Source organism: Staurois parvus, unplaced genomic scaffold, assembly GCF_062004578.1.
Source record: "Staurois parvus isolate SC_StPar_1 unplaced genomic scaffold, SC_StPar_1.0 ptg000151l, whole genome shotgun sequence".
NCBI classification, from domain to species: domain Eukaryota; kingdom Metazoa; phylum Chordata; class Amphibia; order Anura; family Ranidae; genus Staurois; species Staurois parvus.
The window spans coordinates 12,154,852-12,423,805 of record NW_028317947.1 but is presented as its reverse complement, the minus strand read 5'-3'; the positions used below and the strand labels follow the sequence as shown (position 1 = coordinate 12,423,805).

The 268,954-nt window shown below is 44.0% G+C and overlaps 1 protein-coding gene and 1 long non-coding RNA gene across 2 annotated transcripts; both read left to right on the top strand.

The window, feature by feature from the left end:
- The first annotated feature begins 64,076 nt into the window (after positions 1-64,076).
- On the top strand, positions 64,077-173,818 carry JUP (junction plakoglobin). Its single transcript, XM_089674453.1, has 15 exons — positions 64,077-64,205; positions 123,131-123,351; positions 132,053-132,309; positions 133,769-134,007; positions 136,361-136,562; positions 140,590-140,734; positions 148,282-148,385; positions 157,754-158,092; positions 158,970-159,125; positions 164,595-164,714; positions 168,225-168,375; positions 170,620-170,741; positions 170,845-170,884; positions 171,230-171,378; positions 173,198-173,818. The coding sequence occupies exons 2-14, from the start codon at positions 123,138-123,140 to the stop codon at positions 171,361-171,363; spliced, it is 2,223 nt and encodes a 740-aa protein (XP_089530579.1). The 5' UTR covers positions 64,077-64,205; positions 123,131-123,137; the 3' UTR covers positions 171,364-171,378; positions 173,198-173,818.
- A 16,807-nt stretch (positions 173,819-190,625) lies between these two features.
- LOC149464482 (uncharacterized) lies at positions 190,626-236,448 on the top strand. Its single transcript, XR_016312358.1, has 3 exons — positions 190,626-190,713; positions 223,142-223,399; positions 236,051-236,448. It is a non-coding gene; the product is annotated as an uncharacterized LOC149464482 (long non-coding RNA).
- The last annotated feature ends 32,506 nt before the right edge of the window (positions 236,449-268,954 follow it).

Here is a 268,954-nt window from a genome sequence, read left to right as displayed (position 1 = left end):
AATTGGGCATAAAATGTGCTCTGAATGTCATCTAAGTCACAACAATAGAAGAACACAGTCTGCTGAACATAATACTACACAAACATTAGATGTTGCCATGCTTTAATTGCACATAACATGTAAACATTCAGAGTGCAGGGAGGAAAAAGTATGTGAGGCCCTAGCTTAATGACTTCTCCCAGAGCTAATTGGAGCCAGGAGTGAGCCAACCTTGACTCCAATCAGTGTGATGATATTGGATGTGTTGCTGACAGCTGTCCTGCCCTTAAAAAACACACACCTGTTTTGTGTTTACTGGTTTCAAGAAGCACTGTCTGATGTGAACCATGCCTCGCAGAAAAGAGCTCTCAGAAGACCTACGATCAAGAATTGTTGACTTGCATGAAGCTGGAAAGGGTTACAAAAAATCTCCAAAAGCCTTGATGTTCATGTGTCCACGGTAAGACAGACTGTCTACAAATGGAGAAAGTTTAGCACTGTTGCTACTCTCCCTAGGCATGGTCGTCCTGTAAAAATGACTGCAAGAACACAGCGCAGAATGCTGCATGAGGTAAAGAAGAATCCCAGAGTGTCAGCTAAAGACCTACAGAAATCTCTGGCACATGCTAACATTTTTGTTGACACATCTACAATAAGGAAAACATTAAACAAGAATGGAGTACATGGGAGGACACCACGGAGGAAGCCATTGCTGTCCAAAAAGAATATTGCAGCACGTTTGAAGTTTGCAAAAGAGCACCTGGATGTTCCACAGCACTACTGGCAAAATATACTGTGGACAGATGAAACCAAGATTGAGTTGTTTGGGAAGAACACACAACACTATGTGTGGAGAAAAAAAGGCACAGCACACCAACATCAAAACCTCATCCCCACTGTAAAACATGGCGGAGGGAGCAGCATGGTTTGGGGCTGCTTTGCTGCCTCAGGGCCTGGACGGATTGTTGTCATTGATGGGAAAATGAATTCCAGAGTTTATCAAGACATTTTGCAGGAAAACCTACGACCATCTGTCTGCCAACTGAAGCTCCACAGAGGATGGGTGATGCAACAGGACAATGACCCAAAGCATACAAGTAATTCAACAAAACAATGGCTGCAACAGCACAGAATACGCCTTCTGGAGTGGCCCAGTCAGAGTCCTGACCTCAACTCGATTGAAATGCTGTGGCATGACCTTAAGAGAACGATTCACACCAGACATCCCAAGAATATTGCTACACTGAAACAGTTTTGTGAAGAGGAGTGGTCCAAAATGACTCCAGATCGTTGTGCAGGTCTGATCTGCAACTACAGGAAACGTTTGGTTGAGGTTATTGCTGCCAAAGGAGGGTCAACCAGTTATTAAGTCCAAAGGTTCACATACTTTTTCCTCCCTGCACTGTGAATGTTTACATGTTATGTGCAATTAAAGCATGGCAACATCTAATGTTTGTGTAGTATTATGTTCAGCAGACTGTGTTCTTCTATTGTTGTGACTTATATGACGTTCAGAGCACATTTTATGCCCAATTCATGCAAAACTCCACGTAATCCCAAGGGGTTCACATACTTTTTCTTGCAACTGTACTGATTTTTTTTTATTACTAACAAAGGAAAACTGGCTCAAAATAGTAAAAAAAAAATCTTTTTTTAAAAATTTAGCTGTGAGTTTCTTACCACCAAAGAACAACCCAAAATAAATTCTCCAGCTCTTGACGATCGCAGCGATACCATATGTGTATGTTATTTGAACATGTACTACAGCCCAGAAACAATAGTGCGCATTTTGTTTCTTCACCTAAAACACACTGACACTAACTGACACTGATACAACTTAAAAAAAAAATGCTGACCTTTGACCCTGACCCAAACATTAACCCTGGCACTGAACTAGATCAAACCTTGATTTAGGTATTTTTTCTTTATTTTTTATTTTATTTTTAAATATTTTTATTTATTTATTTTACAAACAGTTTTGTTTTTTTTTTCTCTCTGCAAGATGGAGAGCTACAATGTATCTCTATTCAGAGAAAAAAAAAACAAAGGGGGTGGACTTCACAGTGACTGATCACTGTGATAGCCAATCAGAGGCTATCACAGCAATCATGTGACCCGGAATCGGGAGTCCTGGCTCCGGATCGTTAGAATGGAACACGGGGCTCACGGTGACACCCTGGTCTTTGTGCTGAGAGCACACAGTGCGGCGCACTCCCAGCACACAGACAGGTACGCATATATGCAGACACACAGAAAAAAGCCCAGTTCTGAGGCCGCATATTTATGTGACGTCGGTGGGAAGGGGTTAAAGCAGAACTAAACCCAATTTTTCTTTCCAAATAATTTTTATTGAAGAATTTTAACAGGGTTAATAAAATCATTACATTGAATAACCAAGTACAGAAGTTGACACGAATGGGTAAACAAGGGCAAAGTAAGGCTGGCCATACACGTGTAGATTTTCAGATGAGAATATAAATACGAAAAGTCGTCCGAAAATTCTTTGAACATTCGATGAATGTCGTTTGAAAATCGTCTTTTGTTTTTAACATTCGACTTTAAAATGAATGTAAATTGTGAACGATAACTACATATACTGGCCCAAAACTTGCTTGATCGAGAAAACTTTTCCTTCCCGCCTCTTCGAATTTTCTCATCACTGCGGTTGAAAACAAACATCGATTTGACCCCACTAACGATTAAAAAATCAAACAAATATTCTTGAAATGAAAATTCTCCAATGAAAATCTATACGTGTATGGTCAGGTTAAGGGGGGCAGTCCCATGCTTTCAGTGGTGCCAAGGAAGAGCTTAAAGCGGACCTTCACTCTCTCAATCAATACAGACTATTCTGAATCCTTATGCTGCATTAGTAAATGGATAGGAAAGTATATCATATTTACTTGTTTTAAACTTTTTTTTTTTTTACATTTCTTCACTTACTTCCTGGTTTCTATGTCTAATCAAATGATGTAATACATCCCAGATGTCTTCAGAAGAGGAGGAGGGGTATTCTTAGCTAACCAAACCCTTTCCCCCACAAATAGAGCTTTCTTTTGGTGGTATTTGATCGCTTGTGCGGTTTTTAAATTTTTGGCTCTATAAACAAAAAAAGACCGACAAGTTTGAAAAATATATATATTTATGACTTTTTTCTATTAACCACTTGCCTACTGGCCACTTATACCCCCTTCCTGCCCAGGCCAATTTTCAACTTTCAGCGCTGTCACACTTTGAATGACAATTGCGCGGTCATGCAACATTGTACTTATATGAAATTTTTATAATTTTTTTCACACAAATAGAACTTCCTTTTGGTGGTATTTAGTCGACTCTGCGGGTTTTACTTTTTGCACTATAAACGAAAAAGCAAAAAATTAAAAAAATTAAAAAGTTTCTTTATAAAATAAAATTCTTTATAAAATAAAATTTTGCAAACAGGTAATTTTTTCCTTCACTGATGTGCGTTGATGTGGCTGCGCTGATGGGCACTGATAGGCGGCACTGACTGGATGCACTGCTGGGCTGCACTGGTGGGCACTGATGGGCACAGGTGGGTGGCACTGATTGGCACAGGTGGGTGGCACAGTTGGGCACTGACTGGCGGCACTGCTGGGCTGCAATGATGGGCACAGGTGGGTGGCACTATTGGGCACTGACTGGCGGCACTGCTGGGTTGCACTGACTGGCGGCAATGCTGGGTGGCACTGACTGGCGGCACTGCTGGGCTGCACTGATGGGCACTAGTGGGTGGTACTGGTCAGCACAGGTGGGCGGCACTGCTGGGCACTTGTGGGCAGAACTGGTGGGTGGCACTGCTGGGCACTGATCATCAGTGCCCTAATGATCGGTGCCGATCTCTGCTCTGACAACTGCCGGTTCTCAGCAGTACTTTCCTCATACGCAGACAGCGTGAGGAAAGTGCAGCCCATAACCAGCAATTGCATTTCCCGTTGATCAGCGTGTCATTGGACACGGCTGATCACGTGGTAAACGGCCGCTGTGATTGGCCTTTTACCACATCACGTGATCAGCTGTGTCCATAGGACACAGCAATCACGGAGATCGCCGGGGGTGCGCAGGAGAACGCGTTCTGGGAGGACGTCATATGACGGCCTCCCAGAACTGGATGGCCGCAATGCAGCCGTCATTCGGTTATCTGCGGTCGGCAACTAGTTAGACATGTCCAGTAAAAAATTTTAAAAAACAAATTTTGTGCTAAATTTAGGCCAAAATGTATTCTGCTCCATGTCTTTGGCATTAAATATACTGGAATATTTCTTTTTTACTAGTAATGGCGGCGATCAGCAACTTAAAGCGGGACTGCGGCGGGCATTCTGACACTGGGGAGTAACTGACGGTGTCACTGACATCCCCAGTGACACCAGTATAGTGATCAGTGCTAATAAAAAGCACTGACACTGTACTAATAGCACTGGGCAGGAAGGGGTTAACATGTGGGGCGATCAAAGAGCTTACTGTGTGCTTTACACTGTAAGCACACTGCTCTGTATGGCTCTGCTATGCAACATGTGATAGCAACATGTGAAATTGAAGGTTTGGATTGGTTGAATTTCGAGATCAATGGTTGCACCATCGGATTACAAAATGCACAAAATTTCTGATTTTCTAAAGAAAATTCGTTTGGAATTGGACCCATGTATGGCCTGCATTAGTGATAGTTACTTTTTTTTTCTAATTTCCAAGTGCAGGGCTACTCTCTCTATATCATTTGGTCCCCTAAATTGCATGCTGAGGCAAATGGCTGCAGCATTTTCCAATTTATTGGCTTAGAACATGTAAGCTGATTAGGAGTTCTGACTTTTACTTTTGTTCATGTCTGTTTCAATTTCTAAAGAAGCAATTCCTCATGGCGGTCACTAGATGGCAATATAGCACAGGGACTCCTGGAAATAAAGCCGGGACCGGGTCACTTTAAGAAGATGCAATGGATGGGGTTTTCTCATCCTTATTGAGACCAGGGCTTGGTAAATTCTTCCAAACCCTTTCATGCCCCAACAGTAAAAAAAAAAAAAGTTTACACTAATGCAATAAAACCGTGGGAACGCAAACTATGTATTGAAATGCTGGAAGGCTGTCGATGGGGCTCCGTGTCACTGGGGGGGATGGGATTTCTGGAGGGATCAGGGGACCATGCCCCAGACCATATTATTAATCCTTTCCTTTGCCTTTCACACAATGTTTTAAATATTTTATACTTTTTTTTTAAATGTAAGAGCCTCTCACTGCTTGGTTTTCTTGTCCGGGTGTTGCCCACAGCCACCCATAGCCTCCTGGGGCAGGTTCTTACAGATGGCTCCCTGATGACGCACCGCAGTACATGATTTAATGCTGCACTTAGATGGTGCCCTCTGCTGTGTGTTTTCATGTGAATGGGACAGCTGACTCCCGATGATATGAGGAGAAGATGTGACACTGGGGCAGGCATGCAGCTGTGAAGGGGCGGATTGGCTTCTAAAGACACGCAAAATGTGCATTGAGTGCAAGTAAATACACGTGTGGGGCTATGGTGCACTGCATTTTAACAAACACTTTTGTTTTTACTTCTTGGAACATGGAAAGGGTCTAGGGCAATGGTCTCCAAACTACAGCCCAGGGGCCAGATGTGGCCCTTTGCAAGCCTTTATCCTGCCCTTGGGGCACTATTCCTCCCAATGATATGAAGTCGTATTCCTCCCACTGACCCCAACAACGGGGCACGATTTTTTCCAATGATAACATTTATGGGGTACTATTCCTCCCATTAATACCAATTATGGGCACTACTCTTCCTTCTACTGACCACCATCCCTGAGGCCACGTTTAATTTCACTGATGCTGGGCCTGGGACATTTTCTACCCCCACTGGGCACACTCTGGGGCACTTTTTCTCCTACTGATATAAGACTCTATTCCTCTCTCCTACACCAACAAGGGGGGATAATTCCTGCTACTGACATCAACAACAGGCACTATTCCTCCCATTTACACCAACAATTGGGCACTGTTCCTCCCATTTACGCCAACAATTGGGCACTGTTCCTCCCATTTACGCCAACAATTGGGCACTATTCCTCCCATTTACGCCAACAATTGGGCACTGTTCCTCCCATTTACACCAACAATTGGGCACTGTTCCTCCCATTTACACCAACAATTGGGCACTGTTCCTCCCATTTACACCAACAATGGGGCACTGTTCCTCCCATTTACACCAACAATTGGGCACTGTTCCATTTACACCAACAATTGGGCACTATTCCTCCCATTTACACCAACAATTGGGCACTATTCCTCCCATTTACACCAACAATTGGGCACTGTTCCTCCCATTTACACCAACAATTGGGCACTGTTCCTCTCATTTACACCAACAATTGAGCACTGTTCCTCCCATTTACAAAAACAATTGGGCACTATTCCTCCCATTTACACCAACAATTGAGCACTGTTCCTCCCATTTACACCAACAATTGGGCACTGTTCCTCCCATTTACACCAACAATTGGGCACTATTCCTCCCATTTACACCAACAATTGGGCACTGTTCCTCCCATTTACACCAACAATTGGGCACTGTTCCTCTCATTTACACCAACAATTGAGCACTGTTCCTCCCATTTACACCAACAATTGGGCACTATTCCTCCCATTTACACCAACAATTGAGCACTGTTCCTCCCATTTACACCAACAATTGGGCACTATTCCTCCCATTTACACCAACAATTGGGCACTGTTCCATTTACACCAACAATTGGGCACTATTCCTCCCATTTACACCAACAATTGGGCACTATTCCTCCCATTTACACCAACAATTGGGCACTATTCCATTTACACCAACAATTGGGCACTATTCCTCCCATTTACACCAACAATTGGGCACTATTCCTCCCATTTACACCAACAATTGGGCACTATTCCTCCCATTTACACCAACAATTGGGCACTATTCCATTTACACCAACAATTGGGCACTATTCCATTTACACCAACAATTGGGCACTATTCCTTCCATTTACATCAACAATTGGGCACTATTCCTCACATTTACACCAACAATTAGGCACTATTCCTCCCATTTACACCAACAATTGGGCACTGTTCCTCCCATTTACATCAACAATTGGGCACTGTTCCTCCATTTACATCAACAATTGAGCACTATTCCTCCCATTTACACCAACAATTGGGCACTACTCCTCCCATTTACGCCAACAATTGGGCACTATTCCTCCCATTTACGCCAACAATTGGGCACTATGCCTCCCATTTACATCAACAATTGAGCACTATTCCTCCCATTTACACCAGCAATTGGGCACTATTCCTCCCATTTACACCAACAATTGGGCACTATTGGGAACCATGAGGCAATATTCTTCCCACTGACACTAACAACGGGGCACTGTTCCTCCCACTGACACCAACGATGGGGATTTCTCCAACTTACACCAAGAATAGGGCACTATTCCTCCCTCTAATGCCAAAGATGTGTTGTTTAATCCCAATGACACAGGACAATTTTTACTCCCAATGACCACAGTCCAGCCCCCCTAAAGTCTGAGAGCCAGTAAATTGGCCCTTTGTTTATAAAGTTTGGAGACCCTTGGTCTAGGGCAGGGGTCTCCAAAGTGCATCCCAGGGGCCGAATGTGGCTCTTTGATAGCCTTTATCCAGCCCTTGGGGCACTATTCGTCTCAATGATATGAAGCAGTATTCCTCCCACTGACCCCAACAACGGGGTACAAATTCTTCCACTGATAACACTTATGGGGTACTATTCCTCCCATTAATACCAATTATGGGCACTACTCTTCCTCCTACTGACCACCATCCCTGAGGCCACGTTTATTCTCACTGATGCTGGGCCTGAAATATTTTCTACCCCTACTGGCCACACTCTAGCCCTCTTAAAGTCTGAAGGACCATAAACAGGCCCTTTGTTTGAAAAGTTTGGAGACCCCTGGCCTAAGGTACAGCAAAGGAGCCAAGCTGTTCCTGTGCGTTGAAGTGTGTTGTGCAGCACTGAAAACTGTAGGGCTTGCACTTCAAATCATATCAGCTCAGTGCACCAGTGGGAACTGCTCCCATTACCATTCCTTATTTTTTACAGGTCCTTGTGTTGACATGCCCTGAAAAAACGTGTGCCAACAAGTCGGGTGTGAATAGACCCTTACTGCAAAAAAATCTGGATGCGCTCGGCATGTGAGTATGTTTATCCGCTTCCGATATACTGCTACAGGGCGGCACAGGTGCGCAAAATCATGTAATTGGCATCATAGTTAGACCTCAACTATGAGAGACAAAATGAGAAAAAAAAATCCAGACAATCACATTGGCTGATTTGGAAAGGATTTATTTGCAAATTATGGTGGAAAATGGAAGTTGCACAACTTTGGGGTCACAGCAGTCTGAACTGAGCCTAACACCATGCAGGGGGCCCTTGAAGAGGGTCTTAAAGCGGAGTTCTGGTCCCTGCCACCTACCGAAAAAAATAAAAATAAAAGTCGGTAGCTACAAATACTGTGGCTACTGACTTTTAATATTAGGCCACTTACCTGTCCAGGCATCCAGCAGTGTCCTCACGTCGAGCCAATTCTTCAATCAGCTGCCGGGTGCTGGTGCCGCCATCTTGACTAAGGGATGAAGCCTTTTGGAGGCGAAGCGCACTGTGCATTGTAAATGGGCTGCAGTCCTCTGGGACCTTGCAAGTGTCCCAGAGGGCTGCAGAGGGTGCCTTCTTCTGGCTCAGTTCTCTGCGGTGAAGTGGGAGTGGGTACCTGTCAAAGCCAGGCATCTGCTCCCCCCTAAAAGGTGCCAAATGTAGCGGCAGAAAAGCGATGCTTCCACTTTTGGAAGGAACTCCGCTTTAACCCAGGGCTTCCCTAATATGTGACCACTGTAATTGGCTGTTGCAGCGCTCACATGATTGGGAGTTCCCAGTCGTATACAATGACTAGGAGCTGTCTAAGACAGCACGGTCACTGTGCTGGGAGCATGCAGTGTGTGCACTTTCAGCACAGAACAGCAGTTCCCTCTGGACATATGAGTACATCAGCTGGGCATTAAAGTGGCCACAAACCCTTACATATACCTTGTGAAGTGACTGGTCTCAAGTGATACACAGAGATGAAACAACTCCACCTACATAAGTTATACCTATTTTCAGCCATCTCTTCTCTATATCCGTTCAAAGTCTAGAATTTTACAACTTGTCTGAGAGTTCAGAAAAAAGGGGGCGGAGAGCTGTAGTTACAATCTGCAGAGCTCAGTGAGGAGACCTCTGATTGCTGATTGGAGGGAAGAGACACACACCCCTCTACACAATTCAGAGGATCAGAGTTTAGGCTGTCAATCAGCTCACCTGTCACCATTGTTCTCTTGGTGTCAGGAAAACTTGTCAGAAGTGATTAATGTAGAGGAATGAGGCAGCGAACACAAATGGCACTTAGTGCTCTAGATTGAGACAAGTACACACTATAGAAGGGTATGCTTTGTTCATATGTCATATATGAGGTTTACATTCACTTTAAGGCCCACAGATCTGATGTCTGTCTGGCCGGAATAGGTTAAGTATATGCACATTAGACCAGGGGTGGACTTACCATTCGGATACTCGAGCACTGCTCGAGGGCCCGGGGTCAGTAGGGGGCCCCATGAGATGTCCCTGGTACCTTTCATAGGCTTTTTTGGGTGTGGTTTGAGTGTGGCGAGGACACAGGGGCCCCATGATCCCCTATTGCCTTTGGTTCCCCATGAGATGTCTCTGGTACCTTTCATAGGCTTTTTTGGGTGTGGTTTGAGTGTGGGCAAGGACACAGGGGCCCCATGATCCCCTACTGCCCGGGGGCCCCATGAGTTGTCAGTCCGCCCCTGCATTTGACACATCCTTTTAGTAGATCTAAAGGAGATTGTACAGAGTTTATACAGTCAAATGGTATGGAGAGTGTAACTTGCAGTGGACCTCTACGTGTTTTCACCTGCTTTGGATTTGGTAGGGGCCCCGGTGGGTCTGTTGATGGAGTTCTCTGTAACATGGCAGCTGTGAGAAGTCATAAAGCAGATGATGCGGACTGTTTATGTGGAGCAGAGTGAGTCATGTTTACTGCTTATCACTTGCAGGCTATGTCATAGTATTCACTGGCTTCCTACGCCTAGCAGTGAAGAACAAGTAGACACCAGTCATCAGCAGTGGAGTTTCAGTGGAAATCCGTCACCTTGTAGTCATAACACAAGCCGGGATCACCGATAGCAAATGCTATGTGTAAAATGACGAGGTTCCATGAGTTTCGTTTAACTTCATAGGAGAAGAGGGAACAAGTACTCAAAATTATTTTAAAAAACCCCCAAAAAACAAGTAAATTTGTGGAAAAACAACCAGTGCAATATCAACAGGAGAACCTAGCCCATAGCCCCGAGGGGCCACCTCTAACCCTGATGCAAGAATATGTGTTTTTAACCTTGATGGTACACAACAAAAAAGTTTAAAATATAACAAGTTTGTTGGACATACATTAAAAACCACACCCACAAGTGTAGTAACAATAAAAATACATATGGAATGCTCATTGATCCCACCTTGAATTCTTGATCTTGCTCTTAGATCTGCTCATTTCCCAATTGGCCGATGCATGACATTGTATGATAAGGGGTTCACCGTTATTTTCTATGGTGTTCAATCTCACCTGTGCGTTTCTCTTCCGTGCGTCACACCTGTGAGTTTTGGAGGGGGGGGGGGGGGGAAGTACAGGTGCTTCAATATGGGAAAATGCAGATGCATAAGTTTGAACCAAGCCTAAGCCTTCAACAAATGTATGGTTTTAAATGGACCACTTCTGACCGGGCCAATTCAGACATTTCTTGCATATATGTAAAAATCAATGTTTTTTTGGTGGAAAATTACTTGGAACCCCCAAACATTATATATTGTTTGTAGCAGAGGCCCTGGAGAATAAAATTGTGGTCACTGCAATTTTTTATGTTTTGCGCAGCGATTTTCAAACACAATTTTTTGGAAAAAATAGACTTTAATAAAGAAAAAAAAAAACAAACACAATATTTAACAAATTTTTTTTGTAAAATTTGAAAGATTATGTTACGCCATGCTTTACACTTCTGCATCCGACACTTTGCATTGCACTTGGTGATGTAAGGTTTGGATGCAGCTGGTCGGCCATGGAAACCCATTCCATGAAGGTCTCTACGCACTGTTGTTGTGCTCATCTGAAGGCCACATGGAGGTCTTTAGCTATTGACTCTGCAGACAGTTGGTGACTTCTGCGCACTGTGTGCTTCAGCATGCGCTGACCCCGCTCTGTCATTTTACGTGGCCTACCACTTGGTGGCTGAGTTGCTGTTGTTCCCAGTTGCTTCCACTTTGTTATAATCCCACTAACAATGGACCGTGGAATATTTAGTAGCCAGGAAATGTCACGGATGAACTTATTGTACAGGTGACAACCTATCACGGGACCACGCTTGGAGTCACTGAGCTCCTTAGAGCGACCTATTCTTTTACAACTGCTTGTAGAAGCAGTCTGCATGCCTAGGTGATGATTTTATACACCTGGGGCCATGGAGGTGATTGGAACACCTGAATCCAATGATTTGGAGGGCTGGCCCAATACTTTTGGCAATATAGTGTATATGTAATGCACTCCGTAAATTGATGGCGCCTGTAATAAATATTCCTCCCACTGACACCAACGATGGGGCACTGTTCCTCCTACTGACACCAACAGTGTGGCTCTATTTCTCCCACTGGCACCAGTTATTTTTACCCCTAATACCAAAGATGGAGTATTGTTTACTCCCTCTCGGCACAGTAAAGTCTGACGGACAGTAAATTGGCCTGTTGTTTAGAAACCTCTGCTCTAAAATATTATGCAAGATGTGTATTTCTCATTCAAACCTAGTTTAGATTTTATGTAATGGGCAAAAAATAATTATTGATAATAATTTATGAGGATAGGCATAATGGAGATCAAAGCAGTTAACAGAACAGATTGTTAGGACCATCAAGGGAAAGTCATGGCGGTACACTTTGTTCCCCACCTTCCACAGCTCATGCGTACTTCTTTGCAGGCATACCACAGGACATGGGGGTGCAAGAAATTTTTTCAAAATGGGAGGACAGTTGAGTTAGAAGGATACTTGGCACTATATGAGTTAATTTTCTTTTAACTTACAATTATATTTCTCTTTTGTGGTTAAGCACAGTTAGCTATTACAACATTACAATCTGATGGTGCAATCGTAGATCTATAAAGAGCCATGTGAGGCCCTGCCTGATTGGATACAAACTGAATCTGCTCTTTCAGACACACTCCTCCAATGGTCAATCCAAAGGAATCATATATAGAACAAGAAATTGTATCATACGCATATGGCTACTGTAGCTTCAGAGCTTGTTGGGAGTATCAAGGTAGATGTGTAAAAGGTCTTATGACCTGAATTTTCTGCCCCAGGTTCATTCCAATACGATAAGAGAAAATTTTTCTATTTTAACGATTTCTACATAACTGCTGCTCACTTTAAACTACACCCACTTTTCCACCGCATGTTATGTGCACCAACCATGACACATCTACCTTGGGAGGACTGGTTTTGCTAAATTTGTAAAGTGTCAACCCTACACTCCAGTCATGCAATTAACCACTTGTTTATAAACGGCAGGACGGTGGCACTCCAGGGGCAGGTTGCCGTTCATAAACGGCACCCGCATTTTCTAGGTGTGCGCACTCCCGGGGAGCGCGCAGCACCGCGATCTGGTGCCCGCTGTTTCCTCTGGACACAGTGGAACACCGATCGTCGGACGGGACCTCTGTGCGAGGTCCCGATCATGTGATCACTTGTTGGCCAATCAGTGATCACATGCAGAGTAGTAAGCAAGATGTCACTTGTGACATCATTGCTTACTACGTGTGAAATCTGTGAATGATCACAGAGGTCACATGGTGTAAGGCTATGCACAACAGCCTTGTACCATGTGACAAGCTGTGACCAATCACAGCTCACACAGTAGTTCAATGGCTGCAAGAATGCAGCCAGAGAGAAGGAGAAATGATTGCTTTTACAGCCTATATGGGTGTAAAAGCAATCAGTGTAAAAAAAAAAAAAAAATCTTCATCACCCCCCACAAGTGGTACAGTATGGTGACAGTATGTAAAAAAAAAAAAAAAAGCATAAATAATAAAATAACAAAATAAAAAAAATGTAAAAAAAAATGTTTAAAAATTATAATTTTTGGTTATAAACTAATTTGGGTTTTTTTTTACTAAAAAGATAACTGAATACATTTTGGCCAAGATTGATGATGAAATACTATTTATTTGCAAAATTTTATAAGAAAAACACATTTTTTCTAAATTTTTGGACATTTTCATTTACATAGCAAAAAAAATAAAAATCCCAGTGGTGAATAAATACCACCAAAATAAAGCTTTATCTGTCTCAAAAAAATGCTAAAAAATTCATATGGGTACAGTGTTGCATGACCGCGCAATTGTCATTCAAAGTGTGATAGCACTGAAAGCTGAAAATTGGCCTGGACAGGAAGGGGGTAAAAGTGTCCGGACTGGAAGTGGTTAAGGAAATAGCTATAACTACAAGTTGGTTAGAATTTGATTTCTAAACAGAAGTGTTCCAGATCCTGGTAATTCAGGACTTTCACCAGCTCCTCTCTGTTGGCCAAATCTGAAGAGCACAGGGGAGTTTGGTACCAATAAGTTGACCACAACATGACTTTACTAGCCAGGCCTCTACCAGAAACTGCTGGCCAAACAGACTGGTACAGCATACACCCTGTGCTACCACAGTTGCACATTTCAAGGGCGAACCATCTTCCTCAACGTTGACCTTCGTCAACCTTGAGGAAAATGGCTTGCCATTAAAACGCATCAGACCTTTACACAATTGATATAGTTACTACTATCGGATGAGGGTGCATTTTCCTATGCACCAAAAGCCACTGGTATAAAACCTAGCCTTTATTAACGATTTTAATAAAAATTATATATTGAAAACTGTATGTGTGATTTTATTTTAATTAGCTCCAAGCCGAATTTCTGATGCTGGTTGTCAGTAATCGCCCAGAAATCTCGCCCCTGCAGTACTGCTCAATTATTTTCTGCAGGTATTGAGATTCTACAGGTGACCCCATATACTAATAGTGGTTCCTGTACTAAAAATCATATACTAGACATATTACCATGCTTACATTTTGGCAATAGGTAATCTTTATTTTCCCAAATAGATATATAGCATGACATAAAACCTCTATGAACAACCATTCAGCAATGGAGGCATCTGATGTGCAAATCAGGACAATTAGTGATTAGAGGCCCAAGCTTCTCCTCCACCTGCTCACTATATCTCCTCCATGCATGAAAACTGGACTGATTAAAAAAAAGACCACCATATATCTCAACCAGGGGTGGACTGACAACTCATGGGGCCCCCGGGAAATAGGGGATCATGGGGCCCCTGTGTCCTTGCCTAAACTCAAAAAAGCCTATGAAAAAGGTACCAGGGGCATCTCATGGGGTCCCCTACTGACCCCGGGCCCTCGGGCAGTGCCCGAGTTTCCAAATGGTCAGTCCGCCCGATCTCAACATCATAAACCCCCTCTCCAATTAACCAAAATTATAATCCAAAAAGTGTTCCCACAAAAGAAAACCCTACATGATTCACTCAAAAGAGCTTCATCAGGGATGCATTATAACGAAAAATAAAATTAGGCACCAACATAAATAAAGAAAAAAAGTGAAAAAAGGGGGGCGGGGTGCAGGATACACCCACATGGCATTAAAAAAATACAATTGGGACAGTGACAGAAGGTTCCTGACGGGATCCTGTGGTTGGTCATCTGTATTTGGAGACATGAGGGGATCCTCCTTATTGAAATAACATCACATCGGCAGTTTTCTCATCACATCAGAGGTACCACCATCACGAGAGCCCCTTCATATCAGAGGTCCTCCCTTCATGTTAGGGTCCCCTCATCACATCAGAGCCCCCCCATACATCAGAGGCCTTCCATGAGAGCTTCCCATCTCATCAACGCACCCCCATGACAGTGTACTCTCATCACATCGAAGTCTCTTATCGCATCACTGTCCTCTTATCAAATAACCCCCCAGTCACACAGTCCCCCAATCTCCCCTCTTAATATCAGAGCCCTAGCTTTGGGCTCCAGTAGTGAGGCAGAGGTGAAGCAGGTGTGGAAATGGACTTCTGTCCTCTCCTGAATACTGGGGGGGGGGGTGGTGGTCCTGCATACCACCTGCACTTGATTAGTGTCATGAATGGTACAGGCAAGCGAGCTGCTAACTTCCTACCTACGAATGATGCTATGTGTCCTGTCATAGAGCATCATTGGTTGTTAGGGTGCTGGCGGCTGCCTCGCCCATACCATGGCAACTCATGACGTTTGTCAAGGGTAAACTGGATCTTGTGCTCACAGCATCCTGGAGGAACCCAAATGCTTGCCGGAGCACCTCGGTTGAGAAACACTGGTATAAATCAAGGTAATAGCTGGTAGATCTTGGTCTCGGCTCTTAGGCAAGACTTTAGCTTCAAACCATGAATGCTACTGTATTCCCCTTCTTCACAGACAGGCAATGTAACTGAAACCTGTCTATGGTGTAGGTATGAGAAATATTTAAGTTGCAGAGCATTCCTCCTTGTCAGTCATACCACTGTCTGGTTACACATTGACAGACTCTTGTGTGTTATTAGAGAGAAGTTTCACAGTTACATTTGAATTTAGGCCTCCTCCCTTTTACTAACTGACTCTTGGCATGTGAGACACGCCTGGGTGAGTAGAGACAGCTCCCTGCCTTCCGGGCCCATGCGTGTGCTGACGAAGCAACATTAGAACTGAATGTAACACAATACTCCTAATCTTTCCCTCGTCGTAGCTGGACCCGAACTATACTGAATTCTCAAAAAGCCAGAGATTGATATCTCTATACCCCATCTACCTACCTCCCAGCCATCCCTCACTTGGAGTGACAGTCTTTGGATCCATGTTCCTCTTTTATGTATCAATCAGTATAAATGTTTTACATGACAATGAAAATAGTTTATATTGCTATTAACTAGTTGTAAATAACTATTGTTGTGTTTTTTTCAAATGCAAGAAGAAATTGTTTTAATTGTTAGTAAGGAAAGCTGAGTAGCAGCCTGGGTGTAATAGCCAGAAGGTCAAGTCTTGGTCAGGAGCTGAGGCCAGCCCCTTCCCCATGCCCTAAGGCTTTGGAAGAAGGCTCTAGAAGGAGTGGCTTGCTGGACTCTTGAGTGATTCTAGCCAATCCCAAACAGGAGGTTTGGAAAGGGACTGTGACACCCTTAAAAGTGTTGGAGCCTGCTCAGTTGCAGGGAGAGAGTTAGGGTGGAAGACAGAGAGGAAGAAGTGAGGCTGAAGGAAGAAGGCTGCAAGAAGGTCCAGTGGGATGGGGCCTACCTGCAGGTCTGGAGCTGGAAAGTAGGAAAGCTCAGAGCTCACCGGCCCCTTGAGAGAGGACAACCTGTATGGCAGGGAAGGAGCAGCCCAGCTGATAGGCCTGGTAGCAGCCACCAACCTACCAGCGGTACAGGAGAGGATCTGAGTGAGTACACCTGCACCTCCTGGGCGGATAGGGGAAGGAGCACTGTGGTAGAAAACCAGATTAACCACCTGCCAGTGGCTGTTCATCTCTTAAAGTAACAGGAACCGGATCCCGTTCAGTGATACCTCCAGATTGCTGGATGAGAGAAGAAGTTGATCTAGGGTCTGGGGTGGTACACTAAGGAGATGCTGGATAGCTCTCCAACAGACACTATGCTGCAGAGAAGACTTATAAATAGTTCCATGAAGTTGTCCTCAGTTTATCAGTACCCTTGGGCATCCGGTACACCCCTAACCCTATCCCAGTTCAAATCCCCTAAATAAAACAACAAAACCAAAACTCAAGGATTGATCTCTGACTCTGGATGCAAGCTTTGTAAAGATGTGTGATGCCTGGCTGTGCAGGACTATAGGTGGACCCAATTCTTCTAGTGACTGCTAGTGGGGGTAGTGCTACACATACACATATATATATATTTCACCGCGGGGTGAAAGTGGGAGCGGGTACCTGTCAAAAATAGGTATCTGCTCCCCCCTCCCCTCCAAAAGGTGCCCAATATGGCAGTGGAGGGGGAGAGGAAGAAAAAAAGTGGAGCTTCCGCTTTTGAGTAACACGTACCACTTACCCAAACATTGTTGCTGACAAAGTACACCCCTTCATGTAAACAGCAGTGGCCTCTTTCAGCAGGATAATGTGCCCTGCCATACTGCAAAACCGGTTCAAGAATGGTTTGAAGAACACAAGTTTGAGCTGTTGACTCCGAATTCTGTAGATCTCAATCCATTTGAGCATCTATGGGATGTGCTGGAAAAACAAGTCCAATCCATTGAAGCCTCAGCTCGCAACTTACAGGATTTGCTACAAACGGCTTGGTGCCAGATACCACAGTATACCTTCAGAGGCCTAGTGGAGTCCATGACTTTGTTACATGACTGTGGGTCTACCAGGCAGGGATTCTCTGAACACAATAGATTTTGTAGGCTCTATAGATGGTAAAAATCCACCAAACTGCACCTAGTAGGTAGCCAGTCTTAGCCTAGTTCTTAGGTCATTTCACCGAGTCCAGTAGCTGATAGAAAAGTGGTACCTAAAGAAAAAAAATGAGATTTGATATCAATGACATGACCTACTGATTCATATAATGTGCGTTTTTGTGATAGACATTCAATACTAGGCTGACGGTTGTCAATCACGAAGAGTCTTGTTAAGTTGGATAAAAAGAGCTTAATATTGGTCATAAATAGCTACAAATTCTTGATTTCAAGTGTTGCAGGCTGGTGCGGATCTCCTAGAGCACATGTATCAAACACGAGGCTGAATCCGGCTCACCAGGCCATTTCATGTGACCCTCACACCTCTCCTGCAGCTGCAGCACCCCCCTCGTCTTCACTCTCACCTGGTTTCCTCATACAGATCCTGTACCTCTCTGTGAAGCTTCAGCATCTCTGCCTCCCCTGGTCTCAGCATTCAGCAGACTCTGACAATTGACTCCAGGCCTCCTCTGGTCCTCCTCCAGACCATGCACTTTCTGCTTCCCATTTCTGCTCCCAGCTTCTTCCTTTCAGCTGCACAACAAAAGGGGGGTGCATGTGATGTAAAGGAGGGTGGAGGACTCTTGACTTATGACGATGGGGGAGGAGGTCTTGACATCTGATGTAAGACAGGGTGGGTGCTCTGGACATCCAGTCTTAAAGATACAACCTGCTCTTTCGGGGGAACCACAATGCTGATGCAGCCCTCAGTTATATTGAGTTTGACACCCCTGTCAAAGAGGGCATAATGAGCATCTCAGTCAGTTGGAGAGGCTAGTTATCACATAGGGAGATTCTTCAACTTGCTTGAAACCCCCTTTTTAAAGTACAGCATGTGCACTACTGTCACTGCCATACAAGCACAACTTTCATACAAGTTGTATAAAGACGATTAAATATCTCCCCTCCCATGCTTGGGAAATTATCTGTGTATTTGTGGTCATAGCTCCCAACTTTTAGAAAAAAAAAAAAAAGGGTCACTTTTCAGCACAAAGTATGTAGCCAAGGGTTGCACCCCCAGTTACGTAGAACAGAAAGGACTGATATACAAAAAATGATTGGTTTAACTCACATATTTTTTTTTCACTAGACATTTTCCTTTATGCTGGCTTTTCAAAACAACAAACATAATCATTTAACGTTTAGATGAAATGGAAAAGCCTATCTCCAGGGAAAGAAAAAAATGCTACCTTCCCGTGGGGCTACCAATGCACTGCAAGGGTTGAATGTTGTTTAGGTCAAGGGGCTGCAAAAATAAGTTTTACTTTCCCAGTCCTCAACTCCCCCTGGTAGTTGGTGCTCTCCTCTGCTTCCCTATGCTCCAGCAGTGGACTGTCCTCAACTCCCCCTGGTAGCTGGTGCTCTCCTCTACTTCCCTATGCTCCAGCAGTGGACTGTCCTCAACTCCCCCTGGTAGCTGGTGCTCTCCTCTACCTCCCTATGCTCCAGCAGTGGACTGTCCTCAACTCCCCCTGGTAGCTGGTGCTCTCCTCTACTTCCCTATGCTCCAGCAGTGGACTGTCCTCAACTCCCCCTGGTAGCTGGTGCTCTCCTCTACCTCCCTATGCTCCAGCAGTGGACTGTCCTCAACTCCCCCTGGTAGTTGGTGCTCTCCTCTACTTCCCTATGCTCCAGCAGTGGACTGTCCTCAACTCCCCCTGGTAGCTGGTGCTCTCCTCTACTTCCCTATGCTCCAGCAGTGGACTGTCCTCAACTCCCCCTGGTAGCTGGTGCTCTCCTCTACTTCCTTATGCTCCAGCAGTGGACTGTCTTCAACTCCCCCTGGTAGCTGGTGCTCTCCTCTACTTCCCTATGCTCCAGCAGTGGACTGTCCTCAACTCCCCCTGGTAGCTGGTGCTCTCCTCTACTTCCCTATGCTCCAGCAGTGGACTGTCCTCAACTCCCCCTGGTAGCTGGTGCTCTCCTCTACTTCCCTATGCTCCAGCAGTGGACTGTCCTCAACTCCCCCTGGTAGCTGGTGCTCTCCTCTACTTCCCTATGCTCCAGCAGTGGACTGTCCTCAACTCCCCCTGGTAGCTGGTGCTCTCCTCTACTTACCTATGCTCCAGCAGTGGACTGTCCTCAATTCCCCCTGGTAGCTGGTGCTCTCCTCTACTTCCCTATGCTCCAGCAGTGGACTGTCCTCAACTCCCCCTGGTAGCTGGTGCTTTCCTCTACTTACCTATGCTCCAGCAGTGGACTGTCCTCAACTCCCCTGGTAGCTGGTGCTCTCCTTTACTTCCCTATGCTCCAGCAGTGGACTGTCCTCAACTCCCCCTGGTAGCTGGTGCTCTCCTCTACTTCCCTATGCTCCAGCAGTGGACTGTCCCTCCACATCCTTATGTCCAATGCAAGCCCACGGGCCCTGCAGTGGAATCGATGATGTGAAACTGCCTCTGACTGCTGGAGCCTAGGGGGGAAGAGGCTGCAGGGGCAGGTCTTACCGCATGTGGAAGAGGCAGTTTGGGGACATAAAAATTGCTTTTAGCTCTTTGCTCTGGTTACTAGACTATTTTTTTGGGTAATTTTTGTGGCTGCTATTACAATTATTTCCACATTATGAGCAGAGGGAAAAAATTGCAATCATCTGACTTCAATTTTTAATCAATTCAACATCTGTTTTTTTTTTCCTTTTAAAATGTGCAGCAACAAACATTTCTGGTTCTTTTCAAAATCCTCACAGTGAGACAAAATAAGATAGACTATAGACTTGGATAATGGGGCCCACAGTTGGGTTTTATCAGGTGTACTTTACCTGCTGTGAAGTTTTTTCACAACATAGAGTTAAAGATGATCCCTTGTAGAAGGGCTGCCTTCACACAGCCAGGGCTAGATGCTTGTTTAGATCTAAGGCAGGTGTCTCTAGGATTTCCCAACAAAGGGCCAGTTTATTGTCCTTCAGACCTTAGGGGGACTGGGCTGTGGCAAGTGGGAGTAAAAAATGTCCCATATTTGGTATTAGTGGAGGAATTGTGCCCCATTGTTGGCTTAGTGGGAAAAATAGTGCCCCATGGTTGGTGTCATTGGGAAGAATAATGCCTCATTGTTGGTGTCAGTAGGAAAAATAGTCTCCATTGTTGGTATCATTAGGAGGAATAGTACCCCATTGTTGGTGTCAGTGGGAGGAATTGTGCCCCATCAGTGTCAGTGGGAGGAATTGGGCTCAGTCATCGGTGTCAGTGGGGTTTCAATAGTGCCCCATTGTTGGTTGCAGAGGCAGGGATAGTGCCCCAAGGGCCGGATAAAGGCAAACAAATTGCTGCATCTAGCTCCCAGGCCACAGTTTGGAGACCACTGCTCTAGGGAACCAGACAAATCAGTTTTACTTACCCAATCCTCCGCTCTCATAGGCTCCCTCTAGGCTGAAATACTGGTCCCCACAGCCTGTTCTTCCATATGTTGCAGAGATTGCAAGTCAAAGTGCAATCTCTACACCATAGAGCTGTGCATTGGATATGAGGATGCCAAGGGACAGTCCACTGAGGGACAGTCCACTGCCAGAGCCTAGAGGAGTAGCGGAGAACTCTTGCTGCCAGGGGGAGCAGAGGATCAGGTACGTAAAAGTGCTTTTTGTATTCCTCTATACCTGAATAAGCATTCCACTCCAGTACAGAGGCAATCCAACTGCGAGGGAGCATTTTCTTTTCCCTGAAGTTCAGCTTTACATATATTATAACACTTCTTAGTATAAATAGTATGCTTTGTATGGAGGGCTAAATATCAGACTAAAGAGAGGGACAGCTGAGGATGAAAGAGGGACAGAAGATGTCCCAGATAGAGATACAACAGGTCATTGGAGAAAATCTCTCTACAGTGAGGGGAATTCCCATCTTAAGCCCATGTACATATAATGAGAATATTGGATGAATGATTGTCCATTTTTTCTGCATGCTAGACTCATATCGAAAGTGAAGAGTTTACTAAAGTTACAAAAATTCTTGTAAAACAGAACAAAAATTTGAAAGTGATGTAATGTATACGAAAACTACTGATTAAACGAAAATTGCACAATCTAATTTTTGGCTTGTCCATTCGCATCATTTTGGATGAAAGCTGGGTACTATAACAATCAGATTATCACTTTGAAAGTGGTATTTTCAGTACGACTTTCTGATCGTGTATACTAGTCTTAAGACATTAAAACACTTGTCCTTATTGGGTGTTTACCTTCACTTCTGTTCTGGGGACAACTCAAAAATTTGGGATTTCACCCCATTTTCTGTTTTGGTGGCAATGATCGCCAGGACAAAAAGGGGCTGTGAATGCCTTTACCAGGGGCGGACTGACCATTTGGAAACTCGGGCACTGTCCGAGGGCCCGGGGTCAGTAGGGGGCCCCATGAGGTGCCCCTGGTACCTTTTTCATAGGCTTTTTTGAGTTTGAGCAAGGACACAGGGGCCCCATGATCCCCTATTGCCCGGGGGCCCCATGAGTTGTCAGTCCGCCCCTGGTATTTACATACACATTCAGCACTGGCCATAGCCAATAATTATGAAAGACAGGAGTGAACTAGTTATAGACTTAGTGAAGGTCATTTATTACATGAATATTTTAGTTAATCTCAGATTATGTAATGAGAGGAGACATTGCTGGTGAAATCACCTTGTCTGAAGGCCTGCTAAGGAATTACAAGTGACAGACACTTAACTTCTTCCTCTCTGGTTTCTAGAGCATCAGATCTCATCCTTGTGTTTAACTAGAAAAAATTTTGCCTTGCTAGCCATAGTCATTGGCATAAACAACTGTCAAAGCTTGCAGGTAGATGGACACAGCCAAAGGTGTGTAGTGAATAGCTCAACCGATCTAGATCTGGCACTGGGATCAATCAAAGAATCAAAGAATACCACTCTTGATGGTAACTCAAAAAAAAAAATACTTTTGGTGCAAAGCATTAAAAAAAGTTCAAGCAGCTTTTTCTAACCCCTCTAAATGCTCTTAGGCTCCAGCCTAGGAATGCTATAAGCAGACCTTTGTGGCAGTGCTGGTGGTAGCTTTAACAAGCTACCGAGAACCGGAAGCAAGACTTCTGCAAGTGTGAAGCTCTGAGAGACAACTGATCTTCCAAGGTCTCCAGAGCACCTCGGAATCCTTGAAACTTTGAAAACAAATGCTGATTTTTTTTGTACCTCAGAGCCAAAGCAACTCCACATCCCATGCAGCAAAACATGGGCAATAGGTTGGGTGATTATATCTACTGTATGTCTTTATCTCTTTGAACTCTACTACTACTCAGCTGCCACTATTGCATTCTGTATATCTAGATTTCACCAGCAAATAGCGTTGCATGAGAAACCTATTATCAAAACTCTCAGTAACTCCTAAAAACTGAAGAACCAGGCAGGTAGACATTACTCCCAGTGCATATTTAAAGATTATCACCAGACACAGAATAAACCTAACGGGAAATCTGTACATACAGTCATGGCCAAAAATACTGGCATCCCTACATTTCTGATAATGCACCAATTTGCCCAGAAAATTGTTGCAATTACAAATGTTTAGGCATTCTCATGTTTATTCCTTTTGTTTATATTGGTATGATACAAAAAAGTGGAGAAACAAAAAGCCAAATTGGACAAATTTCACACAAAACTCGCAAAATGGACTGGACCCCACTGCTGACACAGAAACATAAAAAGCCAGATTGGAGTTTGCCAAAACCAACCTGAGAAAGCCAAAATTGTTTTGGGAGAACGTTCTGTGGACAGACGAAACAAAATTACAGCTTTTTGGTAAAGTCCATCATTCTACTCTTTTTAGAAAAAAGCAATGAGGCCTTTAATGAAAAGCATACAGTCCATACAGGCAAACATGGTTCACTGATGTTTTTGGGCTGCTTTAGGCACTGGAAGTCTTGAACATGTGCATGGCATTATGAAATCTGAAGACTACCAAAGAATTCTGGGGTGCAATGTAGGGCACAGTGTCAGAAGGTTGTGTCCGTCAGAGGTCATGCAGGACAATGACCCAAAGCACACGTCAAAAAGCACCCAGGAATGGTTTCAGACAAAGTTCTGGAGAGTACTGACCTGGCAAGCAATGAACCCAGATCTCAATCCCATAGAGCACCCATGGAGAGATATCAGAACAGCAGTTGGGAAAAGGAACCCTTCCAATCTGAGAGACCTGGAGCAGTTGGCGAAAGAAGAGTAATCCAAAATTCCAGTAGAGAGGTGGAAGAAACTCATTGATGCTTACAGGAAGTGATTGATTTCAGATATTTTTTCCAAGGGGTGTGCTACCAAATATTAAATTGAGGGTGCAAATAATTTTGCCTAGTCCATTTTTGGGGTTTTGCGTGGAATATGTCAGATTTGGCTTTTTGTTTCTCCACATTTTTGTGTCGCACCAATACAAATAGGAGAAACAAACATGAGAATGCCTAAACATTTGTAATTGCAACAGGGGTGCCAATATTTTTGGCCATGGCTGTATTTATGTATGTATGCCATTACTTTCTATGGGCAACATTTATGTGACACCTGTGGATCCCAGGGAATACACAAGAATTTTACATCATACGACCCTAGGTTGCCTTAGAGCATTCTACCTTGGTTAATACTGGTGAATCATTTACATATGGTCAGCTGAGGACCAGGAGAGAAGCCCTGCTCTTAAAAAGGGCATTGCAGAGACTTGTCTTGCAGCACACAAAGGACATGAAAGTGGTCACCAGGTTTCAGCATCTGCAGAAAAAGGGTTGTTGTTTTGCTTATTAGTAATGCAATTTCTCTTCACAATGGGTGCTTATACAAATAAAAAATCACTACTAAAAATGCCTGAGATGTTTTCATTAAGCTTTGAGTTTTTTTTTAATTTTGCCGGGAGTGTACCTTTAAGTCCAGCCTTCTGGTACCCAGTAGAAGCATCTCACGTGGGGCTGTCATGTCAAATATCACTATATTATTCACTTCTGAAATATTTAACGAGCCAATGAGTTTTTATAGTTGTAGAAAATGAGCCTGGTCAGGGTGGAGATTGGGCTGAGGTGCTTGTGACATACCATGAGCTGAGGTGAACCTCCCCTGTCTTACGGGGTTATGGAAAAGCTGTAGGAGATGATGATGAGGACATATTCTGAAGGAGCAGGTTTGTGAGTAGAAAAGTTATGTGAGAGTTATTGTCTGGAATTATGAGGAGTTGTCTTCAGTTCAATAACTGGATGAGTCAGAACATGTAATTCCACTACAGATTCTCACATAGGTGCTGAGATTAGCGCAGTTGAAACATGTATTTAGGAATTCTTACCTGCCAAAAGTTTAGGAAAGAGATTTACATGTTCTGGTGATTGACTCACCCGACTGTTTTATTGCATAGGGCTAGAGCAGGACCAAGGCAGAGGCATGGGAGGCTCCTGCCTGGGGCGCTGTGGTAATGGGATGTCTCTCCTGCCTATGTGTCACCCCAAACTTATGCACGGAGCAGGGTCTGGCCACTCAGTTCTACAGAACAGAACATGATATAAAATCTTTCAATGGCAAAGTTTTGAGAGATTTTCTGTTGTGTTTCAAGAAGTGAAAGGAACAAGTCCAGAGATGGGTAATAAAAATGGTGAAAGGACCGAGGGATAAAACAGATCTTAAAGCACCTAAAGCAGAACTTCCCCTAAAAGGGGAAGTTCCACTTGTCTGCATCCCCCCCACTGTACCTGGTTTTGCACCACGACAATCTGAGCCCGAAGTCACCCTCCCCCCCCTCCTTCGCAGCCTTTTGGGACATTTCATAGGTCCCAGAAAACTGCAACCCATTCATAAAGCTCACATGCGCAGTAGGAAACCAGCTCACATAAAGCTCACATAAAGCATGCGCAGTAGGAAACCAGCTGTGAAGCTGCAAGGCTTCGCTGCTGGTTTCTCTTACTTAAGATGTCAGCCCCTGCACCCAAAGCTGACTGAAGAATCGGCTTAGGTGAGGACATCGCTGGATCTCTTGACAGGTAAGTGTCCTTATATTAAAAGTCAGTAGCCACAGTATTTGTAGCTTCTGACTTTTAATTTTTTTGGGGGGGAGCCTGGAGCTCCGCTTTAATATGTACAGTCTATAGGGAAGAAGGGAAAGGGGAGACATGATGGAAACCTTTAAATATATCATGAGGAAAGACCCCTACCTGAAGGTCTAGTGTCGGACCTGTACACCTCACTTACTGATTTGGTGGCCCTTGCACACTCCCGTGTCACGAAATGGGAAACTGACTAAAGCTACCTGGACCAAGCTACCTGGATCCAATTTTGGCTAGACACCTGTAAATGCTTGTTAGATGCTGGCTCAAAAGAATGCCAACAAATTGCTTTAACATTGGTACAGTACATGACCCCGGTTTGCGTGGCCAAATTTTTTCCCCTCTGCATCCCCTTTGCGCTTTTGGAGTTGTAGAGAGCATGACATTCTCTTTCACATCTGGTGGTCCTGCCCAAAGGCAATGAGATTTTGGACCCCACTCTATACAGTAATCAGATTTCTCCTAAACATCTCCCTTGCATATAATCCTTGGGAAGCCTTACTACATAAACCGATCCTGTCCTTTTCTAAAGCCTAGAGAAAGTTGGTGGGATTTGTTTTCCTGGCAGCCCAACAGACATTGGCCAAGTGTGGTGAAAATAATATTGTCATACGTACCCGCTCTGTGTAGTGGTTTTGAAAAGAGTAGCCCTGATCCCCACCGGAACTCCTGGCCCCTCCCTCCTGCTGAGTGCCCTCAGAGCAAGCAGTGTGCTATGAGGGCATCCAAGCAGGCTCGATCCTAAGCCGCTGCTCTGTGTGTCCATTCACACACAGAATCACAGCTCAACCCTGCTCCCTCTCTCTCCTCAAGGCTCTTTGGCTATGATTGACAGCAGTGGGAGACAATGGCTCCCTCTGCTGTCTCAGCCAATGAGGAGGGAGAGTCCCTGGAGAGCTGAGGCTCTCGTGCACATTGCTGGATCGCATTAGGGCTCATATAAGTATTAGGGGGGCTGGGGGGGAAGCTGCACACAGAAGGTAAAAAACCTTGAGCCTTTACAACCACTTTAACTTTGCTGAGGTCAAGCAGAGGTTCATGGGTACTATGACTCATGAAAAATTCACCACTATACTCACTGATACCCACATCAAATTTCTGAAGGTCTGGGGCTCATGGTTAACCTATCACGATCACGTAAATCTGGACCGCACTCTACTCTATCATTACTTACCTCGATCACTACCACTATGCTAAGCTGACTAGACCACACAGGAACCCACCCTACCCTTCCCCTCGCCTCTTTCCCCTAGGCAAGTCTTTTTTCCTCCCTCTCTCCCTCCCTTTCTGCATCTACCCCTCAATCTAACAGACTTATTTACCTTCTATCTCCCTCCCCTAAATTCTGAGTTTGGATCCATAGTGCCTTTCATCCCCCCCCCCAACCCCTGTACCTCTGCCTGCACAGAACACCACTGCCAGTGCGATTTGTATGTTTACTTGCTCATAGAGAATGTACAATCATCCATGCTTTATTACTGTTTGTTATGTAACTTTGTTCTGCTGTTCATATGCAATTGATGGATTCATTTACACATCTCCATCTCTGTTATACCAATGTGTTATGAGACACAGAGCCATACTCAGACAAAAAAGTTAACAAAATAAGACAAAATCATATATAAATTGAAAAAAAAAAAGGGGCAGACTCTGTCTTTTTCTGAAATCTCTCCAACAGGATGCCAAAAGCAAAAAAACAAAATGACAACCACATTAAAGTCTGCATTTCTTGCAAGAAAATGATGTAAAACCTTCAAACTATCATATATTTTCTGAAAGCAGAAACCCTGTAGAATAAAATGGCGGCAGTTACAATTGTTTCTGTTGCATGATATTTGGGCAAATGCAGGGGCGGACTGACAACTCATGGGGCCCCCGGGCAATAGGGGATCATGGGGCCCCTGTGTCCTTGCCAAAACTCAAAAAAGCCTATGAAAAAGGTACCAGGGGCATCTCATGGTGCCCCTACTGACCCTGGGCCCTCGGGCAGTGCCCGAGGTTTCCAAATGATCAGTCCGCCCCTGGGCAAATGTTTATGTGTTACAGTATACAGGAAACAATACACTATAATGAATTTTAACACACACAAACACAATATAATACATCGATTTTGGTGAAATAAAAAAGATGTGGTTACGTGGAATAAGTAGATATCAAACACGTCAAGCTATAAAATCCCATTTTGAAATGGATTAAAAAAATATGGTACCCAAAATTATCCATAGGTGACTCTTTATAAACCTTTATAGGTTTTCAATTTAGCATTATATGTGAATTATTGCTCTCACTCCAAAGCTTGCAATACCTGCTTTGATACTTCACACGTGGAGCACTATCGCTGTTTACTCATGTTGTACCAGTGCGCACCCTCCCCTCATGTTTGCATTTTTGTGTGTGTGCTGGGCAAGGGGGTTGCTTTTACTTTCTTTTTTAATATGATTACTTATTTTATTATATTGTTTTTAAACTTTTTTTTTTATTTAACTTTATTGCTACTACAAAGAGCTAACAAGCCCCCTAAGTGATAGCATGGGCAGGTGACAGGGCCTCTTTATGGAGTCTGGTGACATCAGTTGGTGAGACGACCCTTCATAGTGCATTAAAAGGAGGTTTTACACCTGCCTGGATCACATTTACTGAAAAGCCATGGTTCTGGCTGAGAAAAAACAGCACTGCAAAGCGTCAGCTTCAGTCGTGAGCCTATTTTAACCCTCTGAAGCCCAGGCCATTTATGAATGACCAATGGATGGCAAGCGGTTAAAGAGAGGTTTTGGCTCTTGTAATTCCTATACTTTAAACTAAATCATTTTATTCATTCCTTCCCTCCTTCACTTCCCTAATACAGGCGTACCTTGGTTTACGAATGCCTCGGTTAACGTAATTTTTGGTTTACGTTACATTGAAAATATTGGGTCAGTCTACAAATTTTTTTCGCAATATGAACAGATTAATTGGTTTTCAATGCATTTACAATTTTTTATAACTCATGTCCCTGTAAAGTATTTATGCCTTTAAAGTGCACTTTAGAAAGAGTTTTGAAAAGATAAAACTTTTTTGACTTTTTTCTGACCTCCGGAATGGATTAATTGGTTTTCAATGCATTTACGAATCAATTTTTAATCATGTCCTTGTACAGTATTTATGCCTTTAAAGTGCACTTTACAAAGAGTTTTGAACAGATAAAACTTTTTTTTTTTACTTTTTTATGACCTCCGGAACGGATTAATTGGTTTTCAAAGCATTCCTATGGGGAACTACGTTTTGGTTTACAAATTTTTTCGCCACACGAAAAGTCCCGCAGAATGAATTAAATTCGTAAACCATGGTACGCCTGTATTGATTTTTTTTCATTTATTTCAGGTACTTATATAGCGCCATCAATTTACGCAGCGCTTTACATATATATTGTACATTCACATCCGTCCCTAACCCTCAAGGGGTGTACAATCTAAGGTCCCTAGCTTACATTCATACATACACATACTAGGGCCAATTTAGACGGGATCCAATTCACCTACCAGCATGTCTTTGGAGTGTGGGAGGAAACCCACACAGGCACAGGGAGAACATGCAAACTCCAGGCAGGAGGTGCCGTGGCTGGGATTCGAACCAACGACCCTAGTACTGCCAGGCAAAAGTACTAACCATTGAACCACTGTATTTTATTGTCAACTTTTCAAGTTTGTATTGGTTTGTGTTGGTTTAAAAAATAATTAAAACAATTTTAGCAAATTAATAAAGCTATTCAGTATCAGGAGTTGTATATAGAACTGGAGAGGCAAAACAAAATGTCAATAAAATAAGAAAGATTTAATAATGAGAACATTAAAATCACACAAAATAAATGTATACATGCAGGTGGTCCATGTGTAAACTGTTTTTTTAAACTACTACAGCCTAAAAGGTATGTTTTATACCAACTTACATTTTTTACAGGCAAACCAGAATTTTCGGCAATGCGTTTCGTGGACAGGTCTGCTCCTTCAGGATAATGATATATATGCTGGTCCCGGGCATAAAGGCAGTGGTCCAGGCTTAACATCTAGCATGGAAATAAATTGTATGACATCATAAATATATTTTAATATAAATACATTTTGGAAATAGTCTTGGTATTGTTGACCACACAGAATCACACACGCAAAGCATGCAATTAGATTCAAAATGTCTATATTAATAGTAATAGTTGTCCCCCAAAGCACAGGGCTCATTTAAAAATGTTTAAATAATTCTAGAGCCTTCATAAAAGGGATAAATTGCAGAATATAGTTTGTACTTAAGATTAGTTGTAAACTCATTTATAGGCAAATTTGTCTTTATTACATTTTTGCATTAAAATTTTACAGAACAAAACAAAAGGAATAGTGATAAATGTACATGTAAGTAAATATACAGAAATCACGAATGTGGAGATCCATGAGAGTAAGTATAAATAATTCCATACAATGAAAAGATGAAAGGATCAACAGCATTTTTTACGGAGATATATAAAAGAAAACATAGTTTCAAGGGGAGTATCCCTGGGTGAGACTTGGGGAACAAAAAGAAATACCTCCGTATAACTCAGTATATAAACCCAATTAGGAGAAAAGATAAAGGAGTATAGAAAGAAAAGAGAGAAGCCAGTTTTAGAGACAGTAAAGTACAGGAAGGGAGATTGTTGGGAGGCGCGAACGGCAAGGAGCAGAGTCAAAGTGGTCCACCACCAGGACACCACTGGTGTGACCCTCCGGCCCGCAGCCAGGCGTGGGCAATAAGGTCAAACTGGTGGTCGTTGCAAAATGAAACGGGTAGACAAGGCTCAACTCTATTAGGTCACAACAGGGGAGCACAATTCTCGGAGGGTTGAAGAGGAGGACAAATGGAGCCAGACTGACCACAGTAACTTGTGTTTATCATAGGTATCATTGGCAAACGCCAACATTTTCTCCATCAAAACAAAAGGTGTGCAAAGTCTTACATTTTCTTTAAAATGTAGCCCCCATCTGAGTAAAAAATTCTGTTCTCTGCCTGCATGCTACAGAGAAAGACCACTGCTCTCTGTGAGGAAGCAGTGGTCTCTCTGTGGAGGTCCGACATGTCCCCTGCTGAGTCAGAGCCAGATCTCTCCAATCAGCAGGGAACATGGGCTTTGCTAATTGCAGAACTATCAGACTGATTCTGCAGGGAGTTTGCAGCAAAGAGACCACTACTTCCACTCAGAGAGCAAGGGTCCTTCTCTGCAGCATGCTGGAAGGGGACAGGGTTGTCTACTCATGCTGTAGCTGCTTTAGAAAGGGAACCAACTGTAAGACATTGCCCACTTTGTTTTCATGCACATAGAATGTATTTAGCTGATTTAAACCGAAGTTTCAGCTGGGCTTTAATGAAAGCCTGGTTCTGTTTTAAAAAGCTCCTTATGACTTAAAAACAGTGGTATTACCAGATCCTGGTACCTCCCCTCCTCCCATTCAGTTTTCCACAGACCAAATGGTGGTAACTCTGGGGCAGGTGAACATTGGCTGTCATGTCTGCACCCTGAGCTGGTCCAGCCACTGTATGGGAAAATGTGCACTTATCTCAGCAATGATGGGGGAGTATACATTGGCATCTTCACCTTGGGTGCCAGAAGATCCTGCAGGGATGGAACAAGGGCTACAAAGGACAGTCCTGCTACTTTGTGCTTTGTACGCATTTCAAGGACTAATGTTTTGTTTAGGCTGAAATGCATTTTGAAATGCTCAGAAAGATCAATTTGATATTTATTATAAACACAACTGCACATAATGTGAGAACGTCTAATATTTCATTGCTTCTATCACATTATATCTGCCCAGCACTGTCATTTAGAAGCAGATGTTTGCCATATAATTTACCGCAGAGGCATTTTGGCCTTTCAAAAATAAATTACTGTGAGCTTAATGTAAAGGTCATATGATTCTCCCAGAATCCTTTGCACATTGGTACCCAGTTCGGTAGCCATGCTTCTTCAAACACTCTCCAGTTGTTTTATCTATAGCTGGCTTGAAGCTACCCTCAGGGAAATCATTTCCATCTTCCTTGATTTATCCATTTACACTGAAATGTAATTACAGTGCTGTCCTGTAATAGGCACACGGCTCTGTATTCAATTATGTACGATATTGCTAATCTTTCCCTTTTTTATCTCATTAGCAGTATAGCTGACTTACACCATCCAAAACAATAAATGTTGAAAAATATTTTTCTTACAATAGAAGCTTGTAATGTTCCTCCTATTAAATTTTAAACGAGGCTGATAGCAGAACATTGAACATGGGCCTGATGCTCTCATGTCCAGTGTCTGTGTTGCCATAATTGCATGCAGATTTACTTTGCTACCCATGATGAGTCAGGGTTGTGTATTCGTTCTTTCAGTCTAGAGGTCCCCATCGTTCTCCTAGTCTAGGTATTAGTAAAAGTAGAGAGTGGAGTCCTGGAAGTCAGTGGTAGGAGAGAGAGAAGAAGCATTGCAGATAGGAGGTGTCTAGGCCTCTAGGGCTTGTACCTAACTCAGAATTTAGATTGGCCTTAAATGGGCTTTCTCTCTTTGGAGAAACAACACTTGGTCCCAGGGGTGGACTGACAACTCATGGGGCCCCCGGGCAATAGGGGATCATGGGGCCCCTGTGTCCTTGCCCAAACTCAAAAAAGACTATGAAAAAGGTACCAGGGGCATCTCATGGGGCCCCCTACTGACCCCGGGCCCTCGGGCAGTGCCCAAGATTCCAAATGGTCAGTCTGCCCCTGCTTGGTCCTTTTCCTTAGTGGGTCTACCAAGTAACTGGATAAATATATTAGAGAGCACCTTGAAAGTGGGCATAGCATTGAACGGGACTAGTCATACAAGATGAAACCATGCTATAAAGGACTGATGAAAACTAGGTTGTCTTGAACTATTTACGACTATTTATGACTATGTTGAAGTAGACTGTTGATACCTCTTGCACACGTAAAAGAGAAGTTCCAGGAGGAAGCAACTGAGTATCTTTATTTACATGATACCTGGTGATCTATACCTGGGGAACAAGAAGCAAATGTCTTCAAATGACTTCAGTCAAGTGACTGGTGGTGGTCAGCAGAAGGAAGGCCAGTCTGCCTGGTGGTGGTGACAGGTCTCCTGTCTGGACCACATGCCTTGTAACTCATGTCCTTGGTGTTTTTTTAACCCGATGTTTGGCCCCTGAAGGACCTGACCTACTGTTTGTGACCTGCAAGGTTCCATACATCCATTGGCAAGCCATGCCAATTTTAAGTGTATATAAACACTAACAGGAAGCCAACAGGGAACTTATTTGCTCTCTTTTGATCTTTTAAATACACCAAGTTTTTTTATATATCTGTTTGATAAGTTCAAAAAATACCCCCGAAAGGTGAGAGAAGAGTGAGAGAGGGAAGAGCTCATCACTGTGCTGCTTGTACTTTCACTTTCCAATTACCTTCTGAGGCAGGTCCAGGAGAAACTGAGCTCAGAGGAAGTGAATTTAATGATGCTAGCCATCAGGCCAAGGACATCTAGTGGCAGAAAACATACTGCAGGGAAATGTCAAGATTAAGACTGAAAACTGCAGCAAGATCTGGTCTTGTTATTTTATCTTTTCACAGGCTATTCATTTATCTTGCTATTTTTGACTGAAGATCTGCTTTAAGATGATCATACACATCTTGATCAGGACACCTGCACTTCTGTTTCCCTGACCGTCAACTGATTCAGACAGTTTTGTACATTGGTATTGTGTGCCAGTTGTGCGGTTATTTGATATCCAAGCTATTATCTGATGGTTTCAAAACCTAGCACCGACCAGTGCACGCCCCGTTATCGGAAGGGGAGGTCTAAAATAACCTCCATGCTCAGATACAATAGAAAGCTAAAGCCGTCAAATCTTCCACTGCAGCTGTGTTTATTGTGAAGCTGTCATCAGATTTCACGCTGACAGAGCTCTGACGCGCAAGGCTAATGCAAGAAGCGTCAAGGCTCTGCTGGTCTGGAATTTGCTGAGAGTGTCACAATAATCACAGCTGTATCAGAAGACTTTGCTGTTTTCTCTGTCTTTCGTATCCTTCAGTTGGGTAGACAGCACTGGACTCCAAGGGCTGCACCTTCTGCATCACATGAATGCCTTTAGATGGGGGTTGCAGAGACATTTCTCTTCTGTGTGTCAGAAATTACAATCCGACCTAATAATGTGTATGAGCACACTTGGGGACCATTCACACTTGTTCGTTCTGCTGAAAAACTAAATTTCAAGCTGAATTCCTATTTAGTACCATGTGGCTGATTGGCATGTACAGGTTAGTAAACCAAGTTAGTAACTTTCACCCAAAAATTAAGTTTCTTCTCCTCCTTCCCTCCAGTCTGTTTTACGGGAGGCAAGTACTTTTTGTTTAATGGAACTCACTCCCACTAGACACAACTCTAGTCTCTGCATGCAAGAGTGGCTCCATAGGCTGCAAGAGAAAGGAGCCACCCTGAAACAGAAAATACCTGGGGCAGTGGTCATGGCACCAGCTTATGCTACCTATACATTATGCAAGAGATTTGCTTGATCCCCCCCATCCACACAGTTGGTGTAGATGAGGGAATCCCCTCTAATCCCTCACAGCGCTTTTGTGTGCTGCCATCAGGGAGCTTTCTCTGCTAACAGAACGCAATGATTAGTGTTCCTGCCGGCAGTGACCAGATGCAAAAAACCTGCAGGCTGGTTGTACTAAAGTTGATCGATAGAGGCATCCCTAGGGTTGGTGTCACCTGTTGCCGTAACACGTGGTATCACCCCTCCAGAGAGGAAGGACCGGTGTAGCGGTACAATGAGTATCCCAACCCATGAAGATATGTATCCCCTGAAGCAACTGTGCATGTGCCGGTTTCAGGCCAAAGAAGCCGATCTCTGACTTTAGCACAGAGCTGCCACAGTTAAACCTTTACAGCAGTGGTTCTCAACCTGTGGGTCGCGACCCCTTTGGGGGTCGAATGACCCTTTCACAGGGGTCCCCTAAGACCATCAGAAAACACATATTTCCAATGTGTAAAGAGCAGCTACTGTGTAGAAAGCAGCTACTCTGTTAAAAGCAGCTATTGTGCTGAAAGCAGCAGTATTGGAGGTAAAACGACACTCATGAATTATAATTACTGGGTAAATAATTTTATGGTTGGGGGTCACCACAACATGAGGAACTGTATTAAAGGGTCTCGGCATTAGGAAGGTTGAGAACCACTGATTTACAGGCTGTAAACCGCTGAAGCAGATCCCGCAGATCACTATGGGTTTCAAGATCAGTTAACCCTGTATAGGTTGAACCTATATGGGGTTAACTGATCTTGCAACCCATAGTGATCTGGGATCTTCACGGGTCCGGGATACTCATTTTACCGCTACACCGGGGGAAGCTGTCACTGTGCCGGTAATCTGGGATCACCCCAATAACTGGTCAGGACCTTCACAGAGCCCAGAAGCTCTGCTGGCATCCTGCTCCTGCACCCCCTGTGATGGTGTCACCCAGTGATGCCTGCACCCCCCTAGGGACACCACTGAGCCTGCCCAGAGATGGATCAAATTTTGTCCGGTTCCTGCTGAACTGGCTGAATTTTGACCCGTCTATGGCTGGCTTTAAACTGGAGCATAGGCAGGGACTACAAGATAAAGAAGTTGCAAACTCACTAATTAAATCTGCTGCTGAAAGTGGTTGAAAAACTGCAAGTTCAATACAGACATGTGCGCCAGACATTTTTGGTTAGTTTCGGATGCATTAGTTTACTGAAGAATTTTGTTTCGTCATATTCGTTATGTTTTCGGAATTTGCTTTGAATCTTCGGCATTCGTTTCTTATATTCGTTGGTCCATGTGGATGTGAAAAATGTTGCAGTTTTTCCTCAAGATTGCTATATATTCGATATATTATTGAACTGGAAGGATTCTGAATTTTTGGATGATAGTCCAATGCACAAAGAGAAATGACATGAACTGATCCGACAATATCGACTGGCGTCATGTGTATCCAAATTAGCAAATGAAACAAAATTCAGATCCATTTGTTATCTGAATACAAATGATCAAAAATTGAAAATTTTATTAATTTCCCCATGGGCCTGAACATCTATTGCATCATGTGATGTCTTTCAAAAGAAACAAATGCATTTGTTAATTTCGCTATAATTTTTTGGGATTTGATATTCATTACTATGTTCATTCAGAGATTCGTATACATCCAAATCTCCAAAAATGACATTTTCATCCAAAAATCGAATCATAGTGAAACAAAATGCACATATCAAGTTTAATCTCATGTTAGTTTTTTAAAAACATAGTAAGCGTCATTTTGAATGTCTGTGCACAGACAGCAGGCCCCCTCATCCCCCTTTCCCCCCGCACTTGGCATAATACACAGAAAAATCTGCATGTTTAAAACACACAAAAACATACAAAAAATAAAAAACATTACTGCATGCACATACGTGTAAAAGAGCCTATAGCTTTATTCCTTACCCAGCTTGAAACATCTCAGAAGCATCTCAAACCCATCTCGAATGCAAGCTGAAACCATTTACCCTGATCAGCCATAACAATAGAACTACTGACGGGTAAAGTAAGTGAATCACATTGATTATCTCATCACAATGGCATATGGAAGTCAGTGGGATATATTACGAAGGAAGTGAACATGCTGTCCCTGAAGTTGATGCGTTGAAAGCAGAAATAATGTGCAAGTGTAAGGATTTGAGCGACTTTAACAAGGGACAAATTTTAATGGCATGTAATGAGTGAGGGCATCTCCAAAACTGCAGCTCTTGTGGGATGTTCCCAGTCTGCAGTGGTCAGGACCTGCTAAAAGTGGGCTAAGGAAGGACAACTAGCAAACTGGTAACAGGGTCATGGTGGGCCAAGGCTCATTGATGCTTAAAGGGGGAAAAGCCTGGTCCATGTAGTCCAATCCAATAGAACAGTGTGCTGAAAAAGTTAATGCTGGTTCCTATAGAAAGGTCTCAGAATACACAGTGCATCGCAGTTTGGGGCCATGTACCTGCAAACAGTGTGTCCATGCTGACCGGTGTCCACAAAAGCGCCTACAATGGGCACATGAGCATCAGAACTGGACCACAGAACTATGGAAGAAGATGGTCTGATTAATTCAAGAACGGTTTGAGGAACACAACAACTTTAAGGTGTTGACTTGACCTTCAAGTTCTCCAGATCTCAATTCAATTTGAGCATCTGTGGGATGTGCTGGAAAGACAAATCCAATCCATGAAGGCCCCACCTCACAACTTACAGGACTTAAAGGATCTGCTACAGGTGGCTTGGTGCCAGATACCACAGCATAGCTTCAGAGGTCTAATAGAGTCTATGCATCAATGGGTTATGGTGGGTGGTCATAGTAATATGGCCAATCAGTATAAGGCTCTATTACTACATCACAAGACATTTAAAGTAGCCAAATATGATTTTTTATTTTTAGATTTGGATAGAGTAGGGCAGGGCTCCAGCCTTATCCACTGATTAGGTGTCCCTACTGAAAGATTTCCCCTCTATTCCAGTTCCTGTGATAACTGTTACATTGTAGAGTTCCGATCACTTTTTGTCTCAGTGACAATGGTCACCAGGCCACACAGAGAGTTTACATTTTTCCAGTGGTGATAGTGAAAGCAATAAAAACCTGACAGATGCTCTAATCCTTCCCCATTCAATCCAAAACAGTTGTGGCTATACATACACCTAAGGTTTATTTACAGTTAGGTCCATATATATTTGGACACAGGCACAATTTTAGATTTTTTGGGGTATTTACCAAAATATATTCAAGCTATAGTTATATAATGGATATGGGCTGAAAGTGCACACTCTCAAGTTTAATTTGAGGGTATATACATCCAAAATGGAGGAAGGGTTTAGGAATTACAGCTCTTAAGAGTAGCCATCCCCCTTTTTCAAGGGACCAAAAATAATTGGACAGTTGAATATAATCAGAAATAAAATGTTAATTTTTAATATTTTGTTGAGAATCCTTTACTGGTAATGACTGTCTGAATTCTGGAACCCATGGACATTACCAAAGACTGGGTTTCCTCCTTTCTGATGCTTTGCCAGGCTCTAACTACAGCTGTCTTCAGTTATTCTTTGTTTGTGGGTCTTTCTGCCTTTAGTTTTGCCTTCATCAAGTGAAATGAATTGGGTTGTGATCAGGTGATTGACTCTGCCATTGCAGAATATTCCACATACTTTCCTTCAAAAGCTCCTGGGTTACTATTGCAGTGCGTTTTGGATCATTGTCCATCTGTACTGTGAAGCGCCGTCCAATCATCTTTGCTGCATTTGGCTGAATCTGGGCTGACAGTATATTTCTAAATACTGCAGAATTTATCCAGCTGCTTCTGTCTTCTGTCACATCATGAATAAACACCAATGACTCAGTGCCACTGGAAACCATGCATGCCAATGCCATCACACATCCTCCGCCATGTTTTACAGATGATGTTGTGTGCTTTGGATCATGAGCTGTTCCAATCCTTCTCCACACTTTTTTCTAATCTGGCTTTTCTATTCTGCAGGCTTATGAATGGTTTGCACCTTGTGGTGAACCTTCTGTATTTGCTCTTGTGAAGTCTACTCTTGATTGTAGACTTTGACAATGATACACCCACCTCCTGGAGAGCGTCCTTCACTTGTCTGGATGTTGTGAATGGGTTTTTCTTTACCATAGAGAAGATCCTTCAATCATCCACCACTGTTGTCTTTCGTGGACGTTGATTTGGTCACTCCTAATATTGCTGATATCGCTCTGGTGGATTTGTTTAGTTTGTGAAGCCTTACAATGGCCTGTTTCACTTGCATGGACAGCTCCTTTGAACACATGATGTAGGTTCACAGCAACAGATTACATATGCAAATACCACACTTAGAACCAACGCCACACCTTTTACCTGCTTAACTGATGAAGAAATAACGAAGGAGTAGCCCACACCTGGCCATGAAACAGCTTTTGATTCAATTGTCCAATTACTTTTGGTCCCTTGAAAAAGGGGGATGGTTACTTTTTGGTAAATACCTGAAAAAAAAACCCTAAAATTGTACCTGTGTCCAAATATATATGGACTTAACTGTAGCTAACTCAAGGCACAAAGTTAATGTACAAAACATTTGTTGGTTTCTCTATATTGGTTTGTTGTATGAATTGAACAGAAAATCAATTGACCTGTAGACCATCCAAACGTCCTCTTCAAATCCCGTCCTCTGTCTTCCAGTACTAAATTTAGATTAATGGCTTTCTGGAAGTAAATTTTTATAGACTGATTTATTTCAGAGAGCTTGTCAAAGTACAAAGCCAATAATCCTCAAAACTGAATTATAGTTGACCTCTTCTACAACTGCATTATAAAAATAATACATAAATATTACCTGTGAGATTATACATAGCATAGGAGCAAATTAAGCGGGTAGTGCCCCCCAAATCTATCTCCATCCATACTATGACCAGACTACTCCCTATCCACTTATTTCTTTCCTGCCTACTAAAAAAATTAAAAACTTCCTCCATGCCAATACAAGATTTGGCAAGCAGTAACTTCTGAGGGTCTCAGCCATTTCCATATGTATGGATATCTGAACTCTTTAATCATTTGGATTGTCAATTAACTGTCATTATTAAATGGTAAGTTATATACATGATGATGTTGCCTGTGTGAAGACTTATTGCTTATGTTAAGTCACAGCTGCCTGGTCTGTGCTGTGGTAGGTGCACAGGCAAAGCTGGCATTTTGGGGGGCAAGCTAGGCAACTGCCCAAGGTCCCCTTAGAAGCTTCCCTCCTGTCCTCAATTTACCCTTCACATTACGATCTGCACCATTACAGCAACATTAACATATCCTCCAGTAGGGTTGGGCTCCGGTGTGTTGGATCCTAGTCTGAACCCACCTGATAGGAAGCTGTCATTATCTTGGGCCATTCATAATATGCTGAAGCATTCACCACCCCCGGTATCAGGGGTGGACTGACAACTCATGGGGCCCCGGGCAAAAGGGGATCATGGGGCCCCTGTGTCCTTGCCCAAACTCAAAAAAGCCTATGAAAAAGGTACCAGGGGCATCTCATGGGGCCCCCTACTGACCCCGGGCCCTCGGGCAGTGCCCGAGTTTCCAAATGGTCAGTCCGCCCCTGCCCGGTATATATGTGACTGCAGAGCAAGGAATGCCTGGCCACAGATGATCGGCCCAGTACAGGTGAGAGCTTGTCACATCTCTAAACAGAATCTCTGAACGCAAAGAGCGGAGCTATCAATCATCTGTCCATCCTCCATTCTTAAATCCTGTTTCCATTCATAGAAACTGCAACACGGCTTCTATGAATGGAGCAGCTTGGAGGACAGAGCAAGCATAGTTGGACTCTCTTGATGAGTGCCTGCGACAGCCCCTTAGTTGTATTAACTATCACCACACTGGAAGATTATGGCGGCGGAGATGGGAGGGGGAATATGTGGCATGACAGAGGAGGAATTCTACTAAAAGAAGAGGAATCAGCACAAGGGACGCATCTTATTGACTGTACGTTATGTCTCTTGTGCTGATTTTTATGTTTTGGCTTTTGGCTGCACTTAGGCTTTCAAACTTTGATGTTTTCTTCGTTTTTTTTTTCTATAAATTTGAATTGGAGAGGGGTTCTCTTCAATGGCCAGCCAAAAATATCTGATGCATTTTTTTAACCCAGAACATGATGACTACTTCCATATAGGTACTAGAGTGCCCTGGCATATGTCTCTACTCCAAGAGGATAACTTTATAATTACTAGACGATGACTGCCAGAGTAAACATACTGATATTTGCTTTATTAATATTAGTATAGTTGCAGGCATCCAAGGAATGGTGTGAAAACACCGACAACGACCAGTCAGACTGGGGATCCAAAGGTCTACCAGAGGATATAAGAGTGATGGCCCCACTGAAGCATTGTATACCTTAGTGAAAAGTGGGTTTGCCTACTGGGAAGGATATTAGTAATGCTTTATAGTGAAACATAGGGCCAATTTGATATTTTTTTTTAGCACAAAAGTTTCTCAGCATTATAACCGACCATACCTGCAACCCACTATTCAAATGTTAGGATCAATATTCATTTATTTGCTTTAATAGAATTCACATAGTGACAGGCATAAAAGAAATGGTGTGGAATAACTCACAGCAACCAATGAGATTTGTAATCCTATGGTCAACCATTTGGCCTCTAGTCAAATGTTAGGATCATTCCTTATTTTAGTATAGTAGGTGCAGCTATGCAATCATTCCTTTTTGCCCCATTGGCCAACCGTACATCCAAAACTGTTTGTGTAAAGCACAGATACAGCTTACTATTTTATAGCCAATTATTCCAAACTACATACAGATGATTCAAGGCTTTTTTTGGCCAAAGAGGTGTAGACTCCAGAGAGAGAGATATCATATTCCCCCTGTACAAATCATTAGTAAGACCTCATCTGGAATATGCAGTTCAGTTTTGGGCACCAATTCACAAAAAGAACATTGGGGAACTGGAGAAAGTACAGAGAAGGGCAACCAAACTGATATGAGGCATGGATGAGATCAGCTATGAGGAAAGATTAGAGGAACTGAATTTATTCTCTCTTGAGAAGAGGAGATTAAGGGGGATATGATCACCATGTATAATACATAAGGGGGGATATGATCTCCATGTATAATACATAAGGGGGGATATGATCACCATGTATAATACATAAGGGGGGATATGATCTCCATGTATAATACATAAGGGGGGATATGATCTCCATGTATAATACATAAGGGGGGGATATGATCTCCATGTATAATACATGAGGGGGGATATGATCTCCATGTATAATACATGAGGGGGGATATGATCTCCATGTATAATACATAGAGGGGATATGATCTCCATGTATAATACATAAGGGGGGATATGATCACCATGTATAATACATAAGGGGGGATATGATATCCATGTATAATACATAAGGGGGGATATGATCTCCATGTATAATACATAAGGGGGGATATGATCTCCATGTATAATACATAAGGGGGGATATGATCTCCATGTATAATACATAAGGGGGGATATGATCACCATGTATAATACATAAGGGGGGGATCTGATCTCCATGTATAAATACATCATTGGTTCATATAGTGAACTCGGTGTAGTTATTCCCCCTGAGGTCATCACAGAGGACACGGGGGCACTCTTTACGTCTGGAGGAAAATAAATGTAATCTCCAAACACGGAAAGGTTTCCTCACAGTAAGAGCTGTGAAAATGTGGAATAGAGTCCCTCAAGAGTTGGTTCTGGCCAGCTCAGTGGATTGCTTCAAAAAAGTCCTGGATTCTTTCTTAAATACACAGAATATAACTGGATGCTAACATTTATAGGTAAAGTTGATCCAGGGAATATCCGATTGCCTCTCGGGGATCAGGAAGGAATTTTTTTCCCTGCTGGGGCAAATTGGATCGTGCTTTGCTGGGTTTTTTTGCCTTCCTCTGGATCAACTGTGGGTGTAGGATTATAACTTTTTTTTTTTTCTATGGTTGAACTGGATGGACGTTTGTCTTTTTTCAGCCAGACTAACTATGTATGTCTGCAGTCTCTGGTTATCATCACTGCAGTCTATGGAAACCATGACTTCTGCAGAGTAGAACTTAGGACCTAACAAGACAGTATAACTATACAGGTTATGGTGAGGGTCTAAAGGAATCAAAAAGCTTTCCACCAGTCAGTACGTAGCACAGTTGAATCTTCTTAGAACAGAAGGCGTTCACGTCTTGTTCCATCAAAAATCCCCAAAATAATAGGATTATACTTTATATCAAGATAGTACATGGAGCCATGAACATCACAATATACACCAGCAGTTTGGAACGTACAGCTGGTCATTAGGGCTAAATGGGATGGTTTGCTTTTTGGATCCCTTTATCCAATCTCACCATAAATTTCAAGGTTATACTTTCCTGTTGAGCCCTACTCTATAGAAGCCGTGGAGGGATTCAGGGGCCCTTCTTCTTTGGAGGTTGGTCTATTACTGCACCCTTTTTTCGTGTGCTGTGATTTCACGGCTCACTTTTCTGTTCAAGGGGGATTCAACAAGCACTGAACCACTGAGTTTCGTAAAAATCCACCATTGGTTCCCTAAAAGGATTTTTGGTTCCTTTTTATCTTTTCTCAACATTACCTTCATGGTTGTACTTGTTCAAATGTTACAATGGACTGAAAGAGACTGCATACAACTTACTGTCAGAGATTGCTTGACTGCTCCACTATTACTCATTAACTGCTGTCAAGTTGTTACTCCATGTGGAATTTCTGGAGTTCTACTTTAAATCTAAATATGACAAGAGATCCACCTTATCATCTCCTAGATAACAAATATATAAATCTACTGTGACTCTAAAACTGGAAGAAGCAAACTGGACCAATGTAAGTTTGTAAAAAAAATGCAAACTTCTTAAAGTTGTACTTTAAATCTACAATATGACAAGAGGTCCACTTTATCATCTTTTAGATCCCTGGTGTTTGAAGTGCAGCTCTTGGGCATCAGCAGTCAGTAGAGGGAGCATTGATTTGCAAAGTTTCCCTTTATGGTAGTAAAGTTTGGTGGTCACATGCAACATGTTCCTAGTCTCTGATGGTCTCCTATAGCATGACTTCAGTCTTTACTGACTCTAGTAGAACAATCAAGTAGATAATTCCTGCAGTTCTACTTTAAATCTACAATATGACAAGGGGTCCACGTTATCATCTCCTGGATAACAAATATATAATTCTACTGTGACTCTAGGGCCCCATGTACACAGGACACTTCTGAACGATGGAAACTGACTGCTGGAAAACGTAGGTTAAAAAACGTCTGTTTAGCCGTGTTTGCATAACGCTGTAAGGGACCGCCCGGCGGTACCACTAGCACTCCACTAATCGGATGTTCCCAGCGCACGGAGTCTAAGCCCCAGAGTACTTGTTCACCAGGGCCCCTGATGGTGGGGATGGACTTGGAGTACCCCAGGACCAGGTTGTGACTACTGAGGACACCCGTCAGTGGTAGGGGTATTCGCCAGGGGCTCCCACGGGAGAGAGCCAGGTATGAGGAGGTCTGGAGACCCCGTTGAGAGGGACGGATGGATGGATGGATGGCTGAGCAAGTGCAAGGTCGGTAACTATAGGGACGGTGCGGTACAGAGCAGCGGGCAAAGAATAGTCGGGTCACACGCCAGGTCAGCAACAGCAGGTCAGATCCACTAGGGGGCATTCAGGAGAGAGGTCAGGCAAGCAAGGGTCAAGAACAGGAGAAAACAGCAAGGTCAGGGCACAATCCGGGTCAGCAACTTACTTTAAACAGGTTCACAGGTTCACAGGATTCAAGAGACCAAAAGGCACTGAATGACAGCTCAGGGCCGTTTAAATATCCCGCCCTGCGCTGTCATTGGTGCCAGGTGCGCGCCCGTGGTCCCTACTGCGCATGCGCAAACCTGGTTGCCGCGGTCGGCCAAGTCCCGGCGCCCGCGTACAGGGAGGTGTACTGCGCCTGCGCCGAGCCCAGCGGCGCGGCGATCTCCGACAAACGCGTTTATGCACGTTTGCGTTTAGAAGCGTTTTTTAAAGATAAGCACAGGAGAACCTCCCAAATGCCCAGAATGCACTGAAAAGTGGTAAATTATTAACTATTTCAGACTGTTTCAGAGAAATACAGAGAGTAGAAGCAGAGACAGCAGTATGTGTTGAGATAATTAGCTCATTAACATTTCTTTTGTTTCCAAGGGTGGGAAAGGTGTCTGGTGGTGGGAGTCATTAAGGCCACCTGGCAGGGGGTCTTCCTGAGGTGTGAATGGTCATTAACATATCTTTTGTTTCCAATGGTGGGAGAGGTCTGAGGTGTGAATTAGTCATTTCAATGTGTGACAAGCTTGTTCAGTGTTTTGTCCATCTGAGTACCTTGAAAACGCTTTGCTTGCATTTTTCATGATGAAAAAAGGCTCTGGACAGCATCGGGAACTGGAAGAGTTAAAAAAAAAATTCAAACTTAAACACTTATAAACGCGATTTGCCGCGTTTACAAGCATTTTGCGTTTGAACCGCTGTTGAAATCGACTGCTGAACGCAAGTTTTCTGCGTTCAAAAAAATGACTGTAAACTCAAATGCCTGTAAACAACTGTAAATGATTCAATGTGACAAACTCCTGCGCTCCTACCTAAAAACTAATACCTACCAACAAAGGTAAAGCTGCTACATACAGTCATATACCCATAGACAAAAATTATAAATGAAACACAAATGATGCAGTGCTACATAAAAATTCTTCACACATAAATGAATAAGTGAAACAGTGCAAAATTAGTGACACAAATAACAAAAACACACAATATTAAATAGTGCCAAAAAACTCATAAATAATCACAGGCCCTGATGAAGTCACGTGTTAAGCGTGACGATACGCGTTGGCAGTGATGCACTTCCGGTTGGACGCCTTCTTTATTTACATTGGACACCCATGCAAGTACATCTGATCTGAGGTTTGATTTACATGTGATGTACAAGATGATTTTAAATGTGAGCATATTTGATATGTGATACTTTGTTTGGTGAATAAATAGTTTTACACTATGCAAGCATTCACTTCTATTTTCTGAGGGATCAAGTGGCTGCAGCCACCTTATGTGCCTGAAGAGGAGATCTGCTGCCCTGTGAGCCTGTACTGGAATCTGTATGAGGGGAGGTCAGTGTGGAGAGCTGTGGAGGATTACCTACTATTAAGGGTCCATGTGTTAGTGATCCTGAAGGCCTTCTGACCCTGTGCGGGTCGCAAGAGGGAGGTGAGCGGGCAATTCAGCCATTTTTGGATATCTCTGCACATTTATCAGCACTTTTTTTTTTTCTTCAAGAATTGCTGTGGACTTTATATATGGTTTTTTTGTATATTGTCAGGTGTTTTACACCTCACGGGACTTTATATATTCATTCATTTATTCATGTTTGTTTGCATGATCAGTTCTTAGTTTATGTGTTTATTGGGATGCACGTGTGTTTTGTGTTATATGGTGGGAACTGATTTTTAGTTCTGGTGGGAGGTTTTTTTTAGCACATTGAGTCCTGTTGTGACTTACTTGTTTGATTTGGAGCACTATTGGATCCCATTGGATTACTTGGGGCACCATTTATGTTATTTGGTCCTTTTAGGACCTCGTATTGACACTTGTCACATGTGATTATTTATGAGTTTTTTGAGTTATTTAATATTGTGGGTTTATGTTATTTGTGTCACTAATTTTGCACTGTTTCACTTATTCATTTATGTGTGAAGAATTTTTATGGTAGTAGCGCTGCATCATTTGTGTTTCAACTGTAAATGATGATGTGTACATGGACACATAGGAAAACATTAGGGAGAGTTCAGGGGCTGCTGAAAAAACGCTGAACAGCTCCTAAACGTGAGTTTATCAGTTGCAGTGTACATGAGCACAAAAACTGGAGGATTGCTTCCAATTTCCCCAACTAGTAATATGTTTTACTGGCAAATTATCAAGTGATGCTTGTCTTGGTCTTACTCTTATACAGGGACGTGCCAAGTATTCATGGGAACGTGTGGCAGAATAGACTTGCCTAGACAGGCCGCAAATCCCAGAAAGCTTTCACGTCCAGCACGCCTTTGGGTGGAAAGTCACTTCTGGGTGGCAGAAACCTGCTAACAATTTGCAATATTACAAAACAATACATGCTCAATCCTCCGAATCTGGTCATTATCACTTTTGTCACTAGTCACAAAATAACAGCTGTTTTTTTAGCTGTGTTAATCTGAGTATTATCTTCAAGTAATGACATTGACATATGAGTAACTTGTTTGTGAGGTGTGTGACTTTTACAGCATACATGTATATGCCAACATATAGTATTTTGAGGTACCAGTACTCAGCAGTACTGCACACAGCCCATTCTCCAGGTGCTGATGGAAAATATTCCCTCTTAGATTGTAAGCTCCAAGGATCAGGCCCTCCAAACCCTCTTGTATTGAACCGTATTGTTGCTGTATTGCCTCCCTTTTATATTGTAAAGCGCTGAGCAGGGGCGGACTGACAACTCATGGGGCCCCCGGGCAATAGGGGATCGTGGGGCCCCTGTGTCCTTGCCCAAACTCAAAAAAGTCTATAAAAAAGGTACCAGGGGCATCTCATGGGGCCCCCTACTGACCCCAGGCCCTCGGGCAGTGCCCGAGTTTCCAAATGGTCAGTCCGCCCCTGGCGCTGAGCAAACTGTCTATATAAATCCTGTATAATAATAATATTCCCTGGGGGTCGCAAGTAGACAGTTTTTCCATTATGGCTTTCTAGAAAGGCTGAGCATGTGCATTTCTGAGCAGCCTTGCTGGTCTGGAAGAGGACAAGAGCGCTGTCCGGCTGAGCTTAGTTAAAGACTAAAGCTTGCCATACACCAAGCGACATCTCACTCCGCCGACATCCTTCGACTGAAACACTGAAGGAGCTGAGCAGTAAACTGCCATCTGAACAGTAACTGAATCTAATCAGCTGCATTCATTATTCTGGTATTCTGACAGCCGCAGGCGCTGGGTGTCCGAGTACAATAGCCAGCAAGGAAAAATCGACCATTCACGCTGTTTAGCGTGGGTGGAGCAAATTAGGTATGTATACCCAACTTAGGTTCACCTTTTTGCCTATGAAATCAAAAGGTCCCAATAGGTAGGTAGGTAACTGTGCAACTTTGAAAAATTTTAAAGTGTTACTAAACCCACAACAGTAAAATAAATCTGTAGATGCAGTAAAGCATGCTTGTTATACTCGCAGTGGAACCTAAGGGGTTAATCCTTTGCATTGTTTAAAAAAGGCCATTTGATCCTGTCTTCTCTGCTCCTCTTCTTGTTCAAAGGTCCATGTCTTATCTCCTGATAAGACAGACTGAACCATAGTAATTCTGCACATGCTCAGTTTAGTGTGTATTGCTAGAGAGGTTGTTTTTATTTCTTTGGGAGAGTGCATGTGATTAGCACAGGGCCAATCAGCACTGTGCAGAGAGAGGTCAGGGGTTTTGCATCCTTCTACAGCAGAAAGAAAACTCCTCCTACAAGCTTTAACATGTGCTCTGCTGGACACTGATAGAAGCCACAAGACTACTCACTGCTGATGAGAAAAGGTATTTAGCAGTTTATATTTACTAAAATAAATGCATTTCCATGTTTTGTGTACTGTGGGCTACAGCCTGCAATGCTGATCAAGCAGAGAAAAACAGACAAGGCGGCTGTACAGACTTCGATCGACTTTTGTACAACCTCCCTGCCCATATATAGATTAAAATTCGATCATCCCTGTTTAACCAGTCAAGTTTTGATTAAAATATGGCTGGTTTAAGCCTGCTAATCATAGTTCAAAGGCCATGCACACACAACACTATGGTTTTAAAAAATCCCCCAGATGAATAAGCCCATAAATTTGCTGGCACTGTGAATCTGGAACCCGCAGGATTTGCCTCTAACCTATGGTGGCAGTAATGAACCTGAACCTCACCCCTAGTCTCTATTAGGAACCCATGTGATAATGTGAAAACACAGGACGACAACTGGGAGTCGGCTGTCACCCCATAAGTAGAAGTGCCTGAACAAAGACCTTTACAGTAGAACAACCAGATATCATTTTAACTAAAGCTCCAGACTTACAAAATCAATAAACGTAATAGGTAAAACTTTTCAAGACAAAAGCTGAATAAGTGATTTCACTGTCTGTTTCTTTTAGTCTTTGTATGGGCCATTATATGTGGGGCGTTTCATTGTATAGTCATCTCATTACCTCATTTTATGATAAGCAGAGTGACAATGTTATTCATTTGATCTTGATGGATAAATGCCTTTCTATTTAAAAAGAGAAAACAACTTTTGGAACTATATTCCCATGCTGAAGCTTATGTGGGATTTTAATGATAGAGTTTCACCTTAATCCTCAAATAAGACCCAAGTAGCAGGGTTGTTATTTGTCATTTCCTTTTACATATTGAAGTGTCCAAGCCTACAGAATGTGCCCACATGCTTTGCTGTCTTCTATCAGTGTCCATTTTTATATTATTTTAGTAAATATAAACTGCTAAATACCTTTTCTCATCAGCAGTTAGAACAGTCTTGTGACTTCTATCAGTGTCCAGCAGAGCACATGTTAAAGCTTGTAGGAGGAGTTTTCTTTCTGCTCTAGGAGGATGCAAAACCCCTCACCTCTATCAACCTTTCAGAAACTAGTCAATACCAGTGTGCAAATGTATTTTTGCTTTGGAAAAAAAAAAATCACGTCTAACATTTGCTGTCCTATGTGTGTGGATGTTGCTGCATCATGTTAAAATAGTTTTTTACATTTTAGAATGGGGTGCCTTGAGATTGTCCATAATTTTAAAGGGTGCCTTGAGATTGTCCATCATTTTAAAGGGTGCCTTGAGATTGTCCATAATTTTAAAGGGTGCCTTGAGATTGTCCATAATTTTAAAGGGTGCCTTGAGATAGCCCATAATTTTTAAAGGGTGCCTTGAGATTGTTCATAATTTTAAAGATGCCTCGGGACTGTCCATAATTTTAAAGGGTGCCTTGAGATCGTCCATAATTTTAAAGGGTGCCCCGGGACTCACAATAATTTTAAAGGGTGCCTCGGTACTGTCCATAATTTTTAAAGGGTGCCTTGAGATTGTTCATAATTTTAAAGGGTGCCTCGGGACTGTCCATAATTTTTAAAGGGTGCCTTGAGATTGTTCATAATTTTAAAGGGTGCCTCTGGACTGTCCATAATTTTAAATGGTGCCTTGAGATCGTCCATAATTTTAAAGGGTGCCCCGGGACTGACAATAATTTTAAAGGGTGCCCCGGGACTGACAATAATTTTAAAGGGTGCCTCGGGACTGTCCATAATTTTGAAGGGTGCCTCGGAACTGTCCATAATTTTAAAGGGTGCCTTGGGACTGTCCATAATTTTAAAGGGTACTTTGACTGAAAAAAGTTTGAGAAACACTGCTCTAGTTTGTTTGCTTTCCGAAAATATATAATGTTTGGGGGCTTTGTATAATCTTCAGGTCTAAAATTATTTTAAAACGTGTTCAAAAAATGCAAAAACCGTTCTGGCAGCGAAAGGGCTCATTTACATTTGCGGTTGGGAGGTGGTAAAAACACGTTGGCTGATTGAAAACACTGACCCATATATGCCCAGCTTTAGAAGGTTTTTAAGCTATCCCCCCCCCCTTACAATCAGCAATAAAGCAGCACCAGTGCAGACACAGTACTTTAGAGAATGTCATTAACAGAACAATCTCTTTGGTCTGTGACTTTGCCATTGGGCATACCAAGTAATTTAGGAACTGTGGTGCCAATAAGTCAATCTTTACCAAATCAATCTACAAACATTCTAATGGTGGCATAAATTTTAACAAAAATGTCAATAATTGATTCCGTTACCAGACGGACGCATTGCATTCAGAATATTTTGATGTGGCACAGCTTTTTAGTATGCTTTCAGCAATCCTATTGAATAACGAATTCCACTTGAGAGTACAGCATCCCACTTTGCGACAGATGTGTAATTTGCTGGAAGCAGCAGGGTTTCAGCGCTGCCTCTTCTACCATTCTAGTCATAGGACATAATATGGAGCAGAAACAGCAGCCAAGAAGTGGTCCAAAATATAGCCAAGTACTCTCAATGCTGTTGGGATATCTTTTTTTTTTTTGCGCATGCATGTGAAATAATTTGTTAGTGTAACATTTCCAGGTATGCATTACCTCCTATATAGATTGCAGTACTCTCACTATGTCCTTTTTTTGCTTTTCTTGGCAGAAGGATGGAGCCATCTTTGTTCAGGCATCATCCAAGGTCAGCATCTACTTCCTGGACTATGGTGTGCTGAATATGCAGAAACTATAAACAATACCAATTTTAATGAGCACTCAAGGATCGCACAAGAAAAGATCAGAAATACAGTACTATGCAAAAGTCTTAGGCAGGTGTGAAAAATGCTGTAAATTATTATTATTATACAGTATTTATAAAGCGCCAATAGTTCGCTCAGCGCTGTACATTACAAAGGGGGACAGAACATGTGACAGAACAATACCAATACAATGCAAAACATGAGGGGATTGAGGGCCCTGCTCTTTTGAGCTTACAATCTAGGAGAAAGCTTGCAGAAATAGAAGTGCTCATAGTTTATTTTTATCAATTACCAAAATGGAATGGACATGAATAGAAGAGGAATCCAAAGCAAATCAAATTTTTGGTGTGCTTACCCTTTGCTTTCAAAACAGCATCAATTCTTCTAGGTACACTTGGTAGAGTTATGAAGGAATTCGGCAGGTAGGTTGTTCCAAATCTCCATCTTGGAGAACTAACCAAAGATCTTCTGTGGATGTAGGCTGCCTTAAAGCCTTCTGCCTGTTTATGTAATCCGAAACAGACTCAATGATGTTGAGATCAGGGCTCTGTGGGGGCCAGACCATCACTTCCAAGGCTCCTTGTTCTTCTTTACAGTGAAGATAGTTCTTAATGACATTGGGTGTATGTTTGGGGTCATTGTCCTGCTGCAGCATAAATTTGTGGACAATCACCCCCCCCCCACCCGATTGTATGGCATGATGGATAAGTATCTGCCTGTATTTGGTCAGGATCTATGATGTCCTCATGGACATCATTGATCCTGACCAAATCACCAACTTGAATCACAGAAATGCAGTTCCAATCTTGCAAGGAACCTACACCATGCTTCACTGTTGCCTGCAGACACTCATTATTGTACTGCTCTCCAGCCCTTTGGTGAGCAAACTGCTTCCTGCCACAGCCAAATATTTAAAATTTTGACTCATCAGTCCAGAGCACCTGCTGCCATTTTTCTGCACTCCAATTCCTTTGTACCTCTGGAGAGCGGTACAATAATGAGTGTCTGTAGGCAACAGTGAAGCATAGTGGAGGTACCTTGCATGTTTGGGGCTGCATTTCTGCAAATTGAGTTGGAGATTTGGTCAGGATCAATGGTGTTCTCAATGCTGAGAAGTAAAGGCAGATATTTATCCATCATGCCATACCATCAGGAAGGCATGTGATTGGCAACAAGTTTATTCTGCAGCAGGACAACGACCCGAACACACAGCCAATGTCACAAAAGAACTATCTTCAGTGTAAAGAACGAGGACTCCTGGAAGACATGGTTTGGCCCCCATAGAGCCCTGATCTCAACATCCTTGAGTCTGTCTACAGGCAGATACTTATCCATCATGCCATACCATCAGGGAGGTATGTGATTGGCACCAAATTTATTCTGCAGCAGGACAATGACCCCAAACACACAGCCAATGTCATAAAGAACTATCTTCAGTGTAAAGAAGAACAAGGACTCTTGGAAGACATGGTTTGGCCCCCATAGAGCCCTGATCTCAACATCCTTGAGTCTGTCTACAGGCAGATACTTATCCATCATGCCATACCATCAGGGAGGCATGTGATTGGCACCAAATTTATTCTGCAGCAGGACAATGACCCCAAACACACAGTCAATGTCATAAAGAACTATCTTCAGTGTAAAGAAGAACAAGGACTCCTGGAAGACATGGTTTGGCCCCCATAGAGCCCTGATCTCAACATCCTTGAGTATGTCTGGGATTACGTGAAAAAAGAAGGATTTGAGGCAGCCTACATCCACAGAAGATCTGTGGTTAGTTCTCAAAGATGTTTGGAACAACCTACCTGCTGGATACCTTCACAAACTGTGTGCAAGAGTACCTAGAAGAATTGATGCAGTTTTGAAGACCAAAGGGTGGTCACGCCAAATATTGATTTGATTTGGATTTAGTGTTGATGGGGGAATCCCTCCCGCAGAGTTATTGTGTGTTTGCAGCTATTGCAGTGATTACCGCTAGCCTTGGTTCGAATCTAGGCCAGTTCAGCATTGAGATTTGAACCATATATGACCTGCTTAAAAACTACTTGAGATTTTCCAGATTGATATGATTGTCTACCAAAACAATTCATCAATTTGTATCCAGTCTGGCTGGCCTTGTATTACATAGTTTTTGGTATATCTAAAAGAGATTGTACAAGCAAAATTTCAACACTGATGGTCAGCTTAACAGGTTGGCAGACCTGGAAATACCAGTGAGGATGTTGTCGGCCAGGGGCAGACGAACAACTCACGGGGCCCCCGGGCAATAGGGGATCATGGGGCCCTTGTGTCCTTGCCCAAACTCAAAAAAGCCTATGAAAAAGGTACCAGGGGCATCTCATGGGGCCCCTAGTTTCCAAATGGTCAGTCCGCCTCTGTTGTCGGCATAACCATACGTGAAATAATGATGGGTGTACTAGTTCTTTTCATGTTTTCCTTTTATTATAAGAAAATTTATTGGAATACCTCACTAAAAACTAGTAGGTCAATTGGCTTCCTCCAGGCTGACCCAAACGCAGGTGGTCAAGAGTGGCAGGGGCACTAGGCTGTAAGTTCTTTTCAGAAACTAGACTTTTAAAGCAGAACTTTCCTCAAAAGGGAAAGTCACGCTTTTCCTCCTCCCCCCCCCCCCACTTTAGGGGGTTACCTAGTTTTCCCACTTAGGCAATTCAAACAGAAGTTGCCCCCCCCCCCCTTCTCTACCCGCAGCCTTCTGGGGCACATCACAGGTCTCAGGAGGCTATGGGACAATTCAGTGTAGCTTGGCTGGTGCATGCGCTTCCCGAAGTAAACATGCCAGTGCCAGTTACCCAAAGACCAGCAAAGAACCAGCCTGGGCGAGGATGGCGCGGGATCCCTGGACAGGTGAGTGTCCTTTTATTTAAAGTCAGCAGTTAAATTATATGTAATTTTTTCAGATGGGGACTGAAGATCCTCTTTAAGGTAGCCAGGAGGAATCCTAACTGCAGGATATCATATTCAAGCAGCCACAGTACCTACAGCTGTCTGAATACCCGGACAGAGATTGCATGTGATAGGTTGCTGTTGATTTTTGTTGAGCCGGATTGTGATTGCAGGGCTGTGATTGCAGGGCCACCCACAGTTCAAATTTCTGACAATTCAGCAGGAATTGGTTGAAATCCAAGCTGTTTATGGCCAGCCTAATGTGATGGATTCAGCATTCTCTGTAAAGCACAGATGCTACATAAATGAATTAATGACAGGCATTAACTGAATAAGAAAGGGTCAACGCTTCCTAGTTCTGCTGATTCTTATCTATGTGTGGTGCCATCAGCTCCTTGTCAATTCCCCTTTAGCTCTAAATGAGAGGAGAGTTGTAAAGTGAGTAATTTTGCCCCCTGGCTTCCTGTACAGTGGCTGGAAATCCATTAATAACATTGGAAATACAATGACCTTGAGGGTCCTTTAGTCTGATAACACTGAGCTAATCAGATGAAATCAATTTGCAGCTAGCTCCTGCTGGGAGCATTTTACGGCTGTCTCTGAACATTCACTGTGGCTTCCAAAACCACCAGCAGAGGAGTGATCCACTGAAAGCCAGCACTGTACTGAACCTTAATATGAAAGTTGCATCAGTCCCATTCATGTATATAGGCAGGAAGAGATGGGTATAATATTGTACTCTTTACTGTCTAAAGCAGTGGTTCTCAACCTTCCTAATGCTGCGACCCTTTAATACAGTTCCTGATGTTGTGGTGACCCCCAACCATAACATTATTTACCCAGTAATTATAATTCATGAAGTGTCGTTTTACCTCCAATACTGCTGCTTTCAGCACAATAGCTGCTTTTAACAGAGTAGCTGCTTTCAACACAGCAGCTGCTTTCTACACAGTAGCTGCTCTTTCCACATCAGAAATATGTTTCTCTGATGGTCTTAGGCGACCCCCAAAGGGGTCGCGACCCACAGGTTGAGAACCACTGGTCTAAAGCTAGCCACACATTATTTACAGGAATCAGCCAAAACACTGACAATGGGTGGCCCTGCTGGCTGGACAAAAGTTGATTAGTTAAAGTGATTATAAAGGATAATATTTTTAAATTAAAACATTTTTATACTTACCTGCTCTGTGCAATGATGTTACACAGAGTAGTCCCCTACCCCCTTTTCTTGAGTCCACTGCCGGTGCTCTCCCCTTTTTTTTATGACTGCCCCCTCAGCAAGTCGGCTGCTGTGGGGGCACCCATACGGTCATGCTCCCGAGCCGCAATGTGTGCATCCATAGACGCACACATCATGGCTTGACCCTGCCACCCTGTTCCCTTCACTGGTTTTGACTTACAGCGGCAGGACCCAAGGAAAAAAAAAAAGGTATTTAGAATGTTTTTTATATCTATACACGCAAGCTTTGCCTTTCATTTCTGTTTTAAACTGAATGGGTTATTTTACAAGGTGATTGTTTACAATCACTTTAAGTTGCAGGCTTTGGTTAACCCGATAGCCTCGATCATGTGTGTATTGTACATTTATTTTTAAATTTGTTTTCAACAGCGAAAACTACAAGCGCTGAGTTCTCTTTGCCAAAGGGTTGAGAAGTTCATAAGTATTTTTTATTTCCCATCGATCAGTCGAGCCTTAGAGAACAACTAGTGCTGAAAATGTGTATATGGTAACACAGATCAGGTTGCAGTACATGTATAGCCCGAAACAACACAGCCTCGGGTGAAGGGTAAGAGATCACTACAGGGAAGACTAGGATTAAATAATAATAATAATAAAAAAATAATATTAGTAATAATAATAATAATAGTAACAATAATAGTAATAATAATAATAATTAAAAAATTAATAATAATAATAATAATAGTAACAATAATAGTAGTAATAATAATAATAATTAAAAAATTAATAATAGTAATAATAATAATAGTAATAATAATAATTAAAAAAATAATTTACACAAGCATTTTAAGCATTCACCTCTACTGCTGGACTTAAAGCCTGCATTACTCACTCACTGTCCCCGACCACTCAAAATACATATTATTTATAAAAGCTATTGTAAAATACAATTTAAAAAAAAAAAAAAATTGCGACCTGGAACCTGACATTTCCGGAGGAATGCAGGTGACATCACTGTACCTACTAGAAGATCTGGGCACTAGGAATTCTGTAAGAGTCTGCTCCTGAAAATACGGGGCAGTATCAAAACATTTTTAGACTAGTTTTGTAACATGCCAACAGATGGCAGCACAAAGCTGCAAACACAGGGAGCACCTACCTGCATAAGTCAGTGTGCCAAAAGGCATCCTATGTACATGGGGAGCTGTGCAACTCGTGCTATTCTGATATCTCTGATATGTCTGTTAATTCATCAGGGGCAGCAAGTTAGAACAAAGATCAACATGAAATTCTGCGTGAAACTGGGCACATCTGCCATAGACATGATTCGTCAAGTTTACCGCGATGCTGCAATGAATTATTCGAAGTGATTTGAGTGGTATGCGCACTTCAAGAGTGGAAGGACATCACTGAAAGACAACAAGAGATCAGGAAGACCTTCAATGCATCCAGCCACGAAAATGTCGAAACCATTCAGCAACTTGTGCATGATGATCGTTGGTGAACAATCCAGAAGATTGCTGCCATTATCGGTGTGTCATACGGAACAGTCCAGGCAATCCTCATGTGTGATTTAAACATTCTTCGTGTTGCTGTCAAGTTCTTCCCTAGGCTGCTGACCCAGGAGCAGAAGAAACCGCATCGAAGTCTGCCAAGAACACCATCGGCGTGCTGTGGATGACCTGTCCTTCATGTCGAGGATCATTACCGGTGATGAAACTTGGGTTTCACACAGAATTCCACATTTGGCATTTGTTCCAACTTGCTGTCCATGATGAAATAGCAGACATGGTAAAGCACGTGGTCAGAATAGCACTAGTTGCCCAGCTCCCAGTGTACACAGGACGATGTTTTTTGGCATACTGGCTTATGAAGGTCGGTGCTCCCTGTGACTGTGCGTGCAGCCTTGTGCTGTCATCTGTCGGCATGTTACAAAACTAGTCTCGAAATTTTAAGATACTACCACATAACTGGAATCATTCTGATAAAATTTTGTGTGCTAGATTCTTCTTGAGGTAGGTGGATGTATCTAACAACACCTATGCGTTACGGAAGTTTGGAAGCCAAGATATACATTTTTTTTAATGTTTTCTGTACAAACTATTTCTTTCTAGGCCTTTTTTTTTATTTGGAAGATGAGGGGTTGTGAGTAAAGCAGACGTTGTTCACATGGGGAGTATACATCCATGCCCATGTGAGGGCTGTTTTTACACTGTATGGGGATACACACGTGTTCCATGCATCCCCATGCAGGCAGTCCCATTCCGGTCAACTGGGATGCAGCTGCTGTGGGTAAAAACTGGCCCCCACATGGGGCACAGATGCATAAGCCCTATGTGAATGATGCCTTTCCCACCACAAACGCCAGGTTCAGCAGGCCCCTCTTTCTCCTTTGGAGCGCTAACCTTTCCTCCAGGTGTCTTCAGTGCAGTCATGTGACATCACAGGTCCTCTTCATCCTCTTTCCTCCATCAGTGGGCAGACCCTGAGTATAGATGAGTAGAGTAAGTATAAGGTACAGATCAGGTTGGGTGTGTATAGCATTTTTTTCTTTCCGATAAATTTTTAGTGGAATAAATTTTGTAAGATTTACATTTGTTACCGCTAACAAATATATTGATAAAAGCACAAAACCAAAACTTGTGATTTAGGAGCTTTTTTTATATTTTGAAGACACTGGGAACTACACTATATTGCAAACTATTGGGACACCCCTCCAAGTCATTGGATTCAGGTGTTCCAATCACCTCCGTGACCACAGGTGTATAAAATCAAACACCTAGGCATGAAGACTGCTTCTACAAACATTTGTGAAAGAATGGGTCGCTCTCAGGAAGTCAGTGAATTCAAACGTAGTACAGTGATAGGTTGTCACCTGTGCAATAAGTCCATCCATGAAACTTTCTTGCTACTAAATATTCTGCTGCATCCAAGCCCAGGGGCGGACTGACCATTTGGAAACTCGGGCACTACCCGAGGGCCCGGGGTCAGTAGGGGGCCCCATGAGATGCCCCTGGTACCTTTTTCATAGGCTTTTTTGAGTTTGGGCAAGGACACAGGGGCCCCATGATCCCCTATTGCCCGGGGGCCCCATGAGTTGTCAGTTTGCCCCTGTCCAAGCCTTATATCACCAAGTGCAATGCAAAGTGTCGGATGCAGGGGTGTAAAGCATGCCATCACTGGACTCTAGAGCAGTGGAGACGTGTTCTCTGGACTCAGTCTGGCAATCCGATAGACGTGTCTGGGTTTGGCGGTTGCCAGGAGATTGGTACTTGCCTGACTGCATTGTGCTAAGTATCAGGTTTGGTGGAGGAGGGATTATGGTGTGGGGTTGTTTTTCGGGGGTTGGGCTTGGCCCCTTAGTTCCAGTGAAGGGAACTCTTAAGGCATCAGCATACCAAGACATTTTGGACAATTTCATGCTCCCAACTTTGTGGGAACAATTTGGGGATGGCCCCTTCCTGTTCCAACATGACTGCGCACCAGTGCACAAAGCAAGGTCCATAAAGACATGGATGAGGGTAGGGTGGAGGAACTTGACTGGCCTGCACAGAGTCCTGACCTCAACCCCATAGAACATCTTTGGTATGAATTAGAGCGGAGACTGTGAGCCAGGTCTTCTTGTCCGACATCAGTGCCTGGTCTTGTCCGACATCAGTGCCTGACCTCACAAATGTACTTCTGGAAGAATGGTCCAACCTTCCCATAGACACCCTCCTAAACCTTGTGGACGGCCTTCCCAGAAGAGTTGAAGCTGTTATAGCCACAAAGGGCGGGGCCAACTCAATATTGAACCCTAAGACTAAGACTGGGATGCCATTAAAATTCATGTGCATGTAAAGGCAGGTGGCCCAATACTTTTGGCAATATAGTGCATGTTTTAATTGTTTGCCCAAGTTGGAGTTAGGCTTTAAAGGTGAGCTATCATGAGAAAAATACTGTCATGGCTGTCCCGTCCCTCTAAAAATGCTATCTGCCTGACTTCCATACCTTCTGACTTCAGTAATCAGAAAAAAATGAAGAAGGGATTCAAGGACCTGGTCTGTCTGAGATCTCTAGCAGATTTTTTAAGCATATATCACCCTTGGTGGAAATGGATTGCTGTTTGGAGTCAGGAAGGATGCCCTATTTTTTTTTTTTTGCCTTCCTCTAGACTAGATCTACAGAACAATAATTCATTAAGCAGACGCAGGGAGCCTTTGTTATACAGTAGGTGACAGGGGCGGACTGACAACTCATGGGGCCCCCGGGCAATAGGGGATCATGGGGCCCCTGTGTCCTTGCCCAAACTCAAAAAAGCCTATGAAAAAGGTACCAGGGGCATCTCATGGTGCCCCCTACTGACCCCGGGCCCTCGGGCAGTGCCCGAGTTTCCAAATGGTCAGTCCGCCCCTGGTAGGTGATTTATCTCTAACAATTGCATCTTACTCCAGGCTTGCCAATGACTTTACTGAAAATCACTGTATTTATTTACAGTTCCTTATGTATTTCTATTGTGCCTTTGCCTATTGCTATAGATATCTTAGATTGTAAGCTCCAAGGAGCAGGGCCCGCCTGACCCTCTTGTACTGAACTGTATTGTTGCTGTATTGTCTCCTGTTATATTGTACAGCGCTGAGCAAACTGTTGGCGCTATATAAATCCTGTATAATAATAATAATAATAAATCTTAGATTGTAAGCTCCAAGGAGCAGGGCCCTCCTAACCCTCTTGTACTGAACTGTATTGTTGCTGTATTGTCTCCCGTTATATTGTAAAGTGCTGAGCAAACTGTTGACGCTATATAAATCCTGTATAATAATAAATATACCTGTATTAAAAATTGTAAATATTGTATATTAGATACCTTGAAAGCTAAAGCTTAGGTATGCCAATTGTTACAATTACATTTGTCCAGTTTGTGCCACTGTAAGTATGCATGTGCTATACCTGTGAAGTCAGAAATCAGTCTAGTAGGCAGCATTACTACCACTAGCTTCTAAGGTCCGGTCCCGGGTGTCTGCCGTGCAAGAAGTCGCTAACTCGGCACAGGCACCATTCAGGGACCACTTTTCATTTCCTCAATAAATGATAAGCATCCTCTAATTTAGACAGGATGCAATTACCCTACTACTGTAGTTACTCTTTGATGTTTGGGAGGAAACCAGAGTATCAGAAGGAAACCCATGCAGTGTCATGGTTGGGATTCAAACTGACGACCTCAGTTCTGCAAGTTATAACCTAATGTACCACTTGAATGTTTTGTAGATTGAAGCTCAAAGCATCAAAATTCGCAACAATCTGAGATCAGTCTGATCAGATACTTTCACAAGCCGGTAACGGCTCATTTACCCAAGACCAAACCCGGAAGAGACTAAATCCTTGTTGCTTCCGGTTTCTGATGTCACATAGTGGGAGGAACATCAGCTCCTTTCACTGTGTCCCAGGAAGTGTTTGCTGCCGGTCGCATCCTTACCGGGCTTCCGCTCGGACCACTTTTATATCAAACAGAATGAAAAAAGAAACTATACTGGGATCATGCTTTTTTTTTATCACAGAGGACAAAAAGATACCAATGTGATTACTTTATGGTGACAGGTTCTCTTTAACCACTTGTCTACCAGGCACTTATACCCCCTTCCTGCCCAGGCCAATTTTCAGCTTTCAGCGCTGTCACATTTTGAATGACAATTGCGTGGTCATGCAACACTGTACCCATATGAAATTTGTATCATTTTTTTTAGACAGATGGAGCTTTCTTTTGGTAGTATTTAATCACCTCTGGGTTTTTTATTTTTTGCTAAACAAACCAAAAACAACTGAAAATTTTGAAAAAAACAAAACGTTTTTTCTTAGTTTTTGTTATAAAATTTTGTAGTGATTTTTCTGCTTCACTGATGTGCGCTAATGAGGCTGCAGTGATGGGCACTAATAGGCTGCACTGATGGGCACTGATAGGTGGCACTAATGGGCATTGACAGGCATCACTGATGGGCACTGAAAGTCAGCACTCATATATGGCACTGATAGGCGGCACTGATAGATGGCACTGACTGGCACTGACAGGCAGCAATGACGAGCACTGATAGGCGGCACTGATAGATGGCACTGACTGGCACTGACAGGCAGCAATGACGAGCACTGATAGGCGGCACTGATGCGCAATGATAGGTGGCACTGATTGGCAGCACTAATAGGTAGCACTGACTGGCACTGATTGGTGGAACTGACTGTCACTGATAGGTGGCACTGAAAGGCAGCTCAGATTGGCACTGATATGTGGCATTGATGTGCACAGGTAGGCACTGATATGTGGCATTGATGTGCACAGGTAGGCACTGATATGTGGCATTGAAGTGCACAGGTAGGCACTGATATGTGGCATTGAAGTGCACAGGTAGGCACTTATATGTGGCATTGAAGTGCACAGGTAGGCACTGATATGTGGCATTGAAGTGCACAGGTAGGCACTGATATGTGGCATTGATGTGGCACTGATGCGCATTGGCAGGTGGCATTAATGGACACTGACAGGCAGCACTGCTGGGGCTACACTGATCATCAGGGCACACTGATCATCAGTGCCCTGATGATCAGTGTAGATGTCTCCTCCAAGGAATGCCGATTACCGGCTGTCCTTTCTTCTCAAGCTGTCAGTGTGACAGCTTGTGAGGAGAGAAATGCCGATAACCGGCATTTCCTTATTTACATGTGATCAGCTGTGATTGGACACAGCTGATCACATGACCGAGCCGACGTCTTCGGCTCTTTCCGTTGATCGGTGATCCACTGTGTCCGAGGGACACAGCGCACCACCGATCGTCACGCGCCCCCCGGAGCCTCGCACACGGGGTTAGAGTGGGAGGACGTCATATGACGTCCTCCCAGAACGAGAGAACCGCCTTGCACCCGTTATTTCCTTATATGGCGGGCGGGAGGCGGTTAATGAGACCCCTGATGTCTCCCCTGTGCTCTACTGAATGTGATGCAGTGCACATTATATTCTTTCCCGGCCATACTGGCCGTGGAAACTATCAACGGGGACCCGGAAGTGACATACAAGATAATATGCGTCCGCTCTCCTCCCACCCCTCTACCCTGCAGCGCCCGCTATGCTGGTCCCGTGCACACAGATGGGCAATTGTAGCCAGGGATGCATAGCAGGGGGCGTACAGGGGGGTTACTTTACCCCTGTGTGGAAGCAATCAGGAGGCAGCGGAGCCCTCAGCAGTGCTGAATGTAGAAAAAAAAAACTAAAAAAAAAAACCAGGGTGCAACTAGTCATGTGACTTTGGACCTCATGACAAGTCGCACAAGTGTGAATGGGCTCTAAGTCACATGACCTGTGAAATTCCATGTTAGTCAACGAGAGCTGTCTTAATTAGCCCTACTGAAGTCGCCCTGAATTTAGCAAAGGTCCCCGTAGTACTTCAAGGCGACTTCAATCCAACTTGCGCCAATGGACTTTAATGGAAGTCACCTCCAAGTGGGATCCTCCTTTATACTGATGTGATTTGGAATTGACAGGAAGATTACCCAAGCAAAGTCCCACAGCATGAAAGTCGCGCATCGAAGCCGTACTCGTCGCCAGGACGTCGCCTGGCAGAGCTGCAACTTTCAAGTCGCAGTAGTGTAAACCGAGCCGTAAGGGCTATCAAAGGGTTAACTGTGTGCCCAAGGCCAGCCATATATGGGTTGATTGCCAAATGATTTTTCATTAGAAAATCGGACCTAAGAATAACCGGCTGATTTTCGCTCTGTTAGTGGGGCAATGGTACCAGCCGATTTTCGTGGTTCCTCCCCATTTCGCTTGGAAAATTCGTGAAAAACGACCGATTTTTGAAATCATTGGTGGCACCATCGGATTACAGAACAACGTTTTTGATCGAAAAATCGTTCGGAATTCGACCCCAGTATGGCCTACTTTACTGTGCTGATTTAACTAAGCAATGTGCCGGTTTTTACTCCCTGCTTTGCAGGGAGAGAAATAAACGCACATCGCAGCTGTCTGTAGAGAGCCTTGTGTTGTTTTCAAACACAGAGCTCTCTTCTGCTACTCGGCACTGCCCGAGGGCCCAGGGTCAGTAGGGGGCCCCATGAGATGCGCCTGGTACCTTTTTCATAGGCTTTTTTGAGTTTGGGCAAGGACACAGGGGCCCCATGATCCCCTATTGAGGGCCCGGGGTCAGTAGGGGGCCCCATGAGATGCCCCTGGTATTTTTTTCATAGGCTTTTTTGAGTTTGGGCAAGGACACAGGGGCTCCATGATCCCCTATTGCCCGGGGGCCCCATGAGTTGTCAGTCGGCCCCTGGTCCTAGCCATAAATAAATGGGTGGGACCCACTGATTGGCATGTACTGGAGTGAATGGCAGCACAGCCGGGGCAGCTGGTGTGTGCGCCCCCTACCCAGACTGCATACATGTGGGGTCGCTCTGCTGCAGTATACCCGCGGTAGGTGGTCATTAACCGAGTAGCCTTTTGCCACGTTGAACCTTTGCACATTTTTTTTTTCCGTGTTTTTCCACGAGTCTTCTTCCTGCCTTTGGGGTGCCATTAACAATGAACGGCACCGCAGACGCGACGCACCGTTTTCAGCTGAAACACGCAATTTAGCGTCTATTTACCAAATACCCAGGCCTCGCCCACCCCTAGCATTTTGAAACGTGCGTGTTTTGTGTGGTAAATTAGCTCATGTAGCTTTTTCCTGTTTTCCCATTTTGAACCTTGCGTGTTTTTTTTTTACAGCGCGTTTTACTTCTCCTTTTTTATGCGTCTTCTTGCCACATTTGGGGGCGTCATTAACCATGAATGGCAATGCAGCTGCGTTTTAGCGCGTTTCATAAAAGCGCAAAAAAGTGAGATTTTGCGTGCGGTCACATTAACATGTGTTGTATTAATGTCAGTGGTCTTCCGTCGCACAAAAATATCCCAATTATTGGACGCGTCACCAAAAACTTTTGTCCCAAAACATGGCGCATTTTGGCGCTAGTCAGAGTGAATATCAGCACAGGTACCATGGTGGTCATGGCTACAGATATCAATAAAGGGAGGAGGGGACTGGAAATAAACTTTTTGCCCTCCCCCTGCTGGTGTGTGACCAGGCATAGCTGGCGTCCCAGGCCAGGAGGTGAGGCCGGTCGCCGTGCCTGGCTTTCTATGACTCACGCAGCCTTCACTATAACTCCACCTGGCCAGGTGAACCTGAAATCGTCATTCTAGGGCGGTGCCTGGACCAGCCATTTTTCTACTGGCTGAACTTCATTTGACTGAGATCGCCGCCAGCCAATCACCTTCCTCTGTGTGAACTTGTACCCAATACACAGTCTGTCCCGGCAGCAAAGGGAGAGAGCAGATTGATCGACGGTCGCCTTCGCCAATCAGCTTGCGCGGGGCGGGAACGGAGCGGCGAGAGGACGTGAGATTGATTTCTGTATCGTTCAATAAGAGTAGAAGGAGGGGGAGGGCGCTAGAGTAGGGGCGGCTCTTCATTGGTCGGGCGGGGGAGGGGGTGTCGCTTGTCAGTAGGCTCTGGGCTGAGGGTTTAGTTGTCGGAGTGAGTCCGGAGCGCAGTCACGGGATACCGCCGCCTCCTCCAGCGCCTGGCACCGCGGGGTAAGAGGACCTGTCCCGCCTCCTCCAGGGTTGGGGCTCACTGGGTATCATGCTGGGCGGACTGGGCGCTTGCTTTGGGCTGCACTGGTGGTGGGAGGGCGGCATTGGCATTGTCTCAGCCTTCATTGTTTCGTATGTCGGGTCTGTGGCTGCGGCTGGTGTGTTTAGGGTTGGACATACACCATGCGACCTGTGCGATCTTCTATAGATTCACCAAACCTATATAATGTGAGGAAAAGTCTGAACTATTCAAGAAGGCAAGGAGGATATCCAAAGGTGACTGTCCAATCAGATTGTATGGCCACCTTTAGAAGAGACTGTCCAATCAGATTGTATGGCCACCTTTAGAAGAGACTGTCCAATCAGATTGTATGGCCACCTTTAGAAGAGACTGTCCAATCGGATTGTATGGCCACCTTTAGAAGAGACTGTCCAATCGGATTGTATGGCCACCTTTAGAAGAGACTGCCCAATCAGAATGTATGGCCACCTTTTAGAAGAGACTGCCCAATCAGAATGTATGGCCACCTTTAGAAGAGACTGCCCAATCAGAATGTATGGCCACCTTTAGAAGAGACTGCCCAATCAGAATGTATGGCCACCTTTTAGAAGAGACTGCCCAATCAGAATGTATGGCCACCTTTTAGAAGAGACTGCCCAATCAGAATGTATGGCTACCTTTTAGAAGAGACTGCCCAATCAGAATGTATGGCCACCTTTTAGAAGAGACTGCCCAATCAGAATGTATGGCTACCTTTTAGAAGAGACTGCCCAATCAGAATGTATGGCCACCTTTTAGAAGAGACTGCCCAATCAGAATGTATGGCCACCTTTTAGAAGAGACTGCCCAATCAGAATGTATGGCCACCTTTTAGAAGAGACTGCCCAATCAGAATGTATGGCCACCTTTTAGAAGAGACTGCCCAATCAGAATGTATGGCCACCTTTTAGAAGAGACTGCCCAATCAGAATGTATGGCCACCTTTTAGAAGAGACTGCCCAATCAGAATGTATGGCCACCTTTTAGAAGAGACTGCCCAATCAGAATGTATGGCCACCTTTTAGAAGAGACTGCCCAATCAGAATGTATGGCCACCTTTTAGAAGAGACTGCCCAATCAGAATGTATGGCCACCTTTTAGAAGAGACTGCCCAATCAGATTGTATGGTGTATGGTCACCTTAGAAGAGCTTGTACGATCAGACAGTATGGTCAGTGTCTACTGGCTTGTAGGATGTGTCACTTGTGTTCTTGTTGGAGATCAATGATATCCATAGTCTGCTAGTCCTGGTCATGGATCAGATGGGACGAAATTCTTGTCTGGTCACCCTGGGTGGACAAAATGTTGAGGGCTGGGAGATTGTATAGGTAGACCAATGTCTAGAGATTGGATGGGTGGACCTTTGTAGTCCCCATGTGTTTTAATGTTGGCTGAGATGATCACCTAGAATGGCCAATTATTTCCTCGGAGGTGATCTCGCTGAAAATGTGTATGTTGGAAGAGTATCTAGTGTTCCCTATAGAGATCTCTGTATGTTCTAGATCAGACATTCTCAACCAGGGCTCCTTCAGAGGTTCCTTGAGTCGTGGCTGGTTGACTTCTATTTGATGGTGCCTGCGTAGTTTTACGACCAATGTCACTTGGAAGGGCCAGTTGTAGGACACCAATGAACTCAATAGCTGTCTCTAGGGTTGGCATTCTGACCTCCAATGTAAGGGCTTTCTTTCCATTGACCAGGAAGGAGCGTTCTTCCCTCTGGCCGCCAACGTGAGGGACATCGTTCTTCCCTCTGGCCGCCAACGTGAGGGACGTCGTTCTTCCCTCTGGCCGCCAACGTGAGGGACGTCGTTCTTCCCTCTGGCCGCCAACGTGAGGGACGTCGTTCTTCCCTCTGGCCGCCAACGTGAGGGACGTCGTTCTTCCCTCTGGCCGCCAACGTGAGGGACGTCGTTCTTCCCTCTGGCCGCCAACGTGAGGGACGTCGTTCTTCCCTCTGGCCGCCAACGTGAGGGACGTCGTTCTTCCCTCTGGCCGCCAACGTGAGGGACGTCGTTCTTCCCTCTGGCCGCCAACGTGAGGGACGTCGTTCTTCCCTCTGGCCGCCAACGTGAGGGACGTCGTTCTTCCCTCTGGCCGCCAACGTGAGGGACGTCGTTCTTCCCTCTGGCCGCCAACGTGAGGGGCGTCGTTCTTCCCTCTGGCCGCCAACGTGAGGGACGTCGTTCTTCCCTCTGGCCGCCAACGTGAGGGGCGTCGTTCTTCCCTCTGGCCACCACAGTGGGAGGATGTTCTGCCCATGGACTCTGTGATTGTTTGTTTTTTATTCTTTTTAGCAGGATCTTGCCTAGACCTCAAAATTCATTTAATGGTTTAGCCATTTTTAGGGTTGGCATTCTGCTCATTGACCACCAAAGTGAGGGACATCCTTGCTACTATCTTCCAAAGTACAAGGGACATTCTCCTCATTGACCACCACTTTAGAAGGGAGCGCTCTCCCCACGGCCTCCATGATCAGTTGTTTTAGCAGGACCTCACTAGACCTGAACATTCATTCAGTGGTTCCCCTGAGGTTAAAAGATTGGGAAAGTCTGCCCTCAGTTGTGAGTGGTGTAATCTTAGGATCTGATCCTTGTGTCTTTGGCCAATTTTAGCGTTCTCCATGGTTTATGTGTTAAGAACAAATCCTGACTTTGAGCTTTGGCATCTGAATTTGATATAATCTTGTCTAATCTCACCTGGAGTTTTGTGATCGCGAGCTTCAGATTTGCCCTGTGCCCTGCCTACTCTCCAACCTTTCATTTTTGTATTCGTTTTGTTGTCTTGGGCAACCCGAATTTAGAATATACTTTCCTTGTTCCATACTTTGATCTAAGAAGTAGATTGTACAGGGGCTGTCATTATGTGTTGCAAACCCGGAGTCTAAACTTGTCCAGATGTCTCCAAATATTGCAGATGACCTGTAGCTGGTATGGGACTTCTGCTGAACAGCTGGCATTTGTATGACATGAACCTTTTTGGTTTTTTTTTATTTACACCATTATTTGGTTTCTCTTTGTTTTTATATTTGGCGAAAGTGCATGTACCCGTAGGATGCATTCTACGATTCAATACTGTCCTGGGGTCAGATCTTGCTGGGTTATTGCACTTTGCATTGTCTCGGTACATAACTCTGTGTGTCATAAGGCGTCATCTACTGTTCCTAGTATGATCTCATCGTGGGCTGGCATTGCTTCCTTTGTGATCGTCTCCTACCTGGGATCCTTGTGGTTTGCTGTGGAACTTCACAAGGGAAATACAATCCACATACTACTTTTTTTTAGTTTTTTTTTCTGAGCTTCTGATGGATTATTATATCATTTTTGTTATTTTATATATTTTATAATTGATAATTTTATAGTTTATCATTTTTATATATTTTTGTATAATTTTTGTTTGTTTTTGGGAATTTTTAGTATTTTATCCTTGGTTTATTTTATTTTTTGTTTAAAATTTTTTTATTATATTGTATAATTTTCTATTCAATTTTTTATATTGGTTTTAGGTTATTTTGTGTTCGATTTTAATTTTATCGTTTGGTTTTTATTTTATTTGGTGTTATTTTTGTGTGTGTGTGTGTGTGTGTGTGTGTGTGTGTGTGTGTGTTTTGTTTTTTTTTTTATCCCCAGTGTATCTGTTCTTAACACATCATTGATCTATTTTTTTTATTACAAAAACAGAATTGTCAATAAATACAGAATCTTTAAGTTTTTAGCGTCACGTTTTTTGCACACTATCATACTAATGCCTGGATGTGATGGATCAACATTGGGTGTAGGCTGTGTTTTTTCCCCCCCTTGCTGTCACTGGAACTGGAAGAGTGTATCCTCCTCTTTGTCCTGTGCTTTTGGTGAACTTTGTACGCTGCGTTGGGATAGGTCTTCCGCCCACCGACCAGCCGCCACTAATGGGAATATTCTTTAAAGTAACAAGCTTTTATTTGCTGATTGAGCGGGACAATGGCCGCTTGTGTGGGTGAAATTCTGCCTTTTGTCATTAGTAAGCGCATGACTTAGGTTGCTGCCTGGCTCTGGGCAGTGTTTTTGTTTCAGCATGACGGGGATGTATTTGTAGACACATGGCCGGTCACTGCTATGAAGGGAAGGGATCAGGGCGGCTTAGGGTCCAGCCGTGGCTAGTGAAAATATAGGTAATGAGCTGGCGTGGGGTTTATTAATCCTGAATAATCCTGAAAGTGGTCAGCGTGCGTTTCCGACAAGTGTCATACCCCCGGCGCTCAGCTCCGCCTTGTGCTGAACTAGAGTTGTGGCATTGATCTGCAACCCGGCAGGATTTGTTTCTGAGTGCAGCCGGTGACACCGAATGACATAACATGAGCAATACATTGGGTAACAGCTGAAGGTGGTGTCATTCGGATTTTATTTATTTATTACAGGTACTTGTATAGCATCGTCAATTTACGAAGCACTTTACGTGTGTGTGTGTATGTATGTGTTTATATGTGTGTGTGTGTGTGTGTGTGTATATGTATATGTATGTATGTATGTGTATATATATATATATATATATATATATATATATATATATATATATATATATATACATACACACACCACACACGTAAAGTGCTTCGTAAATTGACGATGCTATACAAGTACCTGTAATAAATAAAATCTGGATGACGCCACCTTCAGCTGTTACCCAGTACATTGCTCATGCTATGTCATTCGGTGTCACCGACTGCACTCAGAAAATGTGTGTGTATGTATGTATATGTGTGTGTATATGTATGTATATGTGTGTATATGTGTGTGTGTGTGTGTGTATATATATATATATGTATGTATGTGTGTGTGTGTGTGTGTGTGTGTGTGTGTGTGTGTGTGTGTGTGTGTGTGTATATATATATATTTATTATTATTATTATTTTTTTTTTAAATTTTATTCACATCAGTCCCTAACCCTCAAGGGGTGTACAATCTAAGGTCCCTAACTCACATTCATACATACACATACCAGGGCCAGTTTAGACTGGCCACTTAACCGACAAGCATGTCTTTGGAGGGTGGGAGGAAACCGGAGTACCCGGAGGAAACCCACGCAGGCACAGGGAGAGGTCTAGTATACGTTTAGTTTACCAGAGCACTGAGTATCGTAAAACTATTTTCAATTTTTAAAAGCCCAGATGCGGATTGTGAAGTTTTATGTAGTGGTGTGCGCCATGCACTGCATGGGTTAAATGCTCCTTTTGGCTAGGGGTTCAAAAGCATAAAGAGTGTTCCTCCTCTTCATGTGAAGCTGCTTCCCTGGCTGGTTGCAGCTCTCTGACATCATCATGTACAATGCAGGACCAGTAGCCCTGCATTGTATAGGAGGATGTCAAGGGGCTTTCCCACACTCTGGAGCTGAGTGGAGTGCCGGGTCCTTAAAAAGGAGCTTTATGCAGGATCATCAGATATTTTTAACAAGCAAAAATTTTCTTTTTTGTGATTTTGCTTTATCTTTATTTCAGGTACTTATATAACGCTGTCAATTTACGCAGCGCTTTACATATATATTGTACATTCACATCAGTCCCTAACCCTCAAGGGGCGTACAATCTAAGGTCCTAACTCACATTCATACATATACATACTAGGGACAATTTAGACAGGAGCCAATTCACCTACCAGCATGTCTTTGGAGGGTGGGAGGAAACCCGCACAGGGAGAACATGCAAACTCTAGGCAGGTGGTGCCGTGGTTGGGATTCGAACCAACGACCCCAGTACTGCCAGGCAGAAGTGCTAACCATTTAGTCACTGTGCTGCCCATTATCTTCACTTTAAAGCATAACTCCACCCAAAAGATTGTTCTTTAAAATATAATCTCTATCAAAGCCAGCTTTTTCTGAAATATTCTCCTTCAGTCCAAAGATTTTCACTGCTACTGTTTTTTTTTTTTTTGTTTTTTTTTTTTTTGTTTTTTTTTTTTGTTTTTTTTTTTTCACCCCTCACACCACACCGCTGTACTCTACAGTACAGGGACTGTAAAAGGCTAATACTAGGTTGTCATGTATTTGATTTGCTTTCATATATAACACAGTTAATGATGTATTAATGACTGTATAGCTGCATTCATTTGTCCTTCTTTTTTTTTTTTCTCTTTATCTGCCCAGAATTCAGCTTTGGGTATCAGTTTACATTAGTGTTGTCTATAAATCTTTTTAGTTTTTACCAATTTTCTATTTTTTTTTTTTTTTTTATGGCCATCTGTCACATAAACCTTTGCATTCAGAGATCCCGCATCTACATGTTTCTGTGCATAGACTGGGGGCGGCAAAAAATGTTTTTCTAGGTAATCTTGACCCACCCTAGCTTTGGTCAGGCAGGTGTGGTTGCTTGTGTCCCATAGTGAAATTTTCTGTTCATGTATGCAGACCAGGGGCGGACTGACCATTTGGAAACTTGGGCACTGCCCAAGGGCCCGGGGTCAGTAGGGGGCCCTGTGAGATGCCCCTGGTACCTTTCTTCATAGGCTTTTTTGAGTTTGGGCAAGGACACAGGGGCCCATGATCCCCTATTGCCCGGGGGCCCCATGAGTTGTCAGTCCGCCCCTGATGCAGGCCACTTAACTCTAGCAGTAGGTGAGCGGATCCCCGATGAGACATCTTCTGGACATTGAACAAATCGCCATCTTCTTCTCTGACTCGGGCAGTCAATATTGGTATTCGTATTCACACTTCTCCACAAAAAAGGAAATTTTTTTACTTTCTGTGCAGATGGTTGAGGTGATTGTAGCGGAGATGGAAAATTTTAACATTTTCGTGTTCTTGGGCTAATTTCAAAAGAATGGGAAATGTACTTTAAGCTGCCACCTAGACCAGCCTTTCTCAACCTTTGTAGTGTGGGACAACCCTTGAGATAACTCTCAGGTCCCAAGGAACCCCTGCCAATATCTACAACTCTTGGTACACTAGCTTGATGGTCAGTGGTTAGAATGCTTCTTACATTGGCCATCAGCAGGAAAAATTGCCCCTTTACAGATGGCTTGTAGGATATTTGGTGTCAATAGTTACATGTAAGAGATGGAAATTTCTCATTGCTCTTCAAGGAACCCCCTTGAACATCTGCAGAAAACTTGGTTGAGGGAGTCTGCCCTAGACAATGCGCCCAACCGTTTGGGCCGGATGGGTCAACAGTTTTCCTGGTTTTCACCTATAGTCCATTCTAGGCATGTGGAGTGCCTACAGTTAGATAACCTGCTGACCAGAGCTTGGTTATTTTTGTACAATGGATAATTCATGTTGGGCATGGATTGGTTGACCTTTCAACCAGTTCTCAAGATGCCTACAAAAAAATCTGAGTCGATTGATGCCTGATTAAAAACAGGCCATGCAAATTTCCTAGTTTGTGTTTCTTCCCATAATACAAGAACAGTAGTCCATCTCATGAATTTGGATTCCTAGTTGTTTTGTTCTACAATATGGCGTATCCATAGGAGGAACATGACTAGCTTTGCAGAAGCCTCAACAAATGGATGTAATGGAGAACGCTTGTGGCGTAATCTTATCAGTGGAGCTCTCAAGATGGAAGAATCCAACTCGTGATCTAACTTGCCAGCTATCGCCCTGGACTGAAATAACCTGTCTGGGTGGAGTTGACCTTCAGATAAGGACTCCATTTTTACCTGGAATGCTTTTGGATGTTTGGCAAACATTTTGAGAACAAACCTTTTTGAGTATTTTGGTGTTGGATGACGTTCTGCTGGTTTATGGCCATGGATACTAGATTCCTATGAATATTAGGTGCTGGATGGATCTAAATAGGCAGTTCCTTTTTAATCCAGCAGCTTCTTGGCACTTTGATAAGCCCATAAATACGCACACTTGCATTTTTTTGAACGTGTTTAAAAGGATGAGTTCACTTTTTTGTTCTTTTCTTCTAAATTCCAGCTTCCCTACGTACCAATATTGCATCAACTTCTTGTGCAGAAATTCAGCTTTCCATTTTTTCTACCCATTTTTTTCTACCCATCTTCAGGTCAGTGGCCAGATGGCTGTCCAAAAAGTGTCTCCATTACGTCTGCCTTACTTCCTGCAGAGCCTTCAGGTCATGACACAGGAAGGAGTTGACCAGCTGACCTCATTAGCACACCCCCTGCATCATATACCCTCCTACCTCCCACCCACTTCCAGGTGCATGAATATTAAATGAAAAGCAATCAATCAGCGATCACTGTTCTCACTAAATACACAGACATCGATTTTTTTTTTTTTTTTTTTTTTTTTTTTTTTTTTCTTCTACCTTAACTTTCATCTTGCATAGATCATTCCTTTGGCATGGTATTCTGAGTGAACAGATGACGGCCTATGTGGATAGAGCCGTAGTATTGAAAACAGGAGAATTGTGTTCTGGGTTCTGTAAAGTTTACATTCTGATTGTACAATCGCCTTTAGCTTTACCATCAACTATGTGGTGCAAGGGCCTGCCTGATTGGATACAGAGTGATTGCGTAGATGGGTGGGGCCTCCTATTCCATAATTTTGAACATCTTAAGGAAAGTTGTACAATCAAATTGCATTGTGTATAGCCACCTTTTATACACCTAAATTTAACTAGTTGCACTTTCGGTGCCATTAACTGTTAATGGCACAGCAAAGCAAACCTATTTTTCCATGTGAAAAAACGAGTGGCAATTGCAGCAGAATGCATAGTAAAAAAAAAATGCACAGCCCACATCACGCCAAAATGTTCCATGAGCCACATGCAGCAAAGTCCATTGAAATCAATGAGCTGCCCTGTGCAGTTTCAGGGGTAAAAAAAGTCAAAAAACTTCTGTTCCCACTACGTTAGATGTGAATGGGGCCTGAAAGTGAAATTGGTGCGTGGTGTGTGTGTGTGGTTTTTTTTTTTTTTTTTTTTTTTTTTTTTTTTCAGTTCCGGGTAGGGGGCACGCCTGTGCCGCCATTCGCGGCCTTGGCTGTCAGTCACTGGCTCCCAGCCGGCGATCTCCAAGGATTTCCGACAGGGAAGAGACCTGTATGTAAACAACACAGATCTCTCCCCTGTCAGCTTCTGCACACTGCTTTGTATGGCTCTGCATAGCAGAGCCATACAAAGCAGTGTGTTTACAGTGAAACGCACACATACCAAACATAGTGAAACAGCGCACAGTTAACCCTTTGATCGCCCCTTGTGTTAACCCCTTCATACCCAGTGCCATTAGTACAGTGTCTGCTTTTTATTAGCACTGATCACTGTATTGGTGTCACTGGGGATGTAAGTGACACCAAGTCAGCCCACCAGCCCCCCCCCCCCCCCTAGTGTCAGAATGCCGCTGCAGACCTGATATAAGTTGCTGATTGCCACCATTACTAGTAAAAAAACTCCAAAATTCCAGTGTGTATATATACTGCCATTTGTAAACGCTATAACTTTCACGTAAACCAATTAATTTACATGTATTAGGACTATATATATATGTATGTATGTATGTATGTATATGTATGTATGTTGAGGAGCCAATTGATTTGAATGGAAGAGCAAGAAAACGAATGTTACGTGCACCAGAAAAAACTAAAAGATGGCAGCACGTATACAAATGCACCTTTTTATATACATCAAGAGCTATTGCAATGTACATTAAATACACTACAAGGAGAGCGCTTAGGTGGGAACCCAGCCTAATGTGCTAAGCTGCATCGAAAACTTGTCCACGCATGTCTAAAATATATCATTGCTGCACCGGCCATTTTGTAATCTGTTTATCTTTCCACTTCAGTATGCAGTCAGCTTTGACAAAAACATTCTCTTTCTTTTATAACCACAATAGCCATGTAGGGAAAACATCACCCCCCCCCCCCTCCCGAAATGTCATTCTATGCTTTCTCAGCTGGTTTTCCCTTATTACAACTCTGGAACAGATTGTGATAGTAACAGGCAAACCAACTCACTGCCTTAGGGTGAGGAATTCAATACTGGAAGGACCTGTCTTGGTATCTACAAAGCACAAGCAGGCAAGAATCTGCAAACGTTTTAGCAAGCATATGACTGGTTTGCAGTAGATTTTATGCCAATGAAAACAGGGTTTCTCTTTAAATATGTAATAGTGTGCCTTTTTGGGAAGGTGGGAAAAAAAATTCACAGCAGGTAAAGTACACCTGATAAAACCCAACTGTGCACCCCAATATCCAAATCTATAGTTTTGTATTCTATTGCCTCTCACTGTGAGGATTTTGAAAAGAATCCGAAATGTTTGTTGCTGCACATTTTAAAAAGCGAAGCAACAAATGTTGAATTGATTAAATTGAGGTCAGAAGATTTGCATTTTTTCCCTCTGCTGGTAATGTGGAAATAATTGTAATGTCAGCCACAAAAGTTAAAATAAATTTCAGTGTAGCAACCAGAGCTAGGGGTGTCTGTAAGATGGAAGCGTGTCATGGCTTGTTCATAACAAAGAAAGTTTGCTTTGTTAAAGGTCACTTCAGCTATACTGTAGTTGTATGTTGGTTGGTTGTATTGCCCACTGACTTGGGTCTTGAGGAACCCAGGGGTGGCTTCCTGTGCCTGGAGGAACCCAGGGGTGGCTTCCTGTGCCTGGCGGAACCCAGGGGTGGCTTCCTGTGCCTGGCGGAACCCAGGGGTGGCTTCCTGTGCCTGGCGGAACCCAGGGGTGGGATATCTTCACACAAGCTCATGGGTTCACATGACTTCAAGGCTTTTGTCATGTAGACTTATCCTTATTGCTGCGTAAGAAGGAACCCTTCAATTTACACTACTCCCCTACTCTTATGACAGTGTTCCCTTGCTGTCTGCAAGGGTTCATTGAGCAACCTAGTAGCAATTGGTTTCTTTTGTTCTCCCTACTATCCTGAGTGGTGAGTTGCCATCAGTGACGGGATGCTAAATTGCCCCAACGTTCAAGGCTTACTGCTAGTTTGGCCTTCTATTAGGACAGGTCTGATCCCCTTTGTGAATCCATGTACTATATTCACTACTACTTTTGGTTCTGACTTTTCTTCCTTTAGGTTACCTTGATTTTGAGGGGGGAAGGTCGAAGAAACTATAGGAATGAGAAAAAAGTGTTTATTTTTGCATTAAGTTTGGAGTTGGTACCCTTTCTTTAACTTTTTTTTTTTTTTTTTCCTTGTAAAATAGCTGGAATCTGGCTGTCTAGGACAACTTTTTATCCCTTGAAGCTTATGTGGCATACCTGTTGCCTTCTTTCCAGTAGGTTGGCTTGCTTTATTGCCTACAGAGCCCTGGCAGTGCAGGAGTTAACTGTTCCAGCTTGCCATATCTCATCCATGTGAGAAATTTCTGGTGTCCTCCCTAGTTTAGTCATGGGAAGGTTTCTGACTACAAAAGAGCAATCAGGCAAGGGCAGGGCCCGGGGCGAGGCTCAGACGCTACCAGGTTGGAGCAGAGCCGTAGGAAAGTAAAGGCAGCTTGGGTGTTGCTGGCTTGAGGAAGGCTTGGCCTACCGGATGAGTAGCCTGTAATCGTTGAGTATTTTACCTGGAAGGTACAGACTGAGCAAACACTATGACGAGTGGTTTCTGTTGACACACGTCTCATCTGACGGGGTCAGTCTGCTGCTTAGTGGCTTCCATGGATTGGTGCCAGGATCTGGTATCCTTTTTGGTAGACCAGATTAAACGTCTGTCGGTTGGCTTTCATCTATAGTTTTTAGAGGTGAACAGTTTAAAGTTTAAAAAGAAGTTATTTCCCATGTAGTAGTGATCTTGTCTATTGGTTGAATTGTTTGTGCAGAATAAAAAATGGCTGCAGATGTAGCTGTCCATATGTTTTAATTGTTCCTCAACAAGCCCTAAGAGGTAGTGGTGAAAAGGTGAAGCTTGCATTTCACAGGAGTTAGAAGGAAACATATCAACATTACCGCATAACGCGTCACCTACAAGCTAGGTAAAGGTATCATGGCTGGTGGGCTCTAGGAATGTTAGACTGCAAGGAGCATTTTCCGTGAGAGGAGAATTGGAGGAACACATGTATTGGCTGCGAAACCTGCATGTTTTCAGGCGCTCCCTTTTAAAGTCTGTTCAGGCCAAAAGCCCATGTTCGTGCCGTAAAGAAGCTCCTGTACTTCTCTAAGCATTAGCACTTTACTCAGATGTGAATGGGAGTAAAAGATAACCTGGAAATCTAATGTTGAGTTCAGATCATGTGATGGAGCTTAAGCTGGTCCTACACTAGTAGTTTTTCGGAGAAATGTTCCTTCAAACATTTGTATGAGAATTCCATCCTGCTCTTTCAAACTTTATTATCATTGCGGTCGAAATGAACATTGATTTGACCCCAATAACTATCAGAAAACAAATTTTAAACCAATTCTTCTAGTGTATGGTCCACTTTAGACAGCTGCCCCAGGAACAGGTGGGGACAACGCTAAAAATGTTTGGATTTTCCCATACGTTTCTTTCTCGGTGACAATGGTCGCCAGTACAAATACAGAGGTAAATTGTCCCAATGGGGACACAGATGGCAATAAAAATCTTACACCGGATATTAACTTCTCGTACTCCTTTTTAGAAAAAAAATAACCCAAACTTTTTTTAAGTTTGAGATGCACAGTACAGCAGTATTTGCTCTTCTGGTAATTTCCTGAGTCACATGTTTATTGGCTTGTATCATTACAACTGGTCTTCTGTAAACCCGTTGATGAATCGGTGTAATTTGCTTATGGTGACCTGTACTGAGGTAATATGGTATTTGCTGCATTTTTCAAAGTACAATTAGTCTAGTCTGCATAATTCTTCCGCCTTTTTATCAACCTGTCAGCCATCAAGCATTTTTCAAAAATCTGCTGCAAATTTGTACTGTTGTCAATATTGCATGCTTTGGCGTTTGGTTGAGTTGGATATCTAGACCAGTGGTTCACAACTGCAGCACAAAGGATTTCCCGGCAACACTTACCAGCCAGCTGGCAAAACAACCAGTTTGGCCCTGTCTAACCGTTTGTGTTAAAAACAGAGGGTTTGCACCCATTTGCAAATGCATGCGTAAGCCATAGTCCCGCGTCAAGGGTCCTCTGTGTACTTGGGACCAAACTCTAAAATTTCCATTGTCCCATAGTCCCGCGTCAAGGGTCTTCTGTATACTGGGGACCAAACTCTAAAATTTCCATTGTCCCATAGTCCCGCGTCAAGGGTCTTCTGTATACTGGGGACCAAACTCTAAAATTTCCATTGCCTCCATAGTAGGAGCACATGTATCAATGGATTGGTTAGGGGCAGGTGTGCCTGGAGGAGTCCAACCTTCCTTAAAGGTACAGGGACGCACATGATGCCCAGCTATCGCAAAGGCATCCAGTGCCGTCCCTGCATCCAAATATCACAACTACAGCACCCTGGTATGCTGCCTGGGTTTGTCAGGGGTGTCACGCTTCATCCCATATTTATTGCTAAGCATCAAGCGTTGCTATGGTGCAGACGGGCTGGCCGCCAGCACCATGGAAATGCATGGCACTAATCCAGGGCAGATGGCCTTCATGGCAACCAACAGCAGAAGGGGATGGAAGTCAACCTCCTTTTAGATCTGCTCCCCCTCTTGCCCATTGCCATGCTGCAACATCTGCACTGTGGTGAAGATCAGAAGGTAGGACTCTTTTGATAATGCTGGGGGCAGCTGAGGGCCATGTTGTAAAAGGGAGTGGGTGGGGGAGTCTGAGGACTCTAATGCTGCCTTTCTCAACCTTTTCAACATGGAGGAACCCTTGAAATAACTTTACAATCTCAGGCAACTGCTACTAAAAATGACTTCTACAGCTCATGATATTAGTGTGATGGTCAGTAGGAAAAACGCTCCTTACACTTGTGGTCAGTGGGAAAAATTACCCCCTTACATATAGCAAAAAAGATCAGTGGTGTCAGTGGAAACCAGGGGTGGACTGACAACTCATGGGCAATAGGGGATCATGGGGCCCCTGTGTCCTTGCCCAAACACAAAAATGCCTATGAAAAAGGTACCAGGGGCTTGTCATGGGGCCCCCTACCGACCCTGGGCTCTCGGGCAGTGCCTGAGTTTCCAAATGGTCAGTCCGCCCCTGGTGGGAACTTATCTGAGAAGCAGGAATTGCTCATTGTTCAAGGAACGCCTAGCACCTCTGGAGGAACCTTAGAGTTCAATGGAACCCTGGTTGAGAAACCATGCTCTAATGTGAAGGGGGGAGCTGAAGGTGCAGATGTGAAGGGAAGGGGCTTAAGGATTCTGATGTTAAAGGGGGGGTGATTATGAACAGGGACCCCATTTTAGACAGTGCCTTTAAGATTTTTAATGCTTTCATGCCAGGACTGAAAAAAGTTGAGAAACTGTGGTCTAGACAGCACATACAAAGTGAGGCATAGTTGAAACTCCCTAGAGAAAATGGGAGACGCCATCTACGGGGTAAAGCCACATGGAGGGACAATGGAAGCCAGACAACTGTGTTATAAAACAAAGTGGTTGGGTATGAACCGCTTGCGCATGGTTTTTTAACTTACTGGCATGTCTTTTCATTGACGACACATTGTATGATCACATATGTTTGGATAGAACAAAACCAGCAGCCCGGATGATGTAAATCCATATTGCAGGCTTATTGTTTAGCTGTTTACATGGCCTCTTGTACGCCCAAGCTCCACGTTTGGCAGATGCCGCTTCCCAAGGCAGTTGCAGTGCAGTCGTACCGGCTATTTTTGGCACCACCATCCTGCCAGTTGGATTCTTTTTGTTTTGCTTTTGAAAACAAATGGAAATTCTTTTCCTGGCAGCTCGTGATGCATCTGAAATCTGATTTCATTGTGTTCAGTGAGATGGACTTCCTACATGTTTAACCCCTTTCCAGACTAAACTGGAGTCGGTCTAGCTGACGTCCATTAACTGCAAGGCACCAGTGCAGGGTCTAGTGAAAATCTGTGGACTGTTCTTTGGCACCAGCAACAAATCACTCTAGACGTGTCTTTTTGGTTCTTTGTCTTTGGTGTGTCCTCCTTCCTTTTTTTTTTTTTCCCCTGATTTAGACCAACCCAGCTATGAACAAGGAGAAGCAAGGGTCACACAAAGGCGAAGAAGTGCATGATTGGCTAGTTCTCCTTCCCTGGCATGTGTTGGGAGTAGTTGAAACCTTTTCTGACCTTCTGATTTAGCAGTTTATATACTTCAGAGTAATGCGGGCCATAGATGGGATGAAAATTTGTCTGGGGAAAAAAAAATCGGCCGATTTTTGGATTGTTAGTGTGGTAATCGGTCGGCCGTTTTTTAGTGTTTTATTTTTTTCCCTTTTCGATTATCAGTCCTGCTGGAAAATAATCTGCAAAATTTGTCGTTCTGCTGATTTTCGCATCAATGATGGACAGATCTGCCGATCTTTTTCCGATATTTTTTTTTTTTTTTTAAATGCGCATGAGCAGTCACATGAAAGAAGGAAAAAAAATTGAATATGAATAAGAAGAAAAAAAAAAAGAATTTCAGTCCTATATTTTATATGTGACATTTAAAAGTTTATCCACATTGTATCTATTTGTATCCAAATAGGAACATCTGTATCTGAAATGGATACAAATAGATACAATGTTGCAACTTTTTCTTCTTTTTATTCATATTCTATTCTTTTTATTCATTTTCTATTTCTTCCTCTTCTGCATATTCTATATAATTGCCAGCCGTAGATGGGACGAAAATCAGCCAACTTTTTTTTACCAATGGTGGTAACGTCGGCTCATTGAACAACCGATTTTTCATTTTTCTAACGAAAAAAGCGGCCGGTTTTCTCCCAGTCTATGGCCTGCATAAGCTAAAATGTAGTTTTACATCTTTTTTTTTTTTTTTCTTTGTAAAGGCACAATATTTTTGAATAAGGTGACTGTCGCTTCACACTCTCCTCCAAGCTGAACCATCCATGTCAAGTTGTCATCTTTGTATGTAACGGCATGGCAAGAGCTGTTACACTAAATTGACTATTCTGCGTAAGTCAGTAGTCCATTGTACATAAGTGGCATTCATATTTCCTCATACCATACTTATACGGTCTTTGAGTAGCTGCCCACTTTAATTCCTGTGATCAGACGTGTAAAGCTTCCGTCTTGATGTGTACCGGACACATTCTTTAACCTCATTTTGACACCTCGCCAGTTCTAGTTTACGGTCCAATCCTGGTAGGGTGGCTTTGAGACACCTGAAAGCTTTTTCTTTTTCTCAGCGATTTATAGTGGTGGGGTTAAGAGGCCAGCATACTTGTGCTGAGTTTCTTTCAGCCAAGTAACACAATACCCACAACAAATGGTAATGAGTATTTCAGCTATGTTGGTGTGCCGGAGATCTTCTTTTGTGAGCTTGCTTTCTTCTTCTTTTTTTTTTTTTTTTTTTTTGGTCAGACTGAGTTTTCGGTGTGAAATGGTTGCTGTTGCTCAGGTGTAGAGATCATAGATTCCAATGACTGGACAGAATGCCTTTTTAACTGCTCCTAGTATTGTCTGTATCGGTGCTGACCATGGACTGCGCTCCCTCCCAGCTGGCTAAGAGATGCTGTAATGACTAGAATTGATGAACCAGCTTCACCGCTCCGAGACCGGTCTTTTAGGTTTTTGGGTCAGATCCAGCCGTGCCTAGAGTAGAGTAAATATCTTAAATCAAAGAAGCTATAAAGTTTTACTGCTGTCGGTCTTCTACATTTTATTTGTAGAACATCTCCTGACTACAAGGCAGCTCTGCAAGGCGTCCTTGTTGTTTTCCCAGATTTGTAAAATGCAACCAGACCTGAAACTGAGGACATTTTGGTAGGACCAGGGGCGGATTGACCATTTGGAAACTTGGGCACTGCCCGAGGGCCCAGGGTCAGTAGGGGGCCCCATGAGATGCCCCTGGTACCTTTTTCATAGGCTTTTTTGAGTTTGGGCAAGGACACAGGGGCCCCATGATCCCCTATTGCCCGGGGGCCCCATGAGTTGTCAGTCCACCCCTGGGTAGGACTGCTTCTCTGATGGTCCTGTGCTGTGCAACCATACCTGTTGTGTAATCTAATGCGGTGTTCCTCAAATGTTGGTCTATGGACCACTGATGGTACACTGTTCATGTGTTGGGTGATCACATGCTGTTTTCTTGTCTACTTTTAAAGTGAACTTTCCCTTTGCCCATACAGTCATTTTCAGCTGAGCTCTAGGCAGATTTATTTATTTCAGATACTTATACAGCACTGTCAATTTACATAGAGATATATATATATATATATTACATTACATTCACATCAGTCCCCAACCCTCAAGGAGCTTACAATTTTAAGGTCCCTAACTCACATTTGTACATACATACTAGGGCCAATTTAGACAGGAGTCAATTGGGTTATCAACATGTCTTTTATAGTGTGAGAGGAAACCAGAGTACCCAGAGGAAACCCACGCAGGCACAGGGAGAACATGCAAACACAGGAAGTGCTGTGGTTGGGTTTCAAACAAATGACCCTAGTGCTGCTAGGTGGGAGAGTTAACCTCTTAGCCACTGTTCTGCCCCAATTTAAAAAAAACAAAAAAACTACTTCTTAAAAATGTTCTCTTTCCTCCTCCTACCTATCTTACACGACAGTGTAAACGGAAAAAAAAGTGCACTTGCCTGGTTTTGATCTGCTCAGGTCCAGTCATGTCATCCTGCAGCTCTGTGTAAGGGAACATTCCACAGTACTTGTGAATTTTAGGAGCCATGATGTCACCCATGGCCCTACCTGTCTCTGCAGCAGCAGCTCACTGACACGGGTAAGCTGGAGCTGCAGGATCTTCCTTTTTCAGTCTGACGACATTAGCAACTCTCTTGCAGTTAGCAGCAGCATTGTGAGCCTGGCGTGTAAGCTCCTTCTGCTGGCCATTGGGCCTATTAGATAGGCAGCTGTTTGTTGATTTCTGCTGAATTTGCTGATATATGGGCCTTGGATGGCCCTGTAGACACCAACTGGCTCGAAAAACTTACCCTTGAATATTGAAGGCAATGGGCAGAAAATTCTTGAGATGGCCAGAGATGGGTTAAAATTCTGAAGGGATAGGTCACATTTTGATCTGTCTATGGGCGTTCCCATTCCAGAAGAGTGACTGCAGCCAATCAGATGCAGTCATTATTTGGGAATTTTAGACAGCCAAGGGTGCTGCAGCTGTCAGAATGCAATATCCAGCATGGGACATTCCTCCATCCACATGGTTTAGCATGAAAAAGGAATGAGAGATGTATGCAGGGCTGAAAGAGGAATCCAAGTGTGAGTGTAGATTCCTCCATCCATGATGTTTGGGCAAGCCACACACAGTTGGCTATTGTAGTTAGACAGCTGGAACCCACGGCTGTCTGAATATCCAAGCAGTGACTGCATCTGAGAAGATTCGGTCAGTGTTCCGGTGCTTAATTTTCCAACTGGCTCAGTTGATGTTAAAATCGACTTTTGATACCACCAGGGCTTGAATTTTGGCTATTGCTGTGGTGTCACCTAGTAAGAGGACCTCTAGTTAAACAAAAAACAAAAACAATTTCCAACAGTAAACACAAAATTATTTTTTTTACCATTAAAGCTGAACTCCACCCAAAAGGGGAAGCTCTGTTTTTCTGCCTGAACCCCCCCCCCCCTCCACTGCCACATTTTGGGGCTTTTTTTTTTTGGGGGGGGGGGTGGATACCTGATTTGACCATTACCCGCTTCCGGGCCAGATCGCCGTGCTGATCTGAGCCGGAAGTTCAGCTCCCCCTCCTAACCACTGGAGCCTTCTGGGACACTTCACAGGTCTCAGAAGACTGCAACCCACCCGCTTCGCGCATACGCAGTAGGAGCGGCTTTGAAGCCACAAAGCTTCACTTTCAGCTTCCCTTACTGAAGATGCCAGTACCCGAAGCCAATTGAATCGGCTCAGGTGAGAACATTTCTGGACCCCCGGGACAGGTAAGTGCTCTTACAGTATTTTTATAGCTGCTGACTTTAAATTTTTTTACAGGGGAGCCTGGAGCTCCTCTTTAGGCCAGATATGCTGAAAAATAGTTTTTTGGTTTACATACATTATAATTTCTTATGTTTTTCTAATTCCGAATTTTGAGTATCCATCTTTCTTTCTTTTTTTTACTAATGGGAACCAGACAAGCTTTGTCTTGCAAATAAATTCAGGAAGCAAGCAAATTTTATTACTCAAATGTGTTCATACAAGGCTGGTGTGGATACGGGATGCGCACACCTGTCAAACCCATGGTGTTACATGTAGTATCTTCCTTTCCCTGAGTTTTGGATTCGTGGTTATGGGCCCTTTTACACTGATCAGTTTTTGATGTGCTTTTGGGGTTTTGAAAAGTGGGGGGGGAACAAAATGCATGAAAAATGTTCCCTTTAAATCCAATGAAACTCTTTGCAGTAATGTGCTGCAGGCGTGGTGCGTTTTTTAAAAATCCTGCATGCTGCGAAAATGGTGCATGTTTTGAAAAGCGCACCTCCCCAATGTAATGAATGGGAAAACTCCTCAAAGACGCACTGTGGTTGCACAAGTTAGATTTTTTTTTTTCCTTCGTTTAGGTATAAGAAAAAAAAAATCTGTTCACTTCTGAAGTTTTGAACTTGCTAGGAAATTTTATTTATTTTTTTTTGTTTCAGGTACTTGTATAGCTCCGTCAATTTACACAGCGCTTTACATATATATTGTACATTCACATCAGTCCCTAACCCTCAAGGGGCGTACAATCTAAGGTCCCTAACTCGCATTCATACATATACATACTAGGGCCAATTTAGACAGGAACCAATTAACCTACCAGCATGTCTTTGGAGAGTGGGAGGAAACCGGAGTGCCCGGAGGAAACCCACACAAGCTCAGGGAGAACATGCAAACTCCAGGCAGGTGGTGCCGTGGTTGGGATTCGAACCAACGACCCCAGTACTGCCAGGCAGAAGGGCTAACCATTTAGCCACTGTGCTGCCCGGTCATGACAAGTCAGTTCCCTAGCGCCCCCTCACCCTCCATTTTTGCACGTCCTAGTCTTCTCTTCTGAGAGTCGTATTACTTTCTGCTGGGCTAGATCTTCTGCTCCCCTCGCCTCCACATTTACCTTTAGAGTAGGAAAGAATGAAAGGGAAAATTATGAGTGACCGTTCTGAGTCTGCCGGGACTGTTGACCTCACATCATAGATGGTGGCACCCAGCAGCAGTCTCAGGGCTTCTAGATATCTATACAAGGGAGGCTTTTACAGGTACGTGCAAAATGTCACATAGTAATTTTGTTGAAATGAATGGTCTACCAAAAAGGGCTCTTCGAAGCTGAATTCCAGGTATGAATTTTATAGAGTAGTTATTAGTCCACTTTCAGTGTATATATGTAAGTGTTCTACCTGTGGACCTCTTTGCGATTACTGCTATCTTCTAGGTCCCATGATGCTTTCTTGGCATGGGTGCCATTCCTAGAACACCTAACATTTTCCTCAATGAATGCAAGGCATTCTCAAATTGGATGAGGTGGAGATTGTGGCATAACCACCCTGCCTGTCCACTTCATACAATCAGAGAATGCTTTGTATTCATTTAGAAAGTTGCAAGGTGTTTTATGAATGGTGCTCATGCCGAGCTAGCGACCCCCTGTAGTTTCTATGCAGAAGGCCAGCCGCTTGGCATGGGACCTGGAAGATGGTGATTTCTGTAGTAGCTGAAACATTTTTAGTTTGCTTTTCAGCTTCCCCCGCAAATCCCACTGGTATGGCGCATATGTATTTTATATTGGTCCAAGCTGGACCGGTGTAACTATGCAAGCACATCTATAACTGGAGTTCAGCTTTAAAGTGCCCATAGATTTATCGGCTAGATTGGTTGTTGGTGGTCTATGGGACAACACCTAGCAGCACTGAACAAGCGTTCAAGGAGACCAAAATGACTGGGCAGTCTAGAAAACTTTGCTCAATTAAGGCTAATTCTGGGGCCGGTACGGCCTGCCCGTCGTCCCAAATGGGAGAACTTCTCATTAGGTGTTTAATAGGACGTGAGGTGGCCCACTTTGGTCCAAGTGTTCTGTAATGTGCTTGATTGCTTGTAGTTTTGCTTGGCATCTTCGAATACACTCTAGTTTTCTTTGCTGTCCCAGCTATGAAGTTTTCTCTGTTTTACGAGGGTGCTGGTAGATTTGTATAGATGAAGGTCACAAGAAGGGCAGACTTGATTACTCTGAATGTGTGAAACTGCACCAAAGGCATTTTTCGCCTCCTTGTCCCTGTAACCCTCCAGTGGCTCCTAAATTGTAAGGAACATCCATTATCACTTATGTATACACCCTTGCCTGAAGGACAGTTAAGATGGCCTTTTATGAAAATGGAATATTCAGATTTATTTTTCAAAGTTCTTTGGAGTGTATCGGAACTTTTTTCTGTCCAGTTGGCATTTTTCTCTAATAATGGCACTGTAATACGCTGCAGTCAGCCTTCTCCAGCCTGTGATGGCCAAGAGTGGAAAACAAGTGATTGATGTGGCGTAGGTACAGGTTGAAAAAAGACACAAGTACATCTTTTTCAGGCAATAGAAAACCTCTACATATTTACTGGCCACTTTTGTATTAGGTACACCTTGCTGGTGCTAAGACAATATCTCCCCCAACATTACAACACCAGCCTGAACCGTTGATGCAAGGCTGGATGGATCCTTGCTTTTATGTTTATGCCAAATTTTGACCCTACCATCTGAATGTTGCAGCAACCAGCCTGCCTGTTTCCTCTTGACCTCAAGGCATTTTTGTCCACACAAGTGCCGCTCACTGGATATTTCTCTTTTTCGGACACTAGAGCTGGTTGTACGTGACAATCGAAGTAGATCAACAGTTTTTGAAATACTCAGACCAGCCTGTCTGGCACCAACAACCATGCCGTGTTCAAAGTCACTTAAATCCTCCTTTCTTCCCCATTTTGATGCTTGGTTTGAACTTCAGCAAGTTGTCTTCACCACGTCTAGATGCCTAAATGCATTGAGTTGCTGCCATGTGATTGGCTGATTAGCAATTTGTGTTACGAAGCAATTTAACAGGTGTACCAAAAAAAAAAAAGTGGCCAATGAGTGTATAATATACCTACAGAGGAAGGCAAAAAAGCCACTGACGCATGACCCAATTTGCTAGGAGAAAAAGGCGGGCTGACACTGTATCCTACAGACACAGCTTAACATAACTGTGTTTGCTGTGCGGTAGAGTGACTCCCAATCTGGGTACATCTGTTTCCCAATGTCCTTCCAGGAGCCCTGCGTCTTGCCCCTGCATTTGTAATGCATATTCCTGGGGTTGTAAAGATTGGGGTGTGCCTGGACCTTATGGATATAGGAAAGCTTTTGTTAGGACGCAAAAACACTTGTCATGAGTTGCAGGTGCTTCCATTGGGAAGTCTCTTGGGCCAAAAACCCTCAACGTAGCTCCAAAAATAGAAGAAAAAGATGCAGCCGCAGGGTTTTTTTTTTTTTCCATGCAATTGCTTTGTCCTGATTGGTGGTTTTGGGAGACATTTTTAGTATTGACAATTTTATTCCAGCAGATGCTAAAAGTGTGTGGTAGGCAGCAAGTAGGTTGTTCCAGAATTATTAGTAGAGGTGTTGTAGGTTCACCAGATTGCAGACAAACGCTTGGTGGGGTGTGCATGTCCACTACACCTAACACCTGGATGAAAAACTGATTTGCTGATTTAGGCATCATTCACACGGGTGCTGAGACCTGTGAATCGGTACTTTTTCTTATGCAGTGCAACATGCGGACAGCCCATGTAAGTGTAGGGGAACGCAGTGCCTACATGGACGCAACCACTCATCCTAACTTGACAGGCGTGTGGTAAGGGTGATCTGCTCTGGACATAGCGTGCATTCAGGGCTGCTAGCCCACATGTCTGTCAACCAAGCGGCTGTCCTTGCTGCCACTGCCCCCCATAGACTTGAATGAGCTGCCCACATACTGCTCCTTGCAACTCCACCCACATAAACCAATGGCCAATTTGGTGTTTACGGGCCTTGGCACCTGTGTGAATGAGGCCTTCATTCTTAGGGTATCTGTATGCATCTCAAGCTGTGACTCTATGTCCTTGAAAGATAAAACGTTCTCTTGTTCTGATTTTTGTTGCATGTAAAGTGCTGATAAACAATTTGTGCTCCAAATTTTCCATCTTTTTTTGTGCTAGCAATGGAACCCCCCCAGGCCATGTAGAGGCTGCACCCATCTCTTACATTGTTTTGGTTTCTAGTAATCTGCAGGAAGAAAGACCGAAATCCCCCCACGGAGGACCTGTTTTCTGACTCGGCTCACATTCCTGGCATTCTGGCAGCTGGGGCCGTCCTCTACCCTGGAGTGTCAACAAGCAGGTCAGCCCAGCCTTCGGATCACACCTCTCTGCTAGCTGGGCCCTGCCCGAGTGCTGTTTTGTTACCAAACACTGGCATTATGGCAGATATTGCACACTATACTTAAAAAGGATTGTCCAACCCCAAAATTAGTTTTTCCGCTTTGGCCAAATGAGGGTTGTTTTTATTTAAAGTGACTCTGTACTGGCACGCTAAACCACAAGCAAGCACAGCTTGGAGCAGATGGCCAGGTAAGGCATTTCAGCTAACCTTTTATAATTGGTCCTCTGAATGAAGTGTAGAGCATGAGGTCACCACCCTACTTCTCTATCTTGTTCAATCGGAGAACGCTTTGCGTTCATTCAGAAAATGAAAAGCATTCTCTGAATGACACCCATGCGAAATGGCTAGCCACCTGTGTTTTAGAATGCAGCAGAGCAACCGATCGGTAAGGGGCCCTGTAACAAGTGAACGTAACAAGAGTAGCGTCTACGTACGTGATTTCTAGGTTCCAGGGGTATTTGCCAGCTATGGTGTATATAGTTATGTTGGTCCAAGCTGAACTAATGTAACTGTGTATAAAATAACCATACCTGGAATCCTAGATGCACCATGGACCAGCCCATATTTTAGGAACAAGAAAACCTCTTTGCACACGATTTACTTTTATAGAAGCCTTAAGTACTGTCCAAGCTGGACTGATGTGTATCAAGAATCCACCTGGAATTCATCTTGATTCAGCAATCTTCACTTTGCTGCCCTTTCTGGAGCTACGCAGCCTTGCTTTGCAAAATGTCCTCAGTAGGTCCTCTCCAGTTGTGATGGGGCCACACAGTGGAAATCGCTGGATTGAGGACCAAGGGCAGCAGAACATTGGTGGGCTTCATGCATTCAACCAGGGCTGCATTTAAAGGTATAGTTGTCCTTTAACCCTAAAATTATAGAAGAGGTGGATAACTCCATACTTCTTAAATGCTGACAAATCTTTAATTCTAACTTTATGGGGACAACAACCAGTAGCCACCCTTTCCCAATGGTTACGCAATGTGGACGATCTATGCCTCATAGAAGAATTAACACATATTGCCAGGGGTTCTACCGACAAACACTCTTTTAAGAAATTGTCCGGCTGGTTCGAGTTCGAAACCACCCCTGTCTTTTATGACACAATTTCAGACCTCTGACTCTTATCCATATTGACAAAGTGGTCATTTGTTGCTTATTCATGGCCCACTTCTATTTCATGATTGGTATTTGCTGCAGAGTGCCTGTTCCCCTTCTATTTCCCTGGCCTTTCTTTTTCTCCTGGTCTTTTCTCTCTTCCCACTTCTTACTAATCTTTGTAAAAACTGAAAATTATGCTGTCCATGTGAACTGTAATGCATTATGCCACAGACCTGGCCTTTGGGTAACTAACTACATTATGTATGTAAGATCCATGTTTAACTGGGATGTAACCCATCGTGGCATTGTGCTTTCATGCCCACAAGAGCTTTTTCTTGCCACATTTTGTATTCTTCTTTCGACTTTGTTTTTTAGTTTTGTTAACTTATTTAATTTTGTTTGCAATAAAAAAAAAAAATATATATGGTCTTGGTCTTCGGAAACTTACTTGTTTTCCATTGGACAACACCTCTACATGGTAACAGTCTAGTAACAGAAGATGCTTTTCTTTCCTCACCAGAGTTGAGGGTAATAATTTTGCCATGCAGGTGGTGCAGCTCTACGTCCAGTAAAAATTATGGAACATCTTGGCAGTCAGAAGTAGGGGCAAATCTCTCTCTGCCTGACATGAGCGCAACAAGTCTATGATCTGATGCCGTAGAATCAGCCTAGGTGATGCAAGATGATGGTTGTTGCCATGAAGATTTTTAAATTGTGCCGCCTTCCTGAGCTTCTCACACAGCAGTTAATAGAAAAGGGCGGTAGACGCTGTGGGGATGATGCATGGGAAAGTGCGCATTCATCAGACTAGCCGTCTCTAGAACGTGTCTAACCAGAGAGATCACATTTTCAGACTTGTCAATTCAAGTATGATCCTCCTGCTGGCTGTAAGCAGGAAAAGAAATGAGAGAGGGCTCTTTTTTTGCTGAGCAGCAACTTTTATAAACCAGCTGCAAGGTTTGACAAATGATTTAAAGGCTGATCTTCCCAAGTATTGCGACAAAGTATGGCTTCTTAGAATGGGTACGTCGTACATTGAGCAGTGGGGTTTTTTTATTTTTAATTTTGAAGGGGTGAATGTTTTTGTAAAAAAATTTGTACAAGTTTCCCAGTACACTTGATGGCTTGATGAAAGAACTTCAAAACTTCAAAATTTGCCTTTTAACGGTCAAGTTTGGACTTTCCAAACGAAAACCACATTCACTGTTAGAAATTTCATCCTGCTCCCTTTTTTTTTTTTTTTTTTTTTTTTTTTTTTTGCATTTCTTATCACTTCAGTCGAAAACGAACGTTGATTTGACCCCACTAACCATCTGAAAATCAAATGTTTGTAAATGAAATATTTTGCAAGTAAGTCCTGTGTGTGGCCAGCTTTAGTCCTTCTAATTCATGTGACGGTCAAAGTGCTTAGGGTCTTCTGTCCTTCATGCAGGCATAGCTGTGGTGCACCCACAGCACTTCACTGCTTCTATGAAATCTTGGGAACACCAGCGTCTATGATGGATTCTTATCTGCCCAAAATTCTTTCTTTTCAAGCAATACAACTTTGTCAAAGACCTCCCCAGTCAGTGATTGGACAGTGAAGGAGCAGAAGCATGTTCATGTTATCACTCCTAGGCGTTGTACTCCTCAGATCCCTGTTTTATGTAAAACCAGATAGACTTACAGTGCTGCTTCTTCTTCTGCAGTCTTAAAATACTAAAGGTCAGGGGTGGACTGACAACTCATGGGGCCCCTGGGCAATAGGGGATCATGGGGCCCCTGTGTCTTTGCCCAAACTCAAAGCCTATGAAAAAGGTACCAGGAGCATCTCATGTGGGGCCCCCTACTGATCCCGGGCCCTTGTGTAGTGCCTGAGTTTCCAAATGGTCAGTCCACCCTGCTAAAGGTTCAGATTATTTGCACAGAGCATCCCCAATCCTCCTTTTCTTGAGTCACTCCTAGTGCTTCTGGTCCCTTAACCCTGCTGGTGGATGCCCCCCAGAGCAAGCTGCTTGCTCTGGGGGCACTAGTGTGTGCTCTCTCCTGAACTGCCTCTTTGTATCTATAAGACCCACAGAGCTTGGCCCTGTCCCTGCTCTCTCCTCTCTGGCTGTGATTGGCAATGGCTCTGTCTGCTGTTTCAGCCAATGAAAAAGGAAAGTCCCTGGAGAGCTTCTACTCTTGTGCACAGAATTGAGATCAAGCTCAGGTAAGAATGGGGGGGATGCATGAAGGTAAAAAAAACTTCAACCTTTAGAACCACTTTTAAGGTGATCATAGATGACTCCAGATAGGTAGGTGTATATAAAACTTTAATCAGCCAGGGAAAAGATTAAAAAAACTAAAAGGATTTACCCTTCTACGCAAGCAAAGTCGATGGAGGAATATTCCCTGCTGTGCTATTGTATTCTGACAGAGGGGACTGAAAGTGATCGAACTAAAATTTACCAGTAGTTTTGTTCGAGAGGAGTTGATCATTAGATGGATTCCTCTTGAACGGGAACGTTCACAGCTGGATCAAAATTTGGCCAGACTCTGCCCAACTGGCTGAATTTCAGTTCATCTATGGCCAGATTTTATCATGCTATAAAGAGATTTGCTGGAGGCTAATGTAACTTTAGACAGATGTACGGCCCATTTTTTTTTTTTAAAGCTTTAACTTGATCGATGACTTCATTGACCAGTAAGGAGGCAAGGTGGCGTCCTTTTCGTAAAAGTCAAAATTTGCATGTATCGGCTATTTCTGGGTCTTTTTGATGGTTCTGATACGTGGTGTCTGTTGAAGGTTCTTGTTATGCATGGTTTCCAGGGTAGCATTGGCTCTCTACTTGTTGCCATCTCACAGAGCTCTTAGTGCCTGAAAGTCAAACGAAAATCAAAAGAACAATTGTACGGATGTGAAAGGTTAACTTCAGTTTGTTTACAGAGCAGACTGAATATGTGGTGGGTATGGTGAAAGGCTGTCATTGTTGTTGGCCTCCGTGTTTATGGCTTGAGATGATGACTTTGACTTCTCAGTAATATGGTTTTAGAAAGTGCTACAAAGGCTAACGTTACATTTCCTAATGCATTTACATCTACATAAGCAGTTGTTGTCAAATCATTGTGCGCTAATGGATTCTGAAAAGCGTAGAGGTCCAGCAGGGCCTTCAGTCATGGAGAAATACCGACATGCATTGAAATCACCATACTGTAGTGAAGTGTATAATTTTTTGGTTTGAGACGTCATTATTCGGATTTGTCTCTAACTCCGTCTCTCATCGTAGTGGTTTTTTTTTTTTTTTTTTTCTTGTGTTTTAAGGTGTCTTTTCAATGCTGATTAGTGCATGTTTGCTCAGGTTACATTTTTTTTTCTTCTTGACTTTTGAATACAGAGTTGGATTGTGGTCTCTTGAAGCTGAGGCTGTTTATCTGGTCATCACGGTAATGTGTTTACAAGCGACAATATGGAGTTTTTTTAACTTTAACTGGAACTGCCACATATTGAACACTGGCATTCTCTAAATATTGATCTGTATATGTATATCTGTACTGAGATATTGATCTCAGTTGAAGGTGTGCTGTTCAGATCTTGTGTGTATACATCTGTGGTTTGTGTCAAGATGTCTCTAAGGTGGACCTTTTTTAAACCACTCTTTGATTTAGTAAGATTTGGGGTTTAAGTACTGCGTGCCCTTTGACAAAAAAAAATCACTCTGTTTCTCACTCTTCCCTTTTAATGGGAAGGAACATCAACCTGCCATGAGTGCTCCTTCGTTTGGCTGGCAATCGGGTCTGTGCATACCTAATGGACAGCCAAATGACCATTTCAAGAGTGCACATAGTAGGCCTCCAGTGCTACTGCTAATTGCATGGCAGTGGCTTTTCAGCATTGTCTGCTTGCAACAGAAATTGCTGCTATTGGCAGGATCTTCAGGTAAGAAAAAAAATTAAAACATGGAGGTATAGCACCAAATATGGAAATTTATATCCACTTTGAGAGGTATGGCCATTTGGATCAAGAGACTAAAGTCAGCCATATATTCGAAATTCTGCTGGTTCAGCAGGGACTGGTCAAATTTTGATTCATATATGGGAGGCTGGTTATACACAAGTTGATCCATCGATTTAAAGTGTTTACAACCAGCCCTTTTATATTGTCCTAAAGTGCAAAATGTACCAGTAATAGATCCTTACCTGTCCTTTTGTGGTTCTTCTCCATTTTTGGACTGGGTATGTATGTGAGAGAGAGATATAGATATATATATATTATATTTTCACACAATGAATCCCTATAGTAAGCAATAGATAACGTTTCACTTTAAATCTAATGAAAGCACTGCTGTGTAAGTGCATACATACCATTAAAATTGATTTCATTTACACTGCAAAGGTTAGCAAGGAGGCAGTTACTGTGTGAAACTCCATATGGTCATTCATGGCTATGTAAGCCATCCTTAATTACTGTTGTGCTTGTTCTGGTGCACTGCCTTTAGTCTGGCCAATAAACTGAAGCACTCTACTGTTCTTCGGTTGTATCAAAAAGAATTGCCATGATTCATTAACCTTTTCACTCCCACAAAGCCTTCTTTAGCAGGTTGGAGCCATCACTCTAATTAAAATGTCTTGAAAGCGCACAGGAACAATTTAGAATTTGCTTCGGTTTGTACTCGAACATCTGTATCCCAGCAGCTGTCGGAGCTGCAGTCGGCTGCTTTAATCTCTTTCAGCCAGGAAAGGGGTGATTGCAATTCAGCGAGGTGGAAGAGTGAGTTCTGTGACCTTACCAGACCCGCAGAGCATACTTTTTTTTTTTTTTTCCAATTTTATTTACAAGGCTTTAAAAAAACAAATTAGGTACGCCTGGACAGCTTGAACAGGTACATATGCTTTGGATGCTCACCATTCACCAGAGTGTGTTTTTTGTTTTTATTTATCCTCTTTTCAATAGGGACTGCTCAAACAAGCTTGCAATCTAAAGGTTGCCATAAATATTAAAGAGCGGTTGGATGTGTAGGCCTAGTCACGCTGCCCTTGAGTATTTGTCCTCCACTGGTTTCCTAAACATGCGTGTTTGCAACATTTTGTTTAGACTATGTCGAGGGATAGGGAGGATGGTGCAGTCTTCTCCGCTTTTGTATATTTTATATTCAACCTGAGAGGCATGATTTTGCTTCTGATCTTTGCATCAGACTTGTGTTTCAACCCACCAGATGGGCCTACGCTCTATATTAAATACCTGAGGGTTGACTTCTGAAGCTTCAGTAGTCACACCTGGTAGCTGGTCTCTAGAAGATAAGAAAAGCTGGTTCCTTTGGGCTGCTTCCTTGGCATTCTTGTGAGATACACTAATGGTACTTTTTAGGCACACAGGCATGAACTCCTCGCTTGATCACCTTTTACGGCTCTTAGCCAGCTTGTGGTATAAGGCTGAGGCAGGCCACAAATGAGTTTCCCATTCAACATGCTTTCCCCATCCACACGTCTAAGGTGGAAGGGGGAATCCTCCCTGCTGTATCTTTGTATTCTGACCGCAGGGGTGCCTATAGTCTTCAGCACTGATCAAGAAGGAATTTTCCAACAGGATGGTTGAACAGACATGGATCGAAATTCGTCCGGTACCTGCCAAACTAAATTTTTGATCCATGTGTGGCCAGCTTAAAGCAGAAGTCTTGAGAATATGCTAGGGTTGAGCTTCCCGATTGTACAGTTTAGCTCATTCCCACTAGAAGCAAACTTACAGTAGGTACAGAGGGTATTGGACCCAGGCTTTTTTTACCCTGTTTAGCAAATTAGATCTCACTTTGTGTATCTGCACCCTTTAGAAGGCCTTTTGAACCATTGTTATGTGGAACTGCTGGAGTGCTACCCAAGGTGTAGTCCTGAAAGAAAGTGGGCACGTATTAAAGATCTACCGTATGGTTTTTAAATAGGCTTTTAACTGTGGAAGTTGTGAGGCAAGCCAATGGAAAGTAGTCACCAGTAATGCTGTAGGCTCTCTGCAGTTGGTTGATTTCACATTACTGACTTTGTTCTACTATTTGGCTGTGTGGAGGTGGCCATCTTGCTGGAGGCAAGGCTTTAATTTTTGCATATCTGGGTTGCTCCACAAATACTGGTGTTCTGATGATTTGTGGGGGTATATTGGGAAAGAAGCGGGACAGTTGCTGGAAGTACAGACTGAATCAAATAAAAGCAGAGAGATCTTTGACATGACTACAGCTTTCTCTCCAGCAGAAGAACCGTAAGCAGTACAGTTGTGACCGCACCAAGTCTCACTTCAAATCCCGTGAGTCTTGAGAGTTCGAAGTGGCAGTGCCTTAGATCTCATACTGTTATGAGGCTCAAGTTAAAGGGGTGTCTAGCCACAGCTTTTTTCAGGAGGAATTTGGGTCAAAAGCTATATAAATATGTTTATGTAGTGTGTTGGTAAACTTTTTTTTGCAGGCACCAATATATGGAGTTTTGAGAATCTACCATAGGAAGGAGCCATCTGAAACTTTTCAGTCTACAGTATCATTTCAAACCCTTTGTGTGTTAACATTTCTACTTTATAGGTTTACAGAACATACCAAAACTTGTAGTCTTTCAGTAGCTGATGTTTTTCTGAAGAAATGTGAAATGACTTGAGAAACCGTCCTTGCTGTCATAGTGCAAAGAGAGAATGCATTAAGTCAAGATGGACGGCCTTTATTTCATCCCCCACTGCCTCTGCTTGAAAAAATGTCTATCAAGTGCAATAAGTAGATGACTGAAAAAGCCTTTAGGCGGAAAGCAGCCCCAGTTCCAGTGTACTGAAGCCAAGCATTACAATGCATTTGTGGAGTCTGTTCTAGGCTTTGCACAACCTTATCTAAAGGATACAGGGAATTGCTTTCTAGCTGTGAGTCATCCTGTTATAACTCGGCCTTCCTTATTGTCTTAGGACAAAGAAATTCCCTTAAGCTTGCTCCTGGCTTAGCCATGCCTCAGCTACTTCTACAAAGGCCTGTTTGCACATTGACCCGTGCCTTCCCCACTGAGTTCTGTGGACAGCTAATCAGTCTGAAGCCTCTGTGCCGACATTCATTCAGTTCAAGGGAGCCACACTTGTAATATCAGAAGTAATAACTTCAGAAGACCCGGGCTTAAAATTATTACTTGTAGAACACTGGCATCTTCCAAGTGAGGAGGTCGCTGAGACTAAAAGCTATATTTTATATACAAGAAGGAAAAATAATCATAAGAGCCAAGAACTTGGTCTTGTTTTTTGGCAACTTGACATGATGCAAGTAACCCAGTTTAATTGGATTTTTCTCCAGACCTAAAAATTGGGCCCCACTAGACAAGCTTCTAATGCTTTGATAAAAGAAAATTGTGTGCAAAGCATTTTTCCTGTTCCTCATAGGTGGGCTGGTACATTATTATTATTTATTATTATTATTATTATACAGTATTTATAAAGCGCCAATAGTTCGCTCAGCGCTGTACATTACAAAGGGGGACAACATGTGACAGAACAATACAATGCAAAACATGAGGGGATCGAGGGCCCTGCTCTTTCGAGCTTACAATCTAGGAGAACATAGTGCTTAAAGGATTCCAGGTATGGATATTTTATACATGTTTTACATTGGTCCAACTTGGATCAGCAGAACTATGTATACTATGCCTGGTCGATGTCCCGGGAAGCTGGAAATCGCAGAAGTACACCCCTTGAGGATTAGGGACTGATGTGAATGTAATATATATGTAAATCGCTGCGTAAATTGATGGCGCTATATAAGTACCTGAAATAAATGAGTAGACAGTGCTACTCTATTGGTCGCCACTTGTTTCCAGGTCCCACTCCGAGAGGCAATGAATGATGGAAATCATTCTGTGATTGGGCGAAGTGGAGACATGGGGTGGCGACGTTGCACTCTACCTCTTCCAATCAGAACACTTTTTTAATTCAGGGAATGCAAAGCTTTCCACAAATGATGCACATGCTGAGTGGCCAGCCTCCTCTGTTCAGAATGCAGGTCAGCAGCTTGGTGCAGGACTTGGAAACTGGTGGAGATGGCTGAAGTAGTGGTTTCTAACTGATTTCCGACTTTCAGGGGCATCAGCCAGGTATGGTATAAACAGAATTACATTGGTCCAAGCTGGACCATTGTAACGATGTATAAAATATTCATTCCTGGAATTCTTTTTAAATGATCTATTCTTGATATGATTTTGTTGGCATTGACCACATGGTAATATGACCTGACTGAGCATAGGGCACTGACCTTAGACCCCTTGGCTGGTCAGGAAATGAGTCTCTGACACCTGAGAAATGAAACACCAGTGAGTCCGGGCTAGTATACACAGGCATTTGGGATCATGTAGGCTGGACTCACACTTAGACTTGAGCTTCTTCAAGCATTTTTTTTTTTTTTTTTTTTTTTGTACATGCTGTTTTTTGGGGGTTTTGTAGAGGAAAATATCTTGACAAATGCACATTTTCCGTGTGCGGGGTTTTTTTTTTGCACTCCCATTGAAGCCTATAGGGACCAATAGCTCCCAACACCATCCAAAAGAAGTTCATCGTTTTTTGAGCTTTAAATGACAGCTTCAAGAGGCATTATGCTCAGGTGTGAATGTGTCACCATGAAATATAAAAGGAATCTTGATGCTGAGCCTTGAACCACTTTGAGAAACTCTTCAAAACACTTGTCTGAACTGGACCCTAAAGTGGGCTTGAGATGCATTTGGGATTTGCTTTTAATCTAAGTCCCAGCCAAAGCAAAGGCATCGCAAACTGCAGTCTATACCACAGCTTCCAAAGCTCACTCCCACCATAGATTGATGTTGGGTGAAGATCAGGCCATTTAGGGGTACACCAGAAGACACAAATTCTGATGCTGGAGGAATATATCTCACGTGGCAATTTCCCAGCTCGAAACAGGAATGTGCCAACAAAAGAAGTGGTAGCATTGGTTGTGCATGCACTCTTTCAGTCCTTTTGAGTACAAGAGATGGCCGCAAATTCCGGTGCTACATGGGACCAGCAGATGGGTCATTTTTCTGAGACATCTGCCTATTTTTGACTAGTCCTATTTGACCTGCTGCTGTGTAACCAGTCGTATTTCATTTAAGTTCCATCTGATTTGATATGTATTATATGGGTAATGGACCTTGTTGCTCATTACTGTGTCCTATTATACAAGTCTTAATGTGAAGCCTAACTCCCATTCAAACTATGGAGACTGTGGCCACCTCCATAGTTATTCTTGCCTAGGTCATTGAAAGGTGAAAGCTTCTCTTTTCCTGTTGGAATACAGAGAGAAGAGTATTTCTGTCCAGTCAGCACAACAGTCTATTATTATGGGGAAGGTTAAACTGTGCATCTGACTCCCTGCAGACCAGAATGATAAAAAGAAGCAGAAGAAGAAAAGTGTAAAATTCTATTTATGTACAGACCCATACACTGGGAACGATGGCTTTGCGGATGTGCTGTGCCCAAACGCAAAGTTAGGAATGTGCTTTCCCAACCTAGATCTGTAAATCTAGTTTTCCTGACCGAAGATGAAGCTCTAGATTTTTACTTGTTAACCAGGCTCACTTTGACTGCCTTGTTGAAACATTAAACCGGTTTAGAGCCCTGTTGTTAAAGCAAAGACCGTTACAAAAATCTAATATTTACACCCCTTTATTACATGCCAACATCCCTGAATTCTAGTAAAAAACTGAGTCTCTGAATTGGGACTTTTCAGGCATTCCAACTACTAAACTGTAAAAAAAAAAAAAAAAAAAAAAAAAAATTTATTTGTCACATATCCTAAAAAACATTAAAAGTAATGTGAGGAGCTGTTATAACATTTGGTGATCACAACACAGCTTGGGTACAAATGTCTCCTCTTCCAACACGTTTCAAAATATTGTCTTCTTCAAGGGAACTGAGAAACCTAATGGAACACATAGCATACAGCTGAGAGAAAAAAAAACATCACACTAGGATGCATCACCATTACCCTCCAGTAGGCCCAGGACCATCTCCCTAAGCAGGATCCACAGACGCCAGTCTTTATAGATGTTCGAGGCATTAAGGCCGTAATTTCCCGCTCAAGTAGACCCAAATTGAATGTTCAGTAGACTAGGAGAATGTATGCTCCAAACTCTTTAAGAGACTTTTTTTGTGTTCACCTTTCAGCTATGTCAGAAGACACAAATTAATTCTTATGCTGGAGGAATAGATCTCACGTGGCAATGTGGTCACATGCAACTATCTTGGCAGCACAGTTTTGGAGCCTAACCCCTTGCAATCTGCCATATATCCTATCTGGTTTCCCTTGGTCCTTCCTAGTGGGAGATTTTTGAACTGCAACCTTTAAAAAGTTTGGCGCATACTTCCCCCGGCCTAGTCTGTTACACACTCCATTTTTTTAATCCCATGTTCTACTTGAAGTGGTATAATTACTGCCTTAACACCCCAAATATCTAGACTGGAATCTGTGGATCCTGTTTAGGGAGAAGATCCTGGGCCTACCAGAGTGATGGTGCAATCTTCCAGTGTGATAGTATACAGTTGATAAAAATCTATCATTTTTTTTCCTTTTTTGTAGATATATTTTGTAATGAGAAATTTGTACCCAAATTGTGTTTTTGATCACTACATTTTTTTCTAACAGCTTCTTGAATTACTTTTAGGGTGTGTGGTGGTTTTTGTTTTGTTTTTTTAATTTTTTTTTCAATGGTATGTGACAAATACAAATTTTATACAGTAGTTGGAATACCTGAAAAGTCCCAATCCAGATTGTTCTGTTTTGTGAAGCAAAGACAGTTCTTTGTTCATACAGGGCCCTTTTTTTTACACTTTTTTGGAATTGTTTTTATTTCTTTTATATATGCTTTGGATATTGTTTTAAGTGACCCCGTCATTATGTAAAAAACATAAGTTGATATCCATATCATGCAAAAGTGTATATTTCTTTGCCGCTCCTCATGCCTCCGAACACTACTCCATTCAGAGGAATTGTTTACCAAGCTCTTTGGTAAATGGACCAGTTCCAGAAGGGACCATTTCCTAGGTCCCCACCAGCTCTCTCAATGGTTCCTCCTGCTGGCTCTATGGATTACAATATACATACACGGGGTTTCCTTTCCTTGCGGTTGAATGGAGAGGTGGAGTAGCACAGGAATTTGGTGTAATGAAGCTAGATGCCATTTAAAGCATGGTTCACAAGAACTGTAAATATGTGGCCATTCAAAATACACGACAATGAGGTATAGGTCACATTTACATGGGTGGCCAGGAAATGATAAAAATGGACAGTTGGGCAGCATTTTTGCCACCCAGCTCACCATCCACCTTAACTTTGGCATACAGCCTTCCAGGTTGTTCCCATTTATATACTGATTTGCTTTACAGCTGTGGCAAAAGTTATACCTCCTGTTGTGTTTGGTGGGCAAACGTGACCCAACCCTTTGATTGGATTTGTGATAAGGTTTTTACATGCAAAATCTCCATTTGGCTGTCAAAGAAAAGGGCATTCAGGAGGCGGCAGTATCTTCTAAACTGTTGGCCACCCATATGAATAAGCTCTTAAAGTGTATGTTTGGGGGGGGGGGCTATACTCGATGCCTCCAAAACCTTTGTTTTATACCTTTTAGAAATGCTGCAATTGCTAAAAAAAAAAAAAGGGAAAAAAAAGCCAGTTGATCCTGCCAGAAATACTGAGCTTTTTGACTGCTATTTAAGCAGAAGGGCAGAAAACACTGCTTGGGGTATCAGTGCAGTAAAGGCACCATTTGTGCTCTCCTGCTGGACTACAAAACCTCCCTCTTGTGGTAGGAAAATGAGAGGTCAGGAGGTGTTCTGTAGTGAAAGGTTGATACAATGTGGGAGATCAGTGAAGTAAAAGCATTGTGTTGGCTCAAACAGGAAATTAGGAGCACATTGGATTTTGGCAGGTGAACTGGTATTTTTCGGTACCTGCAGCCTATGACGTGGGGCTTTGTGCATGCATTGTAGATGTACTGTTCCCTCGCCCACCCCAAGACATACACTTTAATGGATTCCTAGAACCATTTGAAATGGGTGTGGGCTTCCTGATGGTTGACATCCATATCACCATCATTGAGGTAGCTTGTTGGTAGAGCACTGCATGGTGAATGATTGAGATTCCTGCTCTGCTGTATGTTAGAAGAAGGCCTGTGAGGTTTTAAAGTGTCTTGTTCTTTTGCTAAGCCATTGTTTTTATACCATAAGAGGATGGCGATAACGTGCGTGTGACATTTTGCAGCAATAAATTTTCTGTATCAGTCGACCTTGAAACTAGAATTCCTTAAATGTGTGAACAGATTCTGTACATACCAGAACCATTTTGTACAATCAACCAGCGTTCCCCACATTAAGTTTTCGGGAAGTTGGAGACCTTGGTGAGTTCAGAGGAAATTGATGACTTTTCTCATTTTAGTTTTCAGTGCGTGGTTTGAATAGGTGATCAGAGTATTAACGACTTGAATTTATTTTATTTAGTTCCTTAAAGTGGAGCAAACGTCTCCAATAAAAAAAGAACTGTGTGCAGGGAGGCTGTTTATTGAAGAAGAGAGACACAATGCAATAAAATATACCTAAAGAGGGGGTGCAGCGCTAAATTAGAGCATATATACACATTTATGTAAGGCAGTATTAAGGTGCAGATAAAGTGCAAAAATGATTTTTATCACTTTTAGGTGACTAAAAGTGATTAAACGTAGTCTATAGCGTGATCAAAAAAGATCTCAAGAAGATCTTCAAAAAATCCAATGGCTGGATCCGTGGATGAGGTGATAAATATGTAAAGATTGCGCACTCACCAGATGCGCATTCAAAGCAGATACTCTCAAGACATCCAGGATCCTTATGAGTCTGGTCAGATCTGGTCAAGAGCCCCTCGCCACTTGATAGTATTGCCACACATGAAAAGGCCGCTCTGCAGATGTAAAAGGCTCCCACCGGAGCCCAAACAACAAAAGGAGGCCAAATAGTGTGATACCTGTCCTGCAGTGTCATAGAGTCCCAGGAGATACTGCTTCCCTCCAACGCTCACTGTCACTCAACCCGATAGAACACCTTTAGGATGAATTAGACTGGAGACTGTGAGCCAGGCCTTCTTGTCCGACATCAGTCCCTGACCTCACAAATGTGCTTCTGGAAGAATGGTCAAACATTCCCATAGACACCCACCTATGGGAATGTTTGACCATTCTTCCAGAAGCACATTTGTGAGGTCAGGCACTGATGTCGGACAAGAAGGCCTGGCTCACAGTCTCCAGTCTAATTCATCCTAAAGGTGTTCTATCGGGTTGAGTGACAGTGAGCGTTGGAGGGAAGCAGTATCTCCTGGGACTCTATGACACTGCAGGACAGGTATCACACTATTTGGCCTCCTTTTGTTGTTTGGGCTCCGGTGGGAGCCTTTTACATCTGCAGAGCGGCCTTTTCATGTGTGGCAATACTATCAAGTGGCGAGGGGCTCTTGACCAGATCTGACCAGACTCCTATAAGGATCCTGGATGTCTTGAGAGTATCTGCTTTGAATGCGCATTGTGATTGCGTATCTGGTGAGTGCGCAATCTTTACATATTTATCACCTCATCCACGGATCCAGCCATTGGATTTTTTGAAGATCTTCTTGAGATCTTTTTTGATCACGCTATAGACTATGTTTAATCACTTTTAGTCACCTATAAGTGATAAAAATCATTTTTGCACTTTATCTGCACCTTAATACTGCCTTACATAAATGTGTATATATGCTCTAATTTAGCGCTGCACCCCCTCTTTATGTATATTGACTATTTTGGAGGTTTATACGGTACCTTTTTTGGTGTTCAGCTGCTATTAACTCATTTATTCAATTTTATTCATTTTTATCATTTTATTTTAAGCGCTCACTTATCCTGTGATTTACAATAAAATATACCTGTCTGCTCGCAGTCGTCTTTAGGGCGCCTTCAGATGGGCGCTGAGTTCCATCCTCTGCATTGAGTCACTTTTTGCTGAGTCTGTATCCACCTGGGAGCTACGTGCAGGCCGCCCAAGTGGATGCAGATGTGGCTACATGGACAGTCGCATGCCATGCGTTAAGGATTGGCGAATGCAGATACTGCGTTCGGATCCATGCACCTGCTTCTGCCAGATTTTGAATGTGACTGTCCGTACAGCTGCTTTGTTTGCATCCACTTTTATGGATGGTGGATCCAGAAGCAGCAAAAAGCATCTCTGCATGGAGGACGGGACTTGGCGCCCATCTAAATAAGCCCTTAGAATGTACCCTGTTTTGCACAGTGCAGATCCTATGAGCTGGTATGACATCCCGCGCTGACCAATAAAAGATGGCCGCTGCTCGGCATCCAGAAAAAGCTAGTAGAAGATGGTGGTGAACGACCTCAAACTATAGAGGAGGTAATTATTGCATGCTTTAGTTCCACTTAAGCTGGCCAGACACTGGCTTTGGAGTGCGAAAGATAACTTTATTTCCCCCATCTATGCTGATCAGCACCAGCTGTTGTATTTTGTCATCTACTGCGCTTACCATTTTGTAGAGTACCTGAAGAGTGATTGCATCTGATTGGATGCAGCCTTGTTCGGCCACCAATTTTCTGCCCAGCTCCTTCGGTTTTCAGATGGAAGGGTTTTGGGTTCAAGAAGGCCAACCGAACCATCCACAGCTTTAGAAAAGACTTTTCCGCTTCGGAGTATTTCTTTATATCTGGTTTCTTTGTTCCCAAATGCAGAAGTACTCTGTCTGGCCATACGCTGCAAGTTTTGTCCAGTTCCTGATCAACCGGTCAAAATTTGCTTAGTGGGTCGCACTGCTGCCCAACTCCCAGCCAGAATTTAGGAGTTGAAAAATTGAAGGAGCCGGGTGGAAAATTGTCAACCAGCAGTGGCTGAATCTGATCAAATGAAGCACCTGTATGGCCATTTGGGTGTGCTCACGGGGACCGTGCCAACAGAAGGCGAGATCAGTGAGATGTCCTCATCAGTGTGCTTCAGGTCTTCACTGTCCAGTTGGAAAGCTGGTGGATCTTTTTGACCTGGCTGTGCTACTACTGTAGTGCTATTCCAGGATCTGGCTATATATTTATTTTAAATGTGCCCTTGCCTTTTTCCTTGAGGTTCAGATTTTGGGTGAACTCATCCAAAACAGTTTAGTTGTGAGTGGAACCCACCAGTAGTGTCGGAGTTTGCAGCACATCAGGAAGCCAGACTCTCCTTGCTTTCACCCTTTCCCAGCCATAAAAATGCATAGAAGAATGCACATTTATGAACCAAAGTTATCCGTCTGTTGACCGCAGGTTAGCTGTTGAACAATATCCCTTCCTGTCATTGTGAGAAAGCATCCTCTCATTTCCTGCAGGGTCTCTGAAGGAACTCTGCCCCGTCGGCCCATCTTTGGTGTAAGAACCTCGATCCTCCATCCCCTCCACATGCTTTGCCCCCTGTTCACACTCCTGTCCATCCAACAGATTTGATCATTGGACAGCACAGGTGAAAATTCCCCAGCCTGCTGTAATCTGTCAGTGCTTTGACTAAAGAACTCTGAACTTTGGAGTGAGACTATTGAAGCTGCTTATCAGCCAGGAAACATGGTTACAATCACAAGGCCGACACACAAAATAAATACTGGATTCCCTGCACTGAAAGGCAAGGCCTTGGATGGAACCCAGTGGCTGGAGCTTTTCCTGTAAATCAGGCTAAAGCACTGTGTTTTAGCATATCGGAACACAAAAGGGAACCATCCGTACATGGTGCCAAAAAAAAAATTTAGTTAATATCTTGGAGGCTTTTTTAAAAATGAGTGGGCAGCTTAATGCATAGCATGGAAAGTGCCATTTTAAGCTCGTAAGAGTAGGGCCCTCTTACCCCTCGTACATTGTTTGTTGTTGTTGTACTGTGCCATGTATTGTCCCCCCTATTGTACAGCGCTGAGCAAACCCTTTGGCGCTATATAAACTCGTAGTAATAATAATAATAATAATTTTCTGCAATGCACTAGACATGAATGGGCCCCAATGGATCATCCACATGGGCACCGAGCGCTAGACAGGGTAAAAAAAAAAGCATGTTTTTGCACCCGGAATCCACAGGTGCCTGTAGAGATCAATGGCAAGCTGCCGCTTTACGCTGGTAACTGCTCATCTGAACGTTTACATGCCTACAGGGACTGATGACTGGCCCTGTGCCCAAACTGCTGAAAATGGCACATTACCTTGCTCTGCATTAAGGCTGAATTTTGAATGAGCCTCTGATTTACTAAAAATTGGATCCCCGTGTAAAATGTGACGCATGTTTGACTCAAAACATCTGATTGGTTACATATACAGGGATGGATGTTCAACGTCGGGCACAGACTGTTTGCGCCTAGGACTGTTCATCTGTCCCCATATTCATTTAACCCCTCAGATGTGTGGTTACCAGCGTAAAGCCACAGCCTGCCCTTGATTTGCACATCCAACCAGTTGCATGTGTTCACCCATGAGCACAGATAGTTTGTGTCCAGGGCCATTCATTCATCCCCCTATGCATATAAATGCTCAGATGTGATGTTACTATTGTACAACCCCAGCCTGTCATTGATGTTACATACACTCACGGGCCACTTTATTAGGTACACCTGTTCAATTGCTTGGTAACACAAGTTGCTATTCAGCCAATCACATGGCAGCAACTCAATGCATTTAGGCATCTAGACGTGGTGAAGACAACTTACTGTAGTTCAAACCAAGCAGAATGGGGAAGAAAGGGGTTTTAAGTGACTGTGAACATGGCATGGTTGTTGGTGCCAGACAGGCTGGTCTGAGTATTTCAAAAACTGCTGATCTATTTGGATTATCACGTACAACCATATTTAGTGTTTACAGAGAATGGTCCGAAAAAGAGAAATATCCAGTGAGCGGTAGTTGTGTGAACGAAATGCCTTGTTGGGGTCAGGAGGAGAAAGGGCAGACTGCTGGCTGCAACATTCAGATGGTAGGGTCAAAATTTGGTGCGTTTAGGCATCTAGATGTGGTGAGAACTGTTTGCTGATATTCAAACAGAGCATCAGAAAGTGGATTTCAGTGACTTTGGCATGGTTGTTGGTGCTAGACAGGCTGGTCTGAATATTTCAGAAACTGCTGATTTTCATGCACAACGATCTCTAAAGTTTACAGAGAATAGTCCGAAAAAAAAGAAAATATCCCAATGAGCAGCAAAAATGTCTTGTTGATGTTGGAGGGGAATGGGCAGATTGGTTAAGGATGATCGGCAACAGTAACTCAAATAACCACTCGTTACAGCCAAGGTGTGCAGAATACCATCTCTGGACGCACAACACGTCGAGCCTTGAAGCAGATGGTCTACAGCAGCAGAAGACCACACCAAGTGTCACTCCTGTTGGCTCAGAACAGGAAACTGAGGGTAAAATTCGTACAGGCAACCAAAATTGGATATTAGAAGATTGGAAAAACTTTGCCAAGTCTGAGTCATGATTTCAGCTGCGACATTCAGATGGTAGGGTCAGAATATGGTGCAAACATGAAACCATGGATCCATCCTGGCTTGTATCAATGGTTCAGGCTGGTGGTGGTGTAATGGTTTGGAGGATATTTTCTTGGCACGCTTTTGGGCCCCTGAGTACCAATTAAGCATCGTTTAAATGCTGCTGACCATGTCTATCCCTTTATGACTACACTGTACCCATCTTCTGATGGCTCCTTTCTGATGGCTACTTCCATCAGGATAATGCACCATGTCACAAATCATCTCAAACTGGTTTCTTGAACATGACAATGAGTTCATTGTACTTCATTGGCCTCCTGCCACCAGATCTCAATCCAGTATAGCACCTTTGGGATGTGGTGGAATGGGAGATTCGCATCATGGATGTGCAGACAAATCTGGACCAAATATGTCAATATGGACCAAAATCTGAGGAATGTTTCCAACACCTTGTTAAATCTATGCCGCGAAGAATTAAGGCCGTTCTGAAGGCAAATGGGGGTCCAACCCGGTACTAGCAAGGTGTGCCTAATAAAGTGGCCAGTGAGTGTAGGTAACTGTATGCAAACACTTGTATTCCTAGGCTCAAGAAAACCTATGCTTCTTTATTGTGGCCACGTGAATGAGCCCTAATAGACAAATTTGATTTATTTATTGGGTGAGAGTCTATGGAATTGTATTTGTTTGAATGATCTGACTTCTGATTAATTGTTAAATCCTCCTCCCCTGCACATGCTCCTGTTGCCATTATTGCCAGTCTTGTACATGGCATGCCCTGGATACTAGTGTCTGCCCTCCCACCATGCTCTGCTCTCATTTTGTCCCCATTAGGGGGATAATTGTAACAAGCAGCAATGAGTAGAGGCAGTCAGAGCTTGTTAATCAGAATTAGCCTGACATCTCTGGGGCTTGTGGCATCGCATCACAGGAACGGCCTGTCAGACATCCGCTCGCTTACTGGAGCTGTCAGGAGCGCTCGGGGAGCTGCTTTTCACTTCTGCTAACCCGTCCTTTGCTGATCTGAACCAGAGTGCTGTCTGCAATGGATAGTGTCAGGGACTACTCTCAGACAGTACTCCTTTCAGATCTTTTGGCTTTGGTGTAGTCTATGTAGGCCCTATCACTAAAATTTTGATTTACTGTCATTTCAAATGTTCTGTATTTTATAAATTTGCAGCTGTCCTTAAAATACCTGGTGATCCTGCCATAGGAGTCCTTGTTTAGGCACTTCCTGTTGTAGGGTGACAACACTCAGTCTCTCTACTTTCATTTGTGCTCCTGCATTGCATGTTGATCATATATTTCACAGGCATGGTCTACTCTCATCAGGAAATCCGCCTGGAGAAATGCTTTGCAGCCATTGCTGACGTCAGTGTAGACAGCAAGTGACTGCAAGGCCGAAGGAAATGAGTAGGACTAAGACCAAGGATTTAAAAATGGAATTTGGTGGCTTTTTTTTTTTAATTTTTTATTTACACTTTTAATATATATTTTATGACTTTACGTTCTGAAATGTTGTATGCTATTACAACTGGAATTTCCACTTTCCTCAGTATGCACAATAAAAGTAATTTGTTTCCTGGTTCAGTCTTTAAGAAGTCATGCATAGATGACATTTTAGTTTGTGTTTTTTTTTTTTTTAAATCTTGCTACTGTCGCTGTCCTGCAGCCTTTTTACAGTCTATGTGCACACACTCCAGCAGTGGCTGCATGTTTCTGTGAACTGGCATGCTGAACTTGCTAATGGTGACAATAGTTGGCCATTTCTGTGGATCGTGTTTGGGTAGGACCTATTGTAGTCATCACCAGGAGCTCACCTGGCAACTCAGGAGAACCATTGGGAGACAGAGGGTGAAATGCAGATTTGGAAAGATTGAAAATCAACTTGTTGAAACTTGGATGAGACTTTAGTGTAGGTTTTAGCTGTAATGTCCTCTTAAATACATGCTCGACTGTTATGCTAGCCATACATAGTTCGCGTTTCAGCCTGTTCCTCTTGGCACCACACAGCTCGGCAAACATCAACTGAAAAATTGAAGGAGTCACCCAAATCGTAACTTTATTTAATTGGATGCAGTCGCTGATTAGCCAGGAGGTGACAATATTTGCTCAAATTTTGGCCAAGTCAGGAGAAGTTGGCCAAAGTTTCAGCTGTATATGGCAGCCTTTAGACGTACTAGGATATAGTTTGTCCAGTATAGATTCAGATCATTCTGAGCAGTTTTACCCATGTCAAGCCACATTTTCTGGATTTCATACGGTTTTATTTGTAGCAGCTGAACACATTTTCCAAATCTGAAGCTCTGTGGGCAAAATAAGCTGAAAAATGTAGCGCAGCCAAAATCTAAAGACTGGTGTTCATGACCATACAAGGTTTGACATGGATTTTCTCACACTCTGGACTTGGAAAATGTTGGCATTACATGCTTGGTTTACTCGGAACATGTTGGTTTTAGTAACACATTAGTGATACCACCTGTGTCTCAGAAACAAGCAGCTTTCACATCTAAAATGGTCTTGTTTACTACCTCAGAACTGTCTACCATATTGTTGCAGATAGCCATATAGTTGACTAGTTGGCAGAACCAATAGTTGTGGTATACCAGGCAGTTATGGACATGAAGAGCTGACTTTAACCTTACATAGATTTTAAAGCAAGTAAAAGTAGACCTTCACTCCCCTTCTTCCTATTTTTTATTTTTTTCCTTTCTATAAGGAATCTTGCTGCCTCCCTCCCTGCTTTAATTCAATTGCAGATATATTGTTTTTAGGGGAGCGCTACCTATGCTTCCACTTTTTTTTCTTGTCCAAGTGAGAATAATGCCGAAGCCTGGAATAGGCACGCCATGGGCAATGTAGAACACTATGCATGCCTTGTCCTGTATCTTCAGGAGGCCAGCTGCAAGAACCTGATGGCTCCCGATGACCCAAGCACAGTAGATGGTGGCACCAGGACCTTGAGTTTAACAGCGTTGGATTACAGCAGGACAAGGTTAAACATCCTCAGGATGTGTATGTGCGAGAGTGGGTCTTATGGTGTCTTCTTTTAGGGATATATGTTGGATGTTTTGAAAATGACAGGTTCACTTTATCCATCTAATGACTGTACTTTATGCCATCCTCCATAACTTATTGCTGCTAGCCCTGTACACTGTGTGTAATTGGTTTTATTTATTAGGAGATATATCATGCTTTATGTACCTCCTGTCATAGGCAGCTTTTGGCTTTGAGTCCTTCCCATGGATCAATACCTTTACTTTCTCTAGAGCTGTAATGGCCAGACACATGGCTTTATCTGCTAATGGGTGTTGGGATTTAATGACCTGGTGCCTTTAACTGTGTCTTCTCTCACACCATTTCAGATAAATGGCTATATGGCCCATCCCCCCACATTGACCACAATACAAAGTTTCCTCATAAGGGTAACCATAGACACAAGAAGACTGTTTTCCAATATGGTTGGGGGGGTATTTATTTATTTTACCAATGAGAGCCCACACAGGCTTCAAACCCTGGACTAGCCATTTATTCCTATGAGCCAAGGGGCACCAGATGCACTCACAATTCTCTTCTTACTCCTCCATTATGCTTAGCTAAAGCTGTCTAAAAATGGACTGAAATTTGGCCAGATCCCACTGAACTGGCTGAATTTTGATCCATGTATGGGTAGGCAGGTTGTACACAAGTTGGTCTGTTGATTGATTTGTGTACAAGCAGCCTGGCGATTGTGATCAGCGCATACTGAAGGTTGGGTAGTCTCCCTGCTGTCAGAATACAATAACTTAGCAGGAGGTTTTCCCCATCAAGTATGTGGATGGGGAAATAGTCATTTCTTTCTTTTTGTTAAATAAATAAACAAACAACCTGTATGGTCAGTTTAAGGCAGGCCATAGATGATGCGATTTTCCCATTAAAACAGTCAGTATTGATGCGGGAATCCCTCCCTTGGAGCTATTGTGTTCTTCTGGTGAAGATGGTGGGGATCAAAAATCCAACATGATGGTTTTACCCAAGACAGTCGATGGACTGACTTGGGTAAGTTCAGCCTGCCCATAAATGCTTTGACTCTTGGCCATCTATAGCTGGCTTAAGTCAAGCTGTCATGTTTAACGAACACCACCATATCTGTTGCCTGAATTAGTCAACTACTTTTGCACATAGGACTACACTTGCAGGTCGGATGACCTTACTTTGTCTGCCCATATAGAATGCTGGATCTAAAATGACTTGGCAGTGTCCTTACATGGTTGGTACCATTTCCCAAAGTTGTGGTCGCACATACAGTCGGTAGACAAATTGTTCACTGAAAGTGATGCAAAGCAAGAGATCTTCGTATTGTTTAGATTGGGAACTATAGGACTTCTCCTCAGTTCTTGTGGTGATTGGAATCCGTTCATGGATGGTGACAGGAACATGCTTCCTTTTCAGTAGAGAACTGTTTGTTCAGCAGTTGCCAATATTTTGTTTGGCTGTCAAGTCTTTTGAAAAATGTTTAAATTACTGATGTCCATAAAATTATCTCTGTTGTATTGGATTGTTACATGGCCATCTCCTAACCTGGTTATTGTGGCTGGTACAGAAAACTGTGGAGCATCTTCAGACCGTCCCAGATCACTCTGTACGGAAGATAGGAATTGCATACAACTGATATTCCACTATTTATCTTCATCTTTTGGCACCCAAATTACTTGGCTCTGCTCCAGTTTGACTCCACGACTTTAGAATTTCTAAATCTTTAAAACTTTGCCTGTTGCTGTGATACTGCTGTGTGAGACTTTAATCAGCCTAATAAAAAGCTGAAAGCTGTTTGATCCCTGAGGAACTTGAGAGGAGCGTCTGAATTGCCATAACTTGAGATGTTCCAGGCCCAGTCTTACCACTGGGGGAAAAAAAAATCTCATCTATGGAATACTGCTTAAAAAATCATAGCATCAAAGATTGAATTTGGCAGAAATGGGCACCCTTATCTTTTATATAGGTAAAGAGGAAATGGTAGAAAAGTGTTTTATATAAAAAAAAAAAAAAAAAGGTAATTCCATAACTGCCTAGTTAATACAGGTGAGAATTTGCTCTCATGAGTGATATATCAATGACTACTGTCCATTTACAGAACATTGGATGTGTAAAATTGTGTATTCACAAAATTCCACTTGGTCTAATCTTTTATATGAAGTCGCCTATTGTGGTCATGTCCTGATAGTCACAGTCCTTTGCTTACATGGGAATCCAAGGACCAGCATTCTATTTTAAAAGACCCTTTAAGCCTCTGATCCTCCACGTAATCTCTATTTCCTCCACCCTGTGGGCCTGATTCTCTTGGTGAAAGCTCCATTGATGCAAGATGAATGATGGAGGCTTGGAACTTTCATTGTGATAACCATGGCTTTTGGGCAAAGGTGGGAACTTCAGGTTCTGGCATTTTTCTGGCATTCCAAATGAGACCCATTCCATCTATTCTCTTTCTGAAAGCTCCATTGAGCCAAGATGAATGATGGTGACATGGAACATAATCTTCAGTGAAAACCATGGCTTGTGGTCAACACAAGGAACTCCCAGGTTCTGGTATCATTTCTCTGGCATTTGCAAGACAGACTTATTCCATGGGTATTCTAAAATTGTATCAGATTTGTGTGGCTTACAGGATACTATGCCTTTTTGGAGTAGTTGGTGCCCTTATAACTTGGTAAATATTTTTTAATTTCTTTTTAGATTTCCTATTGACTGCTTACATTAAAAAAGTGAATTATTTGGTGTGTGATCATTAATAGGTATGTACTATTGTGCGCACAGCTGCAACAAAGAACAATTTATTGTCGCTATTATGTATATGCTTTAGACGATGCGTGTGAAGAATTGAGTCATAGACCCAGCAACTCATCCCGCTTTAAATTGCTACGTAGAAAACAAAAATAAGATCTTTGCTGTGACCTCCTCTGTCTTTTTCCCGCCTGGCCAGCAAATCCCTGGGATGGAAAGCAAATGTGTCAGTTGGTGCATTATTTAGCACAGCGGAAGAGCAACTCTGGCAGTGCAGGATAATGTGGCTGACAAGCGGCTCCTATCTTGACGTGGAGGAGAGACATCAAAACCCACAACGCTGTTCTGTACTGACAGCGCAGGCAGATATAGGGATATAGGAGAACTAGGGACTGTGCCATAAATAGGATCGGACTTCCATGGAGAATGGAAAAGCATTGGTGTCACCCAAAGCAACTGAGATATGAGCTATATGGAGCAGTTGAAACCAGCCAGGTCATGTGAATTGTAAACCATTTTTAATGGCCTTAATCTAAAAATGTGGATCTGGCATAGAGCATGAATTAAACTGATGAATGAAGACTACGTGAAAAATGCCTGTAGCAGTCAGTCCCCCCCTCCTTGATTTGCCAGTATGCTAAAGACAAGGGTCTTTGGTGTGGGTGTGTAGTCGGTGGTCTCTCTGCAGAGGTCCAACACTCCTCGTTGATTCGACCCTATAGCTCTGCAATCAGCGAAAACCTCATTCCTGCTGATTGGAGAGCTCTAGCTTTGACTCGGAAATGGGGTGTGTTAGACTTCTGCAGCAAGAACAAGGGTCCATATGTATAGATTGAGGGAAGAGGATGAGCATTTTTACTCAAGCTGTGGCTACTTTTTTAAGGAGTCTTTGAATATCTTTTGTTGCACCTTTTGTGTATTCAGCTGAAATTGAAAGTTCAGTTGGGCTGTTAACATTTTACAGGTTAGGGCAGCAGTTGATCTCATCACATATCTATCTTTAAAATAAATAAATAAAAAACACTTCTTAACAAAGGGTTCACCCCAATTGAGCTGCTAATGCTTTTGTGTCGGAAAATGGAGCCCCGTGAGAATTTATAGCTTGTGGTCATCTTTTCTGTGCATTATCTACAAAGGAATGCATGATTAATATGAGATGTGTATGAACGTGTTATTGATCCTCCACCTCCCCTCTCCTTCCACACTGATAAACAGCATTCCTGCTTTGTGCGTAATGGGAGGAAGTGGAGGAGGACCTGTCCGCTGCCCCCACCACATCCACACACTGATTGATGGTTTACTTCTGTTTTGGTACACTGGACTTTACATTTAAAGAGAACCTATCACAAAGCCAAATTTCTTAACGCCCTCTTGCATCAGAGATGTTATCTGACTTGCGGGCCTCAATGCTAGTACCTGACCTTTAGACTTCGCTTGCAGTGAAGCTAAATGGGCATGTTACTTCTTGGGGCTGGTTTGAGGCATGTGGGTTAGATATTGGCTGCTTTTATCAGAGTTTTGAGAACAGTGTCTGGCCATGTGATGAAACCACATTGACTTTTGGCGATCAGTCCTGTGGTGACCCCAATGGTTATCAGTCAAGCTCTACTTTTTCCAGTGCCATTTTGAAAGCCAAAAAAAATGTTTTTGTAAGCCCTTTTATTCTGTTAAATGAAGTTCATCAAAGTGTGATTGGTTGAGCTGGAGTCTGCATGTTGCTTTGATTAAAGAAAAAAAAATTGGCTATTTATAAAATGCTTCACAGTACGTGCCAGGTCCTCAGGAATGATAGAGCAGGACCTGTCGGGTGAAGAGATGTGGACAAGTCCTAATTTTGGGCCTCGTGTCCATACTGGATGTACTGGTCTATGGATTGTCGCGAGAGTACAGATATGGAGATGATATGTAACTCAAAGGAGAGCAACTATTACATAGTCCAAGGTCTGCTGGCTCTCTACTGAATGCTAATTACGAAGTTCAAAACTGTTTTTCGCAGGTTCCATCAACCTCAAGTGCACAGTGCCAGTAGGGAGTCTGTTGCTGTCATGTCTTACATGAGACTCCTGTTAGGAACCACTTACATTTTCTAGTTAAGGTATAAATGCATGTTACCCAGGGACGAACAGAGTTGAAGAAGGGCCCTAGTGCAAGACTCGCCATTCTGTTACTGGCAAAGTAAAAAGGATAAAGCAGGCCATACACTATTTTTGAATTTTGGTTCATTTCTGATGAACCAGCTGAATTTACCATCTGTGGGTGCCCTGGTACAACTTTCCTAGCCAATATTTTTCAATCCAGAGAGGCAGACTGAAATTTGTCATCCAAACAGTGACTCCATCCAATCAGATGAGGCTGGTGCATTCTGACAACCACTAGTGCCAGTTGTCAATAGCCGCAGCTGGAGTTTTGCCTATCATCTTTATATGGTGGGGTTAGAGGAATCGGTTGGACCCTTATCTAGTAAAAATGGGTACCCAAGTCTGAGGTCCATGTGAAACTGGACTCTGTACACCTTGCATTGCTGGTAAAAGCACAAAAAATATACTTTTTAGCAATTGCCCTTGCCATAGTCTTCCATTTCATTGCATTATGCATTTGAACGTGCTAGAGAATTGACCTTCCTGAAAGTACCAATTTCCTTATCACAACCACTCAATCCTTGGACATCAAAGCCCTCTCCTCATCTTGCAGCATCTAATTACTGTTGATGCTGTCCCAGCTCCTCTGCTCTTCCCACAGGCGCTACATAAAGTTATGTAGTGAGATGAAGGGCGAGAGGAATATTAGAGTCGCACTTGAGTGTCTGCTTCGATTCTGTTGGGGCTGCTGACATCACATCCAAGATGGCAGCCCCCAGTAGGGCTTTTAGAATTCTACACTAGGGAGGATTTTGGAGGTAAATGTATTTAAATGCACATATGAGTTTTGCTTGAATTAATGGTCTGGCAGCAGGATTTTTTCTTTATATAAACACCATATAACCAGATTACTGTGGAGTGGACACCAACCTAAGTCCGGTTATCCGGTTCCGCAAAGGTCATGCGATTGCTTTAGGGTCCTTTCACAAGGGCAACATCTGTTCAGTCAAACATCCGCAAACAAAACTGCTTCTGAAATGGAACAAATGTCACACAAGGGTTCATGTTTTAAGGGTGCAATACTTTTTTTTTTTTTCAGTCCTAGGCCCCTAGGTGATCAAATGTAAACAGATGCACTTTTCACATCTGCCTGCTCATAGACTTTCACCAAAGTTTCCATTGAGATCCATCTGAAAAACTGATCTGATCGGGACTGCCTCTTAGAGTGTTTTTTACACTTTTTTTTTTTTTTTTTTTTTCTGTATTTCAAAATTCACATTTTTAGGAAGAGTATGCGCCATCTAAATATATACTAAACTTAACATGGCTTTTTTTTTTTTTTGGCTCTTCTTTTTCCATAAAAAAACCTTTGACAGGTGCTGGTGTCAGCAGGTCAGGTGTTGTCTCCATTGTACCACCACAATTGCAGAGACTAGATAAAGCTGCCACTTTTTATCCTGGCCTCCAGCCTGCTCTCTCTTTCCTGCCAATGTCAGATTGTCCTGGTAGGACAAAGCAGTGCGTTGGCTCTGTTCAATAACACGGTGTTTACACACACTTCTCATTGTGTGGCTGAGCAGCCCATTGAGTTTTGTCTTTATCCGGCTGTCCCATGGGGTGCGGGAGATGGATCAGAGGCCGATGAGGGCCGTGTAACTCCACGCTGCTCTATCCCATCTCCTCCCTGGAGCTCATGTTCTAGGTAAACCAGCTCGGTGGCTTCTCCCCCACCCAGGAACTCCAGAGGAAGCGGTGACAGCCTGACATTCCACATCGGGGTGTGCCTGGCCTCTGACAAGCAGCTGGCTTTGTCTCTGCTTGTTTATTGTCTCTGCTATTTTCTTCCCCCTCCCCAGTGCATTTGGCAGTGTCTCTCCAAACAGGCCGTATCCCTCCACCACCACTCCCTTCCCGGTTTTCTGAAAGTCATATGACCGCCTGCCATTGGCCTTTTTTACAAGCGTGTTTATTTCCCTTGTAAAGTGGTGATACCGATTTGAAGGTATATTGTAGCTCTTCATTGTTGCCCTTTTCATTGCTTGTGCCTATCAACCGAATGGAAAGGACACCAATGTCCTGTACGCATACGATCGCACGCTTGGAAGCTTGTCGGTAAAAGGCCACAGTTCATGTTTCTTGGTCTCTTGCCCAATCTCACTCATTTCGAAGACTGTTTTTTCCTGCAAAGTTTTGTTCTATAAGGACAGGCATATGAACTTACTCTTCTTTTTATAGTGTGTTCACAGTTTCAGAAAAAATGAAAGTTGAACCAACCCTCTGCACCTTCCACACTGTCAGGAATGGACTCGCCAATAGTGGTGGGACTCACCTGCCTTGTGGGTTGCAGTACCAGGGCTGGCCAGCGGGTGCTCTCAGCAACCAGAGGCTCATTCCTGCAATCAGCCAAACACCTGAGGCTGATTGCAGGAGGTGCATATAAGGAATGACCAGGCCTGTGATCTGGGCTTTGGTGTATGTTTCCCATGAGCCCCTGTACCTGGTATCCTGTGTTCCTGCCTTGTTGCTGACCCTGCTTTGATCCTGACCTCTTCTGACCATCTCCTGTTGAACCCCTGGCTTGCCTGACCATCCTTCTGCCTGATCCTCGGTACCGCGCTGCCCGCTACCTGCTGAACCTGGCTTGTGACCCCGACCATTCTCTGCTTGTGCCTCCTGTACCATGCTGCCCGCACGATACCGACCTGGCCTGTCTGACTACGCTTACTTCACCTGACGATCCATCCATCCCACATGGATCACCTTTGGTAAGTCTGCCTGCCTCTTCCCATCATACTCTGTTCCTGCACTCCCCTGCTAGTACTCTCTACCACAGCCGGACGCACTCAGGGGTCGCGACCTGGTTCCAGTCTGCACCAAGTCCATCCCCACCATCAGGGGCCCTGATGAATAGCAGGCTGGTACTTCGACCCCACGCCCTGGGGAAATCCGTGCTGTGGGCTGCTAGAGACACTGCCAGGTGGCACCTGACAGTACCTTACGGCCTGCCTGACCATTCCACCTCTCCAGCCTGACTACGCCTGTGTTCTTGAAGCCTGCTACTTCCCTGTGTCAGTCCACACATTTCTGGTCATACCCAGATCCCTAACACACACCCTATTGGAACATCCTGTTGGCCACCGTAGTTGCTCAGAGCTGATTTCTAAACCTAAGCAATGTGTAGTCCGCATCGATGCCGACACTAATTACACACTATTGATGTGTACATGTCGGCCTTGAATGACCCATTCATGTGTCAGTACATGTGCAGAATGATCATCACCGCAGTGGCATAGTGGTTAGCAAGTCTGCCTTGTAACATAGGGGTCCTACGTTCACATTCCAATCAGAACACAATCTGCATGGAGTTTGCATGGCCTTTCAGTGCAAGAAAGGTAGGTTGGCCCATTCTCAGATCTGTTCTGTGCGGTGCCGTTAATGGTCAGTCATCCCATCACATTGTAGATGTAGCACCCACCTAGGGTAGTATAGTTTGTTAGGTCAATACAATTAGCCCCTTTTGTAATCCGTGGAGCAGAGGTTGATTATTCAGGCCTGCTCAGTGTCTCACAGGCTGCTGTACTGATTGCTTTCCCCTTTGTTCTTTCTAGAGGATTCTAGAATTTGGTGAGGAAGAACAGAGTAAGCAGCCTGAACATTTATGGCATTCCAGCCAAATATGTACAGCGCTGAGCGAACTATTGGCACTTTATAAATACTGTATAATAATAATAATCCCTGGGGAGAGGTGCCTAGTAGGTGGTGAAAAAGAGGCCATAAATGGTCTGGGACCTGAGACAGGAGCAGCAGAGTTCCTGGGTACAGTCCTGCTTAAGGAGACCCCAAGGTCTCCTTAAGGTGTGGAGGTGCCATCTAGAAGACACCAAGGTCCCACTTGAGGCTTAAGCTGAGGGGGGGGGTCTATTTGCAAAGTCTGGTCCTGGAGATTTTGGGTCTGGAGAAGCTCACCAGGAGGAATTTGGGGGGGGGGGGGGTCTACAGCTGTTTTGTGGTGGTGTTTGTATCTCCTTCACTGGAAAGCGCCTGGTGGATATCGGAAGGAGGCAACTGATGATCCTCTGGCTGTATGAGTAGATGACCCTGGTGCTGGAAGTTAGTGACTTATGTGCAGTGCTTGATCTTTTAGAAAGTCCTAGTCACCTGTCAGCCTTAGAACCTCTGTGGATATTTTTGTGGAGTTCCGCAAGCTAGAGAAAGTGTGCAGTTCATTCATCTATTTTTGGATATCCTATACTCCTTTTTACCCCATCCAAGTTCATTGTTCCAATAAATCCCCCAAAAAGACACCCCTAGATTGTTAATTTGAGCTAGTGGAAGACTGAAGAAAATTCTGTGTGCCTGGCTGTATGTGCTTTAACCTCTTATCAACATGGCGCATATATGTGGCCTCTTGGCCAAATGGCTGCATATATTCATCTACTTGTAAATATTTACTGTGGGGGGAGCATGCTCCCAGCACAGCAACTAATGTAACGGAAAGCTCCCGATGCATACTTGCAATTGGAAGCTTTCCGATCATGTGACCGCCAATCACAACGGTCACATTATTGGAATGCTCGCCTCTGCCTCCCAGCATGTCGATCCATTTAATTGGCCTGGGTCCAGTCCTGCCTAAGGAGACCCCTGTTCAAGAGCAGGAATACTGGAGGTGCCATCTAGAAGACACCGAGGTCCCACTTGAGGCTTAAACTGGGGATGGGGGGGGGGTTTATTTGCAGGAAGGGGTTAATTAAGGGGAATAACAAGTTTACCAGTGGCTCTCACGGGGTACACTACATACGGTAGAGCACAGTGCATGGCAGCTCCGTGTGTTAAGAAAAGAGCCTTGCACTATTTTTTTCCTCTGTTCTAGGTTGACTGCCCATTAATAATGAATGGATCCCCTTAACACAATGCATGTTAATGCGTGCCATTTTGTGCGTTAAATGCACCACAATGGATTGCCTTGGTGTGAATAGACCCTCCATGATAATGTGGAGTTTAATAGCTCAGTTTAAATAGTTATTCACTCAGTTACAGACACATCCTGGCAAAGCATTCCGTTTCTTTTTCTGCTGAAAAAAAAACTGTCGTCCTGCAGCAGTTTTAAGGAACAATTTTGTGCTTAAAGGACGTAAATTAGCCTCTGTAAATTGCGGGTTGTATGTTGCTGGCATTATCTGGGTAGCTTAGTAGTTGGAGGTCCTGAGTAAAAAGGAAACGTTTATGTGTAGAATGTAGTACTGTTTGGTAGTTAATGGAGGGCAGGGCGGACTGACCATTTTTAAAACTGGTACTGCCTGAGGGCCCGGGGTCAGTAGGGGGCCCCATGAGATGCCCCTGGTACCTTTTTTTTTTTTTTCCATAGGCTTTTTTGAATTTGGGCAAGGACACAGGGGCCCCATGATCCCCTATTGCCCGGGGGCCCCATGAGTTGTCAATCCGCCCCTGGTGGAGGATCACCCTTTTCTTAGAGGGCCAGGTCATGTGATAGTCGGGACCACCTATGACTACGGATCCCTCATTGAAAGTGGAATCGGTGAACAGTTGTGGTACTGCAATCTTGCACACGTGTGATCAGAATATTTGTTTCCTTGACTGCTCATGCTGTTGTTAATGCCTGTACTGCCAAATTATTGAGCTTTTGAACAGATTGCATATCCTGAAGATGTATACAGATTTAAAGTGATTTAACAGCAAGAAAAGTGCTGTCATCCTTATCCTTTACCCAAATTGGACCGATTTGTGCTGCCAGTGAGGCTGGTACTCCCAGCTTGCATACTTTGGTTTCTGGTCGTGTGTTAAGTAGTAAAACTGGATAAAGATGATGGCCTCTTAGCTTGCATTTTTCTGTCCTGACTAGTCTGTTACCTATAATTTTGAGATTCTTTGCTTGATTTGGGCTTTTTTGGCTGGGTTTGGATAGCTGATTCTTTTGTGTGGCTGTGGGTTGCAATGGCCATTGTTCAAAATTTGAGATAGTGGCTGCTATTGTGAGCTCGTGTTGGCCATGTTTTCCCACGTTAACACCAGCACTGGGTCTAACGAAGGGGAAAATGTGGATCTCTTGTTTAACCATGTTGATTCAATGGCTGCAGCAATCCAAGTCATGAAGTCAGATCATGTATATGTCTTTGAAGGTTCTCATTTATCCAGGTCATAGTAGTAGCTGGTAACATTCAACTGGACATGTTCTGGAACATTGAAGTTGTTGTGTAGCCTACTAAGCCAGGAAGATCCCTCAGCCTTTATATCCACACAGGTACCACCGACACCTTGAAACAGTCACCATGGAAAGGCAGAGGATGTCCAGTCTTACACAGATAATGCCCTTTTAGAATCTCTACTCCCATCATTTTGACAGTTCACACTTTCAGCTATGTAAATCAAAAGATTACCATCTGTAAAGCCTTCCTGACACCAAGGATGGGGATTATGTACCTAGAGCAGGGTGGTTCCACAATTTCCACCACTCCCATTCAGTTCTGAAACAATAAGATCTGCCTTTCCGTTTGCATTTGGGTGGTGCTACCTGTGTGGATATAAATGCTGTGGTATCTTAGACACCCATTAGAGCTGTCGAAGCTTAGAGAAGCTACAAAATCTCTTCAGCTTTCCAGTTGAATGTCACCATCTACTACTGTATATTAGATCAAGTATGAAGACTAGGTCTTGTGATTTACTGCTGGCGTGCTTGTCCTGGGTCATTGACTCAAAGTTCTGAAGCCATGAAAGCCAGAAAACCAGTTTTTTTGGGTGCGTTCAGCAATAGCACCCAGCATAATTGTCAGCACACGTCTCTTTAAGTCCCCTTCCTGGAGACCTTGACAATGATGCATACATAATTTATGGTGTAGTCATCAAGTTGGAACGTGCGACCACCATCTGACGTCTGTGACTAGCTTTGTTGCTGTGTGTGTAAAATCTTGATTCAAAGCATTTTCGTAATCAGTCCCCAGCTTTAAAATCCTAGTTCAGGCTATGTCTGTACAGATCAATATCCCACATCCCCTGTTCCTACCATCCGTAGCGCGTCAATGAATGCTTGGCTTTGTGGAAAAGCTTAACATGTCTCTTTGCTGTCTATTGAAGAGTTCCGAAGACGAGTTTACCAGCTGCCCTGTACCTGCCAGAGTTGCCCTTCAATATGGTTTGTTTCCTGTTTAATCATTCGATACCAGCTGTCTTCTGCATAAAACATTTCCACTAGAAGCGGCAGCTGGAAATAGCTTGTGGCTCTTGTGTTTTTGCTCTTTAAAAACAGCTGAACATTTCCCAAATAACGTATTTCCCTGCAAAATGGAGATTTTGATAAAGACTAGTTGTAGCGCGTATCTGTCGAAAAATGGTTTAGAATGTGTGGGCTCTTCTGAGCGCAACAATGGTCCTAAGATAATCTGGCCATTCACTGGAACAGTGGTCTCCAAACTGTGGCCCTGGGTTTGTTTTTATCCGGCCCTTGGGGCACTATTTCATCCACTGATACCAACAATGGGACAATTGCCTCGACTGACGCAAATGATGGAGCACAATCCCTCCCAATGACACCCAATAACCATTCTTCCCACTGAAACTAATGATGGGGCATGGTTTATTCCCACTGACATTGGGACCTTTTTTTGATTCCAATGGCCACAATCTGGCCACCCTAATGTCTGAAGTACCGTAAACTGACCCCTTGCTTAGAGAGTTAGAGACCTCTGCATTAGAATGTTGCTTAAAAGTTTTTTCTTTGCGGAATGTTTGATTTTCTAATCACTGCCGTTGGGACCTTTTCTGATTCCAGTGGCCACAGTCCGGCCTCCCTTAAGTCTGAAGGACCATAAACTGGACCCTTGTTTAGAAAGTTTGGAGACCCCTGCACTAGAAGAATGTTGCTCAAAAGTTTTCCTTTTGCAGAATGGTCATTTTTTGCATTTTGGAATCAAATTGAAATTTGCTTTCAACCTCCGCAACAAGGAAACTCAAAGGCCTAACCGCTAATGAGGTCAATGAGTGTACAAAAATGTACTAGTGTATGGCCAGCTTATCTCTGTATTAGGTGCATCATTTGCTCCTTGCAGTGCATTTCCTGATGGCTTATAGTATGGGCAATATTGCATAGGTGACTTTTTTTTTGGGCTTCTCCAACAGATTCTCAGTGAAGAGTGGGGTTGATGGAAGAGCGAACATCGTATGCCTACTATAGCGGTCATGTGCTTCATTTAAAATTATAAGCAGTGTAATTACCTGGATATCAGCCCCTTGCAGTCCCTGTACAGCAGAGATTAGACTGGGAGAGGGAGTAGCAGTACAATATGCCAGCCAGCGGTGTTGCAGTTCCCATGTGGTAACCAGAAACCTATTGATGGAAATGAGAGCTGCTTCTTCTTTCATTGTCCAGTCACAGGCTGGGGGGGGGTACAGGACCTGTAAGTGTTGCTCAACTTCAAAAGAGAAAGATCTGATCTTCTGTATTGCCAGAAAGGCGCTATGCTGTGTTTCAGAGCTGTGTATGGATGGACAGTTTCAAAACTCTTGGCAGATAAGACTATGTATTTTATCTTTGTATTTAGCGGTTGGCCTAGCATTCCCAAAACCCAATGATGCAGATTTGATTGGTTGCTTGCACGTTTCGTCATGTGTTATTATTTTTTTTTTTTTTATGATCTTTGAGAGTAACAGCTATCTCCTCCACAATTCCCAGTTCTGTTCAACTGCCAAAGCCATTACAGAACTAAATGATGGTGTCACGCTTGCCTAATGGGTTTTCCATAATAGAGAGTAAACCGTGAGGGAATAGAGCTGTGAGACATGCAGATACCGTGATAAATAAAGAACGTTTTGATGAGCAAAAATAGACTTTGTATGGAGCATGAGGCTTATGTTGATCTGCATTAGGTTAGCACGGTTCCTGCCTCACAGTACATCCTTGTTATAACTGATCATGGAGAATATATTGTGTACCACCTATCTCGTAGTGAATCATTTTGCAAATACTAATATAAATAGTTGTGACAACTGGATGGCTATTACTTTACAGATGCTTCTAGGTGCAGGAGGCGACCATTGCTTGGCTCTGAGAAGTGATGCCGGTTCTTGGGCATGGCACCCCTGCTACATCCTGCATGGTATGGTGCCCTGTAACTAGCACCCTTCGTAGAGTCCTGTACTGAAAGCCTGCCAGGTAACAACTTCCCTTCGCAGACCCAGTCTGATCTTGCTTTGTTTTTTTCCCACAGAAGCAGCATGGAGATGATGGACACAATGGAACGGCCTATTAAGGTCACAGAGTGGCAGAAGACTTATACCTACGACTCCGGCATTAATTCGGGGATGAACACCTCGGCACCATCTGTGAGTGGCAAGACCATGCTAATGGACGATGATGATCTGGGGGGCTATTCCAAGTACACTACAGTTAAAACTACCACATACACACAACCTCAAGTACAAGTATCAGGTATGTTGGAATGATTGATGTGGTACATACCTACAACCTTCCCAACGTCTAGGATATGGAGGGAGTAGGTGCCAGCTCCCCCATCCCACTCCTTGAACTGTCTTGTTCTGAAAGGTTGCAATAAAAGCAAGAAGTATGTCACCGGTACACCAAGGATCTACAGAACAGGTCTAAAGCTTTATTCAGTGATCAAAAGCAACATTTCAGAGCCTCACGGGACCCCTTCATCGTTCGTGTGTCACTTAAGCTATTGACCTGCTCCGTAGATCCCCGGTGTGTTGGTGATATACTTATCACTTTGAATGGCTTTGGTCTCCAGCCAGTGGTCGCTGTAACACCCATTTACAGACTTTTTATGTACATGTATGTTGGGAATATTGCGCTTACTGCCACACTGGGTGATAGGGAGTGCCCAAATACAAGACACTGCCACCTTGTCCATCTGGGCAAAGTGATAGTGTCTCTGCAAAGGGCCACCCCTTTATGGTGCACTCTATACTTACTTTTATCTTGCATTGCAATAGCCACATTTCCATAGACTTGAGCTGTGCTCTATGGACACACAGAGCTGGCTTAGGAATGAGCCTCTGCAACTGCCCCTATAGAAAGCTGCTTACTCTGGTGGAGGGAGGAGCCAGGCGCACCAGTGAGGGACCAGAGGAGGAGGATCGGAGCTGCTCTGTGCAAAACCATTGCACAGAGCAGGTAAGTATAACATGTTGGTTATTTAAAAGAAAAAAAAAAAGTCACTTTTAGTTTAGTTTTGAACAGTCTTCTAATTTTAAGCTAGCTGTTAAGCATTTTTATAAGCCCTGCCCAATTCTGCCTGTAGAATACAAAATGCCTAACTCCACCAGGCAGGAGTTTTGGATGCTGTAGGTATGTTGAGACTGAGTATGCTTGGCTCCCATTTAGATCTCCTTCAGCCCTAGTGGGGAAATTTTGGGTGCATCAGACAATATGAACATTTTATCACTTTAACTACTGCCTTTTATCTGACCTATTGCCTTGGAACAATAGAACAAGTTACAGTGTGAAAGGCTGCAGCAGGGGCTGACTTCTTTGAGCGTGGCGGCGGCCCCTGGCCGTCTCTTTGAGCGTGGCGGCGGCCCCTGGCCGTCTCTTTGAGCGTGGCGGCGGCCCCTGGCCGTCTCTTTGAGCGTGGCGGCGGCCCCTGGCCGTCTCTTTGAGCGTGGCGGCGGCCCCTGGCCGTCTCTTTGAGCGTGGCGGCGGCCCCTGGCCGTCCCTTTGAGCGTGGCGGCGGCCCCTGGCCGTCTCTTTGAGCGTGGCGGCGGCCCCTGGCCGTCTCTTTGAGCGTGGCGGCGGCCCCTGGCCGTCTCTTTGAGCGTGGCGGCGGCCCCTGGCCGTCTCTTTGAGCGTGGCGGCGGCCCCTGGCCGTCTCTTTGAGCGTGGCGGCGGCCCCTGGCCGTCTCTTTGAGCGTGGCGGCGGCCCCTGGCCGTCTCTTTGAGCGTGGCGGCGGCCCCTGGCCGTCTCTTTGAGCGTGGCGGCGGCCCCTGGCCGTCTCTTTGAGCGTGGCGGCGGCCCTGCCTGTCTCTCGGAGTGCGGCGGAAGCCCCCCCCCCCGCCCATCTCTTGGAGGGAGCGGCGGCGGGCGCCCCTGCCAGTCTCTTGGAGGGCGGCCCCTACCCTGTCTGCTGGAGCGCGGCAGCAGCCCCGGACTGTGCCCTGGAGCTGCACTTGAGGCCCTCTAAATTTAAAAAGATGAACCACCACTAACGTATGCAGTTTCTATGCTATGCCCTGGTATTGTAGTTAGGCAATATAACACATTCAAAACTCAAGGCAGTACATCTGCCTCTATAGTTTGGTGCCCATGGTGTGCCATTATGTCTTTCATACTTAACCTCTTTGTTAAGGGAGGAGAAGGGACGGGCGGATGGCACCTACCCTATAAGGCCATTGTTTCCCTACTGTACACACAGCATGCTTCATCCGTGTGAATTTCCAGAGGGAACTGTAACATTTCCTTTAACTGCAGCTGGCACCAGCCGCTTTAGTGTGGCAGCAATTCTGACCTTGGGCAGCGGAATAAAGACCTCTTTGTTACTCAGCACTTGTCTGTAGCATATTTAAGCAACCTCTTTAAAAGCTGCCCTGGGCTTTACAGCAAGTTCCCATGATGCCAGTCTTCACTGGCTTTAAGAAGAACTCCGGATATTGTAAAGTCAGGATGTGACTGTAAAATGAGGGACTGTTGAAATGATTACAGTGCAAATGATATCATTTATATGATCTTGGTGCTTGTAAAGGAAGAGCCACTAATAAGCAAGTGGGCTTCTCTCCAATAATTGAGACCCTGAGAATTACCCTACCTTTAGAATAGTTAACGTTTATGTGCTTCTCAAACTTTTATAGCATTGCCCATTCACTCAGGCCTTTTGCGGGGTATGAAATGAGACCTCGTTGATCTATTATGAACCTCAAGCTTGTTTATTTTGTATCCATCCATCTGCAACTAGTTTTAAGGTGACAATCACTTTGGGTAGGTTAGAAAGTACATCCAAAGTGCTCCACCATGAAAGGCATTCACGATCAGAAGTTGTTTTTTTTTTTTTTTTTTGTTTTTATTTTTTTTTTTTTTGGGTTTTTTTTTTTTTTTTGCCTAATGACAGTCTATGAGTTTAAATGAGATTCACCTAAATAAAACCACTGGATCAACAGGATGTCATCTCATGAATGTGGGAACTTTACCTGGTGAGTTGTTTATTGGGTGCGATGTAAACTGATTAGTGAGCAAATTACAAATCTAAATACTTGACATAAAATCACAAGTGTTGCTACTTTGATTTAATCTGCCTGCCTACTCATAAGCAGGAAGACTGTAAAAAAAAAAAAAAAACTAGCATCAATCGCAATAGATTTAAGTATGTTGTATAAAGGGTCCATTCACAAATTGGCTTCCTTTTTTGCATTTGTATTCCCTTTAGTGCATTGGGTTGCTAATGAAAATGAATGGCACTGCAATTCACAGATGCCTAACATGGGGTACAAGGCAGTGTATGGTGTCCCGTTGGCTATTGGGAGACATGGCTGCATGGACAGTCACTGTGTCCCAATATTACATTTGTGTTGGTATGGGCGCATGTCCCCAAATTCAGCCTGTGTGCATTCAGGGACCCGCACCCATGTAGATGTCATATTGGGACACAGCAGCTGTGTGTCCCAATAAACAAGAGGGCGCCACTACGGAGGTGCATGCAACACCCGTGCATCCCTGTGCTGGCAAAACATGGCCCTGCATGGGGCACGCATGTCATCGGCTTGCGTGAAAAAGGCCTTGGCATGCATGTTACAATGCAACAGTGTGACCAGCCCCTGTTTAGCCCTTGTAGATATTACCTCTCATAAGAAATCCGTACTCCATCCTCTACCGGGGGTGGACTGACAACTCATGAGGCCCCCGGGCAATAGGGGATCATGGGGCCCCTGTGTCCTTGCCCAAACTCAAAAAGGCCTATGAAAAAGGTACCGAGGGCATCTCATGGGGCCCCCTGCTGACCCCGGGCCCTTGGGCAGTGCCCGAGTTTCCAAATGGTCAGTGTGCCCCTGAGATTCCTTACAATGCCATGATCTGCTGTTCTTTCCGGAAGGGTGGAACCATCTTTGTTCTGGCACAGCATTTGTATCTGCTTCCTGACCAGAGATGCCACCATGTAAACTCTTGATCCCTGTACAGTACCTGGCTATGTCTGACACACGTCAGCCCCTGCTGCAGACTCTCACCTTGTGACTTGCAGTCTACATTTTAAATGTGTCTAACTTGCTCCTCCTCTGAAGAACAATCTGCATCACAACACCTCCTCACTGCCTGTTTAACACCGTTTTGCTGCACAAATGTGCCACAAAATTGTGCATTGCATGCAATTGCGGGGAGTTAGAGGCATGTTCCCATTTGCTTGAATGGGCCATGTTTGGTGGGCTTGCTGGTCGCAATGAATTGGGTAGGTTTTGCTGTGACGTGAACCTCCTCATCTGCTGCCATTGCAGCTTAGGGGGGAGGGGGTGTGGTTGGGGGATGCTAAAAATGTGGCTCAACCACATATTTTTAAAGCACCTCTAAACTTGCCTTCTAATCAGACACTGGGAGGAGAAATGCTTCCTTCTGCCTGTAGTAGACTGACGCAACATCACCGGACTGGAACTCGAGGACTGATTTTGAATGATCAAAGCCTTTTTTTTTTCTTTTTTTTTTTTTTTTTTTTTTGCTGCTGTTGTACATTTTTTAATTTTTTTTCTTTTCCATAAATTTTAAAGTTACTGAAAGGTTCACATTATTGATAGAGGAGGAGGAACAAACCCCGTGAGGATATAGTGACATAACCTCATGTCTACAGAGTGCAGGATCCATGTTTAATTAGAGAGCGGAGATTGGACGAAGTTCAGATAAAGTGGAAATCTCCATTATGGGGTTATAGAACGAACCGTGGGCCGGCTTGGCTGTTCCAAACCTACAACTGCAATGCCTTTATACCTTGTGACAAGCGTTGAACGAGGCTAATGAAATAAATGAGGCTGGCCAGAATCACTAGAAGAGCAATTAACCAACCCACAGGGTTTGCGCTAAGCAGCCACTGCACTGCGGGGAGAATGTTAATGGACTGTATTCGGTAAATGGGCTGCGGATTTGCCAAGTGTATCTTGTTAGCCATTCTCTTTGTTGTCCTTATTTAATTAACTCCCTGGTTCTCTTGGATGTAACAGTCTGGAATAGTTAGCCAGTTAGACTTTTTTTTTTTTTGTAAATTGGATGCTGAGAGCTGTTCAGAGAGGCCATAGTGTGTTGGAGCCGAGGCAGCAATCTTCGATAGAAAATTGTTTTATAAAGCTCTACTCCAGTAATGGGTCGGTCAACAAAAAATGTAATATAGATGGCCTCAACTGCCACTTCTGCCTGGCAGTACTAGGGTAGTTGGTTCGAATCCCAACCATGGCACCACCTGCCTGGAGTTTAGATGTTCTCCCTGTGCCTGCGTGGATTTCCTCCAGGTACTCCGGTTTCCTCCAAAGACATGTTGGTAGGTTAAGTGGATCCTGTCTAAATTGGCCCTAGTATGTATGAATGTGAGTTAGGGACCTTAGATTGTACGCCCCTTGAGGGTTAGGGACCAATGTGAATGTACAATATGTATATGTAAAGCGCTGCGTAAATTGATGGCGCTATACAAGTACCTGAAATAAATAACTGTGGCCCCTAGCATCACCAAGGAACCTTTCAAAAATAATATACAGTATATACTGCTACAAGAAACTGTCAGACTGCAGAAATACAACACGTGATTGGAGACTATAGATATACTACAGGAGACTGCTAGACAGCATGGTCATTTACATCCATTTTTATCTTTTCTTCTACCACTGACTGCTGAGGGCCACAGAGTAGATCTGAAGGGGCTGCGTTTGGCCCTTGCACCACAGGTTGGGCACTGGGGGTTAGAGCCTTGATGACATTTGGCTGATTTTACTTTGAAATTGGGCAAGAATTGAGTAGAATGGGGTTGGGATCAATCGCGCAACAAAATAAACACCACTTAACTATCCACCACTATTTCTCTTGAAGCAATTTTTTTTTGTTTGCATTGGGCTATAAAATGACCTATTGGGCAAATGTTCAATTTTAAGCTTTCCTGCTAAGTTTTTATATTTTTTTCTTGCTAGGGTTTTCCTTCTGCACTTGCTGCCTCCCCAACTGACTTTCTTGATTCCTTGTCTTTTTTAAAAGATGTGTAAAATCTAAAGTTACCTTGCAGGAGAGAGCACCTAGCCGCACAGTGTGGCCAGGCTCGATTGCCACACGGAATTGCTGGCTGTGCAAACAGCCATAAATGGCCGTGACCACTGACAGCCTGTCATTGCAGTGTATGGGCTCTGTGCCTGCAGCTGTCAAATCTGTAGATTCTTGCTTCTGGGACTTGCACGGTGATTAAAGACCCGTATGAATGCAGCCTTGCTTACCTTATCCCTCACTCTCCTGGTAGACGGCGCTTTTCTCTGGCGTTGCCGGTGCGCCCATCTCATCGTCAGTTACAATGTAGGCCTGCTGCTCCAGCATTGTACGTGATGACATGGGATCTATGAGCGGCTTCAGATCGGTTTTGAAGCTGGGAGGAAGCTTGCTGGAGGGAAGGATAATGCAAGTGAAACTGCTTTTGTTATTTTGTTTGTTTCCCCAAGTCAGATCTAGCATTTCCCCTTGGGGAGTCAGTTTTGACAATGGGGGACTGGAAATGGAAGCACATGTAACACTGTGTGCCTCCTTCTGGTCTCCAAGCAGCATGGCTACCCATATGGAAGTAAAATATATTTGAAATGTATTTTAAAATTATTCTTCCCAAATATATTGGCATATATTTGAAATGCTACAATTTTGGCCATATTCAATATTTTTATCTCTCTCTCTCTCTCTCTCTCTCTCTCTCTCTCTCTCTATATTTATCTATCTATATATTTATCTATCTATATATTTATCTATATATATCTCTATCTATATATATATCTCTATCTATATATATCTCTATCTATATATGTATATGTATATATATATGTGTGTGTCTATTATGTGTGTGTGTTTTTATTACAAAATCTATTAAAAATATTTTTAAAAATAATTTCAAATCTATGCGTCTTTAAAAATCTACATTTTTGGAATTAATTTACAAATATATGTTAAAATGGCTTTTTTATATGTTAAAAATCTGTATGTGTGTGTGTATATGTGTATATATATATATATATATATATATATATATATATATATATATATATATATATATATATGTGTGTGTGTGTGTGTGTGTGTGTGTGTGTGTGTGTGTGTGTGTGTGTGTGTGTGTGTGTGTGTATATATATATATATATATATATATATATATATATATATATATATATATATATATATATATACACACACACATATAAATATATGTGTGTGTGTGTGTAATTTTTTTTTTTTAACATATAAAAAAAGCCATTTTAACATATATTTGTAAATGAATTCCAAAAATATAGATTTGTGTTTTTAAAGACATACAGTATATTTGAAATATATTTTAAAAATATATTCATATATTTTCCAATAACGCATTTCAACATGCAGTGTGTGTGTGTGTATATATAAATAAATATAAAATTGTAGTATTTCAAATATGTCAATATATTTGGGAAGAATATTTTTAAAATATATTTCAAATATAGATAAACAGCACATTTTCTTTGCTTGGATAATGGCAAGATTGTAACTAGCACTAGCTAAAGATGATCCCAGGACACGTGCTCCTCAGCCTTGATCTGATGCTGCTGACCCCACTGATCACAGAATTTAATTCCATCCTCTACCCCAGTGGTTCTCAACCTGTGGGTCGCAACCCCTTTGGGGGTCGAACAACCCTTTCACAGGGGTCCCCTAAGACCATCAGAAAACACATATTTCCGATGTGTAAAGAGCAGCTGCTGTGTAGAAAGCAGCTGCTGTGTTGAAAGCAGCTACTCTGTTAAAAGCAGCTACTGTGTTGAAAGCAGCAGTATTGGAGGTAAAACGACACTCATGAATTATAATTACTGGGTAAATAATTTTATGGTTGGGGGTCACCACAACATGAGGAACTGTATTAAAGGGTCGCGGCATTAGGAAGGTTGAGAACCACTGCTCTAGCCTCTACCTACTAGGTACAGTGAGATTGCTCCCTGCACATTGCTGTAGAGGTGCAGGATAGCAGTTCAATTGTCTACTTGACCCCTATTGTAGATCGAGTGAAGACTACTCCATCTGATCTTATCCCAACTGCAATCTGACAGCTCTGAACCCCGAAGCGGATCGCTTCTGGGTTGGTGCTGCTCAGGGAAGATAGAGAAATGGAAGGTTGTCTTTCCTCTGCTCCCTGCCCAGAAGACTACAGCAGATGTCCTGGGTGAGCTCGGGACACGCATTGGGGATGCGCTTGTTTGTTTACATGTAGATGTGATAGGAAGGTTTTACTCTCTGGATTCTACTGGAGAGCCCGAGGCCAGCTCTTCACATTGTAAACAAACACGCACCGGGTTTGTTTACATCCTGATGCCTTTAAGACTTGCAGTGTCAGGGAAAGGTTGGGTAACCCCAGATCTTATGACTGGCCCTCTTTCCAATTCACTTTTCAATGTATTTCATGCAGAAATTTACACCCTCAATCGATGTTGACTTTTTAATCCTTATGCTGCTAGCATTAGTAAATGAATAGGAAAGTATATCATATTTACTTGTGTTTTTAAACATTTTTTTTTTCTTTTCTACAGTTCTTCAGTTACTTTCTGGTTTCCAGGTCTAGGCAAATGTAATACATCCCAGAAGCCTTCAGAATGGGAGGAGGGGTTTTCTCAGCTAAGCACACTTTCCTGCCTGCATGCCTGAGCTAAGGGCAGATTGATTCCAGGAAGTAAATGCTATATGAATCATCTGCCCTTACTCAAGATGGCCACGGCTAGAAATGCTAGGGGGGTGCTTCAAAGTGATTTCTCAGCAAAATAAAGCATGGAGACATGGATGGGGAAGTTTGCATCTTGGTATCATAAAACAAAAATGCTATTTAATTCATTTTTAATATTCAAACAGTGTAGTTCTGCTTTAAGTCACTTAGCATGTTGCTTGTATCGTTCCTTTTCTGTATTGTAACAATTCTTTTTTTTTTTTTTTTGTTCATTCTCTACAGGAGAGATGGAGTCACAGTTGACCATGACACGTGCCCAGCGTGTGCGTGCAGCCATGTACCCAGAGACGGTGGAAGACCACTCTGCCTATCTACTGGCCACACAGATTGATGGGCAGCAGACCAACGTACAGAAGCTGGCAGAGCCTTCACAGATGCTGAAATCGGCCATTGTCCATCTCATCAACTACCAGGATGATGCTGAATTGGCTACCCGTGCCATTCCTGAGCTGACCAAACTCCTGAATGATGAAGACCCGGTATGATCGTCTTGTAGCTGAATTGTACAATGCTTTTGACAAGCTTCCCTACTTTTGTGTATTTTATGTGGTAGCTTGGTGCTAAAAACTTTGGTTCTGTTTTCTTCCACTGGATCATTTTATAGCCCTAGTGTATGTAAATATCACTTACTAGTAAACTGAAATTATTTTGGGTGGAATAGCCTACTGGCATGTATATTGGAGGCTCTGATGTCAAAGCTCCTGTCCCAGAGTTTTTAAAGTGTCACTAAACCCCGGACCCTGCATTCACTAGATCTGGTCTCCCAGGACCCTGCATTCACTAGATCTGGTCTCCCCGGACCCTGCATTCACTAGATCTGGTCTCCCCGGACCCTGCATTTACTATATCTGGTCTCCCTGGACCCCGCATTCACTATATCTGGTCTCCCCCCGGACCCCGCATTCACTATATCTGGTCTCCCCCCGGACCCTGCATTCACTATATCTGGTCTCCCCCCGGACCCTGCGTTCACTATATCTGGTCTCCCCCCGGACCCTGCGTTCACTATATCTGGTCTCCCCCCGGACCCCACGTTCACTATATCTGGTCTCCCCCCAGACCCCGCGTTCACTATATCTGGTCTCCCCCCGGACCCCGCGTTCACTATATCTGGTCCCCCCCCCCCGGACCCCGCGTTCACTATATCTGGTTCCCCCCCCCCCCCCCCCGACCCCGCGTTCATTACACTATATCTGGTCTCCCCCCCCCCCCCCCCCGGACCCCGCGTTCACTACACTGTATCTGGTCTCCCCCCCACCCCGCGATCACTACACTATATCTGGTCTCCCCCCTACCCATACCCCCCCCCCCGACCCCGCGTTCACTATATCTGGTCTTACCCCCCCCCCCCCCCCAGACCCCGCGTCCACTATAGCTGGTCTTACACCCCCCCCCCCCCCCCCGGACCCCGCGTTCACTATATCTGGTCTCTACCTCTACCCATACCCCCCCCCCCCGGACCCCGCGTTCACTATAGCTGGTCTTACCCCCCCCCCCCCCCGGACCCCGCGTTCACTATATCTGGTCTCACCCCCCCCCCCCCCCCCCCCCCGGGACCCTGCATTCACTATATCTGGTTCTCTTTAGAATTTTAACCAACCCCCGGTTCACATATTCACGTTTTTGTGTGGGCACGAGACTCCCGTGCCCCGGGGGACGCAGAGAAGAAATCCCTGCACTTCTTCTGAAAACGCAGCCCGCATGGCAACCTCAGATCCCAGTACAGTTGCGATTTCCATTGCGGGCGGCATGCCATTAGAATTAATGGCACCGGCCCGCTGGTCCGCATTCCTCTGTGCAGGTGGTGCAGCTGCACGGATTTTTGTGCGGATCTGCAGCGGCACCACCTGCACAGATGTGAACCTATACCAGTGAAATCTGATTGGTCATTCCACAGCAATGCTGATAACTAATATGCATTTATAATCTGTTTTCCAGGTGGTGGTGAACAAAGCCTCTATGATTGTCAATCAGCTGTCCAAAAAAGAGGCTTCTCGCCGAGCCCTGATGCAGTCCCCACAGATTGTGGCAGCCGTAGTGCGCACCATGCAGAACACAAGCGATATGGAAACTGCCCGCTGCACCACCAGCATCCTACACAACCTGTCCCACCACCGAGAGGGGCTCTTATCCATCTTCAAGTCTGGAGGCATTCCTGCTCTTGTGCGCATGCTTAGGTATCATTATTATTATTTATTATTATTACATCGGGTTTATATAGCGCCAAAGGGTTTGCTCAGCGCTGTACAATATAGGGGGGACAATACATGGCACAGTACAAAAATAACAAACAACATACGAGGGGTAAGAGGGCCCTACTCTTGCGAGCTTACAATCTAGGAGGGAGGGGGTAGTGGTACAGTAGGAAATGGCTGAGGGGAGTGAAGTGGTGGGAGGAATGAGGGAGAGTGGCCGTTAAGTGAGGGTGGGGTAGGCTTCCCTGAAGAGATGGGTTTTGAGGGAGCGCTTGAATGTGAGGAGGGAAGGCGACAGTCTGATGGATTGGGGCAGTGAGTTCCAGAGGATGGGGGAGGACCTGGAGAAGTCTTGCAGTCGTGCATGGGAGGAGGAGACCAGGGAGCATCATTGACTGTCTACCTTACCTTCAACTTTCGTGGCATGAGTGGTCAATAACATCCTGAAGAAACTCAAAGTCATTTCAACCCCTTGACGCCGACGTAAAACAAATATGTGGCCTCACAGAACTGGGCTTTTTTTCTGTGGGGGTCACATATTTGCGTACCTGTCTTTGTGTTGGGAGCGCATCTCACTGCCTGCTCCCAGCTCAGACCACGATGTCACTGAGCGCACTGGGTCCCGTTCTAACGATCAGGACTTGTGACTCCCGATTCCGGGGTCACATGATCGCTGTGATAGCCTCTGATTGGCTATCACAGTGATCAGTCACTGTACAGCCTGGCCCCCTTGTTTTTTTTTCTCTCTATGCCAGGACTTAGAGAGATACAATGTATCTCTCTCCTCCATTCATAGAGGAATCAAAAAAATGTTTGTTTAAAAAAAAAAAACAAAAAAAAAAAAAGATAAATATTAAAAAATAAAGAAATACCTAGATCAAGGTTTGATCTAGTTCAGTGCCAGGGTTAGTGTTTGGGTCAGGGTCAAAGGTCAGGATTTAAAAAAAAATAAAATTTGGTGGTTTAGTGTCAGTGTATCTCTCTAACTCCTGGCATAGAGGGAAAAAAAATTTTGTAAAAAAAAAAAAAAGAAATCTAAAAAAAAAAATATTAAATAAAGGAAAAATACCTAAATCAAGGTTTGTAGTAATAAATGAGAAAATCCTGCCATCCACACAATCCAGGAGTAGGGATCTTATTTTTCAGCTATGTCCTACCTGTTGGGTGTATGGTGGCTAAATGATTTTGTGGATTTCATGTTTTCATCAAATAAGTCTTGGTAAGCTCAGGCAATTCAATCCAAGTAGGATGAGGGTCTTTGGGCTGAGATTTGTGACAAAGCGGACATATTTACAATATGTGCAGTTATCAGTCCTACAACTACAAAATAATGGGCCATTGTGTGTTGTCTCAAATTAAAGACATGTTGACCACAATATCCTTTTTTTGTTTTTGATTTTTTTTATGTTTGATTTTTTGTGTGTTTGATTTTTTTTTTTGTTTTTTTAATGGCAAAATCAGAACTTTATATGGTCAATAGATTATGAATACATGATCATTACACCTGTCTATATTGCCGAAAGTATACAGACTCCCTTCCAAATGGAGTTTAGATGTTGCCAGTGAAGGGTTCTGTTTAATACTACAGAATAAAAAGCCATTGTAGCGCCATAAAGACCTAGTGTGATGTCGCGAAACTCTTGTGGCCACGCCTCAATCCTACTGAACTTTTGGGTTGAATTGCTAGCCAGGTCTTCTCTCCCAACATCTGAACGTGACCTCATGAATGGTCTTTTGGCTGAATAGGTATAAATTCTCTATGGTTTTGGAATGGGAATCCCCAACAAGCACATATATAGGTGTGATGGTTGAGTGTTAAACTTTTTTGCGTAAATATTTATCACTTTGATTTGGGCATCTGAAACACCTTTTATGTACTTGTGCAACATACTATAAACATAGGCATGCACTCCCATATACTAGCAAAAAAAGAACAAAACCGGGCGCACTCTCCTCGTGCATTACAATAATCAGAATTTATGTAAAGATGCAAAATCATACAAGCCAAAAGTCATAAAAACGAGAGACGAAGTCAAAGGATGCCCAGTTGTGGACAGCATGGGTCCTCGGGTAAAGTGCTCACGCGTTTCGGGAGACCAACTCCCTTCCTCGGGGCAATAGATCTATTTTGCTAGTATCAAGATTCCCAGATCTATCAAGGGTGGCACCTCAGCAAGTGCAGAATTCCATTTTGAGTGCATCAAGAGAGATTTGAGTGCTGGTTACTGTTGGATAGTGCACCCCCATATTTTTTAGGTCCTAAAAGGTTGATGGAAAGGGAAAGTAGTTGGGTGTTCACATGTCCTCACTTCTGTGCCATTCTCTCATCTTCTAGCTCCCCAGTGGAGTCCGTGCTCTTCTATGCCATAACCACTCTTCACAATCTACTGCTATACCAGGAAGGTGCCAAAATGGCAGTGCGCTTGGCTGATGGACTGCAGAAAATGGTTCCACTGCTCAACAAGAACAACCCCAAATTCTTGGCCATCACCACAGACTGCCTGCAGCTTTTGGCATACGGAAACCAGGAGAGCAAGGTAAGAAGTAACCAAAGCTTTACGTATTGTGTTGGTACGAAGAGTCCTTCCAGGTTCAGGCATCAATTTAGGGGGTAAACCTTCATATTCTATGTCGAGAGACTGACACCATTCCAACACTTCTTGCTACTGTGTGCCTGAACTTTACTGGATTTGGACTCGGAAGCAATAGAAAAGCCTTCAAATTTCTGTAACCCACCTAAAATGACCGGCTGATACTGCTACAATAAGACCCCATGTACACGGGACACTTCTGAATGATGGAAACTGACTGCTGGAAAACATAGGTTAAAACATGTCTGTTTAACCGCGTTTATGAGCGTTTACGTTTTAGAAGAGTTTTTTTTAAAGATAACCTCAGGAGACCTTCCAAAATACCCAGAATGGACTGAAAAACCATTAAAAAAAATTACCTATTTCAGACATTTTGAGAGAAATAGAGAGCAGTATTTGTTGAGATTAGCTGTCTTTTTTTTTTTTTTTTTTTTTTTTTTTACCTTTTTAGGACAAGCTGTAAAGCTGGGGACTGGATTGTGGTGTTCAGCTTCACCACACCACCAAAACCCGCTATGATCATCCCCTAAGGCCAGCCATACATGAGTCGATTTTCCAAACGATTTTTCATTGGAAAATCGGACCTAACAATAATCGACCGATTTTCACTCTGTTAGTGGGGCAATGGCACTGGCCGATTTTCTGTGGTTCCTCCCAATTTCGTTTATCGGGCATGTTGGAAAAGTCGTGAAAAACAACCGATTTTCGAAATCATTGGTAGCACCATCGGATTGCAGAACGAATGACTGTTTCGATTTTCATTCGAAAAATCGTTCGGAATTTGACCCATGTATGGCCTGCTTTAAGCCATGATGGCTTGTGGACAAGGTGGAGCTTTACTCCTTCATAGAAACTGGCATAAGTTCCTGCTCACACAGAGAATTATTAAAAAACCTGTGCGCAAAAATTGGCACCAATGATCACCCTCTAGGGACCTGCTGCATGGCTGATTGCCACAAGCAGTGTAGGAATTGATCATATTACTTGCAGAGATTAGGCTGCTTATGACAACTAGCCAGACCCATTAGCCTAGCTATATAAAATGATTTAAATTGTTTTTCTTTTTTTGCGTGGCTGCTGCCGTAAATAATGGGAATTTCTTTTCTTATTTATAAGCTCCTTTTCGTTCATGATTGAGATTATGATTACAGACACCCAGCAACTGTCTTGGTTTAAACCATATCCTTGACTTTAGCTTTGTCCTTGGTTGTTTTTAAAGATATGTTTGGTATTTGTGTCCGTTTTTAATGACCTGCTTTCCACATCTGCTGCATAGGAAACCTAATGCAATTTAGAAGGTTTTCAAATCAGAAGCTTCTGCTTGCTGAGGATTAAAAGTGTAACTGTCTGCTATAATAAAGCAGAGTACAGATTTAGTACCTTGTTTTGTAAACTTAATGTCCTAAAAAAAATTTATTTTCGTTAACTTTTAGGTTAAACACTTTTCAGCTAATTTACAGTTGGACATACCGATATAGTGTGAGGTGGTTGTTGTGTTTTTTTTTTTGTTTTTTTTTCTCCCCATTTTTCTTTTCTTTTTCTTTTCTTTTTCTTTTTTTTTATTTTCTTTTTATTCTTTTCTTTTTTATTCTTTTCTTCTTTTTTCCTTTTTCTTTTTTTTTTTCCTTTTTTTTATTCTTTTTTTCCTTTTTTTTATTCTTTTCTTTTTATTTTCTTTTTTCCTTTTTATTCTTTTTTCTTTTTATTCTTTTCTCTTTTTTCTTTTTCTTTTCACAATACACAGCATAGATGGACTCATTCACTGCTGCGACTATTCCAGACTGCAGCCCCGCCAGCCATCAGAATACCCAAACAGTGACTGCATCTGATTGGGTGCAGGCACGTTTTTTTAAATTTTTTTGTATTTATTACAGGTGCTTATATGGCGCTGCCAATGTATGCAGCGCTTTACATATGCACATTCACATCAGCCCCTAACCCTCAAGGAGAGTACAATTGAAGGTCCCTAACTCACATTCATACATATTAAGACCAATTTTCCTACCAGCATGTCTTTGAAGGGTGGGAAGAAACCGGCGGAAGGCACAGGGAGAACATGCAAACTCCAAGCAGGTAGTGTTGTCGTTGGGATTCACACCAATGACCCTAGTGCTGCCAGGTGGGTGTGCTAACCATTTACCCACTGTGCTGCCCACAATTTGAAAATATTCAGTCACAGATTCACATTCTTCTTAGGTCATAGGTCAGAAAGGGAGGTTTTTTTGTATTCCTAATGAAAACTCCATGATCTTGGCTACTTGCTGCCTTGTAAGTGTTTCATGCCATTTGAGATCGCATGCAATCCATTATGTTCTGTTAATCTTTTAAGTTGTAACTGAAGGGAGAGTTCTATATACCCTTTCATCTAAATGTGCGCTCAGCTTGTAAAGTTTATGGAAGCCAACATTTTATAATTGCTCTGGTTTATTGCTCCACTATTGGTGGAAGACTGACAGAGAATGGTGGACTCCAAAATAACCTAGCAGGGACCCTACAATTCCTGACATACAGATGTTCTCTAAAGGTATCCTTTACAATTGATGTAGGAAATAAAATGTAAAATATTGAAAAGCTAAAAAAAAAACCACAGCAAAATTAACATTCAGAAAAATGTTGTTTTTCCTTTTTAATAAATCTTTATAAACTTAAAAAAAAAAAAAATGTACACAAGACTTAAGCCGGCTATAGATGGACTGAATCTCTGCTGGGTCAGCAGGAACCTGGCTGAGATTAGATCCATCTATGGTAGGCTGGTTGTACCGAAGGTGATCCATTGATCGACTTTAGTACAACCAGCCTGTTGGATTTTTTTGCATGCGATTACTGCTGGCAGAAAACAATAGCACTGCGGGAGGGATTCCTCCATCAACACGGACTGTTGATGGCGGATTCAAGCATTTTGTGGTGTGTGTGTGTGTGTGTGGTTGTTTTTTTGTTTTGTGTGTGTGGTTGTTTTTTGTGTGTGTGGTTGTGTTTTGTGTGTGTGGTTGTGTTTTGTGTGTGTGGTTGTGTTTTGTGTGTGTGGTTTTGTTTTGTGTGTGTGGTTGTTTTGTTTTGTGTGTGTGGTTGTGTGTTTTGTGTGTGTGGTTGTGTTTTTTGTGTGTGGTTGTGTTTTTTGTGTGTGTGGTTGTGTTTTGTGTGTGTGGTTGTGTTTTGTGTGTGTGGTTGTGTTTTGTGTGTGTGGTTGTTTTTTTGTGTTTTGTGTGTGTGGTTGTTTTTTTGTGTGTGGTTGTTTTGTTTGTTTTTCCTGCAACCCATGGAAAGAAAATGACATCATTTATGGCTTGCTTTAGGCTAAGACATAAAAGTTAGTTTATTTGCTAGCTCTAGTTCTAAGAAATATCTTATAACTTTTTCCAAATGATAACGTTCCGAAGTAGGACTATGGTCAAATGACATATGTACTACAGTCAACGCAAACAAAACCTTACTCCTGTCATATCTCCCTTTGCATAATATCTTTTTGCAGGACTGTTTTAGTTCTGATCGTTGAATAAATCCTGACTTCTTTTAAGGGTGACAACACTGTTGCTACTGCAGTTAAATCACCACATTGTTGTCTCCCTGATCCCGCTCTAGCTGCTTGGACTACAGCGATGTGCGAGGACATAGGAAGTGGGCGATCCGAGTCCTCACCTCGGATTGCCCTCCTCCACTCTGTGTGCCAATGGAAAGCCATGCCTGTTTCCTCCAAAAGTCCATGTGAGTGACTGCTGAGTACAGCCAAAAGACTACTGGTACATGTAGTTCATCCCTTCGTAGAACTGTGAAGGATCATTTTGAGGATTCTGCTATAGGTTAATATGTAGGGCAAAAGGCAAATGTATTGTGCACACATTTGTATGGCATAGCATCGCCTTTTTTTGTTTCTTTTTCATGTTGCTGAGATGCCTTTTTATTAAAAACCTGTGGACTGCGAAATGAAATGTGTCCAGGATACTGGTATAACCAATGACTGTTTTTATTTCTTCAGCTTATTATTCTGGCCAATGGAGGACCACAAGGTCTCGTACAGATCATGAGGACCTACAACTATGAGAAGCTGCTGTGGACCACAAGCAGAGTGCTGAAGGTTCTCTCTGTCTGCCCCAGCAACAAGCCCGCCATCGTAGAAGCTGGTAAGAAAATCTGCCGGATTGGCTTGAAGTTTCTGAATCGCCTAGATTTTGTTTATTTTCGGCTTGGGGCGATGGTCCTCATGCAAGGCTTTGTATGAAATGCCATACTGTAGATGGCATCTAGCATACATGACCATTACCTGATGGACCTCTGACAGATTTGCCTGTTCTTGACAAGATCATAAGCTGCTGGCACATGCTGTGGTTTTTAACCCCCCCCCCCCACTTGGCTAGTTTGTTCTAGACACTATTTAATTTATTTAGTGTTGATAACTTCCCCCATTGGACTGCTGGCCCCTCCCCTTTGTCACATGCCCCCAGAGCTTGCTATGGGGGGTACCCAAGCAGGCTTGCTCCCGAGCCGCTGCTCTTCGTGTCCATTCAAACACACAGCCAAGGCCAGTGAATAGCAAGAGTTCTGGGGAGCCGGAGATCCCTGCTCTATAGCAACCTCTCTCAACCTTTTCAACAAAGGGCCAGTTTACTGTCCTTCAGACTTTGGGGAGCAAATTGTGGCCAATGAGTGTAGAAAATGTTGCAGGCTCAGCATCAATGGAAATAAACATGGCCTCGGGGTTGGTGGTCAGTAGAAGGAGTAGTAGTGCCCTATCATTGGTATTGGAGGAATAGTACCCCATTATTGGTATCAAGGAAAGAAATGGTGCCCCATTGTTGGTGTCAGTGGGAGGCATAGTGCCCCATTGTTGGTGTCAGTGGGAGGCATAGTGCCCCATTGTTGGTGTCAGTGGGAGGCATAGTGCCCCATTGTTGGTGTCAGTGGGAGGCATAGTGCCCCATTGTTGGTGTCAGTGGGAGGCATAGTGCCCCATTGTTGGTGTCAGTGGGAGGCATAGTGCCCCATTGTTGGTGTCAGTGGGAGGCATAGTGCCCCATTGTTGGTGTCAGTGGGAGGCATAGTGCCCCATTGTTGGTGTCAGTGGGAGGCATAGTGCCCCATTGTTGGTGTCAGCGAGAGGAATAGTGCCCCTTTGTTGGTGTCAGCGAGAGGAATAGTGCCCCATCATTGATATTGGTGGGAGGAATAGTACCTCATTATTGGTATCAAGGAAAGAAATGGTGCCCTGTTGGTGTCAGTGGATGGAATGGTGTCCCATCATTGATATTAGTGGGAGGAATAGTACCTCATTATTGTTAGCGGGGAAATAAATGGTGCCCTGTTGATGTCAGAGGGAGGAATAGTGCCCCATTGTTTGGTGTCAGTGGATGGAATAGTGTCCCATCATTGATATTAGTTGGAGGAATAGTGCCCCATCATTAGTGTCAGTGACCAGTCATTAGTGTTCCTGTCAGTGCCCCACTGTTGGTGTCAGTGGGAGGAATAGTGCCCCAACTGCCAGATAAAGGCTAGCAAAGGGCCACATCTGGCCCTTGGGCCACAGTTTGGAGACCACTACTCTAGAGTACCTCCTAGTTCCCTGCTCTCAGTGGCACCTCATGCCAGCCCCCTATGTCACTACAGGACACGAGTGTTGTACTGGTCAGCTGCAACAACTACTGAATGGGATCAAGAGCTCAGCAGATGAATTCTCTGCATCAGGGCAGCATTCAGCCACAAGGGCAGCAGGAGAGGTAAGTGTCTTTAGCATGGACAGCTTTTTTTTTTTTTTTTTTTTTTTTTTTAGCACATTGAGGGCTCATTGAAAATGCATGGCCATTGCAATGGCCATCTATAAAATGTACACCAACCTATGCAGAAATATAAAGGGGACCTACCTGTTACCAGTAGGTTTCTGGGCAGATGAAAGGTACACAAACTCCTTGACGATTGTGCCTGCGGTGGGATTTGAACCCAAGTCTGCAGTGCTGACTGTAGCCCAAGCACAAAACCCATGAAGTGCACTGGGGGACTTAGACTGAAGAGTGCACTTCCTCCATGAAAAGGTCTTCCCACAAATGGCTCATGTTAGATCTTTTTAATTCCAGTAAATACATTACATGTTGTGCAGCTTCCTAAATTTGAATTTTTTTAGGGTTGGTAGTCCTTTTAAGCCTGGTTAACTTTAACAGCCTGTAAGGGGCGTGATATTTTATGTCATACTCAGCTGCAGTTTCAGGTTATAATTGTCTGAAGTTTCGGAGTTCCAGCAGAGACTGAGATGAGTTTCCTCCTAATCACTCTGGTATTGTGTCATCTTATGAACTCCCTCCTTAATCCCCCTCCACCTCCATTTCTTCTGATCTCCCCTTGGCCAGTTAGCAGCAGGTCCGTCTGTTGTGGCAGCTCTTTGTGATGCTCCATAGCAGGGCATGGAGGCAGAGAGCAGAAGAAGGCTGTTGTGTAATCTGTGGCATATGACTGCGTGCATTGCTGGCTCACCAGGGATCCCGTGCCTTGTATTCATTGCATTTCCCCAGGAGCGCAAAACCATACAGCAATGTGCAACAGGGTGGAAGTAATGACCCTTTTCACGCAATGCATCTAGGCTAGTCCAGATCACCACGTTCCTTTCTTTTGAGTCATCAGGCATGATACGGCCAAATAGTCACCAGTGTTTTTTTTTTGTTTTTTGTTTTTTTTTTTCTTTTCCTTTTTGTATTATTCACTGTTGAATGCTAAATGGCATCATGATCTAGATTTTCTACTACAAAATTCCTTGTACATTTAGCCATGTGATTTTGACAAATCCGAATGCTGTGTGAATCATTTTTATTATTTTGTGTGGTTTTTTTTTTTTTTTTCTTCTCCTGGAGTGACTTTTGTGGGTTTTTTTTTTCTTTTTCTTTTTTGTCGTTTGTCTTCTGGTTTGTGTATGTGTGTGTGTGTGTGTGTGTGTATGTATATGTGTGTATGTATATGTATATGTGTGTATGTATGTATGTGTGTATATATATGCATACACACACACACACACACACACACACACACACACACACACACACACACACACACACACACACACACATACATATATATATATATATATATATATATATATATATATACACACACACATATACATATATATATATATATATATATATATATATATACACACACACATATACATATATATATATATATATATATATATATATACACACACACATATACATATATATATATATATATATATATATATATATATATATATATATATATATATATATACACACACACATATACATATATATATATATATATATATATATATATATACATACACACACACATATACATATATATATGTGTGTGTGTGTGTATATATATATATGTATACATATGTGTGTGTGTGTGTATATATACACACACACACAACACACACATATATACACACATATATACACACATATATACACACATATATACACACATATATACACACATATATATATATATATATACACATATACAAACCAGAAGACAAACGGCAAAAAAAGACAAAAAAAAACCCCCCACTAAATCACTCCAGGAGAAGAAAAAAAAAACAAACACAAAATAATAAAAATGATTCACACATAAAATTATTTTTTTTTTTGGGTCTGAGTGTCCAGGGCCCTGGTTACCCATGTACAGTTTGGGTAGAATCACACCAGCGCAGTCCTGTTGCATGGACAAGGCAAAATGCCTCGTCTCCTATGTGCCCGGATCACACCACTGTGTTGCGATGGTGTACGGGGTCATGGTGGCTCTGAGAAAAAATACTGCATGCAGCCAGCAATTGAACTTTTGAAAGCCTGTGTGACATCTCAAACGTTGTTTATAAAAAAAAAAAAAAAAAAAGAAAAGGAAACCGTGCGTTCCACTGAGCTCAGTGCTTCATCACTTCAATGAGCTCAGTCAAAGTGCACTGCACACCGTCTGCTGTGCTGGAGTGCAGCAGCTGATGTGAACCAGCCTTTAGAGACCCTGTCAGCAACTTAAATTGCAAGCAAGAGTATAGCAAATGCTTGGTGTTTTTTCATTTTCGTTCACTTGCAATGAACCTCTAAGCTTACTAGCAACTTTGGCTACTTCAGGTTCATTCCCTAGCACAGCGCCCTCCCTCCTTGTACATCCTAGCTCTCTCCCCTTTTAGAGTGGTTTTATATGGATGGCAGGGGGGGGGGGGGGGGGAGGTAAACACAGATGGCTGAGCCATGATTTTACCACTCCACTGACCTCTCACCTGAATCCTAACATAACAGCTTGACAGGGCTGTACATGTAGAAAAAACAAAACGGGGCGCACACTCCTTGTACATTACCGTGATAAGCATTTTATTATAAAAATACAAATGCATATTTACAAGCCAAAAAAGTCATAAAAACAGACAAGGAGTTAAAAGATGCCAGTCATTGGCAACAGAGGGCTTTGGGTAAAGTCCTAACGCGTTTCGGGAGTTGAACTCCCTTCCTCAGCAATGGATGCCACAAAAATCCATTTTTATCCTTTGCTCAGAGGAAGGGAGTTCAGCTTCCGAAACGCGTTAGTACTTTACCCGAGGACCTCTGTTGCTGATGACTGGGCATCTTTTGACTCCTTGTCTGTTTCTAGGACCTTTTTTGGCTTGTGAGTATGCATTTTTATTTTTGAACTACATTTCTTATCACGGTAATGCACGAGGAGAGTGCGCCCGGTTTTGTTTTTTTCTGCTAGTATCGAGATTCCCCGATCCATCAAGGGTGGCACTTCAGCAAGTGAAGGATTCCATATTTTTGAGTGCAGCAAGAAAGATTTGAGCGCTGGTTTCGGGATACTGTTAGGGCTGTACATGTGCCTCTTCTGCTTTGCATCCGCAGCATTTTAAACTCTGGTTGCAGAGTTTGACAGGTGGCACCGCCTGTCAAGCTCTCCCTTTCACAAGCATTCGGTCTGCAAAAAGTTTAGGGTGTACCGCTGCATTGTTGGTGGAGAGACTGCCTTGGAACTGGTCAGAAGCTTGGAAGTCAGATGGTGTCGGCGTCCAACACACCGCTATGGACACTCCTATGTTACTTACAAACTTTTCATACAATATTTAAAATTTGCATTTAGCTGGCCTTTCACATTTTTCTAAAAAAAAACGGAATAGTTCCTCTTTTACACAAATGGAAGTGGAAACGTTGTGACAGCTGTGGTTTTTTTTTTTTTTTTTTTTTTTTTTTTGGGGTCACCAAGCATTGTTTACCGATTTGAGGGTTTTTATTTATTTTTTTTTTTTCTTTCACTTTTTGTCCCAGGCAGAAGGAAGTAAAATCTCTCCAAAGTGACAAGGAACTTCTTAAACCTGGACTCAGGACTCTAAGGCCTCTTTCACACGAAGGGTCCGATCAAGTCAACCTGTCAGTTTTTTCAAGGAGTACCTGATCGAACCCTTCATTTACCCCTATGGACCGGCAGGTGTAAACAAACTTGTGTCCGTTTACACTTGCCTACCTCCAATCTGATCTTTAAAAAAAAGCTGAAGGGGATCTGTCCCCCTCCGTCTAGGTAGATCGGTGGGCAATTGGGTGTAAACAGACAGCTGAGTCGGTTTATTCCCGGATGCCCGTAGAGCGGAGTGTGCTCCGTCTGTGTCTGCTCTGCATAAACTGAGCGAACACGAAAGCGTTTCCACCTGCTCTGCTCAGCAGGGGATAAGCGGACATATCTGCTACTGATCAAATCAGAGTCTGCCCCATGTGAAAGGAGCCTTTTCATTTAAATCTATTTCTCAGTAGCCATTAGGGTTGTAAATCCACTTTGTGTGCACTGAATGCCTTTACAAACCCAGATATTACCCTGCAAAAATAGTCATTTATTTATTTCAGGTACTTGTATAGTGCCATCAATTTACGCAGCGCTTTACATATATATATTGTACATTCACATCAGTCCCTAACCCTCAAGGGGCGTACAATCTAAGGTCCCTAACTCACATTCATACATACACATACTAGGGACAATTTAGACAGGAGACAATAAACCTACCAGCATGTCTTTGGAGTGTGGGAGGAAACCGGAGTACCCTGAGGAAACCCACACAGGGAGAAGATGCAAACGCCAGGCAGTTGGTGCCGTGGTTGGGATTCAAACCAACGACCCTCGTACTGCCAGGCAGAAGTGCTAACCATTTAGCCACTGTGCTGCCCATAAGCCATGACATCACTGTGCGCTAAAGAGCAGGGCCCTCAATCCCCTCATGTTTTGCATTGTATTGGTATTGTTCTGTCACATGTTCTGTCCCCCTTTGTAATGTACAGCGCTGAGTGAACTATTGGCGCTTTATAAATACTGTATAATAATAATAATTTAGCCACTGTGCTGCCCATAAGCCATGACATCACTGTGCTGTCTAGTTATGATCGGGAGCTGGGATGGGCTCCTGATCATACGACTACTGTGACAGCCAATCCCAAGGACCCTAGTACTGCCAGGCGGAAGTGCTAACCATTTAGCCACTGTGCTGCCCATAAGCCATGACGTCACTGTGCTGTCTAGTTATGATCGGGAGCTGGGCTCCTGATCATATGCGCTGTGGAAAATGCTCTCAGACAAGCACCTTAGTGGAGGTGCATCTTTATTGGGTGAGATAAAGTAGCAAGTATAATAAAATTAACCAGCCTGAAGTGGACAGTGTGATTCCAATAGACGGCCCGTCCGCTCTGAGGGGAGCTGAGATCAAAGAATGCTCCTGTCGGCTTCAAATCACGTGGTGTCAGCGTACCAGCGTCCTGGGTGGTGTCACCATGGCAAACGAAGGCAGTGTCCGGCGTTGGCTTCAGCTGGGAGCATATGTGGGGTTACCAAGACGACATGTTTCGCGCAGTTGCGCTTTGTCAAGTCTCTGGTAACCATGGCCGGCGGCCACTAAGGTGCTTGTCTGAGAGCATTTTCCACAGCGCCTTTTTTTCCAGTTCTCTTCATCATGCATATGATTAACAAGGCAGCAGTGGTGAGCTCATGATTAACTGTTCACATGTTTCCACCTGGAGTGGCCTCTCTGCGCTCATTTGTATGAGTTTTCCGCTCCTGATCATATGACTACTGTGACAGCCAATCCCAGTAGTCACATGGTCGGGGGGGGAGGAGAAGAGATGGACTTCCTGACAAACACCCTCTAATTCTGCTTTTAGACCCAGTTAAAGGCCTGCAGCGGATGGGAAGAGGTGAAATTTGAAATATTTCCTATTAAGAATGCACAACTGTAAATATTCCTACTTGTTAAAACTGGCAAGTGGGGAATTGCGCACAAATATGTATGCTGAATGCTTTGTAAACACCCCACAAAGCGTAAGCCACTGTGCCTCAAGGGCTTCTGGGTAGAGTTTTCTGGGGCTCTGTGTTGGAGATGAAAGTGGAAATCCTTGCTTTCAGGTGCTAATTACACCAGAATCCCTCAGTCCCCGAGGGAGGCTCCATGATGTCAGAGGTTAGAGCAATTTAGATCCAATGGTGGCTATTTGATCTCCTCGTCCAGGCACATGTCATGTTGCTGCATGTTGGTTACGGCTGCCTCGAGCCATGTCACCATTCTTCTCATTTTCATGTTTCTTTCTACCAGAGAGACGGCCTTCATCGTATGTCTGCCCCACAGCGGAGCTTTTGCAGCTGCCTTTTAATTGGTTTCATCATCTTTGTCTTCCAGGGGGAATGCAGGCTCTCGGGAAGCATCTGACTAGCTCCAGCCCTAGACTTGTACAGAACTGCCTGTGGACTCTGAGGAACTTGTCTGATGTGGCCACCAAACAGGTGAGAAGAACCTGCTAAACATCTGCCATGTGTCTGCACAGCATTACCCAGCTGGGGATACGGTTAGTCCCACACAGATTGCCGGCACGTATTAAGGTTTTAAAGCTGGCGATCCTACAAAAGATTCACATTGAAAACATCTGCGGCAGGTGAGGAGGCCATACGTATCCTGAACGATTGGCTAAATACCAACCGCGTTGACCAGGAAAAGCCAAGGAATTCTCAGTCACTGAAATGTATATAAAATATTTTTGCTGACCTAGTGGTTCAAAACATAAAGCCATGACAGGTGACTTGGGCTGTTTTTCATGCATTAATGGGGGCGGTGTGTTGTAGATACCCTTCATAGTTTGATCTTTTTTCAGCCAGACTAAGTCCATCCAGTTCAGCCATTAAAAATAAGTTATAATCCTATATCCACAGTTGATCCAGAGGAAGGCAAAAAACCCCAGCAAAGCATGATCCAATTTGCTCCTGCAGGGAAAAAAATTCCTTCCTGATCCCCCGAGAGGCAATCAGATATTCCCTGGATCAGCTTTACCTATAAATGTTATTATCCAGTTATATTTTGTGTATCTAAGAAAGAATCCAGGACTTTTTTAAAGCAATCCACTGAGCTGGCCAGAACCAACTCTTGAGGCAGCCTATTCCACATTTTCACAGCTCTCACTGTGAAGAAACCTTTCTGTGTTTGGAGATTACATTTCTTTTCCTCCAGATGTAAAGAGTGCCCCCTTGTCCTCTGTGATGACCTCAGGGTGAATAGCTCTACACCGAGTTCACTATATGAACCACTGATGTATTTATACATGGAGATCATATCCCCCCTTATGTATTATACATGGAGATCATATCCCCCCTTATGTATTATACATGGAGATCATATCCCCCTTATGTATTATACATGGAGATCATATCCCCCCTTATGTATTATACATGGAGATCATATCCCCCCTTATGTATTATACATGGAGATCATATCCCCCTTATGTATTATACATGGAGATCATATCCCCCTTATGTATTATACATGGAGATCATATCCCCCCCTTATGTATTATACATGGAGATCATATCACCCCCTTATGTATTATACATGGCGATCATATCCCCCCTTATGTATTATACATGGAGATCATATCCCCCCTTATGTATTATACATGGAGATCATATCCCCCCTTATGTATTATACATGGAGATCATATCCCCCCTTATGTATTATACATGGAGAGCATATCCCCCCTTATGTATTATACATGGAGATCATATCCCCCCTTATGTATTATACATGGAGATCATATCCCCCCTTATGTATTATACATGGTGATCATATCCCCCCTTATGTATAATACATGGAGATCATATCCCCCCTTATGTATAATACATGGAGATCATATCCCCCCTTATGTATTATACATGGAGATCATATCCCCCCTTATGTATAATACATGGAGATCATATCCCCCCTTATGTATAATACATGGTGATCATATCCCCCCCTTATGTATTATACATGGTGATCATATCCCCCCCTTATGTATTATACATGGTGATCATATCCCCCCTTATGTATTATACATGGAGATCATATCCCCCCCCCTTATGTATTATACATGGAGATCATATCCCCCCCCCCTTATGTATTTTACATGGAGATCATATCCCCCCCCCCTTATGTATTCTACATGGAGATCATATCCCCCCCCCCTTATGTATTCTACATGGAGATCATATCCCCCCTTATGTATTATACATGGAGATCATATCCCCCCCCCCTTATGTATTCTACACGGTGAGCATACCCCCCCCTTATGTATTATACACGGAGATCATATCCCCCCTTATGTATTATACACGGAGATCATATCCCCCCTTATGTATTATACACGGAGATCATATCCCCCCTTATGTATTATACACGGAGATCATATCCCCCCTTATGTATTATACACGGAGATCATATCCCCCCTTATGTATTATACACGGAGATCATATCCCCCCTTATGTATTATACATGGTGATCATATCCCCCCTTATGTATTATACATGGTGATCATATCCCCCCTTATGTATAATACATGGTGATCATATCCCCCCTTATGTATAATACATGGAGATCATATCCCCCCCCTTATGTATTATACATGGTGATCATATCCCCCCCCTTATGTATTATACATGGTGATCATATCCCCCCCCTTATGTATTATACATGGTGATCATATCCCCCCCTTATGTGTTATACATGGTGATCATATCCCCCCCTTATGTATTATACATGGTGATCATATCCCCCCCTTATGTATTATACATGGTGATCATATCCCCCCCTTATGTATTATACATGGTGATCATATCCCCCCCTTATGTATTATACATGGTGATCATATCCCCCCCTTATGTATTATACATGGTGATCATATCCCCCCCTTATGTATTATACATGGTGATCATATCCCCCCCTTATGTATTATACATGGTGATCATATCCCCCCCTTATGTATTATACATGGTGATCATAGCCCCCCCCTTATGTATTATACATGGTGATCATAGCCCCCCCCCCCCTTATGTATTATACATGGTGATCATAGCCCCCCTTATGTATTATACATGGAGATCATAGCCCCCCCCCTTATGTATTATACATGGTGATCATAGCCCCCCTTATGTATTATACATGGAGATCATAGCCCCCCCTTATGTATTATACATGGAGATCATATCCCCCCTTATGTATTATACATGGAGATCATATCCCCCCCTTATGTATTATACATGGAGATCATATCCCCCCCTTATGTATTATACATGGAGATCATATCCCCCCCTTATGTATTATACATGGAGATCATATCCCCCCCTTATGTATTATACATGGAGATCATATCCCCCCCTTATGTATTATACATGGAGATCATATCCCCCCTTATGTATTATACATGGAGATCATATCCCCCCTTATGTATTATACATGGAGATCATATCCCCCCTTATGTATTATACATGGAGATCATATCCCCCCTTATGTATTATACATGGAGATCATATCCCCCCTTATGTATTATACATGGAGATCATATCCCCCCTTATGTATTATACATGGAGATCATATCCCCCCTTATGTATTATACATGGAGATCATATCCCCCCTTATGTATTATACATGGAGATCATATCCCCCCTTATGTATTATACATGGAGATCATATCCCCCCTTATGTATTATACATGGAGATCATATCCCCCCTTATGTATTATACATGGAGATCATATCCCCCCTTATGTATTATACATGGAGATCATATCCCCCCTTATGTATTATACATGGAGATCATATCCCCCCCCCCCCTTATGTATTATACATGGAGATCATATCCCCCCCCCCTTATGTATTATACATGGAGATCATATCCCCCCTTATGTATTATACATGGAGATCATATCCCCCCTTATGTATTATACATGGAGATCATATCCCCCCTTATGTATTATACATGGAGATCATATCCCCCCTTATGTATTATACATGGAGATCATATCCCCCCCTAATCCCCTCTTCTCAAGAGAGAATAAATTCAGTTCCTCTAATCTTTCCTCATAGCTGAGCTCCTCCATGCCTCAGTTTGGTTGCCCTCCTCTGTACTTTCTCCAGTTCCCCAATGTTCTTTTTGTGAATTGGTGCCCAAAACTGAACTGCATATTCCAGATGAGGTCTTACTAATGATTTGTACCGGGGTAATATGATATCTCTCTCTCTGGAGTCTATACCCCTTTTAATACAACAGAGGATTTTGCTCGCTTTAGAAGCCTCAGCTTGGCATTGCATGCCATTATTAAGCTTGTGATCTACCAGAACCCCCAGATCCTTCTCCACCATTGATTCCCCCAGTTGTACCCCGCTAGTATGTATGATGCATGCATATTCTTAGCCCCCCCATGCATAACCTTACATTTATCAACATTAAACCTCATTTGCCACATAGTTGCCCAATTAAACCATGCACAGGCATTGCTAATGATCCCTATGTAATATGCGACTTTGAAAAAATGTGCAGCAAAAATGCTGCTTGCGGGACTTTTAGTATACTCAACACACCTTAAAGGACTAATTTACTCAGAGAGGAGGCAGGAGGGAAGCTAAAAAGATAGCTGAGCCACAGCTTTTTACTGCCGCGGTAATATTTAACTTGGCACGCTTGGTTTCACAGTTTGTGAAGCTTGCCAATTTGATATGAATGGGACCACCAATGAGGCCAAGTCAAACAGTTTGGTTGCAGCACAGTATTTCATTGCAAAATCCTTACATGCAGCATAGCATTGGCCCCAGGGTTGATGTTAGGTTGCCTGTATGGGGCCCCATGGTTTCTGACAGGTAGCCCCTTCCCAAGAAAAAAAAGTTTACTATGCTTCAGTTATGAATGAACACAGTGACTGATCAATCATTGTGTTCATTCAGGAAAGAAAGGGGCTGGTAAATGTGACATCGTTAATGGACCTTCCCCCCCCCCCCCCACTCTCCATTTGCAGCTGCCGATGGGAAGGAGAAGAGGGAGCAGGCTGCACTGCGGGAGTGGGGGCACACAGGGGCCTGAGCAGCAGGGGAAAACGTATGGCACACAGGAACGGTTGGGGGGGGGGCCCAGGTAGCTGGCTGAATCTGATGTTGGCAAGGAAGTTGATTTGGCCCCGGAAAGGGGAGGGGGGCAGCAGTTACTGGAACTGACCTCCTGTATGGCTCTCTGCAGCAGCTGAAAGCCAGCAGGAGGGAGAGCAGACTCCAGCTTTCAGCTGCTGCAGAGAGCCATACAGGGGATCGGTTCCAGTAACTGCTACCTGACCCCCCCCCCCCACCTCTTCCTGGGGCCAATCAACCTCCTTGCCCACATCAGATTCAGCCAACCACCTGGGCCCCCCTACTGGCCTTGGGCAGGTTAAAAAAAAAGTTGTTTTTTTTTTTTTTTTTGTAATTAGGGAGCCTGCAGAGCATTGAACCTGTGATGAGCAGATCACTGGTGCAATGTCCAGCTCCTGCAGACTCTCAGGATAGCTGTCTGCTCAAACTTGTACAGGCAGGCAATTACCTGAGAGCAGGAAGATCAATGGACTATGGGAGTGCTCACCAACGCCCTCGCAGCTCATTGAAGACTTCAAGCCGTCAGTTACATTGGATGAAGATACTTGAAGACATTCATTCACAGGAAACTATGAATGCTCTGGCCATGTGAGCGGAACCCCGCACAGCCACGCTGTTTTGAAATAGTGATAGCGGGTGAAGAGAGAAGATCCCTGGCCTGCTGTCACGGGAGGAGAGGCTGCAGATGGTGGAACATGTTATATCTTCCACCCCCAAAAAAAACAGGTGGAACACGCTCCAAAAATGAACTTCTCCTGTAAAGTAGTACTAAAGTCTGCAGCACAAAGAACCAATAGTGGAAAGGAGCATGGTGGCAGGAGTAGAGAGCAGAGTAATGAGGTCATCAGCCTGTACAGGCTGGGGATGACAAGGAGACCCGTAACTGAACTGGAACAGCAAAAAATCATGTCTTCTACGCTACCAGACACAACTGTGTGGTGTGGCAGAGCTGTGTAGATCTCAGGACTGGACAAAAATGTATATAATATCAATATAATCTTTTTTTTATCTGATTCGGCTGTTTATTCGGAATTCAGCTTTAAGATGCTTTCTGATTGCCTATTTTGGACTACAGTGTCATTATTTGCTCTGCCTTATTCAGTAAGCCTGCGTGAGTTCATGTTATTTACTTGGGTCATTGGTTCGAATCCCAACCACGGCACCACCTGCCTGGAGTTTGCGTGGGTTTCCTCCAGGTACTCCAGTTTCCTCCTACACTCCAAAGACATGCTGGGAGGTTAATTGGCTCCTGCCTAAATTGGCCCTAGTATGTGTATGTATGAATGTAAGTTAGGGACCTTAGATTGTACGCCCCTTGAGGGTTAGGGACTGATGTGAATGTACAATATATATGGAAAGCGCTGCGTAAATTGACGGCACTATATAAGTACCTGAAATAAATAAATTTACTTGGCTTGAAGGGAATAAAAATGATCTACAAAGCAAAAAAGGCAAGTGGATTTCAGAGAAGTGAGCTGATGTAAGGAGGGAAAGGTGATGAATTGGGGCTGTAATTCTTTCTACTGTCCACTGTGCAGAGAAGTGCATCCTTTCTATCACTCAGGAGATGGCTGACCTTGAGAGGGTGGTGTGTATTGGCTGTATGGAGAGTAGTCCACCCTAGAATGTATTGGCTGTATGGAGAGTAGTCCACCCTAGAATATATTGGCTGTATGGAGAGTAGTCCACCCTAGAATATATTGGCTGTATGGAGAGTAGTCCACCCTAGAATATATTGGCTGTATGGAGAGTAGTCCACCCTAGAATATATTGGCTGTATGGAGAGTAGTCCACCCTAGAATATATTGGCTGTATGGAGAGTAGTCCACCCTAGAATATATTGGCTGTATGGAGAGTAGTCCACCCTAGAATATATTGGCTGTATGGAGAGTAGTCCACCCTAGAATATATTGGCTGTATGGAGAGTAGTCCACCCTAGAATATATTGGCTGTATGGAGAGTAGTCCACCCTAGAATATATTGGCTGTATGGAGAGTAGTCCACCCTAGAATATATTGGCTGTATGGAGAGTAGTCCACCCTAGAATATATTGGCTGTATGGAGAGTAGTCCACCCTAGAATATATTGGCTGTATGGAGAGTAGTCCACCCTAGAATATATTGGCTGTATGGAGAGTAGTCCACCCTAGAATATATTGGCTGTATGGAGAGTAGTCCACCCTAGAATATATTGGCTGTATGGAGAGTAGTCCACCCTAGAATATATTGGCTGTATGGAGAGTAGTCCACCCTAGAATATATTGGCTGTATGGAGAGTAGTCCACCCTAGAATATATTGGCTGTATGGAGAGTAGTCCACCCTAGAATATATTGGCTGTATGGAGAGTAGTCCACCATAGAATAACTTTTCTGAACATCTTCATGACCACATAATGACAAGAAAGGTGGGCTTTAATGCCCAGCCGCAGTGCATTTTTGGAGCATGAGGTTGTGTGCTGAGAGCGCGCTCCTCGCATGCTGACCAAACTGTCCCAGACTGCTCCAGGTGATCGGTGAAATCATGTGACCGCTGGGGATAAAAACATTTATGGGGGGGGATTCGGTAATATCTAATACACTAGAGACTTATGGACTTTGATCTGAACAAGACCTCCAGAATGTTTGTCCTGTACAGTATGTGGACCACTATTTTAGCCTCTGGAGAAAGCTAGTTGCCTGGTGGATTAACTTTTATATTTTGATGCTTTTTGAGAAACTATCCAGAATCGTAATCTGCAGTGCTACATAGGAGCAGTAAAGTACAATCACTGGAAGTCTTGAGTCTGCTGACCCCTAAAAAGAATGCACCCCCCAGGGACCTCATCTCAGCAGTTGAGACAATAATCGTGCTGAGCCATCGAGAGCTCCTTCTAGTGGCTAATCCTATAGATTTCTACAATTTTATCAGAATGAAAATAAGGAATGCCAAGCGTGTATAAAAAAAAAAAAAAAAGCGTCACTATTAAGGGCTCATTCAGGGCCGTAGATAAGGGGGTACCACCAGTCCACCTGTATAGGGCCCAGGTCAGCAGGGTGGCAGCTGGCTGAATCAGATGTGGGCAGAGAGTGTGATGGGCACGGCAGGGGGGGCGGATGGACATTACTGGAACCAATCCCCTGTATGGCTGTCTCTGCAGCAGCTGAACGCTGGCTTCCTCCCCTTCCACTGGCTTTCAGGTGCTGCAGGGAGAGCCATACAGGGGATTGGTTCCAGTAATTGCGTCCCCCATTGTGCCAATCGCCCTCCCTGTGCACTATACATTTCCCGTTGATGCCAAGGCCTGCCTATGTGCCCCCACCCTCGCAGTGCTGCTTTCCACCTTCTTTCCACCACTAGCTGCAAGCACACGATAATGGAGAGTGGGTGAAGAGTCTGGTAAATGTCATTTTACCATCCCTTCCTTTCCTAAACGAAAACAGTGAGTGATCGGTATAGATCGCTCACTTGGTTCATTCATAACTGAAGCATAGTAAACAGTATTTTTTATTTATTTTTTTTTTTTTTTTTTGGGGCGGGTAGTTGTCAGGTTGGCTGTATGGGGCTCCGTGGTTTCTAACAGCAGCCCTGGGCTCAGCAGCCCTGGGCTTGTGGCATGTTAATTCTTGAATGCTGGCCTTCCAGTGCATCTCAATGGACTGAAAATCAGACATGCACCTGTTTGTGCATAGCCCACTACAGTGCACACTAGTAGTCCACTGCAACACTAATGCCATGCTTTGGTGCATTGGGGTACCATTAGACGCATGTATGTTGCGGTAGCCACGGCGCACACTTTTGACGATATTGCAGCAAGTCAAAGTATGTATTCGCTATAAATGCACTATACTGTGTCTTTAAAAATTGCATTTTATATTGACACATTTCAAAATCTGAGTGTCCTAGATTCCTTCTCCTGCAGTCATTCTGTAAAGCTCCGAGTTCCCTGCTCCACCCAGATCTCACTCCTCTAACATGCTCAATAACTTTTATTATGAGCATAAAGCAAACATGGGTGTGTAGACTTGTGAGAGTGAGCACACACCTTGCCTGTAATAGTCCCTGATTGCCTGCAAAGGGTTGCGGTTTATGAGCGGGCCACACCTCAGCTTGTCCCATGTCTTCCCAATTACAGCTCTAATCACTCCCTTCATAATCCAGAGGAGATGATATACTGGGCTGAGATCACACCTCTGTAATGGAAGGTCTTGAGTTAGAAAGACAAGGGCGATCCTAATCTTTTGATACTGAGGGATTTAACCACTTTGGGCGAAGTTTTTAGTTGCTCAGTCTTGGAACCAAGATCACAAACTATTACGAAGAGTAGAGAATGACCGCTAGTTAGCTGAAACAATTGGCTTCTTTATGGCGTAAGCTACACAGCTAGGATGTAGCTGCATCTTGTAGGGATCATGATTAGAGTATTGTGCAGTCATGTGAAAATGACCGGACATAAAGAGCTTTTGTAGTTTGTTTTTTTTTTTCTTCTATATATGTTGCTCATTTAATACCAGGATCGTGGGGTTCTAGGTACCTTTTTTCCAGGCTGTGCTGCCTTGTTTTGCTAAAAAGCCTGTTTACAGAACTCAATAGCTAAAGCTGAAATTCACACACTGAACAAATGAGTCAAAGCAAGCACTCCTCTCCCATTTTTTTTTTTTTTTCTTTTTTTTTTTTTTTAACCTTACTGTGCCACCATAGTAGGTGGCTAAGCAATTTCCAGTGTGTTAATACAAGATTTTTTTTATGTTTTGTAGGAAGGCCTAGACAACGTGCTGAAGATTCTGGTGAACCAGCTAAGCTCAGACGATGTGAACGTCCTCACTTGTGCCACCGGCACTCTCTCCAACTTGACCTGCAACAACAGCCGCAACAAAACCCTGGTGACCCAAAGCAACGGAGTGGAGTCTCTCATTCACACCATCCTGAGAGCGAGCGACAAAGATGACATCGCAGAGCCAGCAGTCTGTGCCTTGCGCCATCTCACCAGCCGTCACCCCGATGCAGAGGTGGCTCAGAACTCTGTGCGACTTCACTATGGCATCCCGGCCATCGTCAAGCTGATTGGCCAACCATACCAGTGGCCACTGGTCAAGGTAGGAAACTGTTCTTTTTTTGTAAATGTATCTGATCATGTTATTCAGTGTCCTTCCTTACTCCAGGAATTAAACCATTTTACATGGAATGATTGATTGTTCCACACTAGTAGCCAGCGGACATTTTCAAAGAGTTCTTGTACTACAGTAATAAGTCCAGTTTTAGAGGGTAATGATGGACTTTGCTATCCTCGAGTCTTCTAGTAATTACTTCAGAAACAGGAGCAAAATCTGCAAAACACTCATCACAAATTTGACCATTGGAGGACAGGCAGGCTGTGTTCCCAGCACAGCCAGAAACCTGACCACGTGTGCTTTCCTGCCTACTGTGGTCAGTTTTAAATAGGAAAGCAGAGGGACTGGCAGGATCACCAAGGATTTTGCACAAAGAGTACAGGATACTTTTTAACCCAAGTATGTGTAACAGATACATATCAGACATTTGAAATATTGGGGTAGCATTCTTTAGGGTGGGATTCTGTAGATGCTACCAAACCTCATAAATGCTTGTGGGGCTGGCTCATCTATTAGGAGCACATTGTGAAGACAACCTCTTCCATGGGCTAACGTACTTATCGCACCCTTATGCAGATTGGACCCTAAAAGGTAACAGGCTCTTCTACTTGCATCCTTTGCAGCGTGTGTTTTGGTCTCCAGGGGTCTCATTGACATAAAAACTCCAAAAAGTTGGTGCCGGCTGTAACCGATTTGGGTGCATTGGCTGGGTAACCGATTTTGGTCCAGGTATTTGTTCAGGCCTGTCTTATCCTCATAACAGTGGAGCCTTTTTTTATTTATTATATATATTCTAATTTTTTTTTGTATTTTTTTTTTTTTTGTTGTATTTTTTTTTTTTTTTTTTTTTTTTCCTTAACAGGCAACCATTGGATTGATCCGAAACCTGGCGTTGTGCCCTGCCAACCATGCCCCACTGCATGATGCTGGCGTCATCCCCCGTCTGGTTCAGCTGCTTGTTAAAGCTCACCAGGATGCACAACGGCACGCAGCTTCTGGAACCCAACAGCCATACACGGTGAGACAGCGATGCAAACAGTGACTGCTTCCATCCAAGTTCATGTTTTGTGGTACAAAAGCTAGCGTGTTCATTTTTTGTGTCGGCTGCCAGTGCCAAGCATTGGGGTGAAGACACCTGGTAGGATTCCCCATGGTGATGAGCAGTCTGTGCACTGGCTTAGTGTCTTCCCGGGACCCGAACAAGCATATGTAATGAAAGAGCCGACAGCTCGTTTTTCCGTAGTTATAAAGTTCATTTTGACAGGTGTGGTGCAAAATAAGAGGCTTACGCGTTTCGATGTGTAGTCTTAGAGCCATGACTCGGGACTATAGTACGAAACGCGTAAGCCCAGCAGCCATTGAGAAATACTGTGCAAGCTGTGATTGGTCACAGCTTGTCACATTGTACAAGGCTGTTGTGAATAGTCTTGTACCATGTGACCTCGGTGATCATTCACAGATTTCACACGTAGTAAGCAATGATATCAGCAAGTGACATCTTGTTTACTGTCCATGTGATCACTGATTGGCCAATCAGTGATCACATGAATCGGGACCTCACACACAGCGTGACAATGATGTCAGGAAGTGACATCTTATTTACTACTGTTCATGTCATCACTGGTTGGCCAATCACTGATCACATGAATCGGGACCTCCCTTACAGTGATCGGTGTTCCGCTGTGTCCTCCGGACACAGCAGGCACCGATCGCGGTGCTGTGCGCTCCAAGGGATGCGGGGGGACATTTTAGAACCATCCACCCGCATTGGCAGCACTCCTGTCCAGCCGTTTATTGACATGGGCCGGACGGGAAGAGGTTAAACCAAAATTAGAAAATCCTGCATTAATGGCGGAGCTTGGACTGTATTTTACACTGTGTATGCATTTGTCTGTGCTAATGTTTACATGCGCACATCATAAATTGACCCTTTATACGGTCCATGCTGCTCAGGGCTGACATGTAAACATCAGTAATGTGTAATCTGCAGTCGCAGGGGCAGAATGACCTGGGCTGGGGTCGTTTTGCACATACACCACCACTTTGAATTTATACATTATTAGTCAGAATGACTGACTGCAGCCAAGGTCATGTTGTGCCACCACCACATAAATGTTTCATTCAGGGTGGAAACGATGTGTAAAATCTGCACAGGCGCAGACTGTATGCATCCAGCCTATGCAGACGCAAGCGTTTGTGTGTCCGTATGCGCTGAGATGCAATACAGACTCATTTTTAGGAAGGATCTCGCTGCCAGCAATAAAGTAAGATTGTATACATGGGGCCATTAGGTCAATGTCATTTCACCTACTCTTCGCTTTTAGACAATATTCTGTGTGGGACCCTGCATTCACTATAGCCGGTCTCCCCCGGACCCAGCATTCACTATAGCCGGTCTCCCCCGGACCCTGCATTCACTATAGCCGGTCTCCCCCTGGACCCTGCATTCACTATAGCCGGTCTCCCCCTGGACCCTGCATTCACTATAGCCGGTCTCCCCCTGGACCCTGCATTCACTATAGCCGGTCTCCCCCCGGACCCTGCATTCACTATAGCCGGTCTCCCCCCGGACCCTGCATTCACTATAGCCGGTCTCCCCCCGGACCCTGCATTCACTATAGCCGGTCTCCCCCCGGACCCTGCATTCACTATAGCCGGTCTCCCCCCGGACCCTGCATTCACTATAGCCGGTCTCCCCCCGGACCCTGCATTCACTATAGCCGGTCTCCCCCCGGACCCTGCATTCACTATAGCCGGTCTCCCACAGTACACACAACATGGAAATGCAATTATTTTGGTAAATATAAACTGCTAAATACCTTTTCTCATCAGCAGTTAGAGCAGTCTTGTGACTTCTATCAGTGTCCAGCAGAGCATTGGTTATAGCTTGTAGGAGTTTTCTTTCTGCTCAAGGAGGATGCAAAACCCCTGACCTCTTGACAGTGCTGATTGGCTCTGTGCTGATCACTTGCACACTCCCAAGAAAAAAAAAAAACCCTCTAGCAATACACACTAAACTGAGCATGTGCAGAATAGCTACGGTTCAGTCTGTCTTATCAGGAGATAAGACGTGGACATTTGAAAAAGAGGAGCAGAGACATCAGGATCAAACTGCCTTTTTACACAGTGCAGAGAATTAACCCCTTAGGTTAATTATTACAGGCATGCTTTACTGCACAGGTGTCAAACTGGCAGCCCTCCACCTGTTGCCAAACTACAAGTCCCATGAGGCATTGCAATATTGACAGTTACAAGCATGACTCCCAAAGGCAGAGGCATGATGGGACTTGTAGTTTCGCAACAGCTGGAGGGTCGCCAGTTTGACACCCCTGCTTTATTCCATATACAAACTGATTTTACTGTTGTGGGTTTAGTAACACTTTAACCGTTTAGAAACGTCCCCCCACATCGGCAATGCTCCTGTTCGGCCTTTTATCAGCACGGCCAGACGGCAGCATTGCCGATGTGTGGGGACATTTCTAAATGTCTCCCCACATCCATTGCCTGTTCGTGCTCCCTAGGAGTGTGCAGCGCCGCAGTCTGGTTGACACAGCCGAACACCGATCGCTGAATGGGGCCACTGTGTGAGGTCCCGATTCATGTGAATCACTGATTGGCCAATCGGTGATCACATGAACAGTAGTAAACAAGACCTCATTGATTACTACTTGTGAATTCTGTGAATGATCAGAGGTCACATGGTACAAGGCCATTCACAATAGCCTTGTACCATGTGATAAGCTGTGACCAATAACAGCTCTCATGGTATTTCTCAATGGCTGCAGGAATGCAGCCAGACAGGAGAAATGATTTCTTTTACAGCCTTTTATGAGTGTAAAAGCAATCGGTGTAAAAACAAAAAAAAATCATCACCCCCACAAGTAATACAGTGTCACCATGGTGACAGAGTTGAATAGCCGGCCAGATTTTTATCTATCAGGTTTCAGTGACAGCTGAAATGTTCCCATTTAGCAGTAAATGATCTGTTAGGTGGATGATGGTCTCTAGATTGGTAAGCTGGCAGCACAGCAGCCCATTGAATTGCTGGCCTCAGGGACAGAATAGCCTTCCAGTTTGGCAATCTGTCCTATTAGTCGCTGATCATTCCAGATGCAGAGACAGTCAGGTGGTACTAGTCTGCAGCAAGCCAATGGGTAACATGAACGGCGTGTTACTTTGTAATAGAATGTGAGTAAAGCTCATTTCTGCAGGTTATTGGTCATTTTATTCATTTAATAATCTACATGTTCAAATATCATTTACTTATCTACAAATACTTTATAATTTCATATTTGGAATAAAGCAGCTTTTTCTTATCCGCAATTATGCTGGCATTTTTGTTCACTCAGCCCTGCTAAATGGGAAAGAAGACTGCGTAATCTTTGCAAATGTATTCTGAGACCTGTATTTATAATTGCATATATGTGGAAGCTGCATGCTGTGTCATTGTGGTTCCATTCTAATCTATGCGAGTACCCACAGTGGGACGTGTATTATGGCATGAAATAGATTGAAGGCCAGTTCACACCCGAATGCGGCGCAGGAAACCCGAATTCCGTGCACGTTTCCCACACTACATTCAAAACACATTGCAGTTGTGATCTGTAGCGGGTGTCGATATAAGGTTGACCCCTCAAATGCAAGTTGCAAACAGTGATTTTTCCTGCACAGGATCGCATGGTACAATGTGGTTGCTGTGAGCTTGCAAAAGTAGTGCATACATGTTTTTTTGTTTTTTTTTTCTTTGCGGTGCATTTTCAGCTCGTTTTAAAATGAATAGGTTGAAATTATTAGATTAACAAAACCAAAATGATGCAGCGCTACCCTAATAATAAAATAATACAATATGGCAAAAACAAAGTGACAAAAATATATATGTGACAAAAAAATCAGTGGATTGATCCCCTCTGGGGATCTCAATATAAAGTGACATAAAATATATATACTGTACGTGCCAATAAATCAGTGGATTGATCCTCTCTGGGGATCTCAATATAAAGTGACATAAAATATATATACGTGCCAATAAATCAGTGGATTGATCCTCTTCGGGGATCTCAAGTGAAAAAGTGATCACACCTGGTATAAAAAACCAGGAACCAATACCCCCACTATCCAAAGTAGGATCATACACAAAATAAAACGCAAATAAGCGTGAATCCCTAAATTGGGATTAATAAATTCATGCAAATGATGGTGAAAATGAGATTGTGAACCCCTAACACGGATCAACAATATCATGCAGATCGTGACAAATAGCTAAATTAAGCCAAAAAGTAAATGGTGACATAAAATGGATCCCTAAATGTGGGATCAATTAAATACAATAGTGCCAAAAAAACACATACAAAAAGTATATTTATGAGCAAACACATCAAAAATAAGTGAACATATAATATTATTATACAGGATTTATATATTATTATTATTATTATTATTATTATACAGGATATATATAGCACCAACAGTTTGCTCAGCGCTTTACAATATAAAGGGAGACAATACAGCAACAATACAGTTCAATACAAGAGGGTTAGGAGGCCCTGCTCCTTGGAGCTTACAATCTAAGAGTCGCACCGCACAGAACTATACATGAATCGCACAGCAACACACGGCGTGTTCTGTACGATTCCTGGTGTGAACTGGCCCTGAAACATGAATGTAGCATCTTGCACTCATCCGTTCAATTATGCACCATATGTGCTAGTTTTCAAATCATTGAGCTAAAGCAGGGGTGTCAAACTCCATTTCATCGTGGGACGTATCAGCATTATGGGTGCCCTCAAAGGGCCGGTTGTATCTGTAAGACTAGATGTCCAGAGCACCCCACCCCCCATTACATCAGATGTCAAGAATCCCACACCCTCCCTAACATCAGCATGCACGCCATTTGGGGGCAGAGCTGGAAAGCAGAAAGTGCAGGGTCTGGAGGAGGACTAGAGGAGGAGTGGAGACCGTTACCAGAGTCTGCTGAATGCTGAGACCAGGGGAGGCAGAGATGAGGGGGTGCTGCAGCTGCAATGAAAGGTGCAGGATTTGGCAGAGGAGTTCTATTCACTCTGCTGCTGAGACAAGGTGGGGGCAGAGACCAGGGGGTACCTGCAGGAGAGGTGCAAGGACCACAGGAAATGATTTGGCCTGTGGACCTTGTGTTTGACACCTGTGGCCTAGAGGTTTTTAGGGGTTCCTGGGGAAAGGGGAACTTCTGCTTCTCAGGGAGTAACCACTGACAACTATCTGTAAGGGGGGATTCTTCTCGGTGACCACAAATATGAGCATTCTTCCAAACAACCATCACACTAATGTACTGTAAGCTGTAGCTATGGTCCTTTTTTAGTAAGGGTTCCCGAAAACAAGAAAAATGTATTGCAAGGGTTACCCCGGGTTTAAAAAGTTGAAAAAAGGCTAATCCGTAGATTCGATCTTACATGGGCAATCCATGACCAGCATTAGTTTGTTTGCAAAACCTTTCCTTCTGTTTCTTCAGGATGGTGTCAGAATGGAAGAGATTGTGGAAGGCTGCACTGGAGCTCTTCATATCCTGGCAAGGGACCCCATGAACCGCATGGAGATCTACAAGCTCAACACCATCCCCTTGTTTGTACAGGTAAGGCTGGCTGCTGCACACCCTATGTAGGCCCTTGTTAATGATTCAGACTTTCATTTTTGGGAGAATCTGGAAATGTCACCTTGTCTAATGCATTGCCTGGTCTTGTATGGCTGAATTTCTTCTCTCACCTTGACATATGAGAACCAGTGTGACAGCCAGGAAGCCATTTTTTTTCGAAAAGAGGCGATCCATTTCAATGTATATAAATTAAATGTTTAAAGGCAGAAGGTTTTTACCTTAATGCATTCTATGCACTAAGGTAAAAAAAAAAAAGCATCTGGGAGCCGCTCCCCCCCCCACCCTTATGCTTACCTGTGCCCCATCTCAATCCAGTGATGTGCATGAGAGCAGTGGCTCTCCTTGGTCTCTCTTGCCTCTTTGGCTCACTGAGCCCCTGGAGCCATTGGCTCCTGCTGCTGTCAGTCACAGCCAGTGAGTCAATGAGGAGAGGGGGGACGTGGCCGAGCCATGCTCTGCATCATGCGAATGGACAATTCACAGAACCTCTCGGGAGTGAGCAAGAGGCTTGCTACTGGGGGTACTCGGCAGAGGAAAGGAGCCAGGACTGCCAGCAGGGGATCCAAAAGGAAGCAGATCGGGGCTGTTCTGTACAAAACCATTGCACAGAGCAGGTATGACATGTTTATTTTTTAAATGACAGCCTTTAGAATTATTATTATTATACAGGATTTATATAGCGCCAACAGTTTGCTCAGCACTTTACAATATAACGGGAGACAATACAGCAACATTACAGTTCAATACAAGAGGGTTAGGAACAGGGGCGGACTGACCATTTGGAAACTCGGGCACTGCCCGGGGTCAGTAGGGGGCCCCATTAGATGCCCCTGGTACCTTTTTTCATAGGCTTTTTTGAGTTTGGGCAAGGACACAGGGGCCCCATGATCCCCTATTGCCCGGGGGCCCCATGAGTTGTCAGTCTGCCCCTGGTTAGGAAGGCCCTGATCCTGGGAGCTTACAATCTAGGATAATCACTTGAACCCCTGTTGCAGATTTTGGGATCAGATCTAGGATATGCATTTTATTTTTAGAGTGACCGTAATGAGCTCCCCAGCATACACTGCAAAATATCTTGGCACGGAACAGTTTCTGCATTGTCAGTCACTGCAGCGGCCTTTGGGTAACCTGTTTCTGACCTTGGTTTTATAACCATCATTAGGGCTCACCACTAGCCTATCTGTCTGTAATATATGCTGACGTATCTCACAGGTCTGCTGCAGAGAGTGCTCACTTTACCAGCAGTCCCTGGACATTCCAGAGCTGGATCCTGCACGCCATCATTGATTTGCGTGGAAGTTCTGAGCTGGAAACACACAGCCTCATTAATTAGTCATTTGTGCAACTAATTGTTCCATTAACTTGATCTGTATTTCCGGTGTAGTGATGGGCAGGCTGCACTGTTGAGGAAAATGATTTATCAGCGATTGGTTGGGGAATCAATATAGTAGATAGTGCTGCGTGATCTTTCTGCATTGAGTTCTTTGTGGCCTTGAAACGGACCTGCCGCGCTCTTTGTTCTGTAAGCTGTAATGGATGGTGGGGTTGCCCACAGATCCAGCATACAGACATTAACTCTGGCAAAACTTCAGACTGGGGATTCATTATATATCTGAATATGTATTGTTTGCTAAAGAGTTTCATTTTGAATCCATATAAGCTTTTTAATGTTTTAACTCTGATGAAGGGGAGTTTCTGGCTCCTGAAACTCCTTGGCTTTAAAGTATTTTGGATTCTTAATTGGCTTGGCGTGCTTGTTGTATTCCTTTGCTTGGGTTATTTAATACCCTTTGGGGAGAAATTCTTGCTTTATGTGAGCAGCCAAGCTAGAACCAAATTTTCTTCGCTCCTGACAAAGGTTCAGTACCACTTGGATATGTCGTCTTTTGGAAATGGCAATCCATTTTCGGTCATAGGATACTAAGGCCTAGTGTTCATGGGCTTCCCAAGCAGGTCAAACTTGGCATGCCTTGGGGAACTTGGTTTGCATTGGACTAGTTTTCAAGCTGGTTTTGTTTTTCTTCGTATTGGCTTGCTCGATAAGACTCGCCGTTTATCAAAGTGTAAAGCAAATGCTGCAGTAAAAGGCAATGTGCTATGCTTCATAGGATCCAGTACAGAATTGAAACTTTGCAGTTCTCATCCTTCCAAGCTGCTTCTTAAACAATAGTCTGAGGAGAAAACACAAAAGCTGTGTTTTCACAAAAACTAGACCAGCCTTTCTCAACCAGGGTGCCTTGAGGTTTCTTCAGGGGTGCCTTGAGGTTTCTTCAGGGGTGCCTTGAGGTTTCTTCAGGGGTGCCTTGAGGTTTCTTCAGGGGTGCCTTGAGGTTTCTTCAGGGGTGCCTTGGCAAAATGTCTAAAAACTGCCCAAAACTTGTAGACAAGCCAGCAGTTGGAACAAGCCTGCCTTCTAGTTACACAAAGCCATAGGTTTTCATTGTGCACCATTACCACCATCTAGCCGCCGGCGTCCTGACAACCAATGACCTCATCAGTTGATAAGGAGGATGTCAGCTGCCCACACAGCATCCTGGTTTGACCCTCCCCTGCCCTCTCCATCAGTGCTAGGGTCACATTAGCTCAGTGATGGAGAAAAACTGAGGGAGAAGAGAAACATTGGAATACTAGTCAGTACCAGTGTGCAAAAGTGTATTTTGCTTTGGAAGATTAAATCACCTCTAATGTTGGGTGTCCTACATGTGTAGATGTTGCTGAGTTATATAAAACTGTTAGAATAGTTTTTCACATTTTAGAATGGGGTTTTTCTTTTAAAATTATGGACAGTCCTGAGGCACCCCATTTTAGAATTGGGTGCCTCGGGATTGTCCATAATTTTAAAGGGTGTGTTGACTGAAAAAAGGTCGAGAAAAACTGCACTAGACCAATGAATGACCTTGGTTATTACAGTGCCCAGTTTGTTTAAGGGATGCTCCATTGCTAGGCCATGTACAAGCAGCCTTGCATGGCCTTCTCAATGGCTCCATCTTATGCAATTTATTACAGGTACTTATTAGCACCATTGATTTATGCAGGGCTTTACATCTATATTGTACATTCACGTCAGGCCCTGCCCTCGAATAGCTTACAGTCTAAGTTCCCGAACTTGCATTCATACACATACTAGGGTTAATTTAGACAGGAGCCAGTTAACCTACCGGCATGTCTTTGGACTGTGGGAGAAAACCGGAGTAATTGGAGGAGACCCGCACAGGGAGAACATGCAAACTCCAGGCAGGAAGTGCCGTGTTGGGATTTGAACGATCGACCTTAGTTCTGCTAGGTGGGAGTGCTAACCACTTAGCCACTGTGTAAACTTCGCTTACAGCAATGACCTCTGGAAGACTTTGAGACCCCAGCAGCATATAGAATCCATTTATTCACCAAGATATGGCAGCAGATGGTGCTGCAGGAGTCCATCCAGCACAGCAGCCCCAGAGTCTCACGATGTTGGCATTGTCAGTAACTTGCTGTTTTGTGTTTGGACAGCTCCTGTATTCCCCAGTGGAGAACATTCAGCGAGTGGCAGCCGGAGTGCTCTGTGAGCTTGCTCAGGATAAAGAAGCAGCCGACACCATTGATGCTGAGGGTGCATCTGCTCCTCTGATGGAACTCCTGCATTCCCATAATGAGGGCACAGGTAAGATGAACACCATACAGACAATTTCCATTTTTTAATTAAAGTTTTTCAAACAATACAAAGCAAATGCTCCATAAAAGTTGCTTTTACAAAAAGAATAAGGAACACAAGTGAGCTTCTCCTGTAAGTAGAAGGGCAGATTACATAGTCATCAGTGGCAATTTTATTTCCTAAAGGCGCACCCTATGAGCAGGTCAATCATCACGATAATGGACGCACCCATCATATACCATGTTCAAAGCATAAACCGGAACATATCAAGGCCTAACAGGGCCATACTTATGATAATAAAGGTATAGGTTCCCCTGTTCTCAAAGAAGGGCCCCAAAAGCACCAATGACAAATAATCATCACAGACAATTATTTTATATGTTAAACTGCTACTTGGGAATGTGTAATGGCTGTGCACACTCCATGGAGGCATTTACATTTGCAGGCTCCTTTGGCACCTTTTGCTGGTTGGTGCCTACAGTCTGTTATTCCATAAAATCTAGGAAGCCTTTTTCGACTACTCCCATGTCTTGAAGATCTGGTTCTGTGTATGGACCTTTTATGAGAATCTTACCTTCATAGAAGGATGTGGCATTAACTTTTTGAAGGCTAAGCCCACCTTTTTAACAAAAAAAAAAACAAAAAAAAAAAAAAAACACTGTTTGCCGAAGCAACCTTTAATCTATTACTTTTTTGTGAAGCATTTCAATTGTGATCAGAGGTGCAATGCCAGGATCCTGCAGACTGCAGCTCCTTGTCTTTACGGAGGTACAGACTTTCAGGACTTTTAACTGGAGATTGTGGCATGGACTATGAGTGGCGTGGACACTGCCCACTCATGTGCCATTGAGAACTACAATTCTGTCTGCTGTGGTGGAAGACAGGACTTGTAGTTTATTTATTCACAGATCTCTGTAAATGAATGGCAGAGCTGTGCAGGCAGAGCCATGCACAGTTGCACAAATGTTAAAAGTAACCAATGCCATGAGGGAAAGATACCCCGCACATGGTCACGGGGAGGGGGTCAGTTTGAGGGCTCCATTTGCACCATGTTACACCCTAAATACAAGTGTAACCTGGTTCAAAAGATGAAGTCAGCCTTTTTAAGCCCAGTTGAAACCTTGTGTTTTATTTGGAACGCTGCCAGGTGTGTCAAACTGCTGTACTTTTGCCGAGCAGTGGTTTGTATCTATGTGCTGTGCAGTTTAAAAAAAAAAAAAAAAGCTTTTATTTTTACTTCTTGTAGTATGTGGGACATTGAAGTTCTTTGTTACTGGAGCTAAAAGAAGGATACTTTTCAGTTAAAATATTGGGTATACTGTGATCCTCCATATTTGTGTGATAATCGTGTATTCCAGCTCACACCTATGCCTGCTTGAATTCAATTTAAATTTGAAAACTAGGATATTTTAGTCATCTATATTATACAGTTGAGACTTTATGTAAAATGAGGTACTGCTACAAATGTCTCCTGTCAGTAAGCCCTGCTGTGTCCCACCTCCCTGACTACACGGTACTCCCTGACCTTGTAGATGCTAGTACAGTGATTTGGATTACGTGTTCTACTTCTATTACACAGGTATAACCTAAACCAGGGGTGTCAAACTGGCGGCCCTCCAGCTGGTACAAAACTACAAGTCCCATCATGCCTCTACCTTTGGGAGTCATGCTTGTAACTGTCAATCTTGCAATGCCTCATGGGACTTGTAGTTTGGCATCAGCTGGAGGGCTGCCAGTTTGATACCCGTGACCTAAACCATACAAGTCTCTACAGAACTTGCCTATGATTACTGATGAAAGGGAGGCATGGGACCCGTATCACACAGTCCTTCCTCCATTGTGTACAGGAGCTAGTAGAAGCCTTGTTTCGTGTCTATCAGGAAAGTAACATCTGAAACTCTGAATAACGATAGGGAAATGCCACACTTGGCTAGTTGTCACTGATTTAGGTGTCCTCCTTGGGAGATTTATATCATCTCATGCTCTGGTGACATTTGCAAAATGTTTGATTTTTTTCCATGATCTTCAGTTTCAACGACAACGGCCAAAGATCAGGAGAATCTCCTTAGCAGGAACATAGACATCAGTAAACATCTAAGAGGAACCAACCCTTCCCTACTCTATACAAAACAAAAATAAAAATTTCAGCTATACATACTGTTCCAATATCCCATAGCTGTGTTAGGTATGTTTTTCATGCAATAAACTGTTAGGGTTGATTCCAGTCAAATTGTGTGTTTTCTCATCGCTCAGCTACCTATGCTGCCGCCGTTCTGTTCCGTATCTCCGAGGACAAGAACCCTGACTACAGGAAGAGAGTGTCTGTGGAGCTGACCAATGCCATCTTCCGCCAGGACCCCGCAGCGTGGGAAGCCGTAAGTTCCTATCTTGCTTTCCTAATGATCCTCCAGCTTTGTCATCTCTGCTTTACCCTTTTTTTCGTCTGCAGATCTAATTTTTGCAATATGGTTTTTCTAGGCACAGAGCATGATCCCCATTGGCGAACCTTACGCTGATGGTAAGTAATGATCCACGTTTTCCATACCTTTTTATTATTTTATGGATTTATTAGATACTTGTGTAGAGTAACTATTGTATCAGAGTAAGGACAAGGTTCAATATAATAAAATAACACTGTGGTGGCTTTTTTGTGCCACCGTGCCTTTTTTTTTTTTTTTTTTTAAATGGCTGCAGTGGGTTCCAAACTTAGCTGAACTCTTTGAATGTTAGAATAGAGCAACTGTGAGCATGGAAACGAGAAATTCCTTTGGATGACCAATGATTTTAGCTTTTGAACAAATCTCTTGTGCAGCATTTATTTTTGAAGATGCTCTGGAAACTAAAACGTAGTGTTTCTCCACAGATGACAATTACCGTCCCATGTATCACGATGAAATCCCTCTTGATCATATGGGCGATCTGGAGCCAGAGTATGCAATGGATGGGTACAGTGACCATGGAGGGCGGATGTATGCTGATAATAACATGATGGCTTAAATCCACAAGCACAAGGTAAAACCAACTACCGGCATTTGAGATTCATGTGTTACCTGGGGATCTGTCATGGAAGATTAATGGCGGCTGCCATTGTTGACCTTGCTTTTTTCTATTTCAATGTTTATTGGTTTAACAAGTAATGAGCAGGCAATTGGTCTGCCCACACAGGGGCTAGCAATGACATTCATAACAGGAATAGGCATACATGGAGGCCAAGATGGCAAAACAGGCATTGGGAAGCAGTCAGATGGCAAAACAGAGGCATTGGGAAGCAGTCGGAAACTGACACATGCAACACACCTCATAGGGTTCAAAGAGTAGAAGACCGGGAGGGACCACCTCATAATGGCAGGGAGTTCCCTGGGGCCCTCCACACCCATGTGGAGTCACCATCCGCAGCTCATGCAGATAGAGGAGAGTAAGGTAAATTGTAAATGAGCCCAAACTTAAAAGAAGCAAGACTAAAGGATAAAAGGAGTGCATACCTGTTAAGGTAGAAAAAAAAAGGACAGGACAGAAAAAGAAAAATGTTGGCCCAGGGGCCAGAAGGCAGGAGATAGGAGGACAAGGTCTTTGGAACAATGGGACTGCCCGTCAGAATAAGCCCAAACTGGTTTGGGGAAGAGTGGGGAAGGCATGCATCAGCCATGGTTCCCACACCTTAATACTAGACAACTGCTCATTGATCATCAGGGTAGTCATACGATCTCTCACCTGTGGAAAGGGGACAGATGGTTTTTCCAGCTTGGGCTATCATTCTGATGGCTGACAAGAAAAGGTAGGAGGCAAACCTCCATGGATGAGCATATAAACCCAGTATGGGGCAATGTAGTAGAACAAACTTGGTCTCTCTCTACGTATAGGTAAGTTGAATAAAGTAAAGAGGAGGCCAAATACATGGGACCAGAACCGGACTAATTTAGGACCTGTCTACCAAGTATGCAAGATATTCCCACGCTGGCCCCAACCCTGAAAGCAGCAGTCATTGTAGGATGGGTTTGCATGGTCAATGCTGGCTGGAAACCAGTACTGACAGAGCAGCACCTCATATGCCGCCTCGAAGGTAGCCGTGTTGTTGAACTTTTTAATCTGCAAGTGCCTGACTGCCATTTTCATTTCTTAGTCCCGAGTAGCTGACCTGGAACTGGTATAGAGATAAGGAGTTTGGACACTTATTCATCGTGTTTTTTCTGGGTCTGCAAATCAAAGTACTGAAGTTGGACATAGCAGGGCATGTAGACTTTTCAGTTGGAAGATTTTAATGGCAACCCCTATATGTCTCTCATGGCAGTCACTTTCAATTTTCTTAGTAAACGAAAGTATTTATTGAAGTTAGCTAGCTGATTGTTCTGCTGTTTCAGTTGGTTTGGGCAACTGTGGCCCTCCAGCTGTTGGTGAACGAAAAGTCCCATCATGCCTCTGCCTTTGGGAGTCATCCTTGTAACTGTCAGTTTTGCAATGCCTCATGGGACTTTTAGTTCTACAACAGCTGAAGGGCCACCGTTGCCCACCCCTGGTTTAGGCTAATGACATTTTGTGCTTGGGTAGCAATACCTGGCCACTCGGCATGGATTTTCCAGGCTTTTCCCAAGATGGTTGGCATTGGGTGTCTAGAGAGCAGACTCCTTCCTAGCCCATGAAAGTGCTGAGGTGATGCTTGGGGAATGCCAATTTGACATATGACTTTTTAATGATTGGTCGGAGATCAGGTGATATCTAGATATCTGCTGATCTGACTACCAGCCAAATGCAGTGAAAATGATTGAAGCTATAACCAAGGGGATGTACAGTATGAGTACGTTCTGTTCATCACTCTTTCCTTTTTTCTCTCTAGATTCTTTTCATGGAAGAACATAACCAAGACAGAAGTGCCTACAAAGACCACGTTCCTGCACCTCCTCTCCCCTTGAAGCATCCCTTTTACAAAGAGCTTTTATTTGATAGACTTTTGCACGGGGTCATGTGTTTTTTGTTTGTTTTCATACTGTCCCCTCAGCATTTGGGATTCTGCTTTTAGAATGCTGTGTATTAACCTCTGTCTCTTCAGCCTTGAGGTTAATAAAATATTTTCTTTGCCTTTTTTTTTTTAATTCATTTTTTTTTTTTTTTGCGTTGGCTTAGAACCTTTTTCTATAGATTTATAAATATATATAAATATATTTCTTTTTTTTTTTAATTTTTAATATGCAAAAGTCTGACGCTTGACATTATTTTATTTTTACAAAGATTTTTTTTTTTCCATTTAAGACATATATTTAGAAAGAATTTATATGTTTGGTTACCTAACTTCTGAAGTGCTCTTGCCTCTGATATTTGAAGACTTGGTGCACATGGGAGTAATGACCCTGCCTTTCCATTGGTTTCCATTTATGACTTTCTACTTCTTAACGTTCATGTTGCTAGAGTAAACCTCTGTTCAGTGGTAATCATTTTTGTGAATAAATTTTAAAAGTGACCCCCATTTTTCTGTTTTTTTGTTATGTTGCGCACGTCACACTGCTTACAGTGTATAAAGCCATTAAGACGCCATGGACTAACACAGTGCAATTAGCAAGTACCTGTGCAATCACAATAATTGGGTATTTGCAATATGTTTTTGGACAGCCAGGAAAAGTGGACCTGTTTAGATGTATGCATAGAGGCACCAATATTTCTAACCACCTAGTGAATTAAGTAAACCTGTCTTTAAAGCCTACCTGAAATTTAATTTTTAACTGAATATTTAGGTAAAATGTGCAAGAAAATGGTGTGTAGATATTTTACTTTAATTGCCTTAAAGCAGAACAAGGTTTTCTATACTTGCCTTGGCTCCAACAGTCTGGTGCCTGCAAGTTTCCTCACTGGAACCAGCTCCTTCTCTCTGGTTTCTTCCAGGTACCAGTCTTCATTCCTCCCGGCACACAGGCACCATGCCGAAATGTATACAGAGATACACATGCTTAGTACAAATCTGTGCTCAAGGGCAGTAGGCTGCAGAGAGGACCACTGCTATGTGGAAGCAACGGTCTATATGAAGTGGTCCAACATGCCCCCAACTGACTCAGTTTGGGCTTCCTTTAGGTAAAGCTTAAAGGACTCCAGGCAGAATTTTTGTGCCTGCATGGGTTACCTGTCTAGGGGATTGCAGAGCAGAGATATACTTACCTAATCTGCTGATCCTCCAAGTGCAAGACCGGTCCCCGCCACTCCTGTTACCCGCACACTAGTGGTCTTGTGAATGGGCTGTTCCTGATGTTGTCACGCCCACAGACTGGCTTCAGACGTGAGGACGGCAGGAACAGTCCACGGCTGGACATGGGGGAGCTTGGTTTTCCAGAAGATCAAAGGATTGGGTAAGTAAAGCCTCTTGATGCGGCCCTAGACAAAATGAGCAGTTAACTCATGCAGTGCGGGCACAGCCCCACTGCGTGGGGTTAAGTCATTTTTCATGGAGTTCTTAAACCTCTTCACGCCGGCCTCCCGGCGTCTGGGCCTAGATGCCGAGTGGCCGCACATTTCCGTTCTATTAAAGGACATGTGCCGAGAGCGCGCTCCCAGGGCATATGTCCGGTACTCACGGAAAGGTCCCGATCTCTTCTTTCGAAATGAAAGGATGAAAGGATTAAGCCAGCCATAGATTTATCGAATCTCAGCAGAGAATGGCCACAATTGGATTTATCTATGGGTAGGCTGGTTATAATGAAGTTAGTCCATCGATCGACTTCAGTACAACCAGTCTGTCTTGATTTTTTTTTTGTTTTCCATGTATTCACTGCCAGCGGCTATAGCAGCCAGCAGTAATCCTTGTGTTCTGCCGAAGGCTCCCCGCCGGCAGGACACAATAGCACTGCAGCAGAGATTCCCCCATCAACAATGATTGTATTGATGTGGGAATCGAGCAATTCTCTTTCCATCCACCTGTTGTTTAAGGAAAGACATTTGCGTTCTCTATGGGCTGCTTTACACTCCCTGCTGTAGAGATCTAGCTTGACAGGGAGTGTGTCCAACCTCTGCAGAGAGACCACTGCTTTCACACAACCGCAGTCTCCTGCCCTTGAACCCAGATTTTAGCAATTAAAGTAACACATCTATGTACCTTTTTACTATTTAACTTGCTAAAATATAGAGCTAAATTTGAAAATTAATTTGGATTTTAAGAGTGAAACTGAGTGTAGAGACCACAGTAACCACCAGCTACAGCTATGCATTTTTTTTTTTTCCATCCTCGAGCTCTGAAAACAAACCCTTATGTCCTCATTTCTTATGACCATGTGAGCACCAGTAAGTGGCATGCTCAGATCGCTATGAGGGGATCTTTAGGGCAGGAAAAGATGGAGCGCAGTGTTTAGATTGCCCTAGTCAAAGCCACTTTTTGTACCTGTTGGCCCTTCTTCCTGGCAGTGTGCTTGATTTCTGTAATTGGTTGCCTGGCTTGCTGCTAGTGGAGACTGGTCAGATTTGCTTGCTCCACAAGTAGCTTGGATCTGTGGATTAGATGAGACATAGAGACCAGCCTAATTTTTACAATGCACTCATTCCAACCCCTTGCTGAACAACGCCTCTAATCCTTGTGGCAGTGACCTCAGTCAAAGACCAAAATGTAGACTGAGAGGAAGAGGGCTCTTCATAGGCCAGGACATCGGTTATAAAGCTCACCACACGTGGTACAATCTAGCGCTATAATCTCCCTTAGCCCAGCCAACTATGTATTGCAATAGCCTGTGTAAATGAAAACTATTCATTGAATGAATAGTTTAGAAAGGTCCTCCATATCACATATCTGAAGGAAATTTTACTGTGAGATTGTAACGTGTGTGTATGTTGAGCTTTAAAAGCTCCATTCCGGGAATTCAGCCACTTTGTTAAAAGTGAAGGCACAGTATGAGTTAAGTCCAAGGAGGTGCATGACATCTCCTGGGCTTATCTCGATTTCTGATAGGGTTATTACTTTGGCAGGAATTACACTTAGACACTCCTAGCTGTGTGAGAGGATAAAGCTGTGCCCACTCCTCCCCTCTGCTGCCCATTTAGAGAAGCCTTGGTATTATGTGAACACATTCACAAAATACAATGGCTTCTGTGATCAGGCAGGAGGAGCCCATCTCTCCCCTCTGCTGCCCATTCAGAGAAGCCTTATGTGTTCACATAATACCATGGCTTCTGTGATTGGGCAGCAGAGGGGAGGGATGAGCTGCTCCTGCCAATCACAGAAGCCATGGTATTAGGTGAACACACAATGCTTCTCTGAATAGGCAACAGAGGGGAGGGATGGGCGCCTCCTGCCTGATCCCAGAAGCCATGGTATTATATGAACACATTCACAAAATACAAAGGCTTCTATGAATGGGCAGCAGAGGGGAGGGATGAGCTGTGCTCCTGCCATTCATAGAAGCCTTTGTATTTTGTGAATGTGTTCATATAATACCATGGCTTTTGTGATCAGGCAGGAGGCACCCATCCCTCCCCTCTGTTCTCTATTCAGAGAAGCCTTATGTGTTCACATAATACCATGGCTTCTGTGATTGGCAGGAGCAGCCCATCCCTCCCCTCTGCTGTCCATTCTGTGACTGTTTTTTTTTTTTTTTTTTTTTTTGTTTTTTTTTTGGGGGTGTGGAGTGGAGCTTCTCTCATAGCAAAGAGTGTCTAGAGTGTAATTCCCGCCATAGCAATAAATCTGTCTGATACAGAGAGAAGCCCGGGAGATGTCATGCACCTCCTTGGACTTGACTCTTATTGTGCCATTTAATTCCTGGATTTCAGCTTTAAATCTGCACGGACACTCCTGTTCAACATGTATAGCTCAGAAAGCTCAGCTTCACTTTGGAACTACAGCGCTAGCTGACTTCTGGAAGTACTATAAAGCTGTCAGATACAAATAATGGATAAGTCCAGGAGGTGTCATGCACCACACTGGACTTAACTCATAGTGTGCCTTTTTAAAAAAAAAAAAAAAAAAAAAAAAAAAAAAAGGATCGGAATTCCTTGGATTCAGCTTTAAGCTGGTCATAGATGGATCAAAATTTGGATGGTCTCTGCTTTAACCAGATGAGTTTCGATCCATGTGTGTCCAACAAGAATGTTTGAAACATTTTTGCCAATAAGTGGCTGCAGTTGCCAGTCCGTATTCTGATAGCGGAGAGTCCCACTGTCGGGAATACAATGTCCGGGTGGGGGGATGGGGGCTTGTGCTCTCATCTATGCCTAGCTTAAGTCCTTTTTTTTTTTTTTTTTTTTTCCTTTACATGGAATTTAGGTTTTTTTTTTCCACACTTACAATTTTTTGTTTTAAGATTTCGTGATATTTTGGTTACACAATTTAACTTTGTTCCTTTTACAATAGAATATTAAACACAATTCAAGCCATTTCTTATTGGTGGTGCATTGACTGTTTTTTTTTTTTATTTTAATTTAAAAAAAATATATATATTTTTGATTCCATGTAATATAATAGGATTTGCCCTTCAAGTATAATAACCTACTTGCACCCTTTTCAGAGCCCACTAAAGAAAAAAAAGCTTTCAGTATTTTAACCATGAAATGTGTTTTACTTCAACTTTGTCTCACTGGAATATTATATGATGGTGGGAGAATTAAAAATGTTCTTGCTAATAGTGACAGACCAGCTGTGGAAAGTGTGAATTTTTTTTTTTTTTTTTCTTTTCCTCCCCCCCCCCCCCCCCCCCCCCCCTCCTGCCATGAGGTCACTGCCCACAGTCGTTTGTTTTCCCTACCTGTAAAATGGTTACCACTTTTTTTTTTTTTTTTTGTGCAAATGCTACTGCTTATATCCATAGGTTTGGATTTCGAGGTCTTAGTAACCTCAACGGATTCAGATGTTTGGTTTTCCTTTTTGCTACAATTTTGGTTCCTATCTACATAAAATCATACGAAGGGTTGTGTACACTGTATGGTATATGAGAAATTGTAACAATTAAGTTCTGTGTATTTCTTTTATTTGAAATTGATGCATCCAAAGAATTGGTTCTGGATATCCAAAAGGTCATCTACAAATGGATGCTTCTCTATGGTCATGGTAGATTCGTACTGAGCTTTGTTCATCTCTTGGCAAGATTAATAATTAAGCCTTAATACTCTTCATTGAAAGCTGTCCAAAACGCATTGAAAGCTGTCCAAAACGCAATGTGAACAGGTCCTCTTGACGTTCATTGGTTGACATTGTGAAAGACCGTGCGTTTGCTCCTGGGATCAGTTAATCCTTTTTTTTACAGTTTGATTTGAGTTTACCAAGAATGGAATGGCGCTCAGTATCCATAAGCTGTAGAATGGTATCCATGTGTCCATGGCCAAAAAGTTGACATTTTTGGAATCACTGTGAACAATGTTGGGGTTATCACTTTGTGGATCATCATTGAACCTATGGGTTCATTTAAAGTGAAATACCTCTTCGGGGGGGAAATGGACTCAAGTTGCTACCCCTACTTTGTGTCGGTGATGTGCACTTTAAATCCTGTTCCTGATATTTTTTTCTTTTTAACAGAACACCATCTGAAACTTGCTTATGTTAATGACTTTTCCAATGTTATATGCAAATAATTCAGATTGTGTTTGATATGGGGGGAAAAAAAGGATTGGGCATAACTGCGTTCTGGAATTAACCATATTCACTGAATCCTTGTTCTGGTTTTTGAACATGTATATACATCCCACGCCTTCCTGTTTGATATTGATGTTTTTTGGCAATAAATCGAATTAATCCACTGTGTTGTTTGTTCCCTTTCTTTTATATGTTTTCTGTTTTACATTGTTGTTTGTATACTGTAACGATTGTATCAACTCAGCTGCGTTGGGCTCAGTTCGCACTACTGTGATGCCACATTCATGCAATTTGCAGTGCAACTTTGATGCGGCTTTGTATATTCTGTGGGGGCCAAGTCGCACTGTAAATCATACCAAAGTAGTGCAGGAATCCTTTCCAAAATCACACTTAGAACAGGCACTATTGAAAACAAAGCTTCCCTTGTCATTCAGTTCTGTGCGACTCGAGTCACACTAGTGTGAACTGGGACAATGTGAAAAGTAAAGAAGGCAAAGTCAGTTAATTTTGTAAAAGGTTGCATTGTTTGGTTTGCTGTGAATGTATTAAAGGAGAATTAAAACAGAACTCCAGACAAATGGTTAAATGTATAGATCAGGGGTCTCCAAACTTTCTAAACGAAGGGCCAGTTTACTGTCCTTCAGACTTGAAGGGGGCCTGACTGGTCAGTGGGAGTACAAAGTGGCCTGGCGTAAGTGGTAGCGAATAGTGCCTCATTTTTGATGCCAGTGGGAGGAATAGTGCCACATCATTGGTGTCAGTTGGGGGAATAGAGCCCCATTGTTGGTGTCAGTGGGAGGAATAGAGCCCCATTGTTGGTGTCAGTGGGAGGAATAGTGCCCCATCATTGGTGTCAGTGGGAGGAATAGAGCCTCAACATTGGTGTCAGTGGGAGGAATAGTGCCCCATCGTTGGTGTCAGTTGGGGGAATAGCGCCCCATCGTTGGTGTCAGTGGGAGGAGTAGAGCCCCATCGTTGGTGTCAGTGGGAGGAGTAGAGCCCCATCGTTGGTGTCAGTGGGAGGAGTAGAGCCCCATCGTTGGTGTCAGTGGGAGGAGTAGAGCCCCATCGTTGGTGTCAGTGGGAGGAGTAGAGCCCCATCGTTGGTGTCAGTGGGAGGAGTAGAGCCCCATCGTTGGTGTCAGTGGGAGGAGTAGAGCCCCATCGTTGGTGTCAGTGGGAGGAGTAGAGCCCCATCGTTGGTGTCAGTGGGAGGAGTAGAGCCCCATCGTTGGTGTCAGTGGGAGGAGTAGAGCCCCGTCAGTGGGAGGAATTGAGCCCCATCACTGATGTCAGTGGGAGGAATTGAGCCCCATCACTGATGTCAGTGGGAGGAATTGAGCCCCATCACTGATGTCAGTGGGAGGAATTGTCTCATTGTTTGTATCATTGAGAATAATTGTACTTCTTTCCCGGGGTCAGTGGGAGAAATTATGCCCCTTTGTTGTCACTGGATGGAATAGTGCCCCAAGGGCTGGATAAAAGAGAGCCTTTTGTTGGTGTCAGTGGATGGAATAGTGCCCCAAGCGCCGGATAAAAGAAAGCAAAGGGCTGTATCCGGTGACAACTGGCATAGAAGGTAGCCGTTTTATCTGCCAAATGATTTGTATTTCTATCCATCCAGTCCTGAGAGTTACCCAGCTCTGCCACACTTCACAACCCTGCCCTAGACCTGGTCTTGTCCCTTACCTAGCTTTTTCCTGGACAGTAAAATGAGATGCAACAGCTTGATAAGGTCATCTTTGTCAATGTGCTCTCTTCTCCTATCAGCGTGCCCTTTGTTACCACATTAATACTGCAGCAGAAATCACTGGCGCTCTGTGCTGTTTCATGATCTCCTAGCCTGAGCTCTGCTAGAGATTAAAGCTATGTATATGTTTGTTTTCTCCATGTTTGCACATGTAAACTCAAGAACAAGAGTTAAATATATTGCAGCTTACCAGTCCTTATAGTGGTGGGTGCAATTTATTTTCTCTTATAGCACCACCTCCAGGAGTAGGACACTAGTCATAAAAACAAAGCAATCGCTAAGGCTGGCCATACATGGGTCGAAATTCATCGTATTTCGTTCGAAAATCGGACCTAAGAATAATCGTCTGATTTTCGCTCTATTAGTGGGTCAGTGGCACCGGCCGAATTTCGTGGTTCCTCCCCTTTTCAGTGATCGCGCCTGTTGGAAAATGTGTGAAAAACTACTGATTTTCGACTCGATGGTCAAATCGTACGATCGGTTTACCAAAAAAGAATATGCTCATGAGCCGTGACCTGGAAGGAACAGAAGTTTTGCCAGTTATATGGAGTGAACTTTATGACTTGGTCAGCTGATTTTCAAAATCATTGATGGCACCATCGGATTACCGAGTGAACAACTGTTTTGATTTTTGGATGAAAAATTCGAACCACGTATTGTCTGCATAAGGGTGAGTGGTAAGTATTCAAAAACAAATGTGCTGTCAATCCAGAAAACTGGGCTGGACTAGCTGTGGCCAAGTGCTGGTTGACCAGCTACAGGCTTTTTGAATCATTCGTCACAATGCTGAGAGCCACAACATTGTACTGCAATCAGGCACAGCCTACGTGAGAGTGACAACTCTACTGTGAATTCAAAAGTAGTGCAGCATCATTGCAACACTGTCGCAGGAAGCTGCAATAGGTATACTTCATTGGCAGGATCAACAGGTATGTGTAAGGATTTGTAGGGGGACTGTGAGAGAACCGAGTACAGATGAACTTAATTATTAACAGCACAGTGACTAAATGGTTAGCACTTCCACCTGGCAGTACTCGGGTCGCTGGTTCGAATCCCAACCACGGCACCACCTGCCTGGAGTTTGCATGTTCTCCCTGTGCCTGTGTGGGTTTCCTCCGGGTATTCCGGTTTCCTGCCACACTCCAAAGACATGCCGGTAGCATGTATGTACAGTTGTGTTCAAAATAATAGCAGTGTGTTGAAAAAAGTGAATAAAGCTCAAAATCCTTCTAATAGCTTTTATTTCCATCCACACAAATGCATTGGGAACACGACACATTCTATTCCAGTTGCTTGGTTGGCACCATCCAGCTTGACTAACTTCGATCTGAAAATCGAGAGAGCCGGGCAGAAAGTTTCCATGTAGATAGTGAGTGCAAGGTAATCTGACAGCCATTGGAGCCACATCTGTTACAATACAATACCTGCCAATGAAGGTTCCTCCAGCTTGACGTGTATGGCTACCCTTACCGCCAGATGAAAAGGCATTTGTTGCTGATAAAACTACCTGAAAATCTGGACTGTTCTGTAACACCACATGCAGCTTTAAGGCATCCCCCACATGTGCTATTTAATGATTTCTGTATGGTCAATGTTGCCCTCGAAGCCACATGTTAAGACCCTCTCCATGTTGTATGGTATTTCTTAATATATTTTTTGCATTGGTTTGTGTTTCCCAGCTCCGGATGCTTTTTACAATAATTTGTCTACTAGCCCTAAATATTTCCAGAATCTAACAGGATCCCCCCCCCCCCCCCCCCCATAATCTTCAAAAGGATTTGCTGCTATGTTTGGGTTTGGATAATTTCAAACAGGATTCGCTGAATCTCTACCCAACACCAGACTTTAGATCAGTGTTGTCAACTTACGAGCTATAGAGGGCCTCAACGGTGGCCCCTGACATCACCAAAGGTCTAAAGGATGGCATGTTTTACATCTCCAAGAAACACCCGTTCTTAACCTCGGAAACCACTAAGCAACGTATTCACTCCCTTGTTATCTCTCGACTATTGTAACTCCCTCCTCATTGGCCGACCTCATCGCAGGCTCTCCCCTCTTCAGTCTATCATGAGTACTGCTGCCAGACTCATCCACCTTGCCAACCGTTCCATATCTGCCACCCCTCTCTGCCAATCCCTCCACTGGCCTCCACTCAGTGTCCTCCTCTCTCTGCCAATCCCTCCACTCAGTGTCCTCCACCCCTCTCTGCCAATCCCTCCACTGGCTTCCACTCAGTGTCCTCCATCCCTCTCTGCCAATCCCTCCACTGACCTCCACTCAGTGTCCTCCATCCCTCTCTGCCAATCCCTCCACTGGCTTCCACTCAGTGTCCTCCATCCCTCTCTGCCAATCCCTCCACTGGCTTCCCATTGCTCAACGGATAAAATTCAAAACATTAACAAAAACATATAAAACCATTTATAACTCTGCCCCAAATTACATCACCAATCTTGTCTCCAAATATCACCCAAACCGTACTCTCCGCTCCTCCCACAACCTCCTGCTCTCTAGTTCCCTTATCTCCTCCTCCCATGCTCATCTCCAGGATGTCTCCAGAGCCTCCCACATCCTCTGGAACTCTCTACCCCAATCTATCAGACTATCGCCTACACTGCCCACTTTTAGGCGATCTCTGAAAACCTATCTCTCTAGGGAAGCCTATCCTACCCTCAGCTAATAACGGAATCTTCTATTCCTATCAGTCCATCCCCCACAGTTATTTCCTTTTGTACCTCCAGCCCCTCCCTCTTAGATTGTAAGCTCCAAGGATCAGGGCCCTCCTAACTCTCTTGTTTTGAACTGTATTGTTTCTGTATTGTCTCCCATTATATTGTAAAGCGCTGAGCAAACTGTTGGCGCTATATAAATCCTGTATAATAATAATGTTTTCTTTTCAACAAGATACACCAGTTTTCAGAGGGCTCTTCATGTTCCCCAGCTTAGTAGACTTTTCAGCAGGACTTACTATGGCAATGATGCCACCAAGTGGACATTTTTGAAACTTGGAAAGAGAGGAAGAACTTCAGACAAGATAGATATCCTTAGTAAATGTATATAATATCAGGTAAAATAGACTCTGTATATAAATAGAACCTCTGGAAGTGCCTTTACTGATACTTAAAGGTACCTTCAAACCAAACCAGAAATGAAGCTTTGAGATTCATAGATGGTGTACAGACTTCCATAGCTCCCTGATTAGGGTCTGTCCTTGTTATGGAACCAAATCCCCCTGTAACCCTTTCCTCAGTAATTTGAAGCACCTATTTTTTTCTCACTCTACCCTGCCCCTCACCTCCATTGTCACTTATGCGAGAATGGCATATTCTCCACTCTTGAAGCCTCCTGAGATATTCCCCTCACATGTCCAAGGAGGCATTGGCTTCAACACAGTGGCCAAAGCAGGGTGGACCTGGCGGCATGCTATCTGGGGTCCAGGGGCAGACTGACAACTCATGGGGCCCCTGGGCAAGAGAGGATCATAGGGCCCCTGTGTCCTTGCCCAAACTCAAAAAAGCCTATGAAAAAGGTACCAGGGCCATCTCATGGGGCCCCCTACTGACCCGGGGCCCTCGGGCAGTGCCAGAGTTTCCAAATGGTCAGTCCGCCCCTGCCGGGGTCCAAATGCCTGAATAGAAACTGCTGAGTCTCAATGACGCCGCTGGAAAGGAAAAGTGAGATTTGCTGAACATATGAGTATGTTTTTTGAGGTCAACCCAATGAACAAGGTAAGAGGGGAAAGGGGAGAAAAAGTTTTGGGGGAATGAAGATTGTCTTTAACTACCGAAGTAGTTGTTCTACACTAATGGTGGCCATACACGGAACAATTTGATATACTTTATTGCCGATTTATTTTCTGTCCAGGATAACAACTTGATTGGAAGATCAGTGGTTCATATAGTGAACCTGATGTAGAGCTATTCACCCTGAGGTCATCACAGAGGACAAGGTGGCACTCTTCATGTCTGGAGGAAAAGAAATTTAATCTCAAAACACGGAAAGGTTTCTTTACAGTGAGAGCTGTGAAAATGTGGAATAGACTCCCTCAGGAGTTGGTTCTGGCCAGCTCAGTGGATTGCTTTAAAAAAAAGTCCTGGATTCTTTCTTAGATACACACAATATAACAGAATACTAACATTTATAGGTAAAGTTGATCCAGGGAATATCCGATTACCTCTCGGGGGATCAGGAAGGAATTTTGTTCCCTGCAGGAGCAAATTGGATCATGCTTTGCTATTTTTTTTGCCTTCCTCTGGATCAGCTGTGGGTGTAGGATTATAACTTTTTTTTTTTTTTAATGGTTGAACTGGATGGACTTTTGTCTTTTTTCAGCCAGAATAATTATGTAACCGTACACTTAATGATCATATCGATCTATCCACTTTCTCTTTTGCACCACAAAAAGTTTTCCTTTTTTTTCTATCTTAGAAGGTTGAAAAGTGGTCGTGAGACACTGGACTCGGTTCTTTTATTTGTCATCCCGGGAGCATTGCTTGTGCCTAACGACTGAATCTTGGCGGCTTTACCACAAAGTGGACCCCCTTTTCGAAACATTGGCCATGGCAACTGTGAAATTCAAGGGAAATCAACAAAAAAGAGCACAAACTTCTTAGGAGTCCAACATCAGTTATTGTTAATAAAATAATATTCTCTCTAATATTCTCTATTTTTCATCTTCATCTTTTTTTTTTTATACTAAAGTTCCACTTATAAAAAAAAAAAAAAAGTAGTTTTGTGTTGTACCACCAGCATGGGGCAGGCTTGTCATACTTAATTGAATATACAGTTTGCCTTGTTAACCACTAGGGGAGCCTTTTAGGAATATCATCTAATATGTTTCTAAAACATAAAATAAAATGAATTGCGTAATCCAGCTCACCCCATGTTGTTTTAAATTGCATTTTTCTATTTGAAAGATCATGGGGGATTGAAATGTATGCAAGTTGTGTAAAACTAAATGCAAAACTGTTTTTTTTTTCATCTTGGACAGGCTGGAGAGGGATTAGAACCCCTGCCAGGATTTTATCACTATCCGTGTCCCCGTTAGGGAGAATCACTCCCCCTTCCTATTTGCCACGTTTACCATTATCATTGAAAATAAAAGTTGCAAAAAAAAAAAAATCACACATTTTTTGGCCAGAACAGGAACAGAAGGTAAATCTTCCAGTGGGGACACTAGTTCTGGTGACAGCCACTTTAACCACTTGCCTACCGGGCACTTCTAGCCCCCTTCCTACCCAGGCCAATTTTCAGCTTTCAGCGCTGTCACACTTTGAATGACAATTGCGCGGTCATGCAACACTGTACCCACATGACGTTTTTATAATTTTTTTCACATAAATAGAGCTTTCTTTTGGGGGTATTTAATCACTACTGGGGGTTTATTGTTTGCGCTATAAACAAAAAAATAGCAAAAAAAAGTTTTTCTTTGTTTCTATTATAAAGTTTTGCAAACAGGTAATTTTCTCCTTCACTGATGTGCGTTGATGAAGCTGCACTGATAGGTGGCACTGATGAGCTGGCACTGATGAAGCGGCATTTATGATGGGCACTGATAGGTGGCACTGATGGGTCGCACTGCTGGGCTGCACAGATGGGCACTGGTGGGTGGCACTGATGGGGACAGGTGGGCGGCACTGCTGGGCACTTGTGGGTGGCACTGGTGGGAACAGGTGGGCAGCACCGGTGGGTGGCACTGCTGGGCACCAATCATCAGGGCTCTGACAACTGTGACAGCGTGAGGAAAGTGCAGCCGATAACCGGCAATTGCATTTCCCAGTGACCAGTGTGTTATTGGACACGGCTGATCACGTAGTAAAAGGCTGCTGTGATTGGCCTTTTACCACATCACGTGATCAGCTGTGTCCATAGGACACAGTGATTACAGAGATCGCTGGGTGTGTACCCCCGGGGGCGTGCAGGAAAGCACGTTCTGGAAGGGCGTCATGTGACGCCCTCCCAGAACTGGCCGGCCGCAGTGAAGCCGTCATTTGGCTATCTGCGGTCGGCAAGTAGTTAAAGGGATTTCCTCTCACTTCCTGTTTTGACAATGGCACAAACATCCTTTTTACACAATGCAAAGGATTAAGGCTAGGTTCACATATGTTCCGCTGCGGAACCGCACAAAAATCTGTGCAGCCGCACCACCCGCACAGAGGAATGCGGACCAATGGGCGTATGCCTTTAATTCTAATGGCACATCGCCCGCACTGGAAATCGCATCCATACTGGGAACTGAGGTTCCTGCGCGGGCTGCATTTTCAGAAGTGCAGGGACTTCTTCCCTGCGTGTCCCAGGGCACAGGAGTCCATTCAAATGAATGGGCTTTTGTGCCTGCACAAAACGCGCCCCCGCACAGCCGCATATATGTGCACTGGGGCTAACCACTTAGGTTCCACAGTGAGTATAACAATCATGCTTTACTGCATATACAGACTGATTGTACTGTTGTGGGTTTAGTAACACTTTTCACACCGGCAGCCCAATCGGGTCCACCTGTCTGTTTTTCAAGCGGAACCAATCGGACCATCCATTGTTCTCTATGGAGAGGTGGATTTAAACGCATGTGTCTGTTTACACCCGCCTGCATCCAATCCTAACCAACAGAAACAGATGGATGGGGGAATCTGTTCCCTATCAGATCGGATGACAGTCGGATGTAAGCGGACAGGCAGTATGTTTCCATCCAACCGCCCCATAGAGAACAGCGGGTTGTGTCTGCGTCCGCTCTGCACAAGTGGAGCGGACACGGACCTGTCATCCGCCTGCTCAGCCGCGATCAGCAGAAAGATCTGCATCCACTCGAAAGGGTTTTAAAATATGTTTCCAGTACACAGGCACACACACTATTAGGCATTCACATCTGCGCATTCTGCGTTTCCGGGAATGCACCAAAAAATGCGTAAAAAACACAAAACATGCATGCGCGGCTATTACTTATTAATGGCACCACAAACTGCCAGCAAACACGTTTTTGTGAGCAGTAAATGTGCAGGAAAAAAGCGCAAAGTTCTACACCCAAAAAGGTGAAGGAGCGTCTGTGGCACATTTGTCGCACATCGGCGCATTGGCTAAATCGCATGCATTCTTGCTGCGCTAGGTGTGAATGGGGCCTTAAGGCCTTGTTTACATGGGCGTAGTAGAGCATACACCCTGGTCAGGACCATGCGTCTGTGGCACGTTTGTCGCACGTCGGCTAAATTGCACGCATTCTTGCTGCGCTAGGTGTGAATGGGGCCTTGTTCACATGGGCGTACTAGAGCATACACCCTGGTCAGGACCATGCGTCTGTGGCACGTTTGTCGCACGTCGGCTAAATCCCACGCATTCTTGCTGCGCTAGGTGTGAATGGGGCCTTAAGGCCTTGTTCACATGGGCGTACTAGACCATACACCCTGGTCAGGACCATGCGTGTGTGGCACGTTTGTCGCACGTCGGCTAAATCCCACGCATTCTTGCTGCGCTAGGTGTGAATGGGGCCTTAAGGCCTTGTTCACATGGGCGTACTAGAGCATACACCCTGGTCAGGACCATGCGTCTGTGGCACGTTTGTCGCACGTCGGCTAAATCGCACACATTCTTGCAGCGCTAGGTGTGAATGGGGCCTTAAGGCCTTGTTTACATGGGCGTACTAGAGCATACATGCAAAAAAAGGGGGGTTGTGAAAAGAAATTCACAAAGAAAGTGGCTACATTATGAACAGAGTGTGACAATCAGAAAAATTTCCAAAAATTATGCTTTATTACATATACAAGTTTGACATTTGGGCAATCGCCCTGGTTTACCATCACCTCAGTATGAGACAATACACACAGACCTAAAACCATATAAAATGACACCAAGACCGGTCCAAATAATTGTGCAACAAAGACAGTGACTACTAGAGCCTAAAGTCTTTGTAGCACTGGTTCACAGGTGAACACTTCCCACAGGAGGTGTATGCAAAAATTATACCATAGGTATACCATGTAACATGTTGTAAATATGTAGACATATGCTACTACCAAAATGGTTATATCCCAAGCAGGGAGTGTCAAAACATTACACTATAGATATAAAATATCACATGTATGCAGTGCAGCAAGCACAGTATACGTCAAAAAGAGAAACATGCCTCTAGGCCTATAAGGGACAAGAAAAAATGAATGTCATATATAAAATGCAGTACACTCCTATGCCGGCACATGTGGTTGGGGCCCATTCATCTGTAATATAAGCGACTGTTTCCTTAGGGCTCTTAAATGAGAATAAGCCCCATTTGTTACCAGGATGGAAGGATAGATGCAAATAGCAGAGCACTGCTTGAAATGGTTTCTTCACCACTATATGTGGACTACACACCACTTTCTGTAAGGAAAACAAGACAAATCCCAATAAATCTTCTGCCTGTTGAGATACATGTAGTATATCCTGTTTCCTATGAAAAGCACCATGATGTCCCCATCCTGTAGTGAAACAAACAATATGTGGAAAGTCACTGGAAGAGCTTTACTCTATGTAAGATGTATAGGTTATATCGATCACAGAGGACCATATAACTAGTGTCCTGTAACAATCCACTCACCACCTGCGCAATGGATAGTAGGAGAGGAAAAGATGTCCTTCATAGGTACTGCCTTACAAGGCCAGAGAGGCCAGGGAACAACCGCTGACATCAGCCGATATACCGCGGGTTCCAGCCTCTTCTCGGCGCCTGTGCTGCTTAAGCCTGCCTCATGGCATGTGAAGATGGCTTCCTCCTTGTAGGTCAGCGTGCGTTCCACCTAGTGCGCATGGCCGGAAGTGACGTATCTGACGTATGACGTCAACGCGTTTTGCCGATGGGCGTATCTCACTCAGCTTGGTCCTGACGAAGCTGAGCGAGATACGCCCATCGGCGAAACGCGTTGACGCGTATTTTTTGGCTACTGAATGGAGGCCATCTACTGGGTGATATGGTAATTTATTATACAACCTCTAAATAACTATCTTTGTACTAGAGCATACACCCTGGTCAGGACCATGTGTCTGTGGCACGTTTGTTGCACGTCGGCTAAATCCCACGCATTCTTGCTGCGCTAGGTGTGAATGGGGCCTTAAGGCCTTGTTTACATGGGCGTACTAGACCATACACCCTGGTCAGGACCATGCGTGTTCCGTGCCCATTTATGTCTTTTGGCACTCAGACGCTGCGTGGGGGTTGGCACGTGGCCTTGAACGCAGTCTGCATTTGGGGGCACACACCTGTGCAAATGTCAGATTGGGAGCAGCGTCTGCGCCTGTGCTGTCACTACGTCCCGAATGACATGAATGGGACTGCCTGGCTGTACAGAACACCCGCGCATCCCCATGCGGCCCTCACACAGGCCTTCGACTTAATATATTGCGTTTGTGCGCCCTAACCCCAGCGCTTGCAATATACTTCCTCCTCACCACCTGCCCCCCGCCATTGCGTCAGGACCCAATTCTCTTCAGTGGGTCACATTCGGTGGCGGCACGGTCTGCCGAAAGCGACATGCTATTTATTTTTTTGCTACTCCCGTTTTTTCAGGCAGTCAAGAGGTGGTAAAACTGAAGCGCAACCGTCTGCTTTTACTACCCTCCGGGTGCCAGTGTGAATGAACCCCAAGAAGCATCTACAAATTGGGGTCTGAGGTATTTTCTTCGAATTTTTTTACAAGCATTTTTCTTAAACGTAAGGCAGACCGTTTATTATCATGAAAGGCCTACTTCGTTATAATTGGGAAACACCAATGTCTTCTCCTTCACAATTGGAGCCATTTTATACCCTGCACACCTCACTACAGACAATTCCAGTCACAGCCGAAGCCCCGCCCTCCTGGTATAGTTACCGTCCCATATCCATATATGGAGGCGCCCCTGCCCCGAGGCACACTGGGAGTTGTAGTCTCCCCTTCCGCCTCTACACCTGAGTAGTAAGGCGGTGCGGACTACATCTCCCATGATGCTCCTGGTCGGGAGAACGCTCTTACCTGACTGTGAGTCTGTGGGGAAGTTTAATAATTGTCCGGCGTGTGAGTGGTGGAGAAGAGGGAGGTGTGTGAGCCGGGACACTGGGTGACACTGACAGGTGAGTACCAGCCGGCTGCTGGGGGCCTTCCAGTGACTTTCCTAAACTTTCTACGCGCTGACGCCGCTGTTCTGTTGTCATGGTAACCAGTGACAGTGTGAGGAGGAAGTTAGTTCTGTAACAGGGAAGTTTTATCCTGACAGATCGGGGCCATCTTCAACCAGTATGTTGTCTGTGGTTGCCTCTCTAAAGATGACCCTACACCAGGGGAGGACTGACCATTTGGAAACTCGGACACTGCCCGAGGGCCGGGGGTCAGTAGGGGCCCCCATGAGATGCCCCTGGTACCTTTTTCATAGGCTTTTTTGAGTTTGGGCAAGGACACAGGGGCCCCATGATCCCCTATTGCCCGGGGGCCCCATGAGTTGTCAGTCCGCCCCTGCCCTACACTATGTTATAAAAACCAATAGGAGGTAGGCCCTTACATGACATAGTTAATGCAGATCTGAAGGAGATTGTACAATCAGATTGTATAGTGTATGGTCATCATAGCAATGTACACTGCCCCAAAGAATGAACAGAACACTTTTTAATCAGAGTGTAGCTCATCAAATCAATGAAACTCCTGGGATATTGATCTGGTCAGTTAAGTAGCAGAGGGGGTTGTTCATCAGTTTCAGCTGTTTTGGTGTTAATGAAATTAATAACAGGTGCACTAGATGGGCAACAATGAGACCACCCCCAAAACAGGGATGGTTTTACGGGTGGAGGCCACTGATATTTTTTCCCTACTCATCTTTTCTGACTGGTTTTCACTAGTTTTGCATTTGGCTAGGGTCAGTGTCACTACTGGTAGCATGAGGTGATACCTGGACCCTATAGAGGTTGCACAGGCAGCCCAACTCCTCCAGGATGGCACATCAATACGTGTCATTGCCAGAAGGTTTGCTGTGTCTCCCAGCACTACAGTCCATTTAACATGATTTCCTATGGGACACGTTCAAATCTCCGCGTTTTCACCTGGTGCGTTTTTTGAGAAGGGTCAGGGACTTTTTTAGATGCTAAAGGTTGTGTTTTGGTTAAATAGACTTCAATGGAGATGCTGCAGAAACGCATGTAGCAGTTTTTTATGCATTTTTGATGCTTTTTGCATTTTAATCAGCCAAGGAGCAAGTTGGCCAAAAAAATCCCCATAAAAATGCGAAACGCATCAAAAACGCGTCACAAACACATGTGCAAATACCACTGCAGAAATGGATCAAATGCAAACTGCGTAGGTGTAACCCTGTGTGGGTGGTGCCGTTGCGGATCCGCACAAAAATCAGTGCAGCCGCACCACCCGCACAGAAAAATGCGGACCCGCAGGTGGGTGCCATTAGTTCTAATGGCACGCCGCCCACAGTGGAAAACGCAACCGTACTGGGAACCGAGGTTCCTGTGCAGGCTGCGTTTTCCACAGAAGTGCAGAGACTTCTTCCCTGCATGTCAGGGGCACGGGAGTCCATTCAAATGAATGCGGTCTCGTGCCTGTGCAAAACACAGCCCGCACGGCCGCATAGGTGTGAACCTAGCCTTAGATCTACCAACAAACTAGGTAGTGTGGCCGGCCTGATTGGATAGATTGGGTTTGTCCTACTATATCATTTTGTACATCTTAAGCCAGCGGTGCATAGACGGTGCAAATTTCTTTCTTCCAGTAACGAAAGTCGCTCAATCCCCCATCAATACAGTCAGTGTTGATGGGGGAATCCCTCCCATGGAGCAGGGGAGAGGAGCTGTCCCTATCAGCGGAGCACAGCTGAGACTAGCTTTGTAGCCAGTGCAAATCAGTGGCCAGCGCCGTCGCTGTTGGATGGGGCCCTGTTCACATCTGAGTGGATTGTAAATGTGGGATCACGCACTTCTGCCTGTGTTTCCAGAACGTACTAAAAACACGGATTATCTGCTCTCATTTGACCATCTGAATGAGGCCTTAGGCTGACTGTACGTGGAATGAATTTCAGCAAGCATTTGTACAGCCGTCGCAAATAATCGCTGTAATTTGCCAAATATGTTTATTTCCTATGAATGTCAGCTCCATCTAGTGGCCAGAAAGAAGTATTTTTCTGATTAAGGTATTTCAGGGAAATACCGCATTATAGCCACTAGGTGGAGCTGACAGCCATAGAAAATAAAAATATTAGACCGTGAATATTCCTGATGACGATGCAACTTGAGAAATTCCCAGTCTCTTTTTAGGGATGCACCAAAATTTCGAAAATACCGCTGTCAGCCTTTGGCCGATATGAAAATAGGCATTTATACAGGTGCCAAAAATAGCCCCACCTCCCGCCGCTGGTCCCCCTCACCGCCGCCACCTTCCAGTGGTTCTCAGGCACTACTTTAGAAATTGGTGCGGCTCCGACCAAGTCGGAAACGTACCGATATGACCGCTGTAATTGCAGACAATATGGTACATGCAAATCGCATGCCAAGTCGCACCCAGTGTGATCGGGGACTGGCCACACACATAGGTCACAGATTGTTGATGTTTTTAAAGTCCACCGTACCCTGTAAGTCTGATTGTACAATTTCTTTTAGATCTGCCATCCACTATTTAGTGCAAGGCCCAACCTGATTTTATACGAATTGAATAGATTGTTTAGGTTTGACCCCCTAGTACATTGGTCTCCAAACTGCGGCCCGGGGGCCAGATGCGGCCCTTTGCTTGCTTTTATCAGGCACTATTTTCATCCACTGATACCAACAATGAGGCATAATCCCTCCACCCCCCTGACACCAATGAAGGGGCAGAAATGCTCCCAATGACACCAAAGATGGTGTACAATTCCTCCCAATAACACCAACAATGAGGCCCGATGACACCAACAATGGTGCACTTTTCCTCTCACTAACACCAAAGATGCGGCATTTTTTATTCCCACCAACATCGGTACCTTTTCTACTCCCAATGCCCACAGTCCAGCCCCCCTTAAATCTGAAGGACAGCAGACTGGCCCTTTGTTTAGAAAGGTCGGAGATCCCTGCCCTAGTATATAGTTTTGGTAAATCTATTTGAGCTTGTACAGAGATTGCACAATCAGATTGTCCAATGTATGGCCAGACTAACTGTTTTTGTGATTGGAAGCTGATTGATAGTGGTTGACATTGCCTAAATATTCTCTTGTGCATGCCCACATTTAATTTCTAAAAGGTACATCCAAGCAGCGCTGGGTCTTCAACACAGCAGTGAAGGAAAAACAATCATTGGCTTTGCATGTATACATGGCTACCCTCTAATACACGGGTGTCAAACTGGCGACCCTCCATCTGTTGCCAAACTACAAAAAAAAAAAAACCCTCTAGCAATACACACTAAACTGAGCATGTGCAGAATGGCTACGGTTCAGTCTGTCTTATCAGGAGATAAGACCTGGACATTTGAAAAAGGAGGAGAAGCAGAGACATCAGGATCAAACGGCTTTTTTACACAGTGCAGAGGATTAACCCCTTAGGTTAAGTGAGTATAACAAGCATGCTCTACTGCACAGGTGTCAAACTGGCGGCCCTCCAGCTGTTGCCAAACTACAAGTCCCATGAGGCATTGCAAGATTGACAGTTACAAGCATGACTTCCAAAGGCAGAGGCATGATGGGACTTGTAGTTTTGCAACATCTGGAGGGCTGCCAGTTTGACACCTGTGCAGTAGAGCATGCTTGCTATACTCACTTAACCTAAGGGGTTAATCCTCTGCACTGTGTAAAAAAGCCGTTTGATCCTGATGTCTCTGCTCCTCCTCTTTTTCAAATGTCCAGGTCTTATCTCCTGATAAGACAGACTGAACCGTAGCCATTCTGCACATGCTCAGTTTAGTGTGTATTGCTAGAGAGGGTTTTTTTTTTTTGTAGTTTGGCAACAGCTGGAGGGCTGCCAGTTTGACACCCCTGCTCTAATAGGTACGAGAAAATCACTCTCCAGACCAAAATTGTGAAAGAGTCCTAAAAGCTTTAGGACTGGTTCACATTATAGAAATTTGCATTCTGGATACGTTTCTGTATGCAGCTTTTTGATGTGTTTCGTTGCATTTTTGGCGTGTTTTTGATGCATTTTTTATGTGTTCCGGTTCTTTATTATTGTCATTATTATTGTACAGGATTTATATCGCGCCAACAGTTTGCTCAGCATTTTACAATATAACGGGAGACAATACAGCAACAATACAGTTCAATACAAGAGGGATAGGAGGGCCCTGATCCTGGGAGCTTACAATCTAGGAGGGAGGGGCTAGTGGTACAAAAGGTAATAACTGTGGGGGATGGACTGGTTGGAAGAGTAGAAGATTCCATTATTAGCTGAGGGCAGGATAGGCTTCCCTGAAGAGATAGGTTTTCAGAGATCGCCTAATAGTGAGCAGAGTAGGCGATAATCTGATAAATTGGGGTAGAGAGTTCCAGAGGATGGGGGAAGTTCTGGAGAAGTCCTGGAAATGAGCATGGGAGGAGGAGACAAGGGAGCTAGAGAGTAGGAGACATTGATCATTGTCACGTGCTCAAAAAGGAGGGGAAATCTTCCAATTGGGACACCTGTATGCTGTTAACAGCTGTCTAAGAGGGATTTCCAGGAGTAGAGGCTGTAAAGTTTAGGTCCCACATCATTACAAATCCCTCTTATCAGAGTGCTGTGTGGAATCTGAACTGTGAGCAGAGCTATGCCCAGTCAATGTTCTATTCCAATGGTTTAATTTTTCCTGATCCTTGGAGCTTACAATCTGGGAGGGAGGGGCTAGTGGTACAAAAGGTAATAATCTTTTTTCCTCTCTTTTTCTGCAACTTAAATTGGTACATGTACGTTACAGTGCGCTTTTGGTGAATTTAGATGCATTTTTGATGCGTTTTACTGCGTTCCAGTACAGTTTAGTGCAGAAAAATGCAGCATGTTCTACTTTTTCTTCTGAAACTGGAACGCACTGGAACAGACTGCGCTGGTGTGAACTATTCCATTGGAAACCATGTAACCTGCTATCAATGAGTTTTTGTTGCAGAAAAAAAAAATGCACTGGACTGCATGTGGTGTGAACTGGCCTTAAAAACTTCCAGCACGTTTCAGGAGCAAACCCCCTCCTTCATCAGGGCTAGCAGTATATATCAACTGACGTATGCTACGGATAATACGCATAAATCTCCAGCTGATAAATCTGAAAGCTGCTAGAAATAGTGCCATTAACTATTTACATATAATTATACATTATGTGAGATTTTAAAATAATCACTCGGAGAATTATGTGTGTTATTATCCATGATATACTCGACTTTAAACCCTGATGAAGGGCGGGGTTCGTCCTGAAATGTGCTGGAAGTTTTATTGTTAACTGTTACAGCTTTTTGGACTCTTGCAATTTTGGGTCTGGTGATCCTTTATTTGGATTAAAGTGATTTCTAAAGGCAAGATTTAAAAAAATAAATAAATAAAAATGTCATAGTTATCTACTTTGTGTGATGGTTTGGAACAGAGAAGCCCTCATCCTTCACTTCTTGGTGCTCCTGGCCCCTCTCCCCTGCTGAGTGTCACTATAGCATGCTGCTTGCTATGGGGGCACTTGTGTGTGCTCGCTTGCAAGCTGGCTCTAGGTGGCCATTGACACACGGAGTTGTCTTGGCTCCGCCCCCCGCTCCCTCCTCACTGGCTGTGATTGACAGCAGCAGGTGCCAGTAGCTCCAACTGTTGCCTGTCTGTCCAGTGAGGAGAGAGAGCCAGGAGAGTCACTGCTCTCATACATATTGCTGGATCAAGATTGGGCTCAGCTGCGGGGGAGAACAGACCGCAGGTTTTTTTTTACCTTAATACATACAAAGCATTGAGGTAAAAAAAAAACCTTGTAGCTTTAGGCTCCATGTACACGGGACACTTCTGAATGATGGAGACTGACTGCTGGAAAACGGAGATTAAAAAACATCTGTTTATTATTATTTATTTCAGGTACTTCTATAGCTCCGTCAATTTACACAGCACTTTACATACATATATTGTACATTCACATCAGTCCCTAACCCTCAAGGGGTGTACAATCTAAGGTGCCTAACTCACATTCATACATACACATACTAGGGACAATTTAGACAGGAGCCAATTAACCTACCAGCATGTCTTTGTAGTGTGGGAGGAAACCGGAGTACCCGGAGGAAACCCATGCAGGCACAGGGAGAACATGCAAACTCCAGGCAGGTGGTGCCATGGTTGGGATTCGAACCAACGACCCGAGTACTGCCAGGTGGAAGTGCTAACCATTTATCCACTGTGCTGTTTAGCTGCGTTTGCATAACGCGTTTATGAGTGTTTGCGTTTAGAAGCGTTTTTTTAAAGATAACCTCAGGAGACCTTCCAAAATGCCCAGAATGCAGGAAAAACAGTAAAAAAATAACTCTTAGATTGTAAGCTCCAAGGAGCAGGGCCCTCCTAACCCTCTTGTATTGAACTGTATTGTTGCTGTATTGTCTCTCGTTATATTGTAAAGCGCTGAGCAAACTGTTGGTGCTATATAAATCCTGTATAATAATAATGATATATAAATCCTCTATAATAATAACAATAATAATAATAATATACCTCCTCGATTGTAAGCTCCCAGTATCAGGGCCCTCCTATCCCTCTTGTACTGAACTGTATTGTTGCTGTATTGTCTCCTGTTATATTGTACAGTGCTGAGCAAACTGTTGGTGCTATATAAATCCTGTATAATAATAATATATAAATCCTGAATAATAATAATATATAAATCCTATATAATAATAATAATAATATATAAATCCTATATAATAATAATAATAATAATATATAAATCCTGTATTATAATAATAATAATATATAAATCCTGTATAATAATAATATATAAATCCTGTATAATAATAATAATATATAAATCCTGTATAATAATAATAATATATAAATCCTGTATAATAATAATATATAAATCCTGTATAATAATAATAATATATAAATCCTGTATAATAATAATAATATATAAATCCTGTATAATAATAATAATAACTATTTCAGACATTGTGAAAGAAATAGAGAGAGCAGAAGCAGAGAGAGCAGTATGTGTTGAGATTAGCTGTCTTTTTGTTTTGTGCTGTTTGGATGTGTTCCAGCTCATTTCTGTGCAGAAATTATTGCAGCAGTGTCTAACATATTTTCTTTCATGCGTAACCTCAAAGTATGGTGTACCGGGTCCATTTGAACACCGGAAAAACGCTTTCCATGTTTTTTTCATGATGAAAAAAGGCTCTGGACAGCATCTGGAAATGGAAGAGTTAAAAAAAATTTTTAAACGCAAACGCCTATAAACGCGTTTCGCTGCATTTACAAGCGTTTTGTGTTTGAAATACTGATAAAATCTAGCGCTGAGCGCAAGTTTTTTTGCGTTCAAAAAAACGACTGTAAACTCAACTTCCTGTAAATGACGATATGTACATGGACACATAGGAAAACATTAGGGAGAGTTCAGGGGCTGCTGGGAAAAATGCAGAAAAGCTCCTAAACGTGAGTTTATCATCTGCAGTGTACATGGAGCCTTACAACCACTTTAAGCTTTCAGTATTATTGGCTGGCCATTTCTAAGCTGCTGAAGCCAGCAGATCAGGCACAGTGGTGAAGACATCTTCATCGATTTTCAATATCCAGAGACATGACATCTTGTCAATATCCGAGAACCTTTTCTTGGACGTTTTGTGTTGTATGGCTGTTTGACAAGTGTTTACTTTTCCTTGTGATCTCAATGATGGTTATTGGGGTTGCCAGTCTTATTAGAAATGTATGGGGCTACCATCGCAGGCCCTCAATTGCAAATTCCCCGACTTCCATACGTTTTGAGACCTTACCTTAAACATGCATTGCGTTGCAAATGCGGTGTAGAAAAATATCAGAATTTTTTTATCTAGATTTGTTGCAGGTAGATGGATCTGAATTCGGTTCAGTAGGGATCCACGTGTGGCCATGCCTGTTTGACAGAAGTCAGTCGTTAGATCGACTTTGGTTGAACAGGCTTGTTGAAAAATGTTCTGCAGGTGCTGATCAATGGATCGGACAATGGAGAGTACCACTGTCAGCATACAGTGTTCTGGGGGGGAATTATTCCATTCATTTCGCCTGAGTTGATCTGTTCTTTCTTTTTTTTTTTTTTTTTCATCTATGACCAGCTATAGAGACTCAGGAACACTCGAGCCAAGCAATGTGCGATTCTAAGAAATGAGGTCAGCGGTGGCGGTCTCCACACCTTTCTCATGACAGTGGCCCTTTAAGTGACAGTATTGTTGTTCAGATATTTATAGAACCTGATAGCAGTAAAATGGCTTCTAGGTATATTTATTTATTTCAGGTACTTATATACTGTTGATTAATGCAGCACTTTACATATATATATTGTACATTCACATCAGTCCCTAACCCTCAAGGGGTGTACATTCTAAGGTCCCTAACTTACATTCATACATACACATACTAGGGACAATTTACACAGGATCCAGTTAACCTACAGCATGTGTATGGAATGTGGGAGGAAACCCACGCAGGCACAGGGAGAACATGCAAACTCCAGGCAAGAGGTGCTGTGGTTGGGATTTGAACCAACAACCCCAGTACTGCCAGGTGGAAGTGCTAACCATCTAGCCACTGTGCTGCCCATATATAGAGCCAAATGCTTATACCTGATTAGGGAAGAACACCACTAATGCCCCATGCACGCTGGCTTATTGTAAATGCTAACAGGAGACAATCCGCGTTAAAAAACGCACCAGAGCCGCATTTTTTTCAAAATCTTTTAGACGTGTTCAGGTGCATTTGGTTGTTTATTTCATTTATTCTGCCCATTGAAATTTAATAAAAGGTGCCTAGCGCTTAGGCACGTTTAGCCCCGTTATGCCTTTTTATGCCCAAAAGCTCCTCTCCTGAACGCAAAAGAAACGCTTTGGCAGAAGGAGTTTTGACCCCTGAAAACTCATGTGTGCGTGGACACATAGGGATCTATTTACTAAAGCTGGAGAGTGCAAAATCAGGCTCACTCCTGCTTAGTGTCCATGCAAGCTTTTTTACCCCCAGAAAGTGTTGGTTGGGTTTATGAAGTTGTCGCAGAATTATTAAAGCAGTTTAGACTCTTTACCTTGAACGTGGAGCTCCTTGCAAATTGCTTTGAGATTAATTGTTTCAGTCAAAATTCTGCATTTGAGACATAACACTTGGAACACCGTCCAAATGCCGCATATATCAGTCTGTCATTCATTTTGACAGGCTGCTGGCAGAAGGCTGTATGCTGCCCCTGTGCCTCCCTTGCGCTGCCCCTGTACCTCCCTTGTACTGCCCCTGTGCCTCCCTTGCACTGCCCCTGTGCCTCCCTTGCACTGCCCCTGTACCTCCCTTGTACTGCCCCTGTGCCTCCCTTGCACTGCCCCTGTGCCTCCCTTGCACTGCCCCTGTGCCTCCCTTGCACTGCCCCTGTGCCTCCCTTACACTGCCCCTGTGCCTCCCTTGCACTGCCCCTGTGCCTCCCTTACACTGCCCCTGTGCCTCCCTTACACTGCCCCTGTGCCTCCCTTACACTGCCCCTGTGCCTCCCTTACACTGCCCCTGTGCCTCCCTTGCACTGCCCCTGTACTTCCCTTGTACTGCCCCTGTGCCTCCCTTGCACTGCCCCTGTGCCTCCCTCTCACTGCCCCTGTACCTCCCTTGTGCTGCCCCTGTGCCTCCCTTGCACTGCCCCTGTGCTGTGCCTCCCTTGCACTGCCCCTGTGCCTCCCTTGCACTGCCCCTGTACCTCCCTTGCACTGCCCCTGTGCCTCCCTTGCACTGCCCCTGTGCCTCCCTCTCACTGCCCCTGTACCTCCCTTGTACTGCCCCTGTGCCTCCCTCTCACTTCCCCTGTGCCTCCCTTGTGCTGCCTCCGTGCCTCCCTTGCACTGCCCCTGTGCCTCCCTCTCACTGCCCCTGTGCCTCCCTCTCACTGCCCCTGTGCCTCCCTCGTGCTGCCCCTGTACCTCCCTTGCGCTGCCCCTGTGCCTCCCTTGCGCTGCCCCTGTGCCTCCCTTGCGCTGCCCCTGTGCCTCCCTTGCGCTGCCCCTGTGCCTCCCTTGCACTGCCCCTGTACCTCCCTTGTACTGCCCCTGTGCCTCCCTCTCACTGCCCCTGTGCCTCCCTCTCACTGCCCCTGTGCCTCCCTTGTGCTGCCTCCATGCCTCCCTCTCACTGCCCCTGTGCCTCCCTCTCACTGCCCCTGTGCCTCCCTCTCACTGCCCCTGTGCCTCCCTCTCACTGCCCCTGTGCCTCCCTCTCACTGCCCCTGTACCTCCCTTGTGCTGCCTCTATGCCTCCCTTGCACTGCCCCTGTGCCTCCCTCTCACTGCCCCTGTACCTCCCTTGTGCTGCCTCCCTTGCACTGCCCCTGTGCCTCCCTTTCACTGCCCCTGTACCTCCCTCGTGCTGCCCCTGTACCTCCCTTGTACTGCCCCTGTGCCTCCCTCTCACTTCCCCTGTGCCTCCCTTGTGCTGCCTCCGTGCCTCCCTCTCACTGCCCCTGTGCCTCCCTCTCACTGCCCCTGTGCCTCCCTTGTGCTGCCCCTGTGCCTCCCTTGTGCTGCCCCTGTACCTCCCTTGTGCTGCCCCTGTGCCTCCCTTGCGCTGCCCCTGTGCCTCCCTTGCGCTGCCCCTGTGCCTCCCTTGCGCTGCCCCTGTGCCTCCCTTGCACTGCCCCTGTACCTCCCTTGTACTGCCCCTGTGCCTCCCTCTCACTGCCCCTGTGCCTCCCTCTCACTGCCCCTGTGCCTCCCTTGTGCTGCCTCCATGCCTCCCTCTCACTGCCCCTGTGCCTCCCTCTCACTGCCCCTGTACCTCCCTTGTACTGCCCCTGTGCCTCCCTCTCACTGCCCCTGTGCCTCCCTCTCACTGCCCCTGTGCCTCCCTCTCACTGCCCCTGTACCTCCCTTGTGCTGCCTCTATGCCTCCCTTGCACTGCCCCTGTGCCTCCCTCTCACTGCCCCTGTACCTCCCTTGTGCTGCCTCCCTTGCACTGCCCCTGTGCCTCCCTTTCACTGCCCCTGTACCTCCCTCGTGCTGCCTCCATGGCTCCCTTGCACTGCCACTGTGCATCCCTCTCACTGCCCCTGTACCTCTCTTGTGCTGCCTCCATGCCTCCCTTGCACTGCCACTGTGCATCCCTCTCACTGCCCCTGTACCTCCCTTGTGCTGCCTCCATGCCTCCTTTGTACTGCCCCTGTGTCTCCCTTGCGCAGCTGCGTCCCATCCTTGCGCTGTCCATGTGCCACCCTTGCGCTGCCCTGTGCCTCCCTTGCGCTGCCCTGTACCTCCCTTGCACTGCCCCTGTGCCTCCCTCTCACTGCCCCTGTACCTCCCTTGTGCTGCCCCTGTGCCTCCCTTGCACTGCCCCTGTGCTGTGCCTCCCTTGCACTGCCCCTGTGCCTCCCTTGCACTGCCCCTGTGCCTCCCTTGCACTGCCCCTGTACCTCCCTTGTACTGCCCCTGTGCCTCCCTTGTACTGCCCCTGTGCCTCCCTTGCACTGCCCCTGTACCTCCCTTGTACTGCCCCTGTGCCTCCCTTGCAGTGCCCCTGTGCCTCCCTCTCACTTCCCCTGTGCCTCCCTTGTGCTGCCTCCGTGCCTCCCTTGCACTGCCCCTGTGCCTCCCTCTCACTGCCCCTGTACCTCCCTTGTACTGCCCCTGTGCCTCCCTCTCACTGCCCCTGTGCCTCCCTCTCACTGCCCCTGTACCTCCCTTGCGCTGCCCCTGTGCCTCCCTTGCGCTGCCCCTGTGCCTCCCTTGCGCTGCCCCTGTGCCTCCCTTGCGCTGCCCCTGTACCTCCCTTGCGCTGCCCCTGTGCCTCCCTTGCGCTGCCCCTGTGCCTCCCTTGCACTGCCCCTGTACCTCCCTTGCACTGCCCCTGTGCCTCCCTTGCACTGCCCCTGTGCCTCCCTCTCACTGCCCCTGTGCCTCCCTTGTGCTGCCTCCATGCCTCCCTCTCACTGCCCCTGTGCCTCCCTTGTACTGCCCCTGTGCCTCCCTCTCACTGCCCCTGTACCTCCCTTGTGCTGCCTCCATGCCTCCCTTGCACTGCCCCTGTGCCTCCCTCTCACTGCCCCTGTACCTCCCTTGTGCTGCCTCCATGCCTCCCTTGCACTGCCCCTGTGCCTCCCTTTCACTGCCCCTGTACCTCCCTCGTGCTGCCTCCATGCCTCCCTTGCACTGCCACTGTGCCTCCCCCTCACTGCCCCTGTACCTCCCTTGTGCTGCCTCCATGCCTCCTTTGTACTGCCCCTGTGTCTCCCTTGCGCAGCTGCGTCCCATCCTTGCGCTGTCCATGTGCCACCCTTGCGCTGCCCTGTGCCTCCCTTGCGCTGCCCCTGTGCTTCCCTCTCACTTCCCCCGTACCTCACTTGTGCTGCCTCCATGTCTCCCTTGCGCTGCCCCTGTGCCACCCTTGCGCTGCCCCTGTGCCACCCTTGCGCTGCCCCTGTGCCACCCTTGCGCTGCCCCTGTGCCACCCTTGCGCTGCCCCTGAGCCTCTTTTGTGCTGTGCTTTGCGCTGCCCCTGTGCCTCCCTTGCGCTGCCCCTGTGCCTCCCTTGCGCTGCCCCGGTGCCTCCCTTTGCACTGTCCATGTGACATCCTTTGCGCTGCCCCTGTGCTTCCCTTGCGCTGCCCCTGAGCCTCTTTTATGCTGTGCTTTGCGCTGTCCATATGCCACCCTTTATGCTGCCCCTGTGCCTCCTTTGTGCTGCCCCTGTGCCTCCTTTGTGCTGCCCCGTACCTCCCTTGTGCCACCCTTTGCGCTGTTTATGTGCCACCCTTTGCGCTGCCCCTGTGCCTCCCTTGCGCTGCCCCTGTGCCGCCCCTGTGCCTCCCTTGTGCTGCCCCTGTGCCGCCCCTGTGCCTCCCTTGCGCTGCCCCTGTGCCGCCCCTGTGCCTCCCTTGTGCTGCCCCTGTGCCTCCCTTGTACCCCAAAACGCTGTGGTACAGGCCACACTGTCTGTGTGTATGAGGCTTAGTATTGTTATTGTATTTGTCATTTTGAAAGGCTAATATAAAATAAAGGATGAGATAAAACACTTATGATGTTTTGCATAGTCATGTTTCATGGTTGCATAACTAAGGGGTGTGGCGGGGGGGGTGTCCTTCACCTAAATGCATTGTCATTTGTTCTCATTCCAGAAAGCCGGAAGGTGTGTAAACCTGATGAGTGGGCACATTTATTTCCAAGGTGGCCACAAGAGCTTTTCAGTCCAGAACTGAACTAAGCCTTAAGCTGAACTGTGGGGAAAATACAACTCCTCCTTTGTAGTGGGGTTCCTCCTGCACTGCAAGGTGCTACATTCTCACTTATGACTAGGATTCCCAGGAAAAAGGACTTTTATTTCCCTTATCCCTTGGTTCCCCTGTAGCTGGCACTCAAATCAATACAAAATAAATAGCACTTCCTTCCTCTACCAAAATCCCAATAGATTGCTTAACATTCCTTCCCCTGAAGTACAAACATAGTAATAAAAATAAGCAAACTTATAATAAGTGACTACCCAAAAGAATATCCAAAAAAATATATCCAAAAAAATATATCAAAATATATATAAAGTCCCATACACCTAAAGTCCAAAGTAAAATTCACGTATCCAAAATCTTTACAAGTGATCTCTCAATATGTCTTTATCCCCGGATCAGATTGGTGATTTATTCCAGAAAATCTTCAAGTGCCCCCATCAAAGATATAATCAGCATAGACTCCATATTATAGATGAAAGTGTCTCCACACATGGATCAAATATCGTCTCCTGCCTTTGCCCACAGACCTCATAAACAGACCAGGGATCAGTATATGTATTTAAAATTTCAACAATTTTATTGTAGCAACTTACATTCAAGTTAGATGAGCACAGCTTCCATACACTGGGAACGTCCCAAAAAAAAAGAGCCCACTCCTTAGCGGTGACTGTTTTACAGCCCCTTATACATAAGACAGAGAGAGCCAGGCAACCATGGGAGTCTCAAGGGTTGGAACCACCGCGTGTTCCCGAATCCAAGATGGCTGCCCCGGCACTTCCGGAAAAAACGTCAGTACGTCACGTGCCCCGGACGCGTTTCGTCACATCCAGACTTTTTCAACAGGGATCCCTGTTGAAAAAGTCCGGATGTGACGAAACGCGTCCGGGGCACGTGACGTTGTGACGTACTGATGTTTTTTCCGGAAGTGCCGGGGCGGCCATCTTGGATTCGGGAACACGCGGTGGTTCCAACCCTTGAGACTCCCATGGTTGCCTGGCTCTCTCTGTCTTGTGTATAAGGGGCTGTAAAACAGTCACCGCTAAGGAGTGGGCTCTTTTTTTTTGGGACGATCCCAGTGTATGGAAGCTGTGCTCATCTAACTTGAATGTAAGTTGCTACAATAAAATTGTTGAAATTTTAAATACATATACTGATCCCTGGTCTGTTTATGAGGTCTGTGGGCAAAGGCAGGAGACGATATTTGATCCATGTGTGGAGACACTTTCATCTATAATATGGAGTCTATGCTGATTATATCTTTGATGGGGGCACTTGAAGATTTTCTGGAATATATCACCAATCTGATCCGGGGATAAAGACATATTGAGAGATCACTTGTAAAGATTTTGGATACGTGAATTTTACTTTGGACTTTAGGTGTATGGGACTTTATATATATTTTGATATATTTTTTTGGATATATTTTTTTGTATATTCTTTTGGGTAGTCACTTATTATAAGTTGGCACTCAAATCCCCATTCATTCCTCCTTGTGAATGGTCTCTTCATCCTCACGTACAGTGAAGGGCCAATGGCCTTGATAAGGAGTGCCTGTGACCGTCTGAGAGGCTGCGGGGGCCAGTGTTATACTGTGGATCAGGTAAGTAGAAGTCCTATATACTGCTGGTTCCCCCGGCATAAACAAGCGGTGTGGGGAAGCTTCACTACACGGGAGGATTTTTATGTTCCCTAGAGTTTGGCTTTAGGCAGCTTTTACACTAATCAATTTTTCTTTTCAAAAGCAGAAAAAAAAAAAACGCATGACCATTAGATCCTATGGGGCTCATCACACCAGTCAATTGTGGGTCTGTTGCGTTTTAAAAAATCCTGCTTGCTGCGTTTTTGATGCGGTAAAAAAAACACACCTCCCGATTGAAACAAACGGATAGTAGATAAAAAATACAGCAAATACACATCAAAATCGCACATGTGGTTGTGTTTTTGGAGTCCTTTTTTCACAGGTGCAACACGCAGTAAAAACACAGCAAAAGCACGTGTTTCTACTGCGTTTTTGCAACACAGCAGGGTGAAAACAGCCTCGGGTCTGGTTCACACCAATGTGTTTTTAAAGCACTACAGTCCATTTAACATGGTTTCCTATAGGACACCTTCACAATTTCCTTTCACATTTTCAGCCGCTGTGTTTTCGGAAAGGGTCAAGGACTTTTTTTTTTCCCTAGATTGTGTTTTTGGTGCAATAGATTTCAATGGAACTGCAGGTGTTGCCCTTTTTTTATGTGTTTTGAATTCTTTTTCACCAATAGGAAAGTATTGAGTGCAACTTTACACTCTCTGGCACTCAAATCGCATCAAAGTAGTGCAGGAAACTTTTCAAAATTGCAGCGACTTTGAAAAGGTTCCTGCACTACTTTGATGCAACTTTCAGTGCCGTGTAAAGTGGCATCAAAGTCACGCGCAATACTTTCCTATTGGCAAAAAAAAAAAATGCATCAGAAACATACCAGTAAATGCACCATAAAAATTCATCAATCGCAAGACACATAAGTGTGAGCCAGGCCTAAAGCTAAACTCTGCAGACACAGCCTTAGGCTCCATGTACACGGGACACTAATTCCGCTTCTTGGTGCTCCTGGCCCCTCTCCCCTGCTGAGTGTCACTATAGCATGCTGCTTGCTATGGGGGCACTTGTGTGTGCTCGCTTGCAGGCTGGCTCTAGGTGTTCATTGACTCACAGAGTTGTATTGGCTCCGCCCCCCACTCTCTCACTGGCTGTGATTGACAGCAGCAGGAGCCAGTAGCTGCCACTGTTGCCTGTCTGTCCAGTGAGGAGAGAGAGCCAGGAGAGTCACTGCTCTCATACATATTGCTGGATCAAGATTGGGCTCAGCCGCGGGGAAACCAGACCACAGGTTTTTTTTACCTTAATACATACAAAGCATTGAGGTAAAAAAAAAACCTCGTAGCTTTAGGCTCCATGTACACGGGACACTTCTGAATGATGGAAACTGACTGCTGGAAAACGTAGATTAAAAAAAGGTCTTTGCATAAGGTGTTTATGAGTTTTTCATTTAGAAGCGTTTTTTTTTTTTTTAAGATAACCTCATGAGACCTTCCAAAATGCCAAGAATGCACTAGAAAACAGTAAAAAATTACCTATTTCAGACAATTTTAGAAAAATAGAGCAGAAGCAGAGAGAACAGTATGTGTTTAGATTAGCTGTCTTTTTTTTTTTTGTGGTGTTTGGATGTGTTCCAGCTCATTTCTGTGCCGCAATTATTGCAGCAGTGTCTAACATATTTTTTTTTCATGCGAAACCTCAAAGTATGGTGTACCAGGTCCATTTGAGTACCGCGAAAACACTTTGCATGCATTTTTCATGATGAAAAAAGGCTCTGAACAGCATCTGGAAATGGAAGAGTTAAAAAAAATTTCAAACGCAAATGCCTATAAGTGCAGTTAGCTGCGTTTAGCCGCATTTTGCGTTTGAAACGCTGATAAAATCTACTGCTGAACGCAAGTTTTCTGCGTTCAAAAAAACGACTGTGAACTCAACTGCCTGTAAAGGATGATGTGTACATGGACACATAAGAGAACATTAGGGAGAGTTCAGGGGCTGCTGAAAAAAACGCAGCAAAGCTCCTAAACGTGAGTTTATCAGCTGCAGTGTACATGGAGCCTTAATCAGGAGTGGAAAGCCAGTCATGTAATATTCCTTCTTTATTGGGCCATTCTATAGATACACATGTAAAACATATATACGTTATATACAGTGATAGGAATATATTTGAAGCTCATAAACTGGCGGATGCAAATAAAAACGAGAACGCTTTGGGCTCACAATACCAGATAGAGTTCTAAGACCAGAAGCCGTGTCTGTGAAGCCTAAATAAAATATTATTACAGTGACAATGATGAGAGGCCTTTTATGACAGGCTGTAGAAAGCCGTGACTGGTCGGGTGGATGACTCTCATGTAGTTACTGGCTAGTATTTGCCTTTATGCTGGTATAATCCTGGCTTATAATTTTTGTCTTATGACAACATGGAGGTCACAGGGACAAGGGCCTGAATCACCCAGCTGACAGACGTCAAGAAGGAGACAAGTAGGGTGCCACTGCTGAATTGCCTTCTGAAAAAATGGTGGCCTGGCTGTCATGCTATGAGCCACCAACCCAGAACAATGCAGATCGGGACTTAAAATGACACTGAACTCTTGTTTAAAAAAATAAAAATTATTCAGGAATTTATTCTCAACTCAAAAGAGTCCTTACTATTACTCTCAGCCTCCAATTCTTTTGTTTTTGCTGCTGTGATCTGACTTAACAGGTGGCTGCGTTTGCTCCCACTAGATGCAGGGAACATAGTCACCCCCTCTTGCTCGCTCCCGAGATGGACTGTGGATTATGGTCTATGGCAGGGTTTCTCAACCAGAGTTCCTCCAGAGGTTGCTGGGGGTTCCTTGAGCAACAAGCAATATCCTCCTCTCAGGTTCCGTTGACACCATTGATCGTTTTAGCTATCTATAAGGGGGTAATTCTTCCCAATGACCACAAGCGTAAGGAGCATTCTTCCCACTGACCATCACACGAATGTATCATGAGCTGCAGATACAGTCATTTTTAGCAGGGGTTCCCCAAGACCAAAAATTAATTTTAAAGGGTTCCTCTGCTTTGAAAAGATCAAGAAAGGCTGGTCTGTGGAATGTGTAGGAAAGATGGAGAAAGGCTGGCCTATGGGATGTGTAGGAAAGATGGAGAAAGGCTGGCCTATGGGATGTGTAGGAAAGATGGAGAAAGGCTGGTCAATGGGATGCGTAGGAAAGATGGAGAAAGGCTGGTCAATGGGATGCGTAGGAAAGATGGAGAAAGGCTGGTCTATGGGATGCGTAGGAAAGACGGAGAAAGGCTGGTCTATGGGATGCGTAGGAAAGACGGAGAAAGGCTGGTCTATGGGATGCGTAGGAAAGATGAAGAAAGGCTGGGCTATGGGATGCGTAGGAAAGATGGAGAAAGGCTGGGCTATGGCATGCGTAGGAACGATGGAGAAAGGCTGGTCTATGGGATGCGTAGGAAAGATGGAGAAAGGCTGGTCTATGGGATGCGTAGGAAAGATGGAGAAAGGCTGGTCTATGGGATGCGTAGGAAAGATGGAGAAAGGCTGGTCTATGGGATGCGTAGGAAAGATGGAGAAAGGCTGGTCTATGGGATGCGTAGGAAAGATGGAGAAAGGCTGGTCTATGGGATGCGTAGGAAAGATGGAGAAAGGCTGGTCTATGGGATGTGTAGGAAAGATGGAGAAAGGCTGGTCTATGGGATGCGTAGGAAAGATGGAGACAGGCTGGTCAATGGGATGTGTAGGAAAGATCGAGAAAGGCTGGTCTATGGGATGCGTAGGAAAGATGGAGAAAGGCTGGTCTATGGGATGCGTAGGAAAGATGGAGAAAGGCTGGTCTATGGGATGTGTAGGAAAGATGGAGAAAGGCTGGTCTATGGGATGTGTAGGAAAGATCGAGAAAGGCTGGTCTATGGGATGTGTAGGAAAGATGGAGAAAGGCTGGTCTATGGGATGTGTAGGAAAGATCGAGAAAGGCTGGTCTATGGGATGTGTAGGAAAGATCGAGAAAGGCTGGTCTATGGGATGTGTAGGAAAGATGGAGAAAGGCTGGTCTATGGGATGTGTAGGAAAGATGGAGAAAGGCTGGTCTATGGGATGTGTAGGAAAGATGGAGAAAGGCTGGTCTATGGGATGTGTAGGAAAGATGGAGAAAGGCTGGTCTATGGGATGTGTAGGAAAGATGGAGAAAGGCTGGTCTATGGGATGTGTGTGCAGTTAGCATTTTTAGGCTGTCAATAATGGCAGCCTTCATGTTGGTCTCGAGTTGATTCTGATACTTACCTTCCCCCACACTCCCCTGCTGCTGCATTCGCCTGCTGCAGCCCTATCTCTGGGTTTGGGGAACCTTCTCCCCTTCAGGTGCTCAGCACTACCAGGTCTGGGAAAGGAGAGGCGGCAGGGAAGGTCCCTAGACATGTGTAAGGTCTGACACTGAGCTCACAAAGGGCTATGTACTCACATGGAAGAAAAATATATTTGAAATATATTTTTAAAATATTCTTCCCAAATATATTGACAGATATTTGAAATGCTACAATTTTGGCCATATTCAATATATTAAAAAATAAATAAATAAATAAATATATATATATACACTGTATGTTGAAATGCATTTTTATTACAAAATATATGAAAAATATTTTTAAAAATACATTTCAAATATACTGTATGTCTTTAAAAATACAAATCTACATTTTTGGAACGCACTTACAAATATATGTAAAAATATATGTTAAAAAAATCTGAAGAATATTTGAAATGTATTTTTAAAAATATTTTTCATATATTTTGTAATAAAAACGCATTTCAACATACAGTATATATATATATTTATTGAAATATATTGAATACGGCCAAAATTGTAGCATTTCAAATACCGTATTTTTCACTCCATAAGACGCACTTTTTTCCCCCCAAATAGGGGGGGGAAATGTCAGTGCGTCATATGGAGCGGCCGGTCCAGTATTCCCACCGCCGCCGCCGCGTGAGAATACTGTGCCAGCCACTCGTCTCTTCTCTGCAGCAGAACCTTACCTGTTCCTGGGCCCGGCATCTGTAGTGTGGGCTCTCGGCTGTGACAGCTGGGTGCCCAGTGCGCATGCGCAAGAAGCGCTGCGCTTTGTGAATGGTACGGCGTCTTCTGGGACACATGACAGTTCCCAGAAGACGCCAGACCAATCACAAAGCGCAGCGCTTCTCGCTCATGCGCACTGGGCACCCGGCTATCAGCCGGGTGCCCACACTAAAGGGAGGACAACTCCGCGGAAGTGGGAGCGGGTACCTGTCAAATTCAGGTACCCGCTCCCCCTCCCTCCCCAGTCTCCTGGTCATCTCCTGTACTGTCTGCAGTCTCTGGTCATCTCCTATACTGTCTGCAGTCTCTGGTCATCTCCTGTACTGTCTGCAGTCTCTGGTCATCTCCTGTACTGTCTGCAGTCTCTGGTCATCTCCTGTACTGTGTCCGCAGTCTCTGGTCATCTCCTGTACTATGTCCGCAGTCTCTGGTCATCTCCTGTACTATGTCTGCAGTCTCTGGTCATCTCCTGTACTATGTCCGCAGTCTCTGGTCATCTTCTGTACTGTGTCCGCAGTCTCTGGTCATCTCCTGTACTGTGTCCGCAGTCTCTGGTCATCTCCTGTACTGTGTCCGCAGTCTCTGGTCATCTCCTGTACTGTGTCCGCAGTCTCTGGTCATCTCCTGTACTATGTCCGCAGTCTCTGGTCATCTCCTGTACTATGTCCGCAGTCTCTGGTCATCTCCTGTACTATGTCCGCAGTCTCTGGTCATCTCCTGTACTATGTCCGCAGTCTCTGGTCATCTCCTGTACTATGTCCGCAGTCTCTGGTCATCTCCTGTACTGTGTCCGCAGTCTCTGGTCATCTCCTGTACTATGTCTGCAGTCTCTGGTCATCTCCTGTACTGTGTCCGCAGTCTCTGGTCATCTTCTGTACTGTGTCCGCAGTCTCTGGTCATCTCCTGTACTGTGTCCGCAGTCTCTGGTCATCTCCTGTACTGTGTCCGCAGTCTCTGGTCATCTCCTGTACTGTGTCCGCAGTCTCTGGTCATCTCCTGTACTATGTCTGCAGTCTCTGGTCATCTCCTGTACTGTGTCTGCAGTCTCTGGTCATCTCCTGTACTGTGTCTGCAGTCTCTGGTCATCTCCTGTACTGTGTCTGCAGTCTCTGGTCATCTCCTGTACTGTGTCTGCAGTCTCTGGTCATCTCCTGCACTGTGTCTACAGTCCATTGGTTCAGAATATTTTTTTCTTGTTTTCCGCCTCTAAAACCTAGGTGCGTCTTATGGTCAGGTGCGTCTTATGGAGCGAAAAATACGGTATATGTCAATATATTTGGGAAGAATATTTTTAAAATCTATTTCAAGTATATTTTTCTTCCATATGGGTACTCAGGGCTCCAGCAGGCCAACACAGAGGTAGGTTGATCTCTGATTTATTAGGTGGTAACGGTGATCTTTTCCTGCTGTATTGTTGGAGGAGAATAAAAATTGACGTTAGTTTTCCTTCACATGAGTTTCTTTTCTGTTTAAACACCTGAGTCATTGTGAGTGTCATTGTCACAGGTTTTACAAGAAGAGACAGACAGGCACACGTGCTCCTATAATACAGAAGAAAGGACTGGGGCTGGGGCTGGGGCTTGGAGCCATTGTGTTCCGCTATCAGCTGCAGTACACTCCTGCCTTAACTATGTCACTGCTAAAAACACAGACCTCTCGGAGACAGGTAAAGCCCAACGCCAGGCAAACGAACAGTCCTGCACCCACACTGAAAGGGTTAAATGCTTGTTTCTAACTAGGGAGCACTTTTACTTATCTGATCCTCCACTGCAGATGTCCCTGTCCCAACACACTGGCAATGGGCTATCTTTCATTGTTTTCATTTCCAATTCAGGGCCATGGTCCCTGCATCTGTCTTGATTATGTCAGAGAACATCGGAGTGTAGGGGTGCAGAGGCCACCAAGACCAGTCTAGCAGTGCAGAGGAGCCTGCGGGAGTAGAGGATCAGTAAAACTGCTGCAGTGCAATCGCAGCCCCACTGCAAGGGAGGCCTTTAAGCCCTGGTGCACACTGATGCGGTGTGGAAGTTGCAGCATTTTCAGTGTGAATTCAGCACCACATCAGAATCGCACCCCGTTCACAGGAACAGATGCGGGTGTGTATGTTAACGACACCCCCACATCGGTCCACGAAACGATGTGCAGAATCGGTTCATGTAGGTGTTAACACCTATGCGATCCAATTCTAGTGCGGACCAAAAAAGGGTCCTGCATCTATTTGGTGCGGGTGTGGTGCGAATAGAGCCATACAAAATGTATGGCTGTAATCGTACCGCATACAAATCGCATGTGATTTGTTCCTGTGCGATTACACATGGGATTTACCACACCGCTGCAGTGTGAACCAGGGCTTAGTTTTCCCATGGTTCACGTTAAAGCGGAGCTCCACCCAAAAGGGGAAGATCCACTTTAAGGACTGCTCCCCAATAAGGATTGGCACCTTTGGGGGGCGGGGGCCCGAATTTGACAGGTAACCGCTCCCACTTTCCGTCCGATTGCCTAGGCGACCCGAAGCGGAAGGTGTCCTCCCTCCCTGTAGTCTTTTGGGACACATGACAGGTCCCAGAAAACTACAGGACCATTCACAAAGTGCAGCGCTACTCGCACATGCGCAGAGGGTACCCGGCTGTGAAGCCGCAAGCTATCACAACGGGGTACCCAGACTGTGATGCCGGCCTCCTGGAATACAGGACAGACGGTGAAACGGGCTTCGGGGGACACGCCATGGGACTGAGGGACAGGTGGCTGTTTTTAAAAAGTCAACAGCTACAGTTTTTGTAGCTGCTGACTTTTATTTTTTGACAGCGTGAGTGGAACTCCGCTTTAAACATATTTTGCTTTGAATTTTGTTGGAAGCAACGATTGACTGACCAGATTTTGCTGGTTAACTTTAAGGCTACTTTTGCACTGATCGCATTGAAAACGCATACGCTTTTTACGGCGTTTGCAGTGCTTTTTTCTTTTAAAAGGACATGTGACTCAAAAACCGCGCCAAAAAATACAACACAGCTGCGTCCATTGATTTCAATGGTGAGGTGCATTTTTGGTGTTTTTTTTTTATTTATCACACCAAACCTGCACCAAAAATGCAGCAAGCAGGATTTTAAAACATGCACCAGATCGCAACAGATCAGTGTGAAGAGGTCCATAGGAATACATTTTTTTTCTCCTTTTTTTAACGCAAAAGGGGAAGAAAAACAAATAAGTGTGAAAGCAGCCTAAAGTGGTTGTAAAGGCAAAAGGTTTATTACTTTCAAGTGCAACTTCCCTCACTCAGTCAACATGGACCATTTCTAATCCTTATGCTGCTAGCATTAGTAAAGAGATCTTCTTTTTTTTTTTTTTTTTTGCATTCTTTCATTTACTTCCTGGTTTCCATGTCTGGGCAAATGATGTCATCCATTCCAGAAGTCTTCAGGAGGGGAGGAGGGGTTCTCAGCTCAGCCAATGCCTGAGCTAAGGATAGATGGATTCCAGGAAGTAACTGCTACATAAATCATCTCCCATTACTCAAGATGGGCCCTGCCCAAAATGTCAGGAGATGTTTTTTAAAATGATTTCTCAGCAAAATAAAGCATTGAGGCTTGGATGGATGGAGGAGTTTGTATTGAATATTAACCACTTCCAATCCGGACACTTTCACCCCCTTCCTGTCCAGGCCAATTTTCACTTTCAGCGCTGTTACTTTTTGAATGACAATTGCGCGGTCATGCAGCACTGTACCCATATGAATTTTTTAGCATTTTTTTGAGACAGATAAAACTTTATTTTGGTGGTATTTATTCACCACTGGGATTTTTATTTTTATTTTTTGCTATATAAATGAAGAAATCCAAAAAGTTTGAAAAAAAGTGTTTTCCTTATAAACTTTTGCAAATAAATAATCTTTGTTCATAAATCTTGTCCAAAATGTATTCAGCTATCTGTTTAGTAAAAAAAAAAAACAACCCAAATTAGTTTATAACCCAAAATTATAATTTTTCAAAACTTTTTTACATTTTTATTTTTTTTATATTATTATGTATTTAGTTTTTTTTTAACATACTGTCAACCAAGCAGTACACTGTCACCATAGTGACACTGTACTACTTGTGGGGGGTGATGATTTTTTTTTTTACTTTTACATACAGCCATAAAGGCTGTAAAAGCAATCATTTCTCCTTCTCTCTGGCTGCATTCTTGTAACCGTTGAAAAATACTGTGAGAGCTGTGATTAGTCACAGCTTGTCACATGGTACAAGGCTGTTGTGAATAGCCTTGCACCATGTGCTCTCTGTGATCATTCACAGATTTCACTAGTAGTAAGCAATGATGTCCGCAAGTGACATCTTGCTTACTACTATTCATGTGATCACTGATTGGCCAATCAGTGATCACATGATCGGGACCTCACTCAGAGGTCCCGTACAGCAATCGGTGTCCTCCAGACACAGCGGGCATCGGATCCCAGGGAGCACGCACAGGCTAAAATGGCGGGCGCCATTTATGAACGGCAACTCACCCCTGCACTGCTCCTGTCTGGCCGTTTATATACATTGGCTGGATGGGAAGTGGTTATAAATGAATTGTATAGCATGTTTGGTTTGTGGCACTCAGATGCACTTTAATGCATTCTCTGCATTAAAGTAAAAAACCTCCCCATGCAGCCCCTCCCTTAAATACTTACCTGAGCCCGATCTCAGTCCAGCATTGTGCACAACATCTTCAGCAGCTTTCTCCTCTCCCGGCTCTCACAGGCTGGGCTGACAGCAGCAGCCATTGGCTCCCTCTGCTGTCAGTCAAAACCTGTGAGTGGGAGGCTGGGCCGACCCGGGCTGTGTGTCTGAATAGACGCTAAGAGTCTGGCTTGGGAGCGAGTCCACAAGAGTGCCCCCCATAGGAAGCAGTTTCTCTGGTGGGCACTTGGCAGGGGGCGGAGCCATGAGTGCCGGGAGGACCTGAAAATAGGAGGATCAGGGCTGCTCTGTGCAAAATCACTACACAGAGCAGGTAGGTATAACATGTTTATTATTTTAATGGGAAAAAAAACAAAGCTTTAGTGTCATTTTAAGTTATTTAAAGGGTTACCCCACCCAAAAGTGATCTTTTGCACATACTGTTTGCACATACTTCAACAATAATCTTACTATAAGATTCTATAGGCATTTCACGTATTTTAGGTATGTCATGTACCCGTAAAAGCCACCCTTGTGCTGCTGAGTGTCGCCATCTTGGATATGGATGTGTCAGCAGCCCCAGCAGATTTAGAGCTGTCAATCAAGTGATACCCTTTTCCGCTTCCCCAACAGATACATAAAGGGTTAGGAAGGGAGGGGAGGGGCTGATGAGCTGGACCAGCACAACATAAAGAGTTAGGAAGGAAGGTGAGGGGAGGGGCTGATGAGCTGGACCAGCACAACATAAAGGGTTAGGAAGGTTAGAGGAGGGACTGATGAGCTGGACCAGCACAACATAAAGGGATAGGAAGGTTAGAGGAGGGACTGATGAGCTGGACCAGCACAACATAAAGAGGAAGGAAGGGGAGGGGAGGGGCTGATGAGCTGGACCAGCACAGCATAAAGAGGAAGGAAGGTGAGGGGAGGGGCTGATGAGCTGGACCAGCACAACATAAAGAGGAAGGAAGGTGAGGGGAGGGGCTGATAAGCTGGACCAGCACAGCATAAAGAGGAAGGAAGGGGAGGGGAGGGGCTAATGAGCTGGACCAGCACAACATAAAGAGGAAGGAAGGAAGGTGAGGGGAGGGGCTAATGAGCTGGACCAGCACAACATAAAGAGGAAGGAAGGAAGGTGAGGGGAGGGGCTGATGAGCTGGACCAGCACAGCATAAAGAGGAAGGAAGGTGAGGGGAGCGGAGGGGCTAATGAGCTGGACCAGCACAACATAAAGAGGAAGGAAGGAAGGTGAGGGGAGGGGCTAATGAGCTGGACCAGCACAACATAAAGAGGAAGGAAGGTGAGGGGAGGGGCTGATTAGCTGGACCAGCGCATCATAAAGAGGAAGGAAGGTGAGGGGAGGGGCTGATTAGCTGGACCAGCGCAACATAAAGAGGAAGGAAGGTGAGGGGAGGGGCTGATGAGCTGGACCAGCACAGCATAAAGAGGAAGGAAGGTGAGGGGAGGGGCTGATTAGCTGGACCAGCGCATCATAAAGAGGAAGGAAGGTGAGGGGAGGGGCTGATGAGCTGGACCAGCACAACATAAAGAGGAAGGAAGGTGAGGGGAGGGGCTGATGAGCTGGACCAGCACAGCATAAAGAGGAAGGAAGGTGAGGGGAGGGGCTGATGAGCTGGACCAGCGCATCATAAAGAGGAAGGAAGGTGAGGGGAGGGGCTGATGAGCTGGACCAGCACAGCATAAAGAGGAAGGAAGGTGAGGGGAGGGGCTGATTAGCTGGACCAGCACAGCATAAAGAGGAAGGAAGGTGAGGGGAGGGGCTGATTAGCTGGGCCAGCACAACATAGAGAGTTAGGAAGGAAGGTGAGGGGAGTGGAGGGGCTGATTAGCTGGACCAGCAGTTAGACACTGCGAAAAGAAGGAGGGAGGGGGCTGTGTCATTCTATTGACTTTTTCTGGAGTCGAAAGACGAGCACACAAAAGCTGCACCCCAGGCATATAGAGAAGACATCCGTGATTGCAGCTTTTTATTCATAAATAGATCATTAAATGTATTTTCTAAATGTAGTTAGTGCAAACACCTGAAATTAATGTGGTTTCTTACACCCAGCTGAATGGCAGATTGAGAGAAGGATGGACAATACTAGGAGCCAATCAGTCGTGCTAACATAAAGCGACCATGCTGACGGAAGGAGAGCTGAGTGACCATAGGGATACCCCATCAGTCTGCTGCTGCTCCTTCCAATCAGCAGGCTGGTGGTGGAGAGATGAAAGCACTGTATTCATTACTGTAACAGAGAAAGTGCTGTCATCCACCTGGCTGTACGGCAGAGCTGTGTACATATCAGGAAAGGATGAACATAAATACAAATCCTTTTGCAGGTATAGCAGCTTCCATGTGTGTATTTAGTCCTTGATGTAGACATTTGCCGGAGTTCAGCTTTAAAGTTCCAATTAACACACCCAAAGGGCAAACAGAGATTTTCATGATTTATTATTGAATACTGTTTGTGATGTTTATATCCCTCATTTTCTTGGCTTTCCTTTGACTCTGCAGAAATCGATTTACTATTTATGAGATTAATAGGACGCCATTATAGCAGCCTATCAGATAGAGCAGTCAGGGCTTGGGTTCAGAATTCTAGGCCTCAGGGGCCATTCTTCTTAATTGTCTGATCCTGGTCTTATAGGTAGGTGGAGTAGGACGCACCTTGGTATGACTCACACAGGCTGGCATCCTATGTCTGGATGTATCAAGCACTTTTCAAATCTGGTTTTGGCGTTTCAGCTGCCAGAATGCGTTTACATTCAGACTCATATGTTTATTCACTTCAATAAATTGTCTAAGATAATCTTTTACATTATATCGGGCTCCGCCCAGCACTGTCTGTTGCAGTACTTAAAGTGGTCAGGCCCTCTGGTTTTTATGTATTCTACATTGGATAATGTTTTACTGATTAGTTCCACAAACAAGGATTTATTCACTTCTAGGTGGGTTGGTATAGGGTTCTCGTTTGCTAATGGGCTTCTACAAGTGTCTGAAACCTTTTAAAGTGAGCCTGGGCTTTGTCTGTGCAGGACAAAGGAACAGATTCGCTTTTTGATGGTGGTCCCATTCCATTTGCTCCCCACCCCTCAGTTTTACCGTTGGGAACACAGAAAAGCTGTGCAAAGATGCCAATTTTATGGCATAAGTAGGGGCAGGACCACCCAGAAAGGCGTGATTTAGGCAGGAGGGCCCAGAAGGTGAGCTTGATCTGGGTAGGACCACTCCAGAGGTGGTAGCAACTCCCTCCTCATTGGCCTACCTAATCGCAGGCTATCCTCTCTTCAGTCTATCATGAATGCTGCTGCCAGACTCATCCACCTTACTAACCGTTCTGTATCTGCCATCCCTCTCTGCCAATCCCTCCACTGGCTTCCCATTGCCCAACGAATAAAATTCAAAACATTAACAATCACATATAAAGCCATTTATTACTCTGCCCCCAATTAGATCACCAATCTTGTCTCCAAATATCACCCAAACCGTGCTCTATTCCTCCCACGACCTCCTGCTCTCTAGCTCCCTTGTCTCCTTCTCCCATGCTCTGCTCCAGGACTTCTTCAGAGCCTCCCCCATCCTCTGGAACTCTCTAACCCAATCTATCTGCCCACTTTTAGGCGATCTCTGAAAACCTGTCTCTTCAGGGAAGCCTATCCTGCCCTCAGCTAATAACAGAATCTTCTATTCCTCCTACCAGTCCATCCCACACAGCTATTACGTTTTGTACAGCCTCTTCCTCTTAGACTGTAAGCTCAAAGGATCAGGGCCCTCCTTTCCCTCTTGTACTGAACTGCATTGTTGCTGTATTGTCTCCCGTTATATTGTAAAGCGCTGAGCAAACTGTTGGCGCTATATAAATCCTGTATAATAATAATGATAGACTTTGCTTACCTCTATGTTGTATTATAGGCAGCTGGTCTTGCAACCAATAAGACTTCAGCTCTTGTTCTTCAGAAACTGAAACCAAGATCTGATCTTCTATTTTTATTTTAATTTGTATAAATTTCTTACTAGAGCAGTCATAAGATAACCAACATTTTTCTGGTGGACCAGTTAGCAGTCTGATGTCTATGGAACAACTGCTGGTACCTTCAACTAAGGCCGATCTGGGGAAGCAGTGATTGGGCAGATAAGAAAACATTGCCCAATCAGTAGTGTTTTTACATGATAGGCTGACCCCAGAAGGAACCTGCAGTGCCCCTCCTTCACCTCTCTGTATTGACCTAGCATTGACAAACAATAGTCCCATGTGACCATTAATATTTGGAGATAAATACTTGTCAGGGAAGGAGATTGGATGAGAAATCTTGATCCAGTTGCCCTCAACCACCTTCCATTGGATATGACCATCTTATAGGTGCCTACAGACAGATGATGCCCAAACAGCCATTATTACAAGTAATCATTGTACAATCATGCAACCACCTTCCATTGGATATGACCATCTTATAGGTGCCTACAGACATATGATGCCCATACAGCCATTATTACAAGTGATCATTGTACAATCATGCAACCACTTTCCATTGGATATGACCATCTTATAGGTGCCTACAGACATATGCCTAAACAGCCATTGTTACAAATGATAATTGTACAATCATACAACCACCTTCCATTGGATATGACCATCTTATAGGTGCCTACAGACATATGATGCCCATACAGCCATTATTACAAGTGATCATTGTACAATCATGCAACCACTTTCCATTGGATATGACCATCTTATAGGTGCCTACAGACAGATGATGCCCATACAGCCATTATTACAAGTGATCATTGTACAATCATGCAACCATTTTCCATTGGATATGACCATCTTATAGGTGCCTACAGACATATGATGCCCATACAGCCATTATTACAAGTGATCATTGTACAATCATGCAACCACTTTCCACTGGATATGACCATCTTATAGGTGCCTACAGATATATTATTCCCATACAGCCATTATTACAAGTGATCATTGTACAATCATGCAACCACTTTCCATTGGATATGACCATCTTATAGGTGCCTACAGACATATGATGCCCATACAGCCATTATTACAAGTGATCATTGTACAATCATGCAACCACTTTCCATTGGATATGACCATCTTATAGGTGCCTACAGACATATGATGCCCATACAGCCATTATTACAAGTGATCATTGTACAATCATGCAACCACCTTCCATTGAATATGACCATCTTATAGGTGCCTACAGACAGATGGTGCCCAAACAGCCATTATTACAATAATCATTGTACAATCATGCAGGCTGGTTGAAAATATGAGTCTTTTACAAATGAAGGCTATGGCAGGTATCTGCCTGTCATGGTGGAAAACCGCAATAATCGTCCAGGAAAATCTATCCAGCCAAACGATACAATAGAAAAAGGCTCAGATTTCAGGTAGTGGAGCTTCTGTACAGATACACAAACCTGATCAAACTATAAACTGCAAATGTTCTTTGTCTACAGTGTCTTTAGGCACCTTAAAGTGTATGGAAACCCAAATGTTCCTGAGGTGTTAAAACCCTCTATTGGGTTTTTATTACTGTCTATGTCCCAACCTTTGAAGATTTATGTTAGCCATACACTATTCATATATTGTTTGATTCCTTGTCCTGAATTCCAGCCTTGGGTGGCCCTGTCGTAACCACCCAACTCCACAAATTTTCAACTGAAAAATTGAAGGAGCCAGCTGGAAAATTGTCAACCAAGCTGGCATTCAATTAGATGCAGTCACTGTTTGGCCATTCTGAAAGCTGTGGGTGTTGGCAGCTCTAAAAATGCAATGGCGGATACTTGGAGTGGTGGATTACTGGCAGCGGAACCTTGCGGGAACAGAGCTTTCATGTTGGGATTTTATTTTGTCACAGCTATACTAGTGATGAGCCTCTGGGGCAACTAAGAAGTATTTCTGCTGCCTCCGAGAAAATGTCACAGAAACCTCAGGAAGTGAATGCAATGTTTAGTCAAAAAACTGACGCACTACGCAAAAGATTTGTTAGAGTGCGGCAAAGTGGGAATGTATTCAAAACTTATATTGAATCAATGATCCAACGCATTTTGAGGCCACACAGCTTCCCCATCATCAGGGCTTTACCAATACTGATGTGGACTCTGGGTGACGATGAATAAGGGCTGATGTACACTGCAGCTGATAAACTCACATTTAGGAGCTGTTCAGCGTTTTTATCAGCAGCCCCTGAACTCTCCCTAATGTTTTCCTGTGTGTCCATGTACACATCTTCGTTTACAGTCATTTACAGGCATTTGAGTTTACAGTCGTTTTTTTTGAACGCAGAAAACTTGCATTCAGCAGTGATTTTATCCGCGTTTCAAACGCAAAACTTGTGTAAATGTGGCTAAATGCAGCAAATCGCGTTTATAAGCGTTTGAAATTTTTTTAACTCTTCCAGTTCCCGATGCTGTCCAGAGCCTTTTTTCATCATGAAAATGCATGGAAAGCGGTTTCAAGGTACTCAGATGGACAAAACACTGAACACAGGATGTTCCTACCAAGCTTGTCACACATTGTAATGACCAATTCACACCTCAGACCTCTCCCACCCTTGGAAACAAAAGATATGTTAATGACCATTCACACCTCAAATTCCTCATGAAGACCCCCTGCCAGCTGACCTTAATGACTCCCTCCACCAGACATCTTTCCCACCCTTGGAAACAAAAGAAATGTCAATGAGCAACTCACACCTAATTATCTCAACAAATACTGCTGTCTCTGCTTCTACTCTCTGTATTTCCTTGAAACAGTCTGAAATAGTTAATTTACCACATTTCAGTGCATTCTGGGAATTTGGGAGGTTCTCCTGTGTTTATTTTTAAAAAATGCTTCTAAACGCAAACGCACATAAACGCGTTATGCAAATGCGGTTAAACAGACGTTTTTTAACGTACGTTTCCAGCAGTCAGTTTCCATCATTCAGAAGTGTCCCGTGCACATGGGGCCTTAGTCGTATGAATCAATAGAGGATTTGGTCACGTTCAGAAGCTGGGTTGGGTTACTTTCTAGACTTTAAACGTTGCAGAGTGCAATAGCGGCAGGAGAGATTCCTCCATACACGCTGTTGAGCGTGGATGGGGGAATTTGTTGATTTCCCTTGTGGGATGAACAAGAGAATTCAAAGCATGTATGGCTAGCTTTACTCTTTCTCTTTGTCTTCAGGACCACGGACTCAGAGTCTGACACTGAGCCTTGATTCACACTGTTGCAGTGTAGGATGTGCCGCAATTCCTGTGCGTTTTTCACACCGCATCACAATCGCACTCCATTTATGTGATCCACTGCGGGTGTCAATGGTAAGTTAACGACACCCCAAAAATGGTCCGCGAAACGCAATGCGATTAGCTGAATTGGAACCCATGGGTGCGAACATCAATGCAAATCGATTCCAGTGCAGTAAAAGAAAAGTGCATGCATACAAAATGAACGGGCTCAAATCGCACTGTAAAGAATTGCATGTGATTTGAATGCTGTGCGATTCCAGTCCGAATCACATGCGGTTCCCCACACTGCACCAGGCTAAGAAAAAAATTCTAAATTTTGAGTTGTCACCAGAACAAAAACATAAGGGAAATCTTCCAATGAAGACAACTGTGTCAGTGACTGCCCAAGATGGGGTTTCGGTCACTATAGGTCAGGAAATGAAGGGAAATCTCCCCAGTCAGACACATACAGCTATAAAACCCGACTGAAGTCCTACAGTGTTGTCTCTGCAGATAAAACAACTGCCACATCTGAATGTAAGTGGTAAATACATTGTAACATCTTAAACACGCCCAACAGAGTGTAAGTTCCTGGATATAGTCTGTAGAAGCACCGCCTGTCGTTTTAATTCATTCTTTTCAAATCTTTCTTCTATTTTTAGGTCATGTAGTGGCCAATATCTGTGGATAAGTGCTGCTCTCGTCTAGAGATCTCCTTTCTAGAAGTGAAAAGTTCTTTCTGCCGGTGCCACAGGCTGCTTTCCTTCCAGGCCTCCATGAGTTAACGTGGAGGGAGGCTGGGATCGGAGTGAGGAAGTACAGACACTGTGTACAGAGACCGGCAAGCAGAGATCCAGCCCTTTCTGCAGGGACCTGTCGCAGAGAAGACCACAGCCAACCTGTTACTACTGACACACACAGTAAGTCAGCTCTCTCCGAGTCCTCTGAGCTCTGCTGCTCTGTACTGTGATATATAGAAAAGTCTGGGTGATGGCTACCAAGCTCAGAGGTGAGCTATTCAGGGCTGCTTCCAGATAGTGGATAGCCCAGTTGGTAAGCCTGGATACCAAGGTTTCCCAATGTCACCAAACTTTTCTATTTTGAATTTAGGGTGGTCTCTGATGCTTGTGCATGTCAAGACTTATCATATGTTTGTGTATTCAGTTAATGATTTATTTAATTTGAGGTCATGTTCATTAAAGTTTTTGTAAATGCTAAGTTTTTTTTTTTATAATTAAAAAAACAAAACAAAAAAAAACAAGTTGTGTAATGGTAATTCACAGAACGGTCTTTTACCTCCTCTTCTGGAGTCCCCCCCCCCTCATCGGCGCTGTGTGCTCCTTCTTCTCTGCTGGTGCCCCCTCAGCAAGCCAGGTGCTGCGGGGGCACTTGTGCATGTGTGCTCCCAAGCTGGGCTGTGTGCGCCCATAGACACGTGAAACATGTTCTCCACTCTCTCCTCCACAGGATTTGACTTGACAGCAGCAGGAGCCAATGTGCCCTGTGAAAGCAGGAAGAGGGGAGAGTGCTGCTGTAGCTGGGGACAGTGTTGGGTTGAGAGAGGTCTCAGGTAAGTGCTTAGGGGGGGTGGTGTGGGGCACATGTATTAGAAGGTATTTTACCTTAAAGCGTAGCTCCACTCAAAACGGGAAGTTCCGCTTTAAGGACTGGTCCCCCACTCCTCGTTAAGGATTGGCACCTATGGGGATTGGGTACCCCAAAATTGATAGGTACCCGCTCCCACTTCCACTGTGATCGCCTAGACCTTAGTTGTCCTTCTCCAATGTTGCATTAAATGTTTTCAAACCTCTAACAATATATTGACCTTTAAAGTGAATCTGTACCTTGCCCATGGAAGAGAAAGAAACAGGTTGACTTAAATAGTACTCTCACCAGCAGCATATACCTGTCGACTCTTCTTTCTGTCACTCCATTTAGCCGCCAAGAACAAAGGAAAGTCTTTTCTAGGCTACAAGTCACCAAAGTTGTAGCTTATGCATGACTATGAACTCCTTGTGCAGCAAAATTGATTGGCCAAGCACTGTCACATGGAGAAAGTCCATGACTTTGCACTTCCATACCCAAAAGTAATGGGTATTTTCTTTGGTTCCTGGGGTAGGGTGACTGTAAAGGAAAGAAACATATGGACGGATGGGAAAGGGGGGGGGGGACAATTAAAGGCTAATTTCATCTTTCAGGGAAAAATTAAAAATGCACATATTTTTGCAGGAAAAAAACATGCATTTATTATTTTTTCCTAAAATAGCCTGCAAAGCATTGTACCCATGATCATTGAAGTAATGTCAAGCTTCTGCAGGCACGTCCTTCAGCTTTCTTGCCCGTACCTCTGTACACAGGGCTGCTGCTAGAAACGTATAATACATACAACCAACCTGACTGCCCCCCATAAAAAAAACTGTTTACTGCTGCAGTTATGAGTGAACACAGTGGGTGATCAGTACTGATCAGGATTGATCAGTCCCTTCAGAATAGGAAGGGGCTGGTAAATGTGACATGTTTACCAGACCCTCCCTCCACTCTCCATCCTGAGGGATCCTAATATGTGCTTGCAGCTGCTGGTGCAAAGGAGAGGAGGGAAGCCAGCAGCACTGCACGGCTGAGGGCACACATGGGGGGCCTGGGCAGCAGGAGGAAATGTATTGTGTACAGGGAGGGTGATGGGTGCGGCAGGGGGGATATTACTGAAACTGATCCCATGTATGGCTCTCTACAGCAGCTAAAAGCCAGTAGGGAGGGAGAGGAGAAGAAGCCAGCGATCAGCTGCTGCAGAGTCAGCCATACAAGGGATCTGTTCCAGTAATTGCTCCCCCCCACCCCCTCGTCGTGACAATCACCCTCCCTACCCACATCTGATTCAACCAGCTGCCTTGGCCCTCCTGATGGCCTGGGCCCATTACAAGAGGACTGGTGGTACCCCGTTATCCATGGCCCTCTCCGTACGGACTTTAACATTGAAAACTGAAGAAAGTGTCAATGGATTATAAGGGTGCTCATCAGTGCCATTGCAGTCTATTGACAACTACAAGCCGTCTGCAGTGGTGGCAGTTGAGACTTGTAGTTTATTCATCCACATATTGCACAGCCACACCGATTTTGAATGTGATAGCAGCTGCAGGGGAGAGGATCCCCTTTCTGCCATCACATTTACTTGCATTGCCCTGCATGGCTTACTAAAAGGCAGATCATTAAAGTGTAAATCCAGCCAAAAAGGTTGTTTTTTCTGTTTTGAATGGCATTGGGAAAGATTAGAACCCCCTGTCAGGTTTTTACTGCTATCCTGGGTTCTGTAATATTTCTCTCACTTTCTCTCCCGCTGATAGCGGTTTTACCAGACAGGAAGTGAAGGAAAATCTGCAATGGGGACACAGACAATAAAAATCTGTCTTCTCTTCTAAAGAAAAGCATTTATATCAATCTGAGTTGCTTTTGAAAACTTCTCATTTCCTATCCGGTAAAGCTTTGTCAGGGAAAAAAAAACAGAAACAAAGTAGAAAATGAAATCAACAATGATAAAATTTGTAATTATTATACTTATATCTGCTGTGTACAAAGCAGATCCTTCCAAAGAGTAGCAATATTAACAATAGTTTACTGTTGTTGGTAGCTTTCTCTTGCTGTCACATTGCATTTTATACTTCTTTATTGAATTTATTTGTAATTCTTAGGCTTGTCTTGCTTACTTTTTCTCTCCCTCCAGTGCAGCATTGCGGAATACTATCTGCACCTTGTCTGTAGGTATACAATAGAGAGATGTCTGTCAGGGGTTAAGCCTGCGTCCCCTCCACTTGGCTGGGATGCTACAATTGGCATCGCTGTCCTGTCCCATAAGTTATGTGCATTCCTCTGAAGCACTCAGTTTAATAGGTTGAGACGTGTTCTGCATCCCTTTCCCATGATTAGTGCAGAGAGAATTGCCCCGGCTTAATAGCAAAGGAAGGGAGGAGGAGGTGGAGGGTGATGCCAATGGGAGGGATCTTCTTTTGATGATAGGATTGTTCCTTACATCCATTGAGGCTAAACTGCAGGTTTTATTTCTATTATCACTGACAGATGAGGACAGTGTGGCACAAGTCTGCACCATTAGAGAACAGACCAGCAACAGGCGTCTGACAGTTGACCTGTCAGAGACAAACATTTTGCATTTAAATGGACTTAGGAGTCCAGTCTGCAAAAAGTTTTTATTTTTACTCAGCCATTCATCTTACTGCTGCAGTGTTACAGTGAATAAAATAATAATAAAAAAATACATCTCTGCAATTCATGCTGGAAATACAAAAAAAAATACCTTTTTATCTGTGTAGGGAAAGGGTTCTTGGGGGATGTAGTTCTGGGGAGAAATATGTAGGCTGCAATTGATGATCTGCTTCAATAAAATTCTGGTTGCTTAAAGGATAAGTTTTTACCTTTTAGACAAAAATAATAAATTTTGCAGGTTAAAAAATGTGCATTGATTATTTTTGTCTACAGGTGCCTGGAAAGCGTTGCACCAGTGATCAGTAGATCGCTGATGCCATGCAGATCTCCTGCAGACCTGTCAGAATCTCTGCTTGCTGTACAGGATGTACAAGTAAGCAGGTATTTTGACAGGAAGCTTCAATTTACTACCACGGCGCTCCACAGCACTTTGGTAGTTCATTGAAAACTACAAGCCTTAGCGGCTGTTGGGACTTCCAGTTCATTCATTCACAGAAGGCCATGAATGAGTGACGCGGCCATGTTAAAATTTGACAGTATAGGGAGACTTTTCCCCGTAATAATAAATGATATAAAGTGCAGCGCTAAACCTACAATCCCATATATAGTAATAAATATATGAAAGTGCTAAAAAATCTGTGCAAAATATATATCTGTGCAATATACAATCCAATATTAAACTCAAAATATTCAATATATATTATAAATATATACTAAAAAGTGTAAATAAATAATAAAGTGCAGTGTCTATGAGAACTATGGGTGGAACATGTAACATGTTCCCAAAGGTGAACTTATCCTTTAAATTTGCAGGGATTTCCCCTCACTTCTTGTTTTGGCTATGGGACAGGAAGTGAAGGGAAATCTCTGTAATGGGACAGCTTGCGGCTTCACAGCCAGGTGCCCACTGCGCATGCGGGAGTAGTGCTGTGCTCCCTGAATGGTCTCGTCGTCTTCTGGGACCTGTCACCGGTCCCACAAGACTACAGGGAAGGGGGGGGGGGGAGGACAACTTCCGATCGCCTTGGCGATCGAAGCGTAAGTGGGAGCGGGTAACTGTCAATTTTGGGTACCCCCAAAGGTGCCAATCCTTAATGGGGAGTGGGGGACCAATCTTTAAAGCGGAACTTCCCCTTTTGGCTGGAACTCCACTTTAAGGAGGTAAGGGAAACTTGGAGATAGTGTGAGTTGGGGATATTCTGGAGACGTAATGATTCAAATACAGGTAGTCGAGCAAAAATACCTGACAGTCTGCGAATAGAATGTAGGAAAGATAAGGTCTGCTGTTTTTGGAACCACTGAGAGGCGTTGAGTGTCTGTCCCTCTGCATGAGCCATGGATGTAAGCGATGGGTCAGATTGTGCTACTGGAGAAGTCTATTTTATTCCACGTTTCAAAAGTAAAGGGTTTGAAAGGCTGGCGGGAAGGCAGAATTACTTAGAAAAGGCATCATGGGGCCCATATAACGTGATAGCCATAAGTTGGAAATTGTGTGGTTCCAAAAGGTCATGTATGTTTCTGGGAGACAGCCAAGGTAAGGCACAGAGGTCTATGGGAGTCATGTGGGTTTCCAGTTGAACCCATACGTTTGTGAAATTAATCCAGAATCCTGGTATAAAAAAAAAAAATATTGATTTGTGGTAAAGTGAGGCATCTGGGACCCCCAAGCCCCACCCTGTAACTTCGGAAGTGTCAGTACTCTATGATGAAGTCTGGGACAGGAATCACTCCAAATGAACTTGGAGAATAATCGGTGGAGTTTTTGAAAATCAGATGTAGGGATTGTGCGAGGAATTGTCTGGAATAAGTAGAGGAAGTGTGGATTAAAGGATAAGTTCATCTTTGGGAACCCCTTTTTAGGGTGGAACATGTAACATGTTCCTATAGCCGCAGCCACCGCTCGCCAACCCCCCCCCCTCCGTCTGACAGATCGTACAGGGAGGAGTCTCCCCGTACTGTCAAATTTGAAAACAGCGTGGCCGTGCTCCACTCACACGGCTGCGTCACCCATTCACGGACTTCCATGAATGAATGAACTGCAAGTCCCGGCAGCCTTAGTGGCTGTGGGTTTGTAGTTTTCAATGAACTATAATGGTGCTGTGGAGTTCTGTGGTAGTTCATTATAGCTTCCTGTCAGAATATCTGCTTGCCTGTACATCCTGTACGGCAAGCAGACATTCTGACAGGTCTGCAGGAGACCTACATGGCATCAGCAATCTTCTGATCACTGGTGCAATGCTTTCCAGGATCCTGCAGACAAAAATAATAAATGCACATTTTTTTACATGCACAAAAATGTACATTTATTATTTTTGTCTAAAAAGGTAAACTTATCCTTTAAGGAATTCCTTGGGGACCTCCACATCACCAGAGCTAGTGTCCCTATTGGAAGATTTCCCCTCTACTATTTTTCTGGAGACAAAATGTAGGATTTTCTTTTACTTTCAGTAATAATGGACAAATAGAGAGGGTGAATCTCCCTAATGGGGGCACAGACAGCAATAAAAACTGACAAGTGTTCTAATCCCTCTCCACTCTGTCCAAAACTAAAATAAAACGTTTTGCCTTTAGTTATACTTTAAGCCTAGCCATTGAGATTTCTCTAGTTCGGACCCCCCCCCCCCCATCCAAGCTAAACAATATGAGTGTACAAAGCTGTCCTGATGGCTATTGCCTTACCACAGCTGTCAGATAACTGAAACCGTGACTGCATCTGATTGGCTGCAGGCACTGTTCGGATGAGAATCTTTTGCTTGGCTCCTTCAGTGTTCAGATTGAATTTCGTCCAATTCAGAAACGGCTTAAAATGGAGCCATGCATGGCCTGCATAAGGTTTGCAGCAAATTTTGGCTCTCTTCCGCCTCCTTCTAAAAGTCCAACATTTTATTTGAAGGTGACTCCTCAGGGGATGTGATTGATCCTTAACAGCTTCATACACTATTCCTCCCACTGACACCAACATTGGGGCATAATTTCTTACTATTATAAAATAGAACACTGTTTCTCCCAATGATGGGACACTATCCTTCTTATTAAACCAATGATGGGGCACTATCCCTCCCACGGACTCCAATGATGGGACACTATCCTTCTTATTAAACCAATGATGGGGCACTATTCCTCTCAATGACACCAGTGATGGGGCACAATTCCTCCCACTGATACCAATGATGGGGCACTATTCTTCCCACTGATACCAATAATGGGGTACTATTCCTCCCACTGATACCAATGATGGGGCACTATCCCTCCCACTAATACCAATGATGGGGCACTATCCCTCCCACGGACTCCAATGATGGGACACTATCCCTCCCACTGACTCCAGTAATGGGGCACTATTTCTCTCACTGACACCAATGATGGGGTACTATTGCTCCCACTGACACCAATGATGGGGTACTATTCCTCCCACTGACACCAATGATGGGGTACTATTCCTCCCACTGACACCAATGATAGGTCGCTATTCCTTCTCGCTGACACCAATGATGGGGTGCTATTCCTTCTTGCTGACACCAATGATGGAGTACCATTCCTCCCACTGACACCAATGATAGGTCACTATTCCTCCTACTGACACCAATAATGGGGTACTATTCCGCCTCGCTGAAACCAATGACGGAGTACTACTTCTCTCACTGAAACCAATGATGGGGTGCTAATCCTCCCACTGACACCAATGATGGGGTGCTAATCCTCCCACTGACACCAATGATGGGGTGCTATTCCTCCCACTGACACCAATGATGGGGCACTATTCCTCCCACTGACACCAATGATGGGGTGCTATTCCTCCCACTGACACCAATGATGGGGTGCTATTCCTCCCACTGACACCAATGATAGGTCATTATTTATCCCACTGACACCAATGATGGGGTACTATTCCTCCCGCTGACACCTATGATGGGGTACCGTTCCTCCCACTGACACCTATGATGGGGTACCGTTCCTCCCACTGACATCAACGATGGGGCACCATTCCTCCCACTGACACCAATGATGGGACACTGTTCCTGCCACTGACACCATTGATGGTACACTATTTCTTCCAGTAATACCAGTGATGGGACAATATTCTTCCTCCCTCCAATGCTAGGGTATTTTACCACGGTCTGGCCCCCCTAAAGTCTGAGACAGTAAACTGACCCTTTGTTTAGAAGGTTTGGACCCCTGCTGAAAAATAGTTGGCATACAGATGACTTCAGGAAACATTGATGCTGATGCACACTTTCCTATAATGGAGAATAAACCTTTTGTTTGTCGGGCTCCTTGGGATGTGAAGCTACACGATATCCTTTTGTTTTATCAAGGTGACATTTTACTTCAGCAATATTGACAAAATAGCATAGTTTGTACGTGGTTACTCATATTTCCGACTAGTGGAAGTGATCGTATTGGTTGGCTTTTGTAAAAGAGCTGCTTGTAACTGTGATGGATGTATATGATATGGATCCCATATATTGACACAACTTAAGACATATTGATTTTTTAATTGCTGACTAGGTGAATGCAAACTATTATCCCGTTATCTGTGTTTCCTGATCAAGAGTGGCTGCATGCCCTTGAATACAGCTAAATGAGACCCTCCATGCTTTCTTCCATGTTCTGCAGGATTAAAGTATCTGAAATATTAGTGTTGAATATAACTGGAGATACGATGACCTCTGTGATCATTAGTAGTTGTGTTAGGTAATACTGACCGTAAGTGAGTGTAAGTGTGGCCGGAGGAGATGGCCGGGGACGCTGCAGGGGACACATCGTGGGAGCGAAGGACAAGGTAAGTGCTACAAGGACCCCCTGAGCAACGCCGCATGGTAAGCCCGAGTGTAGCTCGGGGTTACCGCTCTTGGTATTGAAATTTTGCCCCGAGCTACACTCGGGAAAACCACTAAGTAGGTTAAGGATAAGTTCACCTTTTCAACAAAAATAATAAATGCACATTTTTTGCAGGTAAAAAAATGTGCATTTATTATTTTTGTCCGCAGGAGCCTGGAAACCATTGCACAAGTGATCAGCAGATCGCTGGTACCATGCAGGGCTCCTGCAGATCTGTCAGAATATCACACTCCACTAACCATAAATAAAACCACTTAAATCATCTATCAACTGATCTATTAAATAAGTGTCCATGCAAAATCTGTGGTTGTTTCCATCCACTGTTATGTAGAAATAAAAAGCTTCTTAATACACCTCATGTGATATATGCAAGCCAATATATCATGCGGGGTGTATTAAGAAGCATTCCATTTCTACATAATAGTGGATGGAAACAACCACAGATTTGGCATGGACACTTATTTAATAGATCAGTTGATTGATGATTTAAGTTTCATTTATTGTTAGTGGAGCGCGGCACTAGATATTCTGACAGATCTGCAGGAGGCTGCCATTTGTAAACGCGATCTGCTGATTGCTGGTGCAATGGTTTCCAGGCTCCTGCAGACAAAAATAATAGATGCACATTTTTTTACCTGCACTTGTTTAACCACTTCCCCACAACCCTATAGCAGATACACTGCTACAGGGTGGCAGGGGTGCGCTAAATCACATGTGTATATATACGTGATTTTGCATTTCCGGGTAGGGGGCATGCGCGAGCCGCGCCGCTATTCATCACCGGGTCCCGTGATTACCGAGCATCTCCGACGGGAAAGAGGACTGTTTTGTTTACTAACAGTCCTCCTCCCTGTCGGCTCGGGCACACTACTCTGGATGGCTGTGCACAGCACAGCCATCCAGAGCAGTGTGCTTACAGTGAAGCACACTGGCACCGCCCCCTAGTAAAACACTCCCTGCACACAGTTAACCCTTTGATCTCCCCTCATGTTAACCCCTTTCTGCCTAGTGCCATTAATACAGTGTCAGTCTTTTTTTTTTTTTTTTTTTTTTTTTAGCACTGATCACTGTGTTGGTGCCACTGGGGATGTCAGTGACACCAAGTCTGTTCCCCCCAATGCCAGAATGTCCGTCTCAGTCCCGCTATAAGTCTCTGATCACCACCATTATTAGTTTAAAAAAAAAAAATTCCAGCATCTATACTGCCATTTCTAAACACAACTGTCACATAAACCAATAAATTTACACGTATTGGGATTTTTTGTTTAGCAAAGACATGTAGCAGAATACATTTTGGCCTAAATTTATGACGTTTTTTATGGATTTTTAATTTTTTTTTACTGTACATGTTTAATAGCAAAAAGTCTCAAAATTGGTGTTTTTTTTTTTTCTTAATATGTATATTTTTGACACATTTTTTGGACACCATATTCATTCACATGGGGGGAGGGGGGGCAGGATCTGGGGGCCTCCTTGTTAGAGGGAGTGTCCAGATTCTGTTAAGTCCCCTTTCCGCAGACCGCCCAGGGTTTTTGTACTGGACATGTTTAATAGCAAAAAGTCGAAAATATCGTTTTTTTTTTCTCAAAATTGTTGGTCTTTTTTTTTCTATAGCGCAAAAAAAATAAAAAACGCACAGGCGATCAAATACCACCGAAAGAACGCTCAATTTGTGGGAAAAAAGGACATAAATTTAATTTAGGTGCAGTGTTGCATGACCGCGCAATTGTCAGTTAAAGTAACGCAGCGCCATACTGCAAAAAATGGCCTGGTCAGGAAGGGGGGTAAATCCTCAGGAGGGCAAGTGGTTAATCGATCATTGGATAGATGATTTAAGTTGTTTTATTTATTGTTAGTGGGGCGTGGCACTAGATTGCTGTTTTATCATAATTAACACATTTGTATGGGTATGCTGTGAGCGATTCACTATTTTTATACAGAACATATATTGTTCATGTTATTATTTTGCATTTGCACTTAGAATAGCAGCTCACAAGATTTTTCTATATATTGTCAGAATATCTGCTTGTCGTACGGGATGTACGAGCAAACAGATATACTGGCAGGAAGAATCAATGAACTTCCACGGCGCTCCACAGCGCCATGGTAGTTCATTGAGGACTAAAAGCTGACAGCTGCTAAGGCTGTCGGGACTTGTAGTCGCTCATTCACAGAACAGCCAGGTTTTTAAAAAATGTAACAACTAGTGAGGGGGGAGAAGATCCCCCGCTAGCTGTCAAAGCGGGGAGCGGTCAGATCGTAACATGTTACACCTTGAATATAGATGTAACATGTGAAAGGTGAACTTATCCTTTAATGACGCCGCTCTGAAGCTAGAAACGAGGAAGAAAAATCACTCAGCTGGCAAGAGGAAATGAAGGGAGAAGTGTCCTGAAGATATTCCAGTATTGGTGAACATACAGACACCGCTCAAGACCGGCCCCAGGAGTCAGACCAATGAAATATATAGAGTGGCCTCAGCACCGCTCTAGCCAAACGCCCTAACACGTTTTGTCCCATTGGGTGGGGCAAAACGCATCAGAGGGTGTGGCTAGAGCAGTGCGGAGGCCACTCTACATACTTCATAGGTCTGACTCCTGGGGCCGGTCTTGAGTGGCGTTTGTATGTTCACCTATACTTGAGACACTGATCACGTATGGCTGCCGTATTATATAACTGGCCCCGCCTTCTGTGGTGTGCGTGAGACCTAAAAAATGGACCTGGTTTATGATCATTGAAGAAACAGTCATAGAAACCTATTGTGTCCAAAAAGCTTTCATCCTGTAAAAGTATACTCCAGTTGATATAAAAAGTGTACACACCCCTGTTAAAATGTCAGGTTTCTGTGATGTAAAAAAATTAGACAAAGATAACTAATTTCCACCATTAATGTGACCTATAAACTGTACAATTCAATTGAAAAACAAACATGTGCACACCCTCTTATAACTGGGGATGTATCTGTGTTCAGAGTTAAGCAATCACATTCCAAATCATGTTAAATAGGAGCCAGTACACACCTGCCATCATTTAAAGTGCCTCTTATTACCCCAAATAAAGTTCAACTTTTCTAGTAAGTCTTTCCTGACATTTTAGTCACATCCTACAGCAAAAGCCATGGTCCGCAGAGACCTTCCAAAGCTTCAGAGGGAACTCATTGTTAAAAGGTATCAGTCAGGAGAAGGATACAAAAGAATTTCTAAGGCATTAGATATACCATGGAACACAGTGAAGGCAATCATCATCAAGTGGAGAAAATATGGTGCAACAGTGACATTACCAAGAACTGGACGTCCCTCCAAAATTGATGAAAAGACGAGAAGAAAACTGGTCTGGGAGGCTTCCAAGAGACCTACAGCAACATTAAAGGAGCTGCAGGAATATCTGGCAAGTTCTGGCTGTCTAGTCCATGTGACATCAGTCTCCCGGATTCTTCATATGTCTGGGCTATGGGGTAGAGTGGCAAGATGGAAGCCTTTTCTTACGAAGAAAAACATCCAAGCCCGGCTAAATTTTATAAAAACACATCTGAAGTCTCCTAAAAGCATGTTGGAAAATGTGTTCTGGTCTGATAAAACCTAGTTTGAACTTTTTGGCCATAATTCCAAAAGATATGTTTGGCACAAAAACAACACTGCACATCACCAAAAGAACACCATACCCACAGTGAAGCATGGTGGTGGCAGCATCATGCTATGGGGCTGTTTTTCTTCAGCTGGAACTGGGGCCTTAGTCAAGGTAGAGGGAATTATGAACAGATCCAAATACTAGTCAATATTGACACAAAACCTTCAGGCTTCTGCTAGAAAGCTAAACATGAGGAGGAACTTCATCTTTCAACATGACAACTACCCAAAGCATACATCCAAATCAAAGGAATGGATTCACCAGAAGAAGATGAAAGTTTTGGAATGGCCCAGCCAGAGCTCAGACCTGAATCCGATCGAAAATCTGTGGGGTGATCTGAAGAGGGCTGTGCACAGGAGATACCCTCACAATCTGACAGATTTGAAGTGTTTTTGCAAGGAAAAGTGAGCAAATATTGGCAAGTCAAGATGTGCCATGCTGATAGACTCATACCCAAAAAGACTGGGTGCTGGAATCAAATCACAAGGTGCTTCAACAAAGTATTAGTTTAAGGGTGTGCACACTTATGCAACTATATTATTTTAGTTTTTTATTTTTACTTCCCTCAAACCTAAAAGATTTCAGTATGTTGTCCAACTGAGTTGTACAGTTTATAGGTTACATTACATCTTTTTTACATCACAGAAACCTGACATTTTAACAGGGGTGTGTAGACTTTTTATATCCACTGTATGCAATGTTAGACTCTTCCACTGTTTCATGGTGCCAAGGCTGATTTTAATAGTAGACAGAACAAACATTTGCCTATAGGTAACCTAAAAAAAGATGTGTCGTTGCTCTGTATAGATATAAATCATCCCCTCCCTTTCCTGCAGTGAAATTGTATGCCAAGATAAGTTACACATGTGCATTCATTAAATCAACAGTACCCACCCAATAGGAGTAACAAGAAGATGCCTGACCCAGAAGAAGAGGAGAACATGGTAGCAATTAAGCGGAGGAGGGCAGCATTACTGATCAAGAGCGGACCCCATGGTCTGTGTGCTGTAATGTCCATCACGACAACCTACCAAACAACTTGAAGCCAAATTCCAAACCAAAAACCAAACACGATTTAAAACATTCCTGTCCCCTGAACTAATACACAAGATGGACCAATTGCCAACTTAACCTGTGCTTCTCTGAGCAGGCAAAAGAAAACCCAGCTTATCCAAATACAAATATTATATAAAAGGACATTTTGTCAGCCTTTTCCTGGAATTAATGTTTTATTCTTTGTGGTTTACAGTAAACCTTCAGTAAAGATTGATTGAAATGGAACAATTCCTGCAGTGGAAAGGCTAAGTAATTATGAAAGTGAAAGCAAAATGCCATTGGCCTTAACCGTAAAAGGATAAGTTCACCCTTTAGACAAAAATAATAAATGCACATTTTTTTGCAAGTAAAAAAATGTGCATTTATTATGTTTTGTCTACAGGAGCCTGGAAAGCATTGCACCATTGATCAGTAGATTGCTGATGCCATGCAGGTCTCCTGCAGACCTGTCAGAATATCTGCTTGCCATACAGGGATGTGCGAGCAAGCAGATATTCTGATAGCTAAGGCTGTTGGGACTTGCAGTTCATTCATTCACGGAAGTCCGTGAATGTAGGATGCGGCCGTGTGGGCGGAGCCCCGCATGGCCGTGCTGTTTTCAAATTTGACAGATAGTAAGGGGAGACTTCTCCCTGTACTATCTGATTGGGGCGGGTGGTGGTTGTGGATATGGGAACATGTTACATGTCCCACCCTAAAAATGGGTGGAACATGTAACATGTTCCCAAAAGTAAACTTATCCTTTAAAGCAGAGCTTCAGTCTCTGGAGAAAAAAAGTAAAAAAATCAACAGCTACAAAAACTGTAGCTTCTGTCTTTTAAAAAACAGCCACTTACCTGTCCTTCAATCCAGTGTTGTGTTCACCAGCCGCCCTCTGTCCCCGGCACCGCCATCTTAGGTGTGAAGCTGCAAGCTGTCACAGCGGGATGCCCACTGTGCATGCGTGAGTAGCGCTGCGCATTGTGAATGGTCCCGCAGTCTTATGGGAGCTTTTGTGAGTTCCAGAAGACGGGGGAGGGGGGATTCTGCTTCCGATCACCTAGGCGGTCAGAGCAGAAGTGGGAGCGGGTACCTGTCAGAATCTGGTACCTGCTCCCCAAAGGTGCCAATTCGTAACGAGGAGCAGAACTTCCCCTTTTGGTGGAGCTCTGTTTTTAAAGGGAACCTGTTGTAAAGAAAAAAAAAATATTACGCTGTGAAGATGTTATACTTACCTGTCCTGCTACCATCTTTAAGAGCTATGGTGCCCAGAGAACCTTCATTGAACCTACTTCCAGGAATGAAGGGTTCCTAGACCCCAGCCAAGCACTGGATTACCTTTCACGGCCCTTAGCTCTCTGCAGGACATAATATTGACACAGGGGTCTGTAAATGGCAAACCTGCAGGTTCTCCTTAAAGCCTTACCTTGCTCTGGCTTATACTTGACTTTATTTTGCTCTCATGCTCCTCCTAGGAGGGAAGAAACGAGGACCTGTGTAAGATCCAAGTCGGGACTGTGCCAGTACCTGAGTAGCCAATTGTCAAGCACCAATTCTAACACTTTCCTCACCCCCGTGTCCTGAGCAGCCAATTGCCAAGCACCATTATTAATACTCTCCTCAGCCTTATAGGACTGTGCTGGTGCTTGAGTAGCCAATTGCCAAGCACACTCTCCTCGCCCTTATAGGACTGTGCCGGTGCCTGATTAGCTGATTGTCGAGCACCATTTCGAACACTCTCCTCACCCCCGTAGGACTGTGCCAGTGCCTGAGCGACCCATTGCCGAGCACCATTTCTAACACTCTCCTCACCCTTATAGGACTGTGCCGGTGCCTGAGTAGCCAATTGCCAAGCACACTCTCCTCACCCTTATAGGACTGTGCCGGTGCTTAAGTAGCCTATTGTCAAGCACCAATTCTAACACTTTCCTCACCCCAGGTGCCTGAGTAGCAAATTTCCCAGCACCACTTTTAGCACTCCTCACCCCCATAGGTCTGTGCCGGTGCTTGAGTAGCCAATTGCCAAGTACACTCTCCTCATCCTTATAGGACTGTGCCGGTGCTTGAGTAGCCAGTTGCCAAGCACCATTTTAACACTCTCCTCTTCCCCATAGGACTGCCGGTGCATGAGCAACCAATTGCCAAGCACACTCTCCACACCCCCGTAGGACTGTGCCGGTGCCTGGACAACCAATTGCCAAGCACAAAGCACACTCTCCTCACACCCGTAGGACTGTGCCTGGACAACCAATTGCCAAGCACACTCTCCTCACCCCCGTAGGACTGTGCCGGTGCCTGGACAACCAATTGCCAAGCACACTCTCCTCACCCCCGTAGACCTGTGCCGGTGCCTGGACAACCAATTGCCAAGCACACTCTCCTCACCCCCGTAGACCTGTGCCGGTGCCTGGACAACCAATTGCCAAGCACACTCTCCTCGCCCTTATAGGACTGTGCCGGTGCCTGGACAACCAATTGCCAAGCACACTCTCCACACCCCCGTAGGACTGTGCCGATGCCTGGACAACCAATTGCCAAGCACAAAGCACACTCTCCTCACCCCCGTAGGAATGTGCCGGTGCCTGGACAACCAATTGCCAAGCACACTCTCCTCACCCCCGTAGGACTGTGCCGGTGCCTGGACAACCAATTGCCAAGCACACTCTCCTCACCCCCGTAGACCTGTGCCGGTGCCTGGACAACCAATTGCCAAGCACACTCTCCTCGCCCTTATAGGACTGTGCCGGTGCCTGGACAACCAATTGCCAAGCACACTCTCCACACCCCCGTAGGACTGTGCCGGTGCCTGGACAACCAATTGCCAAGCACACTCTCCTCACCCCCGTAGGACTGTGCCGGTGCCTGGACAACCAATTGCCAAGCACACTCTCCTCACCCCCGTAGGACTGTGCCGGTGCCTGGACAACCAATTGCCAAGCACAAAGCACACTCTCCTCACCCCGTAGACCTGTGCCGGTGCCTGGACAACCAATTGCCAAGCACACTCTCCTCGCCCCCGTAGGACTGTGCCGCTGCCTGGACAACCAATTGCCAAGCACACTCTCCTCACCCCCGTAGGACTGTGCCGGTGCCTGGACAACCAATTGCCAAGCACACTCTCCTCACCCCGTAGACCTGTGCCGGTGCCTGGACAACCAATTGCCAAGCACCAGTGTTGTTTTATGAGAAGTAGGAAAGTCTTTGCTCCCAGCTGTGTAACTCCTGGATCTTACCCTTACCATGAACCCTAATATGAATCACTTTCCAGCTTTTAATTTGTCCTTTTCCCTGGTGCCCTACTCTCTGATTGCACTTTTGTCTTTTTGTTGTCCTCTTTCATTTGTTTCCTTCATCCAGTTCCTGTTCTATCCACCCCGTGTCCTAATAGTGGGATCTGATAATTGTATAGGCACAGTATTGCCCAGTCCATCTCCTCCACCAATGACAATGTAGCTTTGTGTTCCTTATTACTCTTCTGCTGTGTGTTTAAGGTTGCCGGTTGTTACACGTGGGTTTGATATTCCAAGAACAGATGGTTTCTCCTGGATAAGACGTTTATGACAGTTTCCTATCAGTGAGCATGTAGTCGAACTGCACGTATTCCTCTACTGTACACAGTATCTCTATTTATAGAGCAGAGTTTGCTCGGGCTATATTGCATATGCATTGCTTGAGTCTGCATACAACTGATGTTCATGTGACGTTGATTTTATTCCAGGGTGTATGTACTGGGAAGGTGGGGGTGCAGAGAAGTAGCTGCTTACGGGCCCATAACTACTTTCTTCTCAGGACATCGATGATTGAGCTATATAATAATTCTAAGAATTGGATACATGCAGCTCTGGATTCGGAAACGGTCTGCGTTGAGTTTTTATGTTCTTCCTGTGTTTGCATGAACACCCTACTTTCCTCATGTCATTTAAAAAAAATACTGGCTATGTTCAAAATAGTATAATCAATTAATAATATCAAAAAATATTATATTATTACCTCTCCCTAACTAGGGAGCCAAAAAATGGTTGATGTGGTCATCACTGACTCACCTTATTGAACATGGTGGGGTCCTCAAAAACCAAAGTACAGCGAAAAAGATTATATAAACAGTGCAGCGCTAAAATTATGATTGACAGTAAATATTCAAATAAACGATATCACAAAAATCAAAGTTCAATGTAAACAGTCTGTGTAATTATAAAGTGCCAGGTGACTGGTAAATTCAGTGGTGGTGCTCCGTGAGAAATGGCAGAATTACGCACTCACCAGAAGTATAATGATTATACGTGTTACATATTAAATCCAGAGGTTTCCTCATCAGATATACAGTTGCAAGAAAAAGTATGTGAACCCCTTGGGATTACGTGGAGTTTTGCATGAATTGGGTATAAAATGTGCTCTGAACGTCATCTAAGTCACAACAATAGAAGAACACAGTCTGCTGAACATAATACTACACAAACATTAGATGTTGCCATGGTTTAATTGCACATAACATGTAAACAGTCACAGTGCAGGGAGGAAAAAGTATGTGAGGCCCTAGCTTAATGACTTCTCCCAGAGCTAATTGGAGCCAGGAGTGAGCCAACCTTGACTCCAATCAGTGTGATGATATTGGATGTGTTGCTGACAGCTGTCCTGCCCTTAAAAAACACACACCTGTTTTGGGTTTACTGGTTTCAAGAAGCACTGTCTGATGTGAACCATGCCTCGCAGAAAAGAGCTCTCAGAAGACCTACGATCAAGAATTGTTGACTTGCATGAAGCTGGAAAAGGTTACAAAAGTATCTCCAAAAGCCTTGATGTTCATGTGTCCATGGTAAGACAGACTGTCTACAAATGGAGAAAGTTTAGCACTGTTGCTGCTCTCCCTAGGTGCGGTCGTCCTGTAAAAATGACTGCAAGAGCACAGCGCAGAATGCTGCATGAGGTAAAGAAGAATCCCAGAGTGTCAGCTAAAGACCTACAGAAATCTCTGGCACATGCTGACATTTTTGTTGACACATCTACAATAAGGAAAACATTAAACAAGAATGTAGTACATGGGAGGACACCACGGAGGAAGCCATTGCTGTCCAAAAAGAATATTGCGGCACGTTTGAAGTTTGCAAAAGAGCACCTGGATGTTCCACAGCACTACTGGCAAAATATACTGTGGACAGATGAAACCAAGATTGAGTTGTTTGGGAAGAACACACAACACTATGTGTGGAGAAAAAAAGGCACAGCACACCAACATCAAAACCTCATCCCCACTGTGAAACATGGCGGAGGGAGCATCATGGTTTGGGGCTGCTTTGCTGCCTCAGGGCCTGGACGGATTGTTGTCATTGATGGGAAAATGAGCTCTGTGAATAAATGCTCCTCTCTTTTTATCTGATAAGTTGATGTCACTTCTGGACTTCTTCAGGAACTGGGAAGAAATAGTGTGGGCTAGACTCCTTCTCCAGACAAGGTTTTTTCTGTTTCTGCTTCCTGCCATGAGGCTGTTGCAATGCATCTCCGCGAAAAAGATGTTGGGGGATCCAAGAGACCCCCTCAAAAAAGAGGTTTAAAGAGAGAACCAACAGCGGTATGAATAAAACCAACAGCTGTTTTGTTCATACCGCTGTTGGTCCTCTCTTTAAACCTCTTTTTTGAGGGGGTCTCTTGGATCCTCCAACATCTATGTTCAAAATAGTCCCTAGTGCTTGTATGACTGGAGTGGTGATATTAGATCGTAAGCTTTTTTGGGGTACAACAGCCAGTGTAAATGGTTCCTTGCATGTCAGTGACTATAAAAATATGTAATAAATAATGTGATATTGCCCTTCCATCTTTTAAGTAGGCCTAATAAGTAAAATAAGTGGCTACCTTGGTTTATTAACCACTTCCAGTCCGGACACTTTTACCCCCTTCCTGACCAGTGCAATTTTCAGCTTTCAGCGCTATCACACTTTGAATGACAATTGCGCGGTCATGCAACACTGTACCCAAATGAATTTTTTACCATTTTTTTGAGACAGATAAAGCTTTATTTTGGTGGGATTTTTATTTTTTTTGCTATGTAAATGAAAATATCCAAAAATTTTGAAAAAAAGTGGTTTTTTTAAATAAAATTTTGCAAATAAATAATATTTCATTATAAATCTTTGCCAAAATTTATTCCGTTATCTTTTTAGTAAAAAAAAAAAATCCAAATTAGTTTATAACCAAAAATTATAATTTTTAAACTTTTTTTTTTTTACATTTTTATTTTATTTTTTTATATTATTATTTTTTATTTATTTATTTTTTTTACATACTGTCACCCTAGCAGTACAGTGTCACCATGGTGACACTGTACTGCTAGGGGGGTGACAGTATGTAAAAAAATAAAAATAAATAAAAAATAATAAAAATAAAATAAAAATGGTGACACTGTACTACTTGTGGGGGGTGATGAAGATTTTTTTTTTTTTTTACACATTGCTTTTACACCCATATAGGATGTAAAAGCAATCATTTCTCTTTCTCTCTGTGTGCATTCTTGCACTCATTGAGAAGTACTGAGTGAGCTGTGATTGGTCACAGCTTGTCACATGGTACAAGGCTGTTGTGAATAGCCTTGTACCATGTGACCTCTGTGATCATTCACAGATTTCACAAGTAGTAAGCAATGATGTCACAAGTGACATCTTGCTTACTACTTTGCATGTGATCACTGATTGGCCAATCAGTGATCACATGATCGGGACCTCGTACAGAGGTCCCGTCCGACGATCGGTGTTTCACTGTGTCCGGAGGACATAGCAGGCACCGGATCGCGGTGCTGCGCGCTCCCAGGGAGCGCGCACAAGCAGGGTGTGGGGAGGCCGTTTATAAACGGCCACCCGACCCTGCACTGCCACAGTCCGGCCGTTTATATGCAACGGCCGGTCGGGAAGTGGTTAAAAATGACAAATCCTGGGTAACAGGACTGTCTAAGACTTCGTCACATGCCTGGTAAAGGGGTCCTGCGAGACTCCGAAACGTTGCCTTGCTGTAACTATGTGATCGTGTATTAAAACTTTTGGACCCATATTGGTGATCTTCGCTGTGCTGGTGACATTCTCCCTTTAAGACATTAATATAAGTCACGAGGGGCTTCCTTTCTCTTGCTAACGTTAAAGTGTTACTAAACCCACAACAGTAAAATCAGTCTGTAAAGCAAGCTTGCTATACTCACTGTGGAACCTAAGGGGCTAATCCTGCGCATTATGTAGAAACGCCATTTGATCCTGTCTTCTCTGATCCTCCCCTTCTTCCACAGACCCCAATCCATCTGCTGATAGTACAGAGCCCTAGGAGACACTGTACACATGCTCAGTTTAGTGTGTATTGCTAGAGAGGGTTTTTTGTTTGTTTTTTGAAGGGTGCATATGATTGGCACAGGAGCAATCAGCACTGTCCAGACAGAGGGACAGAAGTCATGCAGCCTCAAAGGACAGTCAGAGGAGAATGAAAACTCCTCCTATAAGACTGACCATTGCTCAGCTGGACACTGATAGAAGTCACAAGACTGCTTTAACTGCTAATGAGAAAAGGTATTTAGCAGTTTATATTTACTAAAATAATTGCATTTCTATCTTCTGTGTACTTCGGAGTACCGGATATAATGAATGCAGGGTCCTGGGAGACCAGATATAGTGAATGCAGGGTCCTGGGAGACCAGATATAGTGAATGCAGGGTCCGGGGAGACCAGATATAGTGAATGCAGGGTCCGGGGAGACCAGATATAGTGAATGCAGGGTCCGGGGAGACCAGATATAGTGAATGCAGGGTCCGGGGAGACCGGATATAGTGAATGCAGGGTCCGGGGAGACCAGATATAGTGAATGCAGGGTCCTGGGAGACCAGATATAGTGAATGCAGGGTCCTGGGAGACCAGATATAGTGAATGCAGGGTCCGGGGAGACCAGATATAGTGAATGCAGGGTCCGGGGAGACCAGATATAGTGAATGCAGGGTCCGGGGAGACCGGATATAGTGAATGCAGGGTCCAGGGAGACCGGATATAGTGAATGCAGGGTCCGGGGAGACCAGATATAGTGAATGCAGGGTCCAGGGAGACCGGATATAGTGAATGCAGGGTCCGGGGAGACCAGATATAGTGAATGCAAGGACCGGGGAGACCAGACATAGTAAATGCAGGGTCCTGGGAGACCAGATATAGTGAATGCAGGGTCCGGAGAGACCGGATATAGTGAATGCAGGGTCCGGGGAGACCAGATATAGTGAATGCAGGGTCCGGGGAGACCAGATATAGTGAATGCAGGGTCCGGGGAGACCAGATATAGTGAATGCAGGGTCCGGGGAGACCAGATATAGTGAATGCAGGGTCCGGGGAGACCAGATATAGTGAATGCAGGGTCCTGGGAGACCTGATATAGTGAATGCAGGGTCCTGGGAGACCGGATATAGTGAATGCAGGGTCCGGGGAGAGCGGATATAGTGAATGCAGGGTCTGGAGAGACCGAATATAATGAATGCAGGGTTCGGGGAGACTGGATATAGTGAATGCAGGGTCCGGGGAGACTGGATATAGTGAATGCAGGGTCCGGGGAGACCAGATATAGTGAATGCAGGGTCTGGGGAGACCGAATATAATGAATGCAGGGTTCGGGGAGACCATATATAGTGAATACAGGTTCCGGGGAGACCGAATATAGTGAATGCAGGGACCGGGGAGACCAGATATAGTGAATACAGGGTCCGGGGAGACCAGATTATGAAAGCATCGCCATCTTTACATGATTGAACAATTGAATAGTTCCCTCTGCATTTTTGCATGTCTATTTTTTTTTTAATTAACTGGTTATTGTTCACAGTATGTACTGTAGATTAAAACCCATGTCTGGCCACAAAAAAAAAAATACCCTAGCAGTGCCCTCCCCCCCCCCCCAAATTTTGGAGGTCCAACATTGGGATCGCTTACTCCCTTTAAGGAGGCAGATGGGCTTTTATTCATGGCCTATGTTTCTTGAGTTTACAACCACTGTATTGGTGCATGTGGAGTTTAGAGGCTCATGGGAAAACCCCTAACGGGGTCCTGCAGTGCTTTTGGGATTGATCTACTCATTTTATTACCTATGGATGTTCAGCTATACCACTGGGACTACGTGCAAGAAACACATCAAGCCTTTGTATTTGGAGATGTAACCTCCAATGTTGGACATGCTGTATTTTCCTTTGTAACTATACAATAGGGCTGCATTTTTGTTTTGCTTTATATACAGCAGGGGTGTCAAACTCTATTTCATCACCGGCTGCATCAGCATGTTGGTTGCCCTCAAAGGGCCGGTAGTACCTGTAAGACTAGGATCCTAGAGCACCCCACCCACTCAGTAGTTTTCATAGTCTGATATGGATAGTGGCAATTTTAGCCAATCAGTAGTTGTTCGGAAGGCTGTCTTTGCCTGCACAGGAAGCAGAGGTGTTCCATCCATCCACATACAAGCAGTCCCATTCATGTCTATTGGGACACAGCGGCTGCACAGACACAGACAGTGTGCATTCGGGACACACACCCGCACCTACTCGGCTGTCCAGTTGGGACCAGCAGCTGTGTCCATGCAGCTGATGCATTGCAACAGACATAAATGGGATTGCCCTCACGTAGATGCATGGGACACCCGTGCAACCCATGCAGGCAAAGAAGGCCCTTCGCATGGATGTACGCTATGTATGCCCATGTGATTGAGGCCTTACATCACCATGTTTTGTATTTTGTATTTGACCATATTTTATACTTTCCAAAGAGATACATCCAAGGGGCACTGGGACTGCAATACCTATTTATACAGAGCAGTGAAGGAAAACAGTCATTTGAAGAGTCTATTTGGTCTGATTAGGCAACACATGCATACAGGGCTACCCAGCAGTTATTAGCAGTGGCAGCAGGTAGATTGTTCCTGTCAGTAATGCTGGCACATCTGATCAATAGTAACTGGTGCCACTGCTAATAATGCAGGTTTTACTGGTGGAGATTTACAGAACAATATAGCGAACTCCGTTTTTGAGTCCAGCTAAAATTCTTTCTAGATCTGATGAAATGGCAGGTTTTTGGCCCCCCAAAAATGTGTTGGCTCTTTTTTTGTTAACCAGTAAAGCTATTCAGACTCTTATGCAGGCCATAGATGGGTCGAAAATCGGCCGAATTTTTCGGCCGAAAATAAAATCGGCCGATTTTCGGATCGTTAGTGGGCTAATTGTTCGGCCGTTTTTCGGTATTTTGGCAGATTTTTTTTATCGATAAAGTTGGAAAAAAAATCGGCCGATTTTGCCGATCGGCCGATTTTCGCGGCAATGATGGGCAAATCGGCCGATTTTTTACCAATAAAAAAATCTGCGCATGAGCAGTGACCTGCAAGAGAAAGACAAGAAGAAGAAGAGGATGAAGAAGAAGAAGAAGAAGAAGAGGATGAAGAAGAAGAAGAAGAAGAAGAAGAGGATGAAGAAGAAGAAGAAGAAGAGGAGGATAAAGAAGAAGAGGAGGATAAAGAAGAAGAGGAGGATAAAGAAGAAGAGGAGGAAGAAGTAGAAGAGGAGGAAGAAGTAGAAGAGGAGGAAGAAGTAGAAGAGGAGGAAGTAGAAGAGGATGAAGAGGATGAGAAAGAGGATGAAGAAGTAGAGGAGGATGAAGAGGTAGAAGAGGAGGAGGATGAAGAAGAAGAGGAGGATGAAGAAGAAGAGGAGGATGAAGAAGAAGAGGAGGATGAAGAAGAAGAGGAGGATGAAGAAGAGGAGGATGAAGAAGAGGAAGATGAAGAAGAGGATGATGAAGAAGAAGAGGATGAAGAAGAAGAAGAGGAAGAAGAAGAGGATAAAAAAGAAGAGGAATTCCAGTCCGGCAAAAAGTGTCCCTGCAGAGAGCTCCGCTATTTCTTTGACAGTTCTTTGACATTTATAGCGATTGCAACATTGTATCTATTTGTTTCCAAATAAAAACATCTGTATCCTAAATGGATACAAATAGATACAATGTTGCAACCGCTATAAATGTCAAGGAACTGTCAAAGAAATAGCGGAGCTCTCTGCAGGGACACTTTTTGCCGGCTGTAGACGGGATGAAAATTGGCCGATTTTTTTTTTTTTTTTTTTTTTTTTACCATTGCTGGTGACGTCGGCCGCTTGAACGACTGATTTTTCGTTTTTTTTAAAGAAAAATCGGCCGATTTTCGACCCATCTATGGCCTGCATTAGGCCGTGTTTACACTTGCTTCAAAATGTGGCATTGGACACACTTTTTAAAGCACTTTGAATGCCAATTAAAACACCTGCCACAAAATAAAATGGTTAACTTACAGTCCTGTTTTTACTTTTGTCTTACTTATTCAAAAATGATATGCCATGTTGCTTTGTTGGTGCTTCAAAGCATCTCCAAAGCCTCCGTAGAAGTCTATGGCAAAGCTTTTATTCAGCTTTAGCTTTGCTTTGTTTGGAGGTATTGCAGGTATGAGATATCTCAAGATATACTGGTGAACCAACAAACGAACCGGAACGACGTAATCAGCAGTCACTTCCAGTTCATACATATATATTCTGGAATACCCTGCACCATTGCTCCGGGATCTCTTCTGCACTTACCTTGTCCTGCACTCCCGCGATGTCCCCCCTGCAGTGTCTCCTGTAATGTCCTCCAGCCGATGCCGGCATCTGTCTTCCGGGTTCCGTTCCCTGCGACATCGGGACGTACGGGGACGGAACTGGCGGGAAATTTGAAAGTTGTAAAAGTGACATTCACTAAATACACTAAAATCACATAGTAAAACATTCCTGTATCAAACCATTTCACATACATTTTGTCCCGAGTGCTTTGTCCTGTGCCCTGCCTGCATTTTTACTGTTCTTTCTGCCTGGAAACTGAGAAACGTCCAAAAAGCGTCCCTTTAGGTCAAAAGCGGTTTTAGACCGGCTAGAGAACAGTGATAGTAAATCAGAACCACTTGCAGAATTGAGTGATAATGATTTGTGGGGGAAATTCCTCATCAGACACTGAAAACAATTCAGCGACTTTGCTTAGTGATTGCGAACTTGACGCTATATTTCAAATTTCAGTGTTTTTGGTTTGATTATATTATTTAATTAAATTTTTTATTATTATATTATTATTTTTTATGATTATTTATTAAATTCTAATTTATGATTTCGTATTTCAAATTTTATCATACCCGGGATGTTTTCTAGACTCTTGTTCGGACAGATTTCAGTGAGTTATTCCTAAAAATGACAGGCCTACATTAAAACAACAACATATTTCCATGCAAAAAATGTACCGTTTTGAGCACAGAAATATGGACATAATCAGACTGTTAGGGAGGTTAAGTAGATTTAAACCCACTCACTACGATCTCATGTAAGCTTTAGGCTCCATGCACAAGGGACGTTTTGATAATGCTGGTAACGTTAGCTGTGTAGTCACGTTAAAAACATCAGTTTTTCAGCTTTTTTTACCGTTTTGGCATTAGCATTTTGCGTTTTTTAGCGTTTTTTTACCAAAAAAAATTTGGCCCAAAAACACCGGTTTGCGGCGTTTTACCGCAGTTTTCAGCGTTAGAGATTTTTGCAGCTAAACAACTCTTCTAGAAACCCACTAGTCTTGTTTTTTTTTTAGCCAAGAAACGTCCCAGCCAAAAAAACTTTGATTACAGTCTAGGTGTGCATGGACACATAGGATAACATGCTGGGGAGTTTACTGGTTGTAGAAAAAAATGTCAAAAGCCAAAAACAGCCGCTGTAAAAGCGTCCCGTGTGAATGAGGACTTACAGTCAGGTCCATAAATATTGGGACATTGACACAATTCTAACATTTTTGGCTCTATACACCACCACAATGGATTTGAAATTAAAAAAACAAGATGTGCTTTAACTGCAGACTGTCAGCTTTCATTTGAGGGTATTTACATTCAAATCAGGTGAACGGTGTAGGAATTACAACAGTTTGCATATGTGCCTCCCACTTGTTAAGGGACCAAAAGTAATGGGACAGAATAATAATCATAAATCAAACTTTCACTTTTTAATACTTGGTTGCAAATCCTTTGCAGTCAATTACAGCCTGAAGTCTGGAACGCATAGACATCACCAGACACTGGGTTTCATCCCTGATGATGCTCTGCCAGGCCTCTACTGCAACTGTCTTCAGGCCCTGCTTGTTCTTGGGGTATTTTCCCTTCAGTTTTGTCTTCAGCAAGTGAAATGCATGCTCAATCGGATTCAGGTCAGGTGATTGACGTGGCCATTACAGAACATTCCACTTCTTTCCCTTAAAAAACTCTTTGGTTGCTTTTGCAGTATGCTTTGGGTCATTGTCCATCTGCACTGTGAAGCGGCGTCCAATGCGTTCTGAAGCATTTGGCTGAATATGAGCAGATAATATTGCCCGAAACACTTCAGAATTCATCCTGCTGCTTTTGTCAGCAGTCACATCATCAATAAATACAAGAGAACCAGTTCCATTGGCAGCCATACATGCCCACGCCATGACACTACCACCACCATGCTTCACTGATGAGGTGGTATGCTTAGGATCATGAGCAGTTCCTTTCCTTCTCCATACTCTTCTCTTCCCATCACTCTGGTACAAGTTGATCTTGGTCTCATCTGTCCATCTGGCCTTCCTGTTTTTGAGGCTCACCAATGGTTTACATCTTGTGGTGAACCCTCTGTATTCACTCTGGTGAAGTCTTCTCTTGATTGTTGACTTTGACACACATACACCTACCTCCTGGAGAGTGTTCTTGATCTGGCCAACTGTTGTGAAGGGTGTTTTCTTCACCAGGGAAAGAATTCTTCGGTGATCCACCACAGTTGTTTTCCGTGGTCTTCCACCACAGTTGTTTTCCGTGGTCTTCCAGGTCTATTGGTGTTGCTGAGCTCACCGGTGCGTTCCTTCCTTTTAAGAATGTTCCAAACAGTTGTTTTGGCCACGCCTAATGTTTTTGCTATCTCTCTGATGGGTTTGTTTTGTTTTTTCAGCCTAATGATGGCTTGTTTCACTGATGGTGACAGCTCTTTGGATCTCATCTTGAGAGTTGACAACAACAGATTCCAAATGCAAATAGCACACTTGAAATGAAATCTGGACCTTTTATCTGCTCATTGTAATTGGGATAATGAGGGAATAACACACCCCTGGCCATGGAACAGCTGAGAAGCCAATTGTCCCATTACTTTTGGTCCCTTAACAAGTGGGAGGCACATATGCAAACTGTTGTAATTCCTACACCGTTCACCTGATTTGGATGTAAATACCCTCAAATTAAAGCTGACAGTCTGCAGTTAAAGCATATCTTGTTTGTTTCATTTAAAATCCATTGTGGTGGTGTATAGAGCCAAAATTGTTAGAATTGTGTTGATGTCCCAATATTTATGGACCTGACTGTATATTGACAGGTTTTTGTTTGCTTCAGTGGGTATTGCATTCCTTCAAAAGTCTATGGGCATGCAAACCCACTTAAATAATATCAGCAGTAGGTAGATGCAGGTCACGTGTACCTGTTAGTGACTACTGAATGATCTCAGAAGCATCCTAAACTGATGCCATCGACACAAGCCTAAATCTCCTCAGTGCAGACCTTTTAACATGTTAATGTCATTTCAAATTTGTTTTTTTAATTTCATTACATCTGCAGTTTTCATTAGGATTATACCTGGGGATCTTGCCCGGAAGTTTCTTGTTCAGGCAGGTTCCTGTTATGAAGTGACAACTGTGTCCCATTTGGTTTCCTACATTGGCTATCTTTCACCTCTGCCCCTAGGGGTAGACTAGAATGCCTCTGTGTTGACACATTGCACAGACATGGTACACCATTAGTCTGGTCCAGAGCAGTGCATGTAGCCCGGACGTGGCTGAAAAATTCTGGAAGAGATCAATAGCACGGAAATGGGCAAAGGGATGAAAGAAAGGTGAAATCATATTTTATCAAAAGAAAATGAGTTATTTATGGTACACAGTGCTTTAGCAAACTCGTCTGGTTAGGGTTAGATCTAACTAAGCAACTTATTCAGTCCCTTGTTATCTCTCGCCTTGACTATTGTAACTCCCTCCTCACTGGCCTACCTCATCGAAGGCTATCCACTCTTCACTCTGTCATGTATGCTGCTGCCAGACTCATCCACCTTACCAACCGTTCCATATCTGCCTTCCTTCTCTGCCAATCCCTCCACTGGCTTCCCATTGCCCAACGGATAAAAATCAAAACATTAACAATAACATATAAAGCCATTTATAACACTGCCCCCAATTACATCACCAATCTTGTCTCCAAATATCACCCAAACCATCCTCTCTGCTCCTCCCACGATCTCCTGCTCTCTAGTTCCCTTGTCTCCTCCTCCCATGCTCGGCTGCAGGACTTCTCCAGAGCTTCCCCCATCGTCTGGAACTCTCTACCCCAATTTATCAGACGATTACCTACTCTGCTCACTTTTAGGCGATCTCTGAAAACCTATCTCTTCAGGGAAGCCTATCCTGCCCTCAGCTAATACTGGAATCTTCTATTCCTCCTACCAGTCCATCCTCCACAGTTATTACCTTTTGTACCACCAGCTCCTCCCTCTTAGATTGTAAGCTCCAAGGAGCAGGGCCCTCCTAACATTCTTGTATTGAACTGTATTGTTGCTGTATTGTCTCCCTTTACATTGTAAAGCGCTGAGCAAACTGTTGGCGCTATATAAATCCTGTATAATAATAATAACATAATAACATAATTGTTGCTGGGCCAGATTGGTGTTAGCATTTGTCCTGGTATGAATGTAGAAGAGTCACTGATTTGTAAGCTCCCTCAGGGACAGGGATTGTTGTGAATGGCGTATGGCCTAGGTTGACGGGCTTGTGTTCACACCAGGTGAGTTTTGTATTCTCATATAAGTCTATGGGAATGCAAAACCCACTTACAGGGTAGCTCCACTTTCATTGGGAAAAAACAGCAAAAAAAAAATAATATAGCATATAAAATTGCAACACAAGTCATATTGTATTTGAATGTCATTCCTTTTCAATCTGCAGGGCTGTAATTTTCTGTAAAATGCAATGCAATATGGCAGTCTGGAGGTGTTCTTTACACATATGGTGTACAGAACACCCCCCCCCCCCCCAGAAATATCATGTCCTGCTTGTGTGATTGGCTCACTGATTTTCCCAGAAGTCAGTACTAAGTCAGATTTCAGGTATCCCCTGCAACGTTCATTTTTGGTCAGATACTCTCAAATGCAAATAACTTCTAAAGGGATGCAGACCCTGCAACTTTCCTCATTAGAACCCTGCAGGTGCAGCAGCTGACTGATGGTTAGAAAATCACTCCCTTACAGATTTACTGAGCACATGGACACAAACAAACAGCTCTTGCTTCAGAATAACAAAGGCTAGGAATCTACAACAAAGTTTGTTAAAATCCTTGCAATGTACATAAATCATGTTTTTTTTCCTCAACAAAAGTGGAGTTACTCTTTAAAGCAGGTTAAATACACATAACAGGGTGTCATCCATGTAGTTCCACTTTTGACCACTTTTTTTTTTTTTTACTTGGAATCTTGTTATTTGGCAAGTTCTTCCCTTTTATTTCTATGGGGGGGGGTCAATAGAGCAGTCTTTCTCAACCAGGGTGCCCAGAGGTACCTTGAGGCTTTGTCAGGGGTACCTTGAGGCTTTGTCAGGGATGCGTTGATGCTTCGTCAGGGGTGCCTTGGCAAAAAAAAATTGCCCAAAACTTGTATACAAGCCAGCGGGTGGAACAAGCCTGCCTTCTAGCTAAACAAAGCCACAGGTTTTCATTGTGCACCATTACAACCTTCTAGCTGCCGGCATCCTGACAACCAATGACATCACCAGTTGATAAGGAAGATGTCAGCTGCCTGCACACCATCCTAGTTTTACTCTCCCCTGCCCCTCTCTGTCAGTGCTGGGGTCACATTAGCTCAGTGAGGGAGAAGAGAAAGATTGGAATACTAGTCAGTACCAGTGTGCAAAAGTGTATTGGCTTTGGAAGAGTTAATCACCTCTAATGTTGGGTGTCCTACATGTATTATATAAAACTATTAGAATAGTTTGTCACCTTTTAGAATGGGGTGCCTTAAGACTGTCCATAATTTTAAAGGGTGCTTTGACTGAAAAAAGGTTGAGAAACACTGCAATAGAGTAGGGTACCAGTGTGTCCTCTGCCATGTAGCCTGGGTGCCTTTTGGGTGAGCCTGTGATGGAATGGAGTTCTCTGCAGATTTGGGTGGTGTCAGGGTCCTGTCCACGGCAGAAGTTCTAGAAGATCTGGCATTTCTGCCAGTACTCTGCATGGCCGCAGAAGGACACAGCCTCAGTTTGGTGCCAAACGGCCTTTATAAGGAGGCTCAGCAGTTCCTCAAGTTGCTGGATGATCTCTAACACCCCGTGCCCTGTTCCTGTGACTTTGACTCGTGATTTCCTGTTACCGACTTGGCTTGCTCCTGGACCTATCTACTCTGCCTTACCCCTGATCTGACCTCGGCCTGGCTTACAGATACTCTCACTCTCTCTCACTCCTCTATGTATGACCTCGGCTATCCCATCTGACTACGTCTGCTCTGATTCCCACCTGGTACCTGACCTTGGCTTGAACCGACTACCCAGTAAACATCTAAATCCCGGAAGGGCTTGCATACCACGCACAGGTACATCCTGTCTGCAGACCTATCTCCATGCACCAGCTGTGCCTCTGAGTGGACCACCAACCAGCACTCCTACAGGCGACCATGTAAAGTGGGATTACCAGTGACAGTTTAGGGGCCTGCCTGTACCCCCTTGGCGTCCATGTAAAGTGGGATTACCAGTGACAGTTTAGGGGCCTGCCTGTACCCCCTTGGCGTCCATGTAAAGTGGGATTACCAGTGACAGTTTAGGGGCCTGCCTGTACCCCCTTGGCGTCCATGTAAAGTGGGATTACCAGTGACAGTTTAGGGGCCTGCCTGTACCCCCTTGGCGTCCATGTAAAGTGGGATTACCAGTGACCATTTAGGGGCCTACCTGTACCCCCTTGGCGTCCATGTAAAGTGGGATTACCAGTGACAGTTTAGGGGCCTGCCTGTACCCCCTTGGCGTCCATGTAAAGGGGGATTAATAGTGACAGTTTAGGGGCCTGCCTGTACCCCCTTGGCCTCCATGTAAAGTGGGATTACCAGTGTACACACTAACTGGTCTTGCACATTTCTTTGCACCACTGTGCTAGGACAGCATAACTTCAGGAAGGTCACCTCCAAAACAAGAGGAAAACAAAATAGAAGTTCTACTCCTTGCACCCTGAACAGTTCTGTCTAATGGTTCCTACTGCCCACAAGCAGGTCGGAAGGAGTTCACCTGCAGGCCAGATCCATCTGTCAATACGTCTAAATGATCTTCGAATCTTCCCGAACTGATTTATTATTGTGCTACAACTTACTATATCAGGTATTAGGTCATTGTTGTTGTGTATGTGTGCGGATCTGCATCTGTCATTGCTGTTGACCTTCACAGGAGAGTTCTAAGCTCTTGTCATTGGGGCCAGTGAGAGAAGAATATCCCATTCCTGCATGATGAAGTCACAGGACAGACTGCAGGACAAAGTCCACCAGGCAATGGATGGGGAGAGGTGGAAGTGTGAGAAGGTGTGTTTAATGGGTCACAAGGTGCATTGAGAACGTGCTGGATGAGACCGGCTCACACAGTTTTTTTTTTGTTTCCATGGAGCGTACATTTACCTTTACACCATTCACCTTCTATCTGCTGGATGGAGTATCAGGATGACATTTGCAAAAGTAACTCCTTTTATGGGAACAAAAATGAAATATATTGCAGCTTTCCAGTCCTTCGATGTTGCTGCACTCATTTTCTTGTTTTAGGTCAGAAAATACCTGTTGATCTTGTCAGAAATGTCCCTGTGCTTGTCCTGTGAGATAAACTGGAAGCACAAATCTAGCTTCTAGAAACTACCCCCCCCCCCCATGTGGCTGTGATTCTTTGCATTGCTGTGTGGCAAAAATTGTCCCCCTGTTGCGTTTGGCGGGCAATTCCTCCCGCTCTGCGCGACCCATTCCACTGAATAAGATCACACCGCAACCACATGCCGCAGTGGGGGTGTTAAGGGGTAAAAAAGGCAGTGTGGAGGCGACATGACACCCTCTGAAAAGCAGTCCACCGCAGATTGCTCCTTATGCCGGCCATACCTGGGTCAAAATTTGACTGATTTTTCGTCCGAAAATCGGACTTAAGAATAATTGGCCGTTTTTCGCTCTGTTAGCGGGTCAATGGCACCGGCCAATTTTCGTGTTTCCTCCTCTTTTCAGTGATCGGGCCTGTTGGAAAATTTGTGAAAAACAACCGATTTTCGACTCAGTGATGGTCAAATCGTATGATCGTTTTTCCGAAAAGAATACGCGCATGAGCCGTGACCTGGAAGGAACAGAAGTATCACCTGTTATATGGGGTGAACTTTATGACTTGGTCGGCCGATTTTTTAAATCATTGATGGCACCATCAGATTACCGAGCGAATGACGTTTTCGATTTTCAGACGAAAAATCGTTTGGATTTCGAATCATGTATGGCCTGCATTAGAGGCTAAACAAGGCCTTTGGAATCCAGCGTAGGTGGCAACTATGGCTCCCTCTGTAGATAAAAAGGAGAAGTGAGCGTTGTCACCCTAGGACAAGAAGTGGCAAACATAAAGTGGAAAAAAACGAAGGCAGCCACCTCATCTAAGGACCAGTAAGCTGCTCTAGATTACATTTTGTTTCTGAGTGACACACAAAGTGTATGTCCAGCTGAAACATTTCTTATAGGTTTTGGCTAGTGGGGAAGAACCCCTGAAAGGGGTTTATCCAGAATTACAAATTGTAATAAAAACACTTTACGTACATTTGTTTTGTGCAAATGCCAGCAAAATCGAATGTTAATAGATTATATTTCTTCCAGGGCAATGTTCTTCATTCTTAATAATAGAGAGTATCAGGAAAATACCACAGAACGGCCACTAGATGGAGCTGATGATAATAGGAAATGATCAGCTCCCTCTACTGGCCATGCTGCAGTATTTTCCTGATTTACTGTATTAAGAATTAAGTTTAGAGCAGGGGCGGACTGACAACTCATGGGGCCCCCAGGTAATAGGGGATCATGGGGCCCCTGTGTCCTTGCCCAAACTCAAAAAAGCCTATGAAAAAGGTACCAGGGGCATCTCATGGGGCCCCCTACTGACCCCGGGCCCTCGAGCAGTACCAGAGTTTCCAAATGGTCAGTCCGACCCTGGTTTAGAGTATGGGGAAGAGTTGAGGGATAAGTACGAGTTGTTCTTGGGGGAACAGTATGAGGTTTTCTAACTTTCCAGTCATTTAATCACGGGAGAAATGGCCGCAGTGTGTCTCTGGATACTTGTAGCTGTCAGTACACCTGAAGATGGTGAGGCTTCTCATTGCTCAGTGGTGAAAGATATAGGCTATTGTGAAACGGAAGCCCAAAGATTGAATAGGACTTCAACAAGATGAGTAAGACTGCCACTGATGGCCATTGTGGACCTACCTATTCGATTATATTAGCTAGTGGTGGCTTTTTAGGGATCCTTACTATAATTTTGTTTCTTTTTTTTCATTTCTTAGCTGGTTAGTGTTGTATTTGTGGCAGAGGAGCAGACTGGATAGGCTGACTCAGACTTCCCTTTACTCAACCACGGGCTCCAGCTTCTACTGGGAAATTCTGATTCTTCCAGTCTACCTAGGAGTTGTGTATCAAGCAGTGTGGTCTGGGTTTCCCCTTGGGTCTTTTTGCAGTTAGAGGTGTCTGTAGGCTTCATTATTGTATCCATGTGAGATACTCAACCATCTTAACTGGCATGATCGCTTTACTCCACCGCTGTCACCTATTTCCACCTCTTGGTCCCATGACCTCATTCTTCCAGCCTTGACCCTTCCAGCCTTGATCCTTCCAGCCTTGATCCTTCCAGCCTTGACCCTTCCAGCCTTGACCCTTCCAGCCTTGACCCTTCCAGCCTTGATCAGCTCATATCCCTAGATAAAGATAGAGACAATGACTGGTCTCAGCCTCATGTATTATCTGAAAAGGTCTCTCCTCTGAGGATCACCATTTTATCATTGGTAGAGGGACTGGTATGCCTCTGAACCTCATAGCAATGCTGTCAGGAGTTACCTGGTTGGATTTCCCTTGGAAGACCATGTTGTGTGGCCACAAGATTCAGACTTGACAGTAGTAGAATCGACATTGTTGTGATTTCAAAGATTGAGTGGTAAAATTATTTTTTTAATCAGTCCTTAATCTACAGATCCTTCAACTAATGTATACTCAGGCTAACAAGGGTGAGTAGCAATGGTGCCAAATATTGATTATCTATCAAATATTGCCTGGTACAAGGCTTTAAAATCTCTTATCCTTTCCAGTTGTTTCTGCTTTAGGGTCCTTTCACACGGGGTTCCGTTTTTTTCTACAGTTCAGTCACGTTTTTTCAAAGAAAAAATGGATGAGTTTACATCCGTTTTTCATCCATTTACATTGGTTTACATCCATTTTCTTCCATTTTCATTGGTTTACATCCATTTTTCATCCTTTTAGATCCATTTACATCTGTTTTTCATCTGTTTACATTGGTTTACATCCGTTTAGATAAGTTTTCATCTGCCTACATCCGTTTTTGGTCCGTTTCCATCTGTTTTTCGTCCGTTCCGTTTTTTGAGGTTTTTGCGGAAGAAAAATAGGGTTTTCTTACGTTCAAAAAAAGGGATGCGGACATTGACGAATGTAAATGATGTTCATCCGTTTACATCCACAAGTCCATAGAAATACATTGGGCTCCATTTTTCATACGTTTGCATTGGTTTAATCCACTTTTCATCCGTTTAGATCGTTTACATCTGTTTTTCATCCACTTTCATCCGTCTACATCCATTTTTGGTTCGATTAGATCAGTTTTTAATCTATTTACATTGGTTTACATCCATTTTTCCTCTGTTTACATCTGTCTTTCATCCGTCTACATCCGTTTTTAGTCCGTTTACATCCGTTTTCATCCGCTTTCATGCGCCTACATCTGTTTTTGGTCCGTTTACATCCATTGACATCTGTTTTTCATCTTTTTTTGTTTTTGCAGAAGAAAAATAGTGTTTTCTTCATTAAAAAAACGGATGCATGCAGACATTGATGGATGTAAAAAGATGTTCATCCGTTTACATCCGCAGGTCCATAGAAATAAATGGGGGTCCATTTTTAATCCATTTACATTGGTTTAAATCCATTTTTCATCCGTTTACATTTGTTTTTCATCTGCTTTCATCCGTCTACATCTGTTTTTGGTTTGTTTACATCCGTTTTTCATCCATTTACATTGGTTTACATCCATTTTTCATCCGTTTAGATCCCTTTACATCTGTTTTTCATCCACTTTCTTCTGTCTACATCCGTTTTTCATCCATTTACATTGGTTTACATCCGTTTAGATCCATTTACATCTGTCTTTCATCCATCTACATCCGTTTTTGGCCCGTTTACATCCGGTTTTCATTCATTTACATTCGTTTACATTGGTTTACATCCGTTTAGATCTGTTTTAATCCACTTTCATCCATCTAAATCTGTTTTTTGGTCCATTTACATCCCTTGACATCTGTTTTTCGTCCGTTCTGTTTTTTTGCGGAATAAAAATAGGGTTTTCTTCCATTCAAAAAAAAACTGAATGCTAGCTAATTCTATTTTTTAATACAAAGGTATCCTGTTATATAAGATTGTTGGTATACACTATTATTAGATCATATTATTTTTTCCACTAGTGCCACAGGTGTAAAAATTCCTGCAAACGAGAATATTACTGCCCCCATAGGCAGACCAACTAGTCTATATTTTACCAGAACATTGTTCACCCAAAAGTCCATGTACAATAATAGGTTTCCTTGTGCTGTCACCAAATTCATGAAGTAATACAGTGTTGTATACAAATAAATCCTACTTTCCTCTTCCTTTCCATCCACTCCATTGCATGTACTCCCAAAAAATCTAAATAAAAAAATACAAAAAACAAATATAGTGTAGTATGGTCTAACTCAGTGGTTCTCAACCTTCCTAATGCCGTGACCCTTTAATACAGTTCCTCATGTTGTGGTGACCCCCAACCATAAAATTTTTTACCCAGTAATTATAATTCATGAAGTGTCGTTTTACCTCCAATACTGCTGCTTTCTACGCAGTAGCTGCTTTCTACGCAGTAGCTGCTTTCTACACAGTAGCTGTTTTCTACACAGTATTTGCTTTCAACACAGCAGCTGCTTTCTACACAGCAGCTGCTTTGTACACAGCAGCTGCTTTTTACGCAGTAGCTGCTTTCTACGCAGTAGCTGCTTTCTACACAGTAGCTGCTTTCTACACAGTAGCTGCTTTCTACGCAGTAGCTGCTTTCTACACAGTAGCTGTTTTCTACACAGTATTTGCTTTCAACACAGCAGCTGCTTTCTACACAGTAGCTGCTTTCTACGCAGTAGCTGCTTTCTACACAGTAGCTGCTTTCAACACATCAGCTGCTTTCTACACAGTAGCTGCTCTTTACACATCGGAAATATGTGTTTTCCAATGGTCTTAGGCGACCCCTGTGAAAGGGTCGTTCGACCCCCGAAGGGGTCGCGACCCACAGGTTGAGAACCACTGGTCTAACTAGTTATGTTGATATAATACATTAATGTGCTCACTTTTCAAATGACATAGTGTGCTCCGAAAATTATCATTAATCAGTGTGCGATCATCACCAACCACCGTTTCTTACCCTCCAACAATAGTTTAGCGTGATGATCTCATGGTGATTAATAATACTTTTTGGAGCACACTATGTCACTTGAAAAGTGAGCACATTAATGTATTATATCAACATAACTAGTTAGAACACATACTACACTATATTTGTTTTTTGGATTTTTTTTATTTAGATTTTTTGGGAGTACATGCAGTGGAGTGGATGGAAAAGAAGAGGAAAGGAGGATTTATTTGTATAAAATGCTGTATTACTTGATGAATCTGCTGAGAGTACAAAGAGATCTATTATTGCTCGTGGACATTTGAAAGAACATTACGCTGGTTTAATATAGGTTATTATTAGATCAAAATGAAAAATAATTGGTGCTGGTCTTTTTTTTTTTTTTTTTTTTTTTTTTTTTTAATTTAGCATTGTTCCATTGTGGTATGTGGTTAGGTGTTGGCAGCTGTATATAGAGATTGGTGATTGGCGTGAGAGGACTATATAGATGGGCAGCACAGTGGCTAAATAATTAGCACTTCAGCCTGGCGGTACTAGGGTCGTTGGTTCGAATCCCAACCACAGTACCACCTGCCTGGAGTTTGCATGTTCTCCCTGTGCCTGCGTGGGTTTCCTCCAGGTACTCCGGTTTCCTCCCACACTCCGGTTTCCTCCCACACTCCAAGACATGCTGGTAGGTTAATTGGCTCCTGCCTAAATTGGCCCTAGTATGTGTATGTATGAATGTGAGTTAGGGACCTTAGATTGTACGCCCCTTGAGGGTTAGGGACAGATGTGAATGTACAATATACATGTAAAGTGCTGCATAAATTGACACTGTTTTCCTATGTGTCCATGTACACATCTTCGTTTACAGGCAGTTGAGTTTACAGTCGTTTTTTTGAATGCAACAAACTTGCGTTCAGACATCGATTTTATCAGCGTTTCAAACGCAAAACGCTTGTAAACGTGGCAAATCGCGTTTATAAGCGTTTGCATTTGCAATTTTTTTTTCAACTCTTCCAGTCCCCAATGCTGTCCAGAGCCTTTTTTTCATCATGAAAAATGGATGCAAAGAGTTTTCAGGGTGCTCAGATGGACAAAACACTGAACACAGGATGTTCCTACCAAGCTTGTCACACATTGTAATGACCAATTCACACCTCAGACTTCTCCCACCCTTGGAAACAAAAGATATGTTAATGGCCATTCACACCTCAAATTCCTCATGAAGACCCCCTGCCAGGTGACCTTAATGACTCCCTCCACCAGACACCTTTCCCACCCTTGGAAACAAAAGAAATGTTAATGAGCAACTCACACCTAATTATCTCAACACATACTGCTGTCTCTGCTTCTACTCTCTGTATTTCTCTGAAACAGTCTGAAATAGTTAATAATTTACCACTTTTCAGTGCATTCTGGTCATTTGGGAGGTTCTCCTGTGCTTATCTTTAAAAAACACTTCTAAACGCAAACGCGCATTAATGCGTTATGCAAAGGCAGCTAAAGAGACGTTTTTTTAACCTACATTTTCCAGCAGTGTTTCCATCGTTCAGAAACGTCCCGTGTACATGAGGCCTTAGGGAGGAGGAGGATGAGGCATCACTCAGCTAAAACTATGTACTTTCCTGCAGCACACAAAAACTCTCTGCCTCTTTGCAGATTCCGGCACCCACATATTTATTTATTTATTTCAGGTACTTATATAGCGCCGTCAATTTACACAGCGCTTTACATATATATTGTATATTCACACCAGTCCCTAACCCTCAAGGGGTGTACAATCTAAGGTCCCTAACTCACATTCATACATACACATACTAGGGACAATTTAGACAGGATCCAGTTAACCTACCAGCATGTCTTTAGAGTGTGGGAGGAAACCAGAGTACCCGGAGGAAACCAACGCAGGCACAGGGAGAACATGCAAACTCCAGGCAGGTGGTGCCGTGACTGGGATTCGAACCAATGACCCTAGTACTGCCAGGCAGAAGTGCTAACCATTTAGCCACTGTGCTGCCCACATATATGGCTAGCGTGAGTTTATTTATTTTTTTAAAATGTGTGACTTCTTTTGCACATTTCCTGCATGTAGGGCAGGCCATTGCAATTAATAAGCTGCCCTAAACGGCAACGTGTGAGAACACGCAAAAAATCGTGAAGTCCGTTGCACCTACGAGGTTTGAATGGAGCCTGAGTGGTACTAACGACTGCTCGATATTGCGTGAATTTGGAGCATTTTCCAGTAGGGGGCAGCACCTCAACATCTGATTATTCAAGATAAGCTGGTGGTTTACCCCAGCAGAATGTAAGAAAAAAGGTCAGAAATAAGTGTTAAAAGAAGCCAGTGAGAACCAGAAACGTGTCCTTCAATATAATATTAAACAACCTTCAAAAGGTCAGTTCTACCCAAAGCCAGAAGAAACCAGAAGCAGTATAATGGGAAACTGGACGCGGCCTGTCATGGACTAGAACAGTAATGTATCTCAGTGTCGCTATGCTGTAGCATGTTTCTATTAGTATACCAGCTCATTAAAGATGTAGCTGCTATTATGGCATTAGTAAACTCTGTAATGTACAGCACTTAGACTCATAAGAGCGCTGAGCGTTCAACAATGTGAATGACAGATGTCTATGTCACCAACAGAACTGCTGGAGATCAGAGCACGCCTCGGATATCCGTATAGAGAGCCTTCTGCGGACCCCATGATCTTGCGATCCGAGTAGTCTACCTCATTTAAAGGTAAGTCTTGCTGTTGGCTCTTATCTAAACCATCTAGGTTGAGGTAGAACCTCTTGCAGTCCCTCTACAGCAGAGCTGGAGTGAGAGGAAGAAGCAGCACAAGGAGCCAATCAGTTCATTGTCTGGCAAGAAGCATGCTAATAGGAGGAGAAAGCAGAGTGACAGAGAGATGAGCTTCTCATTTTACTGCCAGTCATAGGCTGGGGGCAGGTCCAGGGCAACCTGGGCTCAGAGGAAGTGGGATTGAATAATGCCGGATGGCACACTGGCAGAGAATAAGTACTGCCAGGGTAATGACTGCAAATTTCATTATGGAGCAGTGTAAAATTGTGGATGTCTCAGAATCTGAATAGCAGCTGAGAATCGGAAAATGTTCACCCAAAATGGATTTTTGTCAGTTTTTCATAGATGAAGGAGAATTGAACTACCTGAATGTTTTCTGGTATCTTTTGGGGAATGTATAGGCAAGTTCCCTGTGCTGATTTCCTGATTCTGCGCATCTGCTGCGCTCATTATGAGGGGCCGCACTCGCCTGCTGGTTTTTTTTTTTTTTTAAATTTTGTATTATGGAGAAGGAAACCGGAGATGCCAAGACACAAAGGTGGGCGGGTATAAAAATTCCCAAGTCTGGAATAAAGCTGAGAGATCTCACTGCTGGAGTATCCATTACAGTTTAGAAGCCAGGGGCTGACTCAGCACAGCAGGCTCCACCTACACCTGAACGATCACTTTTGGTCGGACTTACCCAGTTGTGAATCTAGAATTTTCTGCAGACGCAGTTGTATTTCACAACACATTATCTGAAAACATGATCCCACATGTTATCCTGGTTTAGCAATCAAAATGTATATGTACTGATCTAATAAATCATATGACCACACCGACACACATTGCAATTCAATCAGTAAAAAAAAAACCACAAGTTCAACACAAATTATTCAGACTGGGTGTATTTTTCTTTTCAAATGCAGAGCTATTAGTTCCTGTGAAACTTCACGTACATTCGTTCTGTACAAATAGGGACAAAAAAATGAATGTTATTAGGCTATTTTCTCTCCAGGTTGAATTTTCTTCATTCGTACAGCATAGAGTGAATCACAGAAATACTGCATTATGGCCTCTAAGTGGAGCTGATGATCATAGGAAATAAATACCTATTTATTGTGATTATCAGCCAGGGGCGGACTGACAACTCATGGGGCCCTCGGGCAATAAGGGATCATGGGGCCCCTGTGTCTTGCCCACACTCAAACCACACCCAAAAAAGCCTATGAAAGGTACCAGGGGCTTCTCATGAGGCCCCCTACTGACCCCAGGCTCTCGGGCAGTGCCTGAGTTCCCCAATGGTCAGTCCGCCCCTGTTATCAGCTTAATCTAGTGCAGTTGTTCTCAACCTTCCTAATGCCGTGACCCTTTAATACAGTTCCTCATGTTGTGGTGACCCCCAACCATAAAATTATTTACCCAGTAATTATAATTCATGAAGTGTCGTTTTACCTCCAATACTGCCGCTCTCTACGCAGTAGCTGCTCTCTACGCAGTAGCTGCTCTCTACGCAGTAGCTGCTTTCTACACAGTAGCTGCTTTCTACACAGTAGCTGCTTTCAACACAGCAGCTGCTTTCTACACAGTAGCTGTTTTCTACGCAGTAGCTTCTTTCTACACAGTAGCTGTTTTCTACGCAGTAGCTTCTTTCTACGCAGTAGCTGTTTTCTACGTAGTAGCTTCTTTCTACACAGTAGCTGTTTTCTACGTAGTAGCTTCTTTCTACACAGTAGCTGTTTTCTACACAGTAGCTGCTGTCAACACAGCAGCTGCTTTCTACACAGTAGCTGCTTTCTACGCAGTAGCTGCTTTCAACACAGTAGCTGCTCTTTACACATATTTACACAATATGTGTTTTCCGATGGTCTTAGGCGACCCCTGTGAAAGGGTCCTTCGACCCCCGAAGGGGTCGCGGCCCACAGGTTGAGAACCACTGATCTAGTGGCCATAATGCTGTATTTTCCTGATTTTATTTTATTCTGTATGAATGAAAAATATTAGACCTGGAGAGAAAATAGTCCAATGACACATGTTTTTTTGCCCCATTTGCACAGAACGAATGTATATGACATTTCACAGGATGAATAGCTCTGCATTTTTATTTTTTTTTTATAAATACACCCCTATGGTTTGTGGTTTAAAGAGAAATTATTAAAGTATAACTGAAGGCAAAACTTTTTTTTTTTAGTTTTGGATAGAAGGAGATTTACCTTTTTTCTTGTTTTCCATTATCATTGAAAAAAGTAAAAGAAAATCCCAAATTTTGGATTGTCCCCAGGAAAGTAATATAGGAAAATCATCCAATGGGGACACTAGTGCTGGTGATCTTAGATTGTACACCCCTTGAGGGTTAGGGACTGATGTGAATGTACAATATCTGCGTAAATTGACGGCGCTATATAAGTACCTGAAATAAATAAATCGGGGGGTCCCCAAGGAATTCCCTCAATTTGCAGAGATTTCCTGTTTGACTGTGGGACAGGAAGTAAAGGGAAATCTCCACAATGGGACACAGATGGTGAAAAAAAATATGACAGAGTCATCACCCTCCTGTGCTCTATCCAAAATGAAAAAAAAGTTTTGCCAATAGTTCTACTTTAAGTTTTGGCTCATTTGGGACCATGGGCTTGAAGGAAGGAAAGTCACTTGGTTCCCCCATCAGCCCAGTCAGTGCAGTGCTGTCGTGCTCTGCCTTTCCTGTCGGCAGAACACTATGATCGCTGCCACCAGCAGCATGGAAAAAAATGCTGGTTGTATATCCAAGTCGATTCATGGATCAACTTTGGCACAACCAGCCTGCCCATAGGCAGATTGAATCTCGGCCAGTCCCTGCTGAACCAGCCGAGATTGAATCCTTTTGTGGCTGGCTTTACTCTGTATCACACAAGGTACAACCTGATTGCTATAAATTGGAAATGATATGTATTGTAAAGCCGGATCATAATGTGTGTGGGAACGTTTTATTCCTCAAGGACGATCTCCTGTATGGTGGTGTTAGTAATCACTGCTGTTTATGGTGTGTGAGCCAGAATTGATAAGGAAAGCAGGACGTGTTCGATAATGGCATTACATCATTTTTATTTTGCTCAAGATAAAGCGTTGATGAGCTATTTTGAAGCTGATGTTTGTGAGCACAAAGGGGGAGATTTACTAAAATGAGTGTGCGAGGTCTGATGTATCTCTGCATAGAAACTAATCAGCTTCTAGGTTTTATTTTCAAAGCTTGACCGGTTCCCAACCGCGCTATAGACGAAGGACTGTGTCCACTGGGGAAGCTGACAGTCACTGTAGTAGCCAACGCTATTAGGGTACATGTGTGGCCAGGGGGCAGTAAAATCATGCAGCTAAGCCACAGTTTTACCACCCCCCCCGACCGACCGCCTGAACACAAACCTGCAGTCGCTGGCGGCTGTACACATGCTTCGGCTGCAGCCAAACGTAAGCAGCATCTGTCTCCCGGGTTAGTGCTGCCACCGAATGTGACGATTGTTGTTCTGAGGGGCTGCACACATACTTTGGCTACAGCAAAACTTAAACAGCATCTTGCTTTCATGGGCAATGCTGCCGCTGAACGCAACAAGTGCAGTTATGTGGGGCTCATCACATCCAACAACGCCACCATCAAAACCGCCCCGCAGGCCAGAGTACTTGGTGTCATTCTGGACTCCAACGTATCCTTCCAGCCCCAAGTCCAATCTTTAACAAACTCGTGCAGACTCAACCTCCGCAACATCACCAAAATCCGCACGTTCCTAACCCCAGAAACCACTAAACAGCTCATCCACTCCCTCATCATATCACGACTCGACTACTGCAACTCCCTCCTCACTGGCCTGCCTCGCCACTTCAGTTGATCCTGAATACGGCTGCCAGACTCATTGACCTTTCCAACCGCTCCATCTCCACCACCCCCCTCTGCCAATCCCTCCACTGGCTTCCGATTGCCCAACGGATCAAATTCAAAATCCTAACACTGACGTACAAAGCCGTCCACCATACTGCCCCGAACTACATCACTGACCTAATATCCAAGTACCGCCCAGCACGCACACTCCGCTCCTCACAAGACCTCCTTCTCTCTAGTTCCCTGGTCTCCTCCTCCCATGCCCGCCTCCAGGACTTCTCCAGGGTGTCACCCATCCTCTGGAACTCCCTTCCCCAACCCATCAGATTATCACCTACTCTCCTCTCCTTTAGGTGCACCCTGAAAACCCATCTCTTCAGGGAAGCCTACCCCACCCCCTGCTAACCTGCTGACCTCCTCCACTCTTCCTACCACTCCATCCCCCACAGCTATCTCCTCCTGTACCACCATCCCCTCCCTCCTAGATTGTAAGCTCGAAAGAGCAGGGCCCTCGATCCCCTCATGTTTTGCATTGTATTGGTATTGTTCTGTCACATGTTCTGTCCCCCTTTGTAATGTACAGCGCTGAGCGAACTATTGGCGCTTTATAAATACTGTATAATAATAATATAATGCACTTGATTGCACCACGGTGGTGCAGCAGTTAGCTGTGAGGAGGCAACATATCGCTTCCTCACCACTTGTCAGACGCTCTCTGAAAAGCAATCCACCACAAAGTGCTCTTCAGAAAGGACCACTCTTGTGAACGAGCCTTTACATTGACAGCTGCAATCTTCAGATCTGTGGGTGCAGCTTCCCCACTGCCCTCTTACCACAGGGGTTGCTTGATCAGCACTGCAGCTATTCACTAGTTGTCTTTTTTTTTTTTCAATGAGTACAAGGCGTTCTCTGAACATGGCCACCGCCTCTCCTTTGCACCAGTAATGGGGTGTTCTTCCCATATTGTGTGGTTGTCCTACCCCAAGCCAAAAAACACACGGCTGTGTTAATTGGCTTCTGATCAGTCAGCCTGCTGTGTAATTGTTTGTGTCTGGGGACCTCTGCCAGGAATAGCAGGCAGTTTTATGAGTAGTAGGGACTGATAGGAAGGATTCGTGAACTGTCTGCAGCATTGTGGAATTTGTCTAAATACATATAATGGTGACATAACCAATAACTGCACAGATCGTATTTTGTGAAGGTCGATTTTTTTTTTGTGTTCTTCACGTATAATCGGAGGTTCTAGGCTTTTCCTGAGCCGCACACAATAGTTGTTTTATACTTTCCTAATCTGCTCTTTGTTCCCCAGTCTGCAGGGGCTCTGCCTCGCTCCCCATAAATCTGACTGAGCTTTCTCTGAGTCCCGCAGATCTTTTATACTCCATGGAGGATGGAAAACACCCGATCTTCAACCACAGGGGGTACAGCAGCCCAGCTTATGGGGGCTTTCACCCTTTAAAGTAAAACGACTATAGCTTACAGCAGCCTTTCTCAACCTTTTTTATCCTGGAAGAAGTCTAGAATTCGTTTTTAAGTCTAGAAGAACCTCTGCTAAAAACCTTTTCTAGGGGTTCATTGGGAAGTAAGAATACCACCCTTAAAGCGGAGCTCCACCCAAAAGGGGAAGCTCCGCTTTAAGGACTGCTCCCCCGCTCCCCATTACGGATTGGCAATTTTGGGGAGCGGGTACCTGAATTTGACAGGTAACCGCTCCCACTTCCGGTCCGATCGCCTAGGCGATCCTCCCTCCCTCCCTGTAGTCTTTTGGACACGTGACAGGTCCCAGAAGACTACAGGACCATTCATGAAGCGCAGTTCTACTCGCACATGTGCAGTCGGTACCCGGCTGTGAAGCTGCAAGCTATCACAGCCGGGTGCCCACACTGAAGATGCCGTCCTCCTAGAATACAGGACAGATGGTGAAACGGGCTGCGGGGGACACACCGCGGGACCGAGGGACAGGTAAGTGGCTGTTTTTTAAAAGTCAGCATCTACAGTTTTTGTAGCTGCTGACTTTTATTTTTTGATAGGTTGAGTGGAACTCCGCTTTAAAGACAGCTAAAGGGCTCATGCACACAGCTGTATGAAGATATGGCAAATCGTTTGCAGGTTCTGGGTGGAAAGGTCTTGTAAAAAAGTGCTCTGTACGCTGTACACATGCAATACCCTCTCTGCCAATCCCTCCAATGGCTTCCACTCGCCCAACGAATACAATTCAAAATACTAACAACTTCCAAAGCCATCCACAACTCTGCCCCCAGCTACATCACCAACCTGGTCTCAAGATATCAACCAAACGGCTGTCTTCGATCCTTCCAAGACTTCCTGCTCTCTAGTTTCTGTGTCACCTCCTGCCATGCTCGCCTCCAGGACTTCTCCCATCCTATGGAACTCCCTACCC

What these genes read in the sequence shown, in the direction of transcription:
- JUP (XM_089674453.1), top strand. Translation starts at nt 123,138, where the DNA reads ATGGAGATGATGGACACAATGGAACGGCCTATTAAGGTCACAGAGTGG. An exon ending in ACGGAAACCAGGAGAGCAAG is followed by an intron (nt 136,563 to 140,589) that starts GTAAGAAGTAAC and finishes TTATTTCTTCAG; the next exon opens with CTTATTATTCTGGCCAATGG. An exon ending in ACCCCGCAGCGTGGGAAGCC is followed by an intron (nt 170,742 to 170,844) that starts GTAAGTTCCTAT and finishes TGGTTTTTCTAG; the next exon opens with GCACAGAGCATGATCCCCAT.